Here is a 243,793-nt window from a genome sequence, read left to right on the forward strand (position 1 = left end):
ATTACTGGGTTTTGGCCGTCAGACGCTGGAAGGTTTTGCTACCTGTCTCGGGAGGCTATGAGAAGCTGCAGGTATATGCCACAGATCGAGGAGCCTCTCGGCCCCTTCCCTCTGCCGGCCCCTTCATGAAGAATCGGGGTCTGCCACCTCCACCCCGTTTTCGGCACTGCATTCAGGGCAATTCTCTTCCTTGAAACAGCATCTGCTCTTCTCTTAGCGGTTCTGGTTTACTCCAAAAAGGAAACCAAAAGGCAGGGTGACAATTTCAGAAGTCTCTCCATCCTTGCCAAAACAGCCGGTCTCCAGTTACACGGCGGCATTACCAGGGCAGAGCCTTCCCACAGGGATGTCGAGTGCTCTCTGCAGATCATGCAGGCCACTTGTGTCCCACTCTTACCAATTTGTTTCAAGAGGTCTGTAGTAGGATCTCGATTTTTTCTAACATAACTAAGTTCTATATCTGGACACCGCACAGAAACCAGAGGAGGTTGTTTTTTTCCTATCTGTATGTGTTTGTGCTCTCTCTTCCTTAGGTACAGCGGTAGAAAATTAAGTAGGCCTAATCCGAGAGAAAGAGATTTCAGACAAAAGTGCTGAATTAAAACCAGTTCAAGGTTCGTCTATATAGGGCTTGTGGCAGGTAAAAGTCAGGAGGCGACAATAAAAACATGCTTGCTAATGGAGAATAGCTGGGACTGGAAATGTCAGGAAGCAGTGGTCCTGTGCTCTGAAAAAAAAACCCACAAGATTAACTTAGCGAAATTGTGTCCTTATCTAGTAGCTGTATGCTTTTCAAACTAGGAAGAGAGTAATCCGTAGAAGATATTACCGACAATACTGCTGCAGAATTTCTGTTTGTAGACAAGTTTGATTTATTTATGTGGCTGCCCTAACCGTGTTTTGGAATAAATACCTATTCTATCTCCCTCGCTGTTTACATTTACTGCGAAACACATTAAAAAGTCCTGCTTTTAGCATCCCCACGGGAGAAGGTATACTGAAAACTATAGCCGGCCACGCCGGAGTGAGTGATAACACCGGTGCAAGCAGCGCGGGGACACCAGGCGCGGGCGACAGCGACAGATCCTTTGCAATCTTGTGACAAACCCAAATAAAAGTAACACAGTGCCGAAACGACTGGGGCGGAGGAGAGACGAGAGGGCTGAGTAGGGTCCCCGTGTTACAACAACAGAAGGATTACCGTCCTGCCCGTGTCCCTTGTGGCTCTGCCTGCAGCCCACGGTAAGAGTCGGCTACGTGTCTGGGGCCTGACCGCTCTGAGCCTCCCGCAGCCCTTAGGGCTTCACTGTCCCTTGAGACCCGCTGCAAAATTCGGTTGGGGTTGCCAAACGATAAAAGTGGGACAGAAAAGCTTTGCAAACATCTCCTAGGGTTCCTTGCCTAGATGTCAGTCAAGCTTCTCGCAGACTGTTACTTTTTGATACTTTATGAATTTCACTCGGAATGATTCATTCAGGAGCTCACGGGAGATCCGTGGCATCAAGAAATTTCAACTAGGAGGTGAACCCTAGCCCCAAGCAACACCAGCTATGTAATTTTCCTTGCTCCTGTTGTGACAGCTGACTTCTGTCTAGTTTGGATGCTGCTAAATCTACCCCCGGTTGAATTCATTGGGCTGAGAAAAAAAAACAAACAAACAAACTACACCTCCACACCTTCTGAAAGAAAAAAAAAAAAAAAAAAAATTTAAAAAACGTTGTCAGTGGGAGTAGACAATTTCTATCCCGTAAATCTACAGGTTATGAAGGTGTTGTCACTCGTGTAGGAAAAGGGTAAGTTATTTGCTTCCCCTGCCTGCTCAAAGAGTGGTGCGGAGCTGCCCGGCCCCCGCTGCTGTCGACATTACCTGATGATCTGTTCTCACTCCGGATCGCAGTGTCCCACAGGCGCTCATGGCGTCCTGAGACTGCAGACCGGGTGGAATTACACACTTAAAACGTACTACTTCTGAAACTCGTTTCAAAGCCATACTTATCTTGAGCAATATTCGATTTATTTGCTGCCCCTCTTAGAGTCCTTTTTTAATGCTGCTGAATCTCTATTTTTGGTGCTAGGAGATCATCAGTACTCAGGGGAACTGCTGATGATGATCTGCAGAGCCGCTTTATGCTATAAGCCCTATAAACCCATGCTGTCACGTTTTTACGTGCTGAGAATGAACCGCGTGATGTGACGCCAGGACGCCGGACGTTGCTTTGACCCGATCAACTGTGATTTGACTCGGTTGACCCACATCATGTCTGCCGAAGAAAAACTGCAGCATGCTTGGGAGATTGAAGATCTCCCTGCTCGAAAGAGGTGATTGTCCCACTTTGCTCTGCACTGGTGCGGCCTCACCTGGAACACTGTGTGCAGTTCTGGGCGCCACAGTACAAAAAATATATTAAGCTGCTAGAAAGTGTCCAGAGAGAGACACGAATTGGAGTGGAAGCCGTATGAGAAACGGCTAGTCACTTGGTTTGTTCAGCCTGGAGAAGAGGACACTAAGAGGAGTCCTCATGGAGGTCTACAGCTTTCTTACAAGGGGAGGAGGAAGGGTAGGAGCCGAACTCTTCTCTTTAGTGACTAACGACAGAATCTGAGGGAATGGCAAGAAGATGTGCCAGTGGAGGTTTAGGTTGAACAGTAGGAAAAGGTTCTTCACCCAGAGGATGGTGGAGCACTGGAAGAGGCTCCCCAAGGAGGCAGTCGTGGTCTCAAGCCTCACAGTGTTCAAGAAGAGACTGGACAATGCCCTTAGACACATGGTGTGAACTGCGGGGTTGCCATATGCAGGGACAGGAGTTGGACTCGATGATCCTTGTGTGTTCCTTACAACTCAGGACATCCTATGATTCCTGCCCAAATATTCGGCACCTATCCCTCCAGCATGCTCCAGACAGGGACAGCGGGAGCCCGTTCCCAGGCCTACCGGGCTGGTACGGAAGGGGAAGCCTGTGGGTGAAGGATCCACCGGGTGATCCGCCGCCGCCACTGCTCGCCCGGCGGCAAAGCCCCGCGATAGCCACTTCGCCCCGCTGCCAAACAGCGTGAACGGAGGGTGTCCTGGAGGGCACAAAGGGGCGAAATAAGAGGACGGAGCCGCCCCGCAGGCGTCCGAGAACAGCGGTGCGGCTCCAGGCTTGAAGACTGCCCACTAAACGCAAGGCAGAGTCGTAAAACAGGTCCTGTCCCCTGCCGTCACCACCTTGTCCTTGAGGACGCCAAATTTTTCTCTAAAAATTGACTCCCAGTTACAGAAAGGAACGCGGCAGCTGCCTGTTTTTATACTGGTGAAATTTAAAACACATATCTAAACAATACAACTGATAATTTGTATGTACGTGTGTGTGAGTGTCGAAAACTAGAGCGGAAAAGGTACTCTTTCCTAGAGTTTAATGGCTTTAAGTATGTTTATATGCAGCTAATTTGTGCCTAGACAGATTTCTGTCTAATTTAGGTTGACATCATTATAATTATTATCTTTAAATGTACGCTTGATCGTTCATCGAGTATACATTCCACCCCCCGACCCCTAATACCCTTTTCAGCCTGCTGGCATCTGTATTCGCTTTGCCGGGCTCCCCATTCCACACCTCACATGAAAGACGAAGGACTAAGTAACTCCCGTCAGCGCTGATCTCTGCTAAGAACTAACACAAAATAATCTAATCTCGGCTTCGATCGAAACACGAACACAGAGGTATCGGGCAAGAAATTGTAAGATGCCTTAAATAATTTCTCTGTCGGCCGCTGGAGAGAAGACGCGGGTTTCCCTGAGGGCAGGGGGCCGTCGGGTGTGGGGGGGGTCTCTTGCCCCCGCTCCCGCCCTGGAATCACCGCACCGCCTCGGCGGGAGCATCGCCCTGCCGACCCCGCCGCACACGGGGCGGAGACGCGGACGCAGAACAGAGCGCCTTATTGGAGGAATAAAAGACGTTGTCTTTAACGGCCAGCAAAAATTATTAAAGAGGACATCATTTATTCAGTGATCACTCCCCCCGTCTCTCTGTCCGCCCCGTAAGCGCGGACGCTTTTTATTTAAATAAGAAGCTGTAATTTCATGTAGAACGGAACGGGTGTTTTCAGCTTGCACAGTTATGCTGCATAACCAAATGGTCCAACAAATACATTGCAGTTCATGCCAAGGTTGCAGATCGCTTGGCTGCTCGTTTAGGGGAAATCTTCCTATGCATTTTTCCTGCACCAAAACCGGCACTTTCAGAGGTACTCAATGAAAAATAGGGTATTGGTATGATTGAAAATACCTTCAAATACTAGAAAGTTTAAATAGGAGAATTATTACAGCTGATGAGACTGTGTCATTCGGAAGATCAGGCTCACAGTGATGGCAGCCGGTAATAAAAATAATTCGCAAACAAAATAAAAATATTTTTATAGGAAAAGAAACAGAAGTGTATTCACAGCCTTTCCAAACATTTCGATGAACTGAGAGTCGGCCTAATTTTGAACACACCGTGATTTAATAAAACTAATTTGCCAATGAGGCAAAGCGCAGAGGAGGGTGAAAGGGAAGACAGGATCCCTCGGGGCAGCGACGGCGACAGCCCGATGGGGAGAAATATCTCCCTGTGCGTGGTGCTTATGCCGCCGCGCTTGGGAGCGCGGATGCACGGAAACGTCTCCCAGCCGTCACGGCGGGGAAGTCGGTTGTGAGGTGGCAGCGGGGGCCGCGAGGTCGGCTGCGACCTGCTCAGGTGCCGGGCCGGGCCGGGAGGAGCCCCGGGGGCCGCCCCGCGCCTCAGGGGGGCCGCCACCACCGTCCACGCCGCGCCCGCCCCCGCGGCCCCATTGGCCGCGCCGCAGCTCAAATAGGACCGGGCGCCGGCGGCCGCCAGCAGCGAGCGGGGCCCGAGCGCCGCGTCCGTTCCACGGCCACGCCGGCGCTCTCGGCCTTGGAGGCGGCGGCGCGTCCCGAGATGAGCAGCCCAGATGCGGGCTACGCCAGCAGCGACGACCAGGTTGCGCAGGGGCGGTGCTCGCTGCCCATCATGATGCCGGCCATGGGCCCCTGCCCGTGGGCAGAGTCGCTGAGCCCGCTGGGCGAGGCGAAGGCGAAAGGCGAGGCGACGCCGTCGAGGGCGGCGAGCGGTCGGAGCAAAAGCGAGGCGCGGATCCGGCGGCCCATGAACGCCTTCATGGTGTGGGCGAAGGACGAGCGCAAGCGGCTGGCGCAGCAGAACCCGGACCTGCACAACGCCGAGCTCAGCAAGATGCTGGGTGAGCGCGGGGTGTCCCGGGGTGCCGGGGTGTCCCGGCGGGAGGGTCCGCGAGGGTGAAGATCCCGGGCGAATCGCGGGGTCTGGGCTGCGGGCGGAGATCGGGGACACCCGTGGGCTGGCGGACCGGGGTGTGCCGGGGTTCCTGGCAGGAGGGTGCGAGGGCGAAGAGCCCGCGCCCGGGCGAGCCGCGGGGTCCGGGCTGCGGTCGGGGGCGGCGGGGCGGGTGCAGCCGGGGCCGAGCGTCGATGCGCGCCGGTGTGCTGCCGGTCTGACGGTGCTTGTGGGCGCAGGTAAATCGTGGAAGGCGCTGTCGCTGGTGGAGAAGCGTCCGTTCGTGGAAGAGGCGGAGCGGCTGCGGGTGCAGCACATGCAGGACCACCCCAACTACAAGTACCGGCCGCGGCGGCGGAAGCAGGTGAAGCGCCCGAAGCGGGTGGAGAGCGGCTTCCTGCAGCACGGCCTGGCGGAGGCGGCGGGGCCCGGGCTGGGCAGCGAGGCCGGCGGCGGCGGCAGGATGTGCGTGGAGGGTCTGGGCCTGGCCTACGGCGAGCAGGGCTACGCGGTGGCGGCGGGCGCGGGCCACTACCGAGACTGTCCGATGCCGGGCGCCGCCTTCGACGGCTACAGCCTGCCGACACCGGACCCGTCGCCGCTGGACGCGGCGGAGAGCGAGGCGCCGTTCTTCGCGGCGGGGCTGCAGGAGGAGTGCGCGCTGGGGCCCTACGGCTACGTGCCGCACCCGGCGGCCGAGTACCCGGCGGCGGCGGCCGAGAGCCCGGCGGGCGCGGCGCTGCGCCGGCACCTGCCGCCCGGCGAGGCGCTGGGGCCGGGCGGGTCGCTGCAGGGCTTGCTGGGCTGTCCGGCGCCGCTGCACGCCTACTACGGGCAGGGCTGCCAGCCGCCGGGGCCGGGGCGCGTCCCACCGCTGCCGCCGCCGCTGCCGCCGGGGCCGGTCGGGCAGCCGTCGCCGCCGCCCGAGGCGACGCCGTGCCGGGAGCAGCTGGAGCACTTGCCGCAGGAGGAGTTGCTGGGCGAGGTGGACCGCACGGAGTTCGAGCAGTACCTGCGCTTCGCCTGCAAGCCCGAGCTGGGGCTGCCCTTCGCGGGTCACGACGCCGTCGGGCTGCCGGCAGCCGAAGGCGCGGGGCCCATCTCCTCGGCCGTGTCAGACGCCAGCAGCGCCGTCTACTACTGCGGCTACTCCGACCTGTGAAGGACTGACTGGGGGCACGGCACGAACTGGCAGGGAGACGCCCGGCCCCGCTCCTATTTATGTAATTTATTTCAGTCTTTTCGGGAGAGTTTCTCAAATCCTCGCTGGGCGGAAATATGCTACTATCGTGCAAATTAAAAGCATGGGTCAAACTGTTTTTCAACTGGTGTGCCAGCATGTTTACATCTTTCGGGCATGGACATTAAAAAAGTATCGGTATTCTTGCAACATGAGCACCACTGCTTGTTTGCCCAGAACACGTTTTTTAATTAGCTGTTTTAAGCTTTTTTTTTTTTTTTTTGTACTGTAGGAAAATAAATTTATGTACAGATGCGTCTGTCATTCTTCTTGTCCATATGGGCCTTTATGGAGTCTAATCTGAAGTTAAATCAGGCATGCCCTAAGGTGGAGTAAAGTGAATGCAAATACTATGTGGCACTTTCTTTCACCATGACAATGGCTCTAAAATGGTCTCCAGGGCCAAAGAATTTTGTTCCCGGGTGTGGCTGTATTCTTGTTGCACAGCTGAATGGTTAGACCTGTGCTGCTGTCTCTCTTGGAGTGCAGAACATGTGACTGTACTCAACTGTGTTTCTTGTAGGGTGGTTTTTGGGTTTGTAAGTGCCCACTGGAATTTGCAATTGTCACTAATACATCGGGAAATACCTCCTCCTCAAAGTATAATCCCTGTAACAAAAGAAGCGAGGCGAGTTTGAGATATTGCCGGTGTATCGGTGTGACTGAAAGCCCATTGGATTTTGATACTTGCAGATGTGAAGGTGAGTTTCCTTTACATAGTGATTTCTGTTTGAACCAAGTGACTCAAAAATAGCATTGGTATTTACAAATTGTTTTACTTTCTGCGACCTACCTTCAAGTAATTGTACGGCATTTTGTCTTATGGGTTCAGGTTTGTGTTAGTAAGGAGAAAAATCAATGCAGCCCAAATGCTCTTCTCAATTGCTGTCAATCAACTGCCAGTATCAATTAGCCATTACACCGATTTTTTTTTTTAGCATGTTCAGCTGTACTGCTCTCTGACATTTCTGCCAGTGCAAGAGTACAACTGCATCTCCTTTTCCTCATAGCACTGGCAGGTAAGCATAAAGCTAACTGCACTTGTGATGTCTCTTTTCCATTTGGAAGACGCTGACTGGGGTCAACCTGCAATAATTGTAAAATATTTTAATTTGGAAATGACAGTTCAAAAGTGATATCAGTGACATTCATAATATAAATATTTTTAGGTGAGTGTACTTCATCTAGCACTGAAGTCTTAGTCTGCTGAGTTGTGGATGAAGAAGTCCTGCCAAAATTCCATTTGTGCAATCTGTGCTTGGTTTTATAGAAATTGTGTAATAATGACCATTTTCTGAACACCTGTTATGTACACAGAGACAGCTGCGTTACTTTCATACAAATTAGTAGAAACATACTTGAGCGGATAATGTTTTATTTCTTAATTCAGGAAGTGTAATTTTATTTGGGTCAGAAGAAGCCCTAATTATGTCCACTGTCTTCAGTGACATTTTTTAACTACATGTAAGTGCAATATTGAAAAAGTTTGCTTGAAATTGTGGTTGCCTCTGATTGTTGTAACATTTTTGCCCCCCTCAACTTTACAATGAGGGAAGTGTGAAAACCAGTGTCAGGTTTCTAATATTAGGGGGCTGGGTGCAAAGTGGGAAATAAAACTGTAAAGAGGTCATTGTTTTAAGAACAACAGAAACGTTCTTATTTTAATATAATACATTTGTCTGGAAAGAAACACTGAATGTATTACAATTATAGGCTAGTGTAAGCTTAACAACAGTGAAAACTGTAGTTCCTCATGTTGGATTAGTCCATTTGTGGTTCCTAGATTACCAGCTCTCGTGATGGCCCTCATGGTAGTCGTACTCCTCTGGTTACAGACTGGTAAAACCATGGAACGTGCTCTTTTTGCCCATGCCATTGCACAAATATTGCACAAAAGAATAGCAAAGACAAACACTAGATATTTACACTCTGAACAGATGTTTAGGTATATTGAAATAATATTAATTTTGTTTGTATTGCTTTTTTTCCCCCTTACATTGTTTCATTACATATGTCCTAAGACTCATTCTATAACACAGTAGTAGTGTAGTCACGGTACCTAGCTGAATTACATTATAAAATTAAAAAAATCATCCAGTAAAATAAGAGTAAGTAAGGAAAGTAAGCTTAATTTAGGAAATTCCAAATAAGTTAAACAAACAACTTCCAGAATTAAGGTGACTAGTGTAGCTCTAATTAACTTTTAGTGAGTAATGTTATGATGCAGTCATTAACTGTAAATGATGCACACATTTTCTATGGAACTCCAACCCATTTAATCCATATTTTACACAGAAATGATACATGAATATTGAAACAAAAATGCTATGTGATTATAGCACTTACAGCACCTTTTCCTCCCTGAGTTGAATTGCCCTTGCCTTCAGTTGCGGTTAGGAGAGGTCAGTGCTTCTGCACATCATCCCAAACTGATTGCTTGGTGAAATGAGAGAGGCTGGTGCAATGCAATCAATCTCAAAAGAAATCTTTTTACATAGAACTTTGTGACTGTAGTATTTACAGGATGCGGCTCTCCCAAGTACGGTAAATTGCCTTAACCTTGAGGTGACTGTTTTTCTGCTTCATTTGACTTTTCCTCCTGCTGGTCCCTTCTTCCTTTGCTGTCTGCCTTCTGATACTGATTTCTTCCTGCAACTTTGTCCATCATCTGCATGAAATGAAGCAGCAACTGAGGAATGCCTCATCAAATAACAGTGCTTATCTTCTCCTGCTGTATGAGCTTGTGTTTTCATCTGCCACAAAGTGAAGACTGAGGAACATTGTCAGTGGGTTTTTGAGATAATAGTGCAGAACATCAAAACAGTGCTGGGCCTGTGGAATAATTGGTTCCATTACCATTTCTGGAATGACAAACCGTTACTTTGCTTCTCTCTTTTCTGTACCTTTTCTTTTGCTACAGTCTCCTCCTACAGTAAGTGCTCTTTGCCTAGTGCTCCTTTTTGTTGCTCACATGAGCACTATTCCTTTCCATAACAGCCTAAACACTTCTGCCAGGTTTATATCGTCTCATTTCATTTTCAGGATACCAAGCTTTTTCTTTTTGTCTGAAGTCTACCCGTATTCTGTCCCTTAATTGCTTGGCTTTTTTTCTTAAACCCTTTTCCTTTCCTGTTCATAGTTCCCTACTCCCTTTATCCTCACCCCTGCTCCCGAGTATCTCCTGATTCTGTTCCTGTTCCAACTGTGCTCTTTCCTACCTCATTGCAATTCTCATCTTTTATCTTCTTTTCCCGTTTCTCCCACTGTTGGTGCCTGCTGTTAGTCCATGAAGTAGCTCCATCTTTAGGAGCTGTTTCTCCTGCCTTCCTGCTTCACGTTTCGTGGTCCAGTGTGTCCAGTGCTCCTCATCACGCTGTTTTGAGTTTATAGTTTCTATTTTAGAGCTTCAAATGTAGAACTTGGGCAGCTTTTCAGAAAGAACAATGGTAGTTATACCACTGACACTGAGGCAATGCCTGTCCTAGGATAAATATGAAAACTGTGCTGCAAAGGGTCCTAAGATTGATTTAATATGGTTGAAAGAACATATTTTCTTTAGCCTTATTTTCAGGAATATCTGACCAGTTTCAGCTGAAGTTTCTGTACTCTGCTAGCTGTTTGGGATGTAAAATTTGTCATGCAAATGTGTCACTAAAACACTAGAAAACTGACTTCATGTTCTTGAAATGGAAAGTCTGTGATGACTTTAGTTGCAGGCATCTGTACCATGTTCAAAAACATCTGAATAAAATACTCAGGCCTTTGGGCCTGAGATGTGGGCACTAATTTAGGAACTGGAACATAATTTAACTTCTGTATTGGTTCAAGCATAAGACAAGTATTTTTCAAAACATTCTGTGCAGGGATGATCCAATTTGTCCTTTTCTCATGGGCTCCACTGAACACTTTCTCAGTTATGAGAGTGCTCTGGGTTCCCAGATGTTTTGTGCTCCTTGTTGGGTGGCTGGGGCTTGTCAGTGCAGCTCCTGCTCCGACACTGATGGTGAAGTGTGGGCGGTGTGGACCAAAACATGATTCCTAACCCTGATTCATCGTTGGTTTCCTGGAGCTGCTGCATGAGGAGTTTATGAGCTGGTAAGTGTTGCACATGTCAGTCTCTGGTGGTTCTGGCCATCCCAGACAACTCAGGTTATCGGAGCACATTTCTTCAGCTCTTAAAGGGAATGTATTTTCTTCTGTCATGATAAATCAAGGATCATTATGCATCCAAGGTCAACAGTGTGGTAAGCTGGAAATCAGGGTGCGGATGTTCTTAAATATTTTCATGACAACTTTATTTTATTTTATTTTATTTTATTTTATTTTATTTTATTTTATTTTATTTTATTTTATTTTATTTTATTTTATTTTATTTTATTTTATTTATTCTATTCTATTCTATTTTATTCTGTAGTGCTGTTCTACAGAGGCCACATTGCTTGATTAGTTTCCATATTAATATAGTGACAGCGATATTGTTCCCTTTTTCAGATATTCTTAAAACTATTGATTTACTTACTGGAAATCTCAGTCTTTCCTAAATGAATATAGATTTTCAGACAAGGGAAATACATTGTGTGTTTTAGCAAACAATACGCTGGTAGCTATATGTGGAATGACTACTACATTAATGTAAACTTGATTACAGATTTTTAAATTCTGGGTTACAGATTAAAGTATAAACTGGAGAAGCCCAGGATAGTCAGCAGAGCAAAAACAATTTAGCTATGGCAACATAGTCTTAAATAATGGCTAATTTATACTTCTTGTCATGTAAATTACGAACAAGCACCTTGGCTTACCCCAATGATTTAAAAATGTATTTCATTACATGGGTATGTGTTTGCGTAGAGAAAGGGGATTTCTCACTGAGCGTCTAACTGCCCATGGAAGACCTTGCAACTGAAAAGCAGGTAGTACACTGTAGCATGCTCTCATTATTTTTTTTTAAGATTAATTTTAAGGTGTCCGTCTTAGATTTAATTAAACCATGAATACAACTTATATGTATCTCTACAATTTGAAAGTGCCACAGATCTTAGAATATTAATGACATAAGTTTCAAACTTTTGAGAAAAAGAACCTGAAACACCCAAAGGTTATGGTATATGTCACCTGACACAGATAAAAATGATACACTAACAATGATCTCATGAGTTCTTTAGTAAAGATAATCCCAAAATAAAGAGCACCAGGAAAAATAGAGAACATTTTAATGCACATTAAGAAGTGCTATCTGAGATACTAATAAATTTAAAATGCCAATTGTTCTGAAACTTCATGCAGTCTCCAGGAAATTCACAATGAAATAAATTTTAAGTGTCTGTTTGGAGCTATTTTCAGACCGTTTCAGAACATTTGTTATAGGGATGTATTTAATCTATAGTGAAATACTAATGAACAAAGTAAAAATGTTTGAGCTGCGGAGGCTCTTTTGTTATGGATATTTCCTCTCATTATTAAATAATTCATTTATATATCATAGCTGTACTGTGATACAAAATAATTCCATGTACTTGACACTTAAAAATGCTAAAGCAAGGTTTTAGAAACAAAGTTCATAATTAAAATCAAATTTTACCATGTAGTTGTTTGAAGTAGAATTCTAGCATCTTCTGCATTTTTAGGAAGCAGCAGTTCAGATGAAATCAACTTCCATCCTTTTCCTTATCAGGGAGAATACTCATTTCATGGAGTATTCCATGGAGTTATCAGGGGAATATAGTTATTGTTCACATTGAGGGTGGTTGCTCCATTTACCCATAGAGAATATATTTAGGTACCAGCAAGTCTTGGGTTCTTTCCAAGGCATTGTGGAATTACTTTACGGTGTCTGATTTACTTTAAAGCTTCTTGTTATTACCATTTAGAAACAAAATTTATCCTGCACACATCCTGTTTGAAACAAAAATTTGTCCCCTGTTGAACAAAGATAAAGAATATTAGAATATGTTTTTGTGGCTAAAGGTTGTGTTCAAGTTAACTGGAAAGGTAAACCAATATTTGTCAATTCATGGACTTGGATGAGTTGATACAATATAAATTCTGGTTTCAAATGCACAGATTAGTATTACTTACTGGAGAACAGCTGAGGTATAGTCAGGTTATGTAGTCTTCATTTTGGTTTACACTTTGATTATTTTAATGAAAAGTATCACTTCTGTAAGTTACTGTGAGCTGGACTACATATATTTCCTTGATTTCATGCATAGTCTTTCAATATGTCAATGCATGATAATTTTGCTTGTGTAAGATCAACAGTGAAAACAATGAGTGGTTTCCCTGAGCAAGGTGAAGCATATTTGGCACCAGAGGAATCCAATATATTTAATTTTTTCATACCTTTGAATTGGGTATGATGTCTGAAAGTGGAATATTACAAAAGTATTCACTAGTAGTGATGTAAGAAGCTCAATTGACAATGTCCTGGTCTTACTTTAAAAATAATGGACTTAATTCGCCATTGATTTGGAACTACAGGTTGAGCCTGTAGAGAGCTATTTAATGCATGGAAAACTTCCTAGAATTTGTCAATATACAAGTGCTATTGCTTCTGTTATATTTCCTATGTTATTTAACTACAAGCATTCTTAGAAAGCAGAATGAGAAACCCACCTACAAAGCTGATGCAAAAAAGAGAAGATCTGTTCTACTGTTCCTGAAGAGGTCAGGATAATGTCTCAGGGAATAACCTGGTGTTTTATACCTACCCATATATAGTCTGGAAATTGCCACAGGAGATGTGAAAAATAACAAGGATTTTATTTTGTTGCCATAAATCAAAGTGCCTGAAAAAAGATCTACCACTCCTTCAGCCTTTTCTTAGCATCCTGCAAGGAATCTCAGAGAGAATCGTTGTGTTTCATCCACGTGAGAAGAGGCTGATTTCCAATTACAGCACCTAAAACATTCCTTATGAACTTGCCAGCAAGTGTAGCATCACCTGTACTCTGTGTCATTAGTGTTGGAGGATAGCTGCCTCAAGCCAGAGGTGTTCATTGTGCCAAGTGGGCTGGCTTATTTATGTAGTCACTGAGAGTCTGTTCAGTATAGTCTGTTCTTGAGTAATTTACAGTCTGTTCTGGTTGGAAGAGTTAAAGAAACGGGCTTTGTATTTCAAAACTCCTGAAAATTTCATCCAGATGGATTTGATCTCAGGACAGACAATTTCCCAAACACCCTGTCACTCAGCCAAATATTTTCTTTTGAAAATTGAGACCCTTGACAAGACAGAAAGTAAAAGAGCTAAACAAAAATTTGCATCAAGGAGATCAAACTCAGAGCACCACTGCTAATTAATAGAGGAAAACACTCAGGTTGAGAATCCTGTGTCAGAACTTTGTCTTGAGTGACAAATCCGAGGTTGTAGTTCTACAAACATTTTTCATGGCAATGAAACCAATAACACTGATCCAAGTTAAATTCTTAGTTTTTGGGTTTAGTCTAGTTTTGCTCTGAGAGTAGTGTTTGTGGAACTGTAGCTGGAGCAACTTCTCTGTGTTGAGTACATATCAATACTGGGAGCTTTCTGGCTTATGGTAGAAATGCAAGTCTTCAGGTGGCATCTGCGTGGTAGCTTTCAGCACATCATTGTTGACTGAACAGCCAGAAAAGCAGCTAAATGCTGTTGAGAGTCTGGGTCTATACAACACTTCCTTCTGCTTCTAATCCCAGAATTACAGAATCACAGAATCACAGAATGGTTGGGATTGGAAGGGACCCCTGGAGATCATCTAGTCTAACTCATCTGCTGAAGCAGGTTCACCTAGAGCAGATCACACAGGAATGTGTCCAGGTGGGTCTTGAAAGTCTCCAGAGAAGAAGACTCCAAACCTCTCTGGGCAGCCTGTTCCAGTGCTCTGTCACTCTGTCAAATAAGTTCCTCCTCATATTCAGATGGAACCTCCCATGCTTCACTCTGTGCCTGTTGCCCCTCATCCTACCGTTGGGCACTACTGAAAGGAGTCTGGTCCTGTCTTCTTGACATCCATGCTTGAAATATTTATAAACATTGATGAGATCCCCTTCTCTTCTCTGGGCTGAATAGAACCAGCTCTCTCAGTCTCTATTCATAGAAAAGGTTCTCTAGGCCCCCAATAATTTTTTTAGCACACCACAGGAATTACGAAACTGCAGCACTTTATAGCTTTCTCTAGAGTGACAATTACTGTTACTAATCTGGCTTCAAAGTTTGATCCTCTTAAAAAGGCAGAACAGAGTTCACGACTCACCTATTGTATCATTTTCCTGTTGATGTGAGTGGCCATGCTGCCTGCCTTCAGGGGGAGTCTCTCCAGGGAATGTGACCACTAGGTGGCTGAGAAAAGATAAATAAACACTTGGTAACAATTTGTAGTAGCACAATCTTCATCTCTATACTTCATGAAAAAAAGTTGCAATGTCTTGTATGTAATCTGTATTTAGAAACAGAGGGCAAAATCACTTGCTTGTATTTATAGATAATTCTCTAGTTTTAGCAGAATCTGAGAAATCTGATGTGGCAGAAAACCAAAACCCTTTAGGGGTAACTTGCATGTGAATATTCTTGCATTCCTAACCACCTTAATGCTTCTGCCAGTCAGGATGGGCTATTTGTATGTATATGTGAAGTAACTCAGAATGATTACTTATTGCTATCAAAATATGCGTTCTGTTAATGGCTTGGTCAGTAGAGGTTTACTGCTGCAGAGAAGCTGCCTACTGTAATAACACAATAGAGCATGTTCAGGCTTGTTCTGTTGCCTGACAACCTTGGCATAATTGTGCTATTTCCTCTATTTGTGTAACATTCCCTGGCTACAACACACATCCTCAGGCAAGAATTTTTATTTTACAGTTTCCAAATGGCCTTCGTATAATTTGTTGTTTGTGCACGACCTGAATATTGCAGAAATAACTACACAAATCCTAAACTTCAACAGGACAGCTAGCTGCCCTTCATAATCTGGAATCAATTTGCTTATTGTGCTTTAGTTTGAATTTCTGTAATTCTATAGCTTTTCACTTTACACAACACTATAATACTACTGCTAAGAATTTATTTTACATAGGAAAAGCATTGGCTGCTTTTAGTCTTCTTTGGTTGTGATCTGCTGATGGCAAGTGTGGCTGGCAGTGTATGTGAGATCAGAAATTTCCGTCAAGTGAAATATTAGAAATTCCCAGGATTCTTCCTGCAGTGTAACCTACACTGTTCCACACCTCTGCAGCCTGGCAACCAAGCAATCTCTTCCTTAGGGAAAGGCTGCTGGTTCCTTCACTGCTCTCTGCTTCCTGCATCATTTGCTTTGCCATTCAATGCCTTCAGAAAATGCTGGTAGTGACAAGCAACTTGCCTTTCACTTTAGTTTTCAACTTGCATAATGAGATTCTTGCTCATCTCTGTAACAGGGATGCTGCCATTAATGACACTCCTTTTTTGGTTTGGAGTCTGAAACATGGTGTTGATGATGTGTAACCATAACAAGTTATGAAGTTATTAGAGAATCTTTCTAATTTACCAATTTTTTTTTCTTGTAAATATGAACATTTTTGTATTTTACTGAGGTTAGAGATCTCAAAGAAAACCCAACAGAGTTTTCATTATAATCTTGTATCACATGTAAAATTGTATTCCTGTTTCACAGATAGAAGCTTAACAAACTGACTTTATAGGCGAATATATATTGTGATACGTATTAAACTTTTCACATGCTTTTTCAAGAATATGAAAACATTCTATTCCTTTTACTTCGTGGTTTAGAGAATCTTCACCTCTATGTTCCTATCTGCAGCCTGAGAAATATTGTCTCGAGGTTTTCAACATATTCTTCATCAATGGATTTTATGACCTTCCAAATAATGTTATGCTTGCCTAAACTTAAGGGTTTAATACCATTAGGGAAAACCTAGGGGCGTTCAAGACAGTAACACAAGACTGGCAGATATGATGTAGGGTCTGTTAAAGACCTGCATCCTTGTGGAGCAGCACTTTGGTTGAGAGCTGGGTCTTGGCTGAAGAATGCAATTGTTCATGCAGCATAAGTACTATTATGATGATGATTATTATTAATTTATTACAGACCTGAAGGGTTCTTAAGTTAACACCTGGGAGTGTATCTCGGTGTCTAAGCTACACAAAATCCCATTTCTGATGTTACCTCTTCACCTGTCTCAAGTATTATGTGAAATTACTCCAGTTTGTAGATCATCTGGAAATACTCCAGGCTTCCCTTTGTGCCAAGTGATGAATAACAATAAGAATGTTGTGACGTCCCATATAAACAAACCACCTTAACTTGACTCTTCATACTTCCTAAATGAGAACTACAGTAATATCCAAGAATTACAGATATTTTCCAATATCTGTAACTTCCGTGAGTTCTCATGATTTGCTTTAAAGCAAGAGAAACTGATTTCCAAAATTGACCTCCGTTATCCTTGATGACAGGAAGGCAAACAGTGTCAGTTTTAACTGAGTGTCACAGCTTGGAAAGCTCATTTGTCAAACATATTTTCCCTACTCTTGCAGCAAAAGCAAGGAGACTATCCTCAGCATGGCACTGTATTTATAGCATCTTAAATACAAAGCGCTGAGGAAGGACAACTAATGGAAAAAATAACAGTAGTCAAGAACTGAGGGGAAAAATTATTCAAGTGGGAAGGCAACTAGCTTTTGTCTGTATTAGACCTTTAAACCAATAGTTTTATACTGACAGGTATATTAAATTTTCCAAAAGTGATGGTTATACAATCTCCAGTTTTCTAAAAACGATGTTGGAACTGGTGGAGGCTGATGGTGGAAAACCTAAAAATCGAAGGTAACTTAGTGAAAGCAATCATGACATTTTGTTTCACAATCCTGAGGAAGATTCCCTGGAATGCAAAAGGACAAATATAGTATTTTTCTTAAGGAAAGCCTGACCTGGAGGATTGCAAATAATTTGGCCTAACTTTGATAACCAGAAAGATACTTAAATAAACAATATTACATTACAAGTAATGAGAGGATAAAGAAATTAAAGAAAGCAAACAGATTGTTCAGGAAGAAATTTTGTCAATTCAACATGATTTCCTGCATGAGCAGAATAAGTGTTTGAGTGTATCAGGGAAAAGTAATAGATTTAGCCTCACAATAGTAGAACTTTCGATGTTGTTATATGTTACTTTCTCTTAAATTGAGGAGATGTGGTCCAGATTAAATCACAGTTAAGAATCGTTATCAGTGCCTTCACTTATAAATTGAAAAGTTATTTTAGGTGGAATCTTTAGACAGGCCCATTTCTTTATTTTAATAATGAATCTGGTGAATCTAGACTATATTTAAAATTTCTGGATTTTATCATCCTGGAAAGGGCTGCAAGCATTATAAAGGATAAAAGTAGATGTTAAATTCCTGTGGTAATTTGGAGAAGTAGCTCAAGATCAACAAGGAGAAATTAAATTAAGAAAAGCACAATTAATAAGTGTGCAAATATATAGAAAAGAATCACTGACTATATTAATGCTGTTAAAAAAGAGAAGGGGGAGAATCTTAAGGCAGGAGTGTCACATGAACCAAGCCACTTAGCTAACAATACTGTGGGTTATAAAGTATTCAGTCAGAATAGTTTAAGCAGTTGCTGTTCCTTAGCGGGGAGTTACTGCACCTCAGCTAAGACACGATAACAGACTACGGTTACATTTCTAGTCCCCTGCAGTGTAAAGTAAAATACATTACCTTAATCTCTTTCTTTTCTGAACACAATCCTAATGACCTGGGTCGACAAAGATGCTGTGGAAAAAACAGAGGTCATCTTGACAAGCATGAAGAAGAACATGTGTGACACCCGAGAATTAACTATTTCACTATATGAAGTAGCTATGAGACCTCAGGTGAGTACTGCATCCATGTCTGCACACCACAGTTGAAAAAAGGTAGAGATATGGTAGGGGTGGGGACAGGGATTTCAAAACATAGTTTGTGAGTAGAGACTGAATCTTCAGTCTCTACTCACAAATGAAAGGATGATGATCAGCTGTTCTCCTTGGCCACAAGGCAAAATTATTTATCTCAATGTATTTCACCCCAACATAAATGAAGTACCATAAAAAGCATTTTAGTAGTGTTTTCAATGCAAATGGAATTGTACTAAATATAAGCTTTTGCTTTCATTATATAAAATATAAAAAATGTGAACAAACTGTTTCAGAGACTATCATAACATGCATTTTGATATTTTCCTTTTTCAACAAAACAAGATATAGTCCTCAAAATATGTTAACAGGGTATGACAGTAGAGCCGCTCTCTCGTTTCTTGAGTCGGATCCCAGCAGTGAGGGGACAGTTTGCAACAGACTGTGCAGGACAGGTATAGAACTTGGTGAAGCACCTGAGCACCACAGGGAGTGCCTATCCATTGGCTTCTCACAGGCATTCCCCTCACTCAGCTCTACAGCCCGTAACTCCACCGCCTCCCTTTTCAATTCTTCCTCTAAATTAATCGGAGCTACTCAGCCCCCTCAGACATCTATATTTCATCCATCACTAACCTCACACACTCTTCTCCATACTGAGAATATCTGTTCAGGAGCAGGCACCTACATTTGCCAGTGGCAGAGAATCTATTGTGTTGTTCATGAGGTGATGTGTAATTTTATGGAAATTAGTTTATTAAATAGTTCACGAAGTATTTCACAGGGAGAGCCACATGCTGCTGAATCACTATCATCTGTTCCTGCAACATACACTCCATGTGACTCCATTTTATAGTAGTATTTTCATTTTTATTATTATTTTTATATCAATATTTAATCAGTTTGAGGAATCACGCATTCGGGGCCACACCTTGTCCTTAGAGTGTACCTAAACTCACCAATCGCTGTAAAGTGTGGTCAGAAACCTAGGGTCATCTACTGCATGGCTGTATCTGCAAATTTGAAGTGAAAATTTTTCTAAAGCAAAGATCAGACTCTGAATTTTATATTTGATCTTGTACAGAAAGTGGAAAATTGTCTGAAGAAAATTGGCTTGGATTTTATACTTTACTCATATAATGTGGCTGTTTTAAGATTATCATCTGCACTGTGGTAAAGGACAACCGAATGACAGCCTCACACTAGATACTGTGTAATCAAACATGATATAAAGGTCCTCCCACTTCAGAAAGATTGCAATTAAGAGACCATCCATAACAGGTGACTGCAATAAGCATGTAGAGGAGTCAGAGGTTTAAGTGAAGGGAGAATAATACTTAGTTCATACCTAGTTAGGATGAGTTATGGTATTTGGAAACTTCAGGGAGCAAAATGAAGTATGACAATACTGCAGTTTTCTGCTAGCATTACAGTGGAAAGGAATGTATACATATGTGTATGAAAACATAAAAAAAAATCACCTTTCATATTTTTTCCCCTGAAGTTTACCTGGATTTTTTTTTTTTTTTAAATAATTATTTTTTAGGATTTCATTCCTGTTAAATGAAGTACTGGTACTTCTGCTGTCAGTCTCTTGTGGAGAGTTCCTCAATAGCAAAGTGCTAGCTGTTGAACACAGAAGGGCATGTCCTTAGAGTCATAGAATCATAGAATTATTTAGGTTGGAAAAGGCCTTTAAGATCATTGAGTCCAACTGTAAACCTAACACTTCCAAGCCCACCACTAAGCCATGTCCTTAAGAACCTCATCTACACGTCTTTTGTCTTTTAAAAACCTCCAGGGATGGTGACTCAACCACTTCCCTGGGCAGCCTGATCAAGTGCCTGACAACACTGCCTGTGAAGAAATTTTTCCTAATATCCAATCTAAACCTCCCTGGCACAAGTTGAGGCCATTTCCTCTTGTCCTGTCACTTGTTACTTGAGAGAAGAGCTCTCAAGTGCTACAACCTCCTTTCAGGTAGTTGTAGACATAGATAAGGTCTCCCCTCAGGCTCCTTTTTCTCCAGGCTAAATAGCCCCAGTTCCCTCAGCTGCTCCTCATCAGACTTGTGCTCCAGACCCCTCATCAGCTTTGTTGCCCTTCTCTGAACTCTCTGCAGCACCTCAATGTCTTTCCTGTAGTGAGGGGCCCAAAACAGAACACAGGATTCAAGGTGTAGCTTCACCAGCACTGAGGACACGGGGACGATCACTTCCCTCGTCCTGCTGGCCACACTATTTCTTGTGGTTATAGGATCACTGCAGTAACAGATCTTTATAAAGAAAAGTAATTATTGAATTACAGGAAAAAAATACGATGGTCCTGGAACTGTTTTCCACTGCTGATACAGCTTGCACTTTGTGGATGTTTGTCTTGACTCTACCCTGCTGTGTCTGTGAATTTTTCCATAGTCATGCCTAGTGAATAGACTGAGAAACAGACATGACTTCTGGTAAGTCATTCAATTTAGTATATATTAGAGCCAGAGACACTGACCTTGTCTGATACACTCTAGCCATGAATCATAATTATTGCTGTAGTTGAATGTTCAGCCAGCAGTCAGTGGAAATCAAATGGCTCTGTAGTATCTTGTGACAGGAGAAATGGAACATGGAAAAGCTGGACTCGAACTGTGCAAAACTCTTCCCAGTTCCCCAAGGTGATTGTATTGCCATGAACACAGCTAATCCTAAAAGCACACACACATCTGATAACCTACATGCACCTCAGAGTAGGAAAGAGGATCTTACTTAATTGGTGAGAAAATAGAAGAAAATGTTATTGGCTTGCCTCAGATTTACTGGTTCTTTTCACAACTAAAAGCTTTGTAATTGTTGATTTTAACCTTTCACGTAGCTGGGTTATCATGGTATGTTCCTATTTGCCCACTTCACTAAAATACATCACAGTAGGGAGCAAATCTCTAAATCAAACATGGTAGTTGTTTCGTATTAGGAAAAACAACAATATAATCAAATATCTGACATAGTCAGTCACAACGGAATATTTAAGTTTGCAGGAAATGTACGTCAGGATTACATTTTCTTTAGAGTAATCAAAACATCTTAGGTTGGATTAATGTAGTTGTTTCCATGAGAAATGCTTTGCATGACAGGTGATGATATGACGAAAGGTTTTACTTAATGCAGATTTCTTTAGTTGGAAATCTGACTTTATGATATTTGACTCCTTCTATTCACTTCCAAAACAAAGCTATTTTCTGATTTTTTTTTCCTCAATTGTTTTATTGTTTTAAAGACAGCATTAAGGTTTTGTTTTGTTTTTTTCCATAATTCATGAACAACGTACTTTTTGATTCTTCCTACTAGAAAGATTCACTGAAAACTAACCTTCAAGTTAAAACTTATTAATAAGAAACCTGAAAATAAAGTTCCTATTAATTTTAAGAGCATTGATGCCATATATATATGGAAATTATTTTGTCTGATTTGTTTTCCTCACAAATGAATACTTGGTTTCCAGAAAGTAAGACATAAAATTGATACAAATAAGCTAAAAACTGCTCGTCAGTTTTGAAAGATTTGTTCTATGTACAACTGTTCTCACACAGACACAAATGTCACTACAATGCTTATGGGAGCTTAACACTGAATTTAACAAAATTAGTTTTGTATTGTTTGAAATACAGTAAAAGTAAATACTTGTAGCGTGCCTTCATTTATTTTCTTTTATCTGTACAGCCAACTTTCTGTAACGTTTTTCATTTGGAGAGTGGCCACCTATGGTGGCTGTTTATCCTGACCTGTATGCCCATGGGTAGGCAGCTTCAGTCTACAGTCCAAACAGAAATTTTCATTTAAACAAGCCCAAGTCTGCTGATCCTATCTCAGTAGGTGTAAATTAAGAAACTTGTGGAGCTGATGATAGCTTAGGGGCTCACAAGCTCCAGAGCTGAAATACTTGGCAAGATTGTATTAGAGGACTATTTAATTAACAAAGGACATGCTAATCCAAAATAAAGGTGTAATTGCTGACAAATTATATTTAATTAGTTTAAAAACATGTTTCTAGATAACATATATAACACATAAAATAGGACACCCCCAATACAGCAAACAGAAAATCTGGAATCCCTGCAGAATCTTTTAATTAGTATAACTATTACTTTTACCTTAAAGAAGAGATGAGGAAGTTTGTGCAGAAAATGATTATTGGGCCACTTGGAGGAGGGACAGTGGAAAAGGCTATTAGTTCAGCATTTATGGATCAAGCATCATGGTTCTTAAGTAGATAAAGTTTGTCTTCCATCTCTGCCAGACGTTGTATTTGGTGTTATTAGAGGAAGTCTGAAATGAAAAATAAAATAATGTAATCCTTCCATGAATAAAAGACACTCCTGTGAGAAACTGCTGAGAGGTAGCATAGTGTAAAAAAATGCGGTAAGTAAAAATGCTTTTGTTTGTCTGTTTCGTTCTTGGTATCTGTTCTCCATGCATGCAATTTTGGGACTGTGGTCTATAAACCATGAAATGCTGAAGTCAGTCTAGCTATGTTTATCTTACATGTCTAGGAAGACAGAGGAATTGTCAGGAACAAAACCCCAGGAATTTTCTAAAAAGATACATACTGTCTTATTTCTCTGTTATTTGTCTGCAGTGTGTATGCTTTTTAGTAAAATAGTCTATATATTGAAGGTAATAAATGGAAACACTGTGATTCAGATGAACAGTTATTTTGTGTAGTAGCAACTGTTTTCCTGACATCTCGGATATATCTGTCACATTTGCAGACATACACGTAGACACGGACATTTGTACTTTCTTTCTGTGCTTTACAAGCCCTTTCCCCAAATAGTAGATTGGTGTTTGCTTTCAGTATGATAACAGTAGAACACAGTAGAACTGTGTTCAAAATGGGAAATTTTTCAGGAAGTTAACTATTCTGGGTTGTATCTTTAGCAGCATCTCTTCCTTCAGATTGGAGGTCAGCACAGTTGTTAAGCAAGTTAGAAGGTGCTGCTTGTCTGTAAAGCACTGCCTTCAGGAGGAATTTTTCTGTGAAGACTTGCTAACTGGTGTCTTCGAAGTCAGATTTGGCTCCCAAGTAAAGACCTTTTAATATAATGGAAGGCTGATGTGAAAGAGAAAGAGCAAATGTGCTGCTGGAGCATATTTGGGTGTTCTATGCTATTCTAATGGGTTGTGGGGAAACCCTCAAATGCTTCATTGAACTGATGTTTGAGGCTATGGATGCAGTAGATTTGCAAGTGTTGAACTGACTGGCTCGTGTGTTATTTTAAATCTGAAGTAGGATTTGCTGCTGCTTTACATCTTTTTGTTCGAGTTGGGAGCAAGAGAAGGTTTCCACTGCATAATTTGTGTGATATGTACGTTGGACATTGTGGGGCTCAGCAGAAATCCCGTTCCTGACTGCTGCCTGAGTGAACTATCTCGGGGAGTTAGGTACAATCTCAGCACAGTCACTCCATGTGGACTGATATAACCCATTTCTCTCTGCTGCTGCTCTCCGCTCAAGATCACTCCTGCAGACTTAGGTCCCATATCTCCAAGCTATCTTGTCTGCACAAGGGCAAACTATGTTTTGTTTTCTGTCTGTCACAATGTAAGGAGGTGTTACTACATAGGGTGTGTCTAATGGAGATGTGCTATGGAAAGGGAGGAATCAAAGACCTTCAGTTTATGGCTGCTTTGGTGATGATGCTGCCAGGTACTGCATTTACATTGAGTCAGATGGCAATGTGCAAAACTAATAGTTAACATGTTCTTAATCATGGGAAATGACACATAATAGATCAATAATTGTATTCAATTATGTTATTAAAAACAATAGTATGAGGGGAGTTTGGCATCACTGGCTGACTTTATGTAAATACATTTTTTAAAAACATGTTGAAAACATAGAAGCACAAGTAGGTGTTTCCAGAGCCAGACTGGAGGTAGCCTGAACAAACCCGGATTCTTCATTTCCTGGCATAACTTTTTGTGAAAAGATCTGTAGGAAATGGGGAATTTGCTGCCCATCTTTATCTGGGGGGAAGAACTGTTCTGCAAGTAAGTTTTTCTCATCAATGTTAGCCTATTCTGTTACTGCCTTTTTTTTTGGTTTTTTTTTTTTTTTTTTTTTTGTTTATTTTTTTTTTTAATTGTGTTAATAAAACAAATATGGTGAGAAAATGCTCAGATTTCTTGAAATTTCATTTAGCACAAAATGCTGAAAGAGTTTAGGTTTCAGGCTCCTGCTAGGCCACCTGTCTTGGTTTCCTAGCCTTCTGGCCTCTGCCTGCCCTGTAGATGACAGATTAGCTGTGAACATCCTCTATAAAAGGAAACAGTGTTCTATAAAATTCACACCAGGGTTTCCAATTTAGTATCAGAGTCAGGACATCCTAAAATAAAATTTGTTTCAAAAATAGGTCGGGGGGGTGTCAGGGTTAAAAGAAAACAATCTACTGATGTCAGTTTATTCTGTGAGAAAACATGCATGGAAAAAGGGTTTAGTGTCTTGTTCAGGTGCAGTAGTTTTTTTGCTGATGAGGAGTAAAGCAAAGCAAAACAATAATAGCATGTTCTGTGAATCGAGTGTGATAAAGAAGAGTTCCTATATAGCAAAACAGGAAGTTTAAAAAAGGCCAAACAATTGATATTTGAGGACAGGAACGATATTTTAATTTTAACCTTTTTGTTTGGGCTTTAATTTGGAATTTACAAATTGATGCAAATCATTGCCAGTAAATAGCATTTCAATGCATCCAATGCACATATGTTGATACATTAAGAGATATGAAAATATTTTAGATATTTAATTTTCTTTCTGCGTGTGAAGTACTGAGAGTTTTATCTGTGTAAATCAGGATGTTTATCTAATTACATTATTTGTTATCTTCCCAATTTTTTTTTTTTTTTTTTTTAATTATGAGTAGTGCAGCAAAAGTTTTCTGTAAGCTTTCTCAATAATTTTATTCTAAGGATTTTGGAAGTACTGTTTTCTAGATCTTGTCTATGGTTGAGGATGGTTTATTCTGCAAGTCTAAGCAAAAACAATCAACTGTCTGACATTGTCATTAGTCTTTGGTCAAAAATTGAACTGTACCTTGACAGAGACCTTATCTAGGCATTTGCATCTTACATCCATTTATTTTGTTACAATTACTATTACTGTTTGTCTATTTTAATAAAATAGGCCAACTTTCTGTATTTGATAATTAAGTATAATACCTTGTGATACCATTAATCTAATAGTAGTTTTAAAACTGTCCTGTAGTGAAAATTATACTAACATAGAATTGAATAATAGATGATACAATGTATTAATGTTTTATATAAGTGGATCAATTTTTTGTATATATTACTTCAATATTCAGAATAAGTTTTAGATATTTACTCTTCAATACTGGAAAAAATAGTTTTAACTAACGGGTGAGTAATGTAATTATTAACATTTATGTCCTATTTATTCTGAATATTTGGCTTCAACTGAATATTTGCTTGAACTTCCAGCCATTGGGCCTTGCTGTATCTAGCTACTAGCCTGAAAAAAATGTTGTAGTGCCAGTGTTTTCCATCTGGGTACTTAAAGAATGTGATCAAATCATTGCTTCAGCTTTTCTCTGTTAAGCTGAAAAGACCTGGAATTCTGCATGATCAAACCTCTGAATAATTCTTCTACTCGTCTTTGATGTCATTGTAGTAGGTCAATGTTCTTTTTAACATATTAGCTTGAAAATGAGTTATGCTTTTCTAAAAAAGATGCAGCACTGCCAAATACAGAGATAATGGAACTCCTCTGCTCCTGTTTTCTGCTCCGGCTTCATATTCTTATTTTTAAACGTCCCAGAATCACAGTAGCCCCTCTGAACACAGAATTCTCTAAAAATCCATGTTTATTTGACAATGCTTTTCAGTGTTTCTGATTACCAGAGCAGAAGTCAGTGCCTTTGTTCCTATGCATAACTTTACATTTGCTCATCTTAAAATGTATTGGGATTGCTTGTGTCCACGTTACCATGTGATCCTGATTGCTCTGTATCAGTGAACTCTACGCTTTCTGGTATTTGCCTTTTCCCGAGCCTTCACGTCTTCTGTACTGACTTTGTTTTCTTTCAGAAGTGTTAAGTTGGAGGAGATAAGAACTGATCCTATGGAATCCCATTAAAAACACAGCTTATGTCCAGATACTATGTGGCTGTGTTAGTCCAGCACTGAGCAGTATCCTGCTTGTAAGAACGTGCTTATAAGATGGGAACTACTTTCAAATGGAAATTACAAGGGCAGCCCGGCCTTTGGCATGAGTGGAGCAGGTATGAAAGTGCCTTTGTTTGATGATCTGAATCTGTTGCACTAACACTATTTGTTATTATCAGCTGGACCTGTAATACCCTTAAAAAAATCTATCAAACCAGTTGCTATGTTCTAATGTAAACACAAATAAATTAGCACGTAATTACCATTCTTGGCATTTTTATCCTGTTGCAGGCACTGCTTAATTTTATCCAGGATTTTTAAGACATTGACAGGACCTATAGTATTGAAGTTGTCCCAATTGTATTTGTTAATAGTAACACAGACTGACTTACATTCAGTGTCCTGAATCTTTCACAGCATCCTTTTACCTGAAAATTGTGAAACATTCTTCAGAGTTCCTCTGCCACTTGTTTTTCTAACACATGGTCCCAACCTGTTGATCAAAAAATATCTGACTTCAGCAACCTTTTTATAGAAGCCTCCTTTGTTACCACTGAAATAAAATAGAATTTCATCAACCTTATTGTACGACTGCATCTGGTTATCTGTGCATAAAACAAGTTAGCAAACTGTTCATGGCCCATTTCTGCTGTGATGACATTATCATTGAGAATTTATAGTAATAGCCTTTATTCTTAGATTTACTTAAAATGAATTATCAGTCTTTTCTTATCACAGTTCTTTTATTGCTGTTTTTTATGACTGTCATTAGTTTTCTTCTATGTAATTTTACTTACTTTAAAAAATATTTGTCTCTCAGACAGTAGCTTCTTGAGCAACTGGCTCATTTACAAATTATTACACTTTAAAAAACCCTATTTTCTTGCAACTAGTTTCACTAAGCTATGTTTAGTTTTATGAAACTGACCCTTTAAAGTAGCTGATACATATATGCAACTCTATATGCATGTGTGTGCATGTGCATGTATACACATTTATGCAGATGACTATTTTGTGGTGCCTTTGGCAACATAAAATATGAGGCTTCCAAACAGCTTCATCTGCACCTTTTGATTGGTCTTTAACTTCTGAACATAAATTTCATAGCACCGAGCCCTTTTTGTTAAATATAAGTATAATTTTTCTGTGCTAAAAATTCTCAATCCTTTGTTATCAAGACCTAGAAACTATATAGCCCATATTAAGCCTCAGGTCATTATTGGTAATACTTGCTAATCCCACTTAAGATTTTGAACACTCCCGCAAGATTTTGTAACCTATCTTTTCTTAACTTTAGTTGCGATTTCACAACCTTCCCCCTCTTGATGATGTGCAGCTTTTAGAGGGGAGTAGATAACACCAAAGGATACCTGCAGCCTCTCTGTCTGCATCCTTGATTTGCTCAAGGCGTAGGTGATACCTGAGGGAAGAAAGCTGCTGGGAGCCTCATAGGAAGCTACAGGATAAAAAACCCAGTTGGGCTTTGAAAGAGCTGAATCTGCTTGAGGATGTGGCGATCTGACAATTGCTCAGCTGCTTTAGGATCACAGAATATGTGGTATTCCGATGTAGCCAACCACCTGAGCTAAACAAAGAAGACAAAGAGGGAAATCTCTCTACTTGCTTTATTAAGGCAGTTATCAATTCAGAACAGCCCCAAAAGCAGAAGATCTGTAGCCTTTCCATTTCAAGTAATGCAAGTCCTTTGTAAAAGTACAAATAAAGAGACCTCTGTAGGAACAGAGAAATATTGGGAAAGCAGAACAGGTCCTCCTGGCAATAAATGCTTGACCTCTTTGTATCCCTTCTATCAGATGGCTGCATTTTCACCTTTATTTATTTACTTCATGCATTTAGACAAGAACAAGGGAACCTTGATGTTGGATTTTTTTTTTGGTCATTGTGTAGCTCACAGATCAGTTGCATCTGTTTCCTGCTGAGGAAGCTGAGTGCTGCCTTTGTCCAGCAGGTGGAAGACTTGCTGCAGTATGTAGGGCTCTGCAGCCAGCCTATATATAAACAAATGTAAAAGAACTTAGGGTTTTTAACCCATCACGGCAAGCAGGTGTTATTAAACAGGCAGTTTTAAATTAATATGTTGTTTGCGATGACTTTGTCAGTCAAGGAAATACAATGGTCCAGTAAAAAGAAAGTCAACCTGTGCACTAAAAAATTTAAAACTTTAATTCAGTAACTGAACCTGGGAGAAGCCATTAGAGTAAATCCCAGCACTATAAATAGCTGTACAAGGCCTGCTGGTTTTTATTCTATATTTGTACTGTCATCACAGCTGTATAAAGTAACTCCCCTTGAGTTCAAGGAATACACTTTTCCAAAGTGCTGCATTTGGGAGGTTTAGAAAGACTTTTTTAAAGTTCAGTGGGATAGTAGTATTAGTATTAGTGTTTACCTTTTTTCATCAGGGAAAATGTATTTGAAAACATTAGAGATATCTCAGTCCAGGTCAAGTAGAGAAGGCTGTAGGACTTACTGTGGCTTATGTGCAACTGAGCAGACAAGACACTGCTTTTGAGCCCGTCACTGTTACTCAACCTGTTGTGATGTGTTGCTCATCTTAGAAATGCTCTAGAATGTGTCTAGAGATGTCTGATACAGGCAGAAAGAGACCTTACTCATTACTTTTAATAAATCATTAGTCTGTGTAAAGAAATTTATTTGTATGAAGTGGCTAAGAGTTACTTTAAATAATTTGTAATACATATTGTACATATTAAAGTGAAGGAATGTATGAAGGGGGAAATAAGATCTGAAGTTATTTTATTGGCTATGCACCTGTTAAACGTCTTTATGTGATTGGTAGGAACTAAAGGAAAAGATTGTAAAGGGATGTTTAACGGATATAGTGATGTTAAAACTCTGTATTTCAGGAATACAGCTATTTTGACAAAATAAGCCCTAGCAGTTGTACAAACAGGGTAGTCTTCACCATATATAACTGGTAAAAAATGAAATTTAGTACATTTCTGTATTGAGGGAAAGAAATACTTGTCAGTGTTATTATCCCATGTCTTTGAAAAGCATGGATGGGTCGATAAATGTAATCCTGGGTCAGACACAGTCTTCATTTCAACCTTCACACTGCCACTGCAGGACTTAAGAGTTCATTGTCCTGCCTTCATCAGTCTACTATTCCTAAACAGAGTTGATATATTTTTTTTAGTCCCACAACCCTAAATACCAGGTCACTTCATGCCTGTTGAAAAGCAGATCTTCCTTGCTATCTTTGACTTGCCATTGGAGTGGTCCAGCATTAGGCTTGGTCTTCCCAGAGAAGCCATTGGTGTTGTACAGAGTACTGGAATGAGAACCAAGAAATAATGAAGTTAACAAAGTTCATAATGCATGTATAGCTTGGAGTACTAAGAATGTGCTACAAGTTGTGATCTTTGTTTTCAGAGCTCAATGCCTTTCAGTATTTCAATGACTCAGTGACTTAGAAATAATAATTTCAGACAGCAACACCTTTTTTATGTGACAGTTGAGGTATGGTTATTTGGGAGATGAGGATGGTTGGGCTGATTTCAAGTGGACTAACAAATGCTACGGAAGAACAGGATTAGAGGTAACAAAAACATGGTGAGTATTTTGAAAGGCCCTTTCTGAGAAAGGAGAGACAAAGACGATGTATGTCTGTTAGGCTGATGAGCTTGGCTGAAATCGTAGGAGTAGGTCTGGCAAAGGGGAAGGTGTGAAATTCTGTCATGACTCAAGCAAATACACTTGTTTGCCAAGCGTGACTGTTTTTGTCAAATGTCTGCAGACATTACTCCTGAGGAAATTCAGAAGTAAGATTAATGAGTTTCCCTACTGAATATTGTGGCTGCAAGATAGATGGTCTTTCAGCTTAATGTTTTTATGTAGAAGTCTGGTCTAACTAGTGGTTGTGTGTGTGAAACTGTTATCACTGTTGTGCTACTGCTTGCTCAACAAAAGAATCGGATTCTGATCCTCCAGATTTTGCTGTCCTGGGGTAGCAAAAATGGTGAAACTGCATGTGTAAAGGAAAAGCAGCATATAAAAAGATGCTCCTGGCACTTATTACAATTCATTATGGAAATGTTGGGTCTGTGGTAAATACATAATGTTCTTCATTCAGGTGAATCACTGCCTCTTTTTAAACTTAGTCTCTGTTTTGACTTGAAAAGTTTGTTCTTTCTTAGTGGCTATTTGGGATGTGGTGAAGTACTACATCTGAGCAAGCTGTTGTGCTTGGGCAGCCCTGCTGCTCTCAGGGTCTTGTAGCTGTGAGACTGAGTCCAGGAGAAGGTTGAGTGGCTTCCACAGGACGGAGTGGTGCCTCTGCTAGGTTTGTGCCAGAGGGAGAATTCCAAAGGCCTAACAGAAGGCATTAATGGAAGAAACTTTGTGCATGCTGCATCTGATGGAAGCTATTCAAATATGATTTAGGTGATTTACAACATGTTTGTGTACAGACAGAAGTGTGCAAGCATTGCAGATAGCTATACTGAAGTGTTGATATGTGTGCTTTTAATCTTTTAGTAACAAAATAATGGGAAACTCTTGGCTATTTCATTTAACTTCATTGCAGCAGAACTGTTCTGTGAGGTGGAAAACACTGTATAGGCGAAACTCAAAGCCTTTGGGGTACTTGCTTGTGGAAGTTTTGTGAACTAATCTACAGCTATGGAAGATGCTCTTTGTTTCAGAGAAAAGGTTTCCTTTCAGTGGTAGCGAGCTAGGATTCCAGCTCTGCCCTTAGACGAATGAGCCTAGTCTTGTGCCAGACTCATGAGAATCGTTTGTGGGATTCTGGAGTGAGAACTTCCTTTACTTGTCTTGGCATAAAGCTCTCAGGATGCATGACTGCTATCTGTGATATAGATTTCAGCTAAAGAGGAAGAAGAAAGCATTCAGTTCAGCTTTTTTGTCCACCTACATGTTTTCTCTGAAGCAAAGAGCGATTTATGAAGAAGGATTTATTCTTGGAGGTCCCCTCTTAAAACAGTGGTAACAGTGTGTTCTTCTAATAATGAAGACAAATGCTTACCTGTGCCTCCTGGGAAGGGAATGCTCTGGCCATTGGTTGGACTGAAGGGTGGCATCAACAGAGTTGTAAGGAATTCTGTGTTGTTTAAGCACTGGGTTCCACCGTGGCACAAGCCAAGTATCCTGATGGAGCTTAGTGTCTTCCCAACTATTCAACCTGTTTTAAAAATTGAGATGGGACGATAAACCTCCTCTAAGTTAGGGTAGGTAGCAAGAGGGTGTTTGGAAGCATTTTTTTCTGAATTCTGTGTCCTGCCTTCTCTCTTTAGTGTTCTTCAACTACTCCAGCATGCTCTGCTGCTTATATCATCAACATATCATTAATAAAATGAGAGAAAGGAGCGTTTAGGTTTCGTTGTTTCAACACGTGTTGCTTATGCTAGTTTTGCCACTGTACATGCACCTTCAACTGCAAGTTTCATATGACATCTTATTGATCGCAATACTTGTTAAAAAAAAAAAAAAGCAATACATAGGATCTTCACTGCTTAGAGCACAGAACTTCAGCATACTGTAGGGGTGATGGTAATATTAATTTAAAAGATTTTGTAAATCTGCACATAACTTTGTAGTGATAAAGGAGAGACATTTTAAAACCATATAAAATGTCTGATTTTATGCAACTTGAAATCATGAATCTAAATATTTTTGATTTAGGTGTAGTCCTCTTTTAGAAACAGATTTCGCTCACAGTCTGGAAGTCTGCACCGTATGGGCCTGTCTTATTTTTCCCCTTTTTTATACTTTCATTGTGGTGTAGCAGAATCTTCAGAGCATAATTAACACATTTATTTTTGGTAGTGTACTTTTACAGGACTGTAGAAACAGTCTGTCTTCTATAGCTGCCTACACTGCAGAGTGAGCCAGAAAACTTTTTAAATAAAGAAAAACAACTGCACAGTTCAACAGAATATATGTAAAGATTAACTATCATTGTAATCAAATAACCTTCCTTCTCATGTTACTCTGCCTTCATCTTTTTCAGGTTTGAAATACTCACAGTGACAGAGATTTGAGATCCAGTGTCTGACAGGCAATAATGTCCCTGTGCTTGAGTAACGCAGTATTAGCTTTTATGTCAATTGCACTACTGGGACTATTATGCCATTCACTGACGTTAAGTAGATAGTGTCCTGGCTCACAGTAGACTGGTGAGGTTGTTTAATTGCTTATGAATATCAGGCTGTTGCATGGGTGGGTTGGTGGCTTTCTGGGGCTGGACAGTCTGGAACCACGAGGTGTCCCCAGTCTGTTCCTGTCCCACCACCATGACCAAGAGGTGGGTGGCCCCAGCCCTGGGTACCAGGCACCTCTCCAGCCCTTCTCCACCGAGGGGTGATGGTCTGGGAGGCTGAGATGGGGTCCTGGGACCTGGGCAGGGTGGGAGTCCTTGATGAAGCTGGCCAGGGCCAGTGAGTCTTGTTAGTGCCATCAAAGCCCCGATACTGAATGGCTTGGCAATACTTGATTCTTCATATTTTTTAAGTGTCATGCTATTGTAGTTGTCAAGACAGACCTTTTTAAAAAGACATGAGAAGAATTAGATTTAGAAATCAGCTTCAAACCCATCTGGCAATTTTGGAATACAGAAAACCACAGAGCAGCTCACTACATTTTTGTTAAAAAACCCAGGTTTCTTCTGAAGGAAAACAGCTGCTGTATGAGACTTATGCCCTGATTGCAAGAGATAATTTGAAGGGTGTTAAAAGTGCCACTGACTTTTCTATCTTCTGTCATTTTATAATACACTCCTGCAAACAGATATGACTTCATATGGTATTTACTAGAGTGCAGGGTATCGATGGCGTGACTTGCTACCTTGGTTGCTAAATGAGAAGTGTTTGAGGGCTAAAGTATAGCAGGGGGATGAGAATTTCCATTTATGTACATCCTTGAGTTTTTAACTGTTAGACTGGTGCAACTGTGTTTGAAAATCTTCTCTTTGCTTGAAATTATTAAATGCAAAACCAGGCAGAGTTTATCTGACGTGCAGCTAGAATACTGTGTCCATTTTTGGGACCCCTATACAAGAAAGACAATAATAAACTGGTGCACGTTCAGAAGACGGCCACTAAGGTGGCCAGGGGGCCATTTTCATGTGATTTCATTGGGGCAGTGTGTTTAAGGAGGGAAGGTCTGAATGCTGAGTTTTCTATAGTACAGCATAAATACACAGCCCTCCGACAGATCAAAGGGACTTATTTCCTGTGCCAACTACATGAACTGTGAGATTCTGCCCTTGCTATAGTTCTGGGACTTAGGTCTGTGAAACTGCACTTTAAATTTAGGACAGGACTTAGCTGAGTAGAGATTACACTCCTGTGCCCACCCACTGATGAGTTCTCTGAAGGACCATCTCCATTGCAGGGCTCTAAGACCATCAAGGTATTTTTTATATTTAAGGTATTGTTATAGCTGGTATACATAAAAGGTAGAAGTTAGGCAGATGTCCCTTTATGCCACGGGAGAAGAAAAGCTTTTTTTAACCTCTGGGTGGCACTGCTTAAAAACGCTTCTGTTTGCCTTAAGGCTCTTTGTAGAAACTGTCCATCATGTGTTTCACAACTACAGTAGTTTGCATCATCATGCACAACAAACAAACTGGTAAGAGAAGTAGACCCTTCTTGTGAACACTTCTCATCACAAACAACAGATACAGAGATCCAGGATCTTGTCACATTGTGTCCTTTTTCCATATCCTGCAATTTCAGCTTGCTGTTTTTCTGAACACCTATTATTATTAATACTCTGCTTGTTTTTCTGTGTGCTGCTTGATAAAGATTTTCCTACTGTTTTTACACCCACTATTTACATGAAGTTATGCTTATCTGGTGATAGATGGTAGAGGGGAAATCAGAATAGGAAATACCACTTGGATCATTTACTTATCCGAGAGGATACTATGATATGTGTTCTTACATATATCAAATATTATTCCCTTCCACTAGCAGAAGTCCAGAACTGCCATCTCCAAGCTTCTTTAAAGTCACAAGCATCTGAAAATCATTATATTAAAAAGAAAGATTTCTGGCTTTGATTTTATTTGCATCTGGGTTGTGAATTGTAAGGGCACTTCCAGGTTATTCTCTTCAGAACTACCTTTGTGACTAAGATGACTGGAGATGCAGTTATTCTTACCGAAGCTGAGATTCTCACTTATTGTCAGATTTTATTGAAGACACCACAGGCTATGAAAGTCACAAGAAAACTGAGACAACTGGTGATGTTGCCTAGACACAGGCTGTACACACACTGTCTCCTATTACACCTTGCCTTTCATAATTCCCTCTCAACAGCAAGACCTCTCTTTAAACAGAAGAAAAGTTTGAGGCAGATGCAAAGTTATGGCATTGCCCAGATTTTACAGTCACTTAGGCTGGGTAGAGGCTGCTTTATTCCTGTATTTGAAATAGTCTGTTACTGATCCATTGACAGGGTACAGAGAGAGGATGCGGCAGTAGATCTGAATAGAATCAAATATACAGTGGGGAAGGAGGAATCCTTGCTCTATTTAAAAATAAAGTCTTATGAGTGGGGCCTGCTAACTATCACTCTACTGATTTATTTTAATGGCAGATCACTGTTACTTTTGGAACTCTCAAAATAATTTTCATATAGTTTTAATTTACTTTCTGCTTCTCTGAATTTTTCCTTGTCTTCTGGTGCTGGGAAGAATACCCGCAAAGAATATTGAAAAAGAGAGGAAAAAATGTCTCAGGATTTGGCCAAGATATATACTTCGGTATTTTCTCTTAAAAACCAGTTTCTATTTCAGACAAGAAGTTGTTCATCTACACACTGAAATATGAGTATGTTATGTGGTCTATTTTAGGCATTATATTATGCCCTGATTCACCAAAGTCTTCCTCTGTTTTCATGTCACTGCAGCAATTTAAGTGCAACAATATTCTAAACTACAGTGCTTGTCAGTAAGGTTATCAGTAATACCTTATTGCATCTGTCACATAATTCAAAATTAGTAATATAACATAGCTTTTTATTACATAATTTGATCATTTGCACAGATTGTTTGACCTGGGTGTAGAATTTGGGACTGTTCCTAAGCAAGTAATATATTACTGAAACAGCAAAGCATATTACCTGATCTGTAAATTAAGCAAATAACTTGGTACCATTGTGGAGAGGGGAATATGATGTTTCTCCCAGTCACTCTATCCTCAAATATTTTATCATGGATGCCTTTTCCCACATTTAATACATATAATACAATTTTCCATGAAAATGCTAGAAAGGTTCATCACCTAATGTTTGTGCAATGTTTTGCATGCTGTCTTTTGCTTTGTAATTGATCTGTCTAATTAATAAATAATGTCAGATTCATGATACCTGTAAGCTGTTATGTGAGTATTGGAGATATAGAATAAGATCTTAAATGAACTCTACTTTTAAAGTCTTAAATTAAATATTTCTCTAAAGTGTTGAACTGTATTATGAAAAAAAATGTTTTCACGAGGGAAAGTTTACAGTATATAAGACACAAGTTACAGAATATCAGTCATTTATACACCACTCAAAGACTGACAACCGAAACTATGATAACAGAGCAATCAGTCTGTTGCTTAAGTGTTTGATAATATGTTTGCTGTTGCTATAGGTACTATAGAAAGTGATACTAAACTAACATCAACATTTGCTTTCAGGTAGGGTAATAGCTTCTGGAACAGACTGTAGCTGGATTACATGTGAGCAGAAAGAAGAAGTATCCTTCACTTGGATACCATCCATGTAACTTTGGCTTTTTTCTCACATATTATAGCACTTCAAAGTCCTTATTGGCTCTTAATTTGCTTTCCAGAGGGTCAGGTAATACCTTTTTCATTTTTTCCTGATGATTCTTTCTATAGAGTAATAATATATCAGGATGAATTTATATTCTGATTACACTACAGCATATTATATTTGTGGGAGGTTTTTTAAAAGAGTTTGGGGCAAAAAATGTTTGCTTGTAACGTTTTGACAAATGTTAAATTTGTTAATGTATTCATTGTTCTACTTGACGTTGTCAGCCTTAGGAAAGATGTGTACCAATATTTCAAAATTTGGCTAGGCAAGTTAATCGTGTTACCTCACATCTGTTTCTCTTAGTGGTTAATTCCTTCTCCCCAGGATCAGAGGCCTTGCAACTATCTTCAACCTCAGTGTCAGCCTCTTTTTTTAAAAAAAGACAATTTTATTTAGGTACTTAACCTTAAGTGTCAATATTTGAAAAAGATAGATCTCTTCAGAAGAGATGATTAAGAGATGTCACTTAAAGTTATAGAGCATGCTTGGAAGCAGCACATTCTGGTAGAGCTTAAAATTGAGGTAAATATGTAAATGAGAAAGAACAGTTTCCTTTGTAACTATGAACAGCAGTCCTACCTACTCTTCCCTTGCATTTTTAATTGAAATAAAATACTTTGCCCTTCTGAAAACTACTTTTAAGGGTTGTTACCAATTTCACCACTTGTACAGCTCAAATGAAATGAAAATATTTTACTTTGCAGAAGATCTAATTTAAAATTTTTGAAAAATTCTGTAAACCACATTGGGATCGAGACGACTGGCCTATGTGGCCTATCTTGTAAATTTTCTCCCATGTTTTACTGATTTAATGATAAGAATAATTCCTTACACTTACGGTGCCAGCAATGAGCCTGAGTGCAGTAATTGTCTAGTTTGCTCTCTTTTTTCCTGCCACATAGTGCTATTTACTCTTGGCTGAATGTGGGATGTGCATTACCAAACAGTGGTAATTGTTTGTCTATTCTGTTATGTATTTATAGTATTATAAATTCAGGTTAATGGATTTTTCCAGCCCAGTAAAATATATTAAGAGTCTTCTGTCCAAAATGCATGAGAATGACACTAGGGTATTTTCAAATGGCCAGATACATCTTCAAAATGTTGCTTGCAACATCAGAGAAAACAGACACCAAAACTGCTTCTTTCTTTTTAGAAAAAAAAAGATTTGGAAGATTTGCAGGAAAATGCTCCATCTCTGTGTGTCCTCAGCTTTAATTCTGGGAGATTGGCCCTGTGACTATGTGCCTCCTCTAGGAACAGGAGTGACAAAACACACAAGCTGTGGCTCTGTGTGATTAGTGGAGGAAAAACCTTGCAGCTCTTAAGTTGCCAGCTATTTGCTTTAGAAATGTCTAAATTTAGACATTATGATTAACATACTGTATTAGCTGGCCTTTACTACTGATTTCCAGTGTTCTGCTCAAGGTGTTCTGTACTTGGTAGCAGCAGTTATATTCTTTCCATGGAAATTTATTCATAATGTTTTTTAAATTACACAATCCTTGCTTTACCAACTGTTCACAGCTTTCCCACAGCACATGCTGATACACCATCCTTGTCTGTACAGGAAAACCATAATGTTGTAAACAGTAACATACAACCGCAGTTGTATGTATTTGTGTACAGTAAAGCCTGCATACTACCAATGAAGTCAGGGTCTTGCCGTGCTAAGCACTGTATGAGCAACTTGTTTAACATGGTCTCTGTCTCAGCAACTACAGTCTAAATATGGAGTGGCAAAGTGTGATGCAGGGACAGAAGCTCTAGATCCTATTTTTCAGCTTATGTGTCATGGTTTAGAAACATTAAAACATACAGAACCATAAGGATTAAAGTTGCAAAGAATACTAGCAGATCATCTAATAGGGTAGGTGGAACCTCTTCAGGCAGCTTCTTGATTTTTGTTTTACAGTGCATGAAGTCAGTTTACCTTAAATCAATAAGATACCAAATTATGGCTAATACATACAGTGGTTTTGTAAGATGAAAGACATGTTTGACTGCAGGAGTTGCTCTTGTATAAAGAAATCAATATTGTTAATTTTAATATGGCTAAGTTGTTGCAGTAAGTTCTTGTACACAAGCCTACAAAGTGCTGGGCTAGGAAAACTGTGCCTTTTCTTACATTTGGACTTGTGTTTTGTTATCCCCATTGATAAAGATGAAAGAGCATGTTCGGATGTCACAATCACTGAAGTACCTTTTGGAGGCATTAAATTAAAATGGAAACCAGTACACAAATATGATCTTTTTGTTTTGCTTTTGAGTGATAAAGACCTGAATTGAAGTTCGTTTGGGAGTCAAACTCAATTATTTTCTTTAGAAAATAAGGGGTTTTTTTTGCACGAAGTAGGACAAAATCCAGCAAGAAAAGCCATGAATCACTCTAGAATAGGCAAAGCGTATGTATTTACGGGGATGTAGGAGGGTATGGACCTGCTTTATTGCAAAAGTGAACTCAGCAGTACATTCTTTTTGATTTTGCTCCAGCTATGCTATTTAGAAACATATTTTAGGAGCTGACATACATCTCAAAGCTGAGTGTGTAAACACAAGTTTGCATTTACTTTTAAAGACAAACTCAACTAATAATTTTGGAGATGCTGAATTCTCTCACGGGGTTCCTAGATACCTAACTTGGTACTGCAAGACACAGTGGCTAGGTGGATTTTACTCTTACTGATATGTTTAAGAGAAAAATGTGTTCTACTTCTGTTGAATGTGCCTAGGGATGACTGCTATTGCTAAAGGGAATGACATAGCTATATCCATGTTTATAGTGCTGAAGTTATCTTGACTAACTCAATGGTAGCAAAACACAAACTCTAAATTTTTGTTATTTCCTATGATGTAAACAATTGTATTCACACATCAAAAAGCAAGTGGTTTATTTGTACAGTTATAACCCTTTAAAAATGTTTTAATGAACCCTCCTTATTGAAGTGAATGTTTAATGAGTTTACCATTTGTGCCATGGCAATACATGGTTTCTGTTTCTTTGTATATATTCTGCTACCTTGGTATCACTTGTCTCAGCAGAACCTACATACAAAATAAATAGTATCCTTAGAAACTGTAAACTAAACATAAGAACACAATTGGTGCCATATAGCTTGTGATTGCATTTTGTATTCTGAAATGTGATAAAGATCACCTGGGAATGACTTGTCAAGTAATAGTCGTACAATATTCAGTGACACAAATTACCATCTATGAGATTTTACTTGACTGATGAAATAGCACAGAAAAAGTATTTGTTGTTGTGCAAGGAAACGATTATATTGTAATAATAGAATGACTAAAAATAGATCATATAAGATCTGTAAGACTGGGGTCTTTTTTCTTGTTTTCATAATGAAATACTTCAAAGGGGAAATAGTTGTAGAATTTCATTATTTTTCTGTCTAACATGTACCTTTTGTGTGGACAGTTCAAACAACTAACTCAAACCAACCCAGGCAAAACTTGAAGACACATGGAAGAAGTACCCTCTGATGGTTTAAAAGCAGTTGGTAAAATAGAACTTATTTCCCAAGAAACTGAAGATGTTTACTGCAGCTTTACTGCAGATACTTGAATTAGAATACAACGTTTTAAGAAATTTTATGCTCATAAGTCTGTATCTGTCCTGCTGTGCTGAACTGTGCTAGCCATAAGCCTCCAGATTTCATGAAAGTGATTAAATTTAGTGGCATATTTCAGGACTTCTTTTCTTGTCCATTTAACATGCACACTCTTTACTCTATTGGAGAGTAATAGGTGGTCAGTGGAATATTTCAGTCTAACTTCAGTCGTGTTGTGCTGGTTTAGCAGAGGGAAAGGGATGATCAAAAGGAATAAGAGAGAAAGGTCAAATCAGATAAAATGAAGTCAATCAGCAGTGATGTTGAGAACTAATCGCCATTGGTCATAACTAGGCCAATGTAGTTTTCAGGCAGGAAATTTGAAAGGAAAAGGTAGCTTTTTCCCAAAACCCTGAAACTGAGGAAACCTTTGCCATAAACTGTCTGAGATGCTCAAAAATTAAGCAAACTAAGGAAGAAATAAGGAAAAGCTAATGGAGAATATATTCATCAGCAACTGTTGAACTTTATGATCTGTAATCACCCTCAGACTCAGTATTACACTCAGTCATGAAATTGGGCAAGTTTGATGAGCCAGTTTAAGTATCTGCAGATGAGTGTTTATGGCCTTCCTCCCTAAAATTCTACTGCTGGTCATGGTTAGAGATTCTGGCTAAGCTGATGTTTGATCTGGCTTAGCCCTGGAGTTCTTAAATCTGAAGATATTTTCTTCACAAAGATGAAACCTTTGCTTTCACTATCCTGGTATAAGAAGACAGTAGCACATAAAATGGGTATTGTAGCTCTGAAGATCCAACTGAGTCATGGTATTTCACCACACTGAGGTATTTCACCACACTGACTTAAAGCAACCTCTTTCTCCTTCATCTCCCAGTTTTGTTGCTGACAGATGACCCAACATGATTGTTTTATTCTGTGCACATATCCAACATCTGCTGCTGAAGAGTTTCTGAAGACTATATGTAAAGGTAGAGCCATCCAAGAGATAACTTTCTACCACAAACTGTTAGGGTGAGCTCTTTGAAGCATAACACATTAGCAGCAGGCTTCAGAGTGACACTCCATGAAAGCAGCAATTTCTGACTAATTTCTCTTCTGTACATGTCTCCTCTGCCCCTTTGCCAAAATGCAATCTACTGTGTTTCATGTCATCCATGCTCATAGCAATACATTTCTTTAGTAGATTGTAGGTAATTCAGTGTTGGGCCTTACCTTCTTAAGTGCCACAAAAATGTCACAAATATATTCTGTGCTTCAATAATAATATAATTATAGAGAGTATAAAAATAAATAGGAAACCATGTAGCTGAAAAGACCAAAGACAATGCAACAACATCAGAAAATATTTTCCTCCCATAATTTCTTTACCTACCACCTGCAGCTGAAAACAGCAAGTCTGTGATACAAATTTTTTCCCAGTGATTTACATTTGCCAAGCAGTAAAAATGTACTTTTCTTAGCTGTTTGAATATGCAGGCCCACTCATCTTAAAAATAGTTCAGCTTCGAGTTTGTCTTTTGTTCCTGTGACAGCTCTCCCTTACAAAGCAGTATTCTTCTCAATGTGAGGATGCTTTGGTCCCATTCTAAATGAGTATCTACTGTGCATCTTTTGTTAGTCTCTCCAGTCAGCCAGTGTTCTATTGTTACAGAGTGATCTAGGTCCCCAAATTCGTAGAGTACATTTTGACAAATTCAGAATAAAACTTGTGCTTTGTTCTAGTGGAAGAGCAGCGCAATATATTCAACATTATATTTGCACTTTATTCTAAAATGTATTTTGACCTCAGGTCTCTACAGGAATGTGCTGAGGGCTTTATTCAAACAGTATACTTCACTGTTCAAATCAGGTACCTAAATTTATTTTAAATCTCAAAATTTAGAAGAAGGAAAGGTTGAAGCAAAGACTAAGAGCTGAAAAAAGATAACGCAAAACTTTGGAAATTAAATAAATTTTCTCATTCTGATTAGCTTAACTTGCAATTATTTTCTAAAGAATAGTTTTATCAGCCTCTCAGAATCTCCTAAACAAGGGATTGTCTCGTGTATTGTAAACTTTTAGATGAAAGCACTTTTTAATTTTTGCATTGCTTAAGTTATTGCAGTTTTAGAGCACGACTCCATGTACTACTTTAGTAAACAGAATATACTATTTACTGTGTTATTTTCCCCCACTTAACAACTTCACTTGTGTGGTTAAAGCAACTTGCTTAATCAGTTTGTGATATATAGTTAGCCAGATAAGAAATCTGGATAGTTCTCCTTAGTTTTGTGTTTCTGAATGATATTGCATCTGATGTAATTTTGATTTTGAATTGTGAAAATGTTTATGAGTTTGCATTTGGGCATTTTTATGAAAATATTTAAGACAGAAGTGGTGTAGAACTTAATTAATTTCTTAAAGCTGTTATTTAAAACAAAACAAAACAAAACAACCTTTTTAAATTTTTCTGCAATTACAAATCATGGAAATATTATAACGGATAAACAGATGGAGTGCATGTTGTGCAGGAAGCCTGAACAGAGTAACAGCTAGAAAAATTTGGGCAGGGGAGAAAATGTTGTAAGGCCACAGTTGAGAGCTGGTACATTAGACAACCCATTTGATAGTAGCTGAAGGTGTTCAACATTGCATAGGATCTGCCTGTCTAAACTTTAGGCTTTGATCTTGTTAATCACTGAAGCATTTGCCTCTCTTTTATTTTGACTTCAGGCAAGCCAGACTACAAACATAAAGCTATCAGATATCTAAGTGCTTTATTCCAGTGGGTCTTTCTGTCAGCTACATTTATCATGTATGATAATAGAAGTGGAGCTATTCAGATGGTAGGAACTCTTATATCAACACTGGGCATAGTTCTACATGTTTTGGGTAATTTACAGCTCTACATTTATCACCACAGTGGCCCAGAAAATTAAACAGGATTAGTTTGTGAATAAATCCTCAGTTTACCGAAGCTGAAACAGAGCAAGGTGGAGGTGATACGGGTGAACAAGAAATGCTGACAAGTTCTTGCCCATGATGCAGTCTTCTCTGGGTGAAAGATACACTTTCATAACCTATCCTTTAACTTTGTAGTTGAGGACTTCTCTTGTATTGCTTGCTCATTCTAGATTTCTTCTGTCTTGGTGGACTGTGGCCTAAACGTTGGTCTGTCTGCAGGCATGTGATAAACCTGGTCATCATTGCTTAGGAAAGTGGCATGGAGACCCTTGGAGACCTCCTCAGCAGCACCATGTGTTGCAAACATGCCAGCTTGCTTTCTGCTGGCTTCCCATAGAATTTTGAACTATGTTGTCTAAGAGACACTTGGTGGCCTGGACTTAGGCTATCTTAAGTACAAATTAAAGCAATTGCATCTTTCATCTGGAAAGAGGAAACCCCTAAAAAACACCCTGGAATTGTTCTGGAAATAACATTTTTTTTTTTTTTTTGTTTAGCTCAAATATGTGAATAGAACAACTTCCACCTTTCTCACTTTCTGTCTTCTGAGGACAAGTTTTAAGCAGAAAAGCCACAGAAGAAAGTTTGTTTTTTCAACCCAGAATTTACTAACAACTTGCAGTTTTGTACATAAAACAAAAGCCTGTTTGAAAGCTTGCCATAAAGCAAGAGCCTGCATACTTAAGCCTTTGAGAAGAGGAAAACAACATGTGACACAGGAAAATCAAAGTATTCATTGCAATGCTGGGGAATGTATATACAATATTGTGACAGGTGCAGTTCCATAACTTTGATATGATGGATGAATATTGACACAACAATTACATTTTGGAGTGAAGGAAATTTAAGGGATTTTGATCAGTCTTGACTACATTACTCAGATGCAGAGAAACTTCAGTTTTTGTAATAACAGGGTTAAAACTTAATGGAAAGCTTCTTCTGTGCATTTTTTCTTTTTTGTACCTAGAATGGCTGTTAATGTTGCATTTCTGTAGAAATCCCAGAACATTAGATTTACTTTGTTACATCCTTCTCTTGAGGAACAAGAAATGCAAAATGTATTTCCATGTTCACTTTTAGGTAGACATAAGGTTTTGCTTGAAGTAAGTTTTATCTACTAATAGGAAAATTTTAGGCAAACTTTAGGCAAGCTAAAATATATCTTGTGGTTTACATCATGACATTAAACTGTTGGCCTCTTTACCACGATAAAATTTAAAGAAATAAGACTGTGACCATTTCATAGCAAGGGAGGGTGCACGCTGAGCCAGATGGCTTACCCGTGTTCAGACAAATCAGTCATCAGTTTTTTCGAAGCAGCATGGCACATAGCAGTTAAGGTGACACATATTCTTTGCTTTCCAATTAGCCTTTCCAAAACCAACAGAACCAGGATTTGAATGTTCATCAGCCTTGCGTGAGCTGCTCAGGCATAGTTTTTTAAAGGCTGGGGTTGCAGCTATGTCAGTGAGAAATGAGTACCAAATTGTTGTGAGAGTTGCCTACTCACTGTTTAAGAATGGCATCAAAATAACTATCAGGATACAGGAAAAATAATTAACTAATTTAGATTCAGACACAGCTCTTGTGGTCATGGGTTTGCTGCTGGTCTGAAACTGAGCTCTGTCGTCCTTAAGTTCCAACAGCTGTTATACAAACCCATATCTCATGACAAAGCTGCTTCTTGTCTTTCTTTTGCAGTGTTAAAGATTGTGAGTGCGTGTTAGATATCTAATGTTCTTAACTGATAATTTCATGTGCTAAAACCCAAGCCAATAAAACTCAAAACAAAATGCTGCCACCATTTATACCTTAGTTTACATGCTGTGTGATTACAAAGAACTTTAGAAAGGATTATTCGGATTTATGGAAATGGGCTAGTTATTAAAGAACTTTTTTTCTCTTATATACCAAGGTCCATGTTGAAAATCTTTGAGTTCAAATGCTCTGCCTAGTGTTAGCCTGTGGAAAGGTGTTGTCAATAAGTAACTCCAGCAGCAATGGAGAGAAAGAATCTCGCCTCCTTCCATTCCTAAGGCTGCTCTCACTCTTTGGCTGTTTGTGTGGCCCTGACATGTCGAGCCTCATCCAATACATTTGCACCAGAAAAGGACATGTGAAAATGTGATTGCACCTCTAGACTGTTACCTGCTCATGGGTAAACAAGTGAATGTCTTAAAGCAAAACTCTCTGCTGTGTTGGTGTGATTACTTCATTCTTTTCCCCCTTCCAGGTACTTTTGTCAATAAAATTGTACCAGTTGGCTTGCCAAGAACTTAAATTTTCTATAGCCTAAGGGGGTAAAATCCCTGGGAAAAAGGTTTACTGTAGTAGATATTTTGTATGTGAAATACACATTTCCAAATCTAAAGGGACAATGAAAAAAGTAAAAGAAAAACGATTACCAGTACAGGAGAGACATGGATGTTGTGGACGGAGTCCAGCAAAGGGTCACTAAGATGATTAAGGGATTGGAGCATCTGACATGCACAGAGAGGCTGAGAGAAAAGTCAGGGAGATGTTGTCAGTACGTATAAATAGTTGATGGAAGGAGGATGAAGAAGACAGAGCCAGATCCTTCTCAGTCATGTCTAGTGAAACAAGAGACAGTGAGCACTAATTGAAATACAGGAAATTCCACTAGAACATTAAAAAAAAACAAAACCAAAACCTTTTTTACTGTGAGGGTGGTGAAATGCTGGCACAGGTTGCTCAGAGGCTGTGGTGTCCCATCATTGGAAAGAGAGATCTGCATTTGTGCTATGACACTCACACGTAGAATCATAAGTATATTTGCAGCTTTACAATATGAGTTTCTAAAGTCATAATCTAAAGTTTAGCTGTCAACATAATCTGAATACATGGAAAAAGCATGTTTTTTCTTCCTTTTCTGCCTGCCTCAAAAACCACTATGCTCATTCATGTGAAATAAGTAAATAGTTGCTTGCATTTATATGTAAAAAATAGCAGTCACTTCTGAAAATTGAGCTGCAATTCTATGTTTGTATCACAGAAGTGTTAATTCTCTTGAAGCTAACATGCCTCTACAGATTGAGTCAGAGTGAAAACTGTATGAAAAATGTTGAAGTCTGCAAGTGAATACACTGGGAAGTCATTTCTCTCAGCAGGGAGGGAGCTAATATTTTTCTAGTTTTTGTCTGGAAACTGATGGATTTTTTTCATAGATAAGGTTCTTCCACCAAAGACAAACTGAAATGAGGCACTGCAAAAGGCTTATGGGTGGAGACAATATTAGTCAGTACTAGCACAGGAACAAATTTGGTCATCAGTTATAAATATCTCACTTGATGAAGATAAGTGATATAAAAAAATGCATATGACATTTCAAATGTGACCCTTTACAGCTGTTCTGCCAGTCTGATATTAAAAATATGAGCAAATATAGAATTGCAAATGACTGTGTAGAAACACGTTAGATTATGTGCTTTGAGGTGTGTCTTTGCCAGAGATGGGGGCTGAGATAGGAAATATGCCTGAGCATCACACAACCTAGAGCTCTTGGAAGCACCAGGCCAAATTCACCATTGGTATAATTCAGTTTACTGAAATCTCTCCTTTTTATAAAGAAACAGCAGAACACTGAGGGAGAAATCAAATTAGTCTCTTTGCTTTATACAGATTTTGCATCAGCATCTCTTTTTCCTGAAATGAATTCCCTTCAGCTTGGCCTCCCTAGAATGGACAGGGTTGCTGCCTCATGACACAGAACTCATAGGTGTTTTTTCTGTCCCTGTGAGGCAGCTTGTTCTGATATAACCCTTTCTTTTGTGAAGTTAGTTATGCTGTATGAGTTTCTACTTTAGGATGCTAATAATGAGACAAAAGGCCAAGAAATAAAATGCTACTACTTCATCATAAACTTTGGTACAAAGATTTTTGCCTGTATTTGTCCATTGACCTCACAATAGGATTTTGACCCTAGTAGAATTTATTCTTATTGCACATGCACTCAAAGCAAATATAGTGGCTAAATTTGATTGTTAGATGGATATATATTTATGTAGTGACTTCATGTGATCTTATATTCAATTTTCTTTGAATAGAAAAATTTACCTTTTTTAACTGAAATGCATTGGCTAATTACTGACATTGTTCTGAAGAGGAAACAATTGAAGCAGTGATTTGATGGGTAGTTTGTTTACATAAAAGAGATATCACTATTTGCCAGCATAAAAATATTAATGTCTCTCAGCAATGTGCAATAAGCATTTTATAAAAGTAATTTTAATACTGCACCATGTTTGTTTGCATTCTTTTGAGCATCTCTATTACTCTAAGTATGCACTTTAAAAATAGTGTTTTAGTTTTTCATGCATCAGTAATATTGAACTACTTGTAGACATTAATTGTATGGCATGGTTATAATGTCATAGAAAGAACACTTGATCTTCTGCTGGTGCAATTTGCTACAAGTCCTCAGGCATTAGGATAGTAATGCCAGCCTATGTCAGCTGGCATGTGGGAGTCTCCCAGTTGCCGGATTTTTATATTCTAGGTTTAGATATTATGAAAAAATCATTTACTTTTTAAGGTGTGATGATAATGCTGATTGTCCTAATAAATTCTAAACGTGGTCTTTTCCCATCATGTAAGCATTTTTGAGATTCCAGGGTTTTTTTTCTCCTTTTCAGTGAAGCCAGAGTTAAAATCTCTGATGAAAGATGAAAAGATGAAAAAAAGGGAAATGGGAGCCAACCAAGACGAAAATGTTCTGATCAGTTTGAAATATTTAATTTAAGTGATTTGATATCTTACTTTGACTGTCATCTTTTCTTATTTTACCATTTTAAAAATAAGGTAAGTTTCTAAAAGAAAGCTGTCCTCAAGCCTAAGAACTGAAATTCCATTTAGAAAATATCAGAATAAGACATTTTGCAGCTTCATTTTTTTTTTTTTTCTTTTTGAGCATTTCAAGTCCTGAAATGTACTGAACAGTGCATTTCCTCTGAATGGTTTCACTTTAGACAATTTTGAGCTTCGATTTTCTGGCCTAAGGTTATAAACTCTTGGTCACACTATTAACTCCATTTACTTGAATGGGATTCCTCAGCCAAAGGACACAGTTTGTGTCAGTTTGCAGACCGGCTGTCTGAAATCCACCAGTATCAAGTGAAATATCACTATGGCTAAAGACTTATTGTTACAAGAGTGAGGATTTTAGCTCTGGATCCTCTGCAGATAACCAAGGTAAAAAGTATTCTCAGTCTCATTTGTCTCTTATCTACATCTACTGCTACCAGGCATTGAGTTTAAAAAAGGAATATTTATGAGGCAGTAATTCTCATGGAGCACTTGATTTTCAGCTGAATGAATTGCACAAGCGAGGAGCTGCAGTTTCTGAACCTGGAAATCTGTGTTTCTCCCAGGAAGCTGCAGTGGGTTAACCTCAGCTAAGGGCCAAACCCACATCCCTCCTTGGGGGGGCTGGGGGAGAAAATAGGTTGAGAAATCTTGTGGATTGACATGAAGTCAGAGAAATGGGATACCAGTTACTGTTGTGGGTAGGCCAGTTCTGATTTGGGGAAATATGTATGTAATTTATTGCCAGTGAAAACAGATTCAGGTAGTGAGAAACAAAGACAAACAGTAAACCAGCATCTTTCATCTCCCTCTCCCAGGCTCAACCACTTCTTCCTTCCAGACACATCTACTCACCCCCAGGGCAGTTCTGCAAGGGATAGGGGGCACAGCAAGTCCACAACAGATCCTCTCAACTTCTGCTTCCATGTGATACCTTTCCCGTGCTCCAGTGTGGGTACTTCCATGAGCCTCACTCCTACAGGGAAAAAAACTGCTCCAGGACGAGGTCTCTCTGGGCTATGGTTCAGATCCCTGCTCCAGTGTGTGCTCTTTCAGGAGCTGTGGCGGGGGGGGATCTCTGCTAGAGTGCCTTCAGCACTTCCTCCTCCTTCTCTTCCCCCATATCTCCCCTCCCTTCTCCTTCTCCTTCTCCTTCTCCTTCTCCTTCTCCTTCTCCTTCTCCTTCTCCTTCTCCTTCTCCTTCTCCTTCTCCTTCTCCTTCTCCTTCTCCTTCTCCTTCCCCTTCCCCTTCCCCTTCCCCTTCCCCTTCCCCTTCCCCTTCCCCTTCCCCTTCCCCTTCTCCTTCTCCTTCTCCTTCTCCTTCTCCTTCTCCTTCTCCTCCTTTTTTCTCTTCTTCACTTCCTCCCTCACCTTGGTGCTCACACTGCTGCTACTCACTCTCCTTTTCTCTTCCTCTCCTGCCTGCCCAGCATCTTTGCCCTTTCTTAAATATGTTATGATGTATATGTCACATATGGCTGATGGGCTCAGTTGCGTCCTGTGGTGAGTCTGTGGGAGCCGGCTGGAATCAGCATAGGGCAGCACCAGCCTCTTGCCACTCCTCCCTGTATCCCACCTGCTACCAAAACCTTGACACTGACATCCAACACATGAGCCTGTCTGTCTGCAACCCTAACAATAGAGCTTTAAAAAAATAAATAATGGCATATACCTCTGTTATATGTCATAAAAGATAGTGTAGTCTAAGACTGTCGTGGAACTAAGAAATCTTTGAGCTTGACAGCATATAAAAGCCCTTCCATTATCTAATAAGTTTGTTTGTTTGTTTGTTTGTTTATTTTATATATATATATATATATATATATGTACGTATAAACAATTTGGTCCCTTTAAAATAATAGCTTTTCTTATTAACTCTTAATTGTGTTTTTTGAGAACAGAAGAACAATTATGAATCATCATTATCCCTTCCATGATCCCATTTTTCAGCTCTGAGTTTTACACTTCTGTTGTCACTTAAAGTAATCACTAAAACATTTGTATCATAATATATCACATGTAATACAGAATGAAACTGGATTATTGAATATAGATAAAAGATAAAGTGAATCAGTTCAATAAAGTTCTGATGTATTTAAAATTGAGAAAACACACAGCTGTACTGTGAAATGGTAAATAATAGTGGTAAAATTTTGAGCAGAATGATAGGAATTAAGGGCCAGAAGGCACTGCTACAAGAGAAGAGTAGGAAAGTTTTAAAATGAAACTGAATCTATTTGAAAAATGGGTGGAAAAAAAGATCTCCCCCTTTTCTTCCAAAGAGTTATCCAAAATTTCTCACTTGATCTTCGAAGTTTATAAATATTGATCCAAATAAAGGCTGATCTTGCAGAACCCTAGATTTTCAGAAAGCATACACTAAGAGGAATAAAGCCTGGGGTCTGGCTAGCATACAAATATACCATCGCTATAGGTATTTCTGATTACTGCAAGTAGCATGCAGATCTATATTTGTGCATACATTTATGCTAAACCTGTGTGTAATTGTTCTTCTGAGTAAGGAAGGACTTCTGCGTGTATTTAATTAATTTGCTAAATCGATAGTACACTTAATGGCATCTTCATTTCCTTAATATAAGTTTTGCAGTGTTGCAGTATGATCTAAGTTTAATTATTGCTAGGACATTCAGCATGAACAAATATACGTCAATCTTTCAGTGAATATACTTCCCTCTTTCAATGGATATACAGTTTCTCTTGATATCTCTCTTGATACATATGTTTCAAATATATGAAGTAAAATACACTTAATTGGTTTATGATATAGCAGATTGTGAGAATTTGGGAGAATGACTGAGTTATTTTGAAACCACTGTACAGGTAATGGTTGGAAAGGCAACAAAGAGAAACTTCAGATGACTGTTCTCATAGGGCTTTGTAGCTGAGCTGCATTCACAACAGCTTGGTCTCCCAGGGAGAGCGAGGAATCCATCAGGAGCTTCACCTGAGAACAGTCTGAACAAAATTATCTGGATTTTGCTGTGAGGAACAATCGTGATGTGACTAAAAGGTGCATCAGTCTCAGGAATCACACTTTTCACTTTTAACTTCCAGGCATTTGATGACCAATGCTGTTCCCATTGTACATTTTTAGCCAGGATGTGCGTGTGTGTGTGCATGTGTGTGGAGGGGGCTTGCGTGTGGTTCTTGTTTACCACTTTATTTTGCCAAGCTAGTAGAAATGGTCCTCAAAAATAAAAACCAGCCTATTTTGAATTGGCTCCTTTTGTAGAGTACAAATGTGTTGCTATTAATTAGTACTCCCTCATCGTACCTTCTTGCTTCTGCAGTTATTTTAAGTTACAGCTTGATAGGGAGCTTTTATATTTTTTGGTTGTGAACAAGTTTGTCATTTTTTATAGCAGTACAAAAAATCCAGGTATGTTACAAACTATCTATCAATTTAAATTTTTATTTTGAGAAAAGTCTATGAAAACTTGTAATTTAAGGAATATCCGTGGCAGTAAAAAGAAAGAAATATCTAAATGAAAATTTGTTTTTTAGTCCTGAAATGGGGCCACACTAAAATTACTTTTCATCCCCATTCCCTACAGTGCTTCTGAAAGGAGATGAAAGTCAAGGATTAGTATCTAGAAAACATTCTGAACAAAGCCTATTGCATTTTCTTTTTCTCCATAGTTAAAAAATGCAAAAGAGTAACTCAGTTCAGTTTGAGGTTACATATTTTACAAAAATAATGCTGTGGCTACAATATAGTCTGACATCATCAGAAGTGGATGTGTGACGTGGTGTAACACAATCTGTGTTTTTCAAGGAGCAAGTCTAATTCCCCAAAGCAAAAATAAACCTAAAATAGCATTAAACCACTAAGACAGTCTAATTGCTTAGAGACACTTTGTGTGACCAGATTATAGTATGTCACTTCTTTTCAGATCAGTCTCTTCTAAGTAAACAGGCATCCTTCAGCATCTGAGTATTACCCTGTGGCGGTCTGTGAGGAAAAACATGAGAGGAGATCTATCCAACATCACTTGTCCTGCTCACGGTTCCCTGTGATTTATTTGAAGTCCAAAACATTGCTGATCTGCCGAGACAGAACTGCAGAGCTTGCTCCGAGCAGTGGGTCTGTTGTTCTGTCAGAGCTCCTGAGAGATTGCTGTGGATTCACCTTGGCTGGTGACCTTATCAGAGGTGATTTTGCAAATACTGGTATATTTCAGTAGCATTCAAATAACTTTTTGCAAGTTGCTTTTTTCTTGACACATTCAAAGCGAAAGCCACAAGGATTATTATTCCAAGTAGAGGTTGCTCCAGAGGGGATTTTGTATTTCTGCATTACTTTTTCATTCTCTAAGGCCTCGTGCTGTCTTCTGCATCTCTGAAGAGAGAGATGGCTGTGCCTGCAAAAAGGTGTCAACTACTTCTCTTTAGAAGAAAAATGTAGCCACATAAACGTGCCTTTAGAGTGCTATGGAAGTATGGCCAATATTGGTTACAAAGCGTACCTTCTTTTTTAGTATAATACAAACCTGTATGTCATCATTGTCACAAGGTTGCAAGGTCTAGAACTGCATATATCTGTGCAATTTAGTATCCCTTTAGACAACCTTAGATCTAAAAAAATCTTAGATCTTAAGCATACTGCTTTACATCATTATGATCTGAAAATCTGAGCATTTTCTCTTAATTACTGCTTGAAGTTGTCAGGGAGGAGTTTGGGGATAATAACACGAAAAACTAACTAATTAAAAAAATTCATTTTAAAATCAGAAAATCAGTTGAAAATAGCTACTGTTCAATATTCAGCATAGTGGAGAAAAGAGCATGAATACATTTCACAGAACAGCATAATATAATGCAGCTGTATCCTGAAGGGGAGTGCAACATCTGGCCATGGCTCCTTTCCAGATGCTGTCAGGTTCGTCAGGTGCTTTACAGCAAGTATGGGCTGGATGCTTGGTGGGGGCGCTGCTGATGCAGCGTGGCAGTTCTCATCTGGGAGGTAAAGCAGAAAGAGTAGAAATTCATTTGGGTAAAGTTCCTGTGACTCCTTGTGCTGTATTAGGCAAGATGAAAGAGGAGCATGGGTGGTTGGTTGTGGAGATGAAGTGAGATGTGCAAAGACAGAAAGAGAGTACTTATTTTAAAAACCTAAAAGAAGTAGAAGCACAAACTTCAGTGCTTCAATATTGTGGCTAACAACAACTTTTCAATTGGTTCAAAATTAATTGTAGATTTTTTAAATTTTCATTTATGACTTCTCCGAGATTTTGACTCCCTGACAAAATTTATAAAGGGAAAATGTCAAGAACTAACAGTTGATGGGCCAGAAAAGGAGCTTTTTGTCTCAGGTGAAGGATAATGGTAGGAAGAGGGGAGGAAGCTTGAAAATGCATCAACTTTCTGCTGTAATAGAGCAGCAGCAGAAGAAAAATTATAAAACTACTGACAGCATGGCCTTCTCATCACTGACCTCTCCTTAGTATTTAATGGTAGGTTATATATTGTCTTCTGAGTTAACTCATCTGCTCTTTCTTGGCTTGGTGATGTTTTGCTGGAGAATGACCACAGGGATCACTCCGTGGATCAGTCTGATCAAGTGGGGAAGTGAAGAGATCCTTTCTATTCCAAATGATGTGTCCTGCAGAAAGTAAAGGATTTGACTAAAGTAACCTAAAAGACAAAAAATATTAGTGGGTCATTTATTCTATATCTTTGCCAACATACATTTCCTTTTTCAAAATATAAAATTTGACTACTTTATCTAGTTTAATTTCAGTGCCTAGCATGATGAAACTTTACTCTTCTCATTTTTTGACTGAGAGAACTGCTTGAAGACAGCAGCAATACTTTTTATGGTTCTGTCTGTGGTCACATTTACTTCACAGACTTCCAAGTTATAAAGATTTTTATTGCTTTTGGCAATTTAATTATAGCTTGATTAAACATGAATAAGATCAATACCAAATTATTTTTATTAAATAAAAATGAATACATCATCTTACTATTGAAAATTTAATTAAAATACAGTACTGCTTTGTTTATGCATAATTTTTAATAAATATTACTGTGTGTAGAAAAAATTATGTTGACAACATCTGAGGCTTTGTTTAGGTAGAGGAAAAGATTGATAGATGGAAAATTGGTGCTGATAATTACCTAATATGGTTTGATTATTTTTGAAAGAGGTGAACATTGTCTTTCTATTTTCTTGAACATATGTTCAAAAATCTTTATTCATCTGATGTCACCTTTCAGTACTCTTTGAGATTAGAAACTGGCACTGTGCCAAAACACAGTGTAGAAATACAGGCTAGATGCCTTCGTAGATTAAAAAAAAATCATTTATCTAATTGGCTCAAAATTCAATACAAGTATAAAGGCAGTCCTTTTGTAACATACTGGCCCTGCACATGAGGGAGATTAAAGACATATCTTTCCAAATTAAAATAAAGTGAATTGAAAGCAACAGGTATGGGAATACATAAAAAATACGTAAAAAAATGACAATTTAATCCAAAGGATATAAAAGCAACTGAAGATATGTGAATAGAGTTTGTGTCTGTGGGTGCTGTGTGTGCGAGTGTGTGTATGTGTATGTGTAACTGCATATACTTAGATATAAATATGCATATGCAGAAATGTCTACTTATCAAATTTTTATTTAAGTGTAAGGGAGAACAAATGCAGAAGGGGGAAAACCAAGTATTCTGGAGTGCTATAGTAACAGAAGCAGTAACTGTCTTCAGGTTTAAAATTCATTGTGGGAATCCTGGGTTAATTTTAGGAACATGCATTCAGCTCAGTTTTTTACATCTAGTACTGCAAGTATGACAGTCAAATATAATTCAGCAGTGCTTCTAATTTCTCAGAGCTTATTGCTTGCCCCTATATTTAACACAACTGAGTAAGCTGGACTTGTCCTGGGGATTCAGGCACAGTGAATCAACACTGAAGGCGGTCAGCTTGTTTCCTCTGGGCATCCTCTAGTTCAAGTTAGATATCTTGGCTCCTGCATCCTGGGTAGATGCAGGGCCTTTAGATCGGGGTCTATATCTGATACTGTTCACACATACATCAAATAAATGGGTATCTAAACTTAGGCTTAAAGTTAGGTGTGTCTCACCACTGGGCATTTGTAGCTGTGAAGTCTGTTTTTGAATTAAATACTGTACAGAGATCAGTCTTCTCTTACACAAAACCTAGATAGGAGGAGGACCATTTTGCTGGTTCACTGTCTTGAAAGCTGAGATATACAGACTTAAATCCTCACTCTAAATCAGTCAATGAATTGGACTTCCAGAGCAGTGAGACAGATCTTTAACTACTAGCTGGAAGAATGGAGGACAGCCACAGCTTGTTGACTGGGCTCTGAGAGGGGATAGTCAGGTTTCTTCAGGCAAGATGGACAAAGCAGTGATGAGCTGTGCATTGCACCAAAGCTAAGACATTAAGCAGCTCAGAGCTGGGATGGTTGTACACGTGCCAAGCAGCAAAGCTGTACTGTTAGCAATTCAGGAGCCTCAGGAGCCTGGGCACCTACAGGAGTAGGCAGCAGATCAGAGAAAGTGTTTGAAGATGTAAATTTTGATCAAAGACTTTAAAGTGTTTGTAGGAGGCAAAGCTGTATAACACGTCTAAGCTTTGTCTTTTGCCCTTCTTGGTCTCAATTTATGAAATCACTCTCTCTAAAACCAGCCTCTGAACTCCATCAAGGAAATAATATTAGACTTCACCAGAGGATTTTATTGTGTCTTTCAGGATCTGTCCTTCATAGTCACTAATGCTGATGGAGCTTCATGAGGTTTCTTTAGCTTATGTTTCATAATGTCTCTCTGCAATAGATAGGTTAGCAAGGTCATTGCACAGAATTTCAGCAAGACAAATTGAGGCATATGGCGTTAAAATTAAAGGAAAAATGATAACAACTTAGACAGTGAACTCATGTGCTGCCTGCTTAATCCTTTTCTTTGGCCATGCTCTTTGGGAGATGCAAAGATTTATAATTACAATTTAACGGATTGGTAGGTAGTATAAGGAAGTTAAAAGAGTATTAAAAAAAAAAAAAAAGAATTTATGACAACCCTAGCTGTTTCCATGGGTGAAATTTTCAGTAAAACATTAGGGTCCACAGAAGAGTTTTCTAGCCAATACAGGAAGAAGTAAATCTTTAATAAGCTGGCAGCACCGATTAGATCTGCAGTTAGCGTTTGTGTTTTAAAGTAAGTGTAGGTGGCTGCATTGTTAATTTGATGAAAGCACAGGCAGGGTCATTAAGGTAAATATTTGAGAGACAGAAGAAATTTTTGCAATGTTGTAGGCAAAGAAAACTACGGATAGAGATACATTTCTACTCACTGTTTTTCATGTTTAAAGAATTTGAGAAAAAATGCGAGTATGTCTGAGCCTTGCCTTCTAGTATATCTTACAGAACAGAGGGTGAGTCTAGGTAGTTATGTACACCGGAGCCAAGAAAATAAGGAAAACTAAGCTGAGAATGTTTATGCATTTAACGCTGAGACAAGTGATATGCTCCAGAGTGAAATCCTAACCCATTTAAAGATGATGGGTCAATTTTTACTTCTACCAGACCAGAAATTTCCCATAGGAAGCTACCTGCTGAACACACACAGGCCTTTGGATTTGAGTTAAATTTAGTGGTGGACAAAAGCCAGAACAGGTTAAACAGGAGTTTTGCAGTCCATCTAACCATCCAGGCAGAGGTCTCTTAAAAGCAGGCCTCAGATTTGTTTTTTTTTTACCTCCCAAAGGCACACTTTTTTTCCCGTTCTGCATCCCCAGCTGTTGGTTATCAAATCTATGTAGCAGAATTTAATGAATAAAAGTCTCTGGGGATTAACTTGATAAGAAGTTCATGTATATCAAACACTAAAATGTTGTTGTAATGCAATGGCTCAAAATCTTATCAGTAGTAACATATTAATAGTGGCACATTTTTTGGAAGGCTTTACTGGAAAGGATGTAAGCAGGCTGGGTACACTGAAGGGAACTTGACCCAGGCCCCTGCTTCTAATGTGATAATTTCCTTTTTAGCTTGATAACAGTTTCCTAGTTCCATAGCTTGCTGAGCAGTCCAATTAAAAAAAAAAGCAGAGGTACAAGAGGTTGAAGGGACTTGGAAATATAAGGCACATTATCAGCATTTTCTTAGGGCGTGAGGTCAACAGTAATAGTTTAACTGGTGTAGCAACTGCCCATTTTAAAGAAGTGACTCACGCTTGAATGATAAAAATACTCAAGTGTTAACTGCTGTTCCATATGGCTTGGACTTGAACAAAGAGTGTCATTCAAGGGGCACAGGATTGCCGGGGAGGGGGGGCCACATCACACATGCTTCTGACCCTGCTCTGACTCAGGATAATGCTGCAGAAAAGTCTGCTTATGTTTCTCGACCTGGGATGCTGGTTATCTGCTAAGGAAAAAAAAAATATATCAGCAAATGTTTGTTAATTGATAACACATTTTTTTTTCTTTCTTGGACATCAGTTTCCTGGATATGATGCTGGTTTTGAGAAACACTGAAGCCTCAGAGAATGAGGTGGAAAGTGTTGAGTTATATTTAGGTACTCGTAGGTACTCGTAGCATTTAATCAGTTCAGTTAATAAAGTAAAATCTATAGAAAATTAGGAGTAATTAATCAAAATCAAAAAGAGTAACAATAAAAATATTTTTTACAATTATTTTGGTGCTGTACTTTTCTGGGCTGATACGAAGAATTTTGGCATCGGTTAGAAACTTTTGCTTGACTTTGAAAACTTCCATTTGAGCTTTGGTTCAGCCCAGGGACTGCAGGCCAGGTATTTGCTCAGGGTGCCTTTTGCTGGATGGAATGGTGTTGCAGGCTAACTGTGGTCACTGGACCTTCAAATGGCGGTCTCTATGCTGCTGTTCTCCTAGAGAACACCCTTTGAAAGAAAAACTGCCACTGATGTCTGTCATTGGAGTAGATCCTTTGTACTGATCTGCCACTGTGTTCAAAAAGAGCAAAACATGAGCTTTCTTCTTTTCATTGACAGATAAGAACCGAAGTTAGTGACTGCCTCACAGGGATATGGTCATAATTTTAGTTAATGACCAGTCAGTAATGCTTACAAAGCATTTAGTATTAGAACTTAGAAGTGAAGATATTCTGGAGATAAGCAGGCATGTAATTTAAAAGTGAGAATTACAAGAACCCAGAAAATTGTAATCCTGCTTGCAATTATAATTTTAATCACTGATATGTTTTCTCATGTGGCCTTATTTTGTCTTCTTAAATTTTCTTAACTTTAGTTTTTCCTTTTCTGGACTAATTTTATGTTCCCCATTTTTTCTTTGCAAATGGTTTATGTAAAAAGAACAACCGTTCTCCAAATATCAAGGCTAAATTCTTATCACAGTATTTTAGTAGTTCCATGGATATCAGCCAAGCTGCCCACATGAATGGATGAAAGGTGTTTTTGTGTCTATAATGATTGCTATAGGACTGTGATATTTTTTGTGGCTTGTTAGCTTTAAATCTGAATTAAACATGATTCTTATTCATGCTGTTTTCACTCTAAAGTTGATTACTTCTTCTATCTTTTCAGAATATATGGAGTGTTTGTAGTACAAGTAGGAACACAGTGGAGCTTTTAAGTCACATGTGTCTGGACAGAACCTTTGTAAGCCTTTTGAAGTCTTAGAGAATTAAGGGGCATTCACACCATCAAATGGTGACACTTGTTTATCATCTTTACCAGGTCGCAGCACTATTACTTCTTGGGTCTCAAATTCTAGTGGTAAATGGAAGCTACTGATAGATTAGCTGGGTATCAAAAGTGACTTTGCATGCACAGGAAAGCTAATGAGGGTAGCAATGATATTTTAAAACCTGTACTTAAAAGAAAACCAATAAAAAAAAATCCTGTAGGAATGGTTAAGTTATAAGATATCAGAACTAACACATAGAATTTGCAGTTGTTCATCTTCTGAACAAGTGTAAACAGCAGAATACTGACTAGAATATAAGTAGTATAACAGCTAAAATAGATTAAGGACCTAAATAATTATCTTAATATAATATTTAAGAAAGCAATGTTTATAGCAAAATATCTGTGCAAGATTATCATCTAATGTTTGTGCCTATATAACTTATGAAAGTGGAACTGAAGCGATATTTTAAAACTTCTATATATTACGACATGCAGTGGTAGTGGCTACTGAACAGTGTTTTTGTTACTGTTCTACACAGCTGGTTTTGAGAGTTTACTATAATCCTGATTAAATAAAGAAGCTCCAAATCAGATTATGCATCTGGTAACAATTAGATGGAACAGTTACCATCCAGGGTCATAGATTTCCAATGGAAAAATTTAAAAAATGCTTAAAGTGGCATAATTAAGATACAGTTAGCCATAATCCTTCTGCTTATTTGTAAATGATATAAATACACAATTAAAGTAATTGCATTGCAGTTTTTCCAAAATGTTGAAATGAAGAATGCCTCATGAATAACAAAATCCTACAGACTGTCATGTTTCATGGAGTTTTGTGAAAAAACCTGTGTAACTATTTTCATTGTTATATCTCAATAGAGAAAATATGGGAGACTCTTTAGCACAAAGAGGGTCCTCTTGACCAAATGATTGAAAAAAAAACAAGAATTAATGGCAGGAGTTAGTAAATAAATAGTCTCAGAAGGTACGTGGTAGAAGATCCATTTTAACATATTTAAAATTTATATTGCTGAAGAATTTAGTTCAGAGGATAGCCGTACATTGATAAAATGAACTAGATGACCTGCATTCCTCACCCACATTTTCATTTTTTGTGGTTCTGTGAGTCTCTTGAGCAATCTTAAGTAAGCAGAAAATTATATAAATTAAATATTTAAAAGGTAAATAGATTTAGAAAATAATGTAAGAGGACTTGCTGAATGAGATGTTAGACATTCTGCTCTGAACAATGGCTACCCGAAGTGAACCTGGTCTGGTGATTAACATTAGCTGAGATTAAGCAAATGGATTATGATGTTTTTTTTCTAGCTGCACGCACTTGGAATAAGACTAAGGATGTGAATTTCATATGGCATAGACAATCACATATACAATTTCTAAATCTCTGAAAACAAGCTAACTACTGTTTTATTTGCATAGGCTGTGACTGTGGGTGAGTATGATGAAATCTTATGCAATGCTTACCAGCTATATGGCATTAGACATATTCTCGTATATTTAGAACAAACGGTTCCACTTAGTGACTTCATAAAATTTAGCAGCTTTGTACATAAAATTTGAATGAGTGGTTTTGTTTATGTGATTGCAGGCAAAGGGATTAATTTCTGAATTCTGTTTGATTTTCTTGCAGAATAAAATTCTTAACATTGTAATTGCCAAAATATCTTATTAGGCATTCTGTATCATGTAGGATTAGCTATTTCTTAATTTTAGAATAAAATTACTTAAGTATGAAAATCAATTCTATGTTTAAGATGAAATGAAGCTATTACAATGTGATCACCTGTAGTGTAACTTCTACAATATGTTGATTATTCATTTGCTGAAAGGTTTGCTATTTGTAAGATGCAATTATAAGGTATCTGAAAGTTGCATAAGTAATTTCCACTATTAAAATTATTAATAGGAAATATTTATACGTTGTGTGCTATGTAACCATCAGTTCTTTGCCAAAAATATCTGCTTTATCATTCATTTTATGCTTTGCTAAGGAAATCTTCCTTTTCTTGGTTGCTTTTGTGAGTTCAAATTACTTTATCTTTACAATAAAATTTACCTTTTTTCCTTTAATGTGTCTTATCTCTTTGCTTGTTTTGGATTTTGTTACTTCCACAGTGTCAAGATTCAGTTTAATAATTACATTTATGTAAAATATGTATTTCAGTATATGTTGATGCTTACATAACTGAATGTTTTGTACAGGTACAAATAACTGGAACAACTTCAGAGAGGCTAATTCAAAAGCGATTATTTTCAGAAGTCTCATGGCAAAATCCAACTATTTTATCTCTTGTAAGAGTGAAGAATCATACAGTTAGATGAAATTTCACTCCGTTTTCATAAAAGCTGATAAGTCGTAGTACATAGCAGCTGAGGATCTTTGTCTGTTCATTTATATCTCTGGCCATTATTGATGATCACTTAACAGCTTTGTCCCCTTCCCTGGAGAACCTGCACTGGATTCTGTGAGTTCAAGTCTTCTTGGCCAGTTAAATGGGGTAACATGACATTCAGTTCACTCACAAGCTTTACTACTGTCATTGCTGCTTTCATTGGAGTAGAACATTTGCTCTGCAGAGTAGGAAAGTTTGTGTTGCAGCTAGCAATAAAAATGCCCTCATAAATTTCCTCTAGGAATACCAGTGTAAACACAATGATGCACGAGGCATAAAACAGCTGGTTCAAATTGTGTCCCTAGTCTTAATTCACCTGTCAATCTCTCAGTTTAGAAGTGTAATGAAAATTTAGACAGCTAATGAATACATGTGTCAAAAAAGATGAGCAACTGTAGCTCTCAGTGAGTTCAGTTGAAGTGGAGCTCCTCCCTACCACAGAAAGTAGGACATTTCACTATTCATCATGAACTGGGTTGTGTAAGTTGCTGAAGCCAAGCTTGAAAATGCATTCCTGTTTATTCCTTACTTAAATACTTACAGGGTTTTAAATTTTATTTTATTAAAATTAAGATTTTAAATGGAATTGTGATTACCTAAATCAAACATTGTGTACATCATTCTCGTGCAGACCTGTTTGGTTGTTTTTCAGGTTTAGTACTTATAATGAGTACAATTTACAACAAAAATAATGTATTAAAAGGAGACACTTCCTGTGCTCTTGTCATTGTTCAAAATAATGAACATTTTAAAAGTTACTCTTAGTGAAGGCAAAACACCCAAGCTGAAAACAATTAAATATTGGAAAAGTTATAAGAACACTGTAAGATAAAATCTTGTCAAATCTGACTTTATTTGAACCTTGACTGTTTTGAAAAATAGCAACATTTTCTTATTGACTTCAGAACTGAGGTAAAAGAGACAAAATATTGTTTTGTGTAGCTTCATTAAGAAAAATACGTAGTAGCCAGAACAGACTGTTCCATTAGTCAATATGGCAGCTACACCAAGGTGACATTGTCAAAGAATTTAATTTCTATTATTTTGATGACAAATATATTCCCTGAGACTGCTATGCAGCTTTTCAGTAAAACTCTACTAAAGCTGCTTCTTAGAGGTTGATTAATCAACTAGCATTTTTGTCCTGTGTTCCAAAGCAAGCCAATCACTAAGATAAAGTCATTTTATTCATTTAAAGGGTTGTCATTACACTATTTATATGTAGATTGGATTCAAATGGAAAGGTTGTAGCAAGAATGCTCTATTTCCAAGCATCAAGACTATCAATATAGTTGTCAGAAATAATCTGCTGTTTAAAAGACCACTGTTAAAATGTTACAATGTAAAGGCTATTTCTACTGAAGAATACCTGAAATTTTTGTGTCCGTATAAAGGATTTAAAGACTTTTATTAAAAAAAAAAAAAAAAGTCTGATTTGATCAGTAGTTTTTCTCTTGGTATAAATGCAAATGTTGTAATAGTTTCTGTACCACAAAATATAAAACTTACAATAGAAAAGCAAGTAATCTGTCAACTTATGATGCAACTTAACTCTAAAACATGTTTTGGGTCTTATTCTGGTATAGTTTACAGTGTAGTAAATCAGGAGCCTTTTCTCTGACTCCAACAGAATTGCCCTCATATAAAACTATTTGAGATCAGAATGAATTGTGTTGTCTTTCAGGTTTCTTATTTTGGACTGAATACAGCTCATGCCTAGGCACCAATTGCTCTCTCCTAATAAAGATTTTGCTTATATCTTAAATATGAAACATTGTTAGCTTCATCCTCAAGAAAGAAATCATCTAGTTATCATTCTGAACTGACAAAGTACCTTCTTCTAAGGAAATATCTCTTGTAAAAAAAATGATAAGAGATTTGGAATTTTACTGTGGAGTTTTGGGAATATTAGCAAGTAGAGCTATGCTAACTTAATCTGACAGTACAGGAGTCTTTGTGGAATTTAGAAATAACAGCTTGGATCCATTTAAATCCAACGATTTTTGGCACAACTTGTTGATTGGTTTCTTATGCATTCTTTTTCTGAACCTTTCTTACTAGTCATAAGAAAAGTTTTACATCCCTCTTCTCTTTCTTCTAGATTCCTGTCAAAATGAGTGAAACACCTTCAACCAGTTACTCAGTGAATCAGCCAAACTCTTCTGAGAGTGAACAGAGTTTATCCACGCGCCCTTTCAATGTTACCGAACCTGTTGTGGCAAAACGGATCCGTTTCTATAAAAGTGGAGATCCTCAGTTTAATGGGATCAAAATGGTCATTAATAACCGGTCTTACAAAACATTTGATGCCCTGCTGGATAGTTTATCCAAAAGGGTCCCATTACCTTTTGGAGTAAGAAATATTAGTACACCCAAAGGGAGACATAGCATCACCAATCTGGAGGATCTTGAAGATGGAAAATCTTATATTTGCTCCCATCAGAGGAAAATGAAGCCCATCAACCTGGAACAGGCAAGCAAAAAGCCGCTGCCTTGGCAGATCAGTCGGCCTGTCAGCGCTCGTCGTCGAGCTGTGCAATTAGCAAGAAATGATGAAGATGGATTTGGCCATCGAAAAAACAAAATAACAACACCCAAAAAGATGCTTGTTTTCAAAAATGGGGATGTAAGACTCAGGTGCACCATAGTTCTGGGAAAGAAAAATACACAAACCTTTGAGGCCTTTTTGGATTATATGAGTGAGTTAATGCAATATCCAGTCGCGAAACTTTATACCACTGATGGCAGAAAGGTGAGAATAAAGATAAGCACTGACAATTTTCCTATGATTGCTTCTAGATTATTTCTCATTAATAATGTGATTTTATCAATTATAAGCTTGGGACACTGGGTTGGTGTGAGATCTCATCCTGAATTTCAGCTGTTTCTTTTCTGTGCCTTTTCCCCAAGGCTTGGATAAAATATACTGGAATCTTACAATTAGAGAGAAGCAAGTGAGGACATTTTATTTGAAGTCATCATGGAAAAATGCTTTTCTTTTTCTTACTCAGGCCTCTTTCAGGCATGCTTTCAAGTCTATATTTTTTACCCATTTACCCAGAAACTTCCTTTATGCTTAATGCTGCTTATCTGTGAATTTAATGTTTTAAAAATACGATAAGTAGCATCTAATAGCCATACGTTTTATCGTTACACAAATTCAGATTGTCTTGCTGTTAACAACTTGGATCTACGACACCTGATTGCCTATTGTAGTTTTCAAACCATGGACGAATTTCTGGACCTCTAAACCTAGATAGCGTAGCACTAATAATCCTGATTTTCATCTCACATGCTGTTTTATATAATTTTAGCTCACTTACTGTTTTATCTGTGTGTTGTTTAACCACAGAAAAGCACTTGGGATTATACCTAACAGGTATCTAGAAAGAGAACTTTATGCAGAGCTGCAGAAGTTCAAGGGAAATCTTGTGTTTACTCTCCATTTGGTGAAACTCTGTATTAGGTTGGAAAATGGTCCCTATCACTTATATGTCAGTGAAGTGCAGTTTGTGAGCCTTATCTTCCAATATATTTTGGAACATAAATTCAAAACTGATACATGAGGCTCTGAGCAGCTTGATCCAGCCAGACCTGTTTGGAGCAGAGGCTTAAACTACATGGCCCCCAGAGGTTTTTTACAATGTATATTTTTCTGTGATTCTGTCCTATTCCTCTGTGGCAGACAGGCCAAGTACTTATGGTGTATTCTAATTTTCCCCTTTCTTACTCCACATATGTGTTAATATGTATACCTATGTCTAAATGCATATTCTTATTTCATGGCTATGAACAGTCACTGTGCAATGATGAAACAAAATTATATACGCAAACATTTAAATTATAAGAAAATTTTGATCTGGATTCAAGTTGCTTCTTGAAGTCTTTTTCTAATCTATTTATATAACAAGACATACCCTCACAGAGATAGGAATTGCCTTATAGGAACTGAAAAATCAATTCCATGCTGTGATACATATTTAATAGCCTGTTGCAAACTAATGTAGAAACTAAGAAGTGAAGATAATTAAGCATGAAAGGAATAAATCTCTTGCATTATTTTTTTCTAGTTACTAAGGCAGATAATTTAATGTTACTTATGTTACTTTTTTTTTTTTTTTCTAGGTTCCTAATCTTCAGGACCTGATATTGTGCTCTGGAGCTGTAGTTGCAGCAGGGAGAGAGCCTTTTAAACCAAGCAATTATGATTCTCTTGGGTATTCACGGCCTGCTAAATTGCTTGGAATTGCAAATCGTGTGTACCCAAAAGCAAATACCAAGTCAGAAAGTGAAAATAGTAAGTTCTTTGAATTAATTTGTATTTTATTAATTAGTTTATCTCTCTCAGCATAAGACATAAACCATGACAATCTTACTAGGATCAAGGATATTAAAAAAGACCAGTTGAAACTGTTTATATCTGCTCTGATTCTTCTATAGGCATGAGAAAGATCAAAGTGTCAATGTTCTTTTTAAAATGTAAGTTTCTGCTAAGTACTCAGCTACTATGCGTATTTGCTTTCAAACAGACTTATTTAGAACATGGATGCAAATCTAAAAGCATATTTTATTTTAATGTACTTTATTGTCTTTGGTATTAATTTTTTGGTGTCACAGTTAATAATGGCAGTGGCAAAAGAGAAGCTATAGTCTACTCCAGGCTCTTAACTGACTGAATTTCTTAGCAAGTTTTGTACAGTTTTCAGAACTTTCCCTTGCAAGTGAAGGTGTGACTTGTCATTGTCATGCCTTACACTTTTTCCCATGTCCCATGCTCCTCATCAACAGGAAAAACACTACAGCACACATCCACTCACAAATTCATAATATTTTTGGAGCTGCTTTTGTCTAAACAGTGTCACCTTTTCCTACATCCTCATGGTTGTGATAAATGGGGTTTTTTTTTATATGTTTGGGAGAAGATAAACACGTTATTTTCCTTTGATCACTCATGGAGTTGTGGCACTGACAACATCAGTAAGACTGTGAAGTAGCCAGTGGATGATCAAGAGCATGAGGAGCTGTTGCAGAGGAGGAAGGTCAGCTGAATAGCCTGAGGCTGAGGGTAACAAAAATGCTGCAGTTCCAGAGATTTTGGTCATGTGGGAATCCTTGACATTAGAGCATCTTGTAGGGCAAAGGTACTGTCTAGGTGGAAACTTGTTTAATCCTTGTACTCTTGATACAGCCTCATGCTGCCTTGAAGAGTCCAGGGAACACTGTAATTGTTGCTGTGCTGACTTTCCATGGTAATCTTGACAGTGTCACAGAGCACATTGATACATAAGACGCTTGGCTTCCATTTACTTGAAAGGGTTTCTTCCACATCTCTCAGAATTTATCAGATCTCCATCAAAACTTTCACTTCAGTTTTTCTCAGCCTTCATGTTTTTTGACTTGCAGAGCTTGAGAGCTGTTTGTAGAGGATAACTAATGAGTCGAGAGAGAATGAATAGAAACATATTGAGAATGAAAGTTATACAGAAACAAAAAATCCTGCCCAAATTTTGCTTTGATCCAAAAATTGAGCCTTGCAATGGTAGAAAATGTGAGTAGTTGCTAATCTGATAAACTCCCTCTTCTAATCTTTAGTTAAAAGCAATTACAGAAGGAGAAAATCCCAACCCTCTTTTTGTCTTTAACCTGAGAAATTCAAAAGTATCCTGTGTAGGAGACATCACTGACAATGTGAGAGCCTGAAAAATCAAATTTCAGGCACTTCATTCCAATTCCTGAGACAGAGAAGGTGACATTTTTACTTTGGGAAGCATAAGGTCTGGTCTGTGTTAGAGGAGTTAGTACGAACTTTTATTTCTGATTCAGTTCATAGCAAAGCATACGCCTGGGAAACTTGCAAGGCACGTGGTCTGAAATTATAGAGACATATCTGTAATAGTAATATGTTCACTGTGCAAGTCTTGATATGAGACCATTTGTGACTCACTTGAGCAAAAAAAATATGCTTAAATTCAAGCAATGTAGATAATATTGCATATGTTAAAATACCTTTCTGCAAGTGAAACCTTTCTGTTAAGTGGTGGCTCCTATATATTTAGGTATCAGTAGCAGTTGTGGATGTCTTTGTGTGGGTGTACATGCACTGTTTCCTTCACACATGCAGAATTTCTTGGAAGACAGCAAAACTTTATTTTTATCTCATGTTCTTTTATCTCTCACCTTTTCAGTGATAACTGCTAGAGAGAGATGAGATATGTGGATTTTTTTTAAAGTCAAGTTTTTACAGAGTAATCAGAACATATTTTGGAAGTATTTAATGTTTATGCAAACACATTGGGCCAAACTCACAATTAATTGAATCTGAAAGTATTCTCATTGGCTTTACTGAGTTTTGTGCCATGGTCTACAGTACTGTAGCATAAAATGTATCTCAGAATGTCACGATTTAAATTCAGATTTTATAAGAAGTCCAATTGCTTCAGCATTTACTTATCTACGGAAGATCAGTCCAGGGAATTGAACCTGAACTCTTTATTCACATGTCACAGTAATTACTTAACATTGTTAGATTAAACCCAGGGACATGTATGTTCAACCAGACTGGCACATTTTAGCACTAGCTGCAAGAACTAATAGGAAATCATAGAATCATAGAATCAATTCAGTTGGAAGAGACCCTCAGGATCATTGAGTCCAACCATAATCTAACTTTAGCACTAAACCATGTCCCTAAGAACCTCATCTAAATGCTTTTTAAACACCTCCAGGGATGATGACTCTACTACTGCCCTCAGCAGCCTGTTCCAATGCCTGACAACACTTTCCGTAAATTTTTTTTTCCTGATATGCAATCTAAACCTCCCATGGTGCAACTTCAGGCCATTTCCTCATTTCCTATCACTTGCTACTTGTGAGAAGAGACCAAGCCCCTGCATGCTACAACCTCCTTTCACGTAGCTGTAAACAGCGATAGCGTCTCCCCTCAGCTTCCTTTTCTCCAGGCTAAGCAGTCCCAGTTCCCTGAACTGCTCCTCATAAGACTTGTGCTCCAGGCCCCTCACCAGCACTATCTCTAGCACCTCAATGTCTTTCTTATGATGAGTGACCCAAAACTGAACACAGTATTCAAGGTGCAGCCTCACCAGCACCAAGTACAATGGCACAATCACTTCCTTAGTCCTGCTGGCCGCACAATTTCTGATACAGGCCAGGATGCTGTTGGACTTCTTGGCCACCTGGGCACACTGCTGTCTCATGTTCAGCCACATGTTGACCAACACCTCCGGTCCTTTTTCACCAGGCAGCTTTCTGCCACTTTTCCCCAAGCCTGTAGCACTGCCTGGGATTGTTGTGACCCAAGTGCAGGACCTGGCACTGGGCCTTGTTAAACCTCATACAATTGACTTCAGCCCATTGATCCAGCCGGTCCAGATCCCTTTATCTGGCCATCCTACCCTCCAGTAGGTCAACACTCCCTACCAATTTGGTGTCATCTTCAAACTTAATAAGGGTGCACTAAATCCACTCATCCAGATCATTGATAAAGAGATTAAACAGAACTGGCCCCAATACCAAGCCCTGAGGAACACCACTCCTGACCAGCCACCAACTGGATTTGCCTCCTTTCACCACAACTCTTTGGGCCCGGCCCTCCAGCCAGTTCTTTATCCATGGCAGAGTACACTTATCTAGGCTATGAGCTGCCATCTTCTCCAGGAGAATGCTGTGGAATATGTTATCAAAGGCCTTACTGAAATCTAAGTACGCAACATGCACAGCTTTTCCCTCATCTACTAGGTGGGTCACCTTGTCGTAGAAGGAGATCAGGTTGGTCAAACAATTATATATTAGTGATCACTAAGGCATGAAGAAGAGGTAAGGTTGGTAGCTTGAAGTGCAAACAAGTGAGGGCCTGTGAATACCTTGAAAGGTTCAAGGCAACCCCACCTCCCAATTAAGTATAAAATAAAAGTATTTAGTACTTTTTTGGGACTTCAAACAAGACTATAGCTCTGGCGTTAGAGAGAACCCATTGCAAAATCAAATTAAGTGGAAAAGTAGTTAAATGCTTGATTCTATATTAAAAATTGGTTATTTTTCCCTAACAACTTCCTGAAATGAACAGCAAGAACAACAATGTTTTCCTCTTTACTTTTTAATACTCTGGTAAAATAAGCATACTTCATTAGCTTCTTTTGTATTAATTTTTCTCCTTTCTTCTTTTCTCTTCCTTTGCTGCCTGTCTGCTGTGTCTCCATCTGGATCCTTATGCATGATACTTATTTGCTCTGCTTTCCACCTGAATTTGGCTTCTTTCAATGTAATTAGCGAGAGCTGAAATGGGCTCTAGCTCAAGATCTCAGATATTCTCAGTTTCTTCTGACAAAGGGTCCAGCTATGGTAGCAACCAAAATGATAACAACTCAGATTCTTCCTATGTTCCTGAGAGTCATGGTGTAGGAGGAAATCAGTTAGTTACTGGTGAAGGATTATCTGTGGCACAGTATGAAGATGACATTGAGAAATCAGTTCACCTTAATCAAGATGGCAGCATCACAGTGGAAATGAAAGTTCGACTCAGAATTAAAGAGGAAGAAACCATTAAATGGACAACGACTGTAAGTCGTGCTGGGCTTTCTGATGACAAAAATGCCTCCATTTGTAATTCTGCAATTCGTGCAGAAAAATGCTTATCTGATGTAAATGTATCAGAATGTACAAAACCAAAAGATACTCCATTTTTGAAAAGCTACAAAAGAGAAGAGGAAGACTCATTACAGCAATTCAATGCAGAACAGTTAGATAAAGAATCAGAGTCTGATTTAAAAACTGCTGGTTGTAATAGCTGTAAGAACAATTCTACAGATCCAGACATAAGTGATGTACCGGAGGATAACATTAGACCTCGCTTTTATAGGCCTCCCACTCCTGGGCCAAGGCGTGTTAGACAAAAGAAAGCAGTAGTTGAAAGTGTCACCTTGGTATCTGAGAAAGAGGTTCAGGAGAAGACAATAGGGCAATTTTCCTACAGTGAGGAAATACAGAATGGAGAAAATACATCTGAGTATTGCATGGTAGCCCATTCAAGCAGAAAAAAATCAAGTGTCAGTAATCTTAAGTTTAGCGAGATGAGTGACAATGATTTATTCAAGCTTTCTTCAGAGAATATAAAAGAAGAAATGCTTTTTAAAGTAAGCCACAAAAGTAATGATTTAATAGAAACCACAAACAGTAAGACATTAGAAGTGCCTGACAAGGATGAATTGGCACAGAATATGTTAGAGAAATCAGATGTGGAACAAGGTACATATAATAGTTTAGTATCAACCTGCAAAGCCACCTTCAGTGGTTTCACACCATCATCAAAAATTTACCAGGCAGCTAGGCCAGGTTCAGCAGACCACATCCATGAGTCATGTAATATTAAACAAATAAAAAGATCAGTGAGCTCTTTCATTAGTTATTCAGAATTATGTCCATCAAAGGAAGAAAGGAAAGGCAAAGCTGCTGTCTTATTACCTATTTCTCAAGATTCAGTGCATTCAGCCAGTGCCAGATACAGCCAGATGAAGATGATGGAACCTCCATGTAGTAAAGCTCCTCTTGAGAAAATAAATCCAACAACTGGATTCTTTCCAACTGTTACTGAAAGTGAGAATCAAACCAGTGTCAGGACTGAATGTGTGATGTCAACAGATCTCACTGATGACAGCCAATCTGCACCTTCCCTCACCAAAAAGAAGAAAAGAAAATCCTCTAGCTATCTAGAACAAGGTACATGTGAACATCAAGGAGATAAAGAAATTTCAGGGATAATTAAAAGTGAGGGAATGCATATCACAAGCAAACCCACACAGGATTACACAACAAAAGCTATGGATAGTTATTCTGAAATGCCTCAGAAAAAAGGAATGGATTTTTTTGTAAAAAACAATGATGGGTCTGTCAATTCAGACAAAACCACACATCCTGAACATGAATTCTATCACCAGGATTCAGGGGGACAAAATGGACTATCATCTAATAAAAAAACAAGAAGTAAAACCAACAAGTTGGACAAGGCAAAATTGAAGTCAGGCAAAAAAAATAGTATCATTTCATCTACAAAGACTGAAGATGGTCTAATGACAGTTAACTCAAATAATGAATGTGAACACAGTCAGGAGACACTGAGTACTGAGAAAGAAGGCACACAGCTCACAAACAGTTCTTTTGAACAGACATCTAACTCACCAGTGATTTCAAAGCCATTGTCAGAAGTGCCAAAGAATCTCAACTTTGAAAAAGGCAAGGAATATAATATTTTGGAAAATTTGTCATCAAAGAAAGAGAAAAAGCAAAAGGGGATGAAGAAAAATACAAATAAATTTACAAATAAGTTAAATATGTCAGAGAGTGTTATTACAGTAGAGGCTCTAAAACAGGAGGACTTTCCAGAGGAGGTTGTTGATCATTCACTTGAAAACTATGTACAAACTTGGTTGAAAAACTTGTTGCCAAATCCTGTCTTGCCTCCCATAAATAAAAAAGAAGGGAATGTAGAGAATAGCAATGTCTGTCATTTTCCAAAAGAAAATACTGATGCTTCTATAGATAAAGAAACAAGATTTATCACAAATAAACTGCATGTGACTGGAAAAAACCATCTGGTTGAACACAATCTAACCAAAAAAACATTAAAGTCTATTTGTGAATTGGGAAATTTAGAAGAATCAGCCAAGGATTCAGGTGAAAAACAAACTGACTCTCTGATTCATGCTAGTACAACTATAGTAGAAGAAGCTAAGTATTCACTGAAGTCAGAATTTCATCATGATGGTAAACTACACTTTTTTCATGAAACACATGGCAATGATAAAAGGACATCAGAAGATGACGTTCAAGATGCCAACCTATGTCAAAGAAAAAAATCTGAAGTTGCTGTTCAAGTTGATTGCACAATTGTCAATGAGAAAATGGGAATTGATGTTCAGAATAATTGCATGTCTAGCATGTTGCTGCATGAACTGCAATCAGCTTTGCTTGGTCTCCAGAAAGAACATAGTGGCTGTATAGGAAAAGCTTGCCGCCTTTCAGATCTTTCTTCTTCAGCTTTTGGTTCTTCCTCCAATGTCCTCCTAGCTTGGCTACTTGTGCTGAATCTGAAAGACAGTTTGATTGGGACATTCAAAGATGATGTGGAAAAAACTACCTGTAGCTGTTCTGAAATTTTTACACAATTACAATTTCTGAAACAAACTACAGTCATAGAAAAAGTTGATGAACTGAAGGCTGCCTTCTCGCATTTTCAACAATCAACAGAAAATAACTTTTTACACTTAGGGGAAGAACTCAAAATGCAGGACTCCAGACATTTTCATGAGAATATACCCATATCTGACATTCATAATGATATTCCTTTGCGTGAAAATGTAAAACCAGTTGAGTCTTGTATTCCAAAGAACAGTGTAAATTCTGAAGAAGATGTAAAATTGCCTGGTGAATTGGAAAGCTGTTTCAATATACAGGAAGATCTTAATAGAGAAACAGAGACTTTAGACTTGGGTGCTTCCAAAACACAGCTAGATGGTCAATGTGCCGATACTAATTCACATAGCTGTATCCTTGCATTAACTATAGAACCACCTGAAAGAAATGAAGAAATGCCTGATAGCCTCTGTAAAAAATCCCAAGATAAAACCACTGATATATCATTCACTGATGAGGAGTCAGAAACGTCAGTAGAACCTAACTCAACGGTTCATAGTGTAACTTCTAATGATAAAAATAATATTTTAGATCACGATACTTCTGAGTTAGAAGGTGAAAAAGATATTACATGTGTTAGTACTGATAAAAATGAAGATGAGAAAGTTGATCCAAAGTCAGCAGGTAATGACAAAAAAACAAATAACCAACTTAAACTAGCTGCTGAAACCTCTGCAGAATGTAATGAGGAATATTCTGTACATGAAGACCAGAAAGATAAAGAATCTTGTGAAGAAACCTCTGAGAGGTTATCTACAATCTCTCCATTATCATTTTGTTATGAATCAAAACAAGTTACAGAATGTGATATGAGTGAAGGAGAACAGAAATTGCAAGTAGAAGAACTAGAGAATAAAATGTGTTCAGACACGTCTCAGTTAAAAAAGTGTTTTAAAAGTCCTGCTACTTCAGACTGGTCAGATTATAGACCAGATACTGAAGAGAGTGATTATAACTTCAGAGCATCCAGTGATTTGACCAACGAAAGTGGAGAGGAAGCAGTACTTGAAAAACATTATAATACTGGCTATGTAAAAAGAACTATTGAACGACTTTATGGCAAGACAGAAGCTTCATTTAAACCTGACTTTCACAGAGGATTTCCTTATATGTCAAAAGTATTTCAAAAGGATACTGAAGAATTACACTCTACAGTGGTGGAAAACCACATTTATTTTCCAAAAGAACCTAGGTCTTGTGCTTCAGAGAAATTGTCACATTCTTCACAAGAATTTCCAGTAAACACAAACAAAGAAGACACTATATTGAGAAGAGAAAATACTTTACCAACACCACAATCTACTCTTAACAGAGAAGAGGCAATTTATACTAATGACTGTTCAGGGGAATCTACAAAGCAACATTGTCAGCTTAGAGTACAAGCTAATGACGATGAAGGAATATTAATAGATAAAGGCAAATGGCTTCTCAAAGAAAATCATTTGATAAGAAGATCACCACCTGAACGGACAGGAATGTATGGTAATTTGGATACAACATCAACAGACACAGTCCTTGATACTAACAGTGATGACATTCCATACTCACACTTTGGCAATCTGAATCAGTACCCAGTCCTCAATGAAATCTCTTCTTCAGAACTTGAAGACATGGCTAAACCATCTGAAAATTTTTGCAACTACTTCAACATACCTCATAATAGTGATTCAGACCCCTTTCAGGACGACTTAAGTACAAAAAGCAAACCTAGCCGCAATGGTAAGATTTCTTCCCTTGCTGCAACAAACAAAGAAAAGATCAAGCCATCAGTCACGGTAGGTTCTACTTCCACACATACTTTCACACAGGCTGATAACAATTTTCCAGCCTTTACATCTGTAGAACTTAGATTGCCTGATAACAAGGTGCATCCATTGGAACATCCTTTAAATGATGAACCCACACAGTCTCAACCAACTGGTGTTAGTACTGCTAGCAGAAATGATCTTCAGGAAGAAGATTCTCTGGATAAACTTCATGCTATATGTGGCCAACATTGTCCAATACTGATGGTGATGGTAACACCAATTAATGAGGAACAGAGAGGATGTGCCTACCAAAAGGCATCTGATATTGAGAATCAGCTGGGTCCATGTTGGTTGGCCAAAAAGAGTGAACAATGGTCAGGGGAAGATTTAATAACAGAAAAAAATAATAACGTGACTTTGAAGAATAACTGTATCAATAAGATTGCCAATAATATTTTTAATAGATTTTATGCTAATAACACCTTAGATTTTATTAGCAACTTTGGAATACTTGCATCTTCAACTCTGAAAGACACAAACAGTTTAGGGAAGTTACACGTTATAGAGGATATGAATGTAAAACTAGTGGTATTCAGCAACTGTCAAAATAATACATCCAATCACATACCCAGTGATCTTGTGATAGGCACAAATAGTGAGCTAACCAATAAAAAGCCAAAAGTATGCCAAACCTTAATTCATATTGTTGGAGAAAAATTTTCTCCCATGTTGGAAGATCCAACAGAAGCCTGTCATTCTGAAACATTTGTGAAGTGTGACATTTCTTTAAATAACCTGGAACATAATGCCTCTGAAAATCTGAAAAATGAAAATGCCTTTCCTATGGAAGAAGAAGAGGAAGAAAAAGAAGAAGTTTACATTTGTACAATAGATAATGGAAACTGTAAAGAAGAGAAAGGCTTGTAATAGAGATCATGGAATTTTATAACATTAGATTAGTGAAAACATGTTCAGGAAAATAAAATTACAAAATAAACTGCTGAATGCCACACCAAATAAAACTTCCAATGTGAATACAGCCCAGATCTAGATAAAGGTAAATCACATTGCTGAAACACAGATAATTAATTAGATTTTGTGGGAACCAATATAGGAAGAAAAGCTGTTCTTCTAAGACAGTGATTTCTTCGTTAAAAATCATTTTTCCCTGAAAAGTTATCTGTTCAGAGATATTCAGTTACATACCAACCATCTCATTTATAGAGAAACAACTATTGCTTGTTAGAACAGAAAGCAGAAATTGGAAATACCCACCCAAATTCCAAGATAAGATTCTTGTATTTAATGACATTTGAGACGGTTTGAGAACAACCTCTCAGCAGAAACACTTTTTCCAGAGCAAAACCAAGGGATATGTTTAATTTTTAAAGAAAAGTAGGAAATACTATTGAAATACTGAAATATAATGAGAAGTAGGAAACAGAAGTCATATTAATTTTTTATAGATTAACATTATTGGATTGCTAATTCAGTTTTTAAAGGCCAACTTCAGTGAGTAGAGAGATCTTTCAGTCTCTGTACAGGATCATCCAGACCCCAAATGAAGTTTACCTCTTCTACCCAGAGGACAACTAGAAAAGCAGCGTATTTATTGCCACTGAGATTTCACAGGAACTGAGAAAGGATACTGTGTGTCAATGGACTTCCTGACTGCTCTTGCCATATTCCCTTCTGAGGCAGAACCATTTACTCTTAAAATTGTTCTACATACCCTACAAGTTTTAGTTGTGTGTTTTTCTTTAACCTCTGTACTTTCATGGTGGTCCATGTCCTTTTATTTTTTTTTTTTTTTTTTTTGTGTGTGTGTGTGTAAATATGTTGTACTATGAGAATCCAAGGCATATGTAATATGTTTCAGGATCTTTCAATCTGTTATTAGAATTATTCTGGAGACCTGTTTACAGCATTTTTAAATATTATGTATGTATAGTAAGCAATTATATATGGTTTACATTTTTTAGTGAATGGTTTTAAGTAGAAAATGGGAAAATATTTAATGTATATTGTGATTAGGCAGAGTGTTTAATTTTTTTTTTGTTAAATATTGATCCCTAACACTGCATAGTACCTTACTTCAATGTCAATGGAGTCAGAGATTTACCTGAAGAAAGAAAGTGGTATTTTTAAGCTAGGGAATGAGAATTTGGTCATTCTGTACTCTTGGAGGCTTTGTCTAGACCAACTGGCATGTACATGGCTGTGATAAGCCCTGGATCATGATCCTTTGGTTATCCAGACTGGGGAACTAATGAAAGGCTGACACAAATCTCTCTTGGCCTGGAGGATTTGATTGTCTCCCTGTGGGACAGAAGGCACATGGAGGGGAAGGAGAAGTTGGATCTGGAGCAAAAGGAGTTTTCAGTACTGGTAAGAAACCTAGAAGTAGTCTTCAATTCTTTTTAGGAGTTCAGAGTCAGACTGATACATTTCTGTTGTTTGAAGCATTGTACTCCATGTAATAAACTGACATTACAACTCTAAAGCAATGCGTATAATCTAATTTGTTTCACACCAAATAGCCGTGTGTTATTTCTTATGCTGGCCTTCTTTCTGATGTTCTTCCCTCCATCTCTACATTTTTGGCATCCTTCTTGGCATGTTCTAGAACTGCTTCAAGAGAATAGTCTTGATGGCATTTTTTCATCCTTTTATATGTCAATACAGAATTAAAACTTATGTTTGGAAAAAGGAGATTGAAATTACTAGCATCCAACTAAATGTCATATGGCATTCTGGGTACCAGACTTCTATGCTGTAAATAATGTTTAATGTTTGGTAGGCTAATTAACAGCCATATGTTTGTCTTCATCACTTGCAGTTTTTCTGCTGGATTCACAGCACCTTAACTTTTTCAGATCAAAGTCAAGAACCTTTAATCAGATACTTATTATAAGGTTCCTGAGCAAACTAAGCACTCAGAATCTCTGATGTGATGTACTGTATGATACAACTAGCAGAGACCACAGCAAGTGGTGAAATTGTTGTTATATTAACTGAAAGACTTGATTCTGATTTCAATACATTAATTGAGAAAGAATAAAATGTTCACCTTAGAGCAGGACAAAAGGTTGACAGTTAGATGCACCATACTCTCAAAGGGTTTACATAATTGTTAATGGTTCATTAAAGAGATGGAATATTAAGTGTCTGAGATATGCAGATAAAATAAAGTTGCTTTCATTAAGTAAGGCTGGAGAAGGCTGAAGAGAGAACCTCACCATGCTGGTGACTAGTGCAATGTGCTGATTGACGAGGGAAAAACACCATGAGAAAGGATATGAGCTACTTTATGTATGTAGCTTAAGTCTGCACATTGACTGCAAAAAGCATAGAGACTTTCTGAATAAGTCAGGATAAAAAAACACTCGGAAATGACAAGCATATTAATGTGTGAAGAACAGGATAGAAAACAATTCAGCAGGCGTTCAAGAGCTTTATATAGTTTATGCTATTGTTATAAAAGGAATTCAGTTTTTGCCTTGCCATTATTAAAAAAGAAACAGCCAAAAAAACATATAAATCACAGTCACAGGCAGTTTCAGCTTATCTAGTTTAGCCCTCCTGCTAGAAAAACACCCCACACAGTCAGGTAAGTAATTCCATTTAATCACTAAATCTCATTTTAAAACTTGTTACCTATAGTCATTATAGTTTCTGCTGGAAGAATATTTTAGAGCTTGAGTCCTTCTGATGTCTGTCTTAACTGTTTTCTAATTCCTATCCTAAACTTAGTCACGGACAGTTTATACACATGTGTCCCCAAGCCATTGTTGTCATTTACTTAGACATGTCTTTTTCCTCCTTCTCCTACATAAATATTTCCTCTAATCATCCTAGTTCTCTTTCTCAGGACCTTTTTACCTTTCAATAAACCATTTTTTAATTTTTATTTTTATTTTTAATATTTTAATATGGCTACTGAAACTTTGTGCAATATTTAAAAGATTGTCTCTCTGAACTCTGCGACACTGAGAGTAAAATTTCTTTACTTGGAAACCTCTCTCCTGGTGTATCTTACAGTCACATCAATGACTCCTTTATTTTTTGTAAGTGATAAATTCCCTGTTCATAGCATTAAGTTTTGGTAGTATTTTTAAAGTGCATTTCCTTGCACTTTCTGCTGTCCTTCATTGATTATTCTCTTTTAGTGTGTGTGGTTAAATAACCATTTTACAAGTTCATTTTGTTTTCCTTTGCTATACCTGATTTTTCAGTTCAATTTACTTCATTAACCTCTTCCCTTAGTTTTGAAAATTCCCTGTTTTTAAACCAAAGGCATTCTGGACTAATTTTACTGTGAACCAATAGAAATATTAAGGCATTTAAAAAAATACTAATCATACTAATCTTATTCAATAACAGTCCAGACTAGCATTTCTTCTAAATACAGTATTTTCTTTTTGTTTTTGTTTGTTTGTTTGTTTGTTTTTGTTTTGTTTTGTTTTTCCAGTACTATCTCATAATGGTATTTTCAACTAGAGCTCATTTCCAGTATTAACTGGAAAGGCTCCAAGAGACTGAAAACAGCGTATTGGAGAAAAAGTCATTGCACACAGTGATCTATAGTAATCACTACTATTTTCAGTGTGACATATAAAAAGCTGGATGACATGGGTTTGCATACCTAAAAGTGTACATAACAAAAACTAATAAGAAATGACCGATTTCTCAGAAGTGTTAAGCTCCTCAATTTGAGTGTATAGAAGCAATACTTTGGTATCATTTATTGGCTTTCATTTCTGAAATGCATAAGGCATAATTCTCCTTACTTCCAAGGATGTCACAAGAAATCATGACCACTTAAGTTTTAAATTTATCACTATTAAACAAGTTGCTTGACTGTTATAGCACTGGTGTTATCAAATATCATTAGTCTAATTACCATGTTAATCCAGTCTAAGAATGAGGGGGACTATTTAATGCAATTTTCTTACCTTAATAAACTATATTAAGACAAGACCTTAGGTACACCTGCACAGAATGACTTAGATGTTGTTTATATATGCTAGTTTCTCAGTTATAAATGAAATTAACATGGAGAATTATATGGTCACCTATCTTCAGTCATGGCTCACAGAAAGTTGGAGCAGACACTGCTTTTGATAGTGTAAAGAATCCCCTTTGTAACAGAAACAGCAAGCTAACTTCAGCTGTGGGACAAGCAGATTACAGCAACTTTTGAGAAGGGTCACACTGTTGTTGGAAAATGTGATTCTGCTGGTTACTTCTCCTCCTCAGGTCTCACAGTTTTTATTTTTTCTCTGTTCTTTTAGTATAATGTATTCAGGCTATGACAATTCTTGTAATGATTAAGTTAACCTGTTGGTAAGAGTTGCTGTTTTGCAATTTATTATTTAATAATGACAATATAATTACTTAGGAACCATTGGTACTATAGCTGCACATTCACAGTAGCTTCAGAAAAGTGTTGCTTGAAAAGTATCTTTTTAAAATCGCATAGCCATGGGTACTCCAAATTTCTCACAGTAATAATATATTTTAAATGCCCGCTCTTGAACGATGGAACTTCTCTCAGATTCTGTCTCTGTCTTTTAAAATTTTCACACTTTCTACTCTGGTCATAGCCCTACAAACATTTTTCAAACAATTAAGTTCATCTCAAAACATTACTGTTGAATTTCAAGGCCTTGAGGTTTGCCCTCAACGATGAAGCAAGCATTATGTGAATATGTCCCTCTCTCTCCTCTCAAAGTATGGGAGAAAATATCTATTTTAATAGGTAATGAATCTACAGTACTGCATTTCCCAAGAAATGTGTGTTTTACACACACAACAGAATGGCCACAGAGAAAAAAAGTTTCCTCAATAGGTTTTACCCAATGGTTATAGCAAGACACAAACAAGACTTATAGATTCTCTCATCAGGTCTCATTAAAATGTTAGACTTCATAATGTACCTTTACGACGCCTTGTAATCTGCCTTTTATTAAAAGCAGTTATAATTATTCAAACATGTGCTAAGTGATATGGAGGACATATATTCTCATTTATTTCCTATGTACAAAGATACTGATGTGCACTATGCTTAGGTCACCCTTATTATCAATATCTTAAATATATTTTGGTTTTGGACATAGCTAAACATGAGTAAGTAAAAATACCAATCCTACTGTATTTTTTTAAAATGCCACAGAAAACTAAATGCAAATTCTTTAAATCATTGTTTTCACTAGTCATCAGACAATATTTTGCTACAGCATAACTCTGTGTATCAGGATCAACATCCACTGACTCCTTTAAGAAAATGTGCATGGCTAGCACTTAAAATACTGAGTGACACTCAAAACAAGAGTGATTTCACTGAACTTCACAACAGAACTGCAGAGTAGCTTATTGCCTGAAGTTTAAGACACACAGATATATTTTAAGTATCTCAAATAGCCAATAAAGACAAAATTCATCGTATCGTGTTAAGCTCACTTGTCCTTGCTATATTATTTCTTCATGTTTTAGCCAGAGCAGACAGGATCAAAGACACTGTCATGGAGGGAAGAGTCAGTAATACAGGCAAAATGTGTAGCACAGATGAGTCATTAGATGACAGGGGTTGCTTGTAGTCAGTAAAGCCGTGCATTATTGCTGCCTGTGCTTTAAAGAAAGCTCTCTTTTAAGAAACAGTGATATTAACTAGTGGTGCAAAATGATCTTAACAAGCTTAGCGGGTGCTTAAATATATACTATTTGAGATGGGTATCAGCTAATTAGAAACACTGAGAATGAGGATGTTTTTTTAATATTCCTTCCTATTATTAGCCATCCCCCAGTGACACCATTTCCCTTAATTCCAGGCCATTGCTACTCAGTTTCCACTAAACCAAAGCCTAAATCTACATACTTGGTCTTGAAAATTATGACATTTAACTATGGAAAGAGTAATGATATCTGAGGTTATTATGCAATTCAAGAATATGTTGGGATCTGCATATCCCATCATGCCTTTGCAGGGATAAAGAGGTCTCTTTCAGCAGAGCTTGTTTGCTTTGAGACAGCCTAATGCTTGAAGTGACGAGTTTGTAATTCCCAAGCCAGCTTGCTGAGCACCTACATGACTGTCATTATGCAACACTGCACTGGGCACAGCTGATATATCTTAAGAAAAAAATAAAGCTGTATTTCATACAATTTAATAGAATATTTCAAAACCGTGTTTGAAAAGTGATCTATGTTCCTGCAAATTTGACTTTGTCATACGACATATGTAGTAGAGGATGTGAATGCAAGCTGACATTTCTTGATTTTTCCATGCTGAACTTAGGAAACTCAATATTTGCCTGCTGTAATTTTGTGAAATACATATTTCTATATTCATTGACACTATATTATTTAGAATTTTGATTACTGAAATGCATTTTGCTTAAGAATCTTGAGTTTAAGTAATTCATGGAGTCTTTTCATCTTTTGTTAGCTAGGAAATGGAAGGTGTCAGTCCTCACCAGTGATATGCCATCTGCAGGAACAAGCTCAAAGGTTTACATTACACTGTATGGGGATCACGGCAGTTCAGGGCCTATTTTTCTTGATGGAGAGGAGGGAAAATTATTTCAGAGAGGCAATGAAGACATTTTCACGGTAAGTAATATGTCGCGGTTGAGACAGTAATATATATTCATTTTGTTGCCCTATTGTATCCTGCCAGATTGCATGACATTTCAAAATCTATGTGATGAAAAGACAGTCAGTTTTTTGTATGATACACGTATCTGGAAACAAGAAACAGGACTTAAACGTAGAACTAAATTTAGTATCCTTTCCCACTCACCTATCCAAAGCTGATTTGATCCAACAGATTTCTTGTCTGCTAAGAAGAACTACTCATTAAATTACATAGTGCCCAAGAAAATACCAAGAAATACAGGACAACAGATACTTGTTTAGTTTTTAAATTTGAAATGGGGCTAAAATATTAAAAATGAAGTGAGGAAGTGAAGAATTAGGGTAAGGAGTCAATTTTTAACTTTATTAAATACTCACTGCTTTATAATGACAATTTTTATACAGGTAAAAAAGTCTGTCTATCTGAAGCTGCTTCTGCTCCTGGTTACACAAGGAAATTTCTTTCCCATCAGTCTTGTGACACAGTAACCCAAGGGAGCCAGAATAGGTCTCTTACCAAAAGCTGCACACCTTGAGCGAGTAATATGGGATTGTCAGTGGGTGTCTCTAGCAGGTGCCAGCTATAGGGCCATATAACAAACAGGTGATTCCATTGTTAGTCTCGCATAGCAAGCCTCCTCCTGAGAAAAGGTATTTAATGGCAGCATTGATGAAGAGCTTGCTTTTTTCACAATAGCCTTGTATCTGCTTGGGATGTAGGAAATGCAGTTCTTAACCCTCTTCAGCCTGATGGAGCTTTTTAGAAGAACCCAACACCTCTGGTAGTATGCCATTCTCCATCTGTGATATCAAAAAACCCCAAATATAAGACTGAAAGGAGTAGATAAAATAAGTAACCAGGTGCCTGACAGACAAAAAGACCCTCTTCGCAATACGTGTTGTTGGCTCTGTTTTCTGCTTTCGTTATCACAATTAATTTCATCTCCAATGACCTGTAAATGGAAAATATAGAGGCAGTCCCTGGTCTGGGATCTAGGATTTCCTCTCTTAAGTGAATATCCATAGCACTGAATACAGTTGAAGAGTGCCTGCTCTGAAACATGTAGAAAGAGAAAAGCTTCTCTGATTGTGTTGTATGCTAGATCTCAGTTAACTCTGGTCTATCCTCTCTGTTCTGTCTCTTTATTGTTTATAACACTGAGTTCAGGGAATTTCATGATACAGGGAACTCAGTTCACACCCACCTCTACACTGTAAATGAAAACATTTAAATTAATTCTACAGAAAACAACAGAAGGACAGGAAATCCAGCCTATGTAATAAGAAAAAAAAAATGATACAGCAAGGAGAGATGGCACTCATAGTGTGTTTCTATTTCCTTGAAGATAAGTTTTCTATACCTACACCTAAGTTCATAACTAGTTGTTTGAATAACCTTCATATAAAGTTATTCCTTCAGCACCCTCTTATCTGTGCTGGACACGTTCATCCAGGCTGCCCAAGAGCTAATCTTTCAAATACAGCTTTTAAAGTAGATTTAATTGAAATGATTTTTAAAAAGAAACAGCAAAATTGAACACAATTGTTTCCAAAATTGTGAGGCATACCCTCGTAGAGCTGTAGGGAGAAATTCAGAGGTATGTGGGAGGTGCTTGAGAGACAGAAATAATTTTGTATCAAGTCAGTGGTATAGATGCTAAACTGAGACAGGTCAAGACACATTTGCTTTGTAGTCATGCATATGGTCTATATTCATCTCCCACTGAGGTCAATATTCAGTGGGGAAAAAAAATAGCTATAGCAGCATCCTGAAGACATTTAATGGGGTTAGCAGGCCAACAGGTTTTTTTTGAGGGTTGTCCTTCAAAAGAGCCAAGCTTCTACCAATTACCCAGAGCAAAATATTTTGGAAACTCTTGTTTAAATATCAGAATATTTAATTCCTCAAAACAAAAATGTCACCTGAAAGTTACTAAATGAATGTCTGTTGCATGCCTTTTCCATTAACAAATGTTCTGGGTTTCATCATTCGTGTTTCTTTTACAGGTTAATACTGGAAACATAGGACATCTCTACAAAATACGCATAGAACACTCGAATACAGGAAGCTCCCCTGCCTGGTGCTGTGAAGAGGTAAAAGCAGTGAGAAATAATTTTATCTTTCCAAAACAGTCACTTTGACAGTGGAGACAAAATACTAGTCAGAAAATATCCCTGGGATAAGTATATTTGCCTCATCAAATGCTTACAACTTCATTTAAGAGATTATTTATGAAGGAGTGTTTTTTGTGTGGAATTAAAGGCAGTTTAAGATGGTATGACTTGGCTGTCTGTTTGAAGTTTAGTGAAAGCTGTACATTATGTTTCTTTAAAAATGTGTGGCTAGGCATCAAGAAAGGCTGCTTCAGTTGACTGCTGTAGTCTGAGTCTTACACTATAGAGTGTCTAGAATTTGCTGAAACCTAGAAAGTCAATAAACTCAATCTAGCCAAATCCACCTCAAATCTGTGGCTGATGCTGGGTCCTTATGCACAGCACCAGAGCTGCACTGCAAGTGTTTCTAGTTCTGTGTCACTGAGAAGAAAAAGACAGCAATAGGTTATTTTCCCTCCTTATTTATAAAAGATCTTGATGCAGGTAAAACAAAGATAATAAAGCAAAGAAAACCAGCTAGTTCTGTTTCAAGCTTTAGTTGTGAAGCATAGTATATAGCCTCCTGGACTGGGAATGAAAGGATTTGGCTTTTATTTTTAACAGCGGTGACGTACTATGTGTGTCAATGATATGCTGTGCCTGAAACACGTCTCTGTGCTACAGTTTCTTATCCTTCAGTTAAGAGGCAGTAGTTTATGAATGTCTTTAGAAGCTACCAGTAAACTCATTGTTATAATCATACTTCAGAGTAAATCTAGGTCTAGGTCTAATGCAAAGTGTCCACTGAAGTTAAATATTCACTGATCAATGTTCAAATTCTGTGGGTATTTGATGCTTTCACTAGTTGTTTTCATGTACGACTGAGACTCAGAAAGAGGCTAAGTAGGGTCTGGGCAGTGTAAACTGAAGTTTAGGCAAGATCCTGTGAGTTCACACCTCCAGCCAATGCATGTCTACATTGGAATCTCACTGGTGGTATCACTCTAAGAAGTTTCATGCTACAATTATAGGGATTACATTTCTTTCAATTCAGGTGAGGATTGCCTGATTATAATGCCTAGGTATTTGTTTTCCAGCTACGCTGTGTTTTGGGGAATGCTGGAGTCAGAATACCATTTAAGACACTTTTCCGTTCCTTGCTGTTTTTCTTTCCATAAATGTGTGTGTGGAAACAGTGAAAGAGTGAAAAACACTTCATAGCATCGTCCTGTGACACAGGGAGACAGGTTACCACCAATTTCTAAAAGGTATCTGAGTTGAGAAGCTAGAAGAGAACAGTGGGTTTTCTCTTATAGAAAATGTTCATTTCTATGCTTAATCTTGGTACTAGAAGTTTTGGTTATAAAATCTGACTCAAACAGACCTTTGCGAGTTTGTTGTACACCATCCTCTGTGAACAGAAGTTGCACTGCTGGCTTTGTAAAAGACACCTATTGAAATTGAGAGACTGAAGAAGTCTGATAAAAAAAAAAAAAGAAAAAATGAGAAGTTATTCCCCTTCATGCTTCCCAGCTAAGATATATTAATTGAAATCAACAGTAAATTTTCAAAAGAAGGATTCAGTACTTCACTGTGTTCCATTGATTATTGGCTTACAAATTTTAATTGTCTCCTTACTAAATCTCAGTCAATCAGTCAGAGTTTTACGGAGCGATTCATCAGTCAGGGTGAGGTCATTCCCTCTTGGTAACTTTGAGCAGAAAGTCAAAGATAAGAAGCACATTCAACCAAACAAACTCTAAAAGTCACCTGGCATTTTGTATGGTAGAGAGCCAAAGGAGTAGAGCCACTGGTTTCTAGACTTCACAGAAGACAAACAACCTACAGTGGGTTTGTGAGATGCTTAACATAATTTTTCCTTAGGAAACCAACATTTTTGTGGAAGATCTGAAATTAAGAGAGTGCTCTACAACTGCAGAGCTTTTCTGGTAGTCAGGCCTGCTAGTTCTCCACCAGTACTCCATGGTTTCTGTGTCTGTCTCTGTACCGAGATGCTATCAGGCCTGCAAATGTCCACAAAGGTGCTGCTATGCTAATCCAAGCTCCCTTTTCAAGGTCCATCAATAGATGTTGACAGGCTGAGATGTGCCAGGTTTTTCAAGCAAGATTAATCTGTTTCTTTAAAATTTAGTATTCAAGCAGTAAAAGAGACAGAAATGTTTTCAGTAATTCTGAATTTGTTCAATATTCAAATTAAGGAGATTAGATTCTGCAAAACATGTAACAGGAGTGAAACTACAGGTAGAAGTGTCTTGGCTTTTCTCCGCTGGTCCAAAACCTTGTGTAGCTACTAGTATAAATTAGCATAATCAGGGGCTATTCTAATATACAGCAGCCTGTGTGGTGTTTACTAAGGAATATTTTGAAGTTCAAAATAACTAGATTTCCTTCCCTTCTTAAGCTGGTATGCACATGGTTCTTTTGTTACTATATGCTAGAAGTTAAACATGGAAGAAAATTGTGTGGGGAAGACTGGTTTTGAGACTAGCACTTTCGTGGTTTATTTATCACAGTATCACAGTATCACAGTATGTTTGGGATTGGAAGGGACCTCAAAAGATCATCTAGTCCAACCCCCCTGCTGGAGCAGGAACACCTAAGTGAGGTCGCACAGGAACATGTCCAGGCGGGTTTTGAATGTCTCCAGAGAAGGAGACATTTATGTCACAAACAATGTTGAAGAATCAAAACCTGGTCCTTTAATTTCTGTTCTGATAAGAAAATAAGTTAAAGGAATAGAACTGCAAGTTTTGCCAAGCCTCCCAGTGCGAACTTCTGCTTTTGGTAAGCCATGCCAGCTACTGCCAGCCCATGTGGAAATACCAGCTGGAACAATATGACTATACTTTGTGGGACTGCACCTGGGCTGATAAACCTTGTTTCTTGGCTGCACTTGAGCTACCCTGCCCTGAACTTTCAAATCTGGTTGAGTGAAAGTCAACTTTGGAGAAGTTGTATCCAGGGAGCAGACATGCCCAAAACCTGTGGTTTTGTGAACGTGCTACAGAGCTCTACCTGCGCAGATTTCAACAGCATCCCACACGTTTCATGTTCTATCTGGATTGAGATCAGCAACTTAAACTGCAATTCTTCATGCTGTTTAGGTGCAGTTGCTGAACCTTTTCTCAGAGGAGCAGTTTTCTTTCCCTGCACATCGATGGCTGGCCCGGGACCAGGCTGATGGTGAAATATCTGTGGAGCTTCCTGTTTTACGGCAGGGTCAGCCCATTCTTCCAGGTAAGCATAATACCACGTCAGCTAAATCAGGCCACAGACTGATGCCTATAGAGGTGAGTTCATTGTTTTTCATCAGGCCGTCTATTACTTTTTGGCTGCTACGACACTCCCCCTGTGTTGTTTTCCTGTTGTTACTGGGCATACTCAGATAAAAAGTTAAGAATCACTGGAAAAGAGATGGCTGAGTCTTTGAATTTCACAGGTGCTTCAAAAAGACTCCTTCTTTATTAAGATTTTCAGCATTTGTGTTTGCTTTACAATAGAAGCAACAGTAAAGACACCTCACATATGCCTAGATACCATGAAGCCATCACACGTGAGTCAGATCACAAATTGTTTTCAGTAACTGAGGATTATAACTCCGGTGTGACTATTGTAGCTGCTGTTTTAGTTTCTTTCTTGTAAGTGGCTGAGACAAGCTTCCAGAATACTTTTAATTTCTGGATTTGAACAAAACTAGCTGTAAGTGTTAAAAGCTCCATTACTACCATGAAGGTTGTATTGTAATTCTAAAGGTGATTGATGCCAGATAATATAAAAATGTTTTAGTGCTGCTACTGTTATACTGTTTTAACATCCTGCTCTACCACACCAATCCCCGTCACCCATGCTGGATGTTGTTACTATATGGTCTCTTTGCTTCAGCAATGGGAACAGGGTGGAAAGTCTACTTGCTCTTCCCTTCTCTCCAAATGACATTGTTCTTTCCTGGCCTAAGAAAAGTACAAAGGCACAGCAAGATCAGCATATCCTAGGGGAGATGTGGGTGAGAGAGCAGGAATGCTGGGGCAGATTCTCATCCTGTAAGGTGTGATGTTGGGGGGGAAAGTCATAACACCACTGATAATACTTGTGCTGGAGCTTTCACTAGAGTAATATCCACATGGGACAGATTTCAGTCCTTCTCTCTTCCTTTCCCCCAAAAAATTGTGTCAACTGCAGATAACAATATTAATGAGACAAGAAAAACTTCCATTCAAAGTTTAAAAACTGTGGAACCTATTTTTCAGAATGTTTAAAACTATAGCAATACTTGGTGGTATGCTTAAGATGCTTTGCCTTGATCTTGCAAATTGAAATAATTAAAGGTATTTCAATGGTAACAGCTGTTGTGGAAGCAGGCTAGAGCAAAAGGATATAGATGAAACTGAGGGGCAGAAGTCCAGAAAATGGCCCATTGATGTGGGGAAATATACCACGTGACAGTCTCTAGGAGAGAGCTGAGTGGCCTGGAGTTGTAATTATGCCTCTCTGTGATTGAGCACTGAGATTAGAAGCCTGAAAGAAAAGCAGAAAAACAGGTTGGTGCCTGATTAATATGTCTTTAAAACAATAGCAGGAGAGATTTCCTCCAGTGATGTAGTTAGCAACTGTAAATGGCTCATAAAATGCTAAAGAGAGAGGCTGGCCAGCCCTAACCACAATGATTTTTGATCTTGAGTGGTTATGATCTTCATACCCTTGAGGGCATGAAAAGCCTCAGGGTCAGTCAGCTTGCCTCCTCATAGGTTTGGTCTCTTTGGTCAGCAAACTTTAATGTTATTAGTGTAGGGGGACATACAAGCACATTGGTATAAAAACCAAACACTCCTCTCCGTTTAAATAAAAGTTCATTGATTATCATTAACATGTTATATTGAATATGCTCCATTCCCGTACTTGCAGTATCTGTTCTCCACAAAGGTTCTCTTGCTTAATATTATGGGACACTGACCTTACCTTCTAATTTTCAGGCCCTTCTTTCTGACTAGGTTGTTGCATTGTTTCTGAGATAAAGATGTAGCGAAAATTTTTTATTATCAGGTAATCTTGGTGCATCATAAAGTGTGACAGCACAGTTAAACCATCATTTCAATCTACATTTTGTAGTTAACAATTTCTCTTTCACACAAGAGAGGAAAAAAGAACTTCTGTGCATTTCTGCCAGACTCAGTACAAGAGGGGTCATGCTGAAAGCTTTGGAGAAAGCAGTTTCATCTGTAACTTGGTAATTGAAAGACTACCTCTGTGTCTTTTTGCCAATATTATATTTCTGCATGAGACAGTGAAAAGAGAACATAGCTTTTAACTTCAGAGGAGATAGTTTGATAACAGAACAGTGAAGAGGTCTGGATTCAATCTGAAAGAGAGATGATGAGAGGCACTTTAAAACCAATTTTTGAATAAAAAGAGGCTGAAACACTTTCTGATTAAACAGCCTTTTTATTCAGAGAAAAAATGTCTGAGATAAACTGTATTACATAGAGACTTTGTGACTGTAATGCTGTGGGACTGAGCACCGTTTGTTTGACTTTTTATCCCCAACATTTTTCCCCTTCTGCTCATGTTTTATGATGCAAACTTTAATTATATGCTGGGGATAAATCAGGCTCACACACTGGTGGCTGGTGGATCTTCGCTGTTCTTGCACAAACTATGAAGTAGATAGTTAATGGAGGAGGAGACTGTAGGAATAGAGGATTGTTGTGGTCTTAGACATGGGGTTGTTGGTCTGAAGGAACTTGCTTCTGCCATGGTCTGTTCATGGGGTAGCTGTTCATGTGAGTGCTGTAAAGAAAAATTTGGGAAATAAATAGATCAGGTGGTGACATGGTAAATTATGTTGTAAAATGCAGTATTAATTAACAGTTGCTAAATGAAAATTATTTTGAGTATTGAGACAGGTGTACTCTGGGAAAAAATAGTACATGACTCTGCTGCTAACTACAGACTGTCAAATGTTTCTGTGCCTCAAATGCGCCTGGCTTCGGTCCAAATAATAATAGCTGATCTGAAAAAGCATGTGTTTCACCTCCTTATTCTATCTCTCATAATTCATAGGCATAGGGGAAAGAATTAAAAATTGTAAATAATCTTAACCCTTAAATTTCCTAATTTCAGAATGACATGTTTACAAATGTAGTGTTCTACACTTATAGACAAAGATAGATGTAAAGAATACCATTCCTTCTGTTAATCTCTGTTCTGCACGCTTTTCCATGTAATATCTAAAGAATCATAGAATCATAGAATATCACAAGTTGGAAGAGACCCATAAAGATCATTGAGTCAAACTCCTCACAGGACTATCTAAAACTAAACCACATGACTAAGAGCATCATCCAGATGCTCCTTGAATTCTGATAGGCTTGGTGCTGTGACCTCTTCCCTTGGGAACCTGTTCCAGTGACCGACCACCCTCTCAGGGAAGAACCTTTGCCTAATACACAACCTGAACTTCCCCTGATAGAAGTTGTAAGCACTCTAAATACTTGTAAATACTTATTATAAAGCTGGGATGATCTCTAAGCTTATGAGAGGTGAAGGGAAGTGTAAAAACCATGAAAATTGCTTGAACGTTAAAATTAGCTATTTTAAGCCTATTTGCTGGATTTATTAATAGCATATGTCTATGGTACAACAGTTCAGTGGATTTTAAGAGGTACCCAGTCATCATCTCAAAATGAGTTAGCTCTGATGCTAGAAGCAAATTAACACTAGCATTCTGTGTGTGCACATTAAAATAACCTGTGCAGAGTGCTTGCTGTTTTAGTTGGATTGTTACCATTATACAAACCAAATTCTTTAAAGACAGCTCTTATAGTAACCTGCACAGAAATGTCATGTAAATAAATGTGAGATCATCAGAAGAAAAACAAGTTGTAAACACTGACCAGCTACTTAGCACAATTGCAGGTATGGACTGGTCATGAATAAGTTTTCACTGTTCGTTAAAAGAAGGTGTTTGTCCTCCAGAATAGTGACATGTGGGAGCAACTTCCTTCAAAGGATTACAGCCAAGCTTCATAACATTTTTCAAGTAGAAACTGATAATTGAATGCTGACTATGTTGATGTTGTTCTGGACCCAATGGTCCAGAGACCCTTTTCTATTTGCAAGATACAGAAGCACAAGAACACCCACATCTGGGAGGAGAGCTTGTGTGCCAGAAAATGAGGTTTTCTCTCCCTCTTTTGTTCTCTCTGTAACTGTCTTGGTCTAAAAAAATACTGTTACTATATTTTGGTGTGAACTTTGCCTTTCCCATACTTCTACTGAAGATTATAATTGCAAGTTTTTATCATCATTCTGAATTTTATCAGCTTCCTACAGCTGCATTTTAATGACCACAGTTTTATATTGATACGTATTTTTATGTATCATAGTCTTTACTCCAGTTTCATAGAATTTTGTCTCAAATTAATTTTATTTGCATTATCCATTTCTATTAAATAACAAATTTATTGAAGTCCTAGTTTTTTACTCCCTAATTTACAGCCTGTAAAGAATTTCCATGTGGAATGTAATAGAGGAAGTCTATACTCTCCTATTGCATGAATCAGTAAAATAATAAACCACTGCAGCTTTCTGAAGTCCTAGAAAACTGAAACTGTGGTGCCAGGCTTTTTTTTGGTTGGTTAACCAGTGCCTGCAAAATGTTAATGGCTCCTGGTGCTTGTTATAGTTTTGATCTCATCACTCGTGGTGAGGTTAATCTTGAATTCATGTTATTTACTTTTCTGCTTTATGAAGATTTCAAATGATCCTGCAGGACAAAGTTATACTATTGTGCATTTAAAGTTCAATTCTGTTTACGTTCCCCACAGAGACAGTCTGATATAAAAAGGGTAAATGTAACACCAAACCTTATTTTATTTAATACTGAATAGGATTTTAAGGTTTTATACTCTAACTGTCCTTGACACAGATTTATTTAGACTCTACAGGCACATTCACAGCTAGATGTTATTGTAAGTATAATAGTGTTTGTGATATGAAAGGTTGTCATCTTTTATTGTCAGTGACTCTCTATGAAGTGCATGTGACAACAGGAGAACTGTGGAATGCTGGAACTGAAGCTGATGTCTATATTTCTGTCTATGGAGAAAGAGGTGATACAGGATCAAGACAGCTGCTCAGGTCACAGAAATCAAAAAAATTTTTAAAAGGACAAGTAAGTGAAAGAGAGGGCATCTTCTAATATGTTTGGTTGGCTCTTCTCTCTCAGGCGGGTGGTTATCCCAGGCAAAGTGCAATTAGAAAAGAGATAATTGCTACATTCCAGTGTTTCCCCAGAATTCCACAATTAAGCCAAAAATACTTTCCAAAGGTATACTGGTACTTTTGGAATTCAGAATTTTCATTTATAAAATAGGTAAGCTGCATACTTTTGCTTTTAATTCTTCTAAAAATTTAATTTAATAAATGAAGAGAAAATGAAACCTTATATTTTAAATCTGCATTTCTAAAGCTGAAATCTGCTGTAATTTGTAATCATGTAGCCAATTAAGCTTACAGCAGGTTTCTCTTTTCTGACCCTAATCCCATTTATTTGGAACTACTTCCATTAGCAATGTGATTAGGCTTACTTCTTTTATTTCCAGAAACCTGTCCTTCTTGGTTTGTTCTCACCTTACCATTAGCTGATATTTTGAAGCACGATCTTGACAGAAGAGTTCTATGGGTTTATGGGTATTTGGGATTCCACAGCTGAAGAATGCTTCACCTTTCAGATTTTACTGAAAATTTGTTGATTGATTACAGACTGACATCTTTACTGTTGAAGCTGTGCACCTTGGACGTTTGTACAAGATTGTTATAGGACACAATGGTCTTGGATCAGGTCAGAATTCTCTATATAGTAACGGAATATTGCCTGCAAAGTTATTAACCTGTTCTTTGAAATACAACATGTATTTCTAAAACTGAATGTATGAAAACATTTTAGAAGTGAAAGACAAAGGTTTCTAAGGAAACTGTTCATGTGACACAGTTGCATTATTATATCAACACAAATTTCAAATATTTTGTGTTCACTTTCACTATACTCTCAACCATTATGTTAAGGACACCATCTGTTACTGTTCTGTCATTTTTGACTAATCCCTGTGGAAAACTATGAAGAGGAGGAGCGTCTGCATGATAAGACATCAAATATGTCTTGTGCAGTCTGTGTTATAGTTAAAAGGAGGCTATTATAATTTTAGGTATATTAGCATTATCAGTTACCCTGTAAAGATGCCGTTGGAGATTTTGGCTACACTATCTTCTCATTAGACGTCCAGTTAGTGGTGAAACTCAAATTGTTTACAGTCACAAGACCTGTTTTTCAAACTTTTGAGCCTAAATATTGTAAACCATAGCAACTTATTTGGGGTCATGATAAGCTGCTATCCAATCTTGTTGATATTTTGATTGGCAAAGCAAATGTCTCATACAATGAGTATGTCAAATGCCGGCGGGGGGTGGGGGGAGGTGCAGCACTCAGAGCCCTGACAGCCAGGCAGGGACATGGCAGCTTGTAGGCCCATAAGTCAGGTCTACGGTACCTAGAGCAGGTACTGTCATCTCTCCAGCCATCAGGGCAACCATGACTCTGGCAACCTGCCAGTGGAGCTGCAGATTTTGCAGTTTTACTAGAAGAGAGGAAGCCATGGGAAGTCAGGATTCATTAAATCCGCCTCTCATGAACTAACTTTTTTTTTTTTTTTTTTTTTTTTTTAATTGATTCTAAGGAAACGGCTGGTTTCTGGACAAAGTTGTAATCAAGGATCCTATAACAGATTTGGATTATACTTTTCTTTGCCACAGGTTGGTGGTATTTCATTTGGGATAGAGTTTTAATAAATTTGTAATTATTCATAGTTTTTCTTCTGAAATGTCCTGTCAAGGGAAATACATATTTCCTAAAAGGTGAGCTGAGATGGTCTGATTCTTTTCACAGCTCTCTGAGTTATACCTTTCTCAAATCTCTGGTGCATTTGAGCTAATGAAAAAGCAATAAAAAGTTCTGTCTGGGAACTTGCAGTTCTTGTGCCTTGCAATCTGTTCAAGACATGCTTTTTTGACACATTCCCCATATCCAATACTTTGGATCTGACACCAATAGGTCCATCCATTCTTCCATGTCATGCAATGCGAGGCTTTTCAGAAGAGTGGGTTGCTGCCCCTTTAGCAGACTGATCCTGCTTTACTGAAGTTAGTATGGAGATTAACTTGGGGTTCAGTGAGGTCAGGGTCAGATGTTAAGATCTTGTGAAATGACTGTCAACAAATGCAGCTACCTGGCCACATCTCTTTTTCTCATTTGCCTTGCAGCCTGTCACTGAGCTGCAACAATATTTGAAGCAAACCTAACTTCCCTGCCTTTTCCACTGCAGATGCTACTGCACTGAATCTTCTGCTCTGTAGCTCATTTCTGTTTTTATCTGTGCTTGATTAATTCTCAACACCATACGTAAAAATTATAATTGCTAAACATCAGTGCAAGTATTAGGAATGGTAAAGTCCAGCTGTGTATGTATCTACCTGCAGCTTGCCAGTGGCACCTCAATTCTATTTCCTCCTCTCACTTCTCTTGGTGAATGAATAACTATCCAAGACAGCTTGGAGTGAGCAATGTGCACACTGAAACTGATTTATGCAGGAGCAGGGGCTTTCTGCCTATCAGATACAGCACCTCCTCTTTGCCTGACCTAATTTTGATTCTGTATTCTAGATGAGATGAACTGCTATGAAGAGATCTATAATGCTAGCCTCATACGTAATTTAGGGAGAGTTCAAATCCGTTTCAGGCAGAAAAACACAGGGTATGTGCTAGTTATTGTTAGAGCCTGATGCTGTGCTTGCTGATCTTGTTCCCACAATGTGTGAATCTTTTTGACTCAAATGGAGTTAGATTTAACTTACATGAATAGATGTGAAGCAGGTACGATGGTGTTGTAAAAGTGTAGTTCAGACATGGTAAAATTGTTGCCTATGTTGGATTTGCCTCACTGTATAGGGATTTTCAGGTCATGCAACAATTTGCATCCTGCTGTAGCCTTCTTGCAGACAGGAAGACCAAACATCATGACCATTGCACCTTTTGTTATTGATCTGGGATCAATATGAGTTCTTTGATTTGTAATAATTGGTTTAGGCCATTGTACCTCAGTCCAGGAAAGTTTTTATTTGTAAGTTTCATCAAAAACAAACAAAGCCATTTTTGCTGAAATTAATCTCTTTTCACTAAAGCTAGATTTTTATATTGTTGTTAGTCAGCCTTGAGACTTTGATAAACAGACCATGAAGTATCAGTTTGCAGGTGCCACATATACAGTACTGTGGATATATTACTGAAAACGATTCTGTGTTTTAGGTGGCTGGACCAGGGGCAGGATGATGGCAATATTGCTAGAGAACTGACTGGGACAGATGCCAGCACGTTTCCAGGAAGTAAGTGAAAATTGGTGAGGAGGAGAAGCCAGCCTTGCTGTAACCACATCAAATGAAATGAGGATGCTCTGTAAATTAATTACACGTTTTTTATCTGTACAGGACAAGAGCTGGAACTCAAGAGAAAGGAAACTGTGAGAACATACCTTTTTATTTTTATTTACACCATTCAAATTATGCTTTGAATGAAATCAGGTCAGTTTTTTCTCATGTATGTGAAATTCCTGTGTATCACCTTCTCATAAGTCTTTCCTGCTTCTCTTTACAAAACCAGTTGGCTGCCGAAAAGTGGAAATTTCAGAAAGGGAATACACTTCAGTTTTACAACAGACTCAGCCATGGCTTCATTCGTCTCCATCCAGATAGAGGGGTTGATGCTCTTGGTGACAAGAAAGACAAATACGGTAAAATATTTTTCGTGTGGATGTATGCATAAAAGATGTGAGAAAGGAGGACTTTATAGTTCACTGTGATCTCATATAGTGATTCCTGTAACAAATATGAGTAGATAACTATAAGAAACATTTTTCTTACTTAAAATATTTACGTGTATTAATGGCTATAAGAGCTCAGAGATCATATGCATGGTTTACCTATAACGCACAAAAAAAAATATCTCATATAGTATCTTGTCACTGGATTTCCCTTACCAAATAGAAAATTCTTGTCATCTGCTTCCATGAAACTGCCATGGTAAGGACAGCTACAGTCTTTTGTGACTAGATCCATCTAAGATAACAAGGTCAAATTTCCAGGTATAGTTCATTCATAGGGAGTATGTGTATATATATATATATACATATATATATATACATTATTTTGTTCAATCCATGTCATTGATTTTAATGGCACTGTTCTGGTTCTTCCTTTTTATCACCTTCTGTCCTACTGTGTTATTAACATTTAACTATAATACATATAATATACGTATTGCAGACGACACCAAGTTGGGCAGGAATGTTGATCTGTCTGAGGGTAGGAAGGCTGTACAGAGGGTGGAGCACTGGAACAGGCTCCCCAGGGAGGCAGTCACGGTCCCAAGCCTGACAGTGTTCAAGAAGAGACTGAACAATGCCCTCAGACACATGGTGTGAAATGCAGACACAGGAGTTGGACTTGATCCTTGTGGGTCCCTTCCAACTAAGGGCATTCTATGATATGTCTTCTATGAGAGGGATCTGGACTGGCTGGAGTGTTGGGCTGAGACCAATTGCATGAGGTTCGGCAAGGCCAAGTGCCAGGTCCTGAACTTGGGTCACGACAACCCCAGGCAGCACTACAGGCTTGGGGAAGAGTGGCTGGAAAGTTGCCTGGTGGAAAAGGACCTGAGGGTGTTGGTTGACAGCTGGCCAAACATGAGCCAGCAGTGTGCCCAGATGGCCAAGAAGGTCAACAGTGTCCTGGCTTGTATCAGAAATGGTGTGGCCAGCAGGAATAGTGAAATGATCATGCCCCTGTACTTGGTGCTGGTGAGGCTGCACCTTGAATCCTGTGTTCAGTTTTGGGCCCCTCACTACAGGAAAGACATTGAGGTACTGGAGAGAGTTCAGAGGAGGGCAACAAAGCTGTTGAGGGGTCTGAAGCACAAGTCTGATGAGGAACAGCTGAAGGAACTGAGGCTGTTTAGCCTGGAGATAATGAGAGACCTGACACATTCTTAGGTACCTTACACAAATCTTTTTTGAAGTGACAGAACAGAATATTTCCAGGCACACCGAAGAGTGCATAGAGAGCAGTGCAATCAATACTTCTTAGCATAGCCTGTTTAGCCTTGAGAAAAGGAGGCTGGAGAAGACCTTATGGAGTCCTTCCCCCAGGGAAATCCATTTAGGGTCACAAGCTGGAAATTACTTGGTGACAGACCGAACTACCTGCTTGTAGGAACTTGGTCTCTGATCTGTACTGATGCAGTAACCACATCTTTGCTGGTTTTTAATGCTGTGTCTTCAATTGATGGATTGCATTTGATCTGATTTAGACGAATCAGGTCATTTTGGCACCATAGTGTTCATAATCTTCTAACATGCAGAATTCATGTTCATTTTGCAGACTGTTTCCCAATTTTCATATAACTGTTAATTAATTTAGATTGGAATTCAGAAAAGTGAATAGTTTGACCCACAACCTTCCAAGGATTTAGGAATACTTAGGAATTAAACTGGTAATTAAAAAGAGCTTGTTTTTTCTGAACAATATGATAAAGTTGCCCTGAATATCAGAGGAACAGTTAGTGACACAGGAATAATGTTCTTCTTCCATACTTTAGAGTACAAACCAAACACAAGTACAAAATGAATGCAGACACTTATCATGCAACTGTTCTGCCTTCAGAACGATATCTTTCTTCCTTCTTCCAGATTTGTTTGTTTTACTTATATGTGCAGCAATTTACTCAACAGAAGCCCACAGGTGCTTACTTGGGAATTGTCGTTTAAATTTTCATTTAGGGTCCCTGCTTCTTTGTGTGTGTGTTGGAATAAAGCCTTGTGACATAAATTATCTACCTTTCCTAAAATAAAATTCTGCATTTCAGATACTGATACAACCGTTTGTCTTCAGCAGATCCAAAGTAATATAATTCAAAGGCCTTCAAATTGATAATGATAATTTGGTCTAGGGTTTTTTAATTTCTCGGGAAGCTTTATCTCGGAAAGCATTGTGACACTTATGTGTCATCCCTATCTTGCCCGAAGGACTAGAAGCCCCATCTGTATTTTATGATTTGTGACATCGTCCCAATGGGCACTATGATTCTTCAGTGTATAATTCACATGGTCACAATGACATCCTGAAAATCTTAAGTTATGGACACAACAGAAGTCCTCCAGAGAAAGCTACACTTCAGGCAACATAATGTACTGGTAGAACAGTTGTTTAAAAAAAATCTAGCTGCTGCCACTGGGAACAGTAAAAATGACATTATTTTATCTTTCATCAGTATTTTCTAGCTATAAGAGGTAATTGTTTGGAAAATTGGCCACATATAAAATTTTAGAAGTGATGAGCTATGTTGCAAGATTTGCTTTACAAATTCTAATATGGATACAGATAAAATGAATTCTCTTTTCCTACCCAAGAGCTTGATGTTCCTTATGTGACTGTTATTTATCATGCTAGTTCATTTCTGTATTCCAGTTCATTATGCTGGAGTCCTCAGCTGCTTTTTGTGGATTTTTTTTTTTTAAACATACACATTGGTCAAAAGAAATTTGTTCCTTATCATTACCTCTCAGGGTTTTTCTCCTCAAGGCAGTGAAGTAGACAGCAGTCTCTAGATGCACTTTCCTGAAGGAATGTGGAGATTAATTGATCAGAGAGGTCAAACTGTTGAGTAAAACACTTCATTAATTCTTTTTCCTTGAAAATGATAAACTATAGATTGCAATTAAATGTAAATGTTATTTGATCTACTTTCATACTTCTAACATTTTTTTCATTTAACTCTTAGGTCTTTTTGATGTAAATGTCAAAAGGAGAAATATATGTATATTCAGCAGTCATCAGATGCCACAGCTTGCTCTTGCTCTTGTCAATGGTCGTGTAATTGGAAAGGTAGCAAATGCTGTTACTGATTTCTGCTTCAGAATTACATTTCAATTTCTGATTCAAAATGATGCTGTTTTTAATCTGTCTAATACATAATTGTACTTCCAGTCAGATAAGGTGCAAAGAATCGCAGAACTGAACCCAGGAAATTGACAATGAGTAGGCAAATCTATACTTAAGACTTTGGATGGTTTCTCAGTTTACTTTTTACTCTTTGGTAGGATTTTTTAATGGACTATATATTTGATGAAGGAATACCGGGCCATTCCAAGCTGTTATTTATATTGGCTTGTCACATGCTGGTGAAGTACCTGGAATGCCCTAATATTTCATCTTTTTTGCATAAATATAAGTTCTAAGGATTGATTTTAAATGTCCATTTTTCCCTTTGTGTCTTTTTCTAAGTAATATGCCTGACATAAGCAAATTGAAATATTCCAGATTTGTTTTGATCCATTATGGTTTGTTTCATACCATTTTCAAAGTCTTACTATTGCCTTTATTTCTCAGCACTTGCAGTACACAAGTAGGTAAATGGAGTTGTAGAAATTAGTTCTTTCTGATTAAATTCCTCTGTTGATGAGAGAAGAAGCTGATTCCCTTTCACTTTTTTCAGTTCTTCCCGTTATTTATCCAGTGAATAATCTTATAGTCAAAGCTAGTCCCATTCCTCTTTTACATGATGTGCACTGGCATGAGTGGGAATAGAGTTCTCTCAGTGGAGTCTGATTTCTTAATGGGGATGGCATCAGGCTGCCAGACAACTGTCAGACCTCCTTGCAGGACTTTCCAGTGTTCATGTTCATTGGTGTAATTCTGGTACAGAGAACCTTTTGCAGCATGTCACATTGCAGTATTTCTTAATAGAGAGACGTTATTAACTGAGTACTTAAATTTGAACTTTCTCTTTTCTGACTTGCTACTGACATGCTTTACGAGTTTCAGCAACCTCTAGAAAATATGGATCTCAATTTTCTTACTTTTAGTTGTACAAGGCATTACTTTTCCCAGGGAATGTGAAAAATGCTGTAATTTAAAACTTTTGGGGGTCCTTGGAATGAAGATAGGTAAATGTAAAACAAAATGGCAATACAAAAATAGCAATTGGCTTTACAATGCATACTTAATTATACTTTGGGGACATGCTGGTTCACTTGTTTCACAGCCACTTCTAAAATACATACAATATTTCCTTTACTTTTAGAAGTATATTGAATCTGATAGACATTTTTTTTTTTGAGTATGAAGCTTTTTCTTCAAAATGTAGTGTATTGGAAATGAAACATTTCCCCAGAAATACTGATGTTTTCACAGTCTTAAAAATGCTGAAAAAAATGTTAGGCGATGTAAGCCAGAAGTCTTTTAAATTATTGGGCTGATTATTAGCATTTTACATTTATTAAGATCCTACTTTTATTTAAACATGAGAATGATGATGGAGTTGATAAAATATCTAAGTAGGTGTTTTGAATATTGTGTATTTTATACAATGGGATCACATAGTCTGCAAACCTGAACAGACAAGCATGGATAGTGTGTTGCTGTACTCTTTCATGCAAAACTTCTGAATCCTTAAGTGTTTTCTCTGAGAAGAGTATAAGTAAATGAGGAAAAACACTGAGGCATATGAAGGAGGTGACAGAATGTTGCTGTGGTTCATTTTCTGTCTACATCAATTTCGTATTCCAACCTCCTTTGCCAAGTTTTGCCGGCTGAGACTTTAACTATCTCTGATTGACGCACCCATGTATCTTTCCTGTTATCCCCAGATTTGTGTCATCTTAAGATGAACTGTTTCTGTGCTTTGAAATTCTAGAGTCCACAATTTTAGGACTTTAGTGTCAGGATTGGAAATCTGAAAAAGATGAAGACATTTTTGTGATAGACTGGTAATATTGTGGAAACTTGAACAATACAGAAACTATATTGTAACACTCTCTGTTCTGGATTTTGCCATACATAGTAATTAATATAATTTATTATTCTTACTTTTACTTTTTTAGAGCAAAGACAAGACTAGCTGTGAGCTCTGTGTTCACCTTCAACCAAATGGTTGCACCATTCTTGAGTCAGCCAGGATCCCAGGTCACACTGTTACATTCAATCTTCAAGGCAAAGTAGCTGATGAAACAACAGGATATGCTGGACTTTCCAAAGAATTTGTTGTGCACGTCAAGGTAAGGCGGGCAGAGGGAAATTAAGAAGACTTCCAAAATTTACTGTTATAAATCAGATTGTAACTAGTCAAATGTCCGAGGATTGCAAGCTAGAAGAGTAATCCTCTCCCACCAGGTGGAGCTAAACCACAGCTTAAGAGGTAGGCGGCACTTGAGAAGTTCTTTATTGCTGTCCTTCGGGGAGGGATGCCGACTCTGCAACTGGTACATGCAAATAGGGTGGGCTGTTACACAGAAAAGATGCATCTCTCGACTTTTTAGAAAACCTTCCAAAAGTAGGAGGGTAGATGCATACAGGAGAGCTGCATGGGAAATTACTTAATTTGAAATGCAAACAAGTTCCTTGACTTGCCACTCTGCCTGTGCTCTGGGTGTTGTGCTGCACAGTTGAACAATAAAAAGCAGGGAAGCTCAGGAGTAGGGAACGATTTCCACCATCCAGGTTAGTGTCTGCACAGAAAGCAGCAAGTATTCAAAGGCTGGAGGTATACTTGAATTAGTTGAGCATTATTAATTTACGTTTTACATGTGGAAATGCATTAATAAGTGCTTAAAATAAACCAGTATGAACAACATAAATGTCAAAGTTTAATATGGACAAAAGCTGTGCTATTCACAAAGGACTTGTTATCTCTAATCTGAAGGGTGTGTTTCACCATGGTGCCATCATTCTGCTCAACACCAGTTTCTGCCAGGCTCTGTCCATGAGACCTGATGGGAGCTGCAGCGGAGCAGGTCAGCAGCAGCAGGAATCCTACTGGAAGGTGCATAAAATTGTCTCTGGAGTCTGCATGTTTGAAAGTGTGAGAAACCCAAGAATGTATCTGAAGATCAAAGATGACCAGTGTAATGGAACAGTAAGCTCATCTTGTTTATATTTCTCTCTGCAGGTAGTTTGAGTAAATTGTGAGTGATATCAGAGAATACTTTTTTTACTCGTTTGGATAGAAATGGGATAAAACATTGAACATTGTTGAGATTTAAAATTATTCAGATTTTTTTTTTCATTTACCCAAGGAAAGACAGAAAAATACAGAAAGAGAAGCTATCATGTCTATTTGGCACTAGATTGTAAAGATTTGATTATATTTTTAAACCACTGAGAATGTGGATGCAGTTAAAATTTATTTGTTGCTAGATAGCTGATGACTGTCTGTCAAGATTCTGTTAGGCTAATTTGGTTTTTATTAAACAACCACAGTTATACTGGTGTGACTTTGGAAGAGGTTGAAGTGCTGTTGACATTCTAGCTTTTACAAATCATTCTGTTTTGTCTGAAATGAAGAACCTGATTTTTTACTTCATCAGGCAACCACATAAAGTTTATTCCTGAAGTGCCTCACCACTAGCCTGGATATTTATTAATAAAACTAGACTTGGGGAATTGTTGACATATTCTGATTTTCAGTCCTACAATATTCTCCACCATCTAGGATTTTAGCTGTTGTACATTTAATTTTGAGAGCAAAAAAGATAATGAGACATTAGTATTTGCTCATTAGACTCAATATTTACTAATCCTCTGTCTGCTTGCTGATATGAACTGATATAATTGTTTTGAATGTGACAGAGCACAAACATGTTCAGGGGTTTAGAGTGATACCGAGTTTAAATAAATGGATAATAAAACTGACTAATGAATAATTAAGATGCAAGTGGATTATGTGAGAAACTCCTTTGAATATATCTCAGACTTTGCCTATATCCTAACAAAAATATGAATACTTTCATATGTGATCTTTCACTTACTCAAATTATGTGATCGATTTTTCTGTTCACAAAGGAATAAGCAAGTCCAAGGTGTGTGTGTGTAATAATGTAGGACCTTGTGAAGAACCTAGAGTTAATCTGAAATGTTATTAGAAGTTAATAATATTTAAGTCCTAAGAAACATCCAACTTGCCTAGCTACATCAGTTCAATTGTTGAATCCACATTTCATTTTTTGATTTCCTAGAGTACAGGTGATGAATACTGTCACTTCAAAATTGAGAAGAATTTGGAAACTGGATCTGTAAGTCTTGAATCAGTGCCAAACAAAGGCCTATATGTTGGTCTCCTGCCAGATGGCCAGACTAAGCCACTCATTAAGACGGGAGAGAAAAACATTTTTTTCTACCCACAGATCATCAAATGTATGTAATTACTTAATAATCTATAGATTTCTTTAGTGATTAGTGTTTCTGATGACAAATTCAAAGCCAAAGTGTAAAAGCAAGATTGACACAATTTTCTTTGTTGTGCTTCAGTAGTTTTAAAGGTGAAAAGTTTATTGTGCCCGCAATTAATGTCTCCTACGTAGTTTTTTTTTTTTTTTTATGTCTTTCTTTTTATAACAATAAATGATGGAGAAGAAATCTATTTTTTTTTTTTTTTACTGAGCAAACAAACTTCCAAGCATAAGAATCAAAAAAGGTGACAAGTCAGAAATGGAGTTGACTTCCTAGGTCTACTCCCCATTCTGGCCACAGATTATGGAAGCCTGGGAGATGTTTCCTTGCTGACAGCTATACCCCGGTCTTTCCTGATTTTATAGGGAAAATAGTAGACTTTAGAGAGGGCCTGCTTAACAGTGTTCAGTTTCTTTTGTAATGGTGTGAAATACATTGTACTTCCCCCACTAGTATATTGATTATGTGATTCTTGTGTCCCATAGTCAGGTTTGAGAGCTATTGCAGCCAGAGAACTCCCTCACTAGAGACCTGATCTGTCAGCTAGCCAGGACTCAGAAACTAGCTCTCAGCACACTCTGGATCACTGTCACTGGACTGTCTACTTGTGTCTTCCCCTTCAGGAGAAAGTAGTTTTTAATTTGGTGAGCAATTGACTACCAAACATAGATAGCTGACTTGGATTATAATGCAGAACACAGCGGAATCGCAGTACTCGTATTCTTATCCAGTGGAAATAGTCAAAGAGGTCAAGAAATGAAATATCTCATGAAAATGTTAAACTGGCCATCAGTTCAAAATTGAGAATTTGGTCAGATTTTTGCCAGACAGAAGCAGAGCAGGGTCATCTCGAATGCTTTGACCAGCAAAGGGAAAATATCAAAATGTACAGCCAGTCTTATTATTAATCACTCTATATATATTGTGAGTGAGACATACAGAAGCATTATGAATATCACTGTAAGGATATCCCTACCATTCAGTCCCTACTTGCTATAAGGTGACAAGAATATTTCAGTTACTGAGTCCTTGTAGAAATGAGGAAAGTATTTTTCTTTGCTACTTTTTGGAAGATCAGGATTTTCAATGGAAATTCTCAACCAAGCAGATCTTACTTATGCCATCAAAATAAAGCTAAATGTTACTTCATTACAGGCTTGGATTCTCCTGAATTCTGTTCACTAAAGAGAAGATAAAAGGAACTGATATTTTCTATGACAGCAACAAAGACTGTCTGTTTGTCACTTCATATTATCAGTAATGATCTCTAGAAGTTTACATTTCAGCATTCCCATTCTTCAGAAAGAAAACTTCAGGGGGGTGGAGAAACTTATCTTGGGGAAAACTGCATTTTAACAAGTAATTTTATTCAAACATCAAGGTTAAATTGCTAGTCAGATTTTCAAAGCGATAAACAGGCTTTTCTTGGTATGCTAACAATAAAATCTAATAGCTAGTGGCTGTGCAATACATAAAGATTTTGGTGTCCACTGCATTCATTGTAAGATCTGTGATTAGTGTTTGTCACTGAACATATCTGAAGCTTCCAAACAAGAAAAAACAATTGATTTGTAGCTAGTGACAGAATGTACATTTTGTTGTTTTAGTTGGCTGGGAAAAGCCTATGGGAACATCTGCAGCACCCAATCGAAAGAAGAAAGACTTCAAAGAATTTCAGTTCCAACCAGCAAAATCCCAGAAGCCAATATCTCAAAGTTTTGCATCTTTTCCACCCTCAAGTAAGCAACAGTTTACAAACTAGCTGTGATACAGTGTTATGTTATGTCTACCCTCCATGCACATTTGTAATGACTTACCTCAGGAAAGACAATGAATAGCTTTTCTAGACTATAGATTTATACATAAATGCAACAAAAAATGTTGCATACATGCAACAAAAAATGTATTACTTTTTACTGGTTTTTTAAAAGGGCATTGAAATATGGTTTATTGATAAGGCAACAATTAGCTTGCAACTAGCATGATAGCTTTATACCTATATTGAGGCAGGTAGGAATAGATAAACAATGTTTTAATGTTGCTTCCGGAGTGACAGTTTACCAGATATGTTTTACTAGAATAAACAAGCACTTTCTTTAACTACAGAAGTTGCATAAATGATCTCAGATAATGATTTCCCCAATTCAAAAATTTTACAGGAATATTCAGCATCCTAGTAACCAAAGAAGGTGTGACTAAGAAAGTAAACAAAACAGGGAATGATACATCTCTTGTGGAGTGGGGATAACTATGTTTGCTTTTTATTTCAATCTACCCAAGGCTTCTGTCTGCACCACCTGAATTGTGTTGTGTCGCCACAAAAAGTAGATCAGATCAAGGGAAACTGCTGAGGTCTACACAGGACATTGAGGCACATTCACGTGGTGGAAAAATATCTGTTACCTTTAGTGATCTTTAGAGACAAGATTATATTAACACTTCCACTATGGGAGACATGCTTATTTGGCTAAAGGTGGTCCCAAAGGCATTAACGTAGTAACTGGGGTGGATTGGTTTTGAATTTGATCCTTGGACTGCTATTTTAAAGTGTACATAAAAAGTCTGGCAATATGAACAAGACATCAAATATGGGATACTCGTTCACAGGGTATGATGTGAGGTATCAAGAAGGATCTCCTGGCTGGAAGGCTTCCCAGTAGAAAAGGACCTGGGGGTGATGGTCAACAGCTGGATGAATATGAGCCAGCAGTGTGCCCAGAGGGCCAAAAAGGCCAACAGCATCCTGGCTTTTGTCAGAGCTAGTGTGGCCAGCAGGATTAGGGAAGTGATCACCCTGTACTCGGCACTGGGGAGGCCCCACCTTGGGTACTGTGTTCAGTTTTGGGCCCCTCACTACAAGAAAGGCATCGACGTGCTAGAGAGAGTTCAGAGAAGGTCAATGAAGCTGTTGAAGGGTGTAGAGCACAAGTCTTATAAGAAGGGAACTGAAGGAAGTGGGGCTGTTTAGCCTGGAGAAAAGGAGGCTGAGGGAAGACCTTATCACTGTCTACAACTACCTGAAAGGAGGTTGTAGCATAGAGGGTGTTGGTCTCTTCTCCCAAGTAACATGTGATAGGACAAGATGAAATGGCCTCATGTTGCACTGGGGAGGTTTTGATTAGATATTAGGGGAAAAAAGTTCACAAAAAGGGTTGTCAGGCATTGGAACAGGCTACCCAGGAAAGTGGTTGAGTCACAATCCCTGCAGGTATTTAAAAGACATGTAGATGTGTCTCTTGAGGACATGGTTTAGAGGTAGACTTGGCAGTGCTGGGTAATGGTTGAACTTGACAATCTCAGAGATCTTTTCCAACAAAAATGATTCTATGATCCTATGAATTCAGTCGAGCCAGAGTATCCTGGTTGAATTCAAAGGATAAGTATGGATTATCATCAATTACTGTTAGTTGTTTCTGGCAAAGTTCCCATTCTTAGCTCAAAACACCCACTTTCTGTTTCTGTTTGACCAGAGTTCATGTTGTATCATAGTGTCACAAAGCCTTTCCAAAATCTTGTGGATTGTCAGCAACTGGTGAGACATTTGAAACCCATGGCAGCAATACACAAGCCATCAAACTTGTTTTCAAAGAAGATGGTTGATTTTAAGGTTGGATACAAAGGATCCTTTTATAAAAGCAATATCTGCCATGAAATTGGTTACAGAGAGTCTATAGCACTTTGTAAGAAGTATTTCTGACCTTCAGAAATGTGGCTCTACTTATGCAAAATGAATAGAAATATCAAAGTTAGTTACTCTGCCCTTCGAAGAAAATGCTCATTTTTAGTAAGATGTTTTCACTTAGGATACTGTAAAGGTAACTGACTTTTGACATATAGAGGTGAGCCTTAATTTTCAAACTGATATTCATTAAATACTCATTTTCTTTTTTCACTCTGAGTTAATGTTAGAAAAAGGCTGATGTTTGTATTGAGTGCACAACCCAGCAGTACACATAACATCCAAACTCAGAGCAGATTAATCCTTAGACTGACCGGGCCATCTTTTTTATGTCTGTGTCTGCTAACCAGTAGCTGTGTTTTGGTTGTTGTTTTCAGAAATAATAATTGATTTAGGATTAATTAAATGAAAAATTGTACTACAATAGTTGAGGCTTCTCCTGTTACAGTGTGAGTTCTCTGTTCCTCAAGAAAGCCCTTCCACTGTACCAAGGATAACATCAGGTTCCAGCTTCCATTGAACAACTCACAGGATGGAGAAATTAGAGTAACTGTTAGAGATAAGTCAGCTGAAAGCCACCACATCATAGACTTAAGAAAGATGAAAATGTGCTACCCAAACCAGAAGGGAAAAAAAATACATATGTGGTTAGAGGATCACAAAGTCTGGGGGTAAAGGACATGAAACAGAAGACACTAAAAACTCAAACCAAAAACTGTGGGTTTTTTATAAAGCCCTTTTTACTCTTCCATTACGCATTGCAAAAGCAAGCCAAAATCAAGAATCCTGCTGAAAATATAGACTTGTGTCATATTATGCATTAACTAGTGAGCATGGAAGAATCTCATGGTATTTCCCAAGTGATTGCTGGGGATTTTGTCTTTGTTTGCTCCTTGTGTTTGTCAAATCATGTTTAAACTTCAATGGTGAAAAGATGCCTGTGTGTGCCAGTGAAAGCAAGGGAAGAGATGTCATGAACTTCCATGACACAAACACAGTCTGTGATGTTGAGAACAGCTTTGTGGTTTGGTATTAGCAAGTTGCATCTCTGATAAATTATTTCTATACCCTCCAAATTCCTTTTCTCTATGCCTGGTATAATGTTAGTTACTTTTAATTTTTAATATATTTTACTTACAAGGGAAAATAACATACAAATAAAACATAATCTCATTTCCATTTGGTTTACAAAAAGATGTAATAAAAATTCATCAACTTTATTGTCCAAGCTTCTGCTCTAGAGATTAGTTTTTCTGATGGTTCACTCAATCATATGATCTTCTGGGACAAGATAATTTTGTTTTTGCTTTAGATTTAGGATAAGTAAATAAAAAATAAAGTTACATTTATGAAACTGTGTGAAGGATTGTGACTTCATCACTCTCACGCAGGCCTATCAGAATGAATTTTTTCTCAACAGATTTACAGATGGTGTCATGAAGTTGAAACTCTCATGACTAATGCAGAGTAACCATCAAATCCTCTTTTCAGACTGGAATATTTTTAGCCTGTAACAAATTAATGCCACTCATTTCCATTTGTAAGAAGAGCCAGTGAATTGTGAGGGAAAAAGCGTTCTAAGCCTGTGAATTGTTTGTACATTATAATTGTTTTCAAGAGGTAATAGTTTGAGGTTGCAGTAGCTTGCTTTGGGTAGCAATAACCTGAGTACAGAATTCTTGTGCTAAGCATACAGAGCAGCCTGGATTCCTTCTGCTTCTTGAATACCGCTGCATTTCATTAAAATTTTCATCTCTTTGCCATAAGAAAGATGTGGTTTTAGATTGCTGGAAGGAACTCTAACGTTCAGAATTACAGGTGAGAAGATGGGTAAATACAGTTACAGAAAGTTACACAGTGAAGGTCTCAGAAATATTTATTATACCAAAGCAAGTACTTTACTATAGTTGTCTTCTTTCAGCCACAGAAAGACAAGTGTCTTTAACTTTTTATTCAGGTAAACATAAAATGTGTGCCTTTTGCTTTATTTTTAGTATGTGGATTTTCTTTTTTCTTTCAGAATAACTTGCTCTCAGTCATGATGAAGAATATAATAAAACCAGCAATTATTATGACACTACTGACTATTTCTAAATTACTATAACCATTCAGAAGGCATACCACTGCTGTTAGAAGCATTGGTGTAGAAGTCATACTACTACTGTTCCAAATTTCTTAAAAATTGATTAACCAAATGTTACAGTCTTTGTCAGGGCTGACATTTCCCCTGACTCCAGATGTTAGTCCTTATTTATGATATAACTTTCTACTGTATCCTAATTCCTTTGCAATTCCTTGTGCAATTATTTCACTTCAGTTAAGAGTTCAATACTAGTGGATTATAATTCAGGTTCAGTGCTTTAGTTTCCGTGTTAATTTAACCTATAGGACAACCTGATGATCCATGCAACTATATAATTCCTTTTGAGTACGACTTTTAAGAAAGAAACATTTATTTAATAATGTGACATTTAAGGAAATGTAAAGGGAAGATCAGGATCATGTCTCAGTATTGGATCAATCCTGCTTCACTTATCGAATTTACTTCACTGATGTTTCAGCAGGATGTGGAATGGGTTGCTTACAAGTTTTGATTAAAATGCAAGTCTCCCAGATTCAAAACTGCTTTTCACTTTGCCTTCAAACTTGTGTGTTAATGCTAGCAACAAAGCACAGATAAATTTTTCAAATTTCTGTCACAGGTTTTGCTTTATCTTGTTTACTACTTGTACTGGACTTGACTAGGACCAACTTAATTTTCTTTGTAGTTATCTGTCTGGTGCTGCGTTTTAGCCTGGTGACCAAAGCAGTGTTGACAACACACCAACATTTCAGCTGTTCCTTGAACAGCACTGAGTCAATCTCTGTTTCTCACTCTGCACTCCCAGTGAGTAGGCAAGAGGCTGGGAGAGGACACAGCTGGGACAGCTGACCCCAACTGACCAAAGCGATACTCCATACCATAGGCTGTCATGCTCAGCAATAAAGCTATAGAGGAGTTTTTTCAATGCAGTTGTTACTCAGGTGTCATTTTGCTTGTGGTGAGTGATTGCTCTTGCATCACTTGTTTTTATTTTTTTTTTTCCTTTGCAATAAAGACAGTTTAATAAGTGAAGGGAAAACTCCATCCCAGAGAAACTCAGTACAGCATTTTAATCAAGTAAATAGAAAAGCAAAGGGCTCTGATAGCAAGGTATGTAGTGCAGCAGGAACATACATGGTGATGCATTGGGAATTCTTCAACAAATCTGTATCAGTGGCTATTTATGAATTCTGCAAAACTGTAAGTGAATTCCATTATGTGCTTGTAGTCTCTGGCCTCCGAAAGCTTGGTCCATAGAAAACTACTTAATGGATGAAGAATGAGCTGGAGGATACAAATGAAAATTAATCTGCAGCACAGATTATATTCATTATGGTTAGCAAATTAAAAGTCTCTTTGCAGTCGCATGAAAAGGCCTCATGAAGAGCAGCTTGAGAGCCCCTGCAGGACATGGTATATAGGCAATGTGTTGGTTCATCTTTTCAGATTTAGGGTTCATATTTGCCTCTTGTACCAGAACAAATTATAAATTCCCGGGGCAAGGACTCCCTGTTTTGTAGAGGATTTCATGGTCAGTGGTCCCATTATTGAGGAGTTGTGTTCCAGACGTCTGATGTTTATAAATTCCACTTTGACTGGAATACTCACAACTAAATTCTTTCATCCCAAGAGTGTGTATTTTTTCATATCTCATGTACAGAGGTGCCATTTGACATCTTTGCCCATATATATTTCTGTTTAGGGTAGATAAAAGATCACTAGGTGCTATTCTGAAATGAAATGTATGTTTTCCAAAATTATATTTGCTCAGCCATTAAAGCTGTGAAATTTATTCATAAAGTGGTACTGTGCTGCAGTTGCCTCTTTCATGCAGAACCTGCCTTAGCCCAAATGCTGGTACCGTATGTGTAAGTATGGTTGGATAAAGATACATTGTATTCCTTTTTGAGTATTTTACAGTATTTAGTTAATATTTAACTTAAAGAAAGTTAATTTCCTGAATGATTTTTTTCATTTGAAATGAAAATTTTCTCTATTGTCAGACGTGGTTCTGCTAATGATGTCTGAACACAAGGCATTAGAGGAATATTTACAAGTAATTATACTAATTTCTAAATGTCACTTTAAGGAACTAGAAGTGTTGATTTAATGCACATAGTTCTGCATCATAGCATCCTTACTCTGCACCAGAATATGTATAAAGAATAACATGATGATACCACATGTGAAAGATATTTGTTCTTTTCCAGTTGACTCTTATAGCTCAAATAATCTGTACATTTTGGTCTAGACAAGAAACATAAATCAATATTTTCTGACTCTCACTTGCTGTGAAAAATACAATCCCCTCTCTGTTATGGTCTCCTTATGTGCTGAAGTTACAACAGCGACTGGCAGTTTCATGTCGATTTTCATCTCCCACTAATGTTCTGTATTTCACAGAGGAAATGAGAAATCCCCAAGGTGGCAAGTGTCCCCTTCCTCCAGATGATGAATGGAAAGTGTTAATGCTGACAGGAAATGCAGGAACTGAAGCAAATGTCATTCTCTGGATATATGGAGACAAAGGAGTAGCTGGACCAATAACTCTTGGCAAGGACAACAGAAAGCAGCTGTTTCTTCCTAGGCAGGAGAACGAATTTCAGGTGGCTAATGAAGGCTAAAAACATAATTTAAGGTGTACCTTTTCAAAGATTATTCTGTCTTGTGAAAAGAAAAAAATGTTTTTCTCCCATGTTTACAGCATACAATAAATCTCTATCTAATCTCTATGAATTCTGCATTAAATCAGCTTGATGCCTATAGTTAGCAACAGAGGAAATGCTCTTTCTTTTAACCCCCTCTCCCTCCTACAGTAGTCCAAATGGGACAGCTGCAGGAGTAAATTGATTTCTTTAAGGTAATTGATTTGAAATTAGCTTTAAAAACTATCCACTCCTAAATAAACCATGCCTGATCTAAGACTTGTATATCATTTAGGGATCTTTAGTAATGAAATCTTCATGCATACATTTTTCAAAGCATCCTATAAAATGTGTAGTGTGGAACTGGTTCAGTTACGGAAGGAAACCCTTTTTTTCAGCTCTCATATTAGAAATAGCTGAAGTTCCAGAAAATTTACCGATGAAATTACTAAGAATTCAATAAAACCTGCATGTTATCCTGTCACGAAAACACAGAGTTCTGCTAATACTTAATACCCCACCTCTATTGTAATAAGCCAATTACATCTAGGTAGTCTGAGAGGAAATAACCAAAGGGGCTAAAACTTCTGTTTTGCTTAATTTTTTTCTGCCTGAGACACATGTAACACACCTCTGGCTTCAGCTAACTGAAGAAGCAGGTATGTTTTTCACATTTTGTGCACATTTATTTTCTGCACTTATCGACTCTTCTAATACAATCTTGGCACAAATCAAGATTGTTACTGTCAACAATATTAATAATAATACTGTCTATGAAAAGGGCAGAGACAGGAAGATAACCAACTCTAATGTCCATTTTCTGAGCACGTAGACTATATTCCACAGGGAATCCTGTTCTCCTAATTAGTGAATAATTTATAAGTAACATGGGGTAATGGCAGCTTTGCAATGTTAATCCATACATTCTAAAGAGATGGACCAATTTTTTTTATTTTTTTTCTCTAAAATAGATATTGCCCATTATGGCTGTGCACTGTGGATATTGATCTTGTGAGAGAGCAGAATCTTTCAGCACCTGGGGCTACTACTGTGATTCTTTATATCACGCTGACACTACTGCTTTCAGGCATGAAACAGCAAATGTCACCGAAGTGCTTTTCACTCTTTAGTCCGCGGTAGATAAATCCACAAAGAAAGACTATGACTAAAAGCCCTTTCTTCTTTTTTTTTTTCCTCTTTAAACTTTATTCTGTACTTGTTTAGTGGGATAAGTCTTCAAATGAGGGTAGGAATGTAAGACTTGAAAACATTACATCTTCTTTTTACCATTAATATCTTTCAGCTTGGTTTTTTTCACTGATATGTTCTAGAGCAGAATATACCAGGTTTTATTTTTTAAAGCAATCAACTTAATCATAGCTCTGGCCAGGAGTTCTAGAAAGAAGTCTGCTTCGGAAAGCCTGTAATAATCAGATAACTAGGAATCAGTTTTCTTTAACCTTTAGTTTTATCAGCAGTATGCCCAACTATTAGAAATTCAAGTAGAACTATCTTGAGAAATGAGCACCATTCATATGTGGCCTTCCTTCTCTTGCCTTACTTATGTGAGTAGTCATTGCCTGTTTAATCCTTTCTAAGACTATGCACAAGAAAAATCAAGAAGCATACCAGAGTGTTTTTCTGGAAGATCTCTTCTTGTTTTAGGCAGAAGTAACTCTTTGTATTCTGACGAAGTTCAGTAAAAATTCAGTACATTTATGTTTTGAATTAATAATTAATATTATTAAATTAATAATTGAATTTTTCTTAAAACCAAAAGGCTAAAAAGGGCTTTATTAGAATAAACAGGCACCTCAACAGCACTGTATGTTCAGTGATCACCAGGTCTGTGAATTCGAAGACAGTAAATCATATTACTTGACAAGTGGGTTAGTTTGTTTGTGATATGTAGGAAATGATAACAGTTGTTTTTTTTCAGTCAAGCTATATAAACACCCTTAATTTACTACTACTTTAATTCCAAAGTCTCCAGGTTACCGCTAATAAGACAACTTATAGAGAGAGTTACTATGCAGCATAAGCAAGAATATTGGAATCTGGCTTCAGAGAACAAAGCTATTTTCTTAAGCTGATGGAAGACAGGAACCATATTGTCACATCAGTGCTGCAAGCCTGGAGTTAACATTTATTTCATTAATAAAATTCAGGTTGATGTAGCAATGATACCAATATAAATACAGGTGTGAATTCCACAGATTCTTTCTCAAACAACCCTTGTGATTTACTGAGTGCATTTCAATGACAGGAAAATCAAGGATAAAAGTTGTTTGCTTCTAGAAATCTTTGACTAAAGCATGGTAACACTGACTAAAGCATAAACGTTTATTATACAAAAGCACAAAGAGACACTGAGCTAATTCTGACATGTCATGTTGCTGTGCTGCATTATGAAAGATTTGTGACCTGTGATTTAGTGGATTGCATTTTGTGTTTCTCATTTCTCTCATGAATGGCCCTTGCAAACTTTTTTTTTCTTTTTTTCTCCTCAAACTTTGAAGAGTTCAAATATCTGTCAAATCATTTCGCTGGCAAGCACTGTGATTTCACTAGGCTATAATCTGGTCAAGCTGGGGCTCAGACAGAAGTTCATGTAGACAAAAGAGAAGCAGTCTCTTCTCTGGATCCTATAATTCAAAATCTGCAGATAAAATTTTGTGCACTGTTTCGGAACACTCAGGTACTACAATGTTTCAGAGAAATCTGAAACCAATTGCAAAGATAAACATGCAGTTCAATGTATCTTTTTTTTTTAATCATGTAATGTAGCTATATTTTTTCCAGAAACATAGCCCAAATTGAATGAATGGCAAAATGTTGAAATACAGGGCAAATGAGGTTTACGCATAAATGAGAACTGGATTTTTCAGTTAATTCACATGTGATGATTGAAAATACAGGAAGGGAAATTCATAAGCCTGTGCTTGCCATTAGGATGCTTCTTCCTCTCTATGTGTGGGAGAGTGACTGAAATGGCTTTTAATCTTTATTTGGATTTAGTGTTAGTTTGCAAGTCATGGCCTTAATTAATCAGCATGCAGCCACTACCACACAAGTTTAAAGTGTACATTATATGTATCTTTGCATTTGATTATATGTTGTATTGGTCTGGCTTTATTCAGGTTAAAATAAAACACATTGGAAATATCTACAAGATAAGACTTGAACTCAGTGGATTACTTAATGAACAATCAGAGTGGAACTTACAAAAGGTGAGATTTATTATGGTGACGTTTTCCTGCTTTATTAATTTTTATATGAATGAAAAGCCCATCTTTTAATGAAGCCATAGTTTCATGAATCACAAAACGCCGATTGTGATACATTCTTATTACTTATCTTCTTAGGTTTCTTTATACATAAGCACTGACACAGTCCATGTCCTGAGAGCTGGAAGTATGTAGCATTATTTTGCAAGTATTCTTAATTCATGTAGTTTGTACATGACACTTTTAGTGTATTGATAGGTTCTACAAACTTTTGCTTTCTGAAACCTCACCTGTACTCTTCAGTGTGTTAGGGAGATTCTAGCTGTAAATTCCAGCTGTGAAAAAAATGAAAATGATGAAGTAACAGTTATTCCATGACAACTACATGTGAAGAATGAACAAAGTTTGCTTAAGAGTAGGCTCGTTCTAATTGATCCAAACATAAGCTGCCCAGGGAAGTGGTGAAGTCACCATCACTGAAAGTGTTTAAAACACGTTTAGATGAAGTTCTTAGGGACATGGTTTAGTGCCAGAGTTAGGTTATGGCTAGACTTGATAATCCTGAGGGTCTCTTCCAACCAAAATGATTCCATGATTCTTTGTTTCTGTAGCTCACAATTATGATCATTTTCAGGGAAAATGAAACCGCTGGGGTTTTTTTTCAGTTTGGTGAATTATTCTTTTCTCCTTCTGTTTTAACTCATTTTTTTTCATGATATTTAGGGATGTTCACCAGATTAAATTCATGCTAACACTAACCCCCATGTAAGGTATATTTCAGTATTGCACAGAAGCATTCGTGTTATGTTTCTTATTTTGAGTCTGTAAAAGACACAAGCTTATCCTTTGGCCTTTAATTCATCTTAAAAAGCCTTGTTTAGACAAGCAGAATTACACAGCAATAACACATTTTGACATTAACCCAAAGGCCTTAACAGTGACTGTACCAAAACTGAATGTAAGTATAAATGTTTCAGCTGCTCAAATGGTTGCACGAATCTTACTATCCATTTGGTAGTTACAAAATATTTCCACATCATTATGGCTCAAATTTCATAGTGTAACCTTGTGATTTAAAATATTTCTTTCACAGAAAGAAATAAATCAGGTCAAAAGCTGTGTTTTTCTGACAAAGCAGTTAATATTTGCAATTGTTATGAATCAGCAGGGGGAGCTCTGCCAATAAACATTTGTGTTTCAGAATCACTGCTGCAAAAGTATTTCTTGTTAGAATAAATACATGTTTTGGTGTTAAATGTTCGTTTTACTTAAAATAATAGTTTATTGGAAAAGTGAGATAAAGGAATATGTTGTCCTGATTTCCTAAGGGTTAGAATTTGAATGTGGATACTTATTTTCATAATTTTATTTTCAAGGCTTATGCATGCTATATACACATTCAAAACATGACCGTAGAAAGACAGTTGTTTGGTGTTGATTTCCTTTTCCTAGTGAATGCCTATGGAAAAAAGTTGTAGTAAGCATTGCTATAATTCAAGACTAGGAAAAACTGCTCCCGTAAGAGAGATGAAAGACTGCTTTAGTTATAGGAAGCAAGTAAGACAGATATCATATGGTACAGTGGCAAATAACTTGAGAATTTTAATTCTAACTATCTTCAGAGAAATAGAGGGTGCTGGTATTCAGATTGTCTTTTGTTCTGCTGTCGTAGAGCCAAATATAATACAAACTGATGTAATATTTCAACATATCCACTCCTTGCCAAAGTTCAGAAGGATATAGATGAGTTTCATCTTGTTTTCATTTTAATATAAAAATTTGTCTCTCTTTCCACATCTTTCAAAAGCTCAGTCTCATCTAACCTTACTTATCAGGAAGTTTTCGGTCTCCAGTACTCCAGACAGTGTTACATAGAGGTGGTTCACTGACAGATTTCAGAAATGTCAATTACAGATTTGTTTCTTCCAAGAATAAGATAATTTTAAAGTTCAAGATATATTCAAAGAAGAGAGGCTGGCAATTTCAGCTGCAATACCACTGGTGTGAAAAAAATCTCTAGTGAGAAGTCAAGTTGCAAAGTAGTGGCCAAAATAATAATGTTTTCACACTGCAATTTTGCATGCAATATTTACTAATCATGTTATTGTCTTCTGTGAGAGAAGAAAAGCTATACAAAATAAGTTTTGCTATTGAGAAGTAAAGCACTGGAAAGTGAAGAAAGTCCTGAATCATAGTTGAAATTTCTTCTTCCCTAGGTGACACTGCAACATATAAAGAGCAAGAAAACACTGAATTTTCCAGCAAACACAAGGCTGTCAAGGAATCGTGATGGTAGAGACTTTGTCTGTGAACTTCCAGTAGTGGAAGCTGGAAAACCAATCTATCCAAGTATGTGTGTGCTTCACAGTAGCACAGTTACGTATATACTGGTTGCCTGTTTTTCAGTAGTAATGGCAGCTGAGTTATATTCCATTTGCTGTACATTCATAAATGTGGCCTTAGCATTCTTAAATACATGTAGTTTTACTGATTTCTGGAGAATATATTCCAGCCAGGTAGTTGCAAATCGAACTTGATGGCATTGCTTCCATTAATCTAGAATAGTGAGTAAAATTAATTGTGATTGTATATAACTTGTATTTTCTTCTTTTGTTTATTTTTGGAAGTTGTTTTATACCACGTTTATGTCTACACTGGTGACTTGGAACAAGCTGATACAGATTCTGCAGTTTTTCTGTGTATCTATGGAGAAAAAGGAGATTCTGGTCTAAGACTTCTGCATAAATCTGGTTCACCAGAGACATTTCAGAAAGGAACGGTAAGTCTGAAAAACAATTTGCTTAGCCATATAAATAAAACTAAATCACTTTTACTGGTTTTAACAGGTTCCTCATAGAAAAGATCACAGAGGTTTAGCAAAATATTTTTTTAAGAACTAAAGAAAATAATTTTCTACTGATCCAGGAATGAGTAGAATGAGTGAAAACACAGACAAATAAAGTGATTTGAAAAACATCCCCCAGGATGATGAGAAAAGCTGCCTATGAATTTAAAACCTATTCTGTTGAAGTGTAGGGAGTTCCAGCTGGCTCAAAATATGTGCACAAAAATTGTTACATGATTTCAGATCTTAGTAGGACTGTTTGTTACGTATTTCTTTTAATGGGTAGTAGTACAGTATTGTGATTAATATTTAAAGTACTCTTCTTTCAATAACTCCTATCTCCTCCATAAGTACCTTGTCCTGATTTTCTGCAGTTGAATTTCAGGAACTGCTAAATCTAATCTCAGCCTTCTTATGATCTTGCATTAAGCTTGTTTCTCCCTTTGTGAGCTATTGAGAATTAACACTTATATGCCTAACAAATGGTACCAAGCTGTTAGTGGAATGTGTAATTAGAAAATAAAGAGCAGTATCTGAAATATGAAGCATAACAATAACCTATAGGTAAACAGATATATCTATACTATCTTAAAATATAATACCATTACTCATGTATTAGGTATAAAGTTCTATTCCAATTGAAATTCAGGATTTAAGTGGGATTTTCTGGGGGGATTATTCTAGCCAGACTGATGGTAAATTGAGTGTATTATTTATACAGGGGCTAAGGGAGGTGGTTCAAAGTGCACTTTGTTATGGAAATGGGTGAACGACACAGTGCCAGAGCAGGGCCTGGGATATATTGTTTTATGACAGAAGCAGTTGAGTGCTGACTTGAACAGCTTGATTTTATCCCTGCCACAGATATTCTACGTGATGTCAGGCAAATCAATTAAAGTAAAGCTTCCTTGAGTGACCACTTTTTGTATGTGTCTGTTTTGCTGCCTAACCTGTTTAACATTTCTGAGCAACCATAGCTGTAACTGAGGTTCATTCAAAGACAATTCTTCTCTGGACATATTAAGCTCTTTGAAATGTTAAATATGCCAATAAACTAACCCCTCTGTTTCTTGGTTTAGCACCAAAACTACTTTGCATCTTCAACATCTTTTGATGGTAATCTCTGTGTTTTAACTGTGTAGGTAAAACAAATATACAGACAACCTTTTGAAAAATAGATTTCAGCATTTGCAGAAAACTGGGGTACGATTGAAAAAGTGCAGAAGTGAAGTCCCTGGGGAAATCAGTTCTGCTTCACTGAACTCTTTGTTTGGTTGCAGTAAATAATGCATAGAGTCATAAAAATAATGAAGATAAAAAGCAGCATTAAAAGGCTGCAGTCCTGTCTGTGCACAATTTGAGGCAGGGATCCTTCAGAGAGAATAGCTTGTGATCATATATTACGTGTACACAAGGGAGAAGTAAAGTTGCACAAGCAGTCTCAGTTCTGCCATTTGCCAAGGACTGAGAACTTTACAGATATGAATTTTCCAGTGTAGTTCTTTCCTTCATGTTCCTTTTACTGAGAAGTGTGATCTGGACCGTTACATTTAGAGAAAGTTATATGCTTTTTACTGTGACAGAAAATTGCCAACCTGAGCATTTCACCTGATCAGCTTCATGCTCCTATGAAAACAGTCTTAGCCAGCTGTAAGTACAAACCTAGATGCATAACAAGGGGCAAGTGGCATGCCAGATTTCAGTTTCTTCCAGCAGAATAAAATGTAAATAGAGATGAGACCGAACAGAGAAAAATATGAGAAAATTTGTATCAAAAAAGGCAGTAATAGCTTTAACTGGCTCTTACCACAAGAAGAATAATTGTAAATGGTGAGGTATTGAAACAATAGTGAAGGGTTGCATGCAGCATTTTGGATGATGGCTGAAAAAAGCAATTTATTTGGGATTATTACTGTAGTTGTGTTTTTGCATTTATTATGGTCCATAATCAAGAGATATTTAACTTTTCATATCCAGCTGCCTTAGTACAGCCCAGCTGTTATTAAAAGCAACAGGAATCTTTGTACATTGTGAGAGTTAATTAGGCTTTTGAAATACTTAAAACTTTCAGACTTAGTGGTGGCAAATTATGGAGTGATGTCTCTGTCTTCTAGGTCAAGGTTTTTGAAGTGGAAACTGTGTGTCTGGGAGAACTGCAGAAGGTGCTGTTGCGCTGTGAGGCTAATGCCAAGTCCCAGTATTGGTACTGTGATAAAGTCATTGTCAGAGAAGCTGAGACCAACTCAGAATACGTTTTCAATTGTGGAAGGTAGCTTTTACAAGAATATTCGTAAATATATATCACTAAGAGTATTATGCCAATTAATGTACTAAATATGAATTTTGCAGGAAAGAACAAATTTGAATGGTTTTGCGTTTCAGAAAATTCAGAAAATTGGTTGTTCCAGAACAGATTGCCTGAGTTAATGAGCTGTATGGCCCGTATCAAAGGTTAAATGCTTATATTGTGGCTGTGTTACTAGATTGTGCAGTGTAGCCTCATCATAAAAGGATTACTGCTATAAGAGTGACTGACTTATTCAAGAAGGAAGTATAAAACACACAAAACGATTCTAAGTTAAAGTGTGTTTCTAAATGGGAAAGACAACAGATTTGTCATCCAGAAGTAGCATTCAGTCTCTTCAGAAAAACGTGATTGCTAGAGACAAGAAAACAAGAGCATTTCATCCGACTTAAAAACTGGATAGTTTCTGAATATCCAGCAGGTCTCACTGGCTTTCAGTTATACAGTGTTCATTACAGACTGACACTTAAAAAGTCATTTAGGATTGCAGAAGACACCTGAGTGGTCAAGTTTTAGCAGAAGAGATATAAATCAATTACTAAAATTTTAGAGATAAAGACCCTTTGTTGTTACATGTATTCAGTATGCAAATAAGATGTGGATCATTCGGTTATATGGTAATATGGTGGGGGAAAAAAAATATTACTACCTGCTTTGTTATTTTCTTTGTTATTCTTAGGTGGCTTCCTTTTATGTCACAAGGTGTAATTCATTCAGAAATTGAGCTATACCCTCAAGGTAAATTTTATTGTAACTTTATGGAAGTAAGATCAGTAAACTGAAATCTTTTTCTCTGAAGAAATCTGAGTTGAATTTGCACTTTAAATATCAGAGTTAACCATTTTGCAGTTTCCCTTGTTATATTTCTGGGATAATATGTTTTGTGTTTACATTGTATAATGGGTATAGGTGATAGTGAGAAATCAATGAGGGAATGAATGAGGAGAGAAGTTTTCTGATATTGGTTAGAATCACAGAATGTTTTTTTCATCTCTTCTTTCAAGTACATCAGGGAATACAGTTTAATTTAATTCTCTTGATTAACTAGCTTTTTCCCCCCGGATTTCAAATAAAACTGCTTATAATGCAAAGCATTGTAATGCGGAGCAAATGGTAAGTGCTGCTCTAGTCTTCTGTTTTTAATGGCAAGCGTTTCTGTTTCTGAACTAATTGCTTTACACATTTATTGCTGTTTGTATTTATTTTAAAACATTAATTGCAGCACACTATTTGAATATTTTAGTAAGCACTGACCTTCACATTTTAATTTAAACAATAAATCACTTTATTTATGCTTTCTTTTTATTCTGTCATTCTGTCCACCCACATTACTTTTCTCTCTGTTTGCTTGAAAATTAATATTTTTCTAGTATTTATTGTACACCTATCTTAATTTCATTTTTTAAATTAATATTTTAAACCATGATTCTTTCTCATGGTCTATATATAGTTTTGTTCTCACTATTAATTTTTCATTTTCTGTTTTACCTGTGATTTCATATTTGTTCAGCTTGACTTTTTTGTCCTTGCAACCAGCACAGATTATATTACATTTCTTAATAACACATAATATTTTCTCATCTGTGAGAAGTGCTTCAAGCTGTAGTTTGAACAATAATTTAGAAGCTGTGGGGGAAAAGTTTGAAAATGCTTATTAATAATTTATTATATCAATCAAGATGTCCATGACGACCCAAATACCTTGTCTTAAATAGTGTCCCTATGGCAGGTTGTTAATGACAAAGTTTGCATCCAGTTATTTTACAAATTATATTCAAATCCCATTCTATTCTAAACTTTATTTTGAATCACAAGTATCTTTGCCCGTTTTTTCTTTCTATGCCTTTTTCAGAAGGCATTCATTTTCTTACTGCTCATCACTCTGTGCCTTAGCTGTTCTGCACACCTTGCTTCCACAAAGCCTGCACCTACAGATCTCCCTTCACACAGTTCAAATCAAACTGCTCACTCCTTTCTGCACCCACGGCTGGATCTCTATGCTGTGTAATTTAAGCTGTGCTTGTCTGGTTATATGGTAAAAGTTGCAGCAGATAAAAATTGCCCCATAAACCTAACAAAAGATGACAAAAAGCCAAGGTAAACGAAGTGTGTATTCAACTGACTTATCTTCAGTGGAGATCGGCTTGGACTTGCAGTGAGCGTTTTGTTCACAACATTTTGATCCTGATCCTGTGAGAGAAATGTCTCTTGCTGTCCAGAAGAGACGCTCAGCTTTGTCAATGACAGACAAATTACCCTTTGTCAAAACAGACCTGTTTCATTGAAATGCAAGGTGGATTTGTTGCAGAAGTCTCAATCAGAGTTAGGTAACCAAAACTGTATGCACCAAAGAGCCTGTTGCTTAGGGCACTTGCTGAAATATGGAACAGTGGGACAGAGACTTCAAGTTCAGTGTCCCACACCTATAGGGACTGCTCAATCTACTGATTGAGTGGTTGATCTGAGATTCTGTTCACTTACTTTTTTCATCTGAGCTTTTTTAAATATGTAATTTTCACTCTAGATTAACCTTTTTTTTTTTTTTTTTGGTAAAACAAAATTCCTTTATTTCTGGGCAGTAGAACTTTCTAGGGTGTTGTATTGTGACTAATATTCTAGAAATAAACAAAAACTCTTTTAATCATGTTTTTAGGGAAGTTTGATTCCTCTTTTTTGTGTTGAGAATTCTATTTGTGTGCAAAATAGTTTACAGATACCAGACTCATCCTTTGGAGGCAGGAGTTGAGCTAGAATATAGAGTCTCAAGAGTACTAATCACATTGTTTCGAAAATGCATTGTTTAACAAAAGAGAGACTTAGAGGGGATAATAGAAAAGAGCATCCAAAACATTTGAGGTACAATAAATCAGATAATTAATAACTCCAAAGGAAAATACATTTTGTCTGATTTGACATTAATATTTGTTTCTGAATGAGTTGGAATTTTCAGCAGTGGGTTTATTCTTTAACCTTTGTCTGCACCATTCTTCTTAAGCACTTCTGAATTGAATTGTTCTCATTTTCTGGCCAAATGATCTGAAGGAACTTTATCTTTAAGGAACTAGTATTATATTGTTTGCAAACAGAAGAGACTGAATTTTTTGCTGAATGAGCTCTTCTATGGGGCAGGGTGCCCCTGCTTTATGGTCTTTGTTTCCACCTTCAGTTTATTTAGCTTTTCACCCTTCTAATTGATGTTGATTCTTTCATAGTCTGGTGCTGTGGTTCTTTTTTCAAGAAAGTGGGTCTATAGAGAAAACTGTGAAGATGCAAATTTTCAAAGACACAAAAGAGTTTGTTAGAAACTGGAGTCTGACAATTTTTAGTGGAAAATGGATGGTTCACTTCCTTTATAGACTCATAGGATGATTTGAGTTGGAAGAGATATTTAAAGATCACCTAGTCCACCCCCTTCATCATGCACAGGGATTTCTTCCACTAAATCAGGTTGCTCAAAGCCCCACCAACCCTGACCTTGAACACTTCCAGTGATGGAGCATCCACAGCTTATCTGGGCAACTTATTGCAGTGTCTTACCACCCTTATAATAAAAAAATTCTTCCTTATGTCCTGTCTAAATCTCAGTTTAAAACCATTTCCTTTTGTTCTGTCTACAGATCTTGCTAAACAGTCTGTCTTTCTTATAAGCCCCTTTTATATATTGGAAGCCTGCAATGAGGTCTCCCTGAAAGCTTCTCTTCTTTGGCTGAACAAAAGCCTTTCTTCACAGGAAAGGTGCTCCAATCCTTCTGATCATTTTCATGGCCCTCCTTTGGACTTGCTCCAACAGGTCCATGTCCCTCTTATGTTGAGGTCCCCAGAGCTGGGTGCAGTACTCCAGGTGTGATCTCACCAGAGTGGAGCAGAAGGCAAGAATCAACTCCCTTGACCTGCTGGTCAGGTTTTATTGATCAGACCATATAAGCTGTTGCTGTTTCTTCATTTCCCAGCTGTGTATTTATGTGTATTTAAAAATCTGTCTCCTTCCAAAACCTGATGTCAGCCAGACCTAAAGAATTTGGAAAACAAGAAATGAAGCTTCCTGTTCCAGTTCAGTCTTTGTGGGGCAAATTACTGAGGGATAATGGGACTGGCCAAAGACAAATACTTATGCCAGCTTTAATTCATCCAGGCATTACCAGACAGCTTTATATTAATGAAACTCTAGTGTACACTGTGGCATTTACTTATAAGATGACTGTGGGCTGGTATTTCATTTGTTGTTTGTCTTGCAGGGGGTGAATTTAAGTCACTAAGTGGAACTTGTTTTGTACAGGCAAAAGCTGCAATCAAAAAGGGGTGGATAGCATAAGATCCCAGCTTTTCAGATGTAGAAATGTATTTTCCAATTATGAATTGTTCTTTTTTTAAAAATAAGATTTATATTAAGCTGCTTTCAGATATTTAAATAACTTGTGTGTATTGTATGGTAGCAGAGATGACATTTTAGTATCAGGAGCTTTATATAAAATGATTTTCTAAAGAGTCCTCGTCTAGCATCAGAATTTTCTCCAAAATATTTTTTTTCATGCTAATCTCAATGTCATGCCTCCATTTAGGCAAACAGAGCTGGTTTTGATGTGTCAAAACAACATAAAACGGGAGGAAATTGTACTTAATTGAGATGCTTTGATACTTTTCCCATAGAATTTCTTGGTTATACGTGCTGTCATAATCCAAATTCTGGAGGTTGGGCTTTTCCCATGATAACTAGGCTCTATGCTCATATTTTCAGCTTTAATATGCTGCAAACTTCCCAAATCTTTAAAGTTACACAACTTGCCTAAGATGAGTTTGAATCATGTGGCATCTAGCCAATATTCATCTCCCAGCATCATTACCTTTTAGGCATATAGTAGTTACAGTCCCTGGGCTAAATTATGCTTTTACTTACATCTTTCGAGTGACTTGCTACATATCAGTAACACTTATAAAAGCATTTTGATTTTATTTTTTGCTTTACAGAAGAAGACTGGAAGATTACTGTAGTCACTGGGGATTTTGAAACAGCTGGCACAACAGCAACAGTATTCATTTATGCTTATGGAGAAAACAAAGCTTCTGGTCCTATTATTTTGGGATCTGGGAAACACCAGCTGTTTAATCCCAAAAGTGAAGACACATTTAAGGTATAGTATGACTGTTATATAAACACTGGAGAATTCAAAATGTATACAAAATATCTTCTCTCAAAACTGGATAATAGAGGTAATAAAGTGGACTCAAATCAATATGTAAGGATCATTAAGTATTTCTGAGGGAGTGGCTGACTTTTATGATAGTGAGATTTGAATCAACAAATGTACCCGTAACAGCATCAAGCAGACATGCCTCTCTCACAATCTGCTCCAAACCTGCATCTGCTTGATGTGCTAGTTTTAACTAGATGTTGTCCAGTTGCAAAGGGACAAAAAGGTTTCTTTGCCTGTTCTTTGTGTTGATAAGATAGTCCAGACTATGGTTTGTGTTGCGCACCCGTCTTTAGAAGTGTTCACTGTAAATACTTCCATGGGTTTCCACATGCTTCCACTGAAAGACACTGTCGTGTGAACCTTTTAATGTAGAAAGTAAAAAGGAAAAGGGGGATGTCAAGGGACTGGAGTCAAATCACACTGGCTAGGTTAACTCAGGTGATTTAGAGTAGTGATGTTCTACTTTTCCAAGCAAATGAGGATATTTCTCTCTTCTTCAGAGAGACCTCTGAGAGGTGCTTCAGAAGCATGACATTTCCCAGGGCTTCTCCGAGATCCTATAATTCCTATAGTTTCCTCCAATTCCTCCAGTTCCTCAGGATTCTAGTGGCTGCAGTCATTAAATCTGCAATATGTCCTTTAGGTTAAAATAATTTATGCATAACAAACAGATGATGGGGAGTCAGTGACAGATAGGACAGGAAGTTTCTCTGATTTTTAAAATTTTTTATTTTCCAGTTTGGAGTATAAATATATAAGTTCATGCAGAGACAAGTCAGTGGTACTCTTTCCATTGCATTTATTTAAATTAAAAGTAAGTTAGCTAAAGTCTGTGGATAATGCTGGTTTAATATTGTGTAAGGAAGGTGAAATCAGTGTTTATCTGAAGACTAAATTTAAGTGTTCTTTTTCAAATCATTCTGGCTATGTGATCATCTTGGATATTTATTCATCTGATTAATGCTGTCTTGCAGCAAGTTCTTACTCATTTATTTAGTTGAGAGAAGTACCCAGAATATTTGTTTGTTTTCTTTCTCTTTGGAAGGAATTCTGTTTCTTTCAAAGCAGCTTTTTTATCTTTCTGACATCATTGTATGACTTGATACCTGGTCCAGGAGCTCTGACGATCTGTCACTATCCACACTAACACCCAGGCTAAGGTCTTCTACACTGTACCTAGGTCTCTGTGCCTGATGTTTTTCTTTGGTTATATATGACCGAAAGCCTGGAAGAGGTTTGGAGGTTAAGTACAGAACTATGGTGCAGTTAGAGTGGGATGAATCTGGACTGAGGACTACCACTTAAACCTTTTACAAAATCTGATTGTGTAACCAGACTTCTGAATTCAGGTGTGATAACACCTTTAAACTTCAGAAGTTCTTGAGGAGGCTTCTCTCTGAATTCTAACCACACCATCAAAGCTCCAAGGTTGGCCAGATTATTGTCCACCCATTATTTCTCAAAGTTGCTTATTTAACTGTCAGTCGGTGCTGATCAACAAGGAAAGAAAAGAACAGATAAAGTAATTTGGCTTCCTTTTCCCATATTTTCCCCCTAAATTTCTCAATTTAATAAGGTATCTAATTTTTTTTGTTAATCCAAGAGAGCTGTGTTCTCCAAATATTTCAGCACTTTGTAAAATCAATAGTGCTAAGAACTGTGGAGTTGCAGAAACATTAGATAGCTCCTCTTGCTTTCTGTTATACTAGTTTAATCTGTTACGTATATGGGCGAAAAACTTAACTAAATGGGACAAGATTTCCAGCCTCTGTGTATAAATGTGCTGCATATTTGAAGGCTCTATTTTTTATTTTCTTAAGAAACTGTTAACTGATGCAAGGGGCTGCTAGAGTTCAGCATAACATCACGGGAAAAAGAAAACACAATCATGTCCCACAAAAACAATCAAAATCCCTTGGGTCACAGACATAATCATAAGAAATGACAGAGAAACAACCCACAAAAAAGAGGACGAGACAAAACTATGCTGGATTATCTTAATAAAAATCAAGAATAGTAATCTGATAGAAAGTATAGGTAACTGCATAGTAACTTGGATGCCTAAAAGTCAATAATGAATATGCAGTAGTGCTAAAAATCATTAAACCAAAAAGTTATTAAAACTTGAATAAATCAAAATGTGTTCCTCTATACTACTGAGATTTTGTTGTTCATCTAGAATATGATTTTTATGTTCCTTGCATTGCTGTATACATCCAGTGTAACTTTATTAAGTTTGGCTATCTCTGATTAATGTTTGTGTAAATTACATTAAAAACTGATGAATCTCCAGTGTAACACAGGTAGAATATAACAGGGCTGTTGCTCTTGGAGATTTCCATCTGATAGTAGCACACAAAATTCATTGAATGTAATTTACAGCTGTGTTATGGGGAGGGTTATTGTTTCTGAGTAAAGCCTTGGGTTCTAGTATCTTGTAAGATAGTTGTATGTAAACTACACTATATTTGCCCTTGTGGTTTAGGAACTTTCCTACCAGATGTGAAAGTCAGAGATGAACACCATGGGAATGGGAAAGAAAAGGAATTTAAATTTTATTTCTGTTTCTGCTCTGTAATTGTTCCTGTGTGTTCAAAGAAACTAATTCTAGGCTATGGTTTTCTGCTTCTGTTACTATTCAGACATAGTTTTTAGTGCATAATGTTTCTGTTGAGAGTCATTCCTCTTCCAATAGAGGAATATCAATCTACTATAAGTTACAGCTTTCATCAGACCTATGATGTGTTTCCCGCATTTTCCTCTGGTGTCATCACAGTCTCTGAGTATTTTTCAGTATTTAAAAAATACTGATTTTGGCAGTATATTGAGTTGCTCGAGACATTGAAGACGTCTTCAAAATCTTCACCTTAGCCTTATGCTATATTTTGTAGTTGGTGGCTGTCTTTATAATGAAGATAGTTCTTCCATGCTTGAAAGCATGGGACATGGAATATGCATGAGGAGAACTGGAATCCATCACTGGTGTGAATTTTGCCACATGAGCCCATTTCTCTAACTTGTAAATCTGGTGCCATATCCAGTTACATGTGAAGTATTTAAAGTATCTTCATTTGTATAAACAGTACTTTAAACACTCTCATAGTCTATCAGGGCAAAATGCCAGAGACTAATATAGGTAGATGAAAAGCGGGGCTCCTAATAATACTTGCAACGATACTTGATCATAAAAGTTAATGAATAGTGTTCCTGTGATGAGGTTACCACAGTGTTAAAACCAGCCTTTTTCCTTCCAGACACATGTACCTTGTTTGTAAAGAATTATGTTCATCAGGTGTGGCTTATGTTGTATGCACCACACAAAGGCTTTATACTCAGAAGTTTATCTGTTGTTTTCCATTCTGGTTTCCTCCTGTTTAAATAAAATTATCAGTTGTTTTAAATAATTTGTGCATTAACAATTGACACTCCTTTATAATCAGCCCTATAGACTGTAAGAGTCTGTTGTGTTTCACTGTGTTTTTCATTCCTGTACCCCAGATCCATATTCATTCTTTCATCAGTCAAAACTGAGATCTCTAAAGTAAAATGAGAAGCAGCGTGGAGAAAACCAAACGTTATAAAAATAGGTTGAAACAAATCCATTTTCATGCTTTTCTTCCCATTGTTAAAATAAAAGTGCCTGTAATGAGCTCAGTGAGAATTCTTCTCAAGTGGGAAGATTGCAAAAGTGACTGCAAGCTCTAAGGTAGCTATTCACTTCCTTAACCATGGGACTGCCAATGCCTAAAAACTGGGCATATTTTGTGTCCTGCTATATTTCAGCTGTACCCGTTGGCTCTAATGGCCATTTAAGTCCAGAAACAGTCGAATAAATCTTACAGAAACCCAGGCCTTAGTCAGATACGCTTATGGCAGCATAAAACAGTCATACTGATGGCTTTAACTCCACTTGAAGCTGTCTATCTCTCTACAAAATGTATATAATAACAACATGAACATCATTCCTTACTGAGATAAAAGGAACAAGTATGTAAAATGATCTCCATCAGATACAGGCTGTGCATGCAGCAAAATTCAGCTTGTTCTGAGAAAACAGCATAGAAAGGTAGTAAAAAGCTCACAAACAATTTTGGAGAAAAACACAATTCATCTCATCTTCAAAAAATGAGAGTCAGTGAACACGGTGCTACTTTTTCAGCTATTCTGCAGTATGGAGTACTGCAGTCTGGTGTGTATAGATATGTATAAATGTTACTCCCTTCTTGAGAGGACTATATGTACCCAGTTTTAGGTTTAATCTTTCAGCCATATATCTATAAAACTGACAACACAAGTCCAAGATGAATACATATTAAAACGTGCCTGCTTCTCTCCCAGTTTATGCTGTCTGTTTAACTCTCCAGTAGGCTTCACTTGGTGGTTTGGGAGATTTTGTGATACTGGTTTCCATTGTTAAGGGTCTCCCTGTTAAGAACTCCCCCACCTTCCCCTCTCAAGTGCCCAAATTCAGTTTCTGCCTTTATTAATCCATGCTCCTGCCTTGCCTTCCCCTCAGCCATTTTCTAATCTATTCACATTCTTATGCTTCCCATCATCTCACTATCCGAGCACTATTCAGAAGTGAGTGGTATGACTAATGTGTGGCTTATTCTCTCACTCTTGGTCTTAAAATATTTTTTGGGGTTTGCTACAACTGTATGAAGAGACACTTTACACAGTACAAATCTTATGCTAAGCAAGATGAGATCAATTTATCTTGCATTGAAACAGAAGATGATAAAGTGATAAAGTTTTTGATTACCCTTACTTTATACGGTCAGCTCTTTGGCAGCCCTTTAGCAGTTCTGTCTCCTGCAAAAATATTTTTCATTGCGTATTATAGGGATTTGCCAATGTTGAATCTGTTTCTGACTCTAGAATAATTATGCCAATAAGATGATGTCATTGCACTGCGTGCTACAGAATTACAGATTACTTGAGGTTGGAAAGGATCACCCTTGCTCAAAGCAGGGCCAGCTACAGCAGGTTGCTCAGGTCACTGTCCAGTCAGGTCTTTAGTATCTCCAACTCTACAACCGCTCTGGGTAACCTATTCCAATATTTGACCATTCACCCTTTCTTTTTTTTTTTCCTATCATATATTTAAGTGGAATTTATGGTATTTCAACTTGTGCCCATTTCCTTTTGACTATTCACTGGGTAACTCTGAAGTGAGATTGGCTCTGCCTATTCTAGCACCTCTCATCAGGTGTTTATACGCATTGATAAGAACCTCTCCTGAGCCGCCTTCTTTCCAGGCTGAACAGTCCCAGCTCTCTCAGCCTTTCCTCATGTAAGAAATGCTCCAGTCCCTCAGTCATTCTTGACCTTCATTACATCAGGAAGATATAAAAAAACCCCTTTAGTCCCTAGGAGGGCACTGCAAAAAGTCTGAAGTTCTTACAGTAGCCTACATTGTTAAGAGAAGAGACTGTGATAAATGTTGCTGTAAATCCACCAGAAGATGATAGACATATATTGCAGAGGCCGGTTCATAGTCTGCCAGGTTCTTATAGAATCAACAGTCAAAAAGAGACTAAATCAGAGATCCAGTCTTACTCATAGGTTATGGACTGAGGTCACTACCGTTTCTTAAGTGAATGTCATGAGTCTTCAGACTTTCTGAAGCGCTATTATGTGTCCACCAGCCTAATCTTTCTTATCATACCTCACTTCTTTATGCATAAGGTGCACTTGTCACAACCACAGCATCATTCTGTTAGCATGATGTTTGTGCATGTGGTGAAGGCTAAGTAGAGTTTAAATTTTCTTACATAGCCTGACCTCTGTTGAGCTTTCTCACAGTCAATGCTAGGCTGTATTCTGGTTAACATCCTCTGGCAGGCAGTGTTTTAACTCCTTGCCTAGGCACTGTGGAAAGTTTCAAATCCAGTAAAATACTCCTGGTCTGACAGAAAACACCAGATCACTCAGAAAAACCTTCAGATAACTCCTAACATGGGAGTTTTGTGCTTACTTTCAAGAACTGACACCCTGATACCATAAATACTTGAGGTTGATGTAATTTAATTAACCACACACTAAAAAAAAAAAGGTTCTTCCAGATATTTAATGTTCTTCTTAAAAGATTTTTGCATTTGTTATACTTGAGGGTGGAAAAACAAGCTATCTGTCGGTACCATTAGTTTAGCAGGTAACAACAATGTGATATTGCCTTTCTCTAATTAACCTGGTAACAGATAATTGGCATCCATTTTAGCAAATAGTAGCTCCTTGTTAGCCCGAATAGGAAGGTCAAATGAGCGAGTATTGATATTGGACTATCTACAGGATGAAAAAGAACTGGAGTGGACTGGATAAAAAAGTGTCTTAACTGTCACTGTTCAGTGAGCAATGCTTGTTTACTCAACTTATTTTTGTGTGAAGTGGAAAAAAATAATGCCAATTTTTGTGTGGCCTTTAATCCTACTCCTTAGATGTCTATATCCATCTTTTCATGAGACTGTTAAGTTTTTGTGTAAGCACCTGCGACATATGATTATTGAGTGAGTGTGTTACTGTGCCAAGTTTGTTGGCCACATTTAAAATATTGGCTGAATTCAGACATCTGGAAAATGCAATCATCATGGTTGAATCCTGGGTACTTTACTGATAGATTAGTATTGACATTTTTGGCAACAGTTGCAAACTGTGTGCTCACAATTTAAAAATATCTTCTATTTCTAAACATTTCTCCATTTTATGCAGATGTTGTAGAAGTCAAACTAATGCAGTCAATGATTTCTCTTTCTTTTGAGAATCAAGCTGCTGCACATGACTTCTCTGAAATCCTGTAAATGAGGTGGCCTTATATGAAATTAATAACTGTTTGTCAAGCCTTGTTTCTAGTGGCTATGTTAGACACTGGGATTTTGGAGTAGCTGCTTCTGAGATGTTGGCTTATCCAAAGTATTTTCATCCTCTTTAGATGAACTTCTTGCTGATATACCTGGACTTCAATTTATGTTTGGAGACAAATTGTAAACTGTGAGCTTTGTTAAACTCCATTTTCAAAGAGTAAGGCAAATTTTTGTAATGAACGATTTAATGAAAATGTTCCCATTGCCTTTGGTAAGAAGAGAATTTAGTCCTATGCTTGTACAACAAATGAATAGTAGCAATGGGCAAAACATGTATTTGTATTGATTAGCAGACCAGTTTTGGGTAACTGCTTGCAAATAGTTAGAATATAGGCATGGCTGAGTTAAAGCTGCCTGTGTTTGAAAATGTGGTCCTTTTGAAAGTGGCAGACAGTTTTTTCAATAATATGATACTATAAAATATGATAAGTGTTGAAATAATTGCCTGTAATAGTGAAGAGAAATACTACAGAGAGAATTAGTGTTGACATTTTACTTACAATGATATTATTAATGTAAATAAGGGCTGTCAATCTCTCACATAAGCAGGGCCTCTTTGAGGCCCACCGCGTTTAGAGCTTATTACAGAATTTAACACAAACCAGTTGACGCATCAGAAGGAGTTTCACAGTCAACCAATAAGTGAACTGTAAATGATGATTCAGGTGTTATGCTTTTTTTGAGGGGGGTGGAACAGTGTGAGGTTGCTATTTGTCAGAAGACCAGCAGCCTTGAGAAGCAGAACTGGCCAGTCTGAGGGACTGTTGTGCTTACTCAGGTGTGCGGTTTCCAGGACTCTAGGAAGTTTGTTCAGGGCAGTGTAAACCTATCCCAAAATGCACCAGTTTTCTACCTCTGTGTGTCCTTGTCATTTAGGAAGTTTCAATACCTGCAGCATCCAATTACAGCGTAGTAGAGGAGTGTCTTTATTATACTGACCACATTTTTCTGTAGATTTACAACATATTTGCTGAGCAACTTGTTGCTATTCCTCTCTTATTCTGTCTGCACATCTTCCACTAGTGGCAACAGAAATGGCACACCTACATGGGAGACTAGGTAACTGTCAGTGAGATCACATTATCCTTGAGCAAAACCACCAGCTTTACAAAGTTAGCTGTGAGAATTACAATTGGTAGTTTTTGATCTGTCAATTGAGTTATGGAAAAACAGAAACTAATGCAAAACGAATAGAAAATTTTAGAAAAAACACAGAATTTTTGACTTGTGTGTTCTTCTGAGGATCTCAACATTTGTGAAGAGGGCTTTGCAGTGTCCCTGTGAGAGACATATAAGTGTTGTCTTTGTCGTATAGTTGAGACAGAGAAGCTAAGATGGCTTGTGAATTATGTAATGTTTCTCAGGAAGTCTAAAGCAGATCCAGGAATAGAATCTAGTTGTCTGATTTCCAGAGTTGATGCTTTAGTTCTGGGAAACATCCTATCTTCTTAGCATGGCCATTTATTGCAGTTCTGTCAGAAAGGCTGTTTCCATGTAAAATGCAATGTCACTTTTGTACCTGTGATGCCAGGATATAGAACAGCTAGACTGAGGTTTTTGTAAGCATGTTGTTTACGAGGGCAACAAAGTCAACTTTGCTCTACAATTTTTACAGAATATTCTGTCTGCAAAAGTAGATTTGTAAATTCCAGCTTGTGTTCAAATAATGCAGAAGTTCAAAGTGATTTAGTCAATATTGGAAATGAAGGAGCAACCTCAAGATACAGTGTTTATGTTTGCAAAAGAATATTGTTAGCTCTGCCGTGTTATGTGAGTATTTTCATTTGCATTTCACGGCAAGAGCTAAATTTGACGTACATTTGACAGAATTCCGATTGGCAAAAAATAACATGTTAGCAAGTCAATACCACTGAGAGACTGGTGTGATATCTGATCTGACAGCAAGACAAATAGTTCCAACCCACAAAACTACAACAAGAGCTACAACTAAATTTGTAATTGTATTATATGTCTTCCAGAACAACATATACAGCTGATTTGTTCTCTGTCATTGTAATCTTCCCTTACTTCCACCCAAGAATAAACATTATTTTGTTTTCTCAAAAACACCCATAAATGATTAGTCAGAAACAGAAGTATTATTAAACATGTTATTAGTTTGGCAGTTCTGTGTTTTTAAATAATTTTTGAGACCTTTCGGTCTCAGAAATGTGCCATTACCTATATACCGCAAAAAACCTCATAATTTGTGAGTCTGGTAGATAGGGACATTTTATATTCTTTCTCCTCATAATCAAAAGCAAGTACATACGTTTGACTTGACACTTTGGACAAATTCCCACTTAGCACATGGGCATAGCTTCCTTAATTTTGTCATATTGCATCCTCTTTTAGAGCATGAATGTTAAGGTGAAATAAGAAGCACAGAAAAACACAAATTAGTGAATCTAATTGAACTACTTGCAATTGGGAGTATCTTCTGGAGAAACCTAATGGTGTGGACAGGGCTTTCTGTTCTGTACTGATTTTTCTTGAGTCTCCATTTGATTAGATTTGACAGATTGCTGTGTTGCTTATCCAGGAACAGGAAGTCCTCACATGGTGATGAATGGGTTTCATTGTTTACTTCTCTTTCTTTTTCAAATTGATTCTTTTTTCTGTGTGTGATGTTTTTGTTTGTTTGTTGCCTTTTCTTTCTTGGTGAGCTATCCAACCTCTGCTTATTTTTGTGAACTCTTCTCTGCAGTTGTACCAGTAGTCTGCCAAACATCAGCTACAATATTGAAACCCTTTGTAGATTCATCTGGAATCATAGTTCCCGTCTTTGACTTCTGAAAAAAATGCATGTAAATAAATAAAATTAATTTAATTAAGGAAGTTATAGCTTCATGTTTCTGCCAGTTCATATGACACCTGCTATAGTTACGCAAGATTTTTTTAATCAATAATATTTCAGTGTGCTTCACAACCAAATGGCTGATTAGATGTTTCAGAAGACAAAAGAGGCTCTTTGATGGTTTCCTGGTCCCAGCTGAGGGTCATGATAATGAATACTGTATGCAAACACTACTCTTTCAAGAGGGCTTATGCCAGAATTTAGTCATGGCTATGAGGTCAGAAGGTTTCAATGTTTTATTTACTAAATTGCCCTTTAACACTTCTGAACCACAAATAGCAGTCAGTGGCTAGACCTCAGGAGAGCATTACCTTTGTTGGTCACCAATACTATACTATATTTTATTTGCAATAAAGGGTAAGAGTTCTAATATATTGTTTTATTTATTTGCTAGGCAACCTTAGCAGTCATTTCACCACTGCAGAGGTCTCTGCTTTGTGGCTGGGTAACAGTGTTATTATGGCGACTTACTCTGTGTCCTGGCTATATTTGTGGTTAAGTTTCAGAGAGCTTTTTATCTGTTGCTGTAATTCTGCTGTGAGTATTAGCAGCATATTTTTGATGCACATGTTTTTATTGCATTAACGTTATAATTATACCTTCAGTTAGCACCTCTTACTTTAACATACTGTTTTAATATAGGAAAACCTACCACTTTAGCTGTGACTCTATTCAGACTTTATACCACCAGCATATATGTCATGATATCATCCTGTGAGACTGAATTGTGTCAGGCTTGCCTCAGGGATGCAAAGAAATGATGATCAATTAGGGCTGCAAGACCCTTCTGTGATGGTCCTCATGACCAAGAAATGTCATTGTTACACTCGTCTATATCGTTGCCTAGGAAAACATTTCTTCGAAAGAATGAAAGGGATATGTGTCTCTAACATTTCCCAGCTCCACAGATAAAAGGAGCATTACCTCATAGTCTTCTTTAGCAATGAAAAATATTGAAGGGGAAACTCTCACTCTGGAGAAGACTTACTAATACTGCCTTGCAAAACAGACCCAGCAGACCTTCAAACACAAATCTTAGTTCATAATTTTTGATGATTCAGACTTTTGGGGCAACGTTAGTGTGAATCACTTGTCAGTTTTTTGTTTGTTTACTTTTTGTTTTGTTGCAAAGCAGTAGAAGATTGGTATCATGGTAAAAGAAGAAAGTATTTTTTTCTTATTTTTTCCTCCTTTTTTTTTTTTTTTAATTTATTTCACAATGCCATGAGCTTTCAAACACATTACTGAAAATTAAAGTGGTTAACCCTGTTTTTGTGCTTAGGTTCCTGCTGTCAGCATTGCTCAAAAAGCTTCTGCAGACCAAAACACGGTGGCTCTTATTTCAAGGCTACAGTATTCAATGGGACATAGTTATGGTTTACTGTTTAAATCTGCCCCAGTGTGGCGTCAGCACTTACAGAAACAGTTAACCCTGACATCAATGTACATAAAAATAGAAGAAAAAGAGAAAAGTGAGCCATAGCGGACTAAGTGGTAGGAATAGTTCATAGGGCTCTGTTGATGGTACCTGTATGGGCTGAAAAGATGTCATTTCATTCAACAATGGCTGAAGGTACTTCTACTTGTGCAAGTATTTGTCTGGAAATAGAGGTTTACTTTATAACACTACAAACTGGATTCTGTCAGGAGATCTAAAACCAGACTGAATTGTTTGAGCCCTTTAGTCACTTTAAATAATACGGTACTGAAGCCACTAAAACTACATTTGCAGACTACTCCATATGCTTTTGTTCAATTGCTCTGGAATTCATTGTATATTAAGGCTTCATTTTATAAAAAGCCCTACTGCTCTAGGTTACATTAGTTGCACGCCCAGTGTAAGAAGATTTGCTGAAGGACAACGTTATAATTTCTTATCATTTTTCTTTTTTTCTTTTTTTGTTATTACAGATTAATTTCAGAGATCTTGGGCAGCTATACAAAATCCGCATTGGCCATGACAACACTGGAAATGATCCCAGTTGGTACCTGGAGGAAGTCAGACTTAAAAGAGTAGTCCCTTTTTCCGATGAAGAGATTTGTCTTCCTGTAGAGTGCTGGCTTGCAGAAGACAAGGGTGAAGGTGATACATGGAGAGAAGTAGCAATAAGAAACCCCAGAAAGGAGCTTTTGCCACGTACGTGCTCAGTATTTTAGATCATGTGTTCACTAACCATATCCTGTGAGTATATGACACCTTTTCACATTTCTTCCAGAGCAGACTGCCCAAAAGCCAGAGTAAACATGAAACAATCCCTTCCAGATAGCTTCCAGTTCCACAAAAGCAGAAAGTGGTCATGTTACCTCACTCCTTTACTCCCCAAAATCAGAATATCTGTGGTTATGGCATCTTACACCTGTAGAATTCTTGGTTTCTCACAGGGTCCCTAAATCACTGGCAAATATTGCTCTTTAGAGCAACACATCAGACAGGAAATCAAGGCATATCAAGGTGTGTAATGTCAAGTGACACGCAGGTCCTTTTAGCAAGTTTGATATTATCCTTTGTTGCACTGCAGAAAATGTTCCTTACCAGAAATTTATGTTCTGAATCATCACACATGTTTTCCAAATCAGACTCAAGTCATGACCATTCACACAAAAATTGTTATCTGCAGGGTGGCACTTTGGTACTTCAAAGTTTACCACAGCTTTGGCACACTTGGTTGTCTTCAAGTGAAGGAGGAAATAGCTCATCATAAGAAATTATTGCTTAATAAGTTCTGAACCTCTACAGAGGAATGTGGAGCTAGTGTAATTATTTAGTGACAATCAAATAGTTTCAGAAGAAAATATCAAACAAGTGAAAAACCTCAATGCAAAGAGTATAATTATCAAAAAAAAAATCAAGACAATTCTCCATCAAAAACTTCATCACACGTGAAGGTTTTCTGTGCATTTTAAGGACAAAGGGTACTACTGATCTCTCTTACAGAGGCCAGGAGATCGGAAGATGCTGAGAAGCACATATGTACCAGCTCACATTTGCCCTTTGCTCCCTATTTTTTTTTTTTTTAATTTTTCTGCAGAGTATTTAGTGACTTCAGTAAGAGATTTCAAAAACTGGGACTAAGCAGGATGAATCAGGCCCTATGATTATTAACATATATCACAGTAATTTATGCCATTTCTTACAGTGACTGAAATATCATATACTTGTGCAACAGAAAAACAGTGCAGAAATCAATTAGGTTGTCTGAGCAATTAATTTGACATCAGTAACTGAAATCTATGTTATGCAGTCTGAAATACCCATTCATAGAAAAACAGTAATATTCTGGTAGGTGCACTCCATTTATGTACTTGTATGTGAAAACTCAAGTCAGTTCTACCAAAGGCTGGGAATATGTTCAAACATTACATTTATTTACTTTTTAATCTTTATATTACTGCATCTTTCCATGCTTTTTTCAGGAACATTATCTTTATTAAAATACCTGTTTCAAGTTTGTAAGAAAAGATACATTAGAAAGGATTTGGAAATTTCCTGAAATTGTAAGTTTTACAAATTAGTTATTGATTTTAGGCACATTTAAATTGAACATCAGTGTAAACTCAGAGAGACCACTCAAGGATTTCCTATTTAGCTTCTCAAGAACAAGTAAACGAAACACTATCTAGTTGCCTTTCCTATTGAAAAGCTAATTGCTTACAAGTTCTGGACAAACCACATCAAGTCACCATCTCCAGCAGAACAAATGATGTACTACTAATTACGTAATGATAATCTGATTTACTAATTTGTATCCTGTACTTTCAGTTCAATATTGTATCTTCTAATGATATCAAATTTGCTTAACTGTAAAAGTGATGTGATGGAAACTTTAAACAAAATGAAGAAATATAATTTTAGCTCAGAAGGCACTGCTTTTTTCAATTGCTTTATTACTCAACTTCTCTCTTAGAAGAAAGAGTATTTTTTTCCTTATCCTTTTTGTCCCTTTCTCCATCCAAACCTTACTAGGCACCTAGTAGGGACCCAAAAACTTGGAACTGATTTTCGATTTCCTTTCTTTTTTTCTAGCTTCTCTTCTTTCACTCCTAAGTTTTTTTCCTGTCATATTTTCTTCACCTTCCTCTCTGAAATTGCTTATCTTCCATCCAAATTTCTCACCTTGGTAACCCCCGTAGTTTTTCTGACTGTCCCTCATCTACTTCAAAATCTGACACTAATCAGATCTCCTACTCCAAGAGATGCTTTCAGTTCTTTCTCAATTTCTCCATCACACCAGTTTCAACTTCCAGATTTTACTCAGATTTCTTATGCCTCTAATGTATGTCTGTCTTTGCCCTTGTTATTTTTCCCCATTGCCAAGGCTTCTAGGTCTCTGGCAGTTCCAGATATTGGTTTTAGTTTACCAGAATTTACAAGTATTGGATTTTTTGTTTGTTGCTGTTGTTGATTTGTTTTCATCTCCTACTTACATCATGATGCACAAAACACATGAAAAATTGTTCAACTATATTCTAAGTGAATTAGTGATTGTGTCCAGACCTGGGTAATTCTAGAGTGTCACTCAGTGAAAACAAGATAGAAGGTTTATTCTGAATCCTATTGAGTTGGATTTATAACATCATGATGACACAGGAGTGTTAGAGGAGTCAGACCAGACCTGGTAGCCTGATGGATGTAAGGCTGACACAGCTGCATGGCCCCATGGAGAGGCTGTGCACGTGTTCCCAGTCAGCACACACAGAGAGCACATGTATATACCAGATGTATACATATATGTGTATATATATATATACACATCTCACACACATGCATGCATGCACAGAGCTGTCTCGCCCCTAGAGACCCCCGTACCAGCTGCTTATGTGGTCTTGGCTTTACAGACATGGGCCTCTGGGCCCTGGTCTCACTCCACTGACACTTAATTTCACTCTCTCTAGTCTCTACAGTTACTGTCGTGCAGGATCCCAACTGGGTCCCAGCCCAGTTGCTGGCACTCAGACCCTGTACCTACACACTCATACACACGCAGAGAACAGAGGGTTGTTCACCCAGGAAAAAAGTTAGAAGGCAAATTAATAAGAAGGTAGGACACACTGCACTGGCAGGTGCAGGACACAGCCAGACAACCATACTAGCAAGCAAACTGTTAGCTGATCCTTTTGAGCCCCTGATCCCTTTATTTTCCACACTTTTTCCTCCCCAAATCACCTAGATCTATCCCTTTCCATGCCTTTTGTTCCTTCCTAAACATCCAAGAGTAAATCCTGTGCAATCCTGAAATGCTTTCCCTCTGTGTATTAATATTGTGTTCCACAGTCCTAGGCAGCAAACCCCGGAAATCCAATAGATACTCCAGAACTGACTCATTATGATGAGTTTCATGCCTGGACACTGGGACAGCCTGGGGCAGCCCTTGTAGGGGGCAGGAGAGGGTGCCCCTTCCTCTGGGTCATCGACGTGGGTTCCCACCTGCCCTTGTGTCCTTGGGCTTATGGAGATGGGCTGATGGCTCCTGTGATGGGCCTGGGAGAAGAGAGAGCAGGGTGTTGGTTGGAGTCCCCCCACCAATATCTGTTTGTGCTCCTTTGTGAGTGTGCAGAAGACCTTTGTCACACATCCTAATGTGGATTTTCTTCAGATATGGCTGAAGTTTTTGTCTAAAAAGGTTCATGAAATGAGAATTTTCTTACTGTTCTGTTGATGTGAACATAAACTTCAAATGAGAACACAAATGGGGTGTTCTGCCCTGTTCTTGTTCACATAATTGAAGGAATAACTGCACTGATTTGATATAAAAGACAAATATTGAAGCTGAGGCAGGAAAACATCCAGCTCGAAAGGTTTAGATTTATTTCCACTTGGAGGAAGTTGCAGGCAAATACAGAAATTTTAGAATGTTCCCACTGACTGAAATAGGACAGAAAATGACTGAAACAAATAGTAATGACTCAAACATTATTGCTACAAAATTTCTATCTCTATTTAATCACTCGGGAGGTACCAACTACTTAGATAAATAGTCAAAAATCTCTTTCCTATAGTAAAATTGATTAGTGGTTTTTTTTCAAAGCATGTTCTGAAGAATATTCCCATATACGTTTTAGAATATTGCTCCAAATATCAGGAGTAAATGGAAGTGGAGATTAGAAAGCTTGAGAACTGCAGTTCTAACTGATATGTCTTCACCCGATAGTTTTTTTTTTTTTTTGTATTTATGTCTTCTCAAACAAGATATGCACCACTTCTGCGGAAGATAGTGCCTCTTAACTGCTATCAGCCATTAAGAAATTGTTCCCTTTTAGCCTCAATGCTGCACCAATCTGTATCTTTCCTCTTCTGTCATGGCAAAATGCCAAACAGTAGTTGTGCAAACCGGGAAGTAAATACCAAGTGATAAAACCGTGTGACAGAGATTCAATCTCACTGTTTAGCAACTCAAACCAAAATGACCATTTCATTCCAATGGGCATATCACACAGAAAAAAGGAGAACCAGGAGCAATACTATGTAATACTGTACTAGTATCCTGGATTGTCATCATTAAAGAAAGACTGACTAGAAAGAGTTTGACAATTTTAATGTTGTATATAATTTATCGTATTTCTAGGTTTCATGATCTTTGGCCAATTTATCTGTTTGCACTAGTGGCCTGATAGGATTGGATTTGCATAGTGAAGCAGTTGGTGCTAAAAGCCCAATGACCTGAGAGTACAATGTCCTCCTGATGCGCATTTGGGGGGAAGTTGCTCTGGGCTTTTCTAGCCTGTTCCCACAGACTGACTGCCAATTTGTGGCAAGATCATAATTGTTTTCCTGGAACGTATCCCCTGGTTTAATTTTATCAAAAAATAATCTATTTTTTCTCTAAAACCACTCCATGCTGCACACCAGAAAGAAGTAAGGAGGGCCAACCAGGGGATTCAGTTTCCTCGTTCAAACTAGTGTGCTGTTGTAAGCACACCAGTGTCATTAGGCTCAAACAGCTGTAATGTGGAAGAAGCTTATGCAACGTACATTGAGCAATAAATAATGGGTACATTTATCTTTAATTTAGCTGCTCCTATCTGAAATTCTAAAATAATGACTGTACTTTCTTTTTAGTAGAATTACTTTGAAAAGAACTAACAATGGGACAGTAGTTTATACTAAGTCAGCAGAAAAAGACCAATATTTCTGCAGTGAAAACTTTCATTTTCTTATTCACACCATTAAATTTGTCTCTAATCTTATTGGGTTTATTTTCTTCTTCTCTCAAAACACATAAAAATATTAACTTGATCTTTAATCCAAAGCTACCTGTGATGTTTGCTCAGTGTTTATATTTTCCAAAGGAAAATGTCATAAGTCACTGTTTTCTGTACATTACTCCTTCAGAAGAAAATGAGACTTATATGCTGTGCTTGCAGCTTGGGGTCAAACTAACTCTTCCCATTGATGAGTCGTCAGGAATATACCAACCTTCTATTTTGGAAATGTCAATTCAGGTGCCAAGAATAAGAAGTTTGGAAAAGTAGGGTTCTCTAACTCGAATTCTGTTGTCCTTAGTATGCCCTTAGTTTACATTTTCTTCATAACCAGAGTAAAAAAACTTGTTTTCTCTCTCACCTTAATTCCAGGTAGTTCATGTTCTTATGTTATCAATAGATGCCAGCAGCTGGAGTTGGGGCTTAAAAAAAACCCCTGAAGTCTCACGATAACTTCTCAAGATGTAGCAGTAGTAGCATCTTTATGGACTGAGCAAGTATAAATTTGATACTTGTACACTTGACTGCTCAGTGATTCCTATACTATTTTTGACAGATTTAATATATTTTGATATACCATTTTTAAGCATATTATACTACTTTAATGTCTGTCTTTTAATGCAGACTTTTAGAAGCTTCTAATCTTTGCCTGAAAACATTTAACCTCCCTTTTTTCAACTGTTTCATCCATGCATTCAAGTCCCAGAGTTTTCTGTTTGATTGTAGAGCTTATCTAAAGTTAATCTGTTAGCAATTTGAAGATCTCAATCATTTTCTGAAAGGTCATTTTCTTTTTTAATGAGTACTAACTGAGACTTTTTCCTGCCGTTCTGTATTAATTAATCCTTTTATGTCCTTTATCAAAGTTTTTGTATTATAAAGACATTTCTTCTATTACTTTGATGTGCCCCACATTAGACAGGTGCCTAGCTGTGAGTCTAACAGGTCCCTCAAAATGCTGAAACAATAATCCCGACCTTCTCTTTAGTGGTTAGTTTCACAATATAATTTTCAACTTTTTCTTTCCCTTTTTGACTATGGGCCTACTTCTCTGCTTTGTCATGCCAGTTTTCAGCTGGTGTAGTTTTACTACATCAGTAGCAAATAGTAAAATGAAATTGCTAGTATGGAATAGAGGACTGGGCCACAGAGTTCTAAGTCTCAGAGTTTTGGGATGGCTTTTTCTTATTGTGGTGAAGCAGGTGTCTGCTTCAGATGTGGCAGCAGTGGGGGCCTTAGAGCAGGTCAGTTTCTCAAAGGAAATTAAACCCGAGTCACAGAGACTGAACATAACACGTTTTTCTAGGGCTTTCTTATTTTACTCTACAAACAAAAAACCTGTGTTTTGTGAACAATATATAGAAAGCTACAAACAGGCAAATTTCACATATAGTGAGTCTTGCTGCCTCAGCAGTACATTCTACTGTCAGGTTCATTCTCCAGATTTGGTTGTATCTATCCCCTGTGCTCATCAGACTACTGGTACACCTTGTCTTGTCTGTTACAGAGTGGCATCATCCTTCTTGTTCTCATATTTAAGCAATTTGTAGCTCAGGAGCCATTTACACTAGCACATTTTGTAGCTGTTCAGCAATATAGAGGAACTGCCCAACAAAATTTGAAAAAATTACATCCACACAAGGTGGTGTGCGCCTGGGTTTCCACTGGTACAGAAAAGGCTTAAAATCCACAATCTATTTAGTGAATGCTTACATGAATGTTTAAGAATTTCTCCACGATGTCATGTTCTAAATAGACATGTACAGTGTGTCTTAGAGAATATTTTAATTTGCTTTTTTTTTTTGGTGTGTTTTTCTTAAAAAACGCATTGCAGCATATACTCTAGGGAAATTAACATTCTATTTGTTAATATTATCCTAATATTGCAGCCTGAATTGTTAATTTGTCCAAAAATTTAAAGCACAAGCTGGTCTTTTTGTTAAGAAGGTTTCTTTCTATATCGTGCAGATTGTGTAGCCTAAATAAACACTAGTCCTAACATTTTCTAGATGGTGAGAGATGTATAGACACAAGAAGCTCTGGAAAATATTTTCCAGTTCTTCACATTTCAACATGTGCATAGTTTCTACTTCAGACTGATTTATAGAGCCTTATAGCAACAGAAAGCGCTATTTGATTAGATCATTATCATCTCTGTGGTTACCACAGAGATGCACAGTGCTACAAAAGGAATTGTCATTTATTTATCTCTCAGTATCTTTGTGTTGTATTATATTTACCTCTGATTCTGTTCTGGTGTGACCTGTACTTAATCCATTTGTTTAGTCTCCCTCCAGAAATGAAATAACTTGTTGTTATTTTCTTCTTCTAATCATCTGTTGTTAAAGGGCTTCTTAAAAACAAACAAACAAAAAACAAACAAACAAACAAACACTAAAAAAAAACCAACACAAAAAACCAATCTTGAATATGCTTTAAAATTGTGTTTATAGTTATTTAAATTTTCCAGTTTTGTTCATGAAAATTACTTGTTGGTGTAAGTAATACAGATACCAATCTTTCTGTACAAAGTCATAACATAAACAGTCTATATCCTTATCTCCCACAGATGTTTTGCTTTTTCAAAACTGGGGATGTAAGTAAGAATGTAAAAGTGTGGAGAAGACTTCTTGTTGATATTTCTCTGGTTTTGCTAGTCCCCAGTGTCTTGCTCCATGGGTCGTCCAGCTCCATTATTCAAATGGCGGGTCACAGATAAACATAGTTGTTAGGTTTTCTTTTGGAAATGTGACCTCTCTCTTTCTACACTCAGAAAGAATTTGCCCCTTCATGATCAGTGTTGCTTTGTTGCATGTTTCCTTTTAAATGTTATTCTCTGTCTTATTCTCTGTCCTTCAACACTTCCTTATTTGTCTTATATTCTTGTGTTGCTAGTATGCACACAATTGTGTTTATACTAAGAGTTATGATGTAAAATGTCATTTGCATATACAATGTACTTATGCTAATTATCAGATCCATTTATCTTTGTTACTTTCCACCCACATTTACCACTTATGGTAGGTATGATTTTTTTTATATTAGAAACCTTGAGACTAGTTTTTATAAGGCTCTGCCAAATTTTTGAGGATTTTATGTATTACCGAGATCAAGTTTATGTCACAGGCTGAATGTTAGTGCACTAATGCATGGATGTGAGAGCTGCAGTGAATGCTTGGAGTTACAGAAAATAATGAAACTGATCAAGAGAGACCAGTCCTATTTTGAGTCACAGTTGTAATAGTGATAAAGAGTTGATGACACTGTCTTTACCAATTTACGATAATTGTATACAGTTTAAAATAAATACTCTAATTTGGCTAAGCATGCATTCTATCCATCAATATTTCCTTCTTATCTTTCAAAATACATGGGGTTATTTTTTCCCCTTAAGAATTTTCAGTATTATTTTAATACTTGTTTAGCTTCTCCCCTGGGATTCAGAAAGAACTATTCTTCAGTGATTGTGGTTGACATGATATTTGAGTTTTTTAAGATGCCTTGGGGTCCAGTGAATCAAAAATTTAAGGAAATGTCAAGTTCTGCTATGTATTTGGTGGCATAAGACTAACACTAGTTTAATTAGTTTTTGTAGAATATTGTCCAGTTTCAAGCATTTTTTATAATTTTCTGTTTTCATCATAGTTTCTTCTTAAAAGTAGTGTTCAATTGTGTTTGTTAGGGCTTCTGCTACATTTATTCCTTCCCAAGAACTATTAAAATTACCCATTAGTGAAACAGTAATCTCCTCTGTGATGTACTACGTAGCAGCAGAAATGACCAGCTGTGATTAGAATAGAAACACCACATGGAAAAACTTCCTTTAAGATGTAAACAGGAAAAGCTTTTTTTTTTTTAGGTCATAATAAGAAAAACTGAAATTAAATATAATAGTATGTGATTACTGCAAAATCTTTTATTAACATAAGTTTGCATTTGCTTTTGCCAAGAAATGATGGACCAGATGATCCTTGTGGTTCCTTCCACTCTGGTATTCTATGATTCTATGACATCCAGATGATTACTAAAATAATACTAGGTTGATGCAAAATATGTTAACACAGTAACTCTGAATTATATTCCAGAATTCTTTAAGATAAATGTATATATTTTTTGTGTGTAAGATTTCAGTTGAGAATAGAAGGAGAGACATTAAAAGGTTGTAAATGTATTTTAACTGAGAGCTTTTTAGAAAGTGTGAACATTCACTAGTGATAAACGTTGAAACCTTCAAAATAAGTTGAGTGTACACGTTTTATAGATAAGCAAGCCCATTCATCCACTTGCCCACCATTGTATGTGAGGTGAAAATCTAAAAACCCTAGGGCTCGTGATTGCCATTCTTTCTCCTTTCAAGATGAAATGAAGGTTAGCCACCCAGAAAATTATGTTTTGCACAAATCTGGAGGCTGCAAAATCCTTGGTACTGGTGAAATATAGCTATTGTTTGAGATCATGACTAGGCTTAGTTAGGTGGTCCCCAGATAACTTGCCAAGAAAGACTTTGCAAATTAGGTCCTGAAATTGTGAATACTCAACAGGGACTGAGAGAAGAAAATGGAGCACTAGGTAACACTTGCTTGGTGGGCTACTTTGCTGAGGAATGCACAGCAATACTCATGTGTATTTTTAAGCTTGATATTTCCATATTTTTTGTGCAGAGAATTTAAAGATTTAGACCTGGAAGGGACAAATGCATGGGTAGCTGTTGCTACTTCCAAACTGGAAAGTCAGTCTAGTCTTCTGGGAAAATTTTGATGGGAGAGATTCTGAATCATGTGCAAACTGCAAGAATAAACTCAAGGTTTTTCTTCTTCTAGTGTTGTTGTATGAGATCCATGTATATACGGGTACTAAACTTGGTGCTGAAACAGATGCTAATGTTTACATCAACCTCATTGGGACAAGAGGAGATGCTGGCAAAAGGAAGCTCCATCGCTCTAAGAATAATGATGTAAAATTTCGACATGGACAGGTGAAGTAAAAACAATTCTACTTCTAATCAGTTAGAGTAAATTATGGCTAGCAAACTGTTTCTTTAAAAAGTATAAATATCTTTTTATTTACAAGTTTTATTCCAGCAGTTTGCCATTTTCTCATATATTTTCTTCATATAAAATTAATTACAGAATTACATCATAGGTATAATTTTTATCTGCTGGATCAGTCATTTACTGAGAGCATTGCATAACAGAATTTGAATACGCTTGTTTATTTATATTACAGATACAGATAAAATGGTAACATTAACATTTTTGTTCTCCTGAACAGATCACTGTGAATTTTAGACCCAGGTCCTAAATCCTTATTCCAAAGTATGTTTTCCAGTCTTGATGAGGAAGGTAGGGCTAGAAAACGTAGTCCAGAGATGACCAAATAATTATTTGCAATGGATTCATGTGTCATACCAAAGGAATCCAGCTACTCTGTGGAGTAATTTTAAGGTATTACTCACTTAAGAAAGCTTTAAAAGATCCTCACTGACTGGCCAGAACCAATATAAGACACATACATTCATTCTGAAAAAAAAAATATACGAAGGAGGATAAAAAAATAAATTATTCTGCATGGTTGAAGTCAAAGCAATAACTGTATTCAAGAACTTTATCATTTTCCCTGTATGGTTCCACAGATGGATATTTTCTGCATAAAGGCTGTCTCACTGGGAGACTTGGAGAAAGTTCTGATTAGCCATGATGGAGCCGGTCCAGGTAGGATTTAACTTCCTACAGACCAATCTGTTTTTGAGTCCTTTTTAAACAAAATGCCCTTTATTTATATTGCATCCTTCACACAAAATGTGACAGAAGGTCTTACAGTGATAAAAAGTCTTCCTGCAGACTGGTCACTGTGATGAGATGGTCAAAACCGGTGGTAATGGACAGCAAAAAGGACATTAATTTATTCTCAAATCCTGTCTTTCCACTCTTTGTTTTCAATTTTATTTATAAGAAAGCACTATTTATTTGCATATAGAAAGCTCACAAATGCATTGCTTACACAGGTAAAACAACCATTAATTAGACAAAGAATGGAGACTGATCAGAATAGAATTAAAAGATATGCAACACCTGCTTTATAACTAAACAAATTTTGAATAGCTATAGCATAATGTCCTTGCTGCTTTGGACAATAGCAGAAGATTTGGTTATTTTTTCAACCTGTGTAACTCAATGTGAAGCTGCTCCAGAGAGCAACATTGCATTCAGCTTGTAGCTTTTTCAGAAAAAAAAAGAGATAATTTTGTGATGAGATACAGGCCCTTGAGCTGTGCATCTCCGGAATGATGTCAGTGAAGAGACGGCTAGCATCTAAAAGCACTGAAGATATAAAAACTGCAAAGATGTTTGCAGATTTGTGTCTATGAAGAAGCCAAGTGAAGAGAAGGGTCTTTAAAGGAGTTCAGAACCACTCTGATACCACATGAGAAAAGCTCTTTTACCCTACTCTGTTCTGAAATGGGCTCAAGCAACACCCATCTTGATGACTATCCGTACTGTCCAAGGCTCTGAGCAGACTTCTGGCCATTACAGAAGTAGGCTTATCAGTGGAGTCTTGGTATGGGATGTATCTTTGCAGTTCTCTGGAGTTTGCTCCCTTCAGCAATATGGATGATTGTATATCTGAGAGCTTCACCTCCCAGTAGGCCAAGACAGAACACAGAAGGCAGTGTGGTGGAGCCTACCTTCACTCTGTCCCCAGGACACCAGACTATGCTCTCTTCCCTCATCTCTCCTTAAATGAGCAACACAGCCATATCACAGAATCAGCATCACAAATCTGTAACCAGACTGAGCTGTCCTAAGCTGTTCTTTGGCAATGGAGTTCAAAATCTGTAGATTGCCTAAACAAGACAGTGGATTGAATTCTGTGTATAAAAAAAAAAAAAAAAAAGGCCTTGGTAAATAAGATGGTTGTTTATTGTACTCAGCACAGACAGATCTCACAGATGTTTTATGAATTATATCCGAAACTAGCCCCAGATAAGCCTGGCCTGGGGTGAACAGAGGGGCTGAGAGCTGGAAAAGGGTGGTGAATCAGAAGAGAGGACAACTAGAGACCAAATCTTTTGGGGGCTGAGAAGGAGGAAAGAGGGTTCCTTTAGAGGTGGGGCTGCCCTTTTCTCTAATCATATCACTTGCCTGAGTGGCAGGGCAGAAGGTCTTTATTCTTGATTTAAGACTGTTGTGAAATGATCATGGAACATATGCTTTCTTTGGGGTTCCTAGACTGCAGGGCATAGATCTTCTCCCACAGCCACTCTGAATGAGGAAAGAAAAGGAATTTTGTCCTAGACAGCAGGGTTTTGGTATTGGTTAGGTTTGAATTACTAGATGGTGTGTCTTATCTGCTGAAAGAACCTTATTTTCCATAGAAACCTCACATATATAGTCTCCCACAGCATCCTCGCTGCTAAACTGAGGAAGTGTGGACTGGGTGATCGAGTAGTGAGGTGGATTGTGAACTGGCTGAAAGAAAGAAGCCAGAGAGTCATGGTAAATGGGGCAGAGTCTAGTTGGAGGCCTGTATCTAGTGGAGTGCCTCAAGGGTAAGAACCAGTATTATTCAATATATTCATCAATGACTTGAATGAGGGAATAGAATGTACTGTCAGCAAGTTTGCTGATGACACCAAGCTGGGAGGAATGGCTGACATGCCAGAAGGCTGTGCTGCCATCCAGAGGGACCTGGACAGGCTGGAGAGTTGGGCAGGGAAAAACTTAATGAAATATTATGAGGGAAAGTGTAGAGTGTTGCATCTGGGCAGGAACAACCCCAGGTTCCGGTGTAAGTTGGGGAACGATCTGTTGGAGAGCAGTGTAGGGGAAAGGGATCTGGCAATCCTAGTGGACAGCAGGATGACCATGAGCCAGCACTGTGCCCCTGACACCTAGACATACAGAGCTCTTCCAAGACTGTAACTCCACTCTATTTGCAAATGAAAAACAGTAGTTTTAATGATTTATTAATTAATACTCTTACATATGCAATAACAACTTCACTTACAGAAGACCAAAATTTCCAGCTTTCACACAGATCTCAGTTGAATGTGTAAGCAGATTTGTCCCAATATCCTTGTGCCTGATCACAAAGGATCAAAAGATGCAGGCTGGGATGTGAATGGTGCTAGCAGTTCACAGATGTATGCATGGACTTATCTCCAAGGAAAAAAATCCCATCCTTCTTAAAATTAAAACAGAGCAAGGCAGAGAAGAATTGACATTGTACCACTTGCAAGAGATGCAGAATAATAAAGCTTTCACTCTGTTGACATATGTTATATATTTAGCTGAGCTCTGTATTAATATGATCTGTGTTTCTGCTGGGGGAAAAAAAAGAAAAAAAGATAATCTGAGCTTTTTTCTTTAAATATATTCCCAAAGAATGCATTATTTCACATGAGAAACTTTTGTCATTCCAACACAGGCAATGGATGGTTCCTGGATAAGATTGTCATCAAACATAAAGAAGGAAAGGAAGCTCAGGAGGTTGTATTTCCTTGTAATAGGTATGCCATTAATGGAGAAAAAGAATTTGTTACACTGCTGGCAACCTAAGGAAAAAAATGCAGAACAAGCACATGCACACAAACTAGATATATGAGAAATATCCAAGTTTTTCAACATACTAGGAATGCAAAATTTTGCTGTTGAGGACAAAGACCAAAGTTGCTGTATTGATATAGAAGGGAGCCATAACCTAGCGCCCCAAACTAAGTGTTAACAGGAGAAAAGCTGCATTGATCTTTATTTTATCTAAATTATACAGAGAAAATAAATAAACTTTCAGTTCTGAGTCTTTTAAAAAGTATTATGTGTAAAGATCTAGCTGTATTGATTTTGGTCACTTTCTCTTTCTCAGTCACTGAAATCTTATACCCTATGGAAATCTCTAGAAAGACCTTTAACTTTTCTCCTAGAGGAGAGCCATGATGTTTCCTTTCATTTAATAAATCTCTACTTGTCTGTCTTACTAGGTCTAGAATTTTGCTGCCATGGTCAAAATTGGAAAATGCTTGATGCTCTCAGTTCTAACAATTATTATACTAAACAGACTGTTTTTCCAATTTCTTTTATTACCTGAGCAACTGCAACCTGAACTTTTAGCAGTCATTGAAATGAATCATATGGCTATAAAAGAAAAAACCAAACCAAACCAACCAAACAAAACCAAAAACCACAAAACAAACAAGCAAACACAAATCTGAACCAAACAAAAAAAACATAAAATAAGCCAATAGATGAAAGTAAGGATTTGTGTGTGTAATTTCTTTATTAATATATTTAATGCAATAGAAATAATCTGAATAATTGTAATTTAGACCCAGCTAATTATATTCTGTAGTATGTGGTTTCCAGAATTTATGAGTTTGGGTTACATGGCTGAAATATTTTCCATGTTATTTTGGAAACTATGCCTTAAAGTATTGAATATCTTAGCAGTTCAGCAAAGACAGCTCTCCTCCTCTAGGAATCCTACCTGTTTACAAAAAAACAAGGTTTTGGCTTGCAAGGTTCCTGGAAATGACTAGCTAAAAACTACTTATTCCTCTCAGAGCTATTATTCTGATGAGCAGGTTTTTGGCTTAGTTTTTTTTTTTTGGCTACTAGGCTTTTTAATTGGCTTGGTGTTCATTTAATATGGTTATTGGAAGAGCAGATAAATGAGACAATTGTTTCTTTAATTACAAGGAGATTTTATAAGACTTCTCTAAAGGAAATGATGCTGAATGAAGACATTTGGGCTCTTTATAAAACTGCCTTGTCAAAAAAAATCATGAGGTTCTTAGAAGAAGATTAGAGACATTATATATAGAATTAGAGGCGTCCTGTCATGTTTTGCCTGCAGTGTAGGTCTGCTATTTATTGCAACAATAGTTGAAATACAATGGAGTTTAGACTTCATGCATATGAGATATATTCATACAGTTTTCTTATATGGAAGAAGCAAAATATATTATGTACCCTTAGGTTTAAACAAATGCAACATCAACATGGAGCCAATAGAATAGAACCTGATAGTGAGCACCTCTTTATTTTTTTTAAATAAGTGAGATTGTTAAAGGCTGTGAAGTGTTATTATATCAAAAAGGAGGATCGGCTGAGGGAGTATAAATGTGTGTTTGTTGTAAAAGGATATTGTAGGAAAAATCTTTAAATTCACCAGTATTAAAAAAAAAAAAAAAAAAGGAAAGTAGAAAGAGAAGTTCAGTACATTGCTGCATATCTACAGAAGCTTTATAAACTTCCAGACCTGCAGGGGTTATGTATCATTTTAAGCACAATTAACGTAACTGATTAGTGCATGTTATATAATTCCACCAAATATACAGCTGAGTCTCCGATCAGGTAAATACTTACTGTTTCACATAATGTACTTCATATAGTACTATAGTACTTCATATAGCTACTATGAAAATTCTTGTTTGCTTGAAGGAGAGTGAACCAAATTCTCCTAATATGAATACAGCTAACTATGATGAATATATGACAGTAAGTTTGATCTAGGAAGTAGTTTCAAGGCATAATTTGATTAAAAAATATTTTAAAATACTGTTGGAGAGAGAAGGTAATTGTCAGATTACTTGTACCATACTGATAATTCTTATTAATCTTATTATTTTTGTTTTTGCAATGAAAGATGGTTAGATGAAAATCAAGATGACGGGAAAACTGAAAGAGAGTTAACTGCCAACAGTAAGTATTATGATAAAGAATATTTGTTTTATAACAACAGATTAGATACTTAATGCCTAGTTATTACTGAAGGACCTTTTTGAATAAGACTGTAACTTAAGAAGACAAGTGACAATAAATCTTGTTCACATTATTTTTTTCTGTTCATAGAGGATGACAATTCAAAGAAGGCATTCCTTAAAGGTAGGAGTTGTTTACTACGACATTGTTTTTGCTGTTTGAATTTAATCTGCAAATCAGTGTTAAGAGATATACATATGAGCAAGTGACCTCATCATATATGCAAACTGTCAACTATGAGAGAAAATGAAGACAAATTAACTGACAGTGGTCTACAGAAAGGACTAGGCCTTTGTAGGTAATTGAGAAAAACATGCTGCTCATAAACCATTTTTGATCTTCTTCATATTCCTGCTATTCTGTCCTGAAATCAACCAAAAATTCCTCTGGTAAGAGATTCAAGCGTTGTTTTGTTTGTCCCAATGTCACTGTCATTTAATACATGGGGACAGGTTCCCCAGCAAACACCATCAAGTTGAAAAATGTGTTATGAAGTGTCAGTGGAAGCATTTTCAGGTCAAAATCCATCAGGGTATTCCCAAAGTAGCCAGAAATAATACAAGCTTAAACTCCAAATCAGTTAGTGAAGCTACAAGTATATGCTATTCAGTTGACTGAATCTGCTTGAATTAGTAAAAAGATTTTAATAAAAAAAACTACACACCCAGCTGTATATTTTTATGCCTACAAAGACACCACTGGATAAATGCTAGTACCTTCCAAGTGTTTAAAGTTTGAGATACTATCTCTGTGCTTCTACCCAACCAGAAAAGAGAAACAAACTGACACAAGTATGTTTAAGACCATTTAACTGTAAATGGGTATTCTGTGCAACTGTGTCTGAGAAATGTACGGGAGAAACTGAAGTTAAAAAAGTAACATTCACATTTGGCTCTGGAAACAGTGACTTACCTTGTGTAGGATGAATCCTGATCTATCGATCTATTTCCAGTTTCAGTGAAAATTAAATCATTCACATTCAATCAAACAGTTTAGCCAAAAGTTTTATTGTTCCATGGCAACATATGTTTGACAAGAGAATGATTAACTCAGGTAAGTAAAGGCTTTCTTGATTTGATTTTCACAAGAGTGACTTGGAATTGGATTCTACATTCTGTTAAGTGCACAGTTCAGAGATACATCCATAACATCTATTTCAACTTATGTTCAGAAGATAGACTACATTTTACAACTAATCTAAATTTTTTTTCCGGTGCAATTTCATTCTTTATTGCACGATAATAAGTAGGCACAGATGCACTGGCTGCTGAGAGCCTGTGCATGTCAAGAGCAGTTAGACATCCTATATTGATTATGGGGAGAAAGTCTTAATCAGCTTTTGAAATGTCACACTCCCAAAGAGTGTGTGCTGATTTGTTAGGCTGAGGTCAGAGGTTCTGAATAATGAAGGTATAAAGGAGGAGAACATTTTTAGGAACTATGTTGCCAATTATCTGTGCTTGAATTGCTCTTTTCTTTACCCAGCAGCTCATTCCAGTGAGGAGCTGAGATAGGTGAGAGATCATGGTTTTATGCCTTATGTAAAAAAGATGATGAGCAGGACTGACCTCAGGATTGTTCACAGTTTAATTTGTGTTGTCATAGTGGTTATCTCATAAACGTTGCATGTGAAAAGATTCAGCTTTATAGGAGGGTAACACAAGAGGTTTGGAAAGCTGTCCTGTACTCGGTTCTGTGTTAATCCATCACGACACAGTACCAGGGTAAGAGCTGATAAGGGAAAATTCAGGAGCTGCAGAGTCTTGGAAGAAAAAGTAATTGCCTTAAATGCTTTCAGCAGCTGTAGCAGTGAAGATTTCACATGGTAGAGCAGATAGTAGTGATAAGCAGTCCCACTCACAGTGGAAGTGAAAACTTTCTATACAACAAACATTTACTGAATAAAAGACAAGAAGCAGTGATGATGTTAGGGAGACAATGTTTTATGCATTAATGCAGTCATGTTCTATACAAGCTGCACTCTGCAAGTGGGCTTCAGAAAAAGTCATTAAAAAGTCGATCGGGTTAATTCAGTGGTGTTTGGTGATTTTCTGAATAAGATCAATATGCTTAGGTAAGGTCTGTAACAGAGGTTACAAAACAAAACAGTTAGTCACTCCAGAGGTCAGAAATCTCATTCTCTTTGGATAAAGCTTTTATAGTAAGCTGTTCAATCACCTAGCCAAGGAAGAGAGTTTGAAAGTCATCATTACTAAGAATTTTACTTGAGTTCTCAGTCTTTCTTCAGCCAGGTTGCCATTATGTCAGATTTAATGAAGCATAACTTCCAGATCCCTGTGAACACTGCCAAAATGCAGAATGCACAAATAAAGTTTTCCCAGAAACCTTTGTACATCTCTAGATTATGGAGGTGCTCTGGCAAATCAAGTGTAGGAACAGATTTATTTGTATTCTCTTGATTTCACCTTGTATATTTGATGCAAGAGAAAGAGACAAAAGGGATTGTCTTGGTTGGTAAGGTGAATAGCTCTTCTGAGCTCTCAAATGATTAAGTTGTTTTGAGGAAGAATGGGACTTTAAATACCTCTCAGTGTTTCCTACATTGCAGGCAAATTTGACTACTTTCACCTTCCATGTTCTCTTTTCTCCCTCAAAACGCATGGAGTATCATAATAGCACATAGTAAAAGATTTTATCTCAAAGCAAAGAGACAAGACATAGGATATTCCGACATTGTCCATGCTGCAGTCAGTTAAAAGGAGCTGGGTTCCCATAATGTGTTTCCATAGGGTGCTCTATGTTATTGTGGACTTTTGTGGGTGCTGCACAAAAGTTCAGATAATGGCTTTCTAACTTGACTCTTGTGTTGTGCAAGGGATATAGAAAATTCATAAGTAAAGAGAAAACACACAGTAAATTCTCTCATGTTTTACTTGGTTTTTAAATTATTCCCTACCTTGCCAGTATTTGCTAATGGGGTAAGAGTAATCTCAGAATTCCAAAACTAAAAATGGATTGGTCCTATTTCTAGAAAACAATGACAGTATATATTGCCATGTTGAGTCTGCATTTCCTAAGAAAATAAAATAAGCAGACTGGTCGCCTTGCCACAAGGCAACAAAACTTTCTGCGATGTCTGGAAAGTAAGAAACCTGATTCTACATCTAGCAAAATGCAAATGCCATTCTAGGTCTTAAGACCAAAAACCCGAAGAGTAAAAAACCAAATGGAATAATGTACACAGTGTTTCCAAAAGATAGACCCAATTTGTAATCACTGTATCTCTACAACCACAAACCACCCATGAATGAAGCTCTTACAGTCCATACAGCAGGTGAAAGGAACATGGAGCATTTATAAAAGGGTTACTAAAACTTGATAACTCATTAAACCATTTGTACATGTTTGTGTAACTGTAACATGTTGGGTCAACCTTTTTGTAACACACTGTACTGTAAAAACAGTAGTGGCAATCCTCTAAAAACATAAAAATTGTTCATATTTTAAAAACGGAAAAAAGCATTCCTTTTTCAGTTTTATGGCTTATATTACAAAATGTTGACTTTATGTTTTACCTTGCCCAGTTTGCTATGTGCAGAAGTCATTGCAGGTTTGATTTTCACAGTTTTGCTGCAAGCATCTTTCAGGTTCCAAACTAGTGGTCTAAAGACTTTCTGGAAGGAAAAGGGCCTCTGCTTCTAACGTATGGCTGGATACACCCCTGTCATGTGAAATCAGGTCCTTGGCTATATAATTTTAGAGAAGAAAGAATTCTGAGTTTTTTTTTCACAGAAGTCTCTTTTTACCCCACTATTCATTTTAGCAGTCATTATACTGATATCTCAAAGAAAATGACTATATTTTTATACATAAGCTAAAAATACTACACTAACACAGTAGTCACTCTGAAAAGAAGTTAATGCAGTTCAGTAGTATCAGGGGAAAGGTCTTTTTTTTTTTGATGTGGTCATTCATGTGAAACACAGAAAATGACCTAATAATCTGATTTTCAGAACTCACTGAGTACTTCAGAAAATTCTGAAAAGAGATATAGAAATCATTGAACACAATGGTATTTGGCATTTGGCAGTTTGGCATTTGGTATTTGGCATCAGTCTCCTGTCTCGTGTAGCCATCCTTACCAAGTAGCTGTCTAAGTGAATATAATATTAGATAAAACATTTTCTTCTTGTTCTGGCATGAGCAGGTTAAATGAATTTGCTGAACTGACAGAAAATGCAGTCAGTCAGGGTTAGCTCAGTTATCAAATCGTAGAAGCATTGAAAGTAAATGTTGGAGAACAAATAGCAACAGATGCTAAGAGGCCTTAAGTCTGTTAACCACTGATTTATGTCCTGGAAATCTCCCAACCAGTGTCTTAGCATTTCTTTTGAAATAAGTAAAAACACAATAGTGGATATTAATTAAATAAATTCCCTTTCCCGGAATACCTTCTCTAAACATGCTGTCTCTTTGAGCAAGGAATGGCCAGTTAGGCATCCATGCTTTCTCTTACCTTGGAGCTTGCTTTCTCCTGAAGCAGAGATTCATAGAGAGAAAAAAAAAAAGCTCACCTGGGAAACACAGTAGTGCAAAATTATCTTAATTTCCCTTCTGCTGTGTTCCTGGGACAGCCTTCAAAATGGGGCATGGCTTTAGAGGATAAGAGGTTCAAGGCTACATTGGAAGTCTTTGTAAAAATTTTAAGCTGCTCGTAAGCCCTCAGAGTGCTCAGGAACAGCAGAAGCTCAAACGATGCTTGACTTCACCAAGTGTGACACCCTGAAGGGTACCAGATGCCAACCTGGCACAAGGAGATAAAATTCAAGGCTGGCACATACATCAAACAACACAAGTTCCTCATTAGTCAAAGCGTGGATCTTCTACATACTACATCTGACTCATTCCTGTAAATGACCTCAGAAAGTGTTCAGATGGAAGGATCCTTTCAGCTAGCGTGTTACTCAGCAGACTGACTGTGAGATGCGTATTTGCCTGCTGTTTTGTAGCTGAGCCCAGAAAAGTCAGGGAACAGTCAAATGTAATGCAGAAAGAGCTTCTATAACAAGGGGGAAAGCAGAATTAGCTGAAGAAAATAATGTGAAAATAGGGGAAAAATCATAAATCAAGAAAAGCAAATCACGCTTTCACTTCATCTCCAGGAGCCTGTGAGTGCAATGCCTCCTGTAGCTGGACTAAAAAGGCTTCCTCAATAGTCTACCCTTGATCAGGCAGGCTGTAGTAGACACCAGCCACTAGGTTTCCTTTGTTGCCTTGGCTTCTGATTCTTACCCATAAGCTTTCAACCTGCTTGTGGCTATTCTTCAGTGACAGCTCTTCACACTCTATCCATCTCTTGATGTAGAGAGCAACCCTTCCACCCTTTCCTTCCTTGCCTGTCCCTCCTGAACCGCCTGTAGCCTTTGATAACTGACCTCCAGTCATGGGATCCATCCCACCAAGTTTCAGTGATGGCCACCAGGTTGTAGCTTTCTAGAAGCATGGTGGCTTCCAGCTCCTCCTGTTTGTTGCCCATGCTGCTTTCTTGGTATAGAGGCACTTCAGCTGGGTTGTCAGTTGTGCCAACTTCTTAGAGGAACACTCCTTAATTCTTTTGGAGTGTTTTGCTGGTGTTTTCCTTCTGGCTTCTATTACCTCAGGAGCCCTGGGTCATGTATAAGACTTCAAGTGTGTTCCAGTGTGGCCAACACTTCTCAGGGACATCAGCTGAGGATCTCCACTAGCACCCCACCCCTCTAACCTTGGCATCTCATCCCAGAGCTTGTCATAGGCAAGCCTGCTGTCATACAACTCCCCATTATGTCTACTTTAAAGCTCTATCAATGAGCCTTGCTAACTCATGAGCAAAGACCCTCTTCCCACGTTGAGAAAGGTGAATCCGATCCGACATCAGCAAACCCGGTGCTGTGTAAGCCATCCCATTATAAAAAAACTCAAAATGGTGGTTGTGACACCAGCCCCACACCACACCCACGTATTGATAGACTGCATGTCTGTTTCTTCTAAGTTTGCTACCTACAACTGGAAGGAGAGAGGAGAAAATAACCTGTGCTATCAATACCCTTAACAACCATCCCAAGAGCCTGAAGTCTCTTTTGATCATTCTTGGATTATGGGTTGCTGCTTCATTGCCACCCACATGGAAGACTAGTAATACGTAGCAGTCTGAGGGCCATACCAGACTAAGAAGTTTCCTAATGATGTCCTTAACCCAGTCCCCAGGAGGGCAGCAGATTTCCCTAAGAGGAGGGTCTGTCTGATGTACTGGACCCTCTACTCCCCTCAGAAGAGAGTAATCTATAACTATAACCCATCTTTTCTTCCTCGTGGAGGTGGTTGTAATACAGAGGGTATGCCTTTCTGACCCTGTCAGCACATCTGGTGTGGAGGGACCCTCATCCTTCTCATCCATTGACTAGCCTTCCACATCCAGAGCCTCATACCTGTTGTACAGGGGCACCTAGGAGGGTGAGGTAGGCAAGAGGGGGTTTTGCCTGGTGGCCTGAGTGTGGACTAGCTTCCATTCACCTGACTTCAGTCTGGTGGGAGGAGGATACAGCACACACTTGATCTTGCTTTTTTTTGGTGGTCATTCTTGTTCCTGTCTCAGGGAGGCTAGAGCATGGTTCCGTCCATCTATCTCCTTCTTAGACTCCCTGATACTTCTTAACCTTTCTGCTTCCTCTCTTAGCTCTGTCACCAGGCAGAGCAGATTTTCCACCTGGTCACATCTCATGCAGCTGTTCTCACTGCTGCCACCTGATATCAGTAAAATGATCTGGCACTCCCTGCAGCCTAAGACCTGGATGACTGCATGTTTCAGCCTGGGTTGCTACGTTCTTCCTGGCAAGTGCAGGGGACACAACTGCACTGGGTGGATACCATAGCCAAGTTCCTTCTGGGAGGGTGATAACCACCAGTTTTAATTTTATTGCTGGACAGATGTCATATGGTATGGAATATCACTTCGGTCAGTTTGGGTCAGCTGTCCTGGCTGTCTGCTCCCAAGATCTTGCCTACCACCAGCCTGCTGGTGTGGAGGGAATGCTGGAGAGGCAGCCTTGGTGCTGTGCAAGCACTGCTGAGCAGCAGCCAAAACACTGCTGTTCTAGCTACCAATACAAAGCATAGCTCTGTCCAAGCTACTGTGGGGAAAATTAACTCCATCTCAGCCAGACCACTGAGGTCAGTGCAAATAGCTCTTTGTAATTCTCTAAATTTTGGATACAACTGTTCCCTTGTGTTTATAGTGTCTTATTTAAGTTAAAGTTATCTTCAACAGAAGGAACGTCTATTTATTTTTATAAAATGTGATCTAAGTTCATAGCAGTGTTTAAATTCTCTTTTGCAATAATAACAGAAACATCCATTACATCTTGCCATTGATACTAAAAATGTGATGTTTTAATTTTTTTAGCACAACAGTGGAGAGTGCAGGTTAAAACAGAGAGAGATTCCCCGGAGCCACAAGAGTGTAAAAGGACCCTTGTGATTTACGGCTCAAAGGGCAAAAGTGATGAGCTTCTGCTTTCTTCACAAAACCCAAGATACGCCTGCTTTCTACCCAGAGCAACAGATGAATTCATTGTGAGTCATAAATATACAGTACTATACAGACCTTACTATCACATTCCTTTCTAGCCAAAAGATATATATATGTAGGGAATGTTAGTTTGGCTGGTACAAATAACATATTTATTTACAAAGATGGAATTATGTAACTTTAGATCTTGGATCATCTTCTGCTGCAGCCAGCTGCAGCGTTCTCTTTGAATTTTCACTGCCTTCAAGTGTATGTGTCATAGAAATAGTCCCTTTTGTGTAATTTATTCCGTTCATCAGCTTGTTTTGCATTTTTTCCAATTCTCTAAAGATTCCTGAGTTGCAATTTATACAAAAGGCATTATACAATTATTTGAGAATGCAGAAGATGAAGGATTGGACAGTATTCCCACAGGACATAAGTGGGTTTTTCTTTCCTTTATTTCAGTCTGTGTGAAGCAGTCTTCCCTTTCCCCCAAAATAGTTCTGTCTCTCAAGCCAGCAGGCAGAGGATTTTTTCTGGATAATCATAAATCACAGGAGAATGCATTCACGCATATCCAAGTGTGATGAAGCCCGAAGCAATAGCATATACATGGCCAGTATTAAAATCAGCCCTAACACAGTCCTGACTACCTGTACACCTGACCCGGATCCTGCTGCTTAGAGAGGATTCATCTGAGGCATCTTTTTAATGTTCAAATTCTGTTCTGGCTTTCTAGGCTAAGTCACTGCAAATTCTGTTCATTGGCATGAAGTGCAGCTTCTAGCCAGCGAGATGAGAAAAATAGCTTACAATTCAGGGCGGTTTTATAAAGCTCAGAAATACTTTTCAATAGCTGCAATAAACATTCTGGAAACAATGGCAAAACTACATTTAGAAAATGTTGTCAGACCTTCATCATAATGACCTAATCCAGGCTGAATTTTTAATTTAAATAACAAGCTAAAGCAATTTAGGAACTTTACAGGGAGTAAAAGAAAAGATAAATGGCACTTGTTAAAGACAAGAAAGCAGCTGCTTATCAGAAAACAGACAGGGAACACACTAAGCAATAAAAGGAGCTTCCTAAGCATTCAACATAAACTGAAGAGGTCAACAGAGGAAGAATCTGTGTATGGAACAACCACACCAGCTGGCTGAATTCTGGGAAGCATCATTCCATAAAGCAGATCTCTGCTACACCCAATTTAGTAATTTCCCAAATGGCACGTATTTCTTGTTAAGATTGCCTGATTTCAATGGCTGAGTATCATGCTAGGATAAATTAGTATTGTTAGGAGTCAGTCATGGTTGTCCCTCATAGTCTAATACCCTAGGTACCTTAGCACCATATCCATCATACTGGGCTTCTACTCTAGTGGCTTTCTAAATGTTTCTTCATACTTAGACCGGCTTTGGTTTAGTGCCTTTTTCCCCTTAACTATTTGTGTCCTTGGTTTTGTTGCTTTATATGAAAAAGTTAATAATATTTGAACATTGTTTACTGTCCATGAAATTTTGTTTCTTTGCCATATTGATTACAGTTTTTTACAGTTTTTGTGGCACTCTAAGGCAACCAGAATAAAAGGTCTGATGTAAAGGAGCATATGATGACTCACAGATATCTCCATAAATAATTTCATATCTTCTCTAGTTGGTTAAGCTAATAAGCCCAGTTTGTTTTTACTCTCCCTTTCTTTATTCTTACTAAGGCTCTGTCCAGAAGAATGCAGAAGCTTTGCTCGTATTCTCCCACTGTAGCAGTAGGCTAGAGGTATGAGCATGGTATCACAAGGAGGACAAGCTGTGAATTCAGCTTTCCAATAAGCAGGAATAAAAGAACTTTCAACCCCCCCCCCCCAATATCCTTGTCCTAGACAAATGTCCTTGGTAATAAAATGCAGTAAAAAGAATGACAGGTTATGTGCTATAAGTAGCGCACATTGTTTTGAAACAGTAAGCTTAATTTTGATCTCAGAGATACATTTACTGAGCACTGAGGATACGAAGACATGCAAATTCCTGATTTTCCAGGTGCTCTCACACAAATATATGCACAGATGTGTATCATATTCAGAATTATTGTTTGATCCAAAATATTTCTAACTAACTCCTGTGAAAGAACAGGTGTAGTTTAATTGCACATAACAAGCATAAAGAATAAATCTTTAAAAGAGATAAAACAGCAGATGTTATCAGGTGCAGTTGTTGGATTTCAGTGGTCTCAGGCATCTGTAGCACAGTGAGTGGGCTGCTTAAATAAGAATATATTTTATTAGAACACCTCGGTTTTAATAAATAAATTGAGAAATAGGTGAATATGTAAATGTTATTGAATCTGCTGGGATTCCTAGCATGGCAAGAAAACATGCCATTCCCAATGAGCAAACACATTGAAAAGAAATCAGGAAAATGAAAATAAACTGGTAGTGCAGTAGAAGGATTTTTTTCCTTGATATTCTGGTGATGATAGGAATCAGTTGTTAGTCTCACATGGAATGAGTAAATTTGTAAAGTATATACATTTTCTCCCAGTCGTCAGTGTTTCTTGATTCCTTACAGAGTAAGCTTGTCAGAGCATGCCTTTGGAGAGTCCTAGGCTATTGTACATATTCTGTTATCCAGAGAATCATAAAATGCAAAGATACATCAACTGACAGATCAGGAGATTGGAATCCCTAAAACTACTCTCCAAAACAAGCAAAGGTAGTATAAAATGAACAACAGAGCTCTGTATGTAGGACTGTTCATAAACACACGACAAATACAGAATGTATTTTGTATTAAGGACTGTGGTAGTGAGAGAAAATTTTAGATTACATAATGCAATACTCCATGTGTTTTCCACAGAATGAGATGATGCTCCAGAAACACAGCAGGACTTTTGGAGTTTGCGACAGAAAGCTGTTTAGCTGAATTTTAGGATGCTTTGACTACACACTTTATAACTGGAATAATTTATGCACTTTTTTTTTTCTTTAACAGGGAAGTGATAAAGAATTCAATTTAAATGTGCACCCAAACAGTAAATTTTACAAAACTTTAATTACATTAGGTGTTATGTCTTTGGAGAAGCCCTGTGTGAGTCAAAAAGAAAAAGATTTAAAATATTATTAAATTTTCTAATCATCTTCATCAGTTACCTGTCCCTGAGAGCTTCAAAACCCCAGTGGCTTTGCAAGGGTATCCTCTTGATCATAAAAGTTATGCTCCTTCAATTATGTAATGGAAAGAACATTGTGTTATTTAGTATATGGTAAATCACATCTTACTTAGCTGAGATTTCAAGTACTGAGTATTACCTAAAACCGATCAGAAGAAACAAATATGGAAAAATTAATTAGGAAACTATAATAATCAATAAAAAACAAGGTAAGGTGTCCTATTGCAAACATTCTGCGAACTTAAACCCAGGATATTTACCGGATATATATATATTTTGTGATGGATTATTCATCTGTCCCTGCTTTGAAGGTTATGTTGCATCAATTAATAGGCATTGATAGAGGGAAAAGCCAATTACAGGATCAAAAATAGGATATAATATTCCAAGGGAAACTGATTGTGTTAACCTGCTCAGAAAAGGATTACAAGAAATATATAATGGCAATGCTGTTACCAATGGAACTGAACAGAAAGGATAATAATGGCCAGAACTATGGGAAAAAAATAAATCAAATCCATGAAAAGGGTGAAAATATCTAATACACTGAATTGAAAATAGGTGGTGTTGTTTAATTCAATGGTTCATGGACAATTTGATTACTAGTGCTTGCTGGTTCAAAGGCAGTCATGGAATTAGTTGAGATTGTGATTCTAGAAACAAAAGCGAAAATAACAGCTTTTAAATAGTCTTTCCAATGTTCTGAAATTATTTTCCTATGTATCCCATTCATGCATTTCCTACAATGATTATAATACGTCTTTATGACAATTTAGAAGCCCAGAGAACTGCAAATTTGGGTAGCAGTAGGCAAAATAAAATGTGAGGTATGGCTTGCCCTGTCATGTAGAAGCAACCAAATTCTGTAATGTTGCAACTCCAAACCACAAGGCTTTAAGGAATAAGTCATACATGGCATTTAGAGTAGCTGTGTAATACAGTCATGAGGTCGATCTACCAGGAAGAAAACGTACAGGCAATAATTTTACAAGTCAGTAGTCTGGTTCTGAAAGAGAAGAAGCAATGATTTTCTTGCCTGTGAAGGAATCATAGTTTAGATGGATGAAGAACCTGTATACTCTTCTCTCAATGAACCCAAATAATTCCCGTTAAGTTTAACGAGAGACAAATGCGTATTTTAGGATTAATTGGACCAGTTAGTCCACCATAGCTAATGATGCCTTTTCCAGCATATGCATACATGAATGAAAAACTCTCAATGTGAAATTCTACCTATGTATTTCCCTTGTCATAGTGCAATGGTGGAGACCAAGTCAGGAAACTGTGAGTACGTGGTAGAATCAAGGGGCATAACCTCCCTCACGTGTGCATTGTGGTCTGGGATATCCTTAAGCTCTGTATGCACAATGGCATCCAGGCAAGCAGGGCAGGTTAGGCTTAGAGAGAGGACAAGTCTGATGCCCTTTTCAATGTAAAGCTCCTGCTGTGTATCTGTTCAGGGTACTGTGGAGCTACAGTTCAGGAGCTGAGGGATTCCCTGCAGCCTTGGGGTTGTTATAGATACAGTGAGAGGGTTTTCTTCCCTGGTTCTTGAATCCTGAAATTTTGTAGGAGTATCAAGGCAACCCCTTATGACACTTACCTTAAGAAATTCAGACTGGAAGGGATCTTTTAAGTCATCAAGTGCAATTCCTTCCTACCATAAGCCTCTTTTCATAAGTTCTACAAAATCAACAATTCAAGGTCCTGCAAAATGATTTTGTCAGGTTGCTATTTTTTAAATTAGATGCTCCTCTTCATACTCTGATGACTTACTATTTCTTACCTGCATAACATTTATTAATGCGGATAGCCAACTTTATCCCAAAATTATAAAAACACACTTTTTACAAGGTTATTTCTGAATGAGAATAAGGTAGCTGATGCTTCCCTGCAGGTGTATCTCCACTGTGCAAAGGCACATGAACTAGCTTTGGGCAAGCTAGGTCAGCAGTGAAGGGTTGTCAGGTGCAGAGCTCTGTTTAGAAGCAGAATAAATTAATCTGTAAGGAGCCTGTATTCTGTCTTAGGAGCCAGTCTGCTGGTGATCCCAGAGCATGATTGTGTAAGACTAACTTCAGTATCTTACTATGATGCTACTGGATGCACAAAGGATTTATTTCCTGGCAACAGTCACCAAAGCTTATATTGTCACTGGTCTGGAAACAAAAAAAAAAAAAGCAATATGAGAGAAGAACAAGGTCACTAGCAACATTTTGTATTTTGTTCCTTCTTAAAAATTGCTGTTACCACTGCAAAAGAATACTGCTGTCTTCTATTTCAGTCAAAAATCACTTCCCACCCTGTCTTTCTTGCAGTTGTCCAGTGGAAAGCTGCAACGCTCCTCTTGCAGGTGCTCAGAAGACTTATTGTGCAGTGCTTAATGTCACACAGATCATTAGCACTTGATGCAGTTTGATCATCCCAGTTCCTACAGCCCCTAGGTTGGATGGTTTAACCAGATCTCACAGAAGCCTGCAATCACCAACCAGCTATGGAATTTCCCATATGCAGTATGGGAGTAGGGCTGTCTTGTGCTGCTGTTATTTATGTAACAAACCTTACTTACTTTTATACAGAAATATCCCTTCTCTTTTCTAAAGAAGTGGTTATAAAGTAATTTAATGTTCTAAATCCAATAATTTTGCAAATAAGAATTCAGTTAAAACTTAATAGGTTCATAGAAATTGTCATTAATTTTAATACCTCACCTGACTGCTGATATCAGAATATTTAATTCTAAGTTAATGCTCTCTTTATCAAGTAGGGTCAAAGCTCGACATGTTACCTTTTTTTCTAAAGAGCTTAAATGCACAGTTGTTACTAATTTTAACCTTTATTACCCCAATATTAGAGTATCATGCTTACAATACTTACCAGGGAACAGAGGAAAAGAAAGGAGACAGTCTCACCCATTATCATACCATGAAAAAAAATGGATTGATTCTCTCATCCCACTTAACCCAGCCTCCAATTCAGCATTTCCATTGGTTAATGTTAAGTTTAAGAATTCTTAATGGAGATTTGGAAAAATATCTGTAAGTGGACCAGCTCTGACAGTACATTCTTCCTCATTATATTTGTTGCAGGTTGAGACTATAGATCTGGGAGATGTTTACAAGATTCGGGTCAGCTGTGATGATGTACCAGGCTTTGAAGGTTGGCATTTGAAGTCTTTTCACTTAGAAGAGCTACATACAAGAAAAGAGCTGAACTTTGACTGTAACTGCTGGCTCTCACTTAACAGAGAAGACAAGGAGCTGGTGAAAGAATTCCCTGCAGTCAATGAGGACCAGAAAACTTTACCAGGTGAAAACACTGAGAAGAGATAAACAATGTAAATTAACCTCTTGAAAACAAATCAATGCCACAGATACACTATAACACTTTGTCAGAATTTGATACGTTCAGTGGATCTATTGCAACTGTCTTCATAAATGCACTTCAAAAATGCTGACCACTTAATAATTTAAATTTTCCTGTTACGTCGCATATTGAGTTTTACAGTTGCTTAATCTTCTGTATGGTTCTAAGTGTGCAAAACAGAATGATATAATTATACTTTTCAAAGATAAAACACATGTTCAAAGCTATGGAAATGATTTGTGGTAGACTTACTATTGAATTACTTTGGTTATAATAGGTTTAGTTACTAACACAAGTATCAGAAGTAAGCCTCATTGTAGAAAGTTCTTTATTTGATTTTTTTTTTTCCCTAAGGAGTATTTTTTGACGTGCTGAAAGTTTCAGAGTATATTCAGAGATTGAGATTTGCTTGGAATTTGAAGACCTATAGAAGTACCACATTTATTCAGAAAATTTAGCATTCACACATGAGATAAAAGTAATTAGAGACTTTCTAAACAAAAGTTCCAGGAGTTCTAGTCCCTGAATACCTCAAACCTATTCATGACCTTAAAAGACACTATAGCATTACGATAGTTAAATGTTAACTCAGAAGGACTGTGCATTAAACAATTACATTTGAAAAAGTTTGGTTATTCTTTTTGCGTGAGTATGAACACATACACAATTTAATAATCTTCTGTGGAAGAAAATCCAATGTAACTGTGTAGAAGTGCATTTATACAAGAGCACTACAGAGACAAAAAGTTTATAGTTTTTGTTATGCACCTTAAATTAAAAAGTGCATTTTGTAAATGTTTATGCTTACATGTCATGTCATGCATCCAGATACTATGCTACATATCTCTGCTGTTCTAATTTGCATAAACATTACATAGTGTCTTATTCTTTGACCTGTGATAGTTATTATCTACCTCAAAGAAAATTCAGTTTATAACAAACCCTGAATGACTCAGATGAGTTCTTATTTTCCAGATCTTGCACAGTAAAATAGAATTGGGCAGAATTTATCTACATATTAGTAACTCTAAGCTGCATAAGCTGTCCAAGTCCAATTTCATTTGAATTTCTAAGTAAAATATTGGAAAATCTTAATTGAGCTTAGCATGAAAAGATAAGATTCATAAAGTGTAACCTGACTAATTTAATCACTGTGTAGCAGATGTTTTGGTAGCTGCAGAAATTAAAATAATGCAGTGTTCTTACTAAATGCTCCATGTTGCTGTTTTCTTTTACATACACCTTGTACTTAATCAGCTTTATTTAAATTTTGTTTTTATTTTTGTACAGTCTATAAGTATGTTGTCTCTGTACATATTGGTGACCGCTGGGGAGCAGAAACTTTTGCAAATGTTTATATTACTCTCTATGGCAAAAGAGGGGACACAGGTGTGAGGAAACTTCATACATCCTTCACAAAAGGAAGAAAATTTCAAAGGAATAAGGTAATGGCAAAAAAAATATGCATTTCATGGGCAGGGGTTGGTACTGCATTTTGTCTCTTAATGCCTGATCAGAATATATCTCACTACAGATGGGCAAGAATTTGAAAACATAATTTGTCTTCCACATATTCAGAGTAGACCAATGCCACTGTGATTTCCTTCATGTACAAGAGCATTACCACAAGATAAAAACATTCAACATGAGCATGTAGAAAGCAGATTACCAGGGAGGACCTCTGTAATCATGCTTCTTATTTCTTTGGTTCCAAATATAGGACAGCACAGGTAGCAAGGAATTAAAAATCTGTGATTCAAAGTTACAGAAATTACTGTGATACTTCTGCAATCGGTGATGTTTCTTTAACCACAATCCCACGTGAAACACTAACTCAAAGTTAGTCAGTAAGTTTAGACGAAAGACAAAAATCCACTTAGAGAATGCACATAAAACCAGTCATTCTAGATGACCAATAACAATAAAACTATTTTCTTGTGTATGAGGCTTTCCTGTGAGAGGGTCATTCACTGAATATTAATGTTTGAAAAAGCTCACTACCAAGATGTTCATTGCCAAGGAGAGTCTCAGACTTCAGTGAAATTATTTACCACAGCACGTGGTAAGGTAAAAGTGGAATCAGTAACACACTGAGAGAGTTTCTAAATTTCACTTCTGCATATATCTCGGGGATATACCTATATCCTAGATATTGCTGTTTAAACTCCAGTTGTTCACAACCTTATTGACCTTTATAAGCTGCCATTAGGTACATCTGGCCCTAGGCTGGGCTATATACAGAATGCCTGGCTTTCTTACGAAACAAGCAAGAATTTAGTGGGGCATATAGTTTATTTATTTGCATTTCACATTTTTCCTTATCTTGTTGTTTTTATTGTCCTTATTCTCATCCCCTGATGCCTGTGTTTACACTTCCTTTTTTTTTTTTTTTTTTTTTACTTTCTTTCTCCATCTGCTTCCCTTTCCATCTCTTATCTTTTGCTCAATTTATTCTTCACCATCATCTTCCTCCCTGTTATTGCTTATTTTTTTCTCCACTTGCTGTTTCCACAATTATTTTCATTTTGTAAGAAAAACAAAAAGACAGGGTTTTTTGACTACTGGAGAATCTAGAAGCCATCTTGGAGTAAACACACTCTGTTTGGTTGTCCAGATTTTCTTTAGGACTATTAATATATATCTAGGTTTGTATGATAAATTTTAGAAACTTAAAGTACCCTGAAAGATAGAAATTCAATTAGAACCAAAATCTTGTCATAACTGTTTGAACGGCAGAAGGTTGAGGTATATGCATTGTAACATAATATGAAATGATTGATGAAATGATCCATATTGCCCAAATATCAAATGAAGTTACAATGCATCTTTAATGATGAATGCGGAATTCAATATTAGGTGTAATCAGTGTGTGCTGAACCCAGAACTACATCTTCCCTGAAGCCCAACAATATTTGGGTACAAATTCTGTTTTATTAAAGTTTTCCTTTTTTTTTTTTTTTTGTAGGTGGATTCATTTTTGGTGGAAGCCGTTTCTCTGAGTGATTTGCAAAAAGTGGTCATAGGACATGATGGAGAAGGCTACGGGGCTGGGATGTACCTCAAGATGGTAACAGTCAAGGAATCACAAAACTCAAACAAAGAATGGGTCTTCCCATGGTGGAACTGGCTTGATACTCATCTGGGGTTATGTGAGACTGTTTGTGAAATTGCGACAGTTGGTAAGCTCTTTTGCAAAACTGGCCTGCAATTTTAGCTATAACTCTTTCACATCTCTACAGTACCTTTCTTTTATTGAAAATGTGAATTTTCAGTTTGATCTTGCTATTATAGAAAAGCCACATCTAGTAAGGTCAAAGTTAATAAAATTCCATCCTGTCAATGTGTTAAGTATAGAACACTTGACATCCAAATTAAATTTAACACATTGCAATGAAAGATTTAAAGCAGATTAGAGTTTGCGATGTGAGCCTCATTGGGATAAACAGCCCAGGCTTTATGCACCACTTTTCAAGTAGCTTAAGATCTCATTTGAAATCTAGAGAAAAGTTACCTTAGTGAAATGAGCCTAATCTTTACCTGTGGCATTATTCCACATCACAAAGCAACAGGTCTGGTGTGCGCAGCTTCTGTTCATTTCAAGCCTGCTATGCCACGAGTTGTGCAAATCTAAACCCAGATGTATTTGGCCAAAGAACATTTGCAGCAGGACCTTTGGCCATTTAAAACTAGTAGAAAAGATTCTTTCTTTCAATCCTGTGAAAACAATTCCATGTAAAGTGAATGTTTGTCCAGAGGAAGAAAGTCAGCTTAGAAACACAAGGTGCCCATGGTAGACAGGTATTCAGTTCCGTGTTTTTTCTGAGTTGTGGAAAGTATATTTTACTGAGTTGTTTCTTTCCATTAAATATTTTTCGTTTCCCATGGAATGGTTAGAAGAGAATCAGGTGAATATTTTTGGTGTTTATTATAGGTCTACCTGTCAGTCTCGCACTATTACAGCACACGTTATATTGCTAGGTAAGATTAGTTACAAGTGGAGTTCATTGCTATTATTCATTTTGCACTGGGTGCCTACAAGCTGCAGATGGCTGGTACTTCCAAATGATAAATTGGCTCTAGTAACATTGATTGCTTTTTTAAGAACAATTAATTAGACCTCTAAAAGGTGACTGAATGTTCTCTTAGTAATTACTTCGAAACATGACAAGGAAAATGCCTTGGCATCAAGAAAATGCCTCTGAAACTAAATTTTAAACAGAGAAAGAACATTAAGCTGTTAAATTCTTGGCAAAAAATATAATAAAGGTATTGAAGTGTTATTCTTAGTGAACTGTTGCTATAGATACAAAATAACCTGCAAATAGGGCTTGCTTTGTGTACTGTAAAGGCTACGGTCCTGTTATATTATGCCGTTCTCTCACGCTGTTATCTTTCCTTTTTCTCTTTGATCATTTTTAAAGGTATAAGATTGATTACTAGTCCTAAACTGCCTGAAATCAACATGAAGTCATCAGGTCTCTGGATAATGGACATCACTGGATCTGACATGAGCAACGAAGTGGATCCAATATGCCTTTTTTTTGTCTTCTATGGCAACCTGAATCACAAAAAGTTGCCACTTCAAGTTACGGGAAAAGCAATTCAAATCAAAGTACTCCAACCTTTCTTTATTGAAAGAAAAGCATAAGAATCGTGTAGCTGATAACTCTCTTAATTCTGAGATAGATTTTTTCTTTAAACTAAACTACCAAATTGATTTTTAAGTCCCCTGTGTAGATTGGCACAGATCACCATTTTTGTTTGTAGGTAGTAATACTGTCGCTTGAACAATAGGTTTTGAATGAGCAGATTCTCCCAGTGTCTCACACTGAGAATGCTTGTGAGCGAATTAGTCCCTTGGTGCATATCACAGCATATACCATGCTGCAGGTACTGATTTAGAGGTTTTGTCGATCTCACAAGAGTAAGTAATTTGTAAACATACAGTATGCCATGGGATACTGTAGAGCTTTTGGGGATGATGATGGAGAAGGAAGAATTATAAATGAGACAAAACATACAGAAAGATCATTTTTCTCCTACATATAATTTATTTAATACAATTTATTTACCTCTGCCACCATCTCTGTCACTATCACTTTCTTTTTCCTCTTGGTCAGCTCCTTTTTACCCACAGGTTTTCTCCTTTTTTTTCAGTTCTTCTGTTCTTCCATAATTTGTCTTTCCTTCCTCTTATTACCTGTTAACTGAAATATTGACAAGCATCTGAGGTCAACTTTCACTGAATTGTAGCCTGTTCCTTTTCTCAATGCTCTTACTTCCCTCCTGTAGATATAATTCCTTCCCAGTGCCAATGCTTTGTTACTCCTATGCTTTTCTGGTTTTGTTCTCTGTGAAAGTCCAGTTTGATAGAATTTGGTACTGACCTGAAGATAAACACTGCAGACACCTCCTCTGCCTCAGGGAATTCCTGAGCCACAAAGTGCTGGAAGCTAGAACAATACTCAAGGGAACTGTGACTACTATTTGTCCTGTTCTTGTACCGCTTGTCCCATCCTTCGGTTGTCCTTTGTGGGTGTTGAGGAAATCATTGATCCTGGAGGAAAACTGGAAGTTTTAAGCTTGATTGGTTCCTCAGTCTTAGTTTTAACCTTGATCGGTTCATTCTGCAGCTGCAGGAACAAACACAAGGCAGGGAAAGGTAGCAAGTGGACAGACAGGGAAGTGAGAACTTGACAGACCAGATTTGCATCAAAGAAGTGTGTCTATGAAGCCACATCCTGAAAGATGTTCCTTCAGGATTGACTGCTGGAAGTGCAGAAGCAGGTAGCAAAAGCAGATACTTTTCATTTTGGGGTTTATCAGAAAGCAATCTTGAAAAAAGAAACTGTTTCCTGCTTCCTCACCCTACTAATCAGGTAAACTGAATGTAATGATTGAGCTAAATAAATAATTGGCACTTTTTTAATATTCCTCTTTTCTTTAATGAAGAAGACTAGCCTAAGCCACAAACATGATCCAAAATTAGGAGTACCCAGAAGGTTTTCCTGAGTTATTTTCCACAAACCTCTGGTAAATGTAAAGAAATAGTATGAAACTCGAAGTGCCCTGTCAGAGGAAAGGCTGAAGTCAGGTCACATGCACTTCTACTAGCTGGGCAGTATTTGAAATGAAAGAGCAGGGGAAAGAATATGAGAAGTAGAGAACAGCAAGAAGAAAATGTAACTTCTGTTTTCTCCCTTCTTTTTCCGTTACAGGGAAAAATTATTAGTTTAAAAACAATCATTATAGTAATCTAAAGCTTCGTCTACTTTCACTTACTCAAGCAATGCTACGTCATAGAGATGCTGTACTATCCCCAGTAGACCTAGAAGAGTTTTTCTCAACCATGAATGCAAGAAGAGGAAGATATTAATGGACAGCTTCTATATGAAAGCATGATGTAGGGTGAAGATAGATGATCTGTTGGGTTTTTCCTCAAAATTGGATTAGTTCTCCTTCAAATGTATAGTTAATTGCACCATTTTTATATTTCAAGTTCTAAGAAATATTTCTAATAGTGTTCAAAATTTTTAAAACTGACTAAAACTTCTGTGCCTGCAGATAGTCTACTGAATCAGTGTAATATATATAAAAACAGTGCCTTGTTCTGTGTACAAATTTCAGCAGTGACTGCCATCACTTGTTCCCTGATATAAAATATCAAGCATTCCATCTCCTCATTCATGTTAGTGAATCAATTTTGTATTGATCAGAAAGGAAAAAAATAGTAGCAGTTATAAATCTTTCCCAATTCTTTAACTACTGAAGTTTGTTCAACTGTTCCATGCACATGTCAGCTACGTTTGATCTGGCACAATTAGAATGAGATCCATTCATCTTCTCTTTTTTCTCACATAGGACGAACTGGCAGATATTGGCTCTCTATACAAAGTACAGGTAACTGGCCCACATAGTGAGCTAAAGCAGCCATGGCACTTAGATTTACTGCATATGAAGCACACGGGCACAAAGGAAGAGATGTATTTAGCTTTTGACTGTTGGTTCAACCCTAATGAAGACAAATGTGTGGAATTGCCAGCTCTCTATGCAGATCAGGAGCCTTTGCCTGGTAAGTTAAGTCATTTTTTGTTACTGGGGTCAGAATCTGTCACTGGAATACCAATATATCTCTTTTGGGCCTAAAATACTGTTTGAGGATTTCCACAAGAATTCAGTATTAAGGAATGCAATGGTTTTGCACATGCATTTGTCACAAAAGAAAGCTGAGAAAACAAATCATTGGTATCAGGATTATGGCAGATGCTATAATTGCTGACAGCAAACACAGGATTTGGCTTATGTTAGATGATGTTCCAGTTTTAGCTGTTGATTATTTATTATCTCTTCAAATTAATGCTATGTCAGCTGAAGATAGGTATAAAATATCACCTACTGTGTGATGTTACCTGAATCTTCTTATTAACAAAGAAATGTATGTGACCTAGAAACACAGTAAATGTTTTTAAGAATGGAAGAATTGCAAAGGCCTCTTACAAAATGGACATAGAATTTTTAAAATGTGTTACAAATAGCCAGCAAAGAGATATACAATCATTCAGTTGCACTAGTGTTTTATTGATGGTGTTGGGAATCTTATAGCATAGCAAGTAATATTCCCCAAAAAGATATATTAAGTTGCATGTTTCTCTGCTGTTAGAAAAACATATAGATTGTATGATGCCAGAGAGATAATAAAGTGATTTCTCCCAAGACCCAGGAATATGGAGAGGAATAAGGAATTGCATACTGGTAACTTGATTGCTAGCTATTACTAGCTATTTTAGGACGGGTTTACCACCTATTCGGCTCATTAGAATAAAGAGAATTGATGGAGGTAGAAAGGGGTTTATTGGTAGAGGCCATAGTACAAAGAGCGTTCTGCTTAAACAGAAAGCAACAGAAAAAGATGGAAGTGGCCCAGATTTTCCTAAATATTTCATCCCATTTAAAGTTGAAACCTGAACAAATAAAACACTGAAGATCTTTTACGTCTTTGGTATTGTGTAGTTTTGCATAATTTTAAACAATTAGTAGCCTTGTATTCTTTTACTGAAAAAGATTAATTATTTTAAGATTTTGATCTGTCAAATTCAAAACAATGTTGGATGTTGCATGTAATATATGCAGGATGTACAATGCTGAATATAGTAAATCTGCAGCTTGTTAAAATGCTCTATTTACCCAATTTATTTATGAATGATTGGGGAAAATTAGATGTATCAGTAATTATTTTCAGAATTCAAAATTGCTAACTGCTTAACTACTTACAGAAACTCCAGAAATTGAAACAAACCAACAAACAAACTAGAATACACTCCTCAATTATGCTAAGAAACAAATGGAGATACTGTCAGACAACATTATGCTGAATTGTAAAGCAATACAGTTTTGAGGTATGTTAGAAAGTTAAGGTGTTTTTCTTGGAAAATTTGTAAGAAAAAGATATATATATATACTCTACCTCAAAAATGATTCCAAAGAACCAAAACCTAGGAAGTTCCTTACAAACCATTTTGTGGAGTTCCAGTGATCTACACCTCAAAGAGTTAGTATCAATTTTGTTCTTTGCAACCCCAATGACAATTCAGACTAAAATTCCTGTCAGTCAGTTCCATGTATTCTAGTTTGATTACCAGAGGAAAAAAGATCATTTTTATGTGTTTGCTCTCATTATTGCTTTGAAACAGACATCCATTTATGTAGATGTCTTTAATGAATGTCCTGATAGAAGAAATTCAAATAAAGACAAAAGAACAATTTTGCATTATATCATTGTTATCCCCAGACAAGACAATTAAGAATTAAAAACAAGCAACTGAACAAAAAATAAGCAAAATTCAAATGTGAATCTCTGAAATTGCTTTTTCTTCTATCTAGAAATATATACCTATAGTTCAGGCTATAGGTAACTCCCTGGATACAATGTGTTTGAGCATGGAGAAGCAGTTGCTCACTGTATGATACTTAAGTCTTCCAGGTACAATTCAGTCCAGAAGCTCCTATTTATCAAATAATTCCTTTTCCATTAGAGTAAATGATAAGTCTCATATTATCTTCCAAATGAAAACAGTTAGAGATGCTTCAGCTAATGCAGTCTTTTAACTTATTAGGCTTATCAGCCCAAGCATGGCATCAAACTAGCATGAACCAGGCTGGCTCAGGCATGAAGCTGGTGAAGGAAATGTGCTATTCTGCTTCATTTTACTGACTCAAATTCCTGCTCATTCAGGCATCTTTCTACTATATTCTGTTGTGTAGGTTAGACAAACCCTTTAATTTTGACCAGATTAATAAGATCAGATATTCAACTGGCATAAACTGATTTGCTCCACTGTCCTGAGCATATGAGGTGTGTGGCTATGTAAACTAAGGATCTTGTCCTAACCTTTATTTTCACAGAAAGGGTTATTTTAATTTTACAAGACTTCTTATGTGATAAATTAGCAGGATTATGCATGAAATTTAGTTTTCACATATTTTTGCCATTGAACCAAATGAACATTTAAAAACTATCCCTGTGTCCTCACTTTTGATTCTCAGTTGTCTAACTCTCATTTATAAACAAAACTCATTCCATGGGGAATTATGGCAGTAACCTCAGGAATACTCATTCCTCATATTTCCTTTTTCTATTTATTTTACTATTTTGTAGAGTAGAATTTTTGTGGAAGTATATGGAAAAAAATTCTCTATCAGCTACATCCCACACCTCTGAAATATAGCACCCTACTCTGCCCTATCTGCATTCTCATCCCTATCATCTCATATTTCTGTAGAGAACCTGATGAGCTACAGAGGACAACAGGAAGAGAAAGAGCTCCAACAGGAGAACTGGAGTTCATTTGATAGTTCACTTCTTCCCCCACAGCTTTTCTTATTGTTTTCCCCTCTCTTGGAAAAATTACCTGCATTGCCTGATTTCACTGCAAAACTAAAATTACGGTGGTTTAAAAGGTTTAACTATGACATTCAGAAAGAATGTGATTGTATCATTTGAACTGTTCACCTTTGAAAGGCTATTGAAAGTTCTGTGGGCAAATGTTACTGAATTATCACAACAAATGATACTTGAATACATGGTACATAATAAAGTCAACAAGAACAAGAAAGAAAATTCAAAGGAACACCTTCTGTCCTGTCTATAATTCAATATAATTTTCGGTTTTGCACTATGTTGGCTTACATCTGAAACAGAACTTTTATAAGTAGGACTGGGAACAGACAAAGAATGGCAAGGTTGAACAGAATGTCTTTTTAGTAGATCTTCGTTGATGGGGTATGTTTGTTAGCTGACAGGGAGAAAGGTTCCAAACTCGCCCTAAGAACTTTTACCCAATTTCTCAGAATCTTTTATGTTATGCCCTCCTTCATAGGGGTCACTTTGTATATTTTTATTTCATTTATACAGTGGAAGTCCTTTCCCTGATCCAAAACCTTTGAAAATTAATGGGAATTATTTGTTGTGAGTTTAAACAGTGAGATTTAAATTATGCATCAATAGATTCAGCAGATTCTTTTAAAATACTGGCTCAGCAAAAACATTAGATATGTTTCTAAATTTCAGTTTACATCTCATTTGAAAACTACTTGCATGATTAAAGCTAAGCTCTTCATTAAGAATATTAATGATTCTGGACCAAAGCAGAAAAAATGGTTGTGAGCACTGTGATTTCCAATGCACTGTAAGTGAGCGATAAGATCTGTGGACCAAACTCTTCCAATCTTATTCACACAAGTAACCTTTTGACTTCAATGAATCTGCTAATGTGACCAAGGTACACAAGCAAAGCAACACTAGATGAATAACACAGAGTCTTACCTTCATATCCTAACACCTCTAAAAGAGAAAATGCCATTGGCTAAATGCCAAAGAGTCATGTGGACAGATCAGGTACTTTCAACTGCCTGGATCTTCAGGAAGAGCAAGTCTGTGTTGCTACACTGCCTTTAATGCAGCTATGTTACCTTTCACCTGGCAAGGTATATTTAACTGCCTGGAAGAAAGAGAGGTACATTGTGGCACCAGTCAAGGAAATCTCTTGGTTTACTTCTTATCATCAAACATAAGGGATGCTGTCAATTACAGCTCATGGTTTAAGTTATTAAAAAAAAAAAAAATAAAAGAGTCCTGGGGAAGTCCCTGAGTAAATAGAGTGTAGAGAAATAAAGTTACTTTTAAGAAAACAAATTTTCTCAGATGGCGCCCCCACATACTAGAAGATGAAGAGAATCTAAGACATTTCAGAAGTTTATTGTAATGAGCATACCTTTATTAGCAGACTGATATAGCCCTTATTATTTAATGAATCCTTTCAGATATTAATTTTTCAATTGGTATGCAAACATACACTTTAGAACCCTTATTCCAGTGACGTGATGTGACCTTTTTATTTTAAACATATAAAGAAATAGCTATATAAGATGTCACAATATTTAAAATCAGGCCTTTTGATTATAACACTCAATATGAATAGCACCAGCTTGTGAAAAGAGCTGTAAGAAAGGCTTAAAAATAAATATCCTCAGAATGACTCTTTTTTTTAATCCTTGTTTTCCTGTCACCTACACATGAAAATAAATGACAGCTCTAGCTTCTAGGTTCTAACAATCATCTTCAAACCTACCAGAAATTTCTCATAATTATGGTTTTTTAAAAGGTTTTACAATTTGGCTAAATAAGGATATCTCTATCTTGGAATAAATTTGATTCAAGAACCAAATTGTATTGAAAATATCAGATGTTTACAGGATCTATATTCATATATTTGTGTACCCTGTGATGTATTTTAGACTGAAATATGTATTTCAGTCTTAAATAATGTGTATTTCAGTGCTCTCTGGCTTGCATTGTTGATTGCGAGACTGAAAGTGCTTCTTATTTGCTCCTTGGTTTCATGTTTGCCTAAAGTACCATTTTCCTTTGCACACTCATGTTTCACAGAATCAGAGAATGTTAGGGATTGAGGAAAGCAGACGTTGTACAGCCAGCCAGGTCCTAGGCAGGGAGGCAGGGACAAGTGGCAGAGTGAGGGTGGAGGACTTTTTCCAGCGTATAACTGTCCCATAGTCTAGATGTTGCCTATCTGTGCTTTGCTGTGCCAGTGATGAAGGTTGTGGGAGTTGCGGCTGAATAATTTGGAGTAGTCCAAGATAGCTCAGTACTTGTAAAATGTTAGGTTTAAGGGTGCTTAGTCCTTAAAAAAAAAAAAAAATCAGCCTTGAAGGTTGTGATAAAGAAGGTTTCAGGATCATATATTCATTCTTAAAAATATTCTTGGTACATGTGCATTGCTTATGACCCACATCTCAAATGTGACTTGGCATTTCACCGTGGATAAACATGTTTTCCTCCTTCTGAAAACTATTAAAAAGTTGTGTTTTACAAGCCTGTGTTGCCACAACATTATAGGTTTTTTTCTTAGACTGAAGTAACAGTTCTTGTTGTTGGAAGTAGAGGAACATTCAGACTATCTAAGTTTAGACTCTTAACTGTTTGTGTGTATCCCTAGAATATATGGGAACCCATCACAGATGTTTTCTACAGAACCTGCTTTTACCTGCTGACCACATAAGGAGAATATGGTTATTATAGCCATCGAAGTTAGATTCCTAAAGTGACAGCACCAGCATTATACAAATGAAAACAGATTTATTATTTTAATCTGACTAAGAGCAAACTTACGACACTAGGGTGAAGAAAACCCAAGTCTTCAAAACACTTTCTTTTATTCCTGGGCTCCTTCTTGTTAAAATGATGCAAGTAACCATGAATATTGAAATTGTGACCTGCTTCTGTTCAAGTGTTTCTTCATTCCTTATTTCCATTATAAACTCTGGGGCTAAAATAGGTCATGTAAAAAATGCATGTATCAGTTTTCCATGAAGTTTATTCAGAATTACACAGTATCACAGTATGTTTGGGATTGGAAGGGACCTCAAAAGATCATCTAGTCCAATCCCCCTGCTGGAGCAGGAATGCCTAAGTGAGGTCACACAGGAACATGTCCAGGCGGGTTTTGAATGTCTCCAGAGAAGGAGACTCCACAACCTCCCTGAGCAGCCTGTTCCAGTGCTCTGTCACCCTTACTGAGAAGAAGTTTTTTCTCAAATACAGTACAATTCTTAGTACAATTAATTACTGCAATCTGGTCTCATCTGCATCACCCCTCTATGTATAGTGTCAAAAACAGGTAAGGAAACAGAAACTCCACATAGTGGCCATAGATTTCTCTTCTAATCTCTGTACTATGACCACAGTTTAGATAATAATGAATGCTTTCTGTTAAACTCAGGTGTCACTTAACTGATCATTTGTGGGTTATGATACAGTATGTGGAATGTTTTTTGGAGACTGATACAAAATATGAGAAGGTTTTTCCCTTTATGTGTAAAAGTTGATGTTGGAAGAATTTTTAATTCATTATTTCTGTTTCACATTAACATGTTTTAACTCAAGAATATTGTAATAGTATTATGATCTGACTAGTGAGAAAGCTTTATAGTCCTGATGTGTTCATTTATTGAGAGATAATTACATGAATTTAAAGCTTCAGACAATCGGGTCCCAGCATTCTTCTAAGCCACTTTACAAGTGTAAGCTCCCATATTATTTGAAGGAGAAAATGATAGACAGAAAGGGAAGGAAGGAGGGAAGGAAGGAGGGAAGGAAGGGGGGAAGGAGGGAGGGAAGGAGGGAAGGAGGGAAGGAAGGAGGGAAGGAATATAAGTAAATAGTCTTAGAAATCATCACTTTCCAAAAAGCATGTAAACATGAAGCATTTCTTAGAAAAGATTCCCTACTTTAGGAGAAGGGGGCAGTACATAGGAGATCCTGTGCCCTAAGCAGCAGCCAGTAGTGCTCATTTTCTGGGACTGGTGTCAGAGCAGAACAAATCTGTATTCTGTGCATTGCCAAACAGGGAGTTATCCAGTAGGAATGGTTTGCTTATGTATGTCACCAGGATCGAAGAGACCTGTGCTCCCTGTCCTGTGGCACAGTATGGGATTGTGATTAAATCTGCAATGACAATGTACCAGGGATTGGTACACAATGCAGGTGTTGGGCAAGAAGACAGGGAGCATTTTCTCCTGCTGACTTTTTGTTTTTCTATGTTTATTTTTTCTGAAGTTGTGGAGTACACAATCCATTTGCACACGGGAGACTTGAAGAAAGCAGATGCCACTGGTGAAGCCTATCTTTGTATACAAGGAGAAAAGAGTGACTCAGGGAAACGATGGCTTAACTCAAGAAACGGCCTGATCACTTTCCCTAGAGGGCAGGTAAAGCATTAAGGAAAAATGTAACTAAATCTTTGAGTGTCTTTTTGTTAAAACATATGTTTACATAAAACCTTTCATGAACAGAGTATCAAAAATACTAAAGTTTTGTATTCCATATAGATAATTTTCTTGTGTACCTAAGAGGTGATTGTCTCTATAGGTAACATGCTTCTTTTACGCATCATCAGCATTGCACAACAGTGAAACACTTAAGTTATGAATTAATATGGAATTGGACTAAATATGCTCTAAAAGTTCTGTTTTAATATTCCATACTTTTAAGGCTAGGGAGGTTTCACTGTTTTATTAAGATAAGACTGATAGAATTGATAACATTTCTGTAGGATATCTTGCCTTTGTACTTACTTTAGACCATGACCCTTTCTTATTAGCTTTCCTGAACACTAAAGTCAGTGTTCCAAGCAAAGTTTTATTTTTCATGTTTCCAATTCTTCCACCCACTTATTGCTTCTAAACATGGTAAACATATTCTTGCTTTTTGAGGCTTAAAGGCTTTTCCTAGAAGAGCAATTCCTGGAGTGTTTTTTTTGGCATAAGAACAAAGTAACTAAAACAAACTTCAGATCAAAAGGAAATATTTCTAAAAGAAATGTCTAGCTGATACTATACCAGTCCCTACTGTTTGCTCTGAGTTTAGGTTGAGAATATTTTTTTATTTTTGTTTTAAAGGAATCATAAAATCATGGCAAAGTACATAGGAATCCTTTTTTGGGGAGGGCAGGAGGAAGTATTTCATTGCTGCCAGCCAACCCAGATTAGTTTGTTCTCTGATGTAGAAATCTAGAGAAATCTGTTTACAATATGCTTCATTTATTCTTTAAACATGCCTCTGCTTATTTTATCTGCTTTTCTTTTCAGTTCTAAAGATTCTAGAAGACACGATGATTTTTTGTATAAAAACTGAGCTACACCTTTGTTAGTCATTATGTCCTCTGTATTCTTTTATTTTCTTTCTCCATTGTGGAAGAGAATATGCATACCTAATGTCAGGTTCATCAAGACCTGATCAAACTGCTAGCTCAGACTTCACAAAATAAATCTGAAAATAATAACGACATGATAGTAGGGCTCATCTGGCTTTAAGGAGTAATGTGGGAAATTTTATAGATTAATCTTTTTGGTGATATACATAATAGTTATATTTAGTATATCTTAAAGGTAATGCTTTAGAGAAATCTGAACAGTAAGAGTGCTTGCTGCAATGGATAAGGTAACAGAACAGGCTGAAAGAGGGTCTGATGCCTATTTCTTTCAAAAAGCTAAACTGTCCTCAGATTCTTTTAAATTCTTTATTTTGTAAGAATGTATGTTAAATTTTCTCTAAGAATAAAACTTATATAGAAAAATATGTGAACAATACAATTTATTTCTGTGAATACTTACTCCAGTGGAAATATAACTCATTTGCAAATTCACAAGGATTTTTTCTGTGTAATCCAGATTCTGTGTCAGTTTTTGAATGAGCCTGCTCAAGAGGATAAATCCTTTGTCTGAAACTCTAAAAGGCTTTTCTATATCCTGGCCTGTAGCACCCTAATCTTCTTCTTACAGAAAATATTTCAAGTAGCAACTGTTTGGGTATTCATCCTCTCACAGTATTGTTTACTTCAACTTGCTCTCAAATGGCTAATTCTCTGTTCTTAGTCTTTGCTCTTTTTTTTCTAAATGACTCTTGTGATCAATATGGTTTTCACAGGTAGCATGAATTTTTGTGTGTCATTGTACTTTTCAGTAACTATGGGAACAATACAACATTTTTATTGTTTGTTTTCAAACCCCCAAATTGGTCCCAAACTTTTGTCTTCAAACTGAGTTTTCAACCCAAACTTTCCAAGACAACTGCTTCTGTCTACAACACGATGAGTCACAAGAATAAAGAAAACAGACTTACTCATGGAGATTATGTTCTGCAGTTTGTTTCCCAAAAGAGTAGATGAATCCACTCATGAATAGTATTTTTCCAAACCTCTTTTCTTCAGACTCTGTTCAAAAAAGCCAACAAGCACACGTTAAACAATTTATATCCCCTGTTTCCATGCACACACTTATGTGAGCTTTCTCATTGATTATGAAGTAAGATGACTGCGCAAAGAAGATTAAAAACATGTATATACCAACAAAGTGAATACAGTATGAAGATTTACAGTAGGGAAAAAAGAAAAGATTCCATGAGGTCTAGTCATCATTCAAGTCTGTTGTATGTGGAAAATTTAACCTATTATAGAGATGGTTGGAGTGAAAAATCCTTATCCCAATAACATAGTGGTTGAAACCTTCCCAGATGCTATTCACTTCATTCCTATTTACATGCCTAATTCCCACTATATCAGCTGTGAATTTTAGTGAAAATGAAATTGCTCCAGATTTTCAGAATTATTAAACAACTATTGCTCATCAGTGTCAGTTGGATTAGGTTCTATATCAAAATAAGTTTCAACACAAGTAGTAAATGATACGATTTGGTTATTTCAGTCAATGAAAGTATTATAAATGAACACTTTATTGCTAGTGTGTGTATCTGATGTTTGCAAAATGAATTCCTATTAAATACAGCAGTATTTGTAAATTCATAATTCACAATATTCTCCGGATCAGGAAATAGCAGTTATAGCATGTAATGTTTAATTATGAACACAAAGACAATGGAAAGACATAAGATAAATTTTCTTCCACTGAGATACAAAACAATGGCCAGATACACAGGACTAAACTGATAAATATTCAAAGGTAGATACATATTAAGTTTAACTAAAATATCATCTAAATTATTTTCATATTGCAGGTGGATGTTTTCAAAATCAAAGCAGTATACCTTGGCAGGTTGAATCAAGTTCTTGTTGGATTTAAGAGTCCAAAAAAAGGTCAGCATTTTTTTTCCACTAATGTATGGGAATAACCATATAGATTATCAAATTTAGGAGACCCTAGAACTTCAGAAATTTCTTAAATTTAATATCAAAAATCACAAGTGTTTTTTTTTTTTTTCCTTAAGTATAATAACTCTCCATTTTCTGATGTTCATTATTTCTGTTGGACTATAAATGTCAAGTGTGCAGCTTGGTTTTACTAAAATGTGCAAAGGATTCCTAGGAGATGTTTTGAAAATATAAACTGGTAGAATTATATGTGAAACATTTATCTATAAGCGTGACTATGTATTTATGAGTAAGCAGAACAAAGCTTTCAGGAAGCAATATGGCATCACGCTTTTGCAATTTTTGACTTTTATTTTCTCTCAATTTTTGAATGATGGACATTTTCATTTTAAAAGATTTTTTTTTCAGGACTAAATGCTTCTAGATAAAGATAAGAACAGAAAATCAGTTCATCAGATTGAGAAGTGGAACATGGAAGAAAGGCTGTTCTAGTCTCATAGATTTTTTTCTTCTAAACCATGAGAAATATATTAGTTTTTAAGGGATTCTGCGCATGTGAGGTCAAGTGGCAGATAAAAAGACCACTTCTTCCTGCAACATTTTTTCTTTTCCTCCTTCTGATTCCACAGCAGCTGTTGGAATTAAAGAAAATTGCTTACTTCTTGAAAATAGCAACAGCAAGGAGCATAATGAATTTATCTTTTCTTCAATGCTTTGGCTACAATTTTGGCTTAGTGTTTTTTAGAGGCAACAGAACAGAGATTCTACAGATATCCTACTTCTGCAGTAATGTTGATAACAGAGACAAGATTGTTCAAGAGCTGAGTCTTTTGTTCTTTTGTCTTTATTAAAAAAAAAAATAAAAAAAAAAAAATCACAAACCTAAGACTATAAGATGACTCTGTAGGTTAAACTCAGAAAGGCTGATTTGCAGACTATTTACCATATATTTCCTAGATAGTAATATTTAAATAAATGATCAAACTTTCAGTGACTTCACCAATGCTTGGAGTATAATCAAGTATACAAAGACTCTGAAGTCTGATTGTTCAAATGCTTTGTTTCCAGAGAATCTACAAAATGGTCTCAATCAAGAAAAAATCTGCAGCTGAAGATTGTGCCTTATTAGATAGCATAGAACCTCACCAGAAAGAAAGCTCTGTGCTGAGTGGATTTTCTGGTGGATAACATGGTAGAAATCCTGATTCTTTTTCCTTTAGGACATGGATAATATCATTTCCTATTGGGGACTTGTGTCCAGAGATCTCATGCAGAAGCCTTTCTGTCCTTTGCAACACTAACAGATCATTAAATCAAATCTGCAACTATGTTTAATTTGACAAGATCTGTAGAAAGTTGAATGTTTTGAAGTGTAGGCGAACAGACATAAACACATATTTACACAGCCGATATATTTTCAGAAATCTTATTTCCTTGAGAAGTTCATTGAAAGAAAACATTGTGTGATTTTCTAAAGATAGAAACTTCTGACTGCATATGCAGAACATTTTGTTGCTTAGAAGGTATAAATTAATAGTATTCTGTTTATTTTCAACCAGATGACTGGTTCTTGGAAAAAGTTGTTATAAAAGAAGCCTTCTACCCTTTTTCTGCACATGTTTTTGTTCACAATGACTGGATCAATAAACACTCCAAGAAAGATTTTGTAGAAGTGGTAATCCCACTCAAAGGTAATACCAGGAGAAATGTCTTTCATTTATGTGAATCACTACTCTGGGGCAGAGCAGAACAGAGCCAGCATAAGGCTACTTCACAATACAGGCAGAACAGAGCATTTGTACCCTAATGGTGAGGGGCAGGGGCCCTGACCAAGGTGAATTATGCCTTCTGTAAACAAGGAGGAGAAAATTATGCTTGGGATGGAGAAGACATAAACAGCAACATTGAAAGAGTCTCCACTGGCAGCACTTATCCTGTCCTTGAAACAATACAGAGAAGATAGGCATGGTCCCTGCACAAGTGTGGCATGGAATCATGAAGCAACTGGTCTGGGTTTCTAACACTGCCACAGGGATAAAATGAGTAATGGGGGTTTTATGGCTTTGTTGATTGACTTGCCTGTGCTAGATCCAGCACTACCAGGCAATGTAATTTTCTATGTTTTGGCTTATGCTGCTTTATAACTTACCACAGGCTTTGAATAAATGTTTGTTTTCAATGCAGAAACACCAGTGACATCTCTTCCCCCAAAAAATGTTGATACTAAAAGCAGAGGACTTTGGCAAACATGGGTGCACTGTACACAAATACCAGAAGATGTTCCAGATATTCAAGTTGTTGTATTTGGACAAAAAGGGAAATCATCTTCACAGAAAGTTCAGAATCTGAATGATAATCCATTTTTGGTTGGTTTCTTTTTTATTTCACACAAGTCTCAGTGAGTAGTTTCAGTTGTAGTCAATGTATGTGAAGATGTATGGAATGATTTTTTTGTTTGTCAGAGTTAATGTTTATACCTCTATGTCTTAAATAAACATCACTTAGAGAACTTCTCACATGAGGGCTAATACATATAATTTATGAAAACTCTCTTGAGCAAATGCCAGCTTTAACGTACAAAGCCTCATTGACTTTGAAGTAAGGCTAACAAGCCTTACCAGTAAGGCAATAAATAATGAAACTATTCCATACTTCCTTTACATTCTACTTCTTAAACCTCAAATAATTTGTTTTCACTACTTGGAAGCTGTGTCTCTCTACTATGAGCTTGGGCTTGGGATGTCAATTCTGTAGTTTGCACATGAAGTTAATGGCGGCTTCTGGACAGGTGTGTGAACCTAGGTCACCCCTTTCAAAAGGTTTTTATTTATAACATGGAAATAGTCATTAATTATCTTTTGCAAAAAGGAAAAAAAAAAAAAGAGGCATCACTTAACTGCTGCAGGATGAAAAGCTACAAGCAGCACTGTAAATGACTTGTGGAAATCAGCCTTCCTTTCGTTTGAGCAGTAGAATAGCTGAGAACAGAACCAATATCCAGGGCTAAAAATCACCTTGAGTTCAAAACTTCAGTTCAGGTTTGAGAATAAACATGTGATGAAGAGGAGGTGAAAAGAACAGTAGTATGAATTCATCTTGGAAACACAGAATCAGTCACACAGTTCCTTGTTTTTCGCATGTTGGCCTAGGCTCTGCGACCAGTTCTCATCATTAAAAATAAACCTAAATAATGGTACAAATCTGAGTCCATATTAACTTTAAATCTTAATGGGACCTCCTCACCCTAAAATTAATGACTAGTGTTTTTTACCTATTTTATTCATCATTTTACTTGGTCTTAAAGTATGTCATCTGAATTGTTACTTAAAATGTATACTTATTTTTTTCTTCTTTATTTTTAACAGTTTACTCTTGGTGATATTGGAGATATAACAAAAATTTCCTTTGTCCTATCTGATTCGTGCTTGGCAAGAGGAATTAAACTTCACAAGGTATTCCAAATACCCTACACATAAACTTCTGACATTCTTCATAACACCAGTAAATATCTTTAGTTGAGAGATAGATTTGTTAGCTTTGCTTTGCACCACAGTAGCAAGGACACTTATCTTTCGGCTCAGTTACCTGGTGTCTACAGATGATTGCCAGCAGCGTCCAAATCTATGGGCAGATTTACCTTGTTTGTGCCTGCTGAAGTGTACATAGTGCATATACCTGTTCAATGATGTGCAAATCTGTTCAGCACGATCATGACATGGAAGGCAGTGTTTTCTGCTGATGTTAGAAAACTTTAATCCCTGCATGCAAATACCAATAATCTCCTGACACAGAGCAATCTACTTGTGGAAACCAATTAAACTGACACTTTAGTATTTATTCATTAAAACATAGTCATCGGTGGGCCTTAAACATCGGATTGTAGTTTAATATGTACTTAAGATCTCCCACAGAAAGGGATGAAGAAATGATCTAATGCTGTCAGTCTTATGATTCAACCAGATTTTAAACATATACTTTTCCTCAAGGTAAGTGGGAAGACAGAATAAAAAGGTGTTGTGCTTTATAATGCTTGGGCTTTGGGGAAATACTTAAACTTGAAGGTTAATGCAAAGAAAAATCATGTCAATGAGCTCTGCCTGCAGGCCAGGGCCCAAAAATCATTGTGGACATCACACTGAATTATTCTGAAGTTAGTAAAACAATGTTTTTCTGAAGTGGGCCACACAGTACTTTAACCCTACTATGGATTTAGAAGATCAAAAGGTGATTCCCTAAATGAATAAAAAGCCCAGAAACTGCTCTGATGGGAAATGTTAGCGACAGATGCATTCTAGGGTAAAATGTGAACGGGCTTATGTTCCTCAAAGGAACATTAAGTCTGAGTTTATGAGCTCCTCTGAGGATAGAGGAGGATTTTAAATTGTTCATGTTTTCTCCTCAAATATGTTCTTTGTCAGCTAATTTTTGTAGTCTCAGCTTAGGTTACAAGGGAAAGAATAGGTAAACGAAACAGATTTCTCATTTTAAATATGCATCTCTAGGCCATTGATAAAGCATTCAAAAATATCTTGACACTACCCTCACTATATCCATCGTGTGATTATGTAATATAAGATTTCAGCCTTCAGAACCGGTGGCTCAAAACATGGCAGGAAATTAATGTAATAGCTTGCTTTCTGATTTCGTTTAAAAGACAACCCTCTGCAAATGACTAAGTGATTTTTGTTTATACTTTTAAATACTTCAAAAGTTATTTAATAATGGGTTTATTAGTAGCTATAAAATTTACAACCTACAAGAAGTCAATAGTTGCTATAGACCTATGTAGTCTCTTCTACTTGTGTACTTACAATCCAAAACGTAAGCCACAATAACATAGACTGTTTGTGCCAGTAATATGCTTATAACATCTATTACTCATTTATTAATCTGTTTATAAGTTATTTAGACATGGAAGCGTAATTGAAAAGGTAACAAGTTGTTTTTTCTTTAATAGGACTCTTACAGTGCAGTAAAAACTTCAGACGCTGTATTGAAATAGAAAATACAGGAGGCAGTCAGTATGTGTAAGCTCACTATGAATCAGTGGTCAAAGCCAGGCCCAGTTGAAAATACCTTGTTTTCTCCTTAATTTAAAGAAGTAAATGCCAAAGTTTCAGAAATTTCACAAAAACACAGATTACAGATGAAACTGCAAAGCCTGAAAAAGAGATAAAATCCCTACATTACTTTTGCTCCTCCCTTTTTTTTTTTTTTGATTCAGGTGTTTACAGCAGCTTCAGAGTACCAGAGTTTTCTTCTTATTTTATAGTTTTCTACACAGTTTTGTAGAAAATGATACAACCTTAGCTAAAATTTATGTCTTTTCTGTAACTTTTGAAAATTTATGCACTGTAGTATGAGTAGCTTTTTCTTGTTTAAAAATAGCTTCTGGTCCTTTCCAAAATGAAGTACAAAATTGTTTTTACTTTTGTATAGAATATAGAAACATTATATGATTTGGAGATTAAGTTCACACTTAGATGTAATCTTCAAACTAACAAGAATTTGTCAGGTACATTTTATATTAAGGCCAAAGTCTGTATAAATTTACACATCTCATTTTTTTGAGTCCAGTTTCTGCAGGCTCTCTGCCTGCATATGCAGGTAACACTTAGTCCAATTATATTAATAATATGGATAGGCCTTTGTGATACTTATTGATATTTAGTTAGGGATGTTTATATTGTTAGGAGTTAGGGAGGATATTTTTGCACGAGAAGAAGACATTTAGTGAGAGAAAATAAAGTTTTGCAAGCCCCCCAAATGGGTAAACAACTGGCTGCAGTTTTATTGGAATTTAATACTATCTGTGAGAAAAACACTGTTTATTCAAGTAATTAGCAGTTTAGTTCTGGAAATGGCCATGGGAAATTGTTTGTGTTCATTTGGAAGTTTTTTGCTTGATCTTGTGAAGCACTGGGCATATAACATAAGCAGGAATGAAAATTGTTCAGTAATTACATTTCTAGGAACTCAAGGGCAAGATAGTCTGACAAAATTTTTAAGAGTGGAACTGCCAAGTTCCTAATAATTTAAATTCAATAATTCAGTTCTATAGTTTCTTATGCATTTAAAAGCTTGCACTTGAAGTCTATGTAAGGAAATATTTGCTCAGGATTTCCGAACAGTGATATATGTATTCTATATAGCGATCCACAAACTTTCATTGCTGCTACTGGTATCAGTATTGCTAGTAAGTCACCACAGTAATTTTGGGAATACCTGCCTAAGAATTTCAGTTGTTTAATGTCTTCATGAAAATAAGTTTATTGTTTAATTTTGTTTTGTTTTTCATGTCTTGGATATTCTATTTCTATTCCAAAAGATTCTAAAGGCTGAAGACACCATGTCTGCAGACTTGTAGTCATTAGCTATGTATTGTGTTCAATCCTGCATATAATATCTAGCAGAAAAGTTTCTGCATATCCTTGATGGTTTGTCATTCTGTATTTTATAAACTGATCTTGGATAAAGTTCATGATCTGAGTTGCCCTCCTGTTAATCTGATCTTCATATTGACCATATCAGTAGCTAGAATAGGTGGGCTCCGAAGCCTGTGCTTCCTCAGTTGGTTTGGAGGTTGTAAATTCACAAATTTGGAACCTAATTTGTCAGTCTCCACTGGGTACATAAAGCCAGGTGGAATGAACTCACACCTTCAATTGGAATTGGTTTTTCAAATAAGTTTTTTCCACAGGGACCACTGAAGGCCATTGGACATCTAATCTCTGCCAGCTTTGAAAATCCTACCCGAGACATAGCAAGTCACATGTAAACAAATAACAAGCAACGAAAAAAATGTTTGCAAAATAGGCGTATGCTGTTAAGATTGATGTAACTGCATTTTTGACATTCTGAAATTACAAGTATATACAGGTCAATTTAATCTTTACCCTTCATTAGTTCCCTACAAATACGTCCTACGCCTGTGTCAACATGCAATGGAGAATACACCTATAAATATCAGGCTGCAGAATCAGTGGCTGATAGCAACTACTGTAGCTCTTGTTATGCAGAATCAGGTATCTTTTATAAAGTGTGTGCAAGTATTAACAAAAGGAAGAAACAACAGTTTCTCTTGAGATGGAAATGAGAAATGAAATAATTCAGATAAATAAATTTCTTCTTCTGATTCTGCCTACAGCTTCGGCTAAAAGACCTGGACACCAAACAAGAGTTGGGCTTTCACACTGAAGCCCAATATCTGTTTGGAGAAGATGGATCTGAGACTGTGACAGAGCTAGCAGCAGTCAGGCCAGACAAGCCACCTCTCAGGGGTATGCTGCTGAACTAAAAAATAAACACATGAGCAAATGCACACACACAAAATTGTGAACTGCTTAATGGGATGACCACAATGGGCAAGATTGCAAAGCACTTTATGTATACTAAAAAAACACTCAAAGTTATTTTTAAAGATCCAGTTAATATACCTGTGTAAACTGTGGAGTTTTTAATAGGGTGTATTGTTCAATAATATTTTATTGTTTTATAACAACTGATGTTACCAAGTACCGATTTGGAAGTCTGAAAAATGTGCAAAGTCCAATTAGTATATTTCTGTTGAAATTTTCAAAAAATTACTGATTTACACTAGGTGAGGAACTAAACCACAGATTCTAAAAAGGCATGTTCAAAGTCACAATGGCATGAATCACAGAAAGAAAATACAATCTCTTTTAGATGTTCTTCAAGCCTCATTTCTGTCCCAGTAGCTCTGTTTCATTTCATCATTGTATTTAAAATATGATAACATCTTCCTTTGTTCTGATCCCATTTTATAAAATATTTAGGAAAGAATTCTCATTTCTTATACTCTCTGAACAAAAGTCTTAGTTAAAATATTTAAAACTTTTTGCATTTAATATCTAACTGAAGGATAGACTGCAAATGGAAGTATATCTTGACAATCTGTTATAACATTTAGTTCTTCACAGAGCTTACAGAACTCATAAAACAATCCTCTGCCATGCTGCCTCAAGGAAGATGTACTATATAACTCATCAGCCAAAAGTCATGGCAAGCCATCCTTTGTGGTAAAGAATAATCATAACAATGCATATCTAGATAAATATCTGAGTCATTTCTCTTGAACACATTAGTTGATATTGCCCATAATTATCAAGCTGCCAGACTAAACCAGAATTCAGCTGATCCAGAACAAAACGTGGATTTCATCTGTTATATCTTTGTTTTTTCTTTGGTAAAATGTTGCTAGAGTTAATAAACCCCAAGTCTATTTAAGATCTTTAATTTCTACAAGAATTCAAAGTTTTTTACAAAGCCTTGGATCAGTGTGACTCTTTCAGTTTATTTTAGCAGCCACTGGATAACACTCCAGAACTATGACAGCAATTACTTTTTCTGTAATGTAAACAAGGGTTGTTGCATTGATTCATAAATGACATTTCATCTCTAATGCTGTACTGTGTTGTACTGTGATGTGAACATTAATGTCAATTGTTATAACTTCATTTCTTGGTCTTGAAATTAATCTTTTGCCTAAAATAAATTGGTTTATAATGTTTGGTAATTTCATTGTTGAATAGGCTGATTTGATAATGTCTTGTGTCACTTATTTTTCTTGACAGAAGTTCTTTACTCAATCAGTGTTCATACGGGAACATTGCCTGCATCAGGGACTGATGCAGATGTATTTATCACAGTATTTGGAGAGCAAGGAGATTCCTGCAAAAGGAGACTAAGACACTCAAATTTTGAAAGAGGACAGGTTAGTACTGAGTTATTTTCCTTGCCTATTTGCTTTATGTGTTTTATTTTACTACTTTCTTCCAATACCATACTTTTTCAATTATTAAATGCAAGCATTTATGTTGTGCCATAGTAACCTGTGGACAAGATGTGTTGCTTACTGAATATGGATGTTTTGCCTGAATTTGAATTACTGTGTAAGAATAGTTCAAGTATCAATAAATGGAAAACCCACAAACCATCAAGAACTGTTCTTAGAAACTGGAATTGAACACAACAATATATAAAATTCCATGGTATAGTTCTTAGAATCATAAAATTGTCTGATTTGGAAGGGCCCTTTAAAAGGCATCTAGTCTGACAACTCCTGTGGTAAGCAGGGACATCAACTAGATCAGGTTTCTAATCAGCCCCATCCAGCCTGATTTAGTTTTTAGTTACTTGTGAAGCTAATACAGAAATATCAGAACTATTTCCTGTGGCTGCTGCATTAAAATGTTGTTGTAGATAGGATTTAAAGAGACCTTTCAATTGATCAGTTCATCCTGTACAATAAAGCAGGAGCCTCCATACTTATTTCATACAATTTCTTAAGATCTCTCATGGCTATCATAACTTTCCTAGGCAATCTGTTCTACTGTTTTGCTAGCCTTGCCTTTAGATGATTCTTCTTCTTTTATAATGTCAAAATATTTTCTTGAGCACAGAAACACAGAAACCACCCATGTCATCCTCATGTTCCATAGTCATTGATCATTTTTCTTCCATGGATTTGTGTAATCTCTTTTTTAAACACATGATGAGCAACCACAGTGTCCTGTGGTAGTATGGACTGTACTTGACCTGCAAGCTGTGTAAAATTTCACATACTAGTTTCCTCTGATTTCCCCTCTTTTGCTAGAAGACACAGTGAATGTTTTTTTCCTTGTCACCTTCTCTTTGCTATTCTTACTTTTATAGACATCTATCCTTTGCACATGTTTTGTCGATGGATTGTTCACTGTTCCTTGTGTAGAAGAATGTGTTTTTAATTATTGTACTTACACTTTCCTATATCATTTTCTGACTCTGGTAATACATTTGCAACCTTTTAAAAAATTTGTCATCACCTCCTCTGCTTCTCTTTTTCCTTCTTTGTCAGAGTTCTGTCAGCTTAGCTCTAGGTACCATCTTCAGGCAACTGTTCCTCTAAATGGATGGTGTGATATAGTGTACAGAGCATCCACAGACAGGATGCCTACATTCATTTCTAAGCTCAGTCACTGATTTTCCTGATGATCTGCAGGTCTCATTTTACCTTCCTTGTGTCCCTCATTTCCTACTGTAAAATGAAGATAACTATTTAGGCAAGAATGAAAAGAAGTAAGCTTATACATATCAATGAAGTTTACCTCTGTTTCTACTAACTACTGAGGAAAATTAAATATTTCTTTTAAAAATATTCTTAATCTCTCACTTTCAGAGCAATAATCTAGTGTTAGATTCATAAAAGTATTTAGTGTCCTGGTACCTAGTGAAATTACTATACATTGACAGATACTTAATAATTGGACCACAGTCTTTCTATTCAAAGTATTTAGGCATATTTTTCTTTCCTTTTCTTGTAGATTCTTGTAACCCCTTTTTATTCTGTTTTAAGATGTCCTTGTTTGCAGAATCCTGCTGCCTTAGTCCAAACTGAACTAATAAAGTATAGGTAGAGGTTTGTGTTGTTGATTATCTGGATGATATTATCAAAAATACATGTTAATTTTTGGCACTTTTGAGGGAAAATGTTTATAGGCCATTAGAAGGATTAATAAAAGACATAAAGGTACATAGTCTGTGACATTACCTGGAGGTCTGAAAAGAAATACTTGGCACTTTAAAGCTGGACATTAGTACAGAGTCAGTGACACAGCTGTTGGTGTTAAAGAAATCAAAGCCACTATATTGAGCAACAGAGTGCTAAGTGTCTTCCCAAGTAGACCCCTTGTTTCAGTTGATCTGTATTTGTACTGTGGACAATGAAAGTTTTCTTCAGCTTAGTTATTTTAGGTGTTCGTGTTTCATCATTGTGCAATAGGTTCTTCTAAAAGGACTGAGCAATGAAACAGCAAAGTTTTCTGGTGATACTAAGTTAAGGAAATAATTATTGCAGAAGGACCTCACTGTATCAAGAGACTAGGTAATAAAATGACAGATGAAAATAATTGTACTTAAATGTGAAGCAATGTCTGTGAGGGGGAGACTCCCTTAAATTTGCATGCAAAATGATAGGCTCTGAAATAACTTTTCCCATAGGAAAGTGATGTTGATGTTAGGATAGCTCTGTAATCACGTCAGCCCAGTAGAGGCAAAACCAAACCAAAACAGAACAGATCAAATGTTTAGAAATTATTAGAAAAAGGGAAAAAACAGCCATGTCAAAACAGAAAATTCAGTTGTGCCACCAAGTAAGTTCTCTGGTGTGGGTACATAATAGATGCTGTGTTTTGTTCTGATTCACTTGTCTGAAGAAGTGCAAGAAGAATGTCAAGTGATATGAAATATCTTCCATACAAGAAACAACTAAGGAAACAAGTACTGTTTGGCCTGGAAAAGGGATAATGAGAGGAAGGTAGAGGGAGATAAGAAAAATTAAATGGCATAGAGAAAGTGAGTAATTCTACTTTCTCATGAAATGCAACGATTCAAGAGCATTAAATGAAACCTGCAGTGGCAGATTCAAAACAAAAGGAGATGGCTTTTCACACAGTGCATAATTAATCTCTTTTACTTTCTGGCACAAGATGTTGCAGATGGTAAAATGCATGTTGGTGCAAAAAGCCATTGTGAATTTTCATGGAAAACAACTTTCCACTGGGGACTATTAAGTGCAAAGACATGATCTCTGGCTTAGGAAATCTCTGAACCACAAACTACCTGAGAGACTTTATATTCAAGAAGCAACTCTATATATTTGTCCTGTTTTTCAATTCTTTCCTAGAAATCTGTTTTTGGTAGCTGTTGGCAACAGGGTGCTGGACCAGACGGATCTGCGATCTGACATGCTACTACCAGTCTTATGTTGTTTATACATAGAAGTAGATTAATGTAAAAGTCAGAATGAGGTTTTAGTGAGAGTATATAATACTAGAAGATGAAAGGAAGGGATGTAAAAGAGCAAGATGTCTTGAGGGACAAGATTGTGTAAGCAATATCCCTGGAAAATATGGAATAGATGGGCAAAAAAACAAAGTTAAAGAAACTTGAGATATGAAAAAAAGGATCTCTCTTGATAGATAAAGGACCGGAATTTAAGCAAAAGCTATGAATACAGAAAATTACAACAAAGTGTAAGAAAATAGTTATTTAATTACTGTAGAAAGTAAGGCTGGTTTATATTACTTTAATTACTTGTATGTATAACCTTTTCACCAGTTTAATGGGTTAAATAAATGGGGATTGTAATTTTTTCCAGTTAACAGTTTGTCTAAAGCAAGACAATTTAAATAAAATACGTTTGGCTTTCATTAATTACACTTCCAGTAGTGTGTTTAATGCAGTTCCAAATGTCTTCATACTGAGGGGGAAAAAAAGCAAATGTAATGACATCAACCAAAAGTACATTCTTGCTAATGCTGAGGAAGTAGGCAATTTAATGTATTATTATGAGAACTGATTGACAACAATGGGTGATTATGACCACTGTTGTCTAATGACTGTTAATTATTATCACAAAGAATGAGATTAATGATAGGTCCTTTTTTCAGAAAGAGTTAGCTGTGAAGGAACATGAATATTAGCAATACAAGCTATTTCCTCTAAGTCAAGGGTCACGTAGACTGACAAGAAAATTATATTTGGCTCAGAACTAAAAGAAATAAAATTAAAAAGCAATGAATGATCCCAAAAAGTTATTTACAAGATGTTCCTCACAGTTAGATCTTATTTTAGGCTACATATACATTACATGAAGGGGCATAACTTGCCATGGTAACTGGGGAGTTTGTGGATATAACAAGGTACGAATTCTTGAAGTCCTAAGACTGTGAAAGGAATAATAACTGATTTTTTTTTTTTTTTTCTGAGCACATTGTAGAGAGTAGTCTGACACAGACAGGAGAATGGACCAGATGACATTCTTCCTAAAAATCATCCCTTTGTTGCTTTCTAGTCCTCATGCTTTTTTTCTGCCTTGTGGCAAATGGGTTGGCAAAAAATAAAAATTATAGCATCTGTTTCTACTATCCATCTGGGGTTTTTTTATGTCACCCACACACATGCCCATGTATCTACCCACCCACTCGTATTATCTCTCGCACAGAACACATTCATTCTCTCATATAATTTATTCATCCCAACATGCACTAGTGCAGTTGCCATTTAGCTTTTGTTTACTGGTAGCTGTAGCAATATTTAAACAGATGTCTATTTACATCCAAAGAGCACATCAATTCTTGCCTGTATGCATGCACAGCCTTAGTTATAGTTTCTAACGTCAGTATCTTCCTTTGTTTTCATAGTCATCAACAGTGTCAGTATTTCTGTTCAGGGTTGAATAATACGAAACTTCCCATTTGAAACATAGGATGTCTTAGAATATAAAAGACCTCAAAATGTTTTAAAATAAAATGCCTTATTGAAACCAGAGTTCAGTTTACTAGGCCTATCCTGATATTTAAAGCACACCCTTTGTTTCAGTTGTGAGGGACTGGTTGAACTTCAGTTTTCATGGGACTTCTGTAAGTAAATTAAAGATCTGAGGTTTCTTTCTGCCCCAAATAGTGGGATGTTTTTCATAATAAAGCCTAGGATACATTGAACAAGGAAAAATGTACATATTCAAGGATTCACATATTTTCTGAGTAGGGTCTCCAAGTATGAATGTCAGCCAATAATATCTTTCTTTAGTATCAGAAAGGAAAAGGTGCTTCAGTACTGAAAGGAATCTGCCTTTCCAAACATAATAATCCTAAAGATGGGTGACAAAAAGCATGGTTTAATCAGTTTGCTATTCATTTTGCCTTTACCTTCTCAGGTTTGTGTCTCTGAAATGAGAGCAGTAGACCTTGGACAGTTAAGCAAAGTGCTTGTTGAGCACCATAGTGTGGGTTATGGAGCTGGATGGTACCTGGAGCAAATTATCATCCATGAATCAGGCAAGACTGATGGCCAACACGCATTTCCTTGCCAGCAATGGTTAGACAGTGGAGTTGGTGATGCACAGACAGAACGAATGTTGAAACTTCTTGGAAAAATCAGGAATGGAATGTTGACAGGAAAGATTTACGGTAAGGTCCAAAATCCTCAAAGCTCCTTCCGGCTTTTTTTTAGTTGTAATTCTTCTTATTATTTTTTCTAGCTATTTTTAAAACAAAAATCAAACTACAGAAATAATATAACTTAAATGTAAGTTGGATCTCTCACACAACTTGTCTCTCCAAACACTTTCCAGAGCTGGTAAATACAGTTATAATGTTCAGGGAAGAAAGGCTAGAGCAGAAGGGAGATATCAACTGATAGAGGCAATGAAGGAACTGTGTTTTCAGTTGAGGCTAGAAAAAAAGCTGAAGCAGAAAGAGGTAGGTTGTTCCATATGGCAGTCAATGCAGAGCAGAAGGCTCCTGCAACAGTGATGAAATCACAAGAGCTACAAAAACTCTTCTAGCAGAATGAGATTTTCCCGTATGTTCATATATTTGCAAAAAAATCCATTTGCTTTTATTTGCAGTTTTCTTTTTTACTTACATCAGTGGCACAAGTTCTTGCAGTTGGTTGACCTGAATCCAATATCTTATTAAAACTGTTTAATGGAAAAAAGACCAAAATTCAGAAACAACTTAGACACTGAAAACATGATAACTCTTCTATGCGTTGCCAGGGTACTGGATTTCTTAGCTCTCTCACATCTTCTTGAAGAGGTGTAAAATGTTGGTTTAGGTCCATTTATGAAATCTGAGTCAGAACTGGTAGACTAAACTATGTAAATTTTAACTAATCTGAAGGTGTGAATTTACATTTTGTAAACTGATCTGTATTAATTTCTATGGATATTTCATTTTATGCTCAGAGAGTTTTATATTAGACATATTTGCACATACATTTAGTAGTGTATATCCTTGCACTTAGCTGCCCATACTTGGTCCACTAACAAATATATCACCTAAGGAAAGAGAAAAATAGTGTTGCTTAGATAACAGGACAGAATACCATGGAAATATTATCTAAGCATAGGATAAGCAGCTAGACTACTGACAACTTCAGAATAAGAATTAGCTGTATTGCACCTCTTCAAGTATTCCAGGTCTCTGAAAAAGTATATTATATAGGTGCCCTACATAATTCACAGAGAGAAGCAGGCTTCTCCTGAGGGTAATCCAGTTCAGAAGCCCAGGGTTGGTCAGAGTCTGTCACATCTTTCTTCACTGATAATATGAAAAGTGAGAGAAATCTTGCATCCTTATTTATGCACCTTAATTCAAGTTGGAACATAGCTATGTAAAAACATTTTCTTTCCTCTGTTTCCCCACACAGATAATCCTCAAAAATTGGTGCAGACTCACTAATATTTTCCAGTCTATAGTTATTAATACTTAGCTCTGAATCTATTGAAAAGTCAATTATGGTCTGGGTGTTTAATCACTTTAGAAGAGATCAGGTCAGAAAGTATATGGATACAACGGGCCTTACTAAATGTCAAGCTGAACCAAACTTCATAAAGAATTTTAATAAATAGTAAAGGTTCTTCAACCATTTACTTATAAAAAAGAACCTAGAAAGATGTGTGACTATTGAGGAACAGTAGAGTGCAGACTGAAGGTAATGTAAGTAATATCCCTAAACAAATTGAATACTTCATCTCTGTTTTCATTAAGGATCCTTAATGTTGGCAAGAGAAGCAAAACTAAAATTACTAACAGGAATGAAATTATTGGAAATCATCAAATCTGGAATGCAAATAGAACTTTGAGTTTCATCTAGTCAAACAGTGCCAACCAAAGGAGTCATTAGCTTAGAATATTGAAGGAATAAGGAAATGAAGTGTCAGATCTTGTAGCAAGGATTTAAAATAATTTTATAAAGAGAATAGGTACAACTTGAAAACGGCAAAGGTAATAACCCCATCTAAAAACCAGAAAGCATAATTTAGGTGAATATAGACCTAATCATGAATCACAAGCAACCCCTTATAACATGCTTTGAAGAATATTTAAGATAATAGAGGCAAATAGGAAATGAGATCAAATACGTTATGACTTCGTTAGACTCTAAAAGAAATTTTATAGTCTTTAGAAATATTTTCCAGTAAGAGAAACATAATGATATCTAATTTGTCTAAATTTCAGTGCTGATTTTATTTGCTTTATAGGAAAATTATTAGGTAATAATAAGAAACTGAAAAATAGCATAAAATGAAGACTTGTAAACAGCTGGAGATTGGACAATGAACATGCTGATGAAATCTGTTGGTGCTACAAAGCTGGGATACTGTCAGGAGGATGAAGAGGTTGTCTGATAAACTTTGGGAGCTGGAGCAAAACAACTGAACTGAGTTCTGAGGCTCAAAGCTTGAATACAATTAGGTGTAAACAAACTAAATATTTGAACTCTTAATTCTGCTACAGGTTCCTAATTTCCATTTATTTTATTAAGAAATTACTAACTAAGAGTCTAAAACTATTACTAGGTCTGTATTCCCATGATTTGTCATGATTTCTGCTACAAGATTTCATCAACAGGATATGGCTAGAAGAGATACCTGAGTTTTGATGATCACAGGATAATTTCTGAGACAGTAATGTGATGTAGCCATGGGTAAAGTAACTGTGACTTCACAGCGTATGTAGGCATTATCAGTGAAGACAGAAAGGAATTAATACCACTACAGAGAAACACTGATATTTCACTGGGAATGCTGTGTGCAATTGTGGTTACCTCTGTCCAGAAGGCCAGGTTCAAGCTGGAATAGTAGTAAAAAAGATGATGACTGGGAATATGGCAAGTCTTTGTTGTGAAAAGATATGGAATAAAAAAATTGATATATTCAGACTAACAAATTAAACACTCAAAAGAGACACAGTTGTGATCTATCAAATTAAAAGTAGCTTACACATCAAGGAGTAAAAGAGTTTTCTAAGCTAACAAGTAAAGTTGTAAAAACAAATGGGTTTCAAGAGTCCATTAATGCCGCTCTGTGAGAATGAGAAGATTTCTAAGAAAGAAAGATTTTTTAGTATAGCTCTCTTCTAGACTCTACCTAAAGAGAAGTAAAGAAGCTTAATGTAGCTGCTTTTAAACTGGATCTTGGCAAATATATCAGAGATTATAAAATATACTTAACGTGTAATAGCAGCTTATTGTGCTGTATGATCTAACAGAGATAGTTCTTCCATTCAGTGTTCCTAGGCAGATATACATTGATAGTTTAAAGGGTTAGTATAATGTTTCAGTACTTAAAGGTTAAAAAAATCTTGGATTATGTCACATGGAAAGTGATGAATTTTCATTTTATTTCAATTTTTTCATGGATATCATTGGTTTCATTTCTACTAAATATTCATAGATGTGAAAATAGTAGCTATTTAAGATTATCCATAAAGCCATAATATCTGAAGTTATTTTATATTATTTTAAAGATAGTGAGTGCTAACTTTTTACCTTCCCCAAGTCCTGAATTTATAGCACAGAGTTTCACTTGTTCTAAAGTAATAAAACTGTATTTGCATTAGTTTGTAGTAGGAGATAAAGATTTTCCTGTTGTGGTTAGAAAGATAGACCTTACAAGACTAGGGACATAAACTCAGAAAATCACGGTTTCTGTTACTCCAAGTAAAATACCTTGGTTTACAAAGTAGCTACTCGAAATTATTAAATCCATACTCTGCCTCACTTTGCATAAGCAGATCTAAGTTATCTTAATTAAAAAATGGTGATGTCCAATTTTGCACCAATCCATATGACCAAAGACTCTCTGTAGGACTAATGACTTCTTTAAAATCAAAAACATGGGTTTGATCACCCTGAATTTTCCATATATTTTATTAACACGAATGAATGTGTTAAGGCTAGCTAAACAGTGGGATTTTTTCTATGGGCACAATTTTCTCATCCTGAAAATTGTCTTGTTGATTGGGATTTTTACTAGATATCTGTTCAGTGTAGCATTACAGAAGTTACTCAAGACGCCACCTGATATCAATCTGCAGTCCTTATGAGCTTTCACATGACTGTCAATTCTTTTAGAAAATACTAAGTGCTCAAACTAGATCTTTTCTTTGAACATGAGCTACTATTCCTTTTCAATATATCTCTCTTTTTTTATATGTTTTATTTTTTGAAAAGTAGAACTTCTGTGTTTGAGCATTTTCTGTGTCCCTAAAATAGGCAAATCTATGTGCTATTGTATAGGACTATTTTAAATCTCTTACCAAACATCACTTCTTTACAGATGAAACTGACAAAGTTTTGTACTTTGCTGGCATAATATTTTTGGTGAATTGCGATAAAAACATCACATATCAAGCTCTGAACCAGTTTATCCCATCAGCATCTTGTTATAGAATATATGAAGCAAATTTTGACATTCTAGTTTAAGTAGCTTCTCAAAAAGTTAAAATGAAAAAAATACCCTCTCTAGACCACAGACAAATATGATAACTAGGATTATCTAGTAGAAAATACTGCTTTTGAGTGGTGATTAGTGAGAAAAAAAATAAAATCATCAGAGGAGACATCTATGAGGGGAAATAATCAACAGATTGGCATGGCTCATCATAAGTGTCTAATATAGAACTGGCAGTCTTATCTGCACAGTGCTACTGGGCTGGCCCATCTCTCAAGGGCCAGCTGTCACTGTGGAAGGGCTGGTGTCCAAATCCGCTTCATCACTAAATCAGTGACATTGAATGAACCTATTAAGTGTCAATATTTTAGCTAGTGCAAAGGTAGGAATGGGTTGCTAGCCACTCGCTAACTCAGCCTGTTACAAACTGCTGTCTTATTTTGGATATTCAACAAACCCACTATGTTTCTTCTACTGCTTTGTTTCAACAGGGACTTGGAATGTCTTTGTCACAACTAGTGATGTCTCTTCTAGTTCTGTGAATCCTAAAATGTCTTTAACTGTATGTGGTGAAAAAGGTACCAGTGCCTCAGTCATATTCCCCAAAGGATCTCTTAAGAAAAAGGAGATTTATGAGACTTCAGTTGAACTAAATAAGAAATTCAACATTATATTCAAAGTTCGCCTAGAAATTGAAGAAGCTGGAGAAGGAGAGACTTGGCATTGCCGTGAGGTAAAAAATAAAACTAAGGCAATTATAGATTAAGTATTTATTGTAAAATTCTCCTTTCTGCACTTCTCCCCATATTCTATGGCTATTGTTTGCAGTTTCCAGTTCTATCTGAAATAACATAATTTTTGATTTACAAAAGCAAGCTCATCTGGTAACAGCACTTGTAGAGTGATGACATCGGAGACTGCTCAAAATGTTTATTACGATAGCTATGGACAACAAAGATCTTGTGAACTTACATGGATATCTGGAGGGCATTTATACAGATGTGCCATCATCTATAGCTCTTTTCAGAACTGTAGCCACTGGCACACATCACAGTATTTACATAACTCCAAACTGGCTGTTACATGTTATAGATCCAGTGATCCAAAGCAAATAATTAAGCCAGACACTAGGAATGTCCTTTGATGAAAATATCTGCCTTTAAAGTTGGCATATGAAAAAAAGAAGTGAATAGTAAAAGTGACAATCTTTCTTCTGATGTCCAAGATGCTGAAGCTAAAATCTGACATCACACTGAAATTGCTGTGACACTTCACTATACAAAAAATGTCTTTATCTTCTTATGTTGCCAAAATAAAAAGAAGTCTAAGGGAAAGAATCATCTTTCAAATTGCAGACACACTTTTGCCCATTAATATTTGTATTTTTTTCTCATTAAAAACTGGTGAAAAAAAAATTCCTGTCCAATACATGCTATTTGTGACATGAGCTCCCTGACATTTAACCGGTAGGCAGGCTGTTAATTTCATCTTGGTAGCCAGATAAAGCAGTCATCTAACAAACCTATTGATAAAATTTAGGCTGCTTCTTGGATATTGTAGGAGACAGTGGATCACAGTAAAAATTTCAGAATGGAAACTCAGCAGCTGAAAACAGTGATATTTGTTAGCCTGCTTTACTTAATTAGCTCAGAACAATGACTCAAAGTTGACTTCTAAAAAAACTCATTATCATTTATAAAGGTAAAGAAAGGATGCACATTTATGTTAGGTAGGATTAGAAAAAGAAAAAAAATATAATTTTCCCTGCTTTGGGGTACATGCAAATTATTGGGGGTTTAGGAAAACATTTCCTTTTTTATTCCATGGATTTTGTAGCAGGAGTGATTGAATCCTCATGTTGTGGTTGAACCTGGCAGACAGTCAAACACTGCACAGCTGCTTGCTTACTCCACCCCAGTGGGATGGGGGAGAGAATTAAAAAAAAAAGAGAGAGTCCTGGGTTAAGATAAAGACAGTTTAATAGGACAGAAAGGGGGGAATAATACTAATTGACAACAATAATGACAACAACAATAATAGTAGAATACACAGAACAAGTGATGCACAATGCAGTTGCTCACCACACACTAACTGATGCCCATCCCATCCCTGAGCAGCTGTTGCCTCCTCCCAGCCAACTATCCACAGTTTATATAATGAACGTAATGTTATATGGTATGGAATATCCCTTTGGCCGGTTTGGGCCAGCTGTCCTGGATGTGTCTCCTTCCAGCTCCTTGTGCACCACAAGCTGGCAGAGCACAGGAAGCTGAAAAGTCTTTGACTTAGTGTAAGCACTACCTAGCAGCAACCAACACATCATCAACATTATTCTCATACTGAATCCAAAACACAGCACTACACCAGCTACTAGGAAGAAAATTAACTCTATCCCAGCCTAAAGAAGGACACCTTGTATGAAATAACTAGGTTGATATAAGAGGTTGTGGATAATATCTGTTATTAAAGACAGGTTAGCAGTCTATTTACGCTGCTGGTTAGAACCAGAATGGTAATTTTTATGCTATTTTATTTTGATTTTAAAAGATTGGACTTCACAGAGAGTCTGAGATTTCCCTCTTCTGTCACAAGTAAATGCAGGTGCAGTTCGTTCAATCCCATATTTAGATTCAGAATTCACTTTTAAAATCATAACTGCAAAATAATTATCTTGATGTTTTTAAGGAAATTGAAATAATTATACAATAATGTCCAGAACAAAATTAAGATATGCTTGATTTCTGAAGCATATAACAGTTAACACCTTTATTTTTGCTTTTTTCACTTTTTGAAGAAATAAAGCATAGTAAATGAAATCTGATTTTCAAGAAACTGTTCAGGAATGCAGATGTTACTATGAAAGGGAAATCGTATTAACATACTTTATACTTAATTTTAAAATATTTTTGATATCTCTGTCATAATGAAAAATAATAGGAGTCTTTTGAAGACACAAATAAAGCTGCCATCTCCCAGTGACTATTACTTACCAAAGATGGTTGAGCTGGGTTAAGCGTTTGGTCATTTTAATGAGATTGGTCATGAAGAAACAAATGAGTGAATTTTCTGTGCCCTTTTCAAAGCAGGATTATTTCCTGCAATAGATTTTCAAATGTGTTGTCTGGTCCAGCTTTAAGTTGTTTCAAAAAGGGGACTTTATCTCTTTAGTGTAGCAGGTAGTATCATAGTGTAAGACAACTCATTATTATAATATGTTTCCTTATAGGAAGATTAAAATCCTTAGCTCAGGGTCACACTTTTATTAGTTTATAAACAGAATTTCATAGAGATTAAAAATATTTAGCAACACACTCCATATATTCTTATGATACACATGTATAGGCATAAGTATCATAGTGTAAGACAACTCATTATTATAATATGTTTCCTTATAGGAAGATTAAAATCCTTAGCTCAGGGTCACACTTTTATTAGTTTATAAACAGAATTTCATAGAGATTAAAAATATTTAGCAACACACTCCATATATTCTTATGATACACATGTATAGGCATATATACACACCATAAAATTTTCTTAACTTCTGTTTTTCAGTTTTTCCCAGAAGCAGTTCATTTTCTTTCTCTGTTACTTAGAATGAGAAAACATTCTGCAATGAAAAATGTTGTGGCATATTGATATTTCTCACAAGCTGAAATAGGCATATCAACACTTCTTTTTCTTCCATATGCTGGATGACTAGGCTATGTAAAGGAACTTTTTGAACCATCCCTATTATTTTTTCCCCTTACTATAGTTTCTACAGCAGTAATATTAACAATACTTTAATTATTTTCAATTGGGAAAAACATCTATTCCCTCTCTTTTAAGAGGCCACTTGCAAAAGCATTTAAAAATGTATTTATTTTTCCTTTTTAATATTGAGATTATGTGTCATAGCTGTTTAATAGTATGTCTTTTGCTTTAGCTTTCATTAGAGCACAACAGATGCTGAAGGTATTTCTTTTTGCTCTTTCCTAAGGTAAAGCTTCAACACAGAGAAAGCGAAAATGTTCTAGAATTTCCATTTTGTCACAACTTTGCAGATGAAGAAGGAGGAAGAGTGGTTGAGCTTCCAGTTCTCACAGTCGGCTCTCCTTTTCCAACAGGTTTGTCCCAAATCAGAAACACTGGAAAAGGTTTGGTCAATGATAATGCCTAAAATTTTCAGAGCAGTCCAAGGGATTTGGCAGATACTTTGTAATCATTTTAGCCAGTGATGTATGGCTGGGCCCAATCCACTCCAGTGATTTAAAAAAAAAATAATCTCAGTCCCTGTAAAAGAGCATTGTGCATTCAAGTCTGATTTATAACAGTTTGTGACACATAGAAGAGCAAGCATACTGCACTGAAAATATCAAAAAAGTTTTGAACAGTTCAGGTTTTTTTTCTTAATAATATGATTTGGTTCTCTCTCAGAGGAAACAGAGGAAATCCAGAAGAAATAACTCTCATACTGTATAAGAAGGAGATCCATGGCTCATCTGTTTTTGTTCCTAGAATTTCAGGCATTCTTTTTCTGTGACCTAGCAAATATATGTCATGAAACTCCTCCATGCAAGTTGTACTTTAATTACCTCAAGACTGGATTATTTTAGTTTGTTCTGTGTTTCTTAAGAGATTTTATAACCAAAGTAAATGAAGAATGGAAGAGCTCTTGTCCTAAATGGATATTCTACCATGAGAATATCCCAATCTCCTCCAACTGGTTCCCAGGATTTAAGAGTTTAGATCAATAGTCCAAATAATCTGTGCATTTCTTGCCTCATCAGCTGTGCTTTCAAAGCTTGTCTTGAATAAAACACTTAGGCAGAAGCTCCTTGAATTAAGAAGAGTACTCCTGGGGTATTCCCTGGGAAGGATCATTGTCTTTTAAATAAGTGTGTTCATTTGTTTTTTTCTGCTGTTGTTGTGTTGTGGGGTTTTTTTGTTTGTTTTATTTGCTGTTGTTGTTGCTATTTTGGTTTTTGTTTGTTTGTTTTCTGGAAGAGCACAGATATTTAAATCTTTACAAATGCCGCTCCTCTTTCCAAGGAGCATTCAACATGAGGACAGATACTGTTTTCTTTACCTTCTCCCCATATTTTTTTCTCTTTTTCAACTGAAAGTTTTGGGGATGCAGCTTCTTTCTTGTTTTGGGGAACAGTGTGTTATGCATTTCTCTGGGCGTACAAACAGATACTTAACATAAACAGTCACCCAAGAAATGTTCAGCTGAAGAGTTTAAGTAAGATGATGTGTTGGAGAACACACAACATTTCTGGAAAATTGCTGCTGAGGCCAATAACTGCAGCCACTGACTGAACGACCATCCAGAGGAAATACAAAAGTTGCCATCTTTCTGACAGAGTTCAGCTTCGTTTGAACTCTGTGAAGATCAGAGCAGAGATGTGTTTTCTGAGTAATTTAGTATCATCCATAGGCTGCGAACTGTTTCATAGGACTGTCACATATTTGAATGCATGCAAGGGTGTGGTAATTATTTACATATTTTTATAATTATTTGTGATGTGTTTATTTTTCTTTCATTTTCTCTTCTGCCTGTGTTTCAGGCTCACTTACAAACAATTAAGCTTATTTCTAACAACAGTGGTTCTTAAATTATAATTAAAATGCTTCTGTGTGCTTTTCATAATAATATATAGTATACGTTGGCCTTTTGATCACTCTGGGCAGGACAAAAAATGAAAATATAATAGTAGTAATTTCTTAAATAACTTAATATTTTTTTAACTGATTAAGCTTTGATAAACCTTTGATCTCTTTTTCCCAACAGTGAAAAGCTATGTTCTCTATATCACTACGGGAGCATTGCCTGGGTCAGGAACAGATGCAGAAGTGTATGTCATGCTGCAAGGCCTGTTAGGAGATACTGGCAGAAGAAAATTAATCAGAAAAGGAGATGATAATTTCACTAAAGGAAAGGTATACTTAGAATTTCTGCATGATACTTTTCACATATAGAACTCAATCCAATTCACGTGGACTTGATGGGAGTAGAATAGAGTCTATGAAGTTCAGTTTGCAATGCTCTGATTGTAAGTACACATGTATTGACATCTCTGTCTATCTTATGTGGGAAATACTGATGCTTTTATAGCTGTTGCTAACAATACTGACAAGTAACAAAGTGACCATATCAAGTGCTTTTAGGTTCAATTTTGCAAATATTGAAGGTCTTCAGTGGCAGGCCAGCGGTTTTCCTGTGTACTTGCTTGACAATAGAGCTATAAAGATGCTCAGTTTCCTTTAATACTTCTTTTCTTCCCATGCCATTCTTCAGGCTAAAAGACCCTTTCTCTGGCTTTTGCCAGTCTACTCCTCAGTCCGGTTCTCAATCTCTCTCCAGACAGTCAACAACTACCCTCTAGTTTTCTTAGGTCTACTATTCACTCGTTGTGCAGGAGTGTCTTTAAGCTGATAAATGTAAAGCAAAGACCAGCACAGCTGCTGGAGATGCATTTGCTTGTAGCCTTTTCAGTATAAACAGAAGTTAGAGGTAATTTGGTTACTGAATGTGCTGCAGAAATGTGGGAAGATTACAGCGAAATGTATGTCTTTGACATAAAACCTAGTCCCTGTTGGAGGTTTGGGATAGATGGTATGAAATTTTCAGCTAAAAAGGTCACTAGATTTTTTAAACATGGAATAAACAAAATGTTCATGTTTTCTGCAGATCTTCATTTGAAAACAAATTTGAAGATTAAAACAATTTAACAAAGATTCTGAAATAAATATCTATTACAGAAAATTTGTGTTGGAATAGTTCAAGTTTAGAAAAAGAAACACCAAAACACCAGTTTCTCACAACCAGAAATGCTGAGCATATTTTACGATAGACGGTACTACCTGTTTTTCTTATAGTGTGTGCACTCTTCTACCTCTCTGAAATCTCATTGAATATTGTGACTATGATATTCTAACCTTCTGTCTCCCTTTTGGATTAGAAATATCATGCAGTAAACTGTTTCATTCTGATGGTGTTGGCTGCCAAACAAATAAGAGTTTCTCTAAGCAAACAAGCTTGCAAATCACTTTCAATGGGTGGCCAAAGCAGAGGCATGATATATGGGATTAGGAGGAGCTCAGCCTCTAACTACCCCCAGCCTCATGAATTGAGTGGTAGTGGAAGGGGGCTGGATTTTGTGTGCTTGAAATGCTTATTCATAAGAAAAGTGAGAGAGTTTAAATCTTTGTTTTTAAGGGGCAAAACACTTGTAGATTAGGATATTCAGTTTTGATAAGGGCATATTTGTCTTCCCTAATGTTGAAAAACTTTTATTGATAAACTGTGTCACTGGGTTTTAGATCTGCAGTCTTTTTGTCCTCATGGAGTAAAGTTAGTTTAAGGTAAGTTTTACTCGATTTCTTCTTAAATCATAATTCCACAAGTGAGCAATCTGATTTCTAGACTGGTAGTTTTTAAAAAAGAGGGACCAGGGATGCACATCCAGATATGTTGCCTAACAGAACAGAAATGAACTACAAAGATTCATAACCTGAAGGGTGTTTTTATAGTATTTGTGTCTACTTCAGCAAGGCGCAGAATTTTTCTGTTTTACAGAGTAAGAGGCAGACCTGGCATGTACCCATCTCTTCATTACTTATTTGACATTTTACATGAGCAGTGTGTGAATGTAACACAATATCCTTATATTTCTAAAAGTAGATATCAGCATAAAAATATTTTAGGGCTCTAAGAAGAAAGTGCTTGTAGATGAGTAATGAAGAAACACAGAAAAGTCTTGGTTCACTCGTTGTTCAGTGAAAATAGAGGTATTTGGTTAATTGACAAAGTGTAAATTGATTCTGCAAGCAAGACTCCTGCCTTTGCAGCAACATTTTGTTCGTGACATGTTTTGGAAATTACCCAATGTTTTCTTCCCTTTATAAGTAACTCCAAAAAGACTCTCAAGTGTAGAATGTCTCTTTTCATACCAACCCAATCACATATTGTGTCGAGAACCCCTGCAGTCAGAGAATCTGGACTTGGTGGTTTGGAGGATTTTGTAGTATAACAGACACAGAATTTGCATTCAGAATCTTAACAGTTGTTCTGACATTTTAAAACGTGCTTTTCCTTGCGATAATTTTCCCCCTGACTATACAGTAACAGCTAGTGAACTGGAACAGTGTTTCTGTTAGAAATCACATCAAAATACGGTGTTAATCTCACAGAATGTCAGGACCGTTACAAAGAATGGTTTGGCAATGCAGAAATACATAGAATTGTTGAAATATGCAGGGGACTTTGCAGTGGATTGGAGATATTCTTCTCTCATTTAAGAGGTCTGTTATTTACATGAGCTGAGTTACATGACAGTAAAAGACTAAATTAGCTTCTTATATCTGAAAGGTTGCTTTGTGTCTATCCAAAGTCCTTACACCTGTGAAACCATCAGAGAACTGGTAGATAAAGTAATGTCCATGGTATTACTAATTCACCAGTAAGCTCCCTGTAGCTCATCTCATGTGTAAGAGAGTAGCACCATCATTGAGAGATCTGAGCTTCTTATGATCTACTCAGACAAACGAATGTGAGGAGCAGTGCTGCAAGAATTGTATTCTTTCCAATTGCTATGACATTGATGCCTTGTTTAATGTTCTTCTAAAAACTGCAAGGATAGACAAAGCAATTTCAGCACACTTCATGCAGTTCAGCTTTCATGAAATCCTAATAGTATTTATTCATACTTCATGAGTCAGTTTAAGTCTGATAAATGATACCCGCTACAAACACTATCTTGAACGAAGTATACTCAGAACAGACATTCTGTAAAAAACAGGGCTCAGTTTTGTGAAATCCTTATGGTATCTCAATATTGCTTCTGGCACCTAACATTTTTCAGCGAATGAAATTCTTTGTGCTTCTTTATATGGTCTTTGATAGAGCTGCTGTGTGCTCTGTCATATGGCTGTGAGTTATCCACAAATTTCCTCTTTGAGAATGCGGCTTTTTTCAGATCAGTTCCACCAAAGCCAGTAAACTACACTGAGTGTGTTATGACTGATATTTAAGTATTTTAATCTCAGTATGTTGAAAGTGCCCAGTATTTTAAGTAGTCTAAGATACTGGAGGATTAAAATCTCTGTGAATTTTTACTTCATTCTATTAGTTGTTGAAAAGATATATCCTTTATCCTGCCCTATATTTAGACCAACTGCTCAGGTTGGTACCATGGTAACTGCAGCACATACAAAAATTCTCAGTGAGAGGTGACTGTTGGTGTTCAGTATCAGTACTCACAGATTAAGCATTGACAATTAAACAAACAAAAAAAAACTTCAGGAAAAAATCCATATGTGCCAGAATACACTAAGAAGGGCCAGAATGTGGGACAGTGCACTGTGACAGCTAGTGGGAAGTCAATACTCCTCTGCAGCATCCACATCCCATCACATCTAGAATTCTACTGTTTTGTAACTGCAGATAAACCTTCTCTTATGGAAAGGGTACCTGACATAATGATTAACTAATTGCAAAATGCCATTGATCCAAATGTATTAATCACAGTGGTAGGCCTCTGGCCAGGTTATTGTAGTACAGAAGTGAATCTGGTCATCCAGATTATTCATATGGAAACTAGGAAATTGTGGAATTCCACCCCAGCGAAGGAAAGAATGGTGGATGTTGTCAGAAACTGTGAGGAGAAAAGCAGAAAGAAAGAACATAACTAAAGCTTTATATAAACCTAGGAGACAGTGGCAAATTTCTGAACCATATGCAGTTGTCAGTGATACCTCCAGGATGGTATTCCCTGGTCGATAGTTTCAGTAAGCAACAGATTTATAGAAGGCAGAGCTAGAATATGCCATTGCAATCACCCAGTTTGCCTCTATGATACCGGCCAATGGATTAGAGCTGTGTGAATAATTCGTTTTGATTTCCAGACATATTCTTGCAGGTCAAGAAAAAATGTAAAACTTAGTTGCCAAAAATTAAAAATTTGATAAAATTAATTAACACACAAAAAAATTTCTGGGAGGGGCAGCTTTCTTTCTATATATAGAGCTCAAACATAAATTACATCAATTACGTTTCTAAAGATGAAATGCATCTCACTTAGCTTTAGCTGCCTGTACTGTACACATTAGTTCTAATGTAATAGTTTGAGCTTCTTCTGCAGAAAAGGAGTGAAGCAGAAGCTCCCAGGAGGTGGCTACCTTATCTTAATTAACCAATTGTCTGACTATAGACTTATGCTACATAGGAAAAGTTGTGTGTGTGAATTCTATGCCACATTTGTTTCATTTTTTAATAAACAAGGTAATTTTAAAACAAAATACAGCTGACTTTATTAGCTTGATTTATCAAAAAAAAAATAGAGAAGTTATGGTCAATCCAAGTCTGCATTTTTCAGTAAATGAAATATTCAGCCATTTTCCTCAATGCAATAAGAGCTGAATTAACATCAATTTACACAGTTTAGAAAATTTATCTAACTCAGAATGAATGCCTTCCAGTGATGAAGTGCTCATCTAGTTGGAAAATTGTTTCAAAGTTTACATATTCTTCTCTTTAAAAAAAAAATAAATTAAAATCACACTATTTTCTGTCAAAATTTGTCAAGTTTTAACTTCTAGGAACTAAATTTTGTCACGCTTTTGACTGTTAGCCTGGATAGCTCTCTCATACCAAATTTCTTTTGCCTTTGACTGTATTTATGACATTAAGCAATAAGTATGCCTTTGACAAGTTAAATAGATTAAGCTGCTTGAATCACTGGAAGGCAGGCTTTCCAGTGATTTAATTCTCACAAATCTTTTCAGAGAACTCTTCAATTTAGCACCCTATTTCTTCAAGTGTCATAACTAGCAATTATTTTTGCATCATCTCTAAAATCTTGTTTTCTTCCAGTTAAACATTAAAAAACATAAGCTTATCAACTGGCCTCACTACAATGAAATGTGCTTGAAAATATTCTCCTTTTACAGCTGCATTTGGAAACTTACCACTTAGACACATTATTATCTCATTATCAGCCAGGTTGAGCCCATGTAAGAATCATCTGAATACTGTGTTATAGTGTCTTAATCAAAATATTATACAATCATACGCATTACTAAAGTTGAAAAAAATTACATCCACCGTATTTTCTTTGCCTGTCAAACCAAATCTCAAACCTGGTGTATTATTAAATCAGTCCAACAATCAGGTTGCATCAGATTGGTTTGAATTTGTCCAAAGTGATGTCTGTCTCTCTCTTTCTTTTATACTTTTCTTTTATCTTTTTCTCTTTTTTCTTTTTTCTTTTCTTTTCTTTTCTTTTCTTTTCTTTTCTTTTCTTTTCTTTTCTTTTCTTTTCTTTTCTTTTCTTTTCTTTTCTTTTCTTTTCTTTTCTTTTCTTTTCTTTTCTTTTCTTTTCTTTTCTTTTCTTTTCTTTTCTCTTTTCTTTTCTTTTCTTTTCTTTTCTTTTCTTTTCTTTTCTTTTCTTTTCTTTTCTTTTCTTTTCTTTTTCTTTTTCTTTTTCTTTTTCTTTTTCTTTTTCTTTTTCTTTTCTTTTCTTCCCCTTCCCCTTCCCCTTCCCCTTCCCCTTCCCCTTCCCCTTCCCCTTCCCCTTCCCCTTCCCCTTCCCCTTCCCCTTCCCCTTCCCCTTCCCCTTCCCCTTCCCCTCTCCTCTCCTCTCCTCTCCTCTCCTCTCCTCTCCTCTCCTCTCCTCTCCTCTCCTCTCCTCTCCTCTCCTCTCCTCTCCTCTCCTCTCCTCTCCTCTCCTCTCCTCTCCCCTCTCCTCTCCTCTCCCCTCTCCTCTCCTCTCTCCTCTCCCCTCTCCTCTCCTCTCCTCTCCTCTCCTCTCCTCTCCTCTCCTCTCCTCTCCTCTCCTCTCCTCTCCTCTCCTCTCCTCTCCTCTCCTCTCCTCTCCTCTCCTCTCCTCTCCTCTCCTCTCCTCTCCTCTCCTCTCCTCTCCTCTCCTCTCCTCTCCTCTCCTCTCCTCTCCTCTCCTCTCCTCTCCTCTCCTCTCCTCTCCTCTCCTCTCCTCTCCTCTCCCCTCCCCTCCCCTCTCCTCTCCTCTCCCCTCCCCTCCCCTCTCCTCTCCTCTCCTCTCCTCTCCCCTCTCCTCTCCTCTCCTCTCCTCTCCTCTCCCCTCTCCTCTCCTCTCCTCTCCTCTCCTCTCCTCTCCTCTCCTCTCCTCTCCTCTCCTCTCCTCTCCTCTCCTCTCCTCTCCTCTCCTCTCCTCTCCTCTCCTCTCCTCTCCTCTCCTCTCCTCTCCTCTCCTCTCCTCTCCTCTCCTCTCCTCTCCTCTCCTCTCCTCAATATTTCTATTGTGTACTATGATGCATGTTTACAGATTTGGATGTAGCTAATGATCTTGGTTGCTGTGGCAGTCCTTCTGCATTTTATTAAATGTGTTTTACTTGAAGTCTGATTGTCTTCACAAGTTAGTCGAGTGGTCATAGCTGCTGTTTATTATAATGTACCACCATCCTTTCTTCTATTGCTGTTCTATGCATACAAATCCTGTTTCGATAACATTCAGTTCCAGTTATACTAAGCAAATTAACATAAGGTCAGTTCAGAGCAAACTATTTTATTCTTCATGAATCTTTTTGAAGATAGATGAACCATGATAATTGCAGGTTATAAGAAACCTCTAATTATGCATTCAGTGTAGTTTAAATTATTTTTTGCATGTAAAGATAAGTTTTTAAATTATTTTCTGGATGAGAGTTTAACATAAAATAAAAACATGCTTGCAAATATACGTGAATTTAGAAGGAAGTTAGGGGTTGGCTTTTTCAGATGCATGGAAAAACCTATTTTTAAAGAAGTGTTTGTACAGAACACAGATTACAAGATACTGAGGTCACATTCAGATGCGCTGTTCATCCTTCCACTGAGTGGGTCCAAGACAGTGCTACTATCATTGCTTGTTGTCGCTGCTGCTTACCACCCAATGTTTCCACTCCTTAAGTCTGTTGGCACAGTGACATACAACCACTCTGTCCAAATGTTTATTTAATTTAAGCAATTAATATTGTTGATAATTTTGGCTTTTCCACTTGGTTAATCTTTATAAAATTTGGCTGGAGAGAAGATGATTGTGTAGTTGTGTTGGCACAGATGAAAAGGAGAAAATCTCCATCTAAGGGAAGGTTGTGATACGACAAGCATTTGGGACAGGGTGGAGGTGTTCAGGTCAGAGCAACTGGAAGAGCCCACTGGACCACAATCTGAAGCATGATGTCTCAGCAAAAGTTGTTTTTCCCCTTTGTTTCCTGCTACAGGAATATTAGGACATAGTTTCTGTTTTCATTTTTCAGTGTTACGGGGGCCTTTATTTTGCCTCCTAGTGGGAGCTAAAACACTTTTTTCTTCAGTGGAGTTTCTCCAGATTAACGAGTGAGATCAAAATAATCAGGCAGCAAATCAATATGTTTGCTAAGCTTAATAGAAAAGGTCCTTTATCTAGGCACTCTAACTCCTTTTCCAATAAAAGCCTATTAAAATGATAGCAACATTAGCAGAATGGGAAATCACTTATGCATACAGGTTGATGAAGTTAAGCATATGGTGTGTCTTGACTTGCCATTTTCAGTTCTGCTGGGAATATCGTCATTAACCAGCCATTAAGTCTCAATACTGAGCCTATAAAATGATTGGCATTTAGAAAGGTAAATATTGCATAGTGACTGTTCAAATGCTTCTTCTGTTACAAGAGCTATTGCAACTGCTACACACAGTGATATGTTGCCAGCACTGACAGTGAAGAGTACTGAATGAAATCAAACTACTGCATCATAGATTTACAGGAAATCCTCAGAACATGTGTCCTAGGATTTAAAAAAAAAAAAAAAAAGGTGGGGGTTACTGGCATGATTGTTTTTAAGGAATTTTTCAATGCTTATTTTTCTTATCCAAGAAATATTGAAAGTGTCAATTCTGGTTTTGCTAGGGGAACTCTTCTGGGTCACAGAGGACATATGGCTCTCACATTGTCAGTCTCAACTACTCAGCCTTGGAGAAAATCTTTCTTTCTCCAGACAATGTTTGTTGTGAAAATTTAGTGGGCTGTACACATGCACAAATTGTTTTAAGACTATTCTGAGAAAATTCAACATAAGCTCTGCTGAATTAAACCATGTGTATTATTAATAATATTTAACATTACTTTCTCCATTCAAACCTAATTTGCTAGTAGTAACTAAAAAACAATTAACATTTTTTCCCTAAGGGAAAATGAAAAAGAAGTTTTGATTCCATAGGTTTACCTATCTTCTGTGTGTTTTCTCCCTCTTTCTCTTTTTGCAAAAAAGAATTAAGCTTCCAGTATGTAAATCAGATAAGAGTATTGTCTCATACACAGGACCTGTCAACAACTCCAATATTTCCTATGTGGTCTGAAATTAATCCACAAAAATATCAGCTAAATTATTAATAATTATTCAATTTCTTAACATTGTAATGACATATCTCTCATAATCTGCTTACAAGGAGAAAAGTGGATTAAATTTGACAAATTGTCTGTAGCAAGTTGTTCATCTAGTTCTCGCAATTATAGTTGCTGCTCTTTATTCTTTTTTGGTCCCTTGGCTACAATAAAGCTCATTACACCACATAGATTTTCAAATGTACACATGAAGAGAAAATGTGATCTTGTCTGTGAAGTGAGTTTACCCCAACTGTCACAATTCCTAGTCTAGTTAGTGTTTTTTCAACTTGCAGTTTATTAGATGGCTGAATTATCTGCAAATTTCTCCATGGACTTCAGAGATTTTACATGTTCTAAAATGGGCTCATTAAAATTGCGTGTTAGCAAATGATGAAGTAGTTTGTCTAATGCAAATGAAACATCAAAGTTTTCGCAAATGTTTGTTCAGCTAAAACATACTTATTTTCAGAGGAAAAAGAATTTGGAAGATTTTTCATGCTTTACCTGTACATAAAAACTTGCTGTTACCTGTGGCTGGATTATCCAGGTTATTAATAACTCCCAGTACATGCTGCACCTAAGAAATTAGGTGCTTTCAGAAACACCACAACCAGGGAGAATTGTTTACAAATACTTTTGCTGATACTGTGTGAAGATTTTCTAGCTCTGTAGAGTTTACTGTCAAGCTTAGCGCAAGTTAACCCCACTGTCCTGGAGACAGCATAAGCCTAGAAGTCTGCAGAATATCGTCTGTATTTTTCCTTTATTCTTAACTCTTTTCCAAAAGTAGATCACTGACAACAGATTTTTGGAGATGCTGATGATAATGTCATCAAATTAGTCATCCTCTGGAAAACTCTTTTCTCTTAAAAAGAAATCTGTTCTAACAAGTCTTCTAATCTGACAAAAACTTCCTCGTATGTTTCCAAGAAAATAAATCTTGCATTAATATTTATTTATTTCTTTATTTATTTAATATTTATTTAATAACAGAGATGGAGTCTGTATGTTTCTTAGTTTATTTGTGTTTTTCACTCATCTTCTAGCCCTGTGTATTTAATAAGTGTAACAAGACGTTCTATTTTATGCAAGCATGATGCTGTAACTTTACCAATCTAATTAAAGATACAATAAAGCAGTGATCAATCTCATATCACAAGTAAAGTAAATTAAGAGTTCAGACTAATGTTATTCAACCATCAGATTGGTCCAAAAAGTAATAAAATGTAACTGTAGTGTAACACTAAGCGTTACTTTTTTGACTTAACTATGGTAAATGTGAGGAGAAGTCTGTTTCCCTGCAGTCCTACACTCCATCTAGATTTTCAGCCCTAGCAATATATTTGTCCTGCTGCCAAAGGACATCATTATTCTGAGAACTCTCATTTCCATCTCATGCTTTTGCTGGTCTAAATCCACTAAGCATCTAATAACCTTGACTCATCATAAAGAAGTATTGCTATTCAAGTGCCTCTTTAACACTTTTTCCTTAAAATCGTTGCCACCTTGCTGTTCTCATTTTCCCATTTCACATGATAACCCATGGGTGACAATGCAGGTGTGATGGTTAGATGATGCACTACAGCAATTTTTGAACAACACTACCTTTCAGCCTAGAAGAAACCACAGAGTAATTCAATTACAGGTTAGCGATTATTTTTAGGAAACTAAAGGTGTAGTTCACAAATATACAAATTTGCATGTACATATATTAATGAAAAATGAGAAGGAAAAGTTAAAGGTAACCCATCAAGTCCAGAGCTGAAGAAAAATTTTGAAATGTTTCTATGTTTCTGTTTGCGGGTATTCTTTTTTTTTTTTTTTTTTTTTAATGGGTGGTCATAGATTATCTACAATTTCAAGCTCAATGTTTTAACTTATGGTGCAAGTTGCAACCTGGTCAGGCTGGTCAAATTGGTGACACAAATCTTTCATCAGTTCTTCACCTGGAAAACCTTTCCAGGGCAGACATAGGGCTTTGGCTGATGTGGCAAGAGAACTGCTTCTGTTTCATCTCTGCGCAATCCTTTCAATAACGATTGCTGCCGTCTTGCTCTGGCTAAGCAACTTCAGAGCAAAGTAGGTTGAGAAGACTTCTCAGCACTCAGGTGGTTTTGATCATTATTGCAATACAGCCTCTTCAAAAACAACTTTACATGTGTAAATCATGATGGAATTTCTGTCACAAATAACACTAGATTTTGCCAGTTATCAGCTCTAACAGAAATGAGATGATAATTCATAAATCTATAAAGGAAAACAGGTAGAGGGTCTCTATGCCAAGAAATTAATCTCTGCTTTCCAGCTGAGGAAGTGGGTGTAAAAAAGCTGAAATCACATGTTCTGAAAATGGTTAATGTCTGACATGTCACCATTTTCTTTGGGGATATTACTTCAGTGTTCTCAGCATTTTAAAACTATTGTGGACGTTTTTAACTGACAAAGAATAATAGAAATCACTTAAACATATAAAATTTTTCCTTAAATTCAGTTACTTTTATTAAAACTAATCCTACAAGTATTAATTCAAATCTGAGGCCAAGTTTGTCATTCTTTCCTAAGAGAATAGAATACCTTTCTGTGATATTCACTGCTGGCCTTCTCATTCCCTGCATTTTATCTCTCAAAAGGGAGGTCTGAGGGTCTATTTTGTTAAGAGATGTTTAAAATGGTATCCCTGTAAATCATTAAATGTGAAATTTGGGAAGGAAAAATCTCTCAGGAAGTGAGCATAAGCAACTGAACAATCTGTATGGGGAACAGGTGTTTTAGAGGTAAATTGCAGAACCACAAAGGGAATACTGCTTAATGCAGTAGTTTAGAATCTTTAAACTTGTCACCTCTGCTTCTGTTGGTGTTTATTTAATTGGTGAAACAAAAAAAAAATCCTAATTTTCCTCTTTCATACTTCAAAATACACTGTTAATTTAGTTTGAGGTTTCTGTTTATATATGTCTTTTTGATTCTGAATTTTTCAGGTGGATGTTTTTCAAGTAGAAGCAGTAGATCTTGGGACTCTGCAACGGATGGTGGTTGAAAAAGGGAAAGGCTCTGCCTGGTTTCTGGAGAAGATTATTGTAAAAGACTCAGCAGCTTCAGGGACAGAAACATTATTTATGGCTCAAACATGGATAAAAGACAGACGTGATGGAAAAAGAACTGCCTCAGTAACTCTGAATGTCACAGGTCAATTTTATCTTTAAACTGTCATTTGTGAAGAAATTTGTTCCAAACTGCAGGATGCAGCTGTGTGATTTGCTGCTATAAACAAGTTATGCTTTAAAATATTCCAGTAGAACATTTTCATTATAATGGGAATTAGTGTGTCTGAACACTATTGTTTTTTAGTACTTTTTAATAACCACTATTTCTGCTTTGTTACTTCAGATTTACAGTGGCATAAATGGCAACAAATTTGGCCTATTCTCTGCAAATTGCTGCCTCTACAAGCCTGAGTTCTAGTTTGCCACTTACAAACACTTTTTTTAAGCTTCAAATACTTCTGCCGGCTACTTGCCAGGCAGAGTGAAAGTGTGGTGAATACTAGGGTAAACTGAAAAAGCCATTAAAATGGCTCAATTGTATTCAAGAAGACTGTTTTACTTTATTTATGCCACACTGTTTGGATAGCTTTTGCCAGAAACTGGACATAATTTTGGCTGATACTGTGTGTGTAATCAGTGCACAAAGGAGCAGTTTTGACACCTGTGCCTGTGACCGTGCTCTTTTAAAGACAAGAAGGGAATGTCCAGCCTCCCTCCCTGTGCTGTGGTTTAAATGCAAACCACATCTCATGTTCCAGCCAAGAGGGAACCACAGCACAGCCCAACCAGCTCAGACAACCAAAGTCTAGTTTGTACTTTAAATAATGATGTATTTCTTATTGTCCTGCCCCTAAGGGAAGTAAATAAACAGCATAGGTGAGTCTTTAGATTACAGAACATATTCTAGTTCTTTTCCTCCTAACTCCTTGGGCATTTCTGCTTGCAATAGTGGCATTGGTATGATGATGCTTGTCCAGCAATAGCCTATTGAGACAGAGTAGAATTCCAGTGCAACCCATTCGACAGGCTGAGCAAGCTGGGGTTATTCAGCCTGGAGAAGAGATGGCTTTTGGGAGACCTTATAGCAGCATTTCAGTACCTAAAGGGGGCCCAGAAGAAAGGTGGAGAGGGGCTTTTCATAGGGTTTGGAGTGATAGGGCAAGGGGTAACAGCTTTAAACTAAAAGAGGGTTTGAGCAACCTGGTCTAGAAGAAGGTGTCCCTGCCCATGGCAGGGAGGTTGGAACTAGATGATCGTCAAGGTTCCTTCCAACCCAAATCATTCGAGGATTCTATGATTTCCTCTGCTTTAGCATGTCTAAGTTCTTTCATTTGAAAACGGGAAAGAAAAGGAATAAGGTTTTATTGTACAAAAGCAAATAATTTCAGCTTTGTTTTAGATTGTATGTTGGGAATTTTCTGAATAAAATATAGCAATATTTAGTGTATTTAAGGCTATATAACATGGTTTTATTCAAATTAAAATAAAAAGTTTCTGTTTCTACCAGAATGTATTGATTTGGTAGAAAATGAAATTGTTTCTGTGGGTTTTATTGTACAATAACTGGCAAATCCAGACTTGTTTGTGATCTCAAACAAGGTTTTCCATCTTTGGTTCAGGAGTCCATCTAATGTTTACTAGAGTTTTGGTCTGTATCAAGTCCTGCCGAAATCGATGGGAGCTGATATCAATGGGAGCTGATATCAATGGGAGAAACATCAGCACTTAAAATGTACATTAAAAACATCCAATTACTTCTGATTCATCCAGAGCATAAATTGTATAAATGAAACAGAAATGCTTTAAAATGAAAAATACTTGAATCTTCATGTTACAACCATTTCATAGTAAAGAGATAGCTCTAGAGTAAATTCATTAAATAGCATGATATGTAGGAGATGATGCTTAAGTAGAAAACCACACATTGTACACTTCTTAGTTAAATCTTTAATCTAAGTTATATAATATTGAGTGAATTACCTCACTAGAGATGAATACAGGTATTTATTATCATTTAGACACTGTTTTACAAAAGTATTAATCTGGTCTTCAATCATTCTTTAATTAGAAATTCAGGAGACGAGGAGCACTTCTGAATGGCTGTTAGGAAACGAGCAACTGAATTCAGGTATAGCTTCTTCCATTACATCAACTTTTTAATTCATTAATAATGTGAGAATATTTTCATCATAATACATCCTTATACTTACTAGTACTGACAATATTTTCCCCTTTGTAATAGTAAGAAATGGCAATATACTTTAGGGAGCTGATCGGCACCCAGAGGAAGTGCTTACATATTAATGGTCCCCATGTAGACTAAGACATGTCTATGGAATTTTATCTCAGGTGCTTGGCTAACCTATGAAAACAGAAACACCTTTAATATTTTTTTTCCCTTTTATTTTCCTTATTTGATTCATTCAGAAGGGAGATGGAGAATTTATTTCACAAAACATCAAGAAGAAACAAAAGCAGACTTTGAGAAGTTGTCAGAAAATATATCCAAGTTGGTTATGATTTTTTATGGAAGAAACGGCAAGTCAAATCTGGTTTCCATGGAAAACAAACTGGAACATCAGGCTAAGAACCAAATAACATATGATGTAAAATAATATATAGATTTGTCTACATTAAAATTTTCTTTGAGTTTCCTTTTAAAGAGAAATAATCATGTAGTGCTATGAATATTGCAGATATTATTGTTTAAATATTCAAGAAAAGCAGTACTGAAATTTTCAGTCATACGTCAGACTTCATTTTTAGTTTTTGGCTTTCTCAAGTTTGTGATGATCAAGCATATATATATATATATATATATATATGTATTTGTCAACAAATAGTCATAGTTAATAAAGCATATCCAATTAAATGGCTTTAAGTATTCACATTTAGAAATCAGTGCAGTATGTAATCTGAATTTGATAGAATAATTACAATGCATGCCCCTGGAGTATAAAGCTAAAATTTCCATAAGTGCTTACAGTCAATCTGGTTCTGCTGCCTTTGAACTCAATGGGGCTTTTAGCACTAAGAGAGAGGCAAGTGGGGCTTGGTCCATGCTGACCCCTTTAGAGAAAACTTCCTCTGTTCCTGTAAATTAGCTTTGCATTTAACTACATATCTCCATTTGGATGCCAACTCATTGTTTTGTTGCTTCCTAGATACATTTACCATCTGATTTGGGAACACTTTATAAAGTGAGACTTGGTCTCCAGAGTTCGGAAAACAGCATCTCTCAATTGTTTCTTCGTCACTTTAAAATGCAGAACACATCAACCCTGGATACCTTTAGTTTCACCATAAATAAAACACTTCCTCTTTCTCTTAATGGAGACAGATGGATTGAATTCCCTGTAGAGTGGCCATTAAAAGAAGCACTTTCTGGTAGGTATAAATCTACTTTAAAGCAGTAGAGTGGTCCAGGAGGTTAACATGTCCTAATATTACAACTGAAACCTTTATCAAAACAGAACATTTTATTGTCTTTATTTAACGATTCATAAAGTCTGGATAAAAGTTTAAACTGTATGAAGGAAAATACTATCCACTCAGGTTAATTTCTGTACTATAAAGTGAGAAATGCAATATTCATTTGATTGCACAGAGACATTATTATATGCTACAAAGAACAACTTATAAGAAACATCCCTTTCTTGCAATATAGTAATATTTCTACTCTCCTTCATTTAGTCCTCAGATGCTCATATTACTGACATTAACAACATGATTTTTATAGCTCATTTTCTCTTAAGCGATTTATTTTGTTTGCAAATTCCAAAGATTCTCAGTAAATAACAGCTTAAAACTACATATAAGCATCAGCTTTGTTACCTTTATGCACTCCAAATATTTATTCCTGTTAAAATTATCTCAACAATTGTCTTACATGTCACCTTTGTTAAGCAAAATAAAATAAACCCTTTCACCTAAAATCCACTGTATCATCCATATGCTTCTAATGTGATGCCTATTGAATGCCACCATATGACAGAACAGTTATCAATTTAATAAACACACCAAATAATGATACTTAATATTAAAATGATTTGTGCCTGAGTTTTGTGTAGGAAACAAATGAGTTACCTGAGGAAAGCAGAGGTCAGTTCTTTGAAAGTGAGCTGAAGCAGGTGTTAAACGAACTACCCCAATATGCTTTGGATTGGAATTTATGGCCCAGTTTCAGTGAGGTGTTTGCATGTGTCTAAATGTAAACATGCAAGTAATCCCAGTGGAATTAACAGGAGGGCTTTTTTGCACACTTTGGCTGCAAGTGAAAATTTAAATTTTGTATTTAGGCTTTAGATTTTATATTGCTTAGAGCTGTTTTTTCACTTAAAGGCTTGCACAGGATGGGTACAGAACAGGGCTCAATGGCTTTCATCTTCTAGAAACCAGGCTGAAACAAAGAGGGCCTTCAGATTAACATAAAGCACATGAGTGTGCCCCTTGCCAAAGACTGATTGCTGTCACATGCAGAAGTATTTAGGGTACACATAGAAGCACACAGAAATGGTGATACATAGATGCAGCATGGATGATAAATGAGCAGTGAGACTGGAGCCCTCATGACCTTGGTTCTGACTTTGGCGCTGCCACTGACCTCTTGGTTGAAAAAATCACTTCCTCACCCTTTGTTTCTTTTTTAATTTTTTTTTTTCCCCTTGCTTTTCTTTTTTAATAGTTTTCTTCTTTGTGCATACTTTGAGATCAAGAGACAAAGAATCACACACACACAATATAATAGGTATTATATTACCTATTTATTTAGGTAAAAGAACAAACAAACAAAATAGCTCATCTCTGTTTCATTTATTTTTTTCCACACGTGCTCTGGACAAGGAGGGATTTGTAACCAGAGTGAAGAAAAAAGCTAGGACAGTGAAAAAACATATTCCCTCAAATCTTTTCCATTTTATGTCCAAGAGAGCTTGAAGCAGCTCCACAGCAGGTGGCACACATAGAGTTCAAAGTGATCTTTTGTGCATACACTTTCTTGAAATTTATTGTGCAAAACAGATCTGTTTCTCTGTCAGCTTTCTAGATCTAATTTATTTTCTCCTTGGTTTCCTTTTTTCTCAGCTAAAAGCAAAATCGGTATTTTGTTAATTGGAATGGAAAGCAGCTGATCATAATCACCTTAACCAGAAGTCATGTGCTGTTAAATTTCAGATGCAGCGCTGTCATTCATAGAGTGCCTTAGTATTTCATCTCTTACTTATCTTTTCTTTTTTTTATTCTGTACTTCAGACTGTTGTGAAGCATATGCTAATGGCTACTTGAAACCATCAAAACGCAGTTGATAAAATACATTGCAGACCCTTGAGATCTGGCTGTGCACACACATGCCTTTGGGTGTATTAATGGGGAGAGGCCTCCAGCTGAGTATATACATAAGTAGTTTCACTTCACTGTACCTTCCTTTGAGATGCATACACCTCAGGAATCCCCAAGGATGAAACAATGTTCTCTCTTTCTCACATACAGGGTTGTACAGAAGATTAATTTTGCACTATTGTAGCTTTTAAGGCAAAATAATGAAATTGCAAAAAGGTGAAACAAAAAATTATTATGTGACTTTCAAATAGCCGATTATTTCCACAAAGTTAACACAGAGCCAGAATTCACACTGAGATTAGGAAATCATTAGAATTTTATGAAATTAATGGAATTGTAACATTCATGTATGTGTTATCCTTATTTCATGTAACTTCAGAGATTTCCCTTCATCTTTCCTCTCTCCAATCTATTCAGTACACTAGAGCTAAAAGTTTACTTGCCCACATTTGCCCTGTGGTGGTCTGATCCCACTACCTGAACAAAGACCATAATTTAAACATTTTAGTCCTCTTTTCTTGTTTACATTAGTCTCCTTCAATTGCCCTTCTTTGTACTCTGCCAGTTCTATCCGCTGTGAAATCTGATAAAAAGTTCATTCAACTCAGTCTCCAGTTGACTACAGTGTGTCAGGGCCATGATAAGTCAGCAGATCTTACTTGCCTTGGCTAAGACTCACCTGGAACCTCCAGCTATGATGGGCACAGGATGTCCACTTAAGATCATGCCTGAGCTATATCAGACACACATTTGTCTCTAGTCCTCTCTCTGACCCTTTCTTCTGGATGAACCTTGGACCTATGTTGTAGCCTTATTTTCAGTCCTGTTTTTGACCCTTTTTCCTGCTGCTCCTGTCTAGATCACCAGGATGGATCTGATATCTTTTTCATTGTCTGCTGCATCTGAGACTGTTGGCAGCTCTGCCTGCCACATGCAGGTGCTGCAGAACTGTCTCCTGGTCAGTGAGGGCACTGCCTGTACTGGGGTCATGCTCAGCTCCTGTCTCATCTGCCCTCCTGGGACAGTCACACTGCTGCTGCTCTCTGATATGGTGATCCAGGAAACAAACCTTCACATGTAATCTTTTCACTTTTATTTTGGACTGGTCCAGCCTCACTTCTCAAATTTCAGATCTGGAAGACTGTGGTCAGTTAAACAGAGGTCAATTAAAATAAAAAGAGGTCACTTAGGAAATCAGAGGTATATCTAAAAATAGCATTGCACAGATTTCTTTGCTCTGTGTAGTGACCCACTCACTGCATTGCATCCCTGACCAAATATATTGTTTTCTCTCCTGATTCTTCATCTTGGTTGTAACACCACCCACTGTATTCCATGCAGTCCTTGTATTTAATCTTTTCTCTTATTTCTTACCATGCCATGATTTGTTGTTCCTCAGGCAGCATCAATTTTTGATTCCCATTTTAAACTCAGCTGTATCCTCAAGTCCTTAGGCTTTTACTAAGTTTTACCTTTCTAGGTAAAACTAAATACATTTTTGTCACTATGGCTTTCTTTCCATGCAACTGCAGCAGGCATGCAACAAGGGTCTGTTCTCTCCTCTTGCTGACGCTGGGAAAAGAAGCAAGCTCAATAGAAGAGAGCTGGTTCTTGTACTGAACTTAGTATTTTATATGATCTTTAGATCTGAAAGCTGATGATTCAAGCTTGATACTTTGCCTGGACTTCATCTTCTTGATGTTCAAAGAACACAGATAATCTGTTTGTACACAAAGTCCTGTATGGGATAGGTGTCTCACTGGTCTGGGCTCTGAGCCACATTCTACAGAAGTTTTCTGCAAGGTCAAGGTTCGTCCCCTTCTATCAGACTATCAGACTGTTTACAGGAATAAAAAGGAGGTGATGGGTAGTAAATTAAAAGAGGTAAATATTCAGAACTGTCACATCATTTGTTTCTATGAGTAAAATATAAATGAATATAAACAGATGCTCTGTTTATGCATTTACTTTAAAAGGTTGTCATCTTCAATTAAATAACTATAACCATTGCATAAATCACAAACAGCACAGATTAACAGGTGACAACTTCAGCTGAGAGAGACTTTTCTTCCTGGGCTCCCTCTATAGTCACTGGATGTTCTCCATTTCAGTGAAGTTCGAAGTGGCAACTCAGGTGTTCTGACTCACATGCGAGCAGCTGCTCTCTCCATCTCTTTGATTATGAAGTCTGAAGCATTTTTCTCCCTAGTTAGTCTTTGTAAAGATCCCAAAAGGGACTGATGAGTCTGAGACTTACTAGGATTTCATCTGCTAGGCATTTGTCATTTAAAAAAAAAAGTCAACTGACTGCAGTAATTTTTCAACAATGTCCTACTGTTAAAAACAGCATAAAGCATAGGCACACTTTTTCCCTAATTTAGTGTAAAGTTGTCAGCATCACCAATGTTTATAGCTACAGGACAAAATTAAGGAAAAAGGTGAAAAAAATGTGAATGTTACTCTTATTTTCAAGTGTTTCAGATTTCAGTTGCATCTGACTGCACATTGCTATGTTATCAAATAACTGCAAGGTTCTGGCACAGTCTCAACAGGATCTATTTCTGCTTGATATTGCAGTGGTTACATATCATCTTACAGTATTTTCTAGAAATATTTTGAGTGAGAGAAATTTACTGCATATGACTGCATCTATCTATGGTACTCATGGTGACACAGGGGACAGATCCCTTCTCTGGTCATTGCAGAATGTCCAGCAGGGAGACGACAACGAGGTATTCTGTCTTAAAGTACTTTAAAATTTATCCCTTAATCCAGTCTTGTACTACTTATATATTATTTTCAAATCTTCCTATATAATTAATATAGTTCAAGATTGTAGTACTGAATAATTTTATTTTAGTCATTTCTAGTTGTCGTGGATGCTGTTGAATTGGGAGAACTGGACAAAGTTGTTCTTTTGATCAGCAGTAAAACAGGTAAAGTACTTTTGCTGCTCTCTAAAGTCAGTGACATGAATCACACAGCTAGCATCTTATTAAAGGCAGTGGAGTCACTGCCACAGTTAAATCCTGATTAATTTCTTTGGCTGGTTTTGCTGAAACACAATATTTTAAAAAGCAAAACCCTACAGTTTGATGCATTAAAATTCTTGGATCTAAAGTCTGTCTCACAGTGCATCAAGAAAATAAACTATTCCTTGCCATAACCAAAAAAAAAAAAAAAAAAAAGAAAAAAATTAAGATGATGAATAATTATATTCTGCTATTGGCACATGATTTATTAATAAGTGATCTAGGAGGATAATTATAACTCATGTAAGAAACTGGTATTGTTTAAATGTCCTTCTGCAATTCAGTTATTTCCTCTGTTTTCCCCAGCTGTTCTGTTTCCTCCCTGTGACATTCAGAGGGAGATTTTACCCTTATTAGGCAAACAGCAGTTTTATCACCAAATCCCATTAAAATCATCATAACTTTAACTTCTTTTTGCTTCATGCTACTAAGGAATATTTAAAGAATTAATTGGAAAGGTTTTTTTAAGTCCTTTAATGAAATTTGTTATATAATTGCAAATTGTTACTTACTATGTATTACAGTAGACCATTTTCAGAGAGTTTTCTAGGAAAATAAGAGTTCTGCATTTGCATTTTATCTTCCCTCGCCCCAGTCTCTTGGCTCCTTATAATAACCTTTAAGACTCACCGCTCAATTTCAACCAAATTGGTAAAACATATAAAAATGTCAAAGACATTTGTGCAGTATGTGTATATGTACATGTTGGCTGGTCAACGCACCCTGTGCCACAGCATGGTCTGCCCCGGGGCTGCAGAGGCGGGGCAGGGGAAGGGAAGGGAAGGGAAGGGAAGGGAAGGGAAGGGAAGGGAAGGGAAGGGAAGGGAAGGGAAGGGAAGGGAAGGGAAGGGAAGGGAAGGGAAGGGAAGGGAAGGGAAGGGAAGGGAAGGGAAGGGAAGGGAAGGGAAGGGAAGGGAAGGGAAGGGAAGGGAAGGGAAGGGAAGGGAAGGACGGAAGGGAAGGGAAGAATGGAAGGGAAGGGAAGAATGGAAGGGAAGGGGAAAGTCCCACCATGCTGTTGTTGGAGACCAGGACATATAGCTCCTTATCATTTCCCACAGCTTCAATTGTGCAAGTTAACTGTGGTCATCTGTCTGACTGACAGCCATTGAATATGGCAATTGCAGGTTGCCAAAGGGCTCCACAGAGAGTGTGACAGGCAAGGTTTTTCCAGTCAGGTTTCAAAACATGATTCATAAAGGACGGACTTCGGGGCTCATTGTCTCTTTGTGTGTTGTCAAAAGAGGATTGGGCAGATGTATAACATATTTCTTCCAAAGGGGTTAAAGCACTTTAGATTAGTAAGGGTGTCTGTATTCTATCTAGACTTGTTTTGCCTGAGACTAGTTTGGACCAAGACTTTCAAACAAAAACCCCCAAACACAAAATCTCTTTGGTGTATAAAGTCAGTTGCAGCCTGCAGGACTGGTCAGCCAAGGCAGAACTTTGCTCTAATGCATTTATGTTTCTTCCAGTATCTGAGCAGGTTTTTAAGATCGGGTGGTTTGAGATCCTTTCCTGAAGCTTCTGACTCAGTCCATGCACTGTCTGAGCAGGTCATGAGTGCAACATGATGTCCTGGATTCCTCTCCAGGAGCCTAAGCCTATTAACTCAGACTCATATTGATAAAATTGAAGAGACTTGGACAGTAATAGAAGACATTGGGATGCAGTTTGCAGAACAGGGCTGAAGGGACAAGTAATAGAAGGGAAAATGAATAGTCTTCATGACTAACTAGTGGCAAGAGATTCAGGCCAGTCTTATAGACAAGATGAAGCTGAAGCCCCCGGCAGAAAATTCAGAAGGAACTCTAAGTCAGAGAGCAATCTTTCTCAAACAGCAGAGGTATAGAGTAAGTTGCTGAATTTCCTTCATACCTGCCACCTAATGAGATCCACTTTGTGCTACATGTGGAACACAGGTCCAACCCTCTTGTCAAACAGTCACTGAGGAGGAAGCACCAGATGTGTTTTTACTCTTCATCCTTAAATGTGTCTGCTTAAGTCATGCTGAACCTTTTCTGCTTGCCTGTGCATGGACAGTGAGGACAACACTCCTTCGCTTCACTAAGACAAAGGAAACGCTTACACATAAATTTCTAATTTGAGATTTTAAATAGGAACAAAATAAGGAATGCTATGATGATTCTAGGATTTTAAAGTCAATTGTTGGTATTCATAAATTAATTAATAAGTGATGTTTTAAAATAGTAAGAATTACACCATTATATTTACAACCAATTCTACATAATTCCTTGACCTGCAACACATTTTCATTATACTTTATTTCCTTCTTTGTAGACTGCAAACTAGACATTAAAAAATTGCATTTGAAAGAAGCTCTAAAGGAGTATCCTATCTATGTATTTGAAGTGAATGAGTAAGTATATTATGAAAAGCTAGTACTTTTTTACTCATTTTATAGTATAATAGCTAAAAACACTGAGCGGGCATTGAATTAAAATTACTGTCACGGAGTGGTTCAGTCAAATGATATTTTTGAAATAAGTGCATCTTTAACTGTCCCACATAAATTCATAGGATTTTTTTCTGATTTACTTACCACAAAAACATACATGGTTTTGTTTTTCAGAGCATTTTCTGTGGATGCAGATAAACCAGAAATACAGAGAGAAATCCCAGTATCTTTTATTATTAGAGGGGACAAACAAAAGAATGACATAGATAACAACTTACATAAAAAAGGAAGTAAAGCAAGCAATCTGACAGAGTATACCATTAAAGTATACACAGGTGACCAAAGGGGAGCAGGGACTGATGCCAATGTGCATATTATTTTATTTGGGAATGAGGACAAATCTGAGGTATTTCAACTTTCTCAGTCACTGGAGCATCAAGACCCCTTTGAAAGAGGAAAGGTGAGTACACAGATTTTATAGGATGCGTCCATTGCTAGACTGGGAAAGCAAACTCTAAATCTATACGAGATCTTCATTATGGAACTTAAGGCATTTATCTGGTTTTCCACATCACTAGATGAGATATAGTCTCAGCTACCTCTGTGTCTCACCTTTTCACCAGAGTGACCAAGGGACATTTTACTTTTATTGTACCTAGTTGACCCTGTTGCTCTTCTTTCTTTTAGTCCCAAACACATCACCATGTTGCATCCACTTATCTACCCAGGTATGCATTTCCTTGATCTGAAATGCACAATAAGCAATGCCCATGCATGTGCATATATGTGCAATATCCCTTGCGGTTGTATAAACTTTGAATATTGTGCTTGAGAATACACCAGTCTCTTACATCCCATCATCTTACTTTGCCATGGAAACTGATGCTGTGAGCCTCACTGAACGTATAAACCTATAACCACATAAAATGGAACTATGCACATCAACCTGATTCTGATATCCATCACACTTTAGACTCTTCAGAGACCACCAGTTCAGATACAGATATTTGCATAAGAATGCTGATTCTCTGCATGATGTCCTAGTATCTCAGCAGAATGTTCTCCTTCTTCAATAAACACAATACTCTGCCAAAGGAATTGCTCCATTTGCTCACCACCTGTGCAATGGAGCATAATGATGATTACCCTTAGGTAGTAAGAAATAAATGTATTTTCCATATCTTTGTCCTGTGGATTTCATGAAAGGTAATGACTGAATAATTAAAACTCCAGTTAAAATACATTTCTTATGAGATGTATCTCTTTATCTCCAGCAGTACTAAACATCTTTTCACTTTCAGTTGGTCCAAGTTTCTTCAACCAGGATGTCTGTTAATATCCTCTGAAAGATTTTTACACATGTATTGTCTTCCATACTGAGGAGGTTAATGAATCTAGTTACCTATAGGCACAAGGAGGAAGTCAGAAAGCATCTTGAGCAGTACTACCTTTTGCTTTGTACTGCACAGGTGGTGTCATTGTCCTTTGAAAAAGATGAGCAGATACATAAAAATCCAGTTAGCAAACCAGATAAGTCAATGGGTAGCCAGTGATGTCAAACGTTTTATGAAAACAAAAATCTGTAATATGAAAGAAGGTAATACTTTAAATTAAAATATATAATATGTGAGAGACAGAATGGTACATATAGTAAAAGCCTTTATCTTCTATGTTCTTGAATGTGTATTTATGTATCATGTACTGAAAAATTTTAAAGTCTATATCAGTTGAGAATTTATAAGAGACCAAAAGTATTTTTCTGGTAGATGAAAGTCAGGAAAGTGGTATGGATTGTGTCACTATAAGTTGAAAAGTTAAATCTTTGTGCTTAAACTGATACTTAGCAGGAGAGGATCTATATCACAAATCTTCAGTAGGAAAATAAACCACAGCACATGTCAGCCACCTGTTTTGAACTGGTATTACTACATTTGAATTAGTATCAGAACTTATCTAAACAAATGTAAAAGTTTCCAGACATTGGCATGTTATTTTTAATACCTGTATTTTAATATTAAAGGTTGATACATTCAAGATTAAGACAAAAAAAATAGGAAGCCTATATTCAATTGAAATTGGTCATGATGGGAAAGGATTTGGTGAGTATACTGCATGTGTTCCATAGCCTTGTAAAAATCTCCTTAAAGATCTGCCTGACATTTGGAAAGGTTTTTGAGGTCATGCTACTGCTACAGCTAGCTAACACAAATCTGTGTACAAACGAGGTCAATTAGACTGCTCTTGCTTACACCCCCTTTGTCCCTATCACATTTCCCTTGACTTTGCATTGAACTTTTTTCTCCTAACAGAGATGTAGTTAGCATAAACCTCAGAAGGTTTTATCCTTCAAACATTGCACAGCAAAACCTCTCATTAGATGTCTTAAATGACACAGGACTGAGTTTTCAAACAGCAGGCTAAACTTTCCATGCTTTAAACATTATCTAAGAAATGTTTGGGCAAGTTAAAGACTCTGATCAAAACATGCTGTAGCCCCCTCTGGGACACGTAAAGCTTTCCTTCTTGTGAAAGCTACACTATGAGGGGAACACTAGTGTGTACTGATGTTTATTTAGGATGTGGCTACAGTACATACGCACACATGATGATGGAAACTGTTTCTATGTACACTGTATTACATATAAGCTCTAAAACATGAATTTTCCCAAAAAAATATATATGTGAGACTAAAGTGTATAATACTTTGAGCTTACACCTAGAGGTGCTAAAAAAATCTAGAGATATACAAATAAATATAAACGGAATTCGCATGCAATGTACAGTTTGAGTCAAAAAGGTCTGATTGTATTGAGATACTCTAGTCGGGTGTATTTTGCTTAAACTATCTAAAAGAAATAGATTTAGGTTTAATAAAACCTGATTGATCTGAGTGCATGAGACACTATGAAGTGGAAAAGGTTTATTGTATCTAGGATGAAGCAAGCAAAATGCTGCAAATAGCAGTTCTTCTTTAGGCAAAAGTTGAACAGGATTTTTTTCTAACTACCCACTCACGTTATACATGCTATGGCATTGAAAACTCAAAAAGAAAACCATCAAACCTCTTGAAATACCTGTAGTAAATAAAATCCTCCTTCTGACTTCCATGTTATTCATGTTAGCTGCTTTACATGCACACAATTCAACTTAAAACCAATCTGAGAAGGGAACTCAGAGTTGCACAGAAGTCCACAGGGGATAAATAGGTTGAACTTTTAATTCCTGGATCCCAGACTATCAACAACATGAGTATCTTTCCCCTCTGTGTCCTGATCAACATCACATAGCTGTTAATACTGCCTTCCTAGCACAGCTGGTATGCATTGATCCATCTTACATCCATGACTACCTTCCTTTAAATTTTTCTCTGGAATTATCTCCAAGCATTTTTTGGCACACCAGCTGTTATCCTCACAAGCACCCTCAAATGTAACACTCTTTGAAATGTTTCATCTGTTTGCTAATCTTTTCTAGCTGCCTCTAGATTTCTCCACACCTGGAGATTTCACTGAGGTCTGCTGGAGTTTTGTCAATAAAGCATTAGATCTTAAACTTTTCAACATAGCAAACATACCTTTATATTCATTTGTAAAGTGTCGTGTAAATTTGAGAGACTGTAAAATTTTATTGCTGATAATCTTGACTCTGAATTACAGAGATTTCATGAAAGGTCATATATTCCAAGTAGAATGTATGATATATTAAACTGTTCGCAAGATTGTATTAAAGAAGCTCCAAAAGTACTTCACAATATCAATAAATGACTTGTGAATAGAAGATGAAAAATGTAGACACTTTTATGGCTTAGTACTATTCAATAATTTTTTGCGAATAACCATGAAAAGTGAGAAACATTGCTATGCCTTTAAGTTTTATCTAAATTGGTACAATTTGCAAATATTTTTCTGTTGCATTTTTAACCTACTTACAAACAAATATATTTTTATGGGTTTTAGCCTACTTAGTACTTTGTCCAAATATTTGAAAACCTAAAGAATGTGTTAGAATATAGTATTTTATCTCTAGGATGTGCAAAAAATACCAAAAGGTTTTAAGCTATTAGCAGTATGATCCTAATTAGTTTTCAAATGTTCTCATTAAGTATTTGCATTAGCAAACATGGCTAAAGATATCAGCACAAACATTCTATATCTATAATAAAGTTTTATTTTTAAAATCTTCATATTTTAATATTTATGAAATAAAATTCAATAGCACAAGAATAGAGGTATTTTTTCACACAGCAAAATAGGAGATTATAGCAGAATCTTAAATACATTTTTAAAGCTAAAGCAGATATGAGTGTTGGCCTAAATGAAGATGCTATTCTGAATCACTAATGCTGGAGAAATATGGACATGAGAAGCATTCAGATACAACACTTGGTTTATATAAGTATAAATATATTAATTATAAAAGAGTAGTATAATTACTGGTTTTCTGTTGAGTTATCACTGAAGACATTACATCTACTGACAAACTCTATCTATTTTTATTGTTTTGGTGGACACTGAACATCAAAGCCCAACAGGGGTGTACTTTGAGTGCATTTCAGAGTACTGAAAAGGGCAAAATGGGATTTCAAGAATGTGTTCAATATTACTATGCACTCTGTTTTATTTGTCTTACTACCTGTTCTGTTCAATATTGAAAAATTAGTTAAGTTGTAATAAAAATCTTTGTTTATGTTTTCTGTCAAATACATCAAAGATCTTCTCTGTAAAACTGAGAAGTTGGTAGTAATTTGAATCATCTACATTTCAGTTTTATTATCGATATTGAATAGATTTGATACTGAACCACACAGGGTTTGAAAATGAAATCAGAAACTTTTCTTATGCTTTATTTGTGGATTGGATATAGTAAATTTGGTCTTTTTTTTTTTTTTTCCTTCTACAGCAAGTGGTTGGTTTCTGGAAAAAGTAGAAATCACAGATACATCTAGTAATTCAGTTTATTGCTTCAGCTGCAACAGGTCAGTAGATCAGTTCATTATTACTCTGTAGGTCCTGTTTTCCTTTTAACAAGAATTAGTAGCAGTCTTTTTAGTCTCTCAGTTGTTTCTCTTCTCATTTCCTAAAACAGTAAGAATTTTTTAACCATACAGTGTTCCTATCAGTCCATCCCGGTAACTTTTGAACCTTTTAGCCAATTTCAAACTAATTTGTCAGATGAATATTTAGAAGAAAATATCATACTTTTCCAAGTTATTAAAACTGGATGACTGTAGGAGGGAAAGACATTATTTAGTGCCTTTGCCAAGAGAAAATATTAGTATGCCATTTGCAAGAGGAATAATCTGTCTGGTGAACCATTACACAAGTATTAGTGCATATGTAGCTCTGACAAGCATATCATGGGTATGCAAACAGGTATGGAAGGGAATCAGAAATATGGGATGGTGGGAAGATGATCGGATAAGGCAGTACAGATACAAAACTGGAGAAAAAGTAATGTATTTATTTTATGAAGCAAAAGCAACATTAAAATCGTTCTGTTTCAGTGCCTATTTAGTATGGGTTTGAGATATGTTCAGCAAATAGGGTAAAAATAAAAAAAAACCTTTTTATAATGTAAGAGGATAATGATCCAAAAGTAGATATTTATTTGGATAAAGGGGTGCTGGGGTAAAGGGCTTCTAATGTACTAAAAGATCCACTTCAGTCTGCATCAAATTGAAACAATACACTTTCAGAAGTTGGAAATTAAATTGAAAGGTATATTTGGAGTGACTGTTCACTACAGTTTACAGTTTAATGAATTTCATAATAAGCAGCAGAAGCAAACAGAATTCCTATCTTCCTGAGTGTAAAATAGATTTTTAATGCATCTGGAGAACAGAAAAGTGTGAAAACTTGCAAGTTCCCTATATCTAGAAAGATGGATGTTACCTGCTCCGAGAAAAATGTTAGCCAAGAATATTTAATTTTATCCCTCCTCTAAATGTTTTTGTAAACTTGGCAATTCATAGAAGCCAAATCCCAACCTGCACCCAAAAAAGCAACATTTTTTAGTTCTTGGATAATCAGTTGGACTCTACAGTCTAAGTCATGAGAATATGAGGCTATTACCAGTTGCAACAACACTAAACTTCTTCCAACGACATTAAGCTTCCCTTCACTGAACTTCTTCCAACCACGTTCTTGGGTACTATCTAATCTTCTAGATACCTAAATTTAGGTTAGTGGACATGAGGAAAAGTCCTTAGACCACAATATCACTCATGTTCCTAAAAAAATCCATGATATGATTTTCAGTTGGTGTCGCTCCACCTCTTTTCCTGGTAAGAATTCTTAGACCACAGCAGCCAGAGCAAGGTTCTCGAACAAGATAGCTTTCAACAAACATTTTTCCCCGACATTTTTTTTTTTCCAGTTTTATTTAAAGTTTTACAGTAAAGCCACAAAGGCTTGTAAGAGACCCAATTGGAGCAAGAACTTGAATCACATCATTGATATTGGGGAATGACTGACACAAATTGATTCTACAGGTGGCTGACTAGGACATTTAACTGGGCCCTTGGTGGGTTAGAGTCATGTTCTTACCTCAGTGTATACCTACTTACTCCAAACGGAAGAATTTCAGTAGGAGAGATTAGGAGGCCCACCCCGGAGTATTCAGTGACCCAGAGGCATTGGAGCACCCTTCAGACACAGGAAGCTGTAAATTCATGTCCCTGTTCCAGCTCAGACAGGGAGCTTCTCATCTCATAGACAACTGTGTAAATAGGGAATGGGTTCATTCCCTCACAAAGACTCCTCTGATCCAAATGCTGTCTCTAAAAGGTACGCATCACTGAGAAACCTGAAAGGGGTTAGGCATCCCTTACTAGCCTATTTGATAGGTTACATGTCACACTTTTTGTTTGCTCTGGAACTTCCATGAGCAATTTTATCTGCCAAGATTAGTTGTGTTTCAGCCTGGAACTGTTTAGCTTCAGCCATCTCTTGCAGCTGTTCAATGGAGCAACTTCAGATGTGAGATACATTAATGCTGTACTGGCTGGGAATCCTTCCCACGCTCACTCCTTAGTAGACATCACATCAGTCTGTCATACGCCTTGCAAAAGTGTTAGAAGCTTTTTAATGCTCTTTGGAAATTAATATCATTGCCTTCATGGTTCCAGTTAACATCAACCTACCCAAGCTTTGGACTCAGCCCTATTTCCCACATAGTCAATAGTAAAACTTCCACTGGGTCTTACAGAGCAGGGCTTGGGCCCACCATGCAACTCAATGTTTTGTGAACCAACAAGGAGATATGAGAAATAAACAGTCCCGGGAATGGAATACATTAAGAATAACTTGCTATCACAGAACAGGTTTCCTTACTCTAAATTATCCTGCTTTTATGCTGCTCAATGAAACAGTCTACTTGCCACCTATATGACCAACAAATAAAGTGAATGTATATTTCATAAATATATTCATAAAGCTAATTAAACTTTTAAATTATGCATATATGGATACTAAAATTAATAATAAATAAACCAGTATTTCCTTCAGGTCGGTTACTGCTTCTGTAGAAACCAATATAAAAAATTCTCCTAGAAATCTAAAGGTGCAGAAGCAGGTTCTCTCATTTCTCTATTTTTTAAGTTTTATAGGTGCTGTGTCTATGACAGATTTTTACATTCTTTCCTTAAGGTGGCTTGCTGACGATGAAAGTGACGGCCGCACCGTAGTGCAACTTTATGCATAGCTGCTTGATTTCTGATTCTTTCTGTGTGTTACTTCTCCAAAATCATGCTGATTTGATTTACTTGTATTTTATAACACTGAAGGTATTGTAATTACTGTGAAGGAATGTCAAAACAATGCATCAAAAACATGACAGTAAATTAAACATGTGTAATGTGAATACTACATTCCAGTCATATTAGAGATGCTTGAAAACTTTGCATGACTGAAATTTAGAAAGAGAAATTTAAATCTGTAACATGCTTCTGTGGACTTGATCTGAGCATTCATAATGGTAGATGTATTTAACGACATAACAAAACTGTTCTGTTGCAGTAATAATTTTGGGGTAAGTTAAAATTAGGTCTCATGTCAAATCTATCAATATTTATTAATCTGATAAATCTGTTTCAATTTCAACATTCCTAAAGCTCAGGTTTTCTCAAAATAATTTTCCAAACAAACCTCAGAGCTCTTCAGACTTACCATATATTGTTTCATTTTTCTAGAAGCCCATAATAGAGTGTAATAAATAATCTGTCATTCAGGAGCTCACCCTGTGTCAGTAAGCCTCCCACTGACATTTGATTGTAAAAACTTGTCACTGAGCCAGAACCTCAGCTGAGAACCTTTAAATCTAAAGGGTCTCCTAAGAGAAGCTGTTATCAGTAACACTGCAACAGCTTCCTGGCAGCCTTAGGTATCTCCTGCTCGGCTTGATGACTTTTGCAGTGCCCATTCTTAGACATCTAAATGGCTTTCCAGTGCTATATGTATGAATGCCTCTACTTAAAAAAAAAAAAAAAAAAAAAAAAAAAAAGCCAAATTATTTTTGAAAATGCACAATAAATAGAAATGCACAAATTAATGTTTGGTTTGGTAGGCTTTGACATTGCCAGAATTGACTCAGGAAGGGTTTAGGATACAGAGGAATCTGAAATGAAATCATGACTTGTACACCACCTGAAGTTTCCTGAGTGTGATCAGAATACAAATATTGTATATAAGCTACATAGGCCATCCCTCTGTTTAATCAAAAGCTTCACCTTTAGTTTTAGAACTTAGAATCTCTGTGAAGATCTGAATTTTAGACCTGTTTCACCCTCAAGGCACTATCCTGTTGTGTAGCAGCAATGTGTTTTCTATAATTATAAGAATTAAATGAGCTTATAATCTGTGCTGATGAAACATCGTCTGGCTGTCTTTTTAATATGTTTAATGTTTATTTACCCATATTATTCTGTGAAATGAGTAATGTTGACTGATATCTGTATGGATGGTGTGATTTCAGTTGTTACTTGGACATACACAAAAATAATAAACACAACAATGGGTCTCGGAAGGTAATTTAATTTTTATATACCTTATACGTCATCAAAGAGAGAGCCAATGTAAGGTGTGGATGTGATGAGATTGAGCAATGGAACAGTCAATTTCTTCTAAAAGTGCTCTTTTTGCTCACACTGCTACCACGCACACTGGAATGGATTTGAAATTGTATCCCCAGAGCACACAGTTCACTTACTTAGTATCAGTATTCATTACACTGAATCACTTTGTTGTGATCTATTATGTGATTTGTTTCATTATTATGTCTTTCATTAATAGTTTGTAATACTAGCTCTCTTTGATGCCATTTCTGATTTACCAAGTGTAAATAATGCCTTCCTAATCTGTTTTTTATTACTAACAGCAGATACCCTCCTTCAGCAGCTGCTTTCCATACTTGAAAATTATTTTCTTTACCTATACAGTGTATTAATGAGGTTTTGGATCCAGAGCCATGCACACATTTCAACCCTTTCACTAACAGGACCACCAAAACAGGGGGCTTCATTACAAGAGCATCATGGGTCCTTGCAACACGTATTACTAGGGGATTATACTTTGATAAGAAAATAAAAAATAGCATAGAACCCCCTTCTTGGGTCTTGTTTGGAAGACATGCCAGGTAGCATATTTAGCTTGTGACTAGTACCAAACCCCCAATTTGCCTCTTCCACATGGTACACAGTGATGCTGCTGTGCTTGGCACAGAAGTCACTTCATCTCTGTCACTTGCAAGTGGGACAGTTTTTGGACAAAATTACATTACAGAGATGCCACCTCCTGTGCACTCTGCTGTTTCTGCACAGCAAGGTTGCTGCCTTGCTTGTTTGCTCTTAGCACTCTGCCCTGCCTATGGAGAGCCTGGGCAGATATTGACACCACTGATGGCTCCATGGGGCCTAGCATGGCACAAAGACTGCCTTGGTCAACAATAAACCCAGGCATTTGACACCTATGGGAGCCCTGGAAAGATCAATGAGATAACTCATTGGAAGAGGCAAGGCTGTAGTGGAGGGAAGGGTTAGACTTCTGCTGCAGAGAAAGCCTGGGGCTGGGTGCTAAAATTTAGACCATAACATAGACTCTTAGACATAACGGAGTCTGAAAGTGTCCAGTAAGAGTCCAGTATTAGTTAACTCTATCTTTTTTCCTTAAACCCTTCTCCTTCCCCTTAGCCCCAAGCAGCATTACAGGCTCCAGGAAGAGTGTTTGGAAAGCTTCCTGGCACAAAAGGACCTGGGGCTATTGATTGACAGCCAGCTCAATGTGAACCAGCAGTGTGCCCAGGTGGCCAAGAAGTCCAAGAGCATCCTGGCTTCTATCAGGAATAGTGTGACCAGCAGGACTAGAGAAGTGATTGTGCCACTGTACTCAGCACTGGTGAGGCCCCACCTTGAATCCTGTGTTCAGTTTTGGGCTCCTTATCATAAGAAGTACATTGAAGTACTAGAGAGAGTGCAGAGGAGGGTGACAAAACTGGTGAGGGGCCTGGAGCACAAGTCTGATGAGGAGCAGCTGAGGGAACTGGGGCTGTTCAGCCTGGAGAAAAGGAGGCTGAAGGGAGACCTTATCACAGTCTACAACCACCTGAAAACAGGTTGTAGCATGGAGGGTGTTGGTCTCTTCTCACAAGTAGCAAGTGATAGGACAAGCGGAAATAGTTTCAATTTGCACCAGGGAAGGGTTAGGTTGGATGTGAGGAAGAAGTTCTTCATGGGAACGGTTGTCGGGCATTGGAACAGGCTGCCCATGGAAATGGTGTAGTCACCATCCCTGGAGGTGTTTAAAGGGTGTTTAGATGAGGTTCTTAAGGACATGGTTTAGTGCTAGAATAAAGATATGATTGGACTCAATGATCTTGAGGGTCTCTTCCAACCAAAATGATTCTATGATTCTGTGATTCTGTGATGCTATGATTCTCCTGGTGTGCTTCTATGTATGTTATTAGGTAGATCTAGGTGACATATTTCTTCCCATTTAAGCCCTTAAATGTCTCATTTTCTTTTGCTGATTATGTTAAGGATTTGATAAAAAAATACAACCATGTTCTGACTGGCTCGTTGGACCATTTAATATTCTCCCAGCAACTCCAAATATTGCCTTGCTAAAACTCATCATACAAAAGAAAAGATTGCCTCATTTTAAGTACATAACAGCAGTTCTATTGCATCTATCCATCCCGTAGTTTGTCAGTTGTGGAAACAGAATGAGAATAAGAAAAAAGGAAGTACCAAGTGGTCCTCTGAGTCTTGGTGAATACCACCTAGTCCTGGTAGGTTGTTAGTATTTATAAATGTGTTTGCAAATACAAACATACTCTGCCCACACATCACCTAAACGCGGTCCCTTGGACTTCTTCTCCTTGAAGAAAAGCAGTACTCTGGAAAAGCCCATAAACGGCTTCATACTGAGCAGTGCAAAGCAGTGTCATAACTCGCTGGGCTGCAGCTGGATCTTTGTTTTACAATTCTTTTGGTGAATCAAAAAGGGGAAAGAAAATGGGACTTTTAATTTTCTTCTTCAAACTTTTGAAAGGTCTTAATTACATCTTAAAATTCAGTGTCATAGGCCTGTCCCCCTCCCCCCTCCAAAAAATGCTTTACCCATTTATCATAAAATGATTGGTTGTTGGCTGGCTGCACAGTGTCAGTGAAAGTGTTGTCAGCATTGTAGAAAGCCTGGTTGCAAGCTTGCTTTCTGTGATGTCTTCCTGTATGTCTGTCTTCCGCTATCATTTGTTATATATTTATGTCTATCTTTGATAATATTTTTAAATATATACTATGAAGCAACATCAAAGGTAAACAACAAGTTTATGAATAATAAATGTAAATTTAAGAAATCATGAGTTAAATATTTCAAAAATTGTAAGAAATAATTTATTTTTTCATACATAGTATTACAGTCAGTGTGCTGTCTTCAAGGTGGGGCTTTTCTCAATCATAAACCTGGATAAACCTGTGTCGAGGGTTTAGATTGCAGGGTGACAATAAAACCCTGGCAGATGTATTGTTAACCTCCTCTCCCCCCCACTTTCCCCTTTTGCCCCTCCCTCTCCCCCCTTCCCACTAAGGACAGGAGATCAGGAGGAAAAGAAGGACAGAGAGAAGAGAGTTGGAAAAATTAAAAATGTTTTACTAATGCTACTAATAAGAATAGAGAAAATAATACAAAATATACAAAACCAATCTTGAAAGTCCCAGCAACTGCAGAGCCAGCACCCAAAGTCCTGGACTAGACTCTGCGGCCAACCGGAACTGGATTCAGTCTGTCACTAGGCCTCAGTTTGCAGGGACGACTAGCAAGGTCCTCTCCTAATGTCGGCCACAACCAGAAGGGAAAAGGGACGAGATCCTAGTGATCTCCCACTTTTATATGAAGTATTCACGTGAACAGAAAGTTATACACAGTTGGTCAGTTTCTTGGCCACCAGTTTCTCATTGCCTCTCTCGCAAGATGTCCATCCATGCTTATTAATATCTTTGCAATCCATTGTTATGTTTACCAAAACATGTATCTGGTCCTCCAGGAAAATGCAGTCAATATGAAGGCTTTAGCTGACAGGCAAATTCACTAAAAGAGAAACTTGTTTTTTAACAAAACCAGGACAACCTGGAAACAATTTACCTATTTATTAATAGTGTACAATTGAATGTATTTAGACATTTCTAATGTTTAGACATTCTGGAAATGTAACACAAGAAGCTATAGCCCCAATTTAGCACAAAATGTTAATATGTGCCTGAAATGTAAGCATATGCCTAAAACTTAAGTATATTAAACAGTCTCATCAAGTTTGATTTATAAGCTGCTTAAATTTAGGTGTGCACCTAAAAGCCCTGATGTGTTGAATCTCCCCTTTTCCAGATGTTATGTGGTGAGTGTATGTGTGTTGGCATTTTCACACAAACCTTCACATGCTACAGAAAAGAGATTCATGTATAAGAAATACACATACTAGTATCAGGATGTTAGAAAGCAAAGGAGTTTCTGAAACAAAGAGACATTCCAGAATATTCTTTGTAATTGTAAAATCAGGCTAACATATGGAGATACTTGATTCATGCTTTTTTTCTCAATTTTAAAGGTAAGTTTATACTTTCAAAAAGTTTCTGTGTGAATCTGTATGTAGGCCTATAAATAAAATAAGCTAAAGCAAGCAAGCAGTAGCTGATGATATTTTTAATATATATATATATAATTTTTATATTGATTTTCTAAAGTGCACTAATTTACCATAGTATTTCTGATTTTTGCTTATGCTAACTTGCTGAAATATTTACTTTATTGAGAGGAAATGCCTTCTCCCTTTGCAATGAAGTATCTCAATTATCAGAGCGTGTGCCTGTTGGGAATTAAACTCTTTGGGCAAAAAGGCAATTAAGTACTTTAGTGTGTAAATAGTAAACATATGGTCTGTATTACAACTTTCACTGACACCTGTATGTATAGTTTAAACATGAATCTGTTGAAAACATCTAAAACTTTTGAACAGTTTGTAGAATAATTCTCACTTGCTGCTTCTAAAGAAATGGATTGCACATGCATGTGTGCCTGAGGGCACTGTTTTAACATGGAAAACTAGGTAAAGTCAGATGT

General features: G+C 37.1%; 2 protein-coding genes and 1 non-coding gene across 5 annotated transcripts; all 3 read left to right on the forward strand.

Annotated features, from left to right (window-relative positions):
- The first annotated feature begins 4,841 nt into the window (after positions 1-4,841).
- On the forward strand, positions 4,842-6,678 carry LOC135578634 (transcription factor SOX-17-like). Its single transcript, XM_065053557.1, has 2 exons — positions 4,842-5,241; positions 5,534-6,678. Exons 1-2 carry the CDS (start codon positions 4,941-4,943, stop codon positions 6,454-6,456), a joined length of 1,224 nt encoding a protein of 407 aa, XP_064909629.1. The 5' UTR covers positions 4,842-4,940; the 3' UTR covers positions 6,457-6,678.
- Positions 6,679-36,261: 29,583 nt separating this feature from the next.
- Positions 36,262-239,207, forward strand: RP1 (RP1 axonemal microtubule associated). Of its 3 annotated transcripts, none has more exons than XM_021292984.2 (58): positions 36,262-36,425; positions 62,951-63,601; positions 64,975-65,146; positions 81,250-81,413; positions 83,445-83,531; positions 86,657-86,789; positions 91,571-91,722; positions 92,313-92,391; positions 93,284-93,359; positions 94,909-94,985; positions 95,088-95,119; positions 95,260-95,389; positions 98,434-98,537; positions 100,535-100,708; positions 101,353-101,565; positions 102,665-102,842; positions 104,486-104,617; positions 111,044-111,246; positions 114,426-114,515; positions 116,729-116,861; positions 117,140-117,291; positions 119,472-119,626; positions 120,342-120,400; positions 124,628-124,791; positions 136,483-136,708; positions 146,592-146,746; positions 147,404-147,482; positions 150,199-150,280; positions 152,413-152,468; positions 152,619-152,651; positions 159,928-160,097; positions 166,288-166,507; positions 167,855-168,009; positions 169,530-169,743; positions 170,986-171,176; positions 173,426-173,636; positions 180,696-180,847; positions 183,651-183,729; positions 185,304-185,435; positions 185,929-186,110; positions 187,110-187,196; positions 190,892-191,024; positions 192,339-192,478; positions 197,462-197,714; positions 202,477-202,718; positions 205,968-206,094; positions 207,762-207,910; positions 219,333-219,540; positions 221,467-221,526; positions 221,826-222,004; positions 222,563-222,785; positions 227,313-227,467; positions 227,596-227,671; positions 230,069-230,147; positions 230,361-230,646; positions 232,207-232,285; positions 235,086-235,161; positions 237,833-239,207. In XM_021292984.2, exons 2-58 carry the CDS (start codon positions 62,963-62,965, stop codon positions 237,885-237,887), a joined length of 8,442 nt encoding a protein of 2,813 aa, XP_021148659.2. In that variant the 5' UTR covers positions 36,262-36,425; positions 62,951-62,962; the 3' UTR covers positions 237,888-239,207. The 3 variants fall into 3 exon arrangements, with proteins under 3 accessions (XP_021148659.2, XP_064909631.1, XP_064909630.1); XM_065053558.1 differs by lacking the exon at positions 36,262-36,425 and adding an exon at positions 59,747-59,888; XM_065053559.1 differs by lacking the exons at positions 159,928-160,097; positions 167,855-168,009; positions 169,530-169,743; ... (22 more) ...; positions 235,086-235,161; positions 237,833-239,207 and having other exon boundaries at positions 166,288-166,419.
- LOC135578905 (U6 spliceosomal RNA) lies at positions 185,657-185,762 on the forward strand. Its single transcript, XR_010471013.1, has one exon. It is a non-coding gene; the product is annotated as a U6 spliceosomal RNA (small nuclear RNA).
- Positions 239,208-243,793: the final 4,586 nt, after the last annotated feature.

Source organism: Columba livia, chromosome 2 (genome assembly GCF_036013475.1).
Source record: "Columba livia isolate bColLiv1 breed racing homer chromosome 2, bColLiv1.pat.W.v2, whole genome shotgun sequence".
Lineage (NCBI taxonomy): Eukaryota > Metazoa > Chordata > Aves > Columbiformes > Columbidae > Columba > Columba livia.

Excerpts from the sequence above, each read along its gene's own strand:
- LOC135578634 (XM_065053557.1), top strand. The coding sequence starts at position 4,941 with ATGAGCAGCCCAGATGCGGGCTACGCCAGCAGCGACGACCAGGTTGCG. Across the intron at positions 5,242-5,533 it reads CGAGCTCAGCAAGATGCTGG|GTAAATCGTGGAAGGCGCTG; the intron begins GTGAGCGCGGGG and ends TTGTGGGCGCAG.
- RP1 (XM_021292984.2), top strand. The coding sequence starts at position 62,963 with ATGAGTGAAACACCTTCAACCAGTTACTCAGTGAATCAGCCAAACTCT. Across the intron at positions 95,390-98,433 it reads TGACAAGAAAGACAAATACG|GTCTTTTTGATGTAAATGTC; the intron begins GTAAAATATTTT and ends TTTAACTCTTAG. Across the intron at positions 197,715-202,476 it reads GTTGACAGGAAAGATTTACG|GGACTTGGAATGTCTTTGTC; the intron begins GTAAGGTCCAAA and ends TTGTTTCAACAG.